Source organism: Lutra lutra, chromosome 5, assembly GCF_902655055.1.
Source record: "Lutra lutra chromosome 5, mLutLut1.2, whole genome shotgun sequence".
Lineage (NCBI taxonomy): Eukaryota > Metazoa > Chordata > Mammalia > Carnivora > Mustelidae > Lutra > Lutra lutra.
In genome coordinates, this window is record NC_062282.1 from 70,802,740 (window position 1) to 71,013,062 (window position 210,323).

Here is a 210,323-nt window from a genome sequence, read left to right on the forward strand (position 1 = left end):
TAACCCACACTCCACTGGATCCTTTACAACTCAATTGTGTGGAAGCTTTAGATCAGTGAATGCATGATAGCCTGCTCTGGGGGCCCAGAAAGGACTCCCAAGCAAGGGTTTTTATTTTGGGTTTTGGTCTGTTCAAGGATCAGCAAGAAAGATTATTATTTAAAATTCCTCAGAGCTTCACCTGATCACCTTTTTCTTCATTTATTAATTTCAGCTGCCTCAACACATGCCTCCTTTATACCATCTGGGCCTTTCAAATATTTGAGCTGATTCTTTACATTAGATCCCGATTCTGTGCAGCAGCATACTCAGGCACTGTCCACAGACATTTTAGTTGAGGTTTCTGGGTGTCTGGAAACATCACTGTTTCACTGTTCAGAACCGTGCAGACAAGAGGTTAAGAATCGTCGTTGCTTTGAGCATAAGCACTCAGAGTCCAAATTCCAATTCTCAAGTTTTCAATAACGTCTATTTTGTCACATTAACATTTTCATTTTCATGAAAATTAACATTTTCATTTCTGGTTTTGCTTATATCTAATTTTTGCTGCTTGGATAGTAGCTTTGTGGGGGCTCTTTGGACAAAATACCCCAGACCAGACAGCTTATAAACAAGAGGAGTTGACTTCTTACAGTTCTGGAGGCTGGAAGTCCATGATCAGGGAGCCAGCGTGGTCCTGTGAGGGGGGCTCCTCCAGGATGCAGACTCCTCAGATCTTCATGTGCTGAAGGGGCTAGGAATCTCATACGGCATCTCTTCACAAGTGACACGCTCATGACACGTCACCTACCTGCAGGGGTTAGGATTTCACCATGAACTATTGGGGGGGCGAGGCATTCAGACCATAGCACGCAGCTATAGGAGGTGAGTGACTACAACTGCCCCTCGTGAGATGTGGCCACCTCCAGCGTGGAGCGTGTGCATCGTGGAGCCAAGGCTGCAGGCCAGGAGCCTCTCAGGGTCAGGTTCAACTGCAACTGAGAAACAGAAACAACTGATCCTCCCCTAGGACACTAACATGACAGGTAGACATTTCAGAAAAAAAACCAGCCTGTAAGGTCATCTGAGGGATGAGAACTTAAAGGAAATGGAAGATTCCAGTGATTCAGCCTCTGCTGAGCAAGGAAAATGCTCTGAAGGAGAGGGACTATCAAAAAGAAATGCTCTTTGCCTGCTTTGTGTGTTGAAATTTTAAAAAAACTTTATCATTTATACTTTCCCACTTCACAGTTTGTTCAATAAACCTTTTGTTTGGAAGATGTGTATCCAGCTCTGGGAAATTATTTCTCTGCTTATTTCTTGTGAGGATTATCAGATTTCTGAGTAGCACCAGTGAGCTCTAGAATATAAAGGAGTACTACTTTACACATACTGGTGAGAGAAAATTATTTTGAACGAGTATATTCTATCTAGACCAAACTCTCAAGGAGGTGAGATGGTAAAACAAAGATGAACAGGCAAGCAGTCAGAAACTATGCCACACCCCTTTCTGAAAATACACCCGGGAAAGTATGCTCCGCAAGGACCAGCGGAACACACTAAGTACTATGATTTAAAGGTATCTCAGGACTTTGACATCTGAGGCTGACCTAAACAGCAATCTATCCAAAGAAGAACAGACATCAGGAAGATTTTAGGAAAACTGGTCCCAAGAAGCATCATTAAATAGATGCCATTTACGAGCTGCAAGATTGGTGCATCCACTGATCTTTTTTTGCACCTTATGTGCCCAACGCGCTGTTTATGCACTGGGGCTACAGCAGTGAGCAAACCAAATTCCTTTACCCTCTAGGAGCTTTCATTCTAGTGTTGGGGTGCAGACATGAAGCCAAACAAATTCTGTCAGGTCAGAAATGGAGACATGGTCTGGACAAAGAGCCGGGCATACTGGAGAAGAGCTGCATTTTAAACATCACTGTGCTGAGACCATGGTACGGAACGGAGATGATCTCAGTAATATGGTGAGAAAAAATGTACTGTCAGGAAGCGAAAACGACAATTCTTGGTATTCTAGTATAAACCAAAAACTTGTATGAAGACAGGATTTTGAGTGAATGACACATGAAAGTCAGGCTCCTAGAACAGCGTCAGCCATGCAAATTAAGTTCTGAGTGAAATTTAAGAAAACTGTCATTTGAGAGATACAAATAATTGCCTTTGAGGGCCCACAGGTACATCACCACAGGATTCAGATCTTTTAAGATCAAACCATAAAAGACAACTACTTTCACAGAACACAAAGTACAGTTTAGAAAACTGGAAACCACATTCAGAAGATGGTGGCGGGGAAAGACAGGGAGAGCGCAGAGTGCTAATCTCTCCTGTACGTGCTGGGAGAGCATCAAGTATTTACCCCTTTATGGCTATAAACAACAGTGTTTTATGTCAGTTGTATCTCACAACTAGGAGAACATTTAATTCTAAAACTAACGAAAGAGAGGGGTGCCTGGCTGGCTCCATCGCTAAAGCATGCAACTCGATCTTGGGGTCATGAGTTTGAGCCCAATGTGGGGTGCAGACCTTACTTAAAAAACAACAGAGAAACTTCCATGTAAAAATAAAACCATAACTGGAATGAGGGAAAAGGAAGTCTATTGCAAGTCTCCTTTTTTGTTGCATAAAGTCCTTTGTAGCATTCAAAGTTGATGAGTGAAGAAATTAAACTATGCCGAATTATTTACAATTAAGGAGGTGACCTGCAGAAGAATTCAAAATGTAAAGACCTGTAAAAGTAGGAATGGAATATTAGAAGTGGACATGGAGACTTACTTGTTAAGTACTTCCAGTCTATCCTATTTGGGTTTCATTTTCTTTATACTACCAATTTCTTAATAATATAAAACAAAATAACGTTACATTTTAAGCAGATATTAGAGAGGTATCTTTAGTGGGATGGCAGAGTAGGAAGCTCCAGGCTGTTGTTTGCCCCCCGACACACCAAATACGAGAGGACCAAAATAGCTGCGTGAGAATGCTAGCGATCAGTTAAGCTGCAGCAAGCAAGTGAACACCTAACGGAAAAGGCCACACTCAAAATGGTCAGGAATTTTGAGGTGTCCCTGTCCCACCCTGTGCTGGTGCAGTACACCTCAGTGGTGAGGAAACAACCCAATCCTGTTTCTCCCTTGGGACTCGAAGAATGAAACTTGCTTGTAACTTTCTGACTTGCCTGGGGACTGGTTTGTCTTGCCTGACTCAGAATGTGCTGGAAATGATGGTATCGGGTGAAGGCAGGCTGGAGGCTGCTGACTACAGGCAGCGGTGCGGTAGTGGGTTAGAACTCCAGGTGGTGTGAAGACCCATGGATGGCTGTGGACAAGAAATCACAGGCAGAGGAATAGAAAAATTCAAGTCTCCTGAGAATGGGCAGGAATGAGAGTTTTAATGGAAATGAGACCATGTAAAAGCAGTTGGTATGTGAGGAACTGAAACAGAGGCCCACATGTGGTCCCAGGCAAGATGTTTCCTCAGCAGAGATCTGAGAGGATCATGAGCCTTTCGGTTGGGCTGATGTGTCAAAGTCTTCCCCTGCATGAACCTGGTCTCTGAAGAGTGGGAGAGGTGGCTACTTTCTCAAATGCCAAAATCTTAACAAAAGATCACAAGCCATAGAAAAAACAAAACATGGCTCATTCAAAGAACAAAATAATCTCTAGAAATCAATCTTTAAAAAATGCAGACCTCTGACTTGATGACGAATTTACCAAGGGTCTTAAGTATGCTCAGTGAGCTAAATGAACATAGACAAATATATATTTTCTCTTCCTGGTGATTTAATAGCATTTTCTTTTCTCTAGCTTACTTTATTGTAAGAATACAGTATAGAATATATATAATACAAAATGTGTTTTAGTTGGCTGTTGTTGGTAAGGCTTCTGGTCAACAAAAGGCTATTAGGAGTTAAGTTTTGAGGGAGTCAGAAGTTGTATGTGACTTATATATGACTACATGGGGTGGGGGTTGTGGTCAGCACCCCTAAGCCCCACATTGTTCAAGGGTAAACTATATAATGAAATTATCAAAAGTCAAAGAAAGAGAACCTTAAAGGCAGCAAGAAGAAAGCAATGCACAAAATTCTCAAAAAATACCAACTAGAATTCAGTAGCACTGTAAAGGATTATGCAGGATGGCCAGGGGAAATGTATTCCTAGAATGCAAGAATGGTTCAATATAAGAAAATCAGTGTAATATACCACATTTACAGAATGATGGAGGAAAAACCAGTAGGATCATCAAAGTACAGAAAAAAGCATCTGACAAAATTCAAGAAACTATTAATAGAAAACATTGAACAAAATGAAGGCTGTAGACGGAAAGTCCACAGCTAACATACTCGGTGGTGAAAGACTGAAAGCTCTTTCTCTAAGATCAGGAACAAGACTTCAATGCCTACTTTCACCCTTCTATTCAAGAAAATACTGGAATTGCTAGCCACAGCAGTTAACGGCAAGCAAAGGAAATGAAGGCATCCATACCAGAAAGGAAGAGGTAATATAAGCTCTGATCACAAACAGCATGGTCTGTTATGTAGAAAGTCCTAAAGATTTCACTAAACAAAAGAAAAAAAATGTGAGGTAAACTTCGCAAAGCTGCAAATTCAAAATCAACACACAAAAATCAGTTATGTTTCTATATGCTAATCCTAACCATCCAAAAAATCAGTTATGTTTCTATATGCTAATACTAACAATCCAAAAGGAAATTAACAAAACAATTCTGTTTATAATAGTATCAAGACAAATAAAATACTTAGGAATAATTTAACCAAGACAAAGACTTGTGCATTGAAAACTATTAGTGAAAGAAATTATAGACACAGAAACTATTAGTGAAAAATTATAGACACAGAAGAGGGAAAGGCATCCTGTATTTATGGATTGTAAGACTTAATATTGTTAAGATGTCAGTACTATACAAGGTGATCTACAGATTCAATGCTATCTATCAAAATCCCAATGGCATTTATTCATAAATAAGAATACCCATCCTAATATTCATATGGAATCTCAAGAGACCCTAAAGAGCCAGTCTTGAAAAGGGACAAACTGGAGGTCTCATACTTGATTTCAAAACTTACTGTGGTACTTTTAAGTCCATGGGGGACTAGCATATACAACCACATAATCCAGTAGAATAGAACAGAGATTCCAAAATTAACTCTTCCATGAGTTATTCAGGGATATTCAACAACGATGCCAAGACTACTCAACAGGTTAGGCCAGTCTTCAAAAAATGCTGCTGGAAAATTGAATATAAACATGCAAAAGAATAAGGCTGGATCTTATAGTCTGTTTGGGCTACTATAACAAAATGCCACAGACTGGATAGCTTACAAACAACAGAAATTTCTTTCTCACAGTTCTGGAGGCTGGGAAGCTCAAGGTTATAGTGCCAGCATGGTTGCTTCTGACAGTGGCCATCTTCCTAGTTTAGAGCCAGCGCCTTCTTGCTGTATCCTCACATGGTGAAAGGACACAAGAGATCTCTCTGGAGTCTCTAAGAGCACTAACTCTATTTATGAGGGATCTGCCCTCCTGACTTGGGCACTTCCCAAAGGCTCTACCTACTAATACCATCAAAAAGGGCATTTTCAAGATATTGTGTGGGGGTGGGGGTGCACACACTCAGACCATAGCAGATCTTTACACAATATACCAAAATCAAAGTGGATTAAAGATGTATATTTAAGACCTCAAACTACAGGGAATTCGTGGGTGGCTTAGTCTAAGGTTAAGCGTCTGCCTTCAGCTCAGGTCGTGATCTCGGGGTCCTGGGATCAAGTCCCAAATTGGGCTCCTTGCTCCACGGGGAGCCTGCCCTCTGCCTTCCACTCTCCCTGCTTGTACTTTCTCTCTAACAAATGAATGGAATCTTTAAAAAACAAAAAAAGACCACAAACTACACAACTTTTGACAAAAACATTGGGGCGCCTGGGTGGCTCGGTCATTAACCAGCTGCCTTCAGCTCGGGTTGTGATCCCGGGATCCTGGGATGGAGCCCCAAGTCGGGCTTTCTGCTCAGAAGGGGGTCTCCTTCTCCCTCTGCCTCTGCCGCTCCCCCTGCTTGTGCTTGCTCACACGTGCGCTCTGACAAATTACATAAAATCTTTTTAAAAAAATGTCAAAACTTGGTGATGACAGAGTAACTACTTTTAAAGCTTCTTTGCTTCTTAGCATGATGAAGCCCTAGAGTTTTAGCAAAATGAAGTGCTTGACAAGCTGCAGTTAAAACCCTAGGTCAAGTTTGCCTGTGAATGTTTACCCTTGCTGCAGTCTCAGTGCTGACTATCGACTTGACCTCTCATGTCCTAGGGGATTTTTATGGATGAGACATGGGAGACGGATCATTTGAGGATGGGTTTATTAAGTATGTGCAACTGCCATAAACATACTTCTGGTCTCACAGGAGCTGAAACCCTCTATCACTGCCTACTAATTCCTTGCCCTGTCCAGCTGCAGCCCACCACAAGTATTTCATCTGTTCATCTTTATTGGTTTGGAAAAATTGTGGTAAAACACACAAACTCAAAGGCAACCATCCTAACCAGTTTTAAGTGTACAATTCCACATTATTGTACAACTGATCTCCAGAACTTCGTCTTGCAAAATGGAAATTCTCTACCCCATTAAACTATAGCTCTCCACTTCTCCCTCCTGCCCAGACGCTGGAAACCCTTCTTCCTTCGCCTATGAACTCTACTAGGTACCTCACATCAGCAAGATCAAACAGTATTTATCTTTTCGTTACTGGCTTCATTAACCCCAATATCTTTTCTCAAAGTTCATTCATGTCATAGCGGCTGTCAGAATTTCCTTCCTTCAAAAGGTTGAATAATCCATCCACTTCATGTACATTCCACACTTGCATCTCTCCCACCTCCTGACTGTGAATAATGCAGGGCTGGACAGATACCTCTGTGAGACCCTGCTCTCAGTTCCCTGGGACGTAACCTACAAGTGAGATTGCTGGATTGTATGGTATTATTTTTTTGAGCAACCTTCAGGGCACAGTGTTCCCATTTCTTCACCTCGTCACCAAAACTTTTTTTTTTTTTTTTTAAATAGTAGCCATCTTAATGGTTGTCAGGTGATAGGGCGTCATGATTTTGATTTGCATTTCCCTCATGATTGATGTTGAGCATTTTGTAATGCACTTATTGGCCATTTATGTATCTTTTTTGGAGAACTTTTAGGTACTTTGTCCATTTTTAAATTGTCTGTGTTGCAGCTGAATTTTATTCAATAAATATAAAGCTTTAAAAATACTATGTATTCCCAATATACACTTCAAGTACATACACTGAGGAGGAGTGTCTTAGCCACCCTGACACTGTGTCTGCTGAGTGACACCCCCATGAATCCCTGAAACACAGCCTGCCCCATTTTCCCGTGCTTGGCAAGCTCTTCTGTACCTTTGTGTTCAGGCCCCTTCCCTCTCATGGGGTCTTCCTCACATTCTTCTTGCTACAAGTGTGTCTCCTTCTGGTTTTCCACTCCTAGTATGTTTTAACTTAGGAAACAAGGAAGTGCTCAGTCTCACCAACAAGTCAAAAATAGAACTTCAGTGCATTTGCTACATAGAATTGATTTTAGTTTTGGGAGCATCTGGATTATATTTTGAATAGTTGCAGTTGTCAGATAAATGACCATAGATAAAGGAGGTATGGGACAGCTAAGACCCTACTGGGTAAAGAAATAAAATTCCGCAAGAGAAGATGAAATGGAACAATTAAGGTACAGAACTACGGAAGTGTGAGGAGGGGAAAAAGGCAGGGAGAGAGAGCAGGGGATCATAATAATCCAGTCTACAGCTTGCCAGGTGGCTGGGCACTGCCAGAGGATTACATGTGGATTAATTCACTTCACCCTCAGAGCAGCAGTAAAAATGAGATAGGTTATTGTTGGTAACCTGTTTAAGAGAACATAGGGAATATATAGCTAATACAGAATATATTAGTTCTCTGTTGCTGTAAATCATCACAAACTCAGTGGCTCAAAACAGCACAAGTTCAGTGGGTCAGAAGTTTGGGCCCAGGTTGGCTGGGTCGTCTACTCGGTCTCACAAGTCGGAAGTTCAAAGTGTCAGCTGGGCTGGGCTCTAAGCTGGAGGCTTCACGAGGGAAGCAGCCACTTCCAAACTCACTGAGATTTTGGTAGAACTCATTCTCTGAGGAACAGCTGGCTCCACCTTGCTGGCTGTTGGCTGAAGACATGTCTGCACCTTCACATTCACAGCACGATTATTTGCAATTGGCAAGATTTGAAGACAACAGTCTGCTGATGTATTTTTGATACAGCAGCCACATACCATACGTAAATGTGGTATGCACACACTATTATTCAGCCTTAAAGAAGAAAATAGAACTATAGCCTTTCTTGACAACGTGGACAAACCTGAAGAACATTATGCTAAGTGAAGTAAGCCGCACACAGATAAGACCGCTATCATGTGATCTCCCTTGTATGTGGAAGGTGGTGGTTGCCAGGGGTTGAAGGGGAAGGGTGGGAAGATGTTCAAAAGGTACAAAGATTTATGCAGGATAAGTAAGTTCTGGAGTGATTCTGTACACTGTGTATTGACTACAGTCAGTATTACTAGATGGCATACATGAAGTGGGCTAAGGTAGGTGATTTGAAGTGTTCTTACCACACGCAAATTTTAAGTCTGTGAGGTAACGGATACATTCACTAGCTTAATTGCCATTGAAATGGTAACCATTTCACAGTGTATACATACATCACATCATCATATTGTACCCCGTAAGCCACCATACACTGAAGGTTTATGCCCCACCCCGTTCATGGGTTGAAATCCGAATCCATAAATGTGAGGGTATTAGCAAGTGAGGGCTGTGGCAGGTAATTAGGTGAAGAGTGTGAAGCCCTGATGTGTGGGATGACTGCCTGTATAAAAGAAGCCCTTCTCAGTGAAGACACAGCAGGAAGGCACCATCCATGAACCAGGACGCAGGCCCTCAAAGAATAGTGAGTCTGCTGGTACCTTGACCTAGAACTTCCCAGCTTTCACACTGTGAGAAATAAATTCTGCTCTTTATAAGCCACTCAGACTACGGTATTTTTGATACAGCAGCCCAAATGGACTAAGACAAACAACTCAAATATATACAATTTTTAATTGTCAAATCTCTCTCTCTCTCTCTCTCAAAGTGGGATGGGGGGAAAACCCCAAACACATCAGACACTTAAAAACATAAATCTTATATGAAATATATTAAAGCTCTTAAAGCAAAACAATGAAACCAAAGCAATAGAAAATCTAAATAAATAAAGAAATACACTGGGCTCATAGACTAGAAGACTAAATTTTACAGAAATGTTAATTTCCTTCAAATTATATAATTTTAAGAAAACCCCATTCAAAATTGCGATTGTGTGTGTGTGTAAGTTGATAAGCTGGTCATTAAATTTATCTGGAAATACAAATGATATGAGGACAACTAATACATTCTTGAAAAATAAGAGGGTCAGCCACCTTTCTCTACCAGGTATCAGTATTTAGTGTAATGCTAGAGCATTTAAAACAATGTGGTATTAAGGAATGGAAGGATAGGCTGATAAAGAATACAGACCCCGGAATAAATTCACACATACTATGACTCACATCAGAGATGGCACCACAGGGCAGGGGAGCAAAGGACTTATCTTTTCAACAAGTGATCCAGGAACAATCAATGGGTGGGAGACTAGACCTTACACTATACACAAAATACTATTCTAGATATATTGTAGAGCTACATTTAGAAGGCACAACATTGAAGTATTTGAAAAATAACACAAATATGTTCGTGAACGTGGAAGAGGAAAACACTTCTTAGATGACAAAGAAAGCACTAACCATAAAGGAAAGGAGTAATTTCTTTAGTTTAAAATTAAGAACTTCCCTTCTTCATTACGACCACACATGCCACCGAGTGGGAAAAGTTATTTGCCAAAGATGTAAGTGACAAAGGAGTCATATCCAGAATGCATAAAAATGTCTACAAATTGATAAAAATGGAAAAGACTCAAAAAGGCACTTCATGAAAGCAAAAATCAAATGACCCACATAACTATGAAAAGGAGTTCAACCCCACTAATAACCAGGGAAATTAGAACTAAAACCATAATAAAATACCATTACTTATCTACCAAAATAAAAACACCAAAAATCCCAGGTGGTGTCAGAGTGAGATGGACAACTGCCAGGAGCCTATGGAGTAGGCAACTGCTCAGTGTAGACCGCAGAAGTCAGACTGGTTCTTGTGTTTATTACCTGCTTTTCATTCCTGTTCGGAGCTGGACTATTTGTGTTTTCTGGAAGATTTCCCTTAGCAGCCCTGGAAAAAACCAGCACTCATTAAATATACCAGATCCTAGGTCCAAATGCACAAACAATGTATACGGAAATAGCTGTATCACACTGTCTACTATTGAGCATCCAAACTTTATTCAACTATAATCTGTCTAAAATTCCTTATTTGCTGGTTGGAAATGTTTTCATTTCATAATCTCTGTGAAGGGGAACTCTTAAAAAATTTCACTGCGGAATGCAGAGATATCTGGAAAGATGGCCAAGAAATTATAAGTGCCTGGGTGGTTCGGTGGGTTAAGCATCTGCCTTCGGCTCAGGTCATGATCTTGGGGTTCTGGGATCAAGCTCCATGGCAGGGTCCTTGCTCAGTGAATATAGGTCCCTCACTATACTTCTCCCTGTGCCCCTTTCCTCCCCACTCCCCTGCTCGAGCACTCTAATAAATAAAATTTTACCCCTCCCCAAATTACCTTGCTCTAATCTTTCTAAAAACAAAGACCACAAGGGACACGTGGTAGTGTGGCGCCATCTGGCGGCTCCAATGTATTTTACCACAGCTCCCCATTGTTCTTGGAAAGGAAAGAGGTTTCTGCCCATGATCACCTGCCACCACAGCACTGCAGAGCTAACACTTCCACGTCATCAATCCTAAACCTATGTAGTTTTTCATAATGGGATCAAGCAACTTTCCATGTTTAATAGACAACTTCCCCTCTTTTATGTAATATTTAAGTCTTGCCTGTTTTCCTACTGGATGCTCTTTTTTTGTGCACATGGAAGTACTTTATGTATTCTGGATACCAGTCCTTTGAAAGGTGTATGAATTACATTGTATTTTCCAATTCTGTGGTCTTCTCTTTTCTTAAATGGTATTTTAGAATAAACCTGCCATTTCCTTTAGAGTTGTCTTAACGAGGATCTTATTCAAAAATATCCTTCCCACTTTGGAGATTTTATTAAGATCAGCAGTATTTCTTCTGTAAGCATTTGGTACAACTTCTCCCCCCACTCCCCCCCCCCCCCGCAAAGATTTTTATTTATTTTGAGAGAGAGAGAGCGCGTGCACGAGAGGGGGAGGGTCAGAGGGAGAAACAGACTCCCCGCTGAGCACGAAGCCTGATGTGGGATTCCATCCCAGGACTCCAAGATCATGTCCTGAGCCGAAGGCAGTAGCCCAACCAAGCTACCCACTTGCCCCTGGTACAACTTTTTGATAAAGCCATCCAGGCCTTCAGTTTTGAGGGAAGGCTTGTAAAGTGAGGTTCCACTCCTTTAATAGCTGTAGGACCACTGAATTTTCCTTCTTGTTCCAGTTTTGCAAAGTTGTATTTTTTTTTCTGTGAACTTATTTCATCTAATTTTAGTTACTAAAAGTGTCTCATGTCTTCAGTGACATTAATCATAATCATTCTTTATCACTCCTAATGATAGTTTTGCTATTTTTTTCTTGGTTATTCCAAGAGATTAGCAATTTTATTAGTCTTGTTAAAGAACTTGGTGTTTTCTTGATTCTTTTTTGGGGCATCTTATTTATTTCATTCCTTGTTACTAATTTTTCATTATTTCCTTCCATTTATTTAAATTTAATTTGCTGTTACTATTCTGGTTTTCTTGAGAAGAATGTTTAATTCGTTTTTAGCCTTTCTACTTTTTCAATATATGTATTTAGGGCTATAAACATCCCCTGTAAGTATGGCTTTAACCTCAAACCAAAAGGTTTTGATACTCAATTCCATTCAGTTAAAAAACCTTTCAAAAACTTTCCATTGGGTTAGTGGGGGATATATTTCTTAACCTCCAATTTTTATAGTTCTTGTTACTAATTTCTTTTTTTTTTTTTAAGATTTTATTTATTTATTTGACAGAGAGAGATCACAAGTAGATATAGAGGCAGGCAGAGAGAGAGAGGGAAGCAGGATCTCCGCCGAGCAGAGAACCCGATGCGGGACTCGATCCCAGGACCCTGAGATCATGACCCGAGCCGAAGGCAGCGGCTTAACCCACTGAGCCACCCAGGCGCCCTTGTTACTAATTTCTTGTTTTATTCTGTACAGAGAAACTTCTTTACACAAGTTCAACTTTTTGCAATTTGTTAGTTTATGGCTTAACAGAGCGAACTTTGATCAATGCTCATGTTCACCTAGAAATAATATATACTTTGCAGTTAATGATTAAGTGTTCTGGAGTCCATTGGATTAATAAATTTGTTAATTCTGTTGTTCTTGTCTTTTATATCCTTACTGATTTTTTTTTGTTTGTTTGTTTTGGTGGGGGAAGGGTATGTGTGTGTCTGCTTGTTACTTACTGAGAGAGCTATCTTCAAGTTTTAGACGTGGACTTCCACTTCTGCTCAAAAGGCACTAACTGGCACTTTAACCTCATGCCTCTAGTGACTAAAAAACTACACAAAACATATAAAACAATGCCATTTAAGACACTGGACATCAAGCACTGAAGGACATTAATCTTTGAAAGCACAAGAAACAAGACCTGAACCTTACCACTGCCCCAGTTTACCGCCTGAAGAAAATTTCCAGGCCATGATGCAAGGATGGGTAAACTGGGTAGGAGCTCCTCAGTGTTCTGGAGCCGAAGAGACAGGTGAGAGTCCAGAGAGGTGCAAGTGGCTAGAGTTCAATCTTCCAGAAACTTTGACAACAAACAGAGAGGATACTTTCTAGTTCTTTCCATGAGTCCAGTTTAACATCAATACCAAAACCTAACAAGGGTATTACAAGAAAGGGATATTACAGACCATCTTTCTCTTGGACATAGATGTAACATCTAAGTGAAATACTGCAAAATAAATCCAGAAATATGTAAAAATTACCTATCATAACCAAGTGGTGTTTATTCTAGCAAAGAGGAAGGTGAAGTGGGGAGGAGTGGGGCAGGAAGCGGCTGACACTAGGAAATCTATCATTAACAACACTTACGGATGCAAGAAAAATAATTCTATCATCTCAACAGATTCAAGAAAAGCATTTGATAATTTGATCAATCACACATCTGCTTATCAAATTCTAAATAAAACACCTTTAAATTCATAAAGAACACTTAAAAAACCCTATAGCAATCATTATGATCGATGGTGAATAGGGAGATTTTCCCCCTTAGATGAGGAACAAAGAAAGGTATTATTTCACCCCGACCACTTCTATTCAACATAGTACTAACTAGCACCATGACCAGGGCAAGGTGGTGAGAAACGAAACGCAAAATGACTGAAGATAAATAAAAGTCATTATGACAACACGATAGGAGTATCTAGAAAAACCCAAAAGAAACCTAGAATAAACGAATTAAGATTGCTAGATACAAGGTCATTATAAAACAACTGTTTCAATACTCTAGCATACATTTTAAAAAAGAACTTAAAAAGATACTTCACCCAAGAGATAGCCAAATGGCCAATAAGTATTCAAAAAGATTCTTACTCACGTTATCAGCCATTGTGAAATTAAAAGGAAAACCACAGTAGGGTACCAGTACATATCCGTCACAATGCCTGAAATAAGAAAAATGGAAAACATTATGTTTGGCAAGACTGTTAGGAGTGTCCCTTCTGTAATCACCAGAAAAACGACAGGCTTACTCGGCTGCCGCAGGGGATACCTCTGGAGTGGCTAATTCGTGTCTCCAAGTTTATCAGATGCTTCTGTGGGTGAGAGGAGGTGGTCCACATGTTGCGGACTAGCACATCCTTCAGTTTACTGGCCCTGGGTCACGAACATCAGACAAGTAGAGTACGTGTAGTGGTTTCCCTGGGCTACCCTAACAGATCAGCAGGATGCAGGTGTCCTATTTAAAACAGACCAGAAGTCCAAATCAGGGTGTCATCCAAAGGTGTGGAGAAGAATCTCCTCTCTTCCACTTCCTGGAGGCCACTGGCATTCTTTCACTTGTGGTTTCACCTTTCTGCTGTCTCCACATCGCCTTCACTAGGTCTGTTTTATCTTCCTTCCTCTCTCCCTCAGAAAGACTCTTGTCTTGGCATATAGGGTTCATCCAGATAATCCAATGTAATCTCATCTCAAAATGCTTCATTACATTGGCAAAGACCCTTCTCTCAAATACAGTGGGTAACATTTACAAATTCCAGGGATTAGGGCTAGTTTTTAGGTAGCCAACACTCAACCTACTATATTTGTGTGTAGTGTTTCTAAGTAAAGGAATGAACCAGGGACACTTGTGCAAAGATGGTAGGGGAAGGAATGACTGGGGACAATCTGGTGTATGTGGTGAGAGGGGGTTAAGCGGGAGGAGGGAGAAGCCTTATTATCATGGGAATAATATTCCCTAGGTACAGAGTGAAGACTGGGAAAGTTTCAGGAAGGAATGCTAGAGCAAAATTTCTTCCTTCTTTGGTGGTTCTCGGATCTGATCCCGATACAAACTGCTGCATTTCCTGCCTCACAAGAGGAGTGCTGTGGCAGACAAAGCCAGGTGCCCATTCAATGTCCATTCTTTCCTTCTTCACTGAAAGGAATCCAACTTTTATTTGGGGCCATCAATGGCTCAGCTAAGGAGTTCACTTCCCAAGTTTCTTGCAGCCGCTGGTCGTGGGACCCACTTCTGACTAGTGAGATAAAAGCAGAAATACCAAGTGCAGCTTCTGGGAAAGCTGCTGTTTCACTATAAAAAGGGACACACTTTTGCACCTTTACCTCTCTGCCCTTTCTGTGATGTACAGGTGATGTCGAGCGGTGTAAATGCCAGGCCCTGAGTCCCAGAGAGCCCCATTTACTTACCCCATTAGCCCTGGGCTTTCCTGTTCTAAGAGAGAAACAAGCCAAATGGGGATTAACCACTGTTATTTGGTTTTTCATCAAACACCCTTTTTAAAACCCAAAAAAGAGATAGGTATTTTCTAGACACCACCAAGTCAACAATAATTGGATCACTCCAATTTCTCTGCAGACCTAAAATATAAGGCCTTCACACCAATGCTAGCCCCACAATGGCCGCCTTGAGTGACTGGGTGTCATTATTTTATCTATGTATGAAATAAAGAGCAGAGAAGTTTAATGTAGATTCTTTATTGATTCCACCAATGTATTAGTAGATATGATAATAAATGGACTTTTACATTCTCTTAACCAAAAATATAACAAATATTTACACTCAGTAAAAATACAAAAAGCATACAGAGGCACTGTCTTTCTAAAAGACATAAGTTTAAGAGGTATCAAAAAATAGGAGACAAACATTGCTCGTTACAGGATACTTTACAATCACTGAATTGTGCAGTATAATTGCATTTAATTATTAGAACTGTGCAGTTTTATCTTTTTCTGATGAGCTCACGTTTCATTTTAAAAGATCAAGTACAACTGCATTCTGTGTATCAAAAATAAAGAAGCCTTAAAAAAGCACAACAAAAGCTAAAGATGAACTGGGGTTCAAGTTTAAATTTGAAAATGTACTGTGACACTTTTGAAGATTCATCCCTCTGTTCTAGCCTTTAAGGTAATGCTAAAGGGACACATCTACTTTAATATCACATTTTTTAGAAACAAAATGTATCAGTATAACAATCATTATCATTGTTTTAAATATACAAGGAAATTCTTTCTCCTCTCTTTTCATAGGGAAGAGAACACTTCATAAAAACTAGGTTTGTTCTCGTAAATCCTCATGATTACTGCCACACTTCCAGCCTGGGAGATGCTCAGGTTATACCAATGACCACAGTATGACTTACACCCTCACGAGAAACCAGTTAATAAGCCTTATTATCCTCTCCAAAGATCAGATTCAAAGTAATCATTTGGAGGAAGAATCTACTACTTAAAATAAATCTTTAGGGAAGTTATATAGCAGATTTACTAATTGACCAAATCTTCATTCTGAACAAATGGTTCTGTTGAAACTTAATTGGCAAAACTTTGCCCCATGGATTTACTGCTTCAGGAAGTCCTGACAGATTTGGAGCTGAGGGGAGGTGAGGGCACTTTTGTCTTCATTAAAGTTAAAAATTTATAAAATAAAAACAAAAACAAAAATGGGGCTTTAGAATTGGAGCAAATACAGGTTAAGGCTTCCCTTGTTCTAGTCATGTAACTAAGAGAAGGCAGAAATGTATCCTAAATTAGAATTAAAATATAAAAATCACAACGCCATGAGTTTTTAGGGGATACACGCAGATCAAAATACAATGCATTTGGCTTTAGTTCCTGATCACTGTGATCGGCTGACCCCAACACTCACAGGTGGAGCTAGATGAAAACAAAGGCAGCCACAAGGTGCAGTCAAAATTACAGCCTCTCTCTGTGCAAGATATTCTCAACACCATTAAGGATGAAGACAGGTAAGGCTCCCGATTGATTTCAAACACCTGCAAACAGATAATGTGCAAACAGCACATTTTGGAGGGGGGGGTAATGGATATAAAATAATAAGAATATATAACCAAACTTGACACAAAGAGAACTATAACAGAAGTATGTTTCGTTTTCTTTTGTTTTACCCTGGACATGAAAACACTATTACGTAAATCAATGAAGGGACATTTTCTGTGATCAGAGGACCAGTGTTCTTAGGTTAAATCACGACAGTATGACTTTCAAACCAGGATTTTTGATCCAGGCCACTTTCCATGTCAATGGAACAAGAAAGCTACAGAGTCAATTAGCCTCTTTCTAACATACTTGGCAGGTGGATTTTTAAGGCTTTAATAAAGTTTCAAATTCATGGGGTTTTCGTGCCCAAAGGAATTTTTCAGATAGGCTATTTTTCCTAAAATGAAGAGACAGTCATTTTGAAGGAAAACATAGACTACTCCCATTGACCACTTGGGAAATGAATTATGATTTCAAAAATGAAGGGGATGGGGGGGGTAGGGTGTGCCCCTAGCTGGCTCAGTCGGTAGAGCACGTGACTCTTTATCCCAGGGTCACAAGTTCAAGCCCCATGCAGGCGTGGAGCCTACTATTTAAAAAAACAAACAAACAAACAAAAACTGAAGGGGACTGCGAGAAAATGAGAGAGGGAAGAGATAGCTAGGGAAAAATGAGAACTCTTAAGGAAATCACAAACGAGCTAAATCCTATAAATTCACATATGGACGACTACTCAGAAGTAAACCCATTTTGGCTCCATGTTAATCTGGGTAGTGCACACAAATGGCTTTGGCTTTTTTTCCTTTTTCTTGTTTTTTCTTTTTTTGGTAGTCATAACAGAAGTTTATTAAGCTCTCACATTTACATTAAAAAACAAATGATAAAATTTAAACTCAAGATATAGAAAACACTGTATTTAATTAGTAAAAATGTGGAAAGTCTAGATCATCCAGTAAATAGTCACTGAAATTTTAATACTTAGGAGCGCCATGCCCAATAGGCTATTAAAAATATGTATCTCTTTCCTCTCAAGGGCTAAACTGAGTACAGTAAGAGAATCATTCCCACAATTCTAGCTCCTTCGTCCCCCCTAAAATTTTCAACCACTTATCACCTCGGTGTGCTCATGAACTTTCTTGCCGGCAGCTGGGGGCTGCAGCATTGGTCAGGGTTGAACACAGCCTCACGCTGAGATGGGGTGCAGGGGCGGCTGCAGAACATATACGCAGCTGAATTCATCTCCATGGTTACAGACCAATGATTACATTTCCTTTGGAAAGAACTCCACATTTGAGCAGTCAAAAATTTTTGTTTTGGATTTTGTAGAACTCTACTGAACCCATTCTCTACTTAATGGATTTATACTTTTAGTTAGATACAGCATAACTTTCACTTCAGAAGGGATTGGTATACATTTTCTTTTGAGAAAAAATTTCATTCTTTGGAGATGAGGGTGGCTACCCCCCCAGTCAGAGCCTCCCTGTCCCAAAGGACTGAGAAGAAACCCTGTGGCAGCTTCAGCTGGCCTTCTAAATCAGCCGAGGGCAGTATCTTCCAAACACCTCAACCACAAAGGGCTTCCTATCCCACTCAAATGGAGACCCTACATTGCACTGGAGTTACAGATCAAGTTCATCTGTCTAGATTAAGCATATCATCCGGTAAAGATGACTTCAGTTTGATCAGACCAGACAGTTTTATGACCTCAAACCTAAACATCTGCTAATGACAGCTCCCCAAAACGAAGAAAACCACAAAACTTCAAATAATAAGTTACTTTTCAAATGCACAAGAATATCCTTGGTAATGGCAGACATTTTAAATTTGTCCGTTAACCCAAGCTATGGCTTGGAAATAATACTAAACTACTATCTTAAAAATAATTTGGTTTAAGAAAAATGTATACTGATATACATAGGGAGGACTCCCAAGTTTGCATCTGTTCTAGTAACTGTGGTCCCAAGGCAGGTCTGGTATGCAAAGTAAAAACTGGTTTCCAGGCACAACATCCGTAGCTGAGGAAACTGCATCTGCAAGGATTCAATAAAAGGAAGCATGATTCAGAGCTAGGTCATCGCTCAGAGTACAGGGAACGAGACCTCTGGGTTAGCAGCAGCAGCAAGCTGTTCGTTGGCAACAATGGCCTGCGGAATCATGAGGTGGTTCTGCCCACTCCTTCCTCGACGGCTTCTGGTACACTTCCAATGGGTCCTCCAAAGGCTACACTGCTGAGACCTGTTCATTTTCTGAAAATAAAAGACACCATTAAGTGGTAGATGAGGCATAGTAATGACGATCAACATACAATCTAGCCACCTGTTTAGAGAACTAGTCACTTTCAACCAAGAAATCCTCTCAAATATCCCATCAAGGCCCAGATTTTATTACAATGACATGAGTGCTGCTCGCACTGTGGGCTGACAGACAGCACTGCCCTAACTGCTTCATCACTTTATTACTCTACTTCTTGAAGGGATAAAATTTCATTTATTTTAATAAAGCAGATCATTTTGCAAGATGCTGCCCCAGCTACAGTCAGTCAAGAGTTCTGCTGTTAAGAGGAACTACACCAACAGCACAACTTCAGGTAATGAGGCACTTTCCAGTTTTCATGCATTAATGTGAGATGCAGCCCTACTAAGGTCAAGTGCCTCCTCTCAAAATGATCGTATCAGACTGAGCCACTTCTGGTCAGATTTAAGAAGACCCTATCTGAGCAGGAAGAAGGGTACTGGGCACACAGAAACATGCAGATTACTCCATTCAAAAAATACACCACCACATTGAGGGATTTCTTTCTTTCTTTCTTTTTTTTAAACAGAGATTGCTACAGCAGTTAGAAGTAAACATTAATGACTATATGAAATAACAGAGTAAAGATCAATTCACGTATTCAGCAATTTATTTGAGACCCATTAAGGTAGTCTGTCAACATACCATCTGCTTCGCTATCTGCATCAGTCACATCTGCTAGCTTAGGATGGGACGGCTGCAAAATCTGCCTCTGAGGCTGAGTTACAATCTTCGACGGAACACAGGCCACGGGGCTGCTACCGAGAGAGGCTGGTGGCAGTCTAGAGAGGCTGTCATGCATCATCTTTGACCTCTGCACTGCCACACTATAATCTGGAGGTTTTAGGTGTAGGCAGGGTCCTTCCTTTAGGTCCGCTAAAGAAATCCCCATGTATCCTGGAGGAGTGGGAGGTGGCTCCCTATACCTATCCTCCTTCTTGGGTGAGGTGACACAGTACACTGGCATGAAAAACAAGCAATGGAAACGTTAATGAAAAATCTAAGAAATAAAAGGAAAAAAAAATACTGAAACTTATTACAGTGACAAAACAGAACTCAAAAATAGACTAAATGAATATATTTGAATATAGAGAGAGCAGATTAAAAACATAATGATTAAAACTTAATATTTAAACCTGTTTTCAAACACATAGATCACATTAGGTCTTATAAACAAAACCAGAGTGACAGAGAGTTGAAAGAAGTGATGTGGTGACAAGCCCTTCTCTTCAGTGGAGCACCCCCACCCCCGCCCCAAATTCAGAGACAGCTGCCTGGCTCTTCAGGGACACCAGCCCTGGGGATGACACAGTCAGAACCATTCAGCAGTTTAACCTGAACACCTATGCTCTGCTGACAGGGAGGATTTTTGCAGAAATGACGTCTGGACCCTCTATTTCAGGGCTGCCCACCCTGTCCTGAGACATGAACCACCGTTTTACAGTACTCCTGTGGAGACAACCTGTCAGTCCTGGTGTATCAACAACTTAAACTTCCCAGGTACAGAGGACCTAATTCCTTCAAGGATCTTACTGCTAACTTCTGATTTGTGACTAAGTGGGGGGGAAAAAAAAAAAAGAAAAAAAAGCCATAATTTTAGGAAATCCATCTTAAGTTTCTGTGATTTTCAGTGCACATTCAAAATAACTGTGACTTTAAAAAAATGTAACTTAAAAACCTTTTCCCTAAGTTTGCAGACCATGGGACAAAGGCAAAGTTTCAAAAAACTTCAGAAATAGGTTAAAGAAAGAGGAAGTTCCATTTTATTAAGACCAATTCACAGGACCTAAGGGACAAACCACTCTGACGGCCTTGCTGATGTAACTTTTAAACACAAACACTACCTACATGTAGGCAGAATAAATTAAGAAAGACCATTGATAATTCTAACATTAACTGCTCTTTTAGAGACAATCAGGTTTGTTCATAATAAAATTTCTACAACTGTAACAGCAAAATCTGCATGTAGTATCAAGTTCTTCAAGGATTTCCATTCCCACCCAAGAGGATGGGGCAGGGAGGGAAGGGGTGAAGTCAGCAAAACCAGTAAGACAAGAATGAAGAATTTAAGCCCAGAGTTATCTAGAAATGCAATAAAAGATTTTTAAAAATCTAGTTTCCTAAATGGACAGGAGATTCATTTTATATCCTTGTACAATCATGTTTAGCTATCCATATAGCAGTTACCCAGAAAAATTTAACAGAAAATGCTTGGAAAAAAATCAACACGCTAAAAACCCCAATCTATAATGCAATCTGACAAGTAAAAATGTACTACACATGTGCTATAAACATCAGCACATCTTTCACATTTTTAGTAATTTAAACTAATTTCATTAATATGTTACACAGCTGATTCAAAGTATAGTTATTCCATATAAATAGAAAAGCAGGGGCTATTATATCTAAATATTTACATAATTCAATGAATAAATGAAAAAATGTATTTGATGGCTAAATACTAAATGAACACATACAACAAAAAAGCGGTGTGGTCAGAATGGAACCCACAACAGGAGCTGGCCTAGCCATGATGTGTGCCAGGAGGGTAATCGAAAAGTATTTTCGACTTCCTTATCACAATTTTCCCCACTTTTATTACTTAAAGAATAATATCAGATTTAAAGTTTCTACCATGTATTACATCAATTGTGGTCCAAACAATGTATAAGGTGACAAAGAGAATAATCCCTTTGTCAGGGTTGCACAGTAATACAATCTTTCCTCAATGAAACCACAAATCTCAAAAACAAAACACAAATGAAACTGCCAGCTTAATTAATTACCTTCATATCAGCCCTCTGATTTTAATAGACTTGAATACCTGCCCCAAAACCCTTGAGAAATTGTCAACTTTTTGAAAATAATTTGTTTATAGAAGGCAGGAAGAGAGCCTGGAGTGAGAAGTAGTATTTCCAGGGGTAAAATTTTGGGCCAAGATATCCCAATGCCACTTTTTGCCACTTAATCTCTAAATGCCACAGATGACAAAGAATACAGAACTTACCAATCAGGCCCTTTTCTGTACTTGAAGTAACAGTTTTATAAACTGGATCAGTGCCATCCTTGGGGTCCAAGCCTTCAGAGGACTCAGGTGCGATGCTCTCCAACACTCTCCGTTTAACTGTTCCATAGTTTGGTTCATATGTATCAGACAGAGAACTGGAGGAGGCCCAACTCTGTCTCATCTGATTAGTCTCTAGGTTTCTTTTACACTGACCACAAGTTCTAGAGCAGCCTTTAGGGCAGGAATAGGGCTCACAGTCAGGTAGTTCAACTTCAGCAATGGGGCCATCCAAATGGGTATGTCGATAAGCGTTTAAAAAATCCCAGCCTTTTGGGTTTGGAAGGCTTTGGAAGTTGTCATGGGAACTGCTTGAACAGGAAGTCCAACTTCCACGACCACTATCTGCTGCTTCTAAAATGACGTGCTCATGGGAAATCTCTTCATTACTCATAGAAGAGGAGACAGCTAAACTCTTGACAAGAGATGGTTTTGACAGCGCCCACCTAAAAAATCGGGGATACACCATTAATTTACTGGCTTACTGGAAAAAACTTCTTCTGTCCAATCCAAGTATTACTGCCTACAAAAGACTACCGAACATGCATCATAAGTGTTCAATGCCAAAATAATCTTGTGAAAAAAAAAAATGACACTGTAATCAATCATCACTTAATCTCTATACCCATTAGTATTCATACTTACCCAGAAACATACTTGGGAGAAACTCAAATACTTATTAGCAAAGTTACCTCAGAAATTTTTCTTGAATTGATTTTAAATGAAAATGAAAAATGAGGTTTGAAATGAGTAACATTAAGTATACATTTTCATTCTTGGTCAACATAATGCTAGACTCTCTACATGGATACAGAATAAAGAATTCTCAACTATATGTTCTCAACCATGTTTGGTTTTTCAATGTTAACTTTGAGGTTAGCCTAATACAGTGCCAAGTACAGAGTAACTTCTCCAACCAAGAACTGTAAAATGTATACTATTATTTACAGCACGTGTCCCCAGATTAGGGCTCAGGAGCCAAATTCAGCCAATGGCATGTTTTGGAGCAAGGGCATGTATTGTCTGGAGCAAAGCATGGTATTTTACATTTTAAAGAGTTTAAACATGGGTGCCTGGGTGGCTCAGTTGGTTGGGTGGCTACCTTCGGCTTAGGTCATGATCCCGGAGTCCCGGGATAGAGTCTGCAAGGGGCTTCTACCTCCACAGGGAATCTGCCTCTCTCTCTGACCTTCTCCTCTCTCATGCTCTCTTCTCACTGTCTCTCTCTCTCAAATAAGTAAAATCTTTTTTTTTTTTTTTTTTTTTAAAAGGAGTTTATACAAAACAAAAACATTCCAAAGAATTTGAGAGAGAGAAAACTGGAGTCTGCAAAGCCTGAAATGTTTACGATCAGGCCCTTTACCCTCCTTGTCTCCTGCTAGCTGCGTCCCTCCCCAACAAAAAAAGCTTGTGAACCCTTCATTCACAGTACAGAGCAGGTGTGGGCAAACTACAGCCCAAGGCCACATCTGATCCTTAGATTTGGCCTATTTTTGTAAATAAAATTTTATCGGGACACAGCATCCCCACTTACTTACAAACGGCATTGTCTAGGCTATTTCAGAGCAAAAATGGCAGGGCTGAGCAGTCACAACACAGAATTCATGACCTACAAAGTCTTGATATTAGTTAGTATTCAACTTCTACAGAGATGTTGGCTGACCCTTGGTCTAGAAAATCATAGTTTAAAACCTTTACAAATATGGTAACACTTCACTCTGATTTTTTTCATAATAAAAAATACCAGATTTAACAATCAGTTTACAATCAACTTTCTCAGAATTTTCTCCAAGATTTCCATACTGCCTGATTCTAAATAGAAATTTACAGCTAAGTTTAAGAAAAACAAAAAACAAAAAAACTTTCTGGACTTCTGCTAGTGGGTAATTCTTACTCCCTAAATGATACTTTCAGATCAAGGACTGACTGTACCCTCCCCACCCAACCTAATCCTATCTATAATGGATACAGCACTGGGACCACCACCCATTACACAGTCAGTCTGAGGATTCTCTAACTTAATAGCCACAATACAAGAACCACATCCCCCTACCCATAGCAGATTCACTGTGAGCTCTTACTAATTGAAACATACATGACAGAGAGTTAAATTCAGTACACACTTAAAAATGAGTACCCATTCATCTTTCAAAATAGTACTTATTTGCATATTCGAGATAGAATATACATGCTTGACCCTCATTTTATGGATCCCCTTGCAACCACCCCACAGGTACAGGGGTATCATCTAAGGGCAAGTTGGGGAGCACTGCTTGCAATTTCCACTTGGTTTAGGTTTTGTGGTATGAACATGGGCAGCTATATTTACCCAGGGCCAAGCTGAGTATGATCTCCTATCCCTGAGGAGTGTTCTGTCTTTTCCAAAGGCCCAGTGGATTCAGGGACTGCCACAGGCTGTGAAGAACATCGTTCATCCTGCAGAGCTGTAGACATGGAGTCAACAGAACAATTGCTCACGATGCTGGATCGTGAAGAAATTTCACTATGGCTGGAGTCAGACAAGTTGTCAGATTTAGCTGACGGTGTAAGTGTATAACCTAAATGAGAGAAAACAAGTGATTAAACTACAAAACAAGGAAACAGGGAGGGGGTATGTGGTCAGGGAGAAGTTGAAGAAAAACAAGAACAACAAAAGACAGAGTAAGCAATCTCAGTTTCCATCTCTGTAGATGTAATGATGCTAATTTCTTACACACATTCCCCTACATATCCACTCATCTACCTACCTACACTGTACCAACCTGACTCCAAATTCAAGAAATACGAAGTCGAAATCCAGTATTACTGAGGAAACTAGTCCAAATGTGTATCTGCCCTGGGCTCTCACATAGCTACAAGCATTTAATAAAATAAGAAGGTATTAGATATATTTCAAAATAGTAAAAAGCAGACATCTTGAGTTTCTCCACTTCTTTTTAGCCCTGTGCCCCCTTCTTTGATTAACATAAGTATTTCATGGCCTGATTTGCGGGTCTAGAATACCACCTTAAGGGTGGGTGAGGGGAATCAAGACTCAAAAAAGAGAGTTACATTTTTGCTTTTCAAACTCCATATACTTACCCCAGATATTCTGCTTATGTCAACTAAGGAGTCTTACCCCAAGTTCAAAGCAATTTTTTTCATATTTTTAAATCAATTGTGTTAGCTATGAATTTCATCTTATACCCGGTTTCCTTTTTCTTCACTAGGTTTACAGAATATTGCATTAAACAGCAGAACTGACACATTTATAAAAATGTGTTACAAAAATAACAGCATCTGCCTATTTTAAATTGTTCTATGGTTTACTGCACAGCAGATTCAGCAAGAGAGATTTTCCCTTCCATTCTCTGGAATAAATGGGTAGAGATGGAATGAGGCAGAAGCATCTCAAAATGAATCTGTTAGCATGACAGTCAAAGGTACATAATGTCTATTTTGGTAACTGTTAGAAAAGTAAACAAACTTATTTAGAAATAAAAGGAAATGTCATAGTAATCCCAACAAGGAGTAGGTCTCAAAGAAGCAAGTAATTATTTTCCTTTTTACTGGAAAAATGAGGTTCAAAAGGTACATGACCTTTAAGGACAATCCTGACAAATCTCATTAAGAAAAACTATATATAGGCTTTATATACACATATAACTCAAGTCATTAAAGAAAAAACTTGTTGAACACTAACCATATTAAGTAGTTTCAGTAACTATTTCAGAGAGAAAAATGAAGACCCAGAATACGGGTGACTTCCCTGTGGCTTAGAGGGCCACCAGGTACAGGACAAGTTGAGATAAACAAGGCTTTTGATCTTCTCAACATTGTCACTTCTCAGTGCTTTTTAGGAAGTGACTGGTCAATTTTCAAGAGAACCAAGAAAATGGATTTGGTAAATTTAAAACAACCCCCCCCCCCAAAACCCCATCCAAATAAAATACAAAAATCCTTTCTCGAAAGAAAAAAACCATTGCTCTTTTATCCTGGAGGAGTCACTTGCTTTACTGTTTTAGAATTACATCCCTCTGTCTGTTAGATGAGTGTTTCTCATATACAATCAATTCTAGGAATTACCTGGAAAGGTTATTAATATACATATTCTTGGGCCCTTTCAGGCAATTCGAATTTATGAGGTTTGTAGTAGGACACAGTAACTGTATTTTCAACAAGTTTCCAAATGATTTTTCACTTGCTATGTCAGATCTCCTTTTCCTGTCTTGATCAGAGATTTATATGAAAAACAAATGAAATAAAAAGTGTATGTGGGGGCGTCTGGGTGGCTCAGTGGGTTAAGCCACTGCCTTTGGCTCAGGTCGTGATCTCAGGGTCCTGGAATTGAGCCCCACATCAGGCTCTCTGCTTGGCGGGAAGCCTTCTCCCCTACCTGCCTCTCTGCCTACTTGTGATCTCTCTCTGTCAAATAAATAAATAAAATCTTAAAAAAAAAAAGTGTATGTGGACAAGATAAAATTTCTTGCCTTTTTCCTTTAGCTTTTAAAGTAGTTGCAGTAATAAGAGCAATAAAATTCTCTGAAGCAAAGGTGGTGATAAGATCATTACTAGGGGTTCTAATGCAAAAATAAATACTGATTTCTAAAAAGTACCTCTACTTATTTCATTCACAGACCCAGTTGCTATCAGCAGGAAATAAAGCCAACTACAGAAAACAAGAGTATAAATTTTACTCACATTAGTAAAATAACATGTACAAATAAGGCACTTTAAATAAATATGACTTTGTGGCTAGAGTACCTTTAACACTATGAAATGCCTATAAATCGTATTTTACACTAAATTGTTCTGCCTAAACTTTGTTTGATAAATAATTTAAGCTACATTTACATTAATAAATGAAAACAAGTTTAACACTAAAATTAAGTGAGGAACTCCGTCAGATTGTCTTTCTCCTTTTAGACTTGAATCGCGTATAGAAGCAGTTTAAAGTGTTACGGTTGCCTCCGCTATTTGAATTGAAGATGTCACTCCCTTTCTCATCTTTGATGTTGCTTCTAACATCCTTCACTTTCTCACAGCTTTCTGTAGCTTGATGGTGATCTGCGTCCTCTTTTTTGTTGTTGGCTAGTCTCTCCCTTGAAAGAGTTCTTTCCCTAAATCTTCTAAACGGGGATGTCATTCTTTTTTTGGCTGCGTTCTCACAACTTGTCCTGTCTCTATTCTCCTCAGTGGCCTTCTCGGTCCTGTCTGTTCTTTTGGCTGTGCTCCTGGTAATCTGAAGGATTTTCTTTTGCAAGTAAACCCCACCTATTCCGGGGCAGTTCTGGCCACTGATCTTGGTGCTGGACTCACGGGGAGGGGATGAGGAAGGCCCTGAGAGGCGCAGCAGGATGCTGAGATCAGATAGGATACTGCCAACTGGAGGGAGAGATGCAAAAACCCTGTCATGGTCAATTAATTCTTTCCAGTTAATCACAATTAGGCTGGTTTCTATTATAGAACATTTCACTATAAAAAATTCAAACATTTTGACAATATTGGAAAAACTGAAATCTAGTAACATATTTTTTAAAACACAGAGAGTCTACTATACAGCATAAACACTGAAGTCATTGCAAGACACAACGCAGGAGAAAAATTACCTTAATCAGAACAAGCTGGTAATAAAATATTGTTCAAAGTAAGCAAAACTTGTCATAAAGAAAAATATGACAAAGAGTATGAACTAACCAGAATTACTTCTCACAAGTAACTATGTCTAGAATTTTCAGGCAGATTCTACTAAGAAAAAGCTTGGTTAAAACCAGACAGGACACAAAAATAGTAAATACAGGGTAAATATTTACAAAGCACAATTTCTGATCCTGTTTATCTCCGAAGTGGAAAGGTTGCCTTCCATTAGCACAGCCTTCCATAAAGCTACCTGATGTCTCATATTTTTAAAAGTTCTTACTTACTAAAAAAAAAGTTCTTGTTTAAATTCCCCTTATGAAAAACATGAAGATAGGCTTGTTTCCTATTTAATGTTAGGAAAAGAACTAATTCCAAAGTTTAGCAAGAACCAAGAACTAGGAATTCCAAAGTTTAGCAAGAACCTAATAATGTACTCCTAGTTTAATAATGTTTTTGTTCAATTACAGATTACTGGCAAAATCATGTCTATGGAAATAAAAGGAAATACAATAACTGGAGAGGTTTTGATAGAACATATGTAAGAACAGTAAAAAACAGTTTTAAAGAAAATAATTTCTTCAGGTTTCTATGGATCTTAAACATGTTTATGACAGTCTCCTAAAGCTATGAATGTCAAGGTCAATTGTTGACCACATGATGAAAGTCAAAATGGCAAAAGACTTCTCGATTCTAGTGGTGAGAGTGGATTTTCTTTTGGGAATGAGGGCAATGGGGAAATTCGTCTTCCCACAAGTCACATGCAGGCAAGAACACTGTATTTAATTCAACTAGTTTTCTGGTTAAAGAATTGTCTGTGATGGGACCTCTGAAAAGCCTCCAAAAAGTGTGGAGGGTGTAGATTGTTCTTGAAAGAGTGCTAAGAGCATGCAGCCATGTTATCAGGACCATGTGTGTGATAGCATCCCCCTCTGTGAGATCTGGTAAGGGGCACTTCAGATAGGACCATGCAGACAGTAAAGAAATGAAACAGTATATGCATGTTTCACAAAATCATATATGAACTACATACCACAAGGTCAGAAACCTGTTATATAATCACACTGTTAATATGCACTGCTTCTATTCCTATTTAATTCTACTACTCTTTTCTTAGTAAAAATCTGAATGAAAATTCTAGCTAGTCTCAGCTATGTCAAAGGGTAGGTAGGGCAGGTTAGCAATGAAGCTATTTTACCCTAGGGTGGCAGCAAGGTTTTAAAAGACAACACATCTCAATTTACTAAACACTTATCATCTATCAGGTTTTCTAAGTATTATTTCTTTTAACTTCGTATGAGGCCTCTAAAAGAGCTGGTCTTTGTTCCATCTTATGGACAGGAAACCCAACCTTATAGTTGGGCTTAATTACATGGCTATAGTGGGGAAGAGAGTCAAAATTCAAACTCAGGTCTAACATCCCTTACCACATAACTGCCAAAATGTGGCAGCTAATAAAAAGGAACCCTCAAAACTGAGATGAAACTTAGAACATGGGAGCTAAGGAAAACTCTGGAAGCTTCTCCTTCCTGCTCGAATTCATAAGGTTGTCTTCCTCAACCCCATGTGCCCTCCTGTACTGTGATTAAACAGATTAATTTTTTTTTTTTACATCTGTGAAGATGAGGCCAGAACTAAGGAGTTTTTCTTGTTTTGTTTTGTTTTTACCAGGCTAACAAAAACTGTGGATGGGCCAATGTAAGAAATATGCACACCCTTTAAATGCTACATGTGCAGTTACCATGAAATGGCATTTGCATGCACACTACCCAGGGCTAGTCAAGACAAAAAAAAAAAAAAAAGGCTTCACACTGAACTATGAAAACATAGGTCAATAAGCAAGACAGATTTCAGGTATTTTACTTCAAGAGGTCCTACATAGGATATAAAATCCATAGGGGTATATAGGTTATTTTAAATCCTGATAAGTAAACATAATAATACTCCATTATTAAAAAAAGGAATGTATCAACCTAAATGTTTCTTTCCCTCAATTTTGTAGTTGGTTAAGACCAGTTTCTTATAGAAATTCTTTTTTAAAAATACTCCACAGAAACATTTAATTGGAAATTTGTATACAATATCAAGAATGCACAGAATGAAACAACTGTGACTTCTGCCTTCATTCTTATCTATGCTTGTCCACTGACAAAGAGCCATACTGAGAATACAAGAGTCCTGGTGATATGATGAACAATTACCTGGAAAGCATCTCAATAGTTCAGTTTAAAACATGAAAGTCCAAAAAGTATTAGAAGTTACATGTTTCTCCACTTTCCATTATCACTACAGACTGAAAAACAAATCATGTACCACCAAGTGTTGTTTGGTGTAATAAGGATGAGCTTACACTGTTATGTCTTACCTTTGCGAGGGGAACCTTGAGGAGATGCAGGAGGACTAGAATGTAAAGAGGATGCTACAGAGATAGTATCTTCTGGATGTTTCTTACCACTTATTTCTTCAGTTCCTAAAACTTTCTGAGGTAAATTTGTATCTAAAAATAAAACCCAAGAAGCAAATAACCATCACTTCACAATTAAAATATCTGTAGTGGCTTAAAGTACTACATAACTGAAGCAATGACACACAATGGCTAGTGCAGGCAACTGAAATGTCTAAATGGTGAACAGGACTAAATGACCAGCTGATGGCATACAGAGATTCTCATCTCTAGGTTGTTTGTTCCAATTCAGCTAGTCAGCACCAACCAGATAATAACAGTTCTTTGTTGTTTGTGCTGTGGTGTCAGGGAAATCGAGTTAATGGTCTGAGTATAGTGTCCCAGCCCCCACAAAAGACACACTTGTTTTGTGGGAAGACTTAACAGAGAAGGAACGGATTCAAACTCTTCTCTCCCCTCTAGAGATGGCCTCTCCAGGGAGGGCGAGGCACGCAACCAGGGCAGTGTGGGGATGTTGGCCCTATCACTACCTGTGGTGCAGCTGTGCTGTGGGGGCATAGGTGTGCAGGGATGCCAGTCCAGCCCTTTTCAAGAGTGCTAAATTCACACTACAGGAGAAAAGTAGACAATAGAAACAATCATGAATTTATGGAAAAATAGTATTATGGAACCCCCTCGGAAACAAGCAGCAAAGTTCTATCTCCACACTTGTCTAACAACTGGTCCGGTTTAGCGTGGGTCAAACTTAGCCATGGTTTCACCATATTGACACTTCTGTATTTATCTTCTTTAGGAAATGTCCAAGAACTACTGACACTCTTTTAATCAGTAAAGTGAGCCCATCTTTGCTGGGCCTTTGTCATAATACCAAGCGGCCTTTTCACACTGAAGTTCTTTAAATCACAGTATACTAACACTACTCTGAATTACATGCTATTTTAATTTTTTTTTTAAGATTTTATTTATTTATTTGACAGATGGAGATCACAAGTAGGCAGAGAGGCAGGCAGAGAGAGACGGAGAAGCGGGCTCCCTGCTGAGCAGAGAGCCCAATGCAGGACTCAATCCCAGGACCCCGGGATCATGACCTGAGCTGAAGGCAGAGGCTTGAACCCACTGAGCCACCCAGACACCCTTACATGCTATTTTAATATAAATGTATTTATCATATAAATAACAGCCACAGTACAACAAGCAGAGAAAAGGGCTACGTGGAACAAGTAATAACTACCTTTTGGGTGACGACATCCAAGTAAGAAGCCAGATCAGGATTTGTCTCATTTGGTACTCCTAGCCTGCAAGTTGACTGACTTCACCAATTTTGGATCTAATTACCTCTTTATTTCCGTAACCATCCAACTAGCTCAGGCTCTGAGCAACATCCTGTTAGTTATTACATTTGCTTTCCGTCTGGACTCTCTGCAGTCTTTTTTTTTTTTTTTTAAGATTTTATTTATTTACCTGACAGAGATCACAAGTAGGCAGAGAGGCAAGCAGAGAGAGAGAGGAGGAAGCAGGCTCCCTGCTGAGCAGAGAGCCTGATGCGGGGCTCGATCCCAAGACCCTGGGATCATGACCTGAGCTGAAGGCAGAGGCTTTAACCCACTGAGCCACCCAGGCGCCTCTCTGACTGCAGTCTTACTGCGCTCCCTACTATAGTCCTTCTCTAGTATAACACAGACCATAAACTTCCCCGGTTCAAATCTCTGCAACAGCTCCCCACTGCCAACTCCCCTTTGGACTCCATATTCTAACTTAAGTATGCTTTGGACTTCACATCTCATCATCCTGGGAGGTTGTTTAGCATGACGTTTTAACCGTTAGCCTGGGCCCAACTCCCAGCTCCATTATTCACTGGTAGCAGGTCTAAGTTACGGAGACCCTCTATGCTTCCTCTATAGAATGAGAGTATTAGGTATCTTACAGGGTTACAGTGAAGATTAAATGAATATAACAAACTTAGGAAAACAGTTGTGCCTGGCCCTCAGGGAGTACTCTGTAGGTAGCAGCTTTAATCATTTCTCTCTCAACAAACACTCTTCCTGTAGCTCTGCCCTCAGAGGCAGCTGCAATGCCCACAGCAACTTCTTGTAGGTCCCAAGGTTTTCTTCTGCCTGAAGCAATTCTCTGCTATCTTTGCCTAATTACCTCCTTCCAACTCAACCCTTGAGACTCTACTTAGGCATTACCTCCAAAAAGTCACCTCTGACTTTATACTTAGCTCTGTGTGTCCTAAAAACTTTCCATCTATTTTTTTTTTAGTACGTTTTTATATGCACATACCCCTGGCAAAAAAGCAAATACATTATACTTAAGTTACTGGTTTGTGTGTCAATAGCACCAGAGTGAAAAATCTGGCAAGGGTGGGGGGTCCTTTCTTACTCAACTTTGGATCTAAAACAAAATCAAATTCACAGATGTCTACTGAATATGTTCTAAATATAATACATGGGCTAGGTAATAATGTCAGGAGCCAAACTGAACCTAGCTTCCCTACCACGTGGCCTAAGAAAGGGGCGGGGGCTAAAAAGCACAGGCTCTTCTTTACATACTTTACAATTTCTTCTTGTCTCCTAACTAGGTTTTTTAAAAGTGATCATTAATGAAAAAAACAATATACATTTTTAGAACAAGCAACCTCATTCTCATAGGGTGCATGTACATTAGATAACTGTTTTATGCCCCTCTGAATGCAATAAACTCTTGGTACCTCAGTGTAGTACTGTAAGTTTTCTGTTGATATGACTACAGAGATTCCAAAGCAGCATTTAAAATAGGTATGCTGTCAATACATACCTACAAACTGAAACTTTTTTAAATTCATGAGTGATGATTAAATTATACAAACCATACTAGATCATCTCCTGAGCATTTACCTTTGTAATTATTTTTCAGTCTAACTCCCCTATAAATTTTAATTAAATCAATGCAATAATAATTGTGAATACTCACTTAATGTGGCAGGGTCTTTGGCTTGTCCCTTCTTCCTGATGGGGTGCAAATTAACAGCTGGCACTTGGAGCACCTGGCTTACTCGGTGGGGCTGATGCAAATGGGCTTTAGCTGTTTGACCTGCCGATCTCATAGGCACTGGAGACATTTCTGATGATTTGGCTGATCTTTTCTCACTTAAATTCTTGGTCACTAATAGAACAGAGTAAGAAATATGTAATTATGTGCTTTTTAAGGCAAGATTATTACCAGTAACAATAATAAATGACTGCACTAAAACCATCTATTTTTTAATAAAAAAATACAACAGATTAATCTTCCTAAAAATAACTTCATGGAAGTATCATGGCCTATCAGGCCCTGCATGATTAGCATTAGGCCAGTATTTGCCTCCCTAATACCATATACTCTGCAGCAACTAGAACCCTTATTTTCTCAAGTCATCCAATATCTTTTCTTAACAGCACTAGTGATTGTAACAATTCAGTTACCTGTGCGATTCATCAATTAATGTGTCCCCCTGACCAGGCTCTTAATGAACATGAGAGTAAGGACTGCCTACCGTGCTCACTACTATATATCCCTCTGTATGCCACAACTGATACAAAAAAGATGCTTAATGGTATTTGCTGAACTGAAATTATTTCAATAGTTACATGCAGGACTACAAGAGAATTGTTTTATAAATTCATGATTAGAATATTTGATAATAGATGTCAGAATTAAAAACTGAGAACTGAGTTAAATAACAAAAAGCTCCTGCCTCTGTATAAAATGAATATAGTAGTCCAGAGGAAAGAACTTTTAATCCTTTAGTTATTCAGGGTGTTTTCAACACAGGTCCAATCTCAGTACTCCATGATGTATTTGTTTTTAACATCAAGATAAAAGCCAAATTAGAATGTTTAACCAGTTCCAGAACAGCTATAATAGTTATCCACCATGCTTTTATTATGAGGGCCTACAGAGTATTTTGAGTGTTAAGAATAAGGATACATCTCAGAAGTCAAAACAAAGGGACTTCTGTAAGATAATGTGCAGCGGCTCCTCAACTGCTTGAACCCAAGCAATTATCTCACCTTTGGGCTAAAGCCATGAAACACACCTTCCCCTTTCTGTCAATACTAACCAATTATCAACTGACATCTTATTTTACCTGCTGTAGTATAAAGAAGGAAAAAATCAAGAAACCACTTTAAATAGAGATGACTGCCCAAACTCAACTAAATACATACTGATTTATGAGGAAGAACCAAATTCTAAAATGCTCAGCAATCAACTACTGTATAGGCCTGGGATTTAAAAATCATTTGAGGGGTGCTGGGTGGCTCAGTGAGTTAAAGTCCCTGCCTTTGGCTCAGGTCATGATCCCAGAGTCCTGGGATCCAGTGCCGCACTGGGCTCTCTGCTCAGCAGGGAACCTGCTTCCCCCTCTTTCTCTCTGCCTGCCTCTCTGCCTACTTGTGATCTCTGTCAAATAAATAAACAAAATCTTAAAAAAATAATAAATAAAAATAAACCATATGAAGAGTGATTAAAAATAAAAAATGTTTAAATGCTTAAAAATCATTTATGTAATAGAAATCAAGTAAAGACTCTCAAACCAAATTAAAGGAATACACAATGAATTAAGCTATCACAAAACTTAAAGAAGGTCTCACAGGTTTATTCATTTTAAGTCAATATTAAATATGTAGTAAAGGATACCATTTAGTGTTATAAGGAAAGACAGATAAGTTTAGTTGGGTGTAAGGAAAGTGTGCAGGTAAGGGTGTGAGGGAGGGAGAACGGGAGAGAGAGAATGGATGCAGACTAGGTATGTAGAATCGTTCTGGGTCCCCATTTTAACAATGAGCCAGGCACAGAAGAGATTTTTATGCTCTTGAATATCCCAAATCAGATTTAGGGAACAAAAAAAGCAGAAAATGAAAACAAAAGTTAACATAAGTGTTGTTTCTGTTTTTGTCTGATGAAAGGTTAAACTGTGTTCTGTCACTGTAAGATGATAAGGGTCTATGCTGAATTACTTGGGGAAAAAATAATTTTGAGGATCATGCAAAGCAGGGTCAGAGTACTTTAATAAATTATGGATATGGGCTTTGAACTGTAAAATGTGAATGAATCTTAAGATTCTGTACACTTTTTTGGTCTCTACTCCTTAATATGTACCATTTTCACATGGCTGACACTATTCTTACTAGGTCACAGGTAGTAAAAATTTTTCTAGATACCTTCAAAGTCTATATATGTTTATTATTTTTAATGGCCATGTACTATCCCCTGTCTTGATAAGGAAACAGTGTGCTTGACTATTCTCTAACATTTCAGTATCTGCAGGATTTCTTTTTCATCGGCATACATTCTGCAACATCTTTATTAAACAGATTTTGGGTGCATTTTCTCAAAGGAATAACAACCCCAATACAAGACACCAAACAGGTAGCTCTAAGGAGTAAATGGCAATGTCTGTGAAGTGCCTAGCATGGTTGCTGCATATAGAAAGTTCTCAGGAATGGTTAGGTTTTATTATTTCTTTCTCCTTTAATTTAATAGGATTGATGTAGAAAGAATCACAGAGATAAAACATACTGTCAATCCTTAAGTCTTATATCCTTGGGCAAACAGAGAACTAGGATGAAGAGAACCTTGCTCAAAAAGTAATAAATGACACTCAAACTTTGTCTTCATCCTTCAGAAGGTTCCACCATACTCTATTCCTATGGGTAGAAGGGTCCAAAAAATCCTTTTTATGACATCATTTACCGAATGGCTTACTTTGTACTTTAAAATCCACCATCATATTTGAAATTTTTAAATCAGTATGTAGTTATACGTCCACTTTATCTTTTCTACTCTGTTGACAAACTGTTTTCTATTATATGCGATTTGTTAATCTCAGGGTCAGCCCATGATAACTACCATTTCCTCCTATCAATCAGGAAGACTAGAAACAGAAAATGTGAACCTCCCCCAGCAATATTCTGTCAATAGTTTATCAAGTTCTAGACATCCTATTGGAATTTTTATTGGTGTAATATTTAATTATATATATATATGTATACACATAAAATAACATCCACTTTTAATTTAATCATCATTTTTGGCTGTCACAACACAATGTCTTTTACTATTTTTGAGGTCTGCTTTTGTGACTCATCATTTCCTTGACCCATACACATATATATTCTGTTGTTGTACAGGTATTCTCAGCTTTTAGAAGTTTGCGTTACGCCATTTTGCTTTTATGTCAGTATCAGTTTTCACTAGCCACAAGAAATCTGAAGAGAATTCTTGCTTACAGATGCAATGTGAACCCAGTCAGAGTAGAATCAACAAGCTGTTTTCTCAGAAACTATATTCGGCATCTGATTATCAAACTGTCATAGCTTTCAGCTGGGTCTATGCGCATCTTTGCTTTATCTAGATTTATTTTGGTGCACCCATTAACAAGGTATGTCTTAAGGTATCAGAAAAGCCTAAAAGAGGTTTTTTTGGGGGGGTTGGGAACACTCAAATTTTCTTTCATATAACTTCATGGTAATTGCTTCTTCCTTTTATGTCATTTTGGCTTACAAAAGGTTTCATAGAAATGCTCTAGTTAGGAATAGTGGGAGAAACCTGAACGTAATTAAAAAAAAATTGAGACTAGGCTCTTCTTTTGTCTATCACATCAATATTAGAATGTGCCTGACTTTTGTTTTATTAATTACTGACACCTATTATCTCTAAGGTTTCTTTCTTTTTTTTTTTTTTTTTTTTTAAGATTTATTTGAGGGAACGAGAGACGGAGAGGGAGGGGAGGAGGGAGAGCATGCATACACACAAGCAGGGGACGCAGGACAGGGAGAAGCAGGCTCCCCACTGAGCCAGGAGCCTGATGCAAGTCTTGATCCCAGGACCCTGGGTTCATGACCTGAGCCAAAGGCAGATGCTTAAATGAATGAACTACCCAGGGGCCCCTCTCTAAGGGTTTCAATTAAACTTCTTAGATTTTGTAGTTGGTAAGTAACATTATCTGTGAGATTTTAAAAAGGTAAAAAATCTCACTTATTTTTATTCTTCATTTAGTGGTGAAGGTAAAAATGTTCTCAAACAGAAGGGCTCCTCTATAATGTTCCAGGTTTTTGTAAGAAGACTTTATAATGAATTTTAAAGAAGAACTCTTTATCTCTCAACTTCCTGCATAGGGTAATAGTTCAGAATGGATGGTATTCAGTATCTGGTTAAGAGGATCACTCAATGCTTGGGGTATATCAGAAACCTTTTTTGAGTGAAACAATTTGCATGGGACTTCAGCTTAACTCTAGAGAAATAAATTTCTATTTTCTTTTATATTAAGTGAAAACTTGTACTTACAGGTACCATAGGCAGGTTCCCACTGCAATGACATCATCTGAAACTTTTCCTCATCTGTGTCTACATCCAGACTGGAAAGATACTGCTTTACTTTTCTTGCCATTTGGGCATCCTCGTATAGTTTCTTGGCATTAAGCAGAGAGCTGCGACGTGCCCTTTTTTTGTGTGCACCTCCCTGAACATCCAGCATGTTCGAGTTTGTGCTGCCTTGACTCAGTGACCTGTAGGGAGATGGACATCACAGTGAGGGGCAGTAAAGATGAGAATTACAAATGGCAGACTGAAGATTAAAAGAATTTTGTTCTGTTAATGCTATTGCATGCTGATGCAAATGAGTTAAAAGATGAAGAGCATTAATGCAGAGTAATATGGTACACATGGCTATGTTCTGAGTTCTAAGATTCGGCAAAGTGTAGAACTCAAAAGAATAAGATAACACCGCCCCCCCCACCACCACAATGAATTCCATCAGGTGTATGTTTGCGCCTATGCAACCCATGGCAAAACTATGACAAGTAAACTGGCCCAAAGGCCATCCACACTCTGAAGATATGGCAAGAGCCTGGGTCACAACAAGCGGATCCTTAATCAGATCTCTGCACCAGGAGTTATTGTAGAGCAGCTCTGCTTGTTTGTGCTGCTTTAGGTATGCCATAGCCATTACCATTCCTGTCTACAGCAGACCCACTCTGAGTATGCTAGCCGATTTTAACAGTAAGTAGATCTTGGCCAAAATTCAAAGAGAACAACCAATAGGAAAAATAAGAATTTATATTCAATTCAATATAGTTAGAGACCAGAAGTAGGAGAGAAAGTTACTCAGTCTTCTACTCACACACCAATTGATTAGGCAATATATGGTTCTAGGACTATCTGTGACTGGGGACCTTTCTTTGCAATGCCTCCATGATAGAACTGCAAGCAGGCAGAAATAACTACAGTTCAAACAAGCTAAAGCCTCTCCCAACTCTCCTCTTTTTGGCACACTTCATTCTAGAATAACCACATCTAAAACCAATGGAAAATAGGAAATGCTATACTATTTATAATAAGGGTAGAAATGCAAGGTTCTTAAATGATTTTTATTTTAGATGAAGTTCCCATTCCAAAATAATAAAGCTATCTATGGGTTTATTAAATTACCCTCATTTTTATCCCCAAATATTCTAAAAGACCACAACCTATAGAACAATTTGTTCTTCAGTGCTTACATACTATTTAAAACAGACACTAGAATCCTAATGTTTTCTTTGTAAACTAAGTGAAACAAAGTTGTTGAAGTGTTATAGTATTTTTTTTCTTTCAGTATTTTAAGAACCTTGGAATAGGATGTGCCTTACATTGGAAACCAACTTTTGATTGCTACTGGTCAGGCCCGTTTCACACACAGAAACGTCAAAACTTAAGAATGGTTGGGAAGAAAATCCAATGACATTAATGAATTACTCTTTCAATCTCCAAATGATTTTAAGAAGGGAGTGAATCCGACAAGTTTCACAACATTCCCAAAGCAGCAGTCAAAAGGAGGCAATTATCTGCAAACCCAAGCCAAGACTCTAGCACCAACAGCTTTTACTTCTCTAATGGCTTGTTTTAAGAAATAATGCATTACCAATACACTGGATGACACAAAAGATACTACTGTGCAGGGAAAAAAAACCTCCCAGAAACTAGTCACTCAGAAGATTCATATTCTAAGTATTCATATTCTAAGAAGTCTAAGATCCAAATAAACCAATTTAATTTGCTCACATTTTTCTTATTAAAGATTTTTATTTATTTATTTGTCAGAGAGAGAGAGAGAGAGAGAGAGAGCGAGCACTGGCAGATGGAGGCAGGCAGAGGGAGAAGCAGACTCCCCGCCGAGCAAGGAGCCTGATGTGGGACTCGATCCCAGGATGCTGGGATCATAACCTGAGCCGAAGGCAGCTGCTTAACCAACTGACCCACCCAGGTGTCCCAACATTTTTCCTTTAATGAATGCAAAAGGGTGTTATGTGATAAAAATACATACCTAAGTTTACATAAGAGCTCTTTTAAATAAGCATAAAGTAAAAAATATTCAGGGGTATGAAGGCAGTGAAATGATTTTTCTTAGTGGTACATCAAATAATGGTGTGTCCAACAACTGAAGATATCTTAGATTCAAATAAATGCAGTAAAATCAAGTGCCAACATTTAGGAGCAAATTTGAATACAAAGATCTTATAAGTTTTCCTTCACTGGTATCCGAAAAAAAAAAAAAAAAAAAGGTTTCTACAAATCGAGGATACACACAAAATTCTAGTAACTAAAAACATTGTAATAAATGACAATAAAATGTCTTCTAAACTACTTCCAGAACAGAAAATACCATGATATAAGAATAAAAGCACTTAGCATCTACAAAATCACAACAGAATGCAATCCTAAAACTGAACAGTGAATATGTTACTTAAGTCATTTAACACCCCAAATTCCCAGTAGGATGTACTGACCAAGTATTTTTCTTCGTAACAGTAATGCCAGGAATCAATTTCTATTTTTGGTGAGAAGAACCAGAAAAGACCAAGACATAAATGTGGAATACAGGAAACACATGAGAAACACAAAGAGAAGGAAGAATGGAGAAGGAAGTTCAAGTTCACCAAACTTCCAACAGAAAACAAGATCACAAATAAGACAAGACTCAAGTTCAAGTTAAGTGGCTCACAAAAAATCCCTCTATCATGTAATAAAAGCATCTAACTTCATGATTCACTCTAGTCTTAAAATAACAAAATCCTTCATTCACAAAACCATTTCTTTGTTCATCTAAAAATGAAAGGGCTACATAGATGATTTATAAGGTCCTAAACATTCTGATTCTAAATAGGTATCTATGTAAAAGCAGAGATCTGAACATACCTGCACAACAAAAGGTGGCAGTTTCTGATTGTATTAGTTTTTTTTTTTTTTTTTTAAATAAGGTCAACTCTATCCCCAGCTTGGGCTTGAACTCACGACTTCAAGATCAAGAGTTGTATGTTCTACAGACTGAGCTGGCTAGGCACCCTGACTGTATTACAGTTTTAAGAAAGATAAGGGAGTCTCTTATTAAAAATGGCAGAAATTTAAAATAAATTTCTATCATGTTATATTACGTCTCACAGTATTAGTGGATCTGATGAACTAAAATCATCCTATTTCAATTATTTACTAACTGAATTTTAAAATTTTTTATTGTGTTATGTTAGTCACCATACAATACATTATTAGTTTTTGATGTAGTGTTCCAAGACTCATTGTTTACTAACTGAATTTTATAGCAGAGTTTGGATAAGGGCTGCCTCTTCTTGGAAAACTAATGGGAACAAAACTTTCACAAATAAAAGTCATTCATTTTTTTATTATTACATATTTCTTAATAAAATATGGCATTTGAAGAAACTTTTTGTTAACAGTAGGCTTCACATCCAACGTGGGGCTTGAACTCATGACTGTGAGATCAAGAGTCACATACTCTACTGACTGAACCAGCCAGGCACCCCAAAATATGGCATCTGAGAATAAGAAAATGGCACAGACTCTGGAATCAGACTACCTGGGTCTCGATCCACTATTAGTGAGCTATAAGAATTTAGACCAGTCTATCTTCCCTGTCTGCAATATGGGAATAACAGTATTTATCTCCCAGGGTGGATGGAGAATTCAGTAATTCATTTAAAGTGCTCAGAATAATATATAGCACATAGCAAGCACACAACAAATATTTACTATCATCATCATCATTTAACTGCCCCTGCTAAATTAAAATCTATAAGGGCCTTATGGGACATCAACAATGGCAAAGTAAAGGGGGAAAAAAAAAGCTAGTTCCATCACTACTTTCACCTTGTTAGCAAAAGGCATTTGTCAGGAATGTAGGTTGACAGGGTTAATAGAACGCATGCTATTTTCTGTGCGTGCATTAATGAATAGGATGCAGTATATGTTAAGAGTTGTACAATCTTCATTTCAGTTGCATTCATCTCTACACTTACCCCAGACTCCGCCACCTCTTCTTCCTGCAAGCAAGAGCCACAAACATTGAAGCATGGGTTGAATAGGAAAGCACAGAAAAAAGACAACAGTTGAGAGTCAGAGAAACTATGGAGACAGACTAGAACAGAAAAATTTTACCAAGAAAAAATGGTAGTTAACAGTAAAATGACTTTAATGGAATGCAGAGGGGTAAAATGAATTATGATATATACTGAAGGCCAACAAACCTGCAATATTCTTTAAAATATTTTTTTAGGTTAATTGAATTTCTAATATCAAATCTATATCTTAGGCTTATGTTAATAAGAAACTTAAGAAAAAACACGTTTTACTCTAAACTGAATTTAAAGTTTTTAGGGAAGGAAAACTTAAATTAAGGAAGAATTTTTGAATATTTTTTGGAAAGGACTTTTGGGCCACTCATTCAAATGACAGGATGGAATTATAAGGAACATAAAAATTTATGTCATTTCTAAGGGAAGAAATTTCTCTGACAATATACTTTACAAGAAATGTTAACCAGCAAAACTGACTTAAAATTTAAGTAAAAATATACCATCAGAATAAGATACTGCATATCCTTATACTCCAATTAGACTGAATAAAGATTGTATTTATTTTTGCTCCCTGCCGGCCTCAGTGTGCCAGGCCTACACCCACTAAGCTCCAGCTGCAGGTACCCCAAGTCTCTGTTTTTCAGTCAGCAAATTGATTACTGTTAGAATAAAAGATGTTACTTTGTCCACACTAGATAATTTACCCCACAAAATGGACGATTATTAAAAAAAAAAAAAAAAATGGACGATTACTTGCTTAAACAAAGAGCACATTTCAGTACTGGCTGACAAAGAAAACAGATTCAGGAAAATTCAATCCATTTCTAAGTGTCCAAACTAATTATAAATGTTTCCTTTTCCCCCAACTATATTCTACTTAACCAAGGCCATTCCACAGAAATCAGCCAAGTTTACGAATTTTCTCCTTAGGTTTTTCCTCTGCTCTTTTTTGTAGCTCAGCTGGTACTCATTATTTACTGGCCTGGTAGGGGCACAAATTCATTATGTCTTCAGGAACAAGGCTCCTAACATATAAATGGAGGTCCACACAAAGACAACGGGGAGTGGTGGGACCACTGGACAGAAACATGCAACAAAAGCAAAAACTTAAAGAAACAAACAAACAACAAACCCCCCTCCAGGTTTGCTTTGGTCCCTGGTTCTTACTGTTTTCTGCTTCCAAACTGTTGAGCACCGACATGTCTCATTACACACAGTGATTCTTAAGGGTGGAGTGGGATGGCTACGGAAGAGGAGAGCTGACACTACCCTTCGTCCATACTCTGAAGATCTCTATACTAGGAGCAACCATCAGATCAACTCCTTACAAAAACAAAGATTCTTCCCCAACAGTAAGTAAGACAAAACAAAAAACCTACCCCCCACACACACTATATTTTGGTTACCAAAACTCTAACTCCACCTCTGATTTTTAAAGAAACAAGTATTTTTTGTTTCCTTCGTAGACTACATGTTTTTTTAAGCCAAAGGAACTGTGCTTGCCTTTGTTGATAGTTCATTTTGAAAGTCTTATGTACTGAAGCTATACACATAGGCCCAGAAAAAAGTAAGTCACCTAGATTAAAACCCCAGTTACCTATTTACCCTGAAAATTATGAAAATTACTGAGAACATCTTGACAACAAACGTTCTATAAGTTTTATATAGTCTGAGAAAGACTTTATATTAAAAATGAATTTTAAAAAAGCATTCTTAGAAGTGAATATGGAATACAAATAACATCTGCCATTTCTAGTAATGATGGAACATGCTTAAATCTGCACTTTCTCAATTCTGTTAAAGTACTTACACACAAATAAACAGTAGTACTATGGCTTGAGGAAAAAATTATGTTTTAAAAGAATAAAGTATGACTTAATCAGAAAAACAGCTTAAAAATATTCAGTAAAAATAGAAGACATGTGCAGACTAATAAATAATACTATACAAATTAGGTTGAAAACCAGATAAAAGCATTTGTCCTCTGTGATAACTTCAGTAAAGGTCAGCAATTTTCTTATATTAGTTACTTAACATAACAATAACAATACAGAATTATCCACCTACTCAAAAAAGTAGTACAGAACACGTGTTCAAATCTCAGCAAACTACGTAATACTGGGCAAATAACCTAACTGCTCTCAACATTGGTTTTTTCCAATGTAAAAGGAAACCCTATACCACCTACCTTTAAGGGGTACCAGGACAAATGATTACTTATGAGTGACCTGTGTAAGCATGTCATGCAGTGTATATAACAAATGGGAGATGGTTAATAAATATTATTGCTATATCACTCGATGTCACTCTAACACTTTTACACACTTCAATGTCTTACCTCTGCCGAAACATCATAGCTGGGTCCATGTTAGCAGAAGTCATTCGAACAACTTGGCGGATTTCTTTGGCAATCATTCTTAGCTTCTCAAAATTCACTAAACCATCTACTTTGGAGTCATTTCCTATGGAATAAAAGCAATTCTTTGGTTCTCAAAATTAAAATACCTATATAAAGGTAGCAGAAGTCAAGTTTCTCTTGGGAGCACAATTCGAACTGCCACTTCTGTTTTCTTATTTTTTGTTTCCTTAGAGGAGGAGATAGAAAAGGAGGTGGGCGAGGGGCAGAGGGAGAGAGAATCTTGAGCAGGTTCCATGCCCAGTACTAAGCCTGATGTGGGCTTAAAAGTTCTATTTTTAACTCTGCTCCTAGGTACTGAGCTATTGGAAGGAATTCTATTCCTATGGCAGCAGTGATTACCAATACTGGAAGGTGATAAGCTACATAGCTTCTGAAACCAATTTCACAGTGTTGTTACAGGAACACCTGTAAAATGTGCACCTCCTTAAGTCTTACTCTCCAGATGCTCAGCTCACTCTCAGGCGGGGACCTGTCTCTGCTCTTTTAGACAGCAGGGTATAGCACCTGAAAACTTGGGCTTTAGCCAGGGGTCACAAAGAGTGACCTATGAGCTTAATTAATCCAGTAAGTTTTCTTTGATTTAAAATACTTTTAGAAATTGTTAAATGAGTTGTCAACATTTAACAAGTGGAAGATATCCCCTGAAAACTTCTGACTATTCTTAAAAAAAGGGAGGGTTCTGGTGGGGGATTAAGGAAGAGTAGGTATGTTTTCTTAAATCACAATTATTAGTTAAAATTAAGAGGTGGCTGGCTCACAGAAGAAACACTTTCTAGTTTGCCATTCACTTTCTTTTACCCAAAGTTTTAATTTACAATTTTTACTTTCATCAACTGATGCAAATATGCTTACTTAAAAGTTCTGTAATTATTATATCTATTCTGATAACTGGGCTCTGAGGAAAAATTCACACAACTTTCAAAATGGTCTGCTTTTCTTTGAAGAGAGTAGGTATGAAACCAAACTTAGCCAATCTGATGGCTTACTAAAAGTTCAGAGTACAAGGCAAAAAGAAAAAAAAAAAGATGTTCAGAAGGCAATGTGACTGTCTATCATAGTGTATCTTTTTCATGCCTGTCTTCAATACTTAGTGTGGCTGCATTATGTGGTAGGCCCCTGAGATGCCTCTGTGGAAATCCTAAGTCCCAAAGACAACTTTAAGAACCTAATGGGTCTGAAACACAGCATGTTCTATCTCCTCTATAGTAAACATAGTATAGTATAGTTCTATAGTAAACAGAACCTATACATTAAAGATATGAGTTGTTCAGTGCCTCAACATGTGAGGTGGTAACAAAATAATAATCAAAAATACTTTTCAAGTCACGTAAACATGTTTTGAGGTAGCAAGTCAGAAAAATATATGTGAAGTCTATCACAGTATTTCCTTATGAAAGAGGAGTAAGGAGAGAAGGGGTAGTAAGATCAGATAATCAGAACCACCTTGTACTGAGAATAACTAGAAAATTTGAGCAAAAACAGAAAAAGCAAATAATTTAAGTCATCAAAAAGCTACTGAAGCAGTGAAGATTCTGAAGAGGAATGAAGATCTGGGGAAGGTTTACTATTTCACAGTGCTTGATCCTAGGGGTATTTACTGATTCAGAAAAGGCAGATGATGAGCTTAAAGAACTAAGTGGTACCATACCAACCTATGAGATTAGAAGGAAACAACTTAAGTTCTGGCAAACTTCCAATGCTTTGGGTTGGGATCCTGAAGGGCTATCTTGGCATTAAGGATGAACTAAATGTGACCAGGATACAAGTTCAGTGTTAAATTATCTCAAGATATGAAAATGGATTAAGGTGATTTTGGATTGTTAGCACACCTAGCTGTCTGGCAAAAGCAAGCTTTAATTTCTCTGGAGGAATGGGGCATTATCCGAAATCTCAGATTATTTCTCTAATTTTTTATTAACAACATACATTTGACCAAAAATAACCAGGGCTATCAGGAAAAGAGACAACATGAATTAAATGCAAGAGAAAAAAATGACAGAAAGGGACCCACAAAGGATGGGAGATATTAGACACAGACTTTAAAATAACCAAGTTGAATATGTGCAAAGATACAGAAAACAACACAGAACTATTATGGAGAACATAAGATAAAAAAAAAATGTAAATTATAAACCTGACCAAAAAGAAAAAAAAAAGCCTCATATAACACAAAAACTGGTAGTAGGAACTCACTGATATATTTAATAGTAAATTACACACGGTTGAAGAAAGAACTGAAAAACTGGAAGAGATTATCCAGAATGAAGCACGGTTAGATAAAAAGATGAGAAACAGAGAAAATAGGGTATGAGGCAACGGAGGAAGTCATAAGGTCTAACAGAGGTGAAATCAAAATTCCTAGAGGTTAGAAGAGGAAAGGTAAAAAATTTGAAGACAAAATGAATGAGAATTTTCAGAACTCAAAAAAAAAAAAAATCAAAATACAGCTTTCAAGACATCTTACAAATAAATCAGGACTATGCCACACCTAGTTACATCACAGCCAAACCAGATGAAAAAAAGAGACAAAGAGAAAATTATAAGGCAGCTATTGGAAAAGAACAAAAGATAGTCACAGGCACAGCGAGTAAGACTGACAAATGATGTCCCAACATCAACAATGAAAGCCAGGACACAATGGAATGGTCTCTTGAAATGTTTAAAGACGACAACTGCCAACCAAAATTATGTCTTAAAAATGAATATGAAGTAAAGATATTTTTAGATAAATAAAATTAAGATATTTCATCAGCAGCAGACTTGCACTTAAATAATAGTGTTCTATAGAAAGAAAAAAACCCCAACCACACAGAGCACTGAAATGCAGAAAGAAATAAAAACAAAAACATATAAATATTGACTCTACTAAATGATAGTATGTGGGAGTTCAAAGCATTAACAACAACTGCATATAAACTGGGAGGTTAGTAAATGGAATTTAAATAATCTAAGTTCCTTGTACTGCCCAATACATAGAAAAGTACTGATGAATATTAACCTAACATCAACTAATTGAGTATAAATATTATAATGTCTATTGTAACATGAGAAAAAGAGTAAAACAGTATATAGTTAGTAAGTTACTGTACTAGAACAAATACCATACACAAAAATTAACTCAGGAAGTTTGTAGATAAAATAAGGTAAAAGATCACTAAGTTAGGCTTTTAAGGCTAAGAACCTGCTGTTCAACAAAAGATAATCTTAAGATACTCAAAAAGTAGGTCATATTACACCTAGGATTTATAAGAAATACTTAAAAATGTAATAAACAAAAGAGAAAACCTGATAAAAAGAATACATAAGAAACCTGAACTCATAATTGACCAAAAAAAAACCCCACATAGGGGCGCCTGGGTGGCTCAGTGGGTTAAAGCCTCTGCCTTCAGCTCAGGTCATAATCTCAGAGTCCTGGGATCGAGCCCCACATCGGGCTCTCTGCTCAGCAGGGAGCCTGCTTCCTCCTCTCTCTCTGCCTACTTGTAATCTCTGTCTGTCAAATAAATAAATAAAATCTTAAAAAAAAACCACATAAATATATAAAAGGGTACTCAATCTCATTAGTAATTAGGAAAATGCAAATTAAACCATACCATTACTGAAATGGGTAAAAATAAGAAGACTGAATTTACCAGGTATTGATGAGGAACAATGACGACTCTTAATAACAATGCCAGTGTTGCACTTCAGTACATAATGCCAACTCTTTTCTAAAGTTGATTATATGAGTATCAGATCCATAAATGCCACCTTGACTGATATGAATATTCAAGGCAGCATTATTCATAATAGGTGAACAGTGGAAAACTGTCAAATGCTTATCAGAAGAATGGAAAAACCCACTGTACTGCATTCAGGTAATGGAACAGTAATTTTGAAAAGTCAAGTACAGCTATAGTCAAAAACATGGAAAAATCTCACAAATCTAAGGTTCAACAATATAAACCAGAAACCAAAACCAAAGCATAACAAATACGTTCTGTAATTCTATTTATATAAAGTTCAACAACAGATAAAACTAAACCCTAGTATTAGGAGTCAGGACAGTCATTACTATTGGGGAAGAGAATGAGGGTGGTAATTAATTAGAAAGGGACATTTTGGTTTTGGCCAGGGTATTGGTTACATGGGTGTTCTCTCTGTCATAATTCATTTAGTTGCTCAATGATTTGGGGAATTTTTATGTATTGCATGTGTTGAGTAATTCAATTTAAAAAAAAGTTGGAAGGAAAAGTATTACTTAGCAAAATAACAAATATGATTCCAACAGTCTGATCTGGGTGTAAGTGAAATTTATGTTTGAATGCATAGGATAAACACCTAAATTTGTTTTTGTCAATAATGTGGATTTTGATTTATAAAAGTTGCTGCATTTATAATTACATAAAGCTTTAGTGACATAAAAGGCTGCAAAATATATGAAATATAATAAAGCACAATTCTGTGAAATTAGTTGAAGTTTAACATGCTAATTTTCAAATAACTTTTAAATACCTTCATGGAGAAATGTCATATCTTTCTTGACAACAGGGAAGAGTGGAATAATTGGAGGCTGCATGCTTTGACTACTAAGAATATTTCTGTATTTTGCCATGTTTCTAGATGGATCAAAAAGGTCTTGTAGATCTTGGAGGTGTTTCTCATACTTGCTTGGTAATTTTTCCCAAGTACCTCTGAGTCGTGCTACAGATGCCAGGTTCAGGCCACTGCCAAAGATGAGAATAAAAACATTAATAAGGGACTTGGAGGAGTGAGAAAGACTCAGGGCAGTAAAGCATATACACCAAGTTTCTCTAACAAAGCTAAAATAAGTAGGGACATATTTTTAGTATGTTGAAATGAACAGAGTATAACCGTGGGAGAAAAAAATACAAGGGACTCTCTAATCTGACAACAAGGAAAACTGCTTTCAGAGGAACTATATATATTACTTGTCTATGGTTGTATTCCTGTAGCCTTTATTTTCCAGCTTGCATGTATGAGACAAACATAGTATTTCCATAAAAGACACACTTAACATAAAAAAAAAACCCCTCTAATATCACAATGTTTCTGTTTGTTTTACCAAGAAATAACTTTATGGAGACATTATCTATTTGAAAGAGGTTTAAGTAATGCTAAACACAAATGCTATAATAATTGAGGCAAGTTCTAGGGCAGAGGCAGCCTTCTTTCCCAGAGATTTTGTTCTCTCACATCCGATTCAAATACTTCCCTATCTCTCGGTTCTAATCCTGTTCCCCCAAGGCCTCCATATATTCAGTGTCTTCTTTTCTACAGGATTTTAAACTCAGATAGCCCCGAGGTTGAAAAGCATGCATGTCCATTAGGCTGCAGCTCTTCCCTATCCATTTTTGTCTCTACTACCACCCCCACCTCCCAGGTAGGCTGCCAAATGAATCGTGCATATATAATGCCTCAATTTTCTTACCAGTTAATCCCTCTTTTATACTTAGCCACCTGACTTTTAGGGACACCACTATACTTAAAATGTTCTGTTGACTTCTCATTTTAAGGTGTGACATCAAGATATTTGTTCCCTTTGCCTCTGAGAAATCATCCCAAATGACCGAATGAGTATCAGAAATACAAATTTCATCTCCACTTCAACTAGGAATTATCTGTAACTCCCAAACACATTAAAAGGTTGACCCCAAACAGTCAAAGTTAAATAGGAGAATGGCAAATGCTTGAAAAGAACTTCTGTAGGTGAAGGTCTCAATGAAAGCTGGTAAAGTTCTCCAAAGCAGGTAACTCACCCTGAAGGCAAGAACACCACCCTCCTTTTTGAAATAACACAAAGGAATCTATAGACTTATAGAATTAGGTGGAGGCTGGACCATGTTCCTTAACAGGGAATGCCGGATAAAGTATATAGCTATAGTACCTTGATAAGAAGCAGTTTAGCGGTGAGAAGGATAGAAGATAAAAACTCTGATTGGTCGGCAGCACTAAAGCCACCAATCTCCATGTGGTGGAAAGAAATAAAGGGTAAACAATTCACATTCAAGCTCAATTCCTGCTAGCCTGGAATAATGCCCTAGATCCTCTCTCATATGAACCTCCTGCAAATACTTGGTACAGGAAAACTCACATCATTCAAAAAGAAAAAAATAAACACAGAATCTATAACAAGCTGCTACAAGGAAAAACAACACAAAGAAAAATGCTGCCACCAATCAAATAAAAACTGGGACTAATCAATGACCTAGCCATGATTTCAAATGAATTAGTAAAATAAATAAAGAGCTTAATGGAGAGATATAAAGAGCTTAAGGAAAATATGGTAGAAGGAATTGATAAAAAGAAGTTAACTAGTAAAGTTCAGAAAAGAAATGGAACACAAAACCAATACAGAAATGAAGGCCACCCTGGAACCTATAGAGGAGGGGGAAAAAAAAAAAGACACTGCTACAACCTGGTGCAAGTAATGTTGAAGGGAGGATTAACAAAAGCAGTTAATGGAAGTGGACAGAACTGGAAGTCCACGTTTCCAGAAGAAAAGTTCTAGCACTCGGCTGGAGTAAAACAAAAACAACAACGACAAAAAAATGGAGTCTGGATGCGCTTAAGTAGGTAAAACGAATAGTTTGATTTTGCTGGCTTCACCCCTCCCCACAGGGACAGAGCTGAAAGCTAAACTAGACAGCTGGTGATTTCTCCCACAGGGGAGAGGGTGAACTCGTTAAGTACATATCTGGTTTCCCTAATTGTGCAGGATGCCATCAAAGACACTAACTTCGTTTCACTAAGCTCCAGAACATCCAATAAAGTGGGAGCTCCACGACAAGGGGTGAGGGAGCAGAACTAGAGAGTAGTATGGAAGATTCCTGGAGGACATTAAAGGAACACAGGTCCTGCTGACTGCTTCTGGACTCCAACAGGAGTCAGACCAGGATCCACAGGGAACATCTCACCTCTCACCTGCAGATGGCCCCAAATGACCTACTGGCACCTGCCCTGCTCCATACACCCAACTCATACCCCTACATCCTTCTTCCCTCTGCTGCTGGCTCCCTGTCCAAGGTCCTGAGAACAAGCTCTGGTAAAGAAGGAGCAGAGAAAATAGGCCAAAGTCTACGGGCAAAGGAGAAACCACAAACTTGAACTGGAGCACCACCTTTAAAAAATAGAATAGAATCTATTAGCAGATGACATGGTATACTGGAGGATACAGAGAAGATAAACTTTAGAATTCTCTCACAAGAGGGAGGGGTGCCTGGGTGACTCAGTCAGTTAGGTGTCCGCCCTCAGCTCAGGTCATGATCCCAGGGTCCTGGGATCGAGTCCCAGCAAGTTCCAGGACCATGTCAGGCAGAGAGGCTTGCTTCTCCCTCTCCCTCTGCTGGCAGCTCCCCTTGCTTGTGTGCACACATTCTGTGTCAAATAAATAAAATCTTTAAAAAAAAGAGAGAGAGAAAGCACGGAGCAGATACATCCATGTAATGTCTGAGAAAGTCTTAGAATCTATAGGAAGACTGCTAACGTTTTTTTCCCTCCCCTCACTCTAAAGACTGCTAGTAAAAACTGGGAGAGGGTTAATGCTACTTCAAAAGAAAAAACAAAAACAAATCAGGGAGCCATGACATCACTGAAGTTCACAATAATCCTCTAGCTGCCAAACCCAAAGACATGGAGAGCTACAAATTTACCTGATAAAGAATTCAAAATAGCTATTTTAATGAAATTCAATGAGCTACAAGAAAATTCAGAAAGGTAATTCAATGAAAACAGGAAAATAATACATAATCAAAATGAGAAAGTCAACAAAGATATAGAAATCATAAAAAAGAATCATAGATTTTTTTAGAATGGAAGAATTCAATGAATAAAATAAAATGTCACGAGAGCATCAGAATCAGAGTAGATGAAAGAGAAGAATCAGTGAGAAAAAGAAGAGCAACTTGGAAGTAACCCAGTTGGGGGTGGGAGTGGGGAGAATGAACAAGAGTGAAACAAGCCTACATGGTCCATGGGCCCAACCATCTGAATTAGTGGAATTCCAGACAGGGGAAGAGACAGAAGGAGGAAGAAAGCCTATTTAAAGAAATATGGCCGAGAACTCCCCAAACATGAGAAGAGATCTGGAAATTCAAGTTTATGAGGCTAACTGATTACCCCATTACTTCAATTCAAAACAACTTTCTCTAAGACTCATTGTAATAAAACTGTCAAAAATTAAAGACAAAGAGGCAGCAAAAGAAAAAAAGATGATAACCCGCAAAGGAACATCCATTAGGCTGTCAGCCGATTTTCTCGACAGAAAACTTACAGGCCAGTAGAGAGTGGGATAATACATTCAAAATGCTGAAAGAAAAGAATTGTCAACCGAGGACACTATCTGGCAACATTATCCTGAGAAATGAAGTACCTTCCCAGGAAAACAAAAGCTGAGGGTATTTATCACCATTACACCAGCTTTATAAGAAACACTGAAAGGAGTTCTTTGAACTGGAATGAAATGATGTTAAACACTAACGTGAAAAGATATACAAATATATGCCACTGTGATAAAGTTAAATAGATAGTTAAATTCAGATAACTTAAAAAAAAAAAAGATGTTATTGATTTCTTTTACAGAGCACAAGCAGTGGGGAGTGGCAGAGAGAGGGAGAAACAGGCTCCCCACAGAGCAAGGAGCCCAATGTGGGGCTCGATCCCAAGACCCTGAGATCATGAGTTGAGCTGAAGACAGAGCTTAATCAGCTGAGCCACCCAGGTGCCCCAAATTCAGATAATGCTTAATAGTGCAGTATGATCATTTCTTAACCACTTAGAGAATAAAGCTTAAGGAACAACAAAATGACAACAGCTACTATAAGGTGTTAAGGAATACACAATATAAAAAGGCAAATTCTGACACTGAAAACATAAGAGCAGGGAGTAAAAGGGTAGAGTTTTGCATGTGACTGAAGTTGATATCAGCATGAAATAGTTATGTTTCATGTAAGTCTCATGGTAACCTCAGAGCAAATACCTATTATAGACTCACAAAAGACAAGGAAAAGGGAATCAGAGCATTTCAGCACAGATGATCATCAATTCACAAAAGCACATAGCAAGAGAGTAAAAAGGAAAAAAGGGGAACTACAAAACAGCTAGAACTGTAACACAGCAGTAATAAAAGTCCTTACCAGCAAACATTCCACATGTAAATGGACTGAATTCTCCCATCAAAAGGCACAGAATGGGTGGATGAATAAGAAAAACAAGACCCAACTATATGCTGCCTATAGAAGACTCACTTTGGCTTAAAGGACACAAATAAGCTCAAAGTAAAAGGATGGAAAAGATAAACCATGCAAATAGAAACCAGAAGAAAGCAGAGGATGCTTTATTTGTATCAGACCAAATGGACTTCAAGCCAAAAATGGTAACAAAAGACAAAGGAGGTCATGATATAATGATAAAGGGCCAACTCATCCAGAAAATATAAAAATCATGAATGTGTGTGCGCCCAACATTTCAGCATGTAACTATATTAAGCAAACAGTAACAGATCTGAAGGGAGAAACAGACAACAATGCATTAGTAAGGGACTATACTATACCACTTTCAGCAATGGATGAATTACCTAGACAGGAAATCAATAAATGGACTTGAACCATACTTTAGACCAAATGGACCTAAATAATATATATACACAGGACAGTCTTTTCACCATTAGCAGAATATACACTCTTCTCAAGTGTAAATGGAACATTCTCCAGGAGAGATTATAAAATAAACCACAAAGGTCTTGGAAAATATAGGAAGACTGAAATAATGTCAAGTATTTTTTTCTGACCATAAGGTGTAAAACTAGGAATTAACAAGATGAAAATGGGAAAAATCTACCAGTAAAGAGAAATTGAACAACACTCCCTTGAACAACCAATGGGTCGGGGGAAAAAAAAAAAAATCAGAAGGGAAATAACTATCTCGCAACAAACTAAAACGGATACATAACAAAACCTATGGGACGCCACAAAAACTATTTCCAAGACAGAATTTTAGCAATAATTTTCTTTATTAAGCAATGGAAATTACCTGGCTTTTCATATCAAAGAACTAGCAAAAGAAGAAACTCAGACCAAAGCTAGGAAAAGGAAAAAAATAAAGATCAGAACAGGAAGATATCAAATAGAGGCCAGAAAAATAAAAAAGATCAATGGAATTAAGAAGTGTTTTTCTGAAATGATAAACAAAATTGACAAACCTTTAGCTAGACTAAGAAAAATAATGGAAATAAATAAAATATTACTACCTAATTCCAGGGAGAACTGGTTGATTCACTTGTGTCATCTATGCTATAAAGTTAGTTTCTTTGATATACTTTAATATAAAATATGGGAAAACAAAGCAATTAATTTTACAGGAACTACTGAATATGAATAATGTGCATAATAAAACAGTCTTTAAAACAAAACAAACCTTTAACCAAATACCCACCTTGGAGCTGTCTTTCCTTCTTTCGAATTGCTTTCCTTGGCTGTAAAGACACTATCATAACTGTGCTGTTTTTGTTTTTTTTTTTTAAAGATTTTATTTGACAGAGGGAGAGAGATCACAAGTAGGCAGAGAGGCAGGCAGAGAGAGAGGAAGGGAAGCAGGCTCCCCGCTGAGCAGAGAGCCCGATGTGGGGCTCGATCCCAGGACCCTGGGATCATGACCTGAGCTGAAGGCAGAGGCTTTAACCCACTGAGCCACCCAGGCGGCCATAACTGTGCTGTTCTATTATTTCTTGAAATTGTCCCCTATCTCTTTGGCTCAACTCTCTTCTTTACCCCTACACTCTGGATGGTCACTAGTTATGGCTCTTAAACCCTCTACTATTTATTTTTTATATTCTCTTTTTACATAGAGATCTCTCTCGGTGTTAATCATTTTTTCCACAGACTACTCCAAAACTGAGCCTCTAACTCTCACATTCTAACTTTATGCCTCCTACACAGTTTCAGTTTCTAGCCTTCCAAGTATCATCATTCCAAGTGCATCAATGGAATCTTGGTTCCTTGTTTTAGATTCAGCTGTTAAAAATTCTGAAGTAAGTGGCATGATTCCTGCATTTTATAGGTGAAAAAAAAAGTCTTCAATTTTCTACTGACACAGTGTTACTACACTGGAGAGGCAGGACTCAGACACAGGTTCAGCTGTTCTAAAGGTTAAGGCTCATATCTGTTCAATACTCCTAAAATCAAATAAACAAAACCACACCAACAAAAATTCCTCCTAAAGCGTCTAATTTAAGTGCACTCACTGGTTACCTTCATAAAGGAGTTTCTCATCACCATGACAGATTTATGATTATAAAGATTCCAATTCTATCTCATGTGAGACTAGAGCAGGTCATAATTAAATTCTGTGGGAGTCACATATAGCTGGGATTAGGAGGTAATTATGCTGCAATATATAAGCACAGGATCTTATAAATGGGCAAAACTATAACTACCCTCCACCTTTAAAACTTGACTTCCTTTAAGAGGAACCCCTTATCACTATACTAGGGGAGGGTCAGAAAATACATCATTACTTCAGTTAGCCAATCTAGCCAGTCATAATGAGTCAGGGGAAGAAAGGCTCCCAGGACATATAACCATCCATACTTCCTGGGCTTAGAGACCATGAATTTTTATTTTTTTTTTTTTTTTAAGATTTTATTTATTTATTTGACAGAGAGAGATCACAAGTAGACGGAGAGAAAGGCAGAGAGAGAGAGAGGGAAGCAGGCTTCTTGCTGAGCAGAGAGCCCAATGTGGGACTCGATCCCAGGACCCTGAGATCATGACCTGAGCCAAAGGCAGCGGCTTAACCCACTGGGCCACCCAGGCGCCCAAGACCGTGAATTTTTAAATTCTAAGGCCTACTGTGCTTCAGCAACAATACAACCAGATACCTCATGCAGTGTTTGATCAACAAATCAGTGCTCACCAAATGGTTGCCATTATCATCATTTATTGTTGTTTTTATTGTTTCAAAATTGCAATTTTAGGTTGGAGCAGTGATGCCACACTGATTTTTCAATGCCAATTCGCAGTGAGGCAGATAGGGAAAGATGCCCAATACAGGAATCTGATGATAAAGATCACCTGTTGGCCATATATCCCAAGAGAGTATAATCCATCAAAGGGGGAGAAGGAAAAAAAATGGGAAGGTACTTAACCCTCTTCAGCAAAAGAAATGTTTAAATGAAAGATGGCAGAAAAAGAAAGTGAAAAAGCCACTATTACCAGAATGGAAAATACATTAAATCTAACAATACTTTGAAAGCCTATTAATTGGACTTTTCTTCTAGTCACTTAACACTTATGCAAAAAATCAGCTTCATGTCTAAACTATACACAAATATTCATACATACTTACCTTATTATGGCAAACATGGAATTGAAGTTCTTACATTCTCGACAATGAAGAGCAATTTTAATAAAATGCTTAATAATCTTCATTCGTTTCAGCTGATTGGATTCAGTTAAAATCTCTGAGGCAACCCAGAATGTCTCCTGGTTAACAATGTCCTCAAACTCTTTCAAGTGAGTATTTCCTGTTTTGGAATCTAATTTAAAAAGGTCATCAATGTATTCAGTAGGCTCAATATTACGAAACAAATCGAAGTCCCTCATTGACAGCTGAGTGGCCACCTCAATGGTACTGAGCTGCAGCATGGAGAGCTGGCTTTCCTTAACTAGTTCTTGAGCATCTTCATCTGAACATAAGGTTTCTGTTTCCATGTTATTCTTTAAATAATACCTAAAAGAAAAAAACTATCTTTATAACTGATTTCACATTTATAAAGAGCACTTTCTTTTGGACTGTTGTCAAAATGTGATTATATGGTTTGTCAAAAACATCAGATGTTTGTCAAAAACATCAGATTATTCAGGAAAATTAACATTGTAAATGAGAAGACAAAGAAGTTACCCTGTTATTCCACCATTTGACATCTATTAGAGAGTAAAAATAATGTTGACAATGCTGCGAACCTAACCATTTTATGAAACTACTCATATGATGCGTCAACAACTGTGTGTGTGTTCTTGAGGATAAAGCTCTACAAGGCATATATGAAGGAAGCTGATGCAGGGTAGGTACTACGTGAGTATTTGTTCATGGACAGCATGAATGAACATCTGAATCAAGACTGTTTACACTTCTACTCAGAAGTCGTTCTTACACTCATTTTCTTCTTTCTCAATTCCCAAGAGAAGCAAAGAATAAAACCAGTAAAGAGGAAAAACCTCTCCACTAATGAGTTCTCCCTTCTTAAATACAAAACTTCGTTCCAGCAAATGGCACTGATCGACAATCATAAAAGAGACCATCATTTTCTTTTTACATTAACAATTCTGTTAACACTTAAAAGTTAAAGACAAGTTTCACAGCTGGAAGTATCTTGTTTAGGGCTGGTGCTGGGGATAAAAAAGGTAACATACTTGTCATGTGTCTTTTAGTTCATTCTTTTCTAATATACAATTTGATCCCAGCCTCAGTTTGTGACTATCTATTTTTGACTATAAAGGAACTGTATCTTGTTTTCTTCTGTGTGTATACTATTCACATACCTAAAAGAACACTTTAAATGTTGAGACCCTAGTTAATAAAATTGTATCTAACCTTTATAGTGGGGGCTAACTCATTCATTCAATTAACATTCCTATGTGGTAGGTTCTACTATTATCATTCCCATTTTTTAGTGAGAAAACTCAAGCAGAGAGAAACCAAATAACTCACTCTGGTCACACAGCCAGAGCTGGGACTTTCCCAGACTGCTGAGCACTCTGGCTCCACTATGTATAGCTAGCAAGGCTGAGTTCATCCATTCTCTCTTACCAGTAACCATGAGGGGTAGTAATCCTAAGGTTTCTAAGGATCTTAACTCTATATACAGAATTTAGGCTCACTAAAAAGAACATTATTCTCAGACAAAATCACCAGAGTTAACAACAAATGTACTACAGAAACAATCTTCTAGTTGATCAAATAATATTCAAAGCAAATTTTTAAAAATTTAAAAAAGTTATTCCATAGTCACAGTTGGAAAACTGCTTAGAAAAAGAACTGTAAAAATTATGCCCTCTTTTGCCCAGAGTACATTTTAGTAATACTAAAAACAAATTTGTAACTTAACACATACATACTCAGATACATACAAAGATAAGTATCATTTGGTTTCCTCTCTAAAAAATGGACTACACCAGTGGTTCTAAGAATCTGTTTTAGCAAGAGGGCTAAAATATTTTAGCAAATTATCCTTCCCTTCCTTCTCCTACTTTCGAGTAGTCCTTATGAGTGCTTACGCTCTGAGATTCCATTTACATAATTATGGAGACAAAGCTGAAAAAAAATCCTAATTTCAGAGAAATTTCAATGATCCTAAGACATGATATTTCTACTTAATATATCTGTTTTTACACACAATCTTCAAAAACACATCTATATAAAAAGGGGATTAAAGGGTATAAAAATTTTCAATAATATAATAACTAATGGAAATAAAAACTACAGCATAGCAAATATAGTCAATAATATTGTAATAACACTGTATGGTGACTACAGTTTTCATGCTGACTGAGTAACAGAACTATCGAACATATTGTACACCTGAAACTAAAACCATTGTAAGTTAATTGTACAATTAAAAAAAATTCTAGAAATAAGTACATTCACTAATAAGCACATTCACCTTCCATTGAGCTGAATTCTATCAGCTAATTTGGAGAACTGGTCTGGAAGTCTTCTCTGTTTTATGACACCCTCAGGAGTAACAGAAACTTCACAGAGAGAATATGTGTCGGACGCACCCGTCAAACCAAATTCATGAACAGCATGACAAACAACTTCTTTAGCTGTAGTGTCTTTACTGATGATAATGTAGCAACTCTGTTGATCTGCTTTGAAAACTCTTATAACTTGATCAGGAATATCTATGTAAATACAAAAGTGTGCCTTGTTAGTTTCAAGACAATTCAACTCTTCATAAAGCAATTTAAAACAAAAAGATACCTCTGGATAGTGATACATACCTACCTATCTATCTATACATACCTATCTATTTCAGGAGGTTAACAGAAATCACTGTTGCATTTATTGGTAAACGAATGTATCTACCTTTTCAGGTGACAAAATACTAATATATGTTCACAGAAAAACATACACAAAATGATAAACATTATGATTTGGAAGCCACAATCTTTTTATTTATTACAAACATTTTTAGGTCATTAAATACTCTTCAACAAAACAATTTTTTTTTTAAAGATTTTTTTTATTTATTTATTTGACAGAGAGAGATCACAAGTAGACGGAGAGGCAGGCAGAGAGAGAGAGAGGGAAGCAGGCTTCCTGCTGAGCAGAGAGCCCGATGTGGGACTCGATCCCAGGACCCTGAGATCATGACCTGAGCCGAAGGCAGTGGCTTAACCCACTGAGCCACCCAGGCACCCCAACAAAACAATTTTTTTAATAGATTTTATTTATTTGGGAGAGCTAGAGAGAAAGCACAAGTAGGCAGAGCAGCAGGCAGAGGGAGAGGGAGAAGTAGGCTCTCCGCTGAGTAAGGAGCCCGAAGAAGAGCTCAATCCCAGGACACTGGGATCATGACCTGAGCCGAAGGCAGCCTCAGCCACTTAACTGACTGAGCCACCCAGGCATCCCAACAAAACAATTTTTAGAAGAGGCATAGGACTCCATAATGTGTATTTTATTATTTTTAAGATTATTTATTTATTTATTTATTTGACAGAGATCACAAGTAGGCAGAGAGGCAGGCAGAGAGAGAAGGGAAGGAGGCTCCCCCACTGAACAGAGAGCCCGATGCAGGGCTTGATCCCGGGACCCCAGGATCATGACCTGACCTGAAGGCAGAGGCTTTAATCCACTGAGCCACCCAGAAGCCCCTTATTAAATTATCCAAACCTTTAATGACAGACATTTAGGTTGCATATCTTTTATAACAACACTGTGATGACTAATACTCCCTTTCGCTGGTAGATTAACCTTTGCAGTCAATCTGATTATTTCCTCAGAGAAAATCCAGTAGGGTACGGGGGAGGCGGGGGGGAGAAAGAGAGAGAGAGGACTTGCTGAGTTAGGAGGAGGGCAGGCATATTTTTAAGGTTTTTGAAATATACTGCCAAAATGCTCCCCAGAGATGTTATAATATTTTATAATGCTAGAATATAAAGAGAGCAATTTTAATCATATCCTTACCCAACTGTTCATTACAATTTTTTTTTCATTTTGAAATCGCTATGCTTTTCTTCCCTCTAAAAATATGTCATTATCTTACATTTCATTTCTTTGATTATGGGTGAGAGTCACTTGTTTAATGAGCAACTAATATTCCTTCTTTTTTTAAATTAATTAGTTAATTAATTTGAGAGAGATCACAAGTAGGCAGAGAGGCAGGCAGAGAGAGAGGGGGAAGCAGGCTCCCCACGGAGCAGAGAGCCCGATATGGGGCTCGATCCAAGGACCCTGGGATCATGACCTGAGCCGAAGGCAGGGGCTTTAACCCACTGAGCCACCCAGGCACCCCATATTCCTTCTCTTTAAATACTTTTTATATTCTTTATGCTTTTTCTTACTGAATTATTTATAGTAGATACCAACACTCAGTCTACTATACAGTGGCACATGTCTTCCTATTTTTATATTTATTTAACACAGGAAAACTGATTTGGTTAAACATCAGTTTTTTTCTTTGGGATTTCTGCTCTTAGCAGACAAATCCTAATTCAAGATATGCACAAGTAAGTAATGATTATCTCCTTCCCTCATTCTACTTTATTTTGTTATACTGCATCGGCTAAAACTTTAAAAACAATGTTCAATACGATGACCCTGGACTAATTTGAACAGAGTATATTTTCCCCCTAATATTTCTTAATATTAATAATTTCTTTTTTTTTTTTTTTAAAGATTTTATTTATTTATTTGACAGAGAGAGATCACAAGTAGACGGAGAGGCAGGCAGAGAGAGAGAGAGAGAGAGGGAAGCAGGCTTCTTGCTGAGCAGAGAGCCCGATGCGGGACTCGATCCCAGGACCCCGAGATCATGACCTGAGCCGAAGGCAGCGGCTTAACCCACTGAGCCACCCAGGCGCCCCATATTAATAATTTCTTGATAATAAATCACTGTTACAAAAATTTTGTTCTTTAAATTAGGAAAAATGTATTATTTGTGAGCTTTTTGGTAAGGACTGTAATTGGACTGGGCGATTTTGGTGGCTCAAGTAATTATATATGGTTTGTCTAGTACTATCTCATTAGCACTACATATATTAACTTTTAGAGATGAAGAAAAATGACAAATTTGTCTCAAAGCCATCTCAAGTACAATTCTGGCTAAAGGAAAGAATAATGAAAGAGATGTGGCAGAAGATAATTTCAGAGAATAAGGTACTACTACTCTGAGGCTCATGGGACAAAAAGAGACCCCCAAGACTGGAAGATTCAACTAAACATATATGAATGCCTGGAAAACACAGTCTTAAGAGTTCTAGGCCCACTGTCAAGCTGGAAGCAGAAGTCTTCATATATTCAGTCAAGTCCCTTTCGTAAGATGTATGCACCAAATGGCCTTTTTTGATGTATGCAAATATTTGAGTCACCAAAAGCTTCTTGTTCATATTTCCTTGCAGTGAGTCAATCCTTAGGGTGCTGATGACATCAGGTCTCTAAACCTACAAGGCTTAAGTTTAGACTGTTTTATGATCCATTCAAATCAGAGATGCTTCTCTACTCTTAGCTAGAAAATGTTTTCAAGCAGAGGGAAATTCCAGTTTGTCAAGAGAAAGATAGTGGACAAAAGGGTTTCATTATTCCCTTGAACTCTGTATAGAGAGGTCAAACAACTAACTACTGTTACCTGTACTGTCCCTATCCTCTTTACAAAAAAAGGCCTCAGTTATCTGGGGCTCTAGTACTGGATCAGTTTACTAGGTTTTTGCCAGCAGGATTGGTAACCTTGAGGGAAAGGGGAGATGCTCTGATCTCTTTTATTAATTTCTCCAGAGAAATTTATTCACAAAGACAGATTGGGAATTTGCACATAATTCATTTTCTCTTCTTTTACTTTCAAATACTAATAACATCTGGGAAGGAACTCAGACTTGTATATCTTGCAAAACAGTATAAAAGAAAGTCATACTGTTAAAGCCATTTGTTTCCCATGAGAAGGCCAAACTGTTACATAATCACATCATGTAAGAGGGATCTGGACATCATGAATGGGTACCCCTAGAATAGGTCCATAAAAGGGATTATTCAAAGAGCACCCTATTACCTAAACCCTGATTAATTTGCCAAGGTAATAATAAATACCAATCTGGAAAATGATTTCGAAAAACACTGGAGGTAAACATTTCTTTGCACTGTTATCGGAGTCATGGTAAAACTTTGTTTTAAAATTGTGACATGTAAAACATACCTATTCTTCGCCACCATGTTTGTTGTTGAAGGGCGTATGTGTCAAATGTAATACTTAACACAGGTAAGATAGCAAATGTTAAATGATCAGATGAATGGTAGACATGACGTTAGAATAAAACTGAATCAAGGGAAAATGATTTCAAATTTTAGGCATGAAACTAAAATGCACCTAAAAATAAAACCCCATAAGGAAAAAAGAGACATTTAAAAAGAATCTTGGAGGACTAAAGTATTTATTAATCTTATTATTCCTATTTCATTAAAAAAATCTTAGGTAATAGGTAAATGATTTAAGAGAATCTCCAATATCTGCACTTTCAACTCAAAAGTGGAATTTCTAGAATACTAACTATAATCCTCCTGATTAAAATAAAGAAATAACATACTTGAAGGATGCATGTATTCACCCCAGTAATAAAGAAAGGACTTTTTAAGTAAGATTATGATAAAAACAAAAACAAAGACTGCCTCTTAATCATACTTTAAGTTGTTAACTGCCAAGTAAGTACTTATGGAGTGCCTGTTACGTGTCAACAGTATTTAAGTGATGAAGATACAGAAATAAAGGAGATGGGACAAAGTCTCCGCTCTGGGGGACTTGCTTATATTAGACAAAGTGGTGGTTCACAGAAAGACAATCCACATGGTGAGAAGTTTCACTAAGAAAACACAAGGTAGTGGTACAATGGTAGAGATCAAGGATTAGCACATTTGTTCTATAAAGGGCCAGACAGTAAATATTTTAAGCTTTGCTGGATAAGAGGCAAAATAGATGATATTTTTTAGGTACATATATAGTAAAGGAGAAAAAAAATTTCCACAAACTCTTTGACAAAAATTCAGTATTCGACAATAGTGCAAACATAAAACGTGGAAAGATAAACAGAGATTTAGGCAACACTGTAAACACTCACCAAAAGGGGACTGGTTAAACAAAATGCTACCAGCTGTTTAGTAAACTGTGGAAGAACAACACATTCTGAGGCAGAAAAGTATTCAAGGTATATTGCAGGTGAGATGGGCTAAGTAGAAGAAAAGCATAGCATATAATTTGGGGTGAATAGAGTGGTAGACACATTTTATGTGCACTGAAATTTCTGGAAAGATATATGAATAAACAACCATTAATTCTAGGGAGTGGAGACTTATATTCTACCCTTTCTCAGATTTTTAAAAAATTTATGTTCCTTTAAAATAAAAAATTAGTTAAAATAACTCAGACTTATAATACTGAATCTGAAAAAGTATTAAGTATTAAAGAAATCAAATAAAAGGTATGTGCTACTAATGAAAAAGAAGCAAGCAAGAAGTTCCATAAGTAGACTTGAAAAAAAAAATTCCAGTTTTATAATCCTTTTGGCCATACTCTGAGATCTTTTTTGCCTAGTCTAGTATTTAGATCAAAAATTCCTCCAAAACATTCGTAAGTTATAGAGCAGCATGTATACTCTGATTCTGTAACTATAAAAAATTATGTATTCAAAGAAAATGTTGAAAAGAATACACACCAGTTTACACTGGTAAGCTTGTAGATTGGACAGAAAAGTTCTGACTCTTACTTAATTCTGTATCATATGACTTTTTAAAAATAATAAAATACTACAAAGAAGTTTAGCAATGGAATACCACAGTCTTCAAGATACTTACAGTAAAAACCAACAGCTGTAGGCAGCAAAAACAAAGCAAAATCACAGAAGAGTCAGCAATCAAAAGCAAACTAATTTTAACAGTTCTGTAGCTTTGACCCTACTTTCTAACAATTTTACTCAAGCAGCATAAAACATAGCTGAGATCACATCAGACTTGACTCATGTCACACATGTGCTGCAATATATACACGTGACATGCACAGCTAACCTAAAATTTGTCGCTGTCATATATAATTTAAGGAACTGATTTTGGAATCAATTGGTAATATGTATTTTATTCAACATCAACAGCACCGTAAAAGTGCTTTCATAAAGGTGTACATTTGGGGGTTTAAAAATATAATTTGTAAGTCAAATACTGATCTTATAGGTGTTTTTTTTAATATTCCTGGTACGGACAAAGGCTGCAGACTGAGTCTGCAGATGGACCTTCTTTGAATAGAAGTCATAAGAGCCTCTAAAGTTTTCAATGAGTGAACTATGCAATCAGTTGAGTTGACTAGCACTTCCTCCTCAGAAATTTGAATTTCAGTGCAATGGAGCCTAAAGTTTCTAAATTTTCATAAATTCCAACTTCTTCCCTTTGTTGCCCCAGCCAAATCCCCAAATGACTACTGTCCTTTCCCTACAACCATCCCTTATTTCCTTACCCCCATTTCTAGATATGCCACTGACAAAAAGGCAGCCAGGAACATCATTTATTTTATAACATACCATCTTATGAAAGTATGCATGCTTAGTTTGTGTTTTGGTAGTGTAAAAATATTTCATTTGTGAACATACTGCTGCAGGACACACACACAGACATGAAAATAAATTCCCATGCTCCTACTGGAAAGCAATATAAGACAGACAATGAAAATGTGCTAAAGATTTCTAGGAAAGGAGGGACTGCCTTCCCACATAAGATAACATTTGAACTCAGTATCACAGAACAAGAAAAAGTTCACAGGATATGCAGGGAGAGAACACCAAAGGTGGCAAAAAGCACAGGAAAAGAAATCACAGTTATGAAGGTCCATGTCCCACTCAGGAAAGACAGGTGGTGAGAGTGGAGAGAATGGCAGAACAGCAGGCTAGAAAGGGGTTTACAATCATGCTGTGAAAACTGGACATTAACAATTATTATGTTATTGTCGTAACGTTACAAATCCGGGGCTGAGACTCTGCAAACCATATTCTTCTTTGCTAACTGGACACCTTTTAGGTTATGCCAAAAACCAGCACCAAAAACAAGTGTTGGGTTAAAGAAAGAAAAGACTTGCTGCTTTATGTTTCTTCTTGTGGGCTTTTTCTTCCTGTACTTCACCCTATGGTGGCCCTTCTTTCACGTACCAGAGGAAAAATCCAGTTTGCGCTTCCTACCTTTGTGATACCTTAGTGCTTGCTTCTTTACCATTGTAGGTAAATAGTTAACTTTATACCTTGACAACAATCCCTTTTACTAAATTCTGAATAAGTATCTGGAGAGGTTTCTATCTTATGACTAAACCTCAACTAATACAAAAATCACTAGAAATTCCTAAAGCAAAGTAATGGCTCATTAAAATCTTTGTTCTAGAAAGAACATTGGTAGTCATATAGAGAGAAAGATGTGTCAAAGACAGATAATTGGGGTTAGTCCTTGCTAACAATTAAGAGGTAATCGAAATTAAAAAAAATGTACAGAATGAATTTCATTGAACTGTATTTTTATGTTATGTCCAATTTTTATTCAAGTTGCTAAAATGAAACATAAACTTTACTATTACACTTACATTCTTTCCTTTCGAATACTGAGATTCATGTAATTGAGTTTCCTCCCTTTTGACAAAAGCTATTAGGAGCTTCAGCATGAAAACTGAAGCCGAATCACAATGTCATCAATCTTTGTAGAGCTACCTTTTTTATCTCCTCTCCTTGGACCAAATTACACATTTCAGTTTTAGTTGTATGTGTCTTTTACATACCATTTTACATTTCATTTGAAATGAAAGTCAAATCCTTTCAAGTGACAGATATGCAAATAATTCTCAAAGTTTTTCTTCTTAGTAATGAAATTTTATATTATACTGTTAAGTGACAATTTCTGCCACTGGGCATGAAGAGACGCAGAAAAATTAACTTAATGTCCCACATGATGTTTAAACCCCAATATGAACACAAATGAAAAGATGCCTTAGTATATTTAATTAACAATACATGACAATAAAACAGCTTTAGCTTCAGATGCTGCGGGAAAAAAAATCAATGTTTACAAAAAATTACTAACACATTTCAGTATGTCACAGAGGAAGTTAAGTGAGACCACCAAAACTACAATAAATTCCCTTATTCTCTTTCACATCCTGGACAACCTGCTTCCTGACTGAGAAGCAGCATCCCTTCTTTCATCCCACTGCTCTAAGGGTTACCAAAAGACACCTAAATGTAATCTCTTTTCTATGTACTTCTATTTCATATTGGAACAAACACCATTCTGGCTTATGCAGAAAGACACAATGTTCTCTTTAGATTTTTGCAGTAAGTCATAACCTTAAGAGAAGACAGATTTAAGCAAATCTACCATTTGATACACAAGGCACAACCACCTAGTTTGTCCCTTTGGCACCAATAAGGCTATATGAAATCACAACTAAAAATTACCTGAAGGATTAGAAAAATCCAACATGCTGGTGGTCGGCTGCAGGAGATCAGGGCTGCTAGATGAGAGTGTTCCAGGAATAGGCATTATAGCCAGACTGTGCCTGCAGTGTCTTGTTCCCACAATGCTGTCGTCTTGTGATTGGCTCAGGCCTCCGTCACTTCAAAATAATGGCACATAAAGTATTTGAGAATTCTTAATGGTAAACGTTTCTTTTCTCTGTACACACTGAGGCATAAGACCAATTCGAAGTGGTGACTTAAAATATTATATATTACAGCAATTAAAAAATGGGATAACTATATTAATGAAGACTCAAAATTTACTTACACTAAAAATTTAACTTACACATCTAAGTAGTTTTACATCATAAAGAAACAGTCATGCTGAGTTTCTACTGGTTTTGGTAGAGAAATTAAACCTGAATGTTTGGGGAGCTTTTAAGATCATCCAGTTTTGGTGGACACTAATATATCCAACAACGTATAACCACACCACAGCAAAGTTTGTACTCCCAAATAATAGGTTGGTGATCTTCTAAGCAAAGCACAAAGCTGGGTCTAAATTTAAACCAAAAAACCCAGCAGGTTGTAGAAAACAAAGGGACCAGGTCCAAGTGACAAAATAAGAGAGTCTTTAAACATATGAACAACCTAAGAACTGCCCAAACCAGCGATAATGTGGAAAAGATAACAGGAAGATGGAACACAGAAGAACAGTGAACACTGGGTACATGTGACAAGTAGAAAGACGAAAAAAGAGGACCAGAAATCAAAACAGAAGAAAAGGAGTTTTATAGTCTTTTAAATTTATTCTAAGGACATATGATTTCTTGTGTGATATCTCCTATCTCAAGTCTAATTTTTTGGCTATTCCTTAGATGAGAGCATCACAACCACAGCAGAAAGCAAGTCATTTAAAGTTAATTCCCTTCAAAGGTTTCAGAAATATCAATTAAATGGCCATATTTAAGCAAATAAAACACCCCTCTTTTAAAATACTTTATAAGGGGGGCGCCTGGGTGGCTCAGTGGGTTAAGCCGCTGCCTTCCGCTCAGGTCATGATCCCAGGTCCTGGGTTCAAGCCCCACATCGGGCTTTCTGCTCAGCAGGGAGCCTGCTTCCTCCTCTCTCTCTGCCTGCCTCTCTGCCTACTTGTGATTTCTCTCTGTCAAATAAATAAATAAAATCTTTAAAAAAAAATAAAATACTTTATAAGGTATTTTATTTTTTTTTATTTTTATTTTTTAAAAGATTTTATTTATTCATTTGACAGACAGAGATCACAAGTAGGCAGAGCAGCAGGCAGAGAGAGAGGAAGGGAAGCAGGCTCCCTGCTGAGCAGAGAGCCCGACTTGGGGCTTGATCCCAGGACTTCAGGATCATGACCTGAGCCCAAGGCAGAGGATTTAACCCACTGAATCACCTAGGTGCCCCCAAATACTTTATAAAGTATTTTAAAGCCACCCAGGTGGCTCAGTTGGTTAAGCAACTGCCTTCACTTCAGGTCATGATCCTGAAGTCCCAGGATCAAGACCCACATCCAGCTCTCAGCTCAGCAGGAAATCTGCTTCTCCTTCTGTCTCTCCCACTTCTTGTACTCTGTCTCATTCTCTCTCTCTCAAATAAATAAATAAAATCTTAAAAATAAGATAGTTTAAAGGTTGAGAAGTTAGCGCCCCCTGGCTTTGGGACCTAGAATCCAATATTCCTGCCGGGCTCCAGAGGATATAGCAACCTCCTAGGCCTGTTTTCTAGGCCTCTGAGGAAGCACAGAATGGGCAAGGCCTGCCACAGTGCACCTGTACCTTCTCAAGCTCCAGAGAACTCTCGGCCTGAAGACCAGCAAAGTGGAGAGAGAGTATCTTCCTCACTTGGGAAGTCAATATAAGGCCTAGCAATGCCACCCTGACTCCACACCCCAGCATTTCATTCATTATAGATAATAACTACATTACTATCAAATGACCTTATAATAACCCTGTGCACCTTTGAAAAGATTTATGGTTTTGAATTGCTGCTTTTAATGACATTTGTTATACTTAAGTTATACTTAACAAGAAAAATACTTTAAAGGTGTTACACAGGCAGCTCTAATCCATCTAAGAGAAAAAAATTAAAAGAAACCTAATTCTGTCATTTAAACTTTACATACATACCCCAGAAAGTCCTACAAAACAAAGGATTAATGAAACAGTCCTATACAAACACAGGACAGCAATGAAAAAGATTTCCATTAGAATAATGAGCAAAATACCATTTTTTTCTAAAGGTTAAATCAATCCTTTAGGTTAACATTAATTCTCATCTATGTTTTATTCAATGTAGTATTCTACCCAGTACCTGCCACACAAACAGAGGTATCAAAGAACACTTACCTGTTACCATGGAATGGATTAAATGAGTGGTAGGGGATACATCCAGAATAGTTAGGAGTAGAAAATAGGACTTAGGCAGATTAGGGAACTATGCCAGATGAAGAGCGGAGGACAGTTAAATAAATCGCTAAAGGACTGCTAACAGCCACAGAAGGAAGAGAGAGCTAGGACAAACAAGACTGCACAGGAGTCAGGGAAAAGCATGAAGACATGGAAAGGAGCAAAAGTAAGTGTTTTAAGAGCCAGCTATGCAAGTAAACTTGGGTTATTAGCTATGTGACCTCAAGGAAATTTCTTTCTGATTCTGGACCTTTGGTTTCCTCATCTAAAAATGTGACTACTTCTCCCCCAGGGCTGCCTTAAGGATTAAATTAGGTTATGTAGGTGAATATTTTGGCACAGAGGAAAATACAATTCCAATTTTTAAGAAGTAGTAAAGTACTTTTACTAAAATTAGAACAGTACAAACCTAGAAAGGATTTTAAGCATTTGTACTAAAAAACAGAGAAGGCAGCATGGATATAACAAACACTAGAGAAACAGGAAGTGTTTACATGGGAGAGAAGGCAGTCTCATCTGACAGAACTAAGGCTAAGGAAATATAATATCTGAAAGGAAATTAGTGCTTATGTTAAATTGGTTCCTTATAATTTGGTGTGTGTTGCTAAAGATCGGAGCTAAATGTTTTAAGTTTAGGTATGAGAACAAAAGCAAGGTGGCTTCCACAGAAGCTGTACTTATAGCTTTGAAGTAATTTGCAACAACTTAAATTATATGGAAAATAAATATTTTTAAATATAATAGGCTTTCTAATTTAACTGACTTTTGAAAACAAATCTGCTTATTTTTTAACACAGAGGTCCAAGTAACTGAATCCAAAGGAGCAAACTTAAAAAGTTAGCTGGTCCTATTAATAATCACAGTAGAAGCAAGTTTAACAATGTTAAAAAGTTTTAATTTTCTATTAAAGGGAACTGGCTCTATTAGTTGCAGTAAGAAGTAATTCACTATGGAGACTAAGTGCATGAAACACCAGAAGTCCTCATCTCTCTTACTGATATTATTTAACCTTACCTCTGCTTTTTTAATAAGCAAAGACAGTACACCATACAGATACAATAATGTAAAGCTGGTTACAAATTCATGGTAATTAAGGTGTGAGCATGTATAAATGAAAATTATTCTAATGTTATGTACAACTCATGCCATGACATGAATGAAACAGTATCTAATTAGCAAAATATTCATGCTTTTTTGGAAGCTGAATTGATAAAGCCCATTTGCAAGTAATTATGTCATTTCTTACCAAAACAGTCTCCTGAGATGATGCAGTAACAGAAACAAGATAGTTTTGAAAAATTCCTCAATAATTCCCCAACACTAAATTTACTTAGAATAAAACTGTATTTTAGTTTCATATTATGAAACTAAAGAGGCTATGTAAATATCAATATGCAAATGAAAAATAATTCCAATATTAAAAGCAAACAAAGTATGCTGACAAAAAGATGGTGAGAAAAAATAATTTCTGATAAGCAAACAAGACAGTCTACTTCTGGGACTACTACAAAGAATAATATGAAGCTCTTACTACGCAATTTGTAATTAAAAGAAAAAAACCTAAAAGCTAAGTGATTAAAAAAAAAAACAGGACATCAGATTTCCTAAATCATAAAATATTCTCAAGTCAATAAATACCCATTGCTATGTCCTTTCACAGAGGTTATTGAAAATGAGTAAATTTTTTCCAGTTGTAATTTTCAGAATAATTCTTTCATTTTAAAATCATGTAATGGTTAGGGATACGGGGAATTATCTATTCTTATCTCAACTATTTGCTCCCTCTTTCCTTCCTTTCATATTCTTTTGCCTATGTGACAGATGTAGATTACTCTTTCTTCCAGTATTTCTCTGATAACTCTTAGAGATGAATGCTGCAATGGGCAGAGACTAAGTGCCCTTCCAAAGAGCCTGACACACAGGAGATGCTCAGGATTGTGGAATTAAATTCATTGAATTTTTTTTTTTCCCACTTAAAAAATATTTAAAGGAGAAAATTTTAAAAATACAGTGAACAAGCAAGGTAGAGAAAATTATATATAACACCACACCCTAGAAAAAAAAATCACAATCAACATTTTTCCTTCTAGTTACTTTTACAGAATATAGCACAATCTATTTAACCAAGCCCTTCTAGCTGGACATCTATCTAGGGTACTTCCTTTTTTGTTTAATTACAGACAATACTACTAAGAGCATCTGTATTAAACTCTTCACCTAATTATTAGAAATGGAATTACTGACTAAAAGGTATGAACATTTTTGAAACCCTCAAGAAAAAATATCCAAAGGCTTTATGGAAAGTTGCATAATTTCATATTTCAACAGCAGTCTGAGCCATTTATCTGTATCAATTCCTGGCCCTGACTATTCTCTTGTCAATTTGTGATGAAACAAATGGTTCCCTGTTCTCAAAATAAATTGAATATCCTTGATTACTAATGATGCAGCACACATGATTCATGTTCTCTGCTTATTTTCCCATTGAAGTTTTAGTGATCTTTTGTTTATCTATTAAAAGTTACCTGAAAGTGCCAAGAAATAGGACACACATTCATTCTCAAAAATGCTAAGCAACCAGTTTGACAAATCAGTTCTTTTTGTAAAACAGGCTCCAGCAAAGAAAACCTTTATTATTTCTACTAAAATAAACTGGCTTTTTCTTTTTTCATTTATATGGCTGAAATTATTAGCATTTTACTACTCTGAAACATGTTTAGAAGTGATAGTTTAATATTAACTTCTGAAGTACAGTATTAATGTTTGCATTCATAGCCAACAACAGTCTCCTACTGGCACAAAAAAACTCCATACATCACTAAATGAAAAAGTATTTCCTTCTAAGTTATCTATTTCTATTAGATCTTTCATTATAGGGGGTACCAATATAAAGAAATCATGCTTGAAAATACTCAAATGACTGTTCCTGGCTACATTAATTTCCACACCTTCCACTGTAACCAAAGAGAATCCAACCATAAAACCAATTCCCATCCCTGAAGGACATACTATGGAGATGAGTTAGCTGTGTGACACATGAATATAGCTGGTTGGAATCTAACACTAAAAAGCTAAAGTCAGTTACAATCATTGTTCTCTCATTCTAGAGAACATACGTCACAATGCCACTGTTCAAAATGAAAACCTGTTAAAGGAGATGTATGTATTCCACACCAAATCCACCCAGGTTTCCAGCAACAGAACTCAGGGCATTACCTCCTGAGAACTTCCTTTGAGAACTCTTCTCTGGTTTCTGGTCCTCCATTCATCCCCTTTTACTCATTGCCTTCCTGCAGACTTCTGCTCATCCAAAACTGCCTGCCATCTTTACACTGTGAGCTAGCCCCACTTATATCTCCATAATTCTCATATATGAGAATAAGATTTTTCTTACAGTGTTCGCTGTCCTGCTGTCACACTACGGTATGCTCAGTATTAAAAGAACTTCAGCTATATTAAAGTTATCATTTTTATAAAGTACTTGCCTCAAGGAGAGCAGTCACTAAGAAACAATGAGTAATAAATAGACTTTGTAGAAATCAGTGACATTAAGAACAGAGCTCAGGATGTGTCAATTCTCTGTGAGCCCCCAATTAAATGAAGAACAAATGTGTTCCCTGACTGGAAATAAGAACTCAAAAAGAAGAGCATTTTCTGATCAGGCAATCTTTGAGATCCTGAACTCTAAAAAAATTGAGAGTTGACATTTACCTATTTCTAAGTTGCCCCCTAATTAGTGTCCTTGCTGTTACTGCTACGCTGTGCTGCACTTTCAACCCCAAACCACCAAATACGACGAACAGAGCTTCTATGGCTCCCTCCTCCTATGACACAATGAAGTCCATATCTTTAGCATAATATTCAAAGTCCTTCATAACACAGCACTTACCTAACTCTCCTGCTTTATCCCTAGATGTACACACACTGATACACTCTAACTAACCTACCAAGCTTGTTCCTGCCTTTTAATGTATTGAAACATTTTTCACTCTGTAATGTCTGCTTCCCTAGTTAGATCATCAACTCTTGGAGAACAAGAAACTTGCTCTATCTTTGTACAGTTCTATTATTTGGACAGTGTGCCTAGTGTATGATAAGTGTGTGGGAAAATCAAGGGTTTGTAGTATGAATTCCTTAGAGGTTGCAACTACCTCTTTTCAGCTCTATAAAATTATCAATGGGCATAGTTCTAGGCACTATCATGAGCCAAATAAGTATTTTCTTTGAGTATATTTTGCTTAAATATTCTTTCTTTTTTTCATTCACTGTCTTATTCAACAGATATTGAGTGACCACTATGTGCTAAGTATTGAGCTTGATTAGAACTTGTGATTGCTTTAAGAAGTAATAAATAGACATAATATATGCTAGACTCTTTCCCAGTCGTGACACTTTAGTGAACTGATTTTCTAAGTATTTTACATACCTCAATTTACATTTAAAGTCTCAAAGTTTCATTCTGTTTTGGTGACATCTCAATTTAGAAATAGAAACAGATTTGATTAAGAAGGTCATTTAGAATTCAGGAAGGAAAAAATAGTGCAATAAGAGAAAGATGACTTAGAAGACAAAAACCAGTATCAGCAAATGTATTCCCAATATGTCCAAATTTATAGATCAAAGGACTGAAATTAGACCAAAAATACACAAGAAAAGATTTCATAAGATAAAACTGGCAGTCCTTCCTAAAATTCAAAACAGCTACTGGAAGAACATATAATCTAGCAGTGATAACATCACAGAAGCAATGGAAAAATACTGAGAATTTCTTATTTATAGGTTACTTACAGATTTTATGATGCATTGGTTGTATAAAAACCAAAACTGACCTCAAATTCCCTAAATCTCCCAATAAAATTTTACAGTCAATAGGAAAAGGCCTACCATGACAGAGATTAGCATTACCTACCTAAACAGTTTTGGAGGTAAGATACTAAACCGTGTTTTATCCAAAATTTTCCTGATTTTGTTTCTTCCACCTGAAACAGTGTTTGCTTTTATTTTCTTATTTCCTTTCTCCTGTGATGTGTGTTCAATATCTCCTGGTACATCCTGGATTGAATGGCGATTACTTTTTTTTTCAGCAATTTTAGGAATATGAGGAATACCAGATTTTTCTTGTTCAGTCCTACTAAGTAACTCTTTGAACACTGTGGAAATAAAAAAAATTGTCATTTCTTTTCTTCTCATTAGCAAGATTTTATAGGAACAACAAATTTGAAAGATAAACAATCACTTTCTATTACTTGGCCTTTAAGTCTCATTCATTAAACATTATGAAATTTCTACCCACCCTTCATCAGCCATATCCACTTATCTCTTCAGTTTTTTAAGATTTTAAGTAATTTCTATACCCAACTTGGTGTTCAAACCCATGACCCTGAGATCAAGAGTCACATGCTCTACCAAATGAGTCACCCAGGTACCCCCAAGAATATATTCCAATTTTTTTTAAAGTAGGCTTCATGTCCAGCTTGGGGTTCAAACTCATGACCCTGAGATCAAGAGTTGTACGCTCTACCAAGTGAGCCAGCGAGGCACCCCTCTCTTCAGTTTTTATAACTAATCATACTTCTGATATTTTCCCAAAGTAGTAAAAGAAAGTTACTGGCAAGAATGGAATGGAAGTGGGCAGGTAGCATGTTTGAAAGTACAGGGCTTCCTATTTAGTAATAATTGCTATATAATAACAATAAGCGATATAACTGCTAATCAACTCAGATTTTATAGAAACAAGTATTTAGACTTTATTATTTACATGTTATTTCTTATCATAATCTATATCACCTGAGATGAGATACAAGTACTGCAGTCAGGCTCAGTTCTGTAAAATTTAGCCAATTAAAAAAAAAAGAAAGTTTGGCTGGACCTGTTTTCACGAGAAATAAATACCAAATGTAAAAATAAATGACAATTTCCTCAAGACGACATTTCTGACAATTCTGTCACTTGTTATTCAGCTAAGAAACATTCACTACAGTGGTGTGAAGTAAACAACCAATCATTCTTAGGTAACTTCCTATTAAAGCGAAGTCTGATGAGTTATTTCATTCTTAAGGAAAGTGAAAGCACACTGGAAGAATTGCCTGTCTCACAATCTCTTAGCCTAGATCAGATTTTTCACCTTGTGAGAAGGGCTATACCTCCTTGGGATCGGGTGAAAAAAAGACTAATCTGTGTAAGACTATGGATTTAGTAACTACATACTAAGTACTTCTTTTTTCTTTTTTTAAAGATTTTATTTATTTATTTGATAGAGATCACAAGTAGGCAGAGCGGCAGTCAGAGAGAGGGGGAGAAGCAGGCTCTCTGCCGAGCAGAGAGACCGAGGCAGGGCTCAATCCCAGGACCCTGAGATCATGACCTGAGCCGAAAGCAGAGGCTCAACTCAATGAGCCACCCAGGTGCCCCCATACTAGGTACTTCTAATAACCAGTATAATTAGTAATTAGTGTCGCCTTTTCCAGTTAGGATAACCTATATTACCTATGTTTCATTAACTAACGTCATAGAAATCTTTTTGTTTTTTTAAATTTTTTTATTTTTTAAAGATTTTATTTATTTATTTGACAGAGATCACAAGCAGGCAGAGAGAGAGGAGGAAGCAGGCTCCCTGATGAGCAGAGAGCGCGATGCAGGGCTAGATCCCAGGACCCTGAGATCATGACCTGAGCTGAAGGCAGAGGCTTTAACCCACTGAGCCACCCAGGTGCCCCTTTTTGTTGTTTTAAATATGCTTTCTGAAATAAGACAGATCAACTACTAGAGGGGGGAAAAAAAACTAAAAAGATAAAAGCTAACATAGAAGGTAACCTTCCTAAAAACTCATGGTGTCTGGGAGGGTCTGAATCAAAGCAAAATGAAGCTACATATTCTAGAATATGCAGGTCTTCAGAAGGTATAGCTTTGAGTAGTACTACTTAGTACCTTTATAAAAGAAAAACTGTAAATAGTATAAATGTGCCCACTGAAAACAGAAAACTGTGAACTTTTTTGTTGTTTTGGGGGTGAGTGAACAGTTTCCTTCAACATCAAAAGAGTTACAAGTAAGATTATGAAAGACAAAGACTTAAAAAATTGATGCATTACAACATAAAATAGCTTGGCATTCAGTTGTAGAAGTGGACCACTCTTGAAAGTTTCAACCAGGATGATGTATTACCAAAGCATATTCGAAGTTTATGAAAAGCATATTTTCTGCCTTCAAAATAATGGGGAATCTTTAGGAGTCACCTTCTCAAGATATTTTGCTTGATTAAAAAGCAATAAATTGGGGCGCCTGGGTGGCTCAGTGGGTTAAAGCCTCTGCCTTCGGCTCTGGTCATGATCCCAGGGTCCTGGGATCGAGCCCCACGTTGGGCTCTCTGCTCCACAGGGAGCCTGCTCTCCACACACCCCCCCCTGGCCTGCCTCTCTGCCTATTTGTTACCTCTGTCAAATAAATAAAAATCTTAAAAAAAAAAAAAAAAAAAAAAGCAATAAATTCCTTTTAGTTTCCTTTGAAAATTATGCTTTAAGCATGCGGTAAAGGCAAAAATGCCTTTTTGAGCTAAAATCAATATGTACTCATGCAAAAAAAAAATTTTTTTTTTACTGACCTAAGAACACTTGTCAGGCACTATACCAAATGCTTGCAGATTCCCCATTGTAGAACAGTAAGTCTAAGATACATGGTACAGAAAAAACATAAGCCAAGGGATTAAGACAACAGGAAAGGAAAAATCCTCCCTAATTAAGTCACTGTGTAAGAAAAGTTCAGTAAGGTGAGAAAGGAAAACAGAATGACACTAGGTAGAGGAAATCCCAAGTTCCAAGTTCCTGTCACAAAAGGAAACTTAAGGAAAATTAAGATGACTGGGGAACAAGGTAGATAAGGGGCCTAAAAATGCTATGGTGAGGTGTCTGAATTTTCTGTGAAAAGCCACAGGAAATCTTTAAATGGACTGTAGATATTCCTGCCTGTGATGTGTACATAAGGCAACTTAAGAGTGTATGAAGAAGTTTATATCCTCACTGGACTTGTGTATACAGTTATAAATAAAACTGTAAAGATTTTAATTTGCAGATGAAGAGAAAAATAGTGAATTTTAAAAATTAAAGATCCGGATAAAAATTAATAGGTGAGTAAATGTAATTACAATGCCAATAAAGAACAATGTTGAACATATGAATCAGAAATGAAGGTGCCTGAGAATCATAAATTTGATTACATAAAGATGAAAAATTCCTCAGTCCCTACCTATATGTATGTATATTCACACACACACACACACACACACACACACACACACACACCCGCAACACATCACAAGCAAAGTCAAAAGGACCACTTGGGGAAATATCTGCAACCTTTAAGACTAAAAAGATACTGTCCTTTTTTTTAGTAACACATTCAAACAAATCAATGAAAAATAAGAAACTCAATATAAACATGGAAAATGAAAAGACTTTGAAAAAGAAATGGTAATATGTAAAAGAAGTGTTCATCTTCCCTCATAATTAAATGATGTGCATTAATAACTATAAAGTTGATCAAACCCACAGCAGAGGCATTCTTAAATAGAAGTGTATGCAGATTGGGATAAACTTTTGGAAAGTCCAAGTGCAGTATTGTCAAAATTAATTCCACTATGAGAAATTTATCTTACAGGTATATCTACATAAGCATAAAAGTACAAAGGATTTTTATTTCAACACTATAAACAGCAAAAACTGGCAATAACTGAAAATACCCATCAATATGACATTAGCTCAACACATTACAGATTACAATAGTACGTCAATAGATTCCTATTCAATAATCTCACAAGAAATAAATCTGTACCAACTCATGTGCAAAGTTCCAGAATACTGTACACAGTGGGGTCCATCTGTATACTTTCTTTAATTTTTTAATTTTTAAAACATACACATGTATGACTTTTTAAAAAAATGAAAATGCTAATAATTAATTATCTGAGTGGTGTGATTTTCAAAGATGTTAGAAAGCTGTGAAAGCTAAGAGGAACAGATGAGCTAAAATTCCACGGCACAAAGATGGTAAATTGAGACTGCCTGCCGTTTTCTCCTCTAAACATGAAATGGCAATGAGGTAGAGGGACTCTACTAGAGGAAAAATAATTTTTAACAGCTTCAAGCACTGGCATAAAAACTGGAATACAAAGAGACCCAAAGCAGTGCTGCCTTCCTCCATGGGACATATCTACTTGTAAGACAAGGCAGAAGGCTGGGGACTGGTTGGAAATTTCATACAGTTTTATGGTACTTAGGAGACAAAGTCATACAACAGGGATGGATGTGCAACAAACACATGATGTGTTTATCTGCTTGGGGAGGGAGGTTCAAGAGCAAATCTCAAAACCTCCGAAGGGTTGAACTTTAAAAAAAAAAAAAAAAAAAAAAGAAAGCCACCACACTCTGAACCAAAAGCCATGCCTCAGCTAGAGATTGGGGGTGAGGGTACAAGGACAAGGCTAACAAAAGCAGAGTACAATTTCCCACAATCTCTCCATGCTCAGAGACAAAATTTTCCATTAAGAGAAGGGACCTGCAACAAGCACAAGACAAATCTCACTCTCAGTTTGAAACCTGGATACATTTTAAGTAATTTTGTAACCCAACCTTACCCAGCCCTCACCTTATATGCTTAACCAGAGGAAATGGCAAACCCTTTCCATGAAAAAAATATTAATTTCCCTACTTGTTATATACTAAGTATAGCATACAAAGAAAACATTTGTAAAACACACAAAATAAGACACAATGATAACCACCGAGGGAGGGGTGGTATGTGGAGAATAAAAACCCAAATTTTGGAATTAAGACACAAGAGTTTTATAATAAGAAATAATAAGAAATATAATAAGAAAATACAGGGAAGAGATAAAATAGATGTAAACATGTGCAATAGAGAACTAGAATTTATAAAAGAGATTCAAATGGGAATTCTAGAACTAAAAAATTATCTAAAATTAAGCTCACTGCATGTGTTCAACAGCAGACTGGATACGTAAGAAAACAGGCAAACTTTGCTTAAACACAGGTCATTAGAAAATATCCAAACTAAAGCACAAGTATGAGAAAAAATGGAAAGAACAGAACAGACTCTAAGTGATGCATGGGACAGAGATCTTTTATCACATATGGAAATGATCTCACATGGAAAGGAGACAAAGTAGCAAAGGCAGTATCTCAAGTCATAATAGCCACAAAATTTCTAAAGTGATGAGACATCAATGCACAAAATCAAAAGTTCCGCAAAGCCCAAACAAAATAAAGAGATTTGTACTAAAAGATCCTTTTTATATTTAAAATTGCTCTGAGTCCTGTTTATAAGTTATGGAAAATGTTGCTGTATCTTTGTTTAGCCTTCTGTGGGCTATGGTTCCCATGTTCAGTTTTAAAAGCTCTGGAGTGCTTTGTGCCACCAGTCAGTCCGGGACCTGGGAAGAGGTCTACTTCCAAGTCTTTGGTATGCTAAGTACGAACACACACACACACACACACACACACACACACACACACACACACACACGCACGCACGCACTGAGCCCAGGATCTCATAAACAACTTTATGGGGTTGTCTCCTCCATCTCAGTTAACCTACTATCCTTAGTTTAACCTTTTCAGTCCTCTAGATATAAACTAATAAACTGCCCACTCTAGCACTTTAGGGGTCAAGTAAGAGAAGGACAGTGAGAGTGTGGGAAAACAATGAAGCTGGCCTTGCCTTCTTGGAGCCACAGCTCCACCCTCAGAATTCTGTTTCGAGTAGCCTTATGTTGAAGGCTGCGGTCAAGGCTACTGGATTATTTGGAGCTGAGGCCTGACAGAAAGGAGAAAAAAAAAAGTGGGAATTCCCTTTCTCACTCCTCAAATTAGCTTTTTCCTGAACCTTTATTAGTTTGCACACATCCAGGTTTCAGCTTGCCAGCTCAGGGGATGCTGGAGAAAAAAAAAAAAAAAAAGATTAATCCACTGCTGGTAGTGAGACTTCAAAGTTTCCAAGTTCTTCAATGGGTGATCACGATTCTGGCCAGGTTTTATTGTTGAGCTTAGTGGGAAATAAAGGGTGGCATGTGTTTATCCCATCTCACCTGCAAATGTAACCTTTAATTTGATTTTTATCTTCACAGATATAAGATAGGTACATCATAGTATGTATTTGATATTCTGGAGCTCTTCTGGTTCTGTTTCTGTTGGTTGTAGATTACACTGACTTCTAAGAGAGCCTCACAGTCTTTGACTGTACTTGAAAAATTGTAAATTTTACAAATAAGAGGTCACTGCTTAAATCCTTAAAAAAGGATTTTTTTTATTCTTTTGCTAGGCACCTGAAGTCTAGGGCTAGAGCCAGAGCCAAATCTTGAGGTCCTTCTGAGTTTGCTTAACAACAGCCCACATCCACCTCAAAGTTAGCTGTTCAAGTTCCCAATGCTCAATATAGACATTTATGTGAGAGTGGTCTGAGCCCTGGTGGACTCTCTAAACTAGAATCCTGTGATTTTTACCAAGCAGTTCGTTTTTCTCAGCTACAATCTATGGACTAAAAATGTCCATGGAAAAAAAGACACCTTTTTGGGATACAGTTTCAGTGGGGAGGGGTAGGGATTTGACACATGCAGACTTTGCGCTCCTAGCAACTGCAGGATTTCAACTCCATAGCCTTTTCCTGGGAGTCTATTGCCCAAAAAGGCTCTCGGGTGCTTTACTATACTGGCAATGTCCCAGAGATATACGGCTTCAGTTCACCTCTTTGTGGTCTGCTTCTCTCTCTGTTCTGTGTCAGATAGTTCCTAGCTCTCTTTTTGAATTTTTATACTTCTTTGTAGCTACTTTTTATATTTAGTCTAACTTTTCTGACTGTTCTTAGTCAGTACTGGAAACAGAATGTTAAAACAAAGTTTAATTCATTTTGCACAGATTTTAGGTGGACTTTTAAATTAGAAGAGTCACATCCTTCTTTCACTCTGGTATAGTCTCTATTACTGTTACATGAATACTTTATTTTCCACATTTTCTTTTACATTTCCTGAAATAATGCTCAATGTTATTTATTGTTGTTCTATAGTCTGGGAGATTTCCTCAACTTTATTACCTACTCCCCTCTACTGTATGTTTTTGTCTTTGCTGCCATGTTTTAAGTCACTCTGAGGTATTTCTTTCTCAGTGACTGTTCCTTTTTCACTAATATCCTGTTCTTGTTTTAAGAGATGAATTTTTAAATCTCTCTGAGCACAGCTCTGGAAATGTTTTTCTTCTCTTTAACTATTTTCTCCAGAATCTGTAAGCTTACTCATTAGGCTCTCCACCATGCTTCCTCAATGACCCTGGTTCTCCTATGCCTGGCCATCAGTTTTAATTAACATAAAAAGACTAAATATAGTTTGCTCTGGTATCATCTAAACATATCTATCTTCTGGTCAGTTTTCCTAACTGTAGGTTGTTTCTTTCTTCTAAAGATTTTATTTGAGAGAGAAAGAGGGCGCGCGCGCGCGCACACACACACACACACACACACACACACACACACACGTAGAGGAAATAGCATAGGAAAGCAACAAGAGCACTCCCCAGTAAGCAGGTAGCCTGATATGGGGCTTGATTCCAAGACCCTGGGATCATAACCTGGGCTGAAGATAGATGCTTAACTGACCGAGCCATCCCTCCTATTTGTGGGTGGTCTCATTGTGTGTTCTATACAGGATGACCTAACTGTGCAAATTTTCTTCACTGTAATGCCAGAGTTACTAGGGCTTTATTCCAGGTACGACATCCAGAATAAAATGCTCCATTTCTACAAATGCTTTATTAATATTCCTTCAAGATACTCTTAGGTGTTTGTTTGGGGTAAAAGTCGCTGACCATATTCTGCCTAGGATAAGGAACGAGGTGTTGAGGACACAGGCCCCCTTTGCACTACCACATACTGCCTACCCTTTGCCACATCCAGTCTAGAGTTCTGATGGGCAATTGTTTCTCATGACTCAAGGAGTTTTAAGGTTGTGGCTTCCCTGCCTCTCATATCCTTCAGATCTCCTTTTTCTGTCTCTCAGGGGTCATTGCTATTAACCACCAAATTTACTATCTCAATATCTTTATATGTAATAGTATGGTATCAGTTAGTAACTATTATGTGCTGGCACAAAAAGTTAAAGGTGTTTGATCTATATAAGAATCTTATGAAATACAGCTGAAGAAAGTCAAGCATGGAGAATCATTTGCTCTCAGTGTCAGAGCAAGCTCTGCTTTATTTTACAAAATCAGAATCTTTTTAATTTAACCCACAAGTTTTGTTTCTAGATTACTAGTTCAAGCTCAGGAAATACAGAAACTGTGAAGGCTTACTTATTTTACACTAAATTATATAGTATTAGGAAATTGTGAATAGATGGTTATGTATCAGATTTAACAGGACATAATTCAGTAGAATGGATGCAAGTGAAAAGAGGAAAAATATCAAATGTTTCATTTTTCACTATGACTAAGTGCAGTATAAGGAAGAGTCAAAGTGAAAAAATAAAACACACTTCCTCTTCCATAGGCACAGCTTTTAAATTCAACTCCTAGTTTTCAAATTGCAACCCAAATGACCTAGATGAATTTTTCCTCCTTACTTCATTAAGACTGTTAAATTTTCTTTGATAATTTTCAAATTATTATACTGTTTTTATTGTTGCACTTCTCGAAATTTCAGAGAATATCCTTTGGTATCTAATGAAACCAAGTTACAGTAAGTCTTCCCTAAAAGGGAAAAAAAAAAATACAACTACAAGCTTACTCTTTGCTTCATTCTAACAGAAGCGTGATCAAAACACCACCAACACAGCATTATTACATAGAAAGGTAAAGTATACCATTATTCAAAATCTGGAATTCATTGATTGTTTTACTCAATTTATTTTCACAGAACAGCTAATCTGGCATTCATATTATTATATCAGAAAGGCAGTTAAAAATTTAGCAGTACTATGATGTGCACATTAGCAGGGGGAATAAATGCCTAACCATGACTTTTATGCTTCATTCAGATCATTCTAAGATTCACTCAGTGCCTTCTCAGCAGATATTTCATAAATGACTAATAGAAAGTACTTGTATACTTATTTTAAATCTTATTTCCAGGATACCAAAATAATACAAATAATAAAAAATGAAATTCTAGAATACATAATACCATATCTTAACACTAAGGATCCTAAAAATGTTCTAAGAGCTCAGAGAGAACATGTTTACATTTTACTAGTCTTTTCATTGTAATACTTTACTTTTTATTAACAAACAAAATCAAAAAACAAACAAAAAGCCTCAGTTTTCACAACAAAACTCACCAAAAATGTTGGTCTTCACAGTAAGTGCAAGATGAGTATTATTCCTTAGAATTTCAAGGGCCTTCACAAATGTAATATTTTCAAAGTTTTGTCCATTTACTTCCATTATCTTGAAAAAAGCATTTGTAAAATATAAATTAAGACAAAAACTGTTACTTCTGCACCCTTAAGTTTAATGGTGGAAAAAAAAAAAAAAACTTGAACAAAATACACCCATATGTGAACAATGGTTATCTCTGTGAGAAGTGGGGTTACTACTTAATTTTTTTTCTCTATATTTTGTTTCCCCAAATATCTACTAAAAACATTTTTTTGAAAGTTCACTCCCTCTAAGATTAAAGACATTTAAAAAAAAAACACAGTATAGTTTATATATGAAGGAAAAATTTTAATCATGTCAGATCAGATGATAAAAATTAGTGCCAGTGTATATATGTGCAAATTTTATTGAAATTTTCTAAGTGCAAATTTACTGCATTTAAGAGAGATAACTCATTCAAAAGTGATACACCAAATACATCTAGTATCATTTCCTGACAATGAATGAACCAACAAGTCAAGCAAAAAGTACCACTGTGATGAGTCCTTCCACATGACATGGCTCAGCCTTCAAAGCAGGGCTTTCCCAAATTTGGCTGTACCTCAAAATCATATAGAAAGCTTTCTTAAAAAATACTAATTCTAACAAAAAAGGATAAAGAGATAACCATAATGAGAAAAAAAGGGGGAGAGCATAGAGCAACGCTCCCATCGAGATTAAAATAAAGACTGAGAAGCAAAATATTATAAGAAGAAAAAAAAATCACAGAAATAAAATTCAGAGTTGAAAGAAGTCTTGAGTCTACATACTGAACTGTCTCAAATAGTAACCTGTAAGGATAATGAAGAGACTTAATACATCCCAATGAAAATTCTAAATTCCAAGGACAGAGAACAAAGAATCTGTAAGCATCACTTGCAGTACTGTGCAGTGGGACAAAGAAAGCTAGAAAAGAAAAATAAAGATTGGTTTGGACTTCTCCCGGGCATACTAAGATGTGAAACTTTTCTGTAACATCAAAGTTCTCAGGGAAAAAGAACTACGACCAACGAATATTATACTCCACTGAACAAGAGCATTATCAGACATGCAAGGACACACAAAACTATAGTACCTACTGGCCCTTTTTGAGAAAAGTACTAGAAAAGGTACTGGTAGTACTAGAAGACAACTGTGAAATGAAACACAACAATGGAGACACAGGGCATATGAAATGGAGGTGATCAATGAAATCAGTAAGACAGGTATAAATGTGTACATGGCTGTTAGTGATAAACTCACAAAAGTTAATGTAAATGTCAAGAGTATTCTTAAAAGAAGATAAACAACATTAAAAATGACTTAATAGCTAGACCTAAAATTTCAGGTTTTTAATAATAATTGGGGATACCGAGAGAAATAAAACCTGATAAATTTTCTCTCAAGAATGAAATAATTTGATTTCATTGTTTTATTTTTTCTGTGAAGAATGAGATGCTTAAATGTGTTTAAAATACTAGAACAATAAATACACCTAGTCTAGAATTCTAGCACTAGATATTCTTAATGACTGGAGTGGAGGAGTTAGGCCCAGAAATCTCTATTTTTAAAAAGTTCCCTCAGGGGAAGAAGGGGATCATTATAACTCTAAATCAGCTTCTTAACCCTTTGATATTTGGGCTGGGTAACTCCTTATTATGGGGGATGCACTGCTGCAGCGTGTTGGAAGTTGCTTAGTAGCATCCTTGGCCTCTACCCACTAGATGATGGTAGCAGCCCCCAGGTCATGAGACTCATCAATACCTCCAGACATGCCAAATGTTTTCTGAGGGAGAAATCACTCCTGGTTGAGAACCCCTGTTCTGCAGTGTAAAACTTTTAATAATGTGAATGTATTCATTATTTTATTTTATTTTATTGTGTTTTTTCTTAAGATTTTATTTATTTATTTGACAGAGAGCAACAGTAGGCAGAGAGGCAGGCAGAGAGAGACGAGGAAGCAGGCTCCCTGCTAAGCAGAGAGCCCGATGCGGGGCTCGATCCCAGGACCCTGGGATCACGACCTGAGCTGAAGGCTGAGCCTTTAACCCACTGAGCCACCCAGGCGCCCCTATTTTAAAAGGAAAGTACATTAGTATGATTTAGTTAAAAGTAAAATAAAGCTATATTCTAAATGAGTTAAATTAACTAGCAGAATTTTAAAATGGGAAAACATAACCTTCCCAAGTGATTCACATTAATTTGAAAAATGACTCTTTGGTGTGCATGAGAACCACCTAGAGACCTGTGTTAAAATACAGATTCCTAGAGCTCATCTCTGTAGAATGTGACTAGTATGATTAACAGAACTGAGGCGAGCTTAGGAATTACATTTCTTAGTAACAAGGTTGTCAGGAATCACATCTGGGAACACACTGCTTGGTCTACAGCTACCTAAAGTCTTAATGGAGAAAATAAAATCCTCACTAACTTCCTCCTAGTGTCTTTTTCCTGGTCCCTCACCTGGCTCCCTCTGCTTATGCATGTAGTTCTGTTACTTATATGAACACTATTTAAGCTGAAACCATCATTTATGGTAATCTTTGGCCACTTACATTTTTTTTAATATTTAAAGATTTCATTTATTTGAGAAAGAGAGTACTCATACAAGCAAGCATGAGTGGAGGGCAGAGGGAGAAGCGGACTCCCCACTGAGCAAGGAACCCCACGTGAGGCTCAATCCTAGGACCCCAGGATCACAACCTGAGCTGATGGCAGATACTTACCCGACTGAGCCAGCCAGGAACCCCTCATTTTAATTTCTAATTGAATTTCCTTAAATGAATCATGCTTACTTGTAGAAATATCACATGTGAAAAAAAACAGCAGACAAATACCTCCCAAAAGGCTTTAATTCACGTGGTTGGTTATTTACTTACCTGATCACCACGTTTCAGTCCAGCATCAGCAGCTTTGCTACTAGGTTCTACTCCTTCAACGAAAATACCAAACCCCTTCTCACTCCCTCCATTAAGGCTGAAATGCAGAGGGGACTCTCGGGAAGCCTTCTGCAATACCACCTGTCTCCACTTGGCCTTTGCAGCACAGGCAATATTTAATAACCGGAGATGACCATTCATTTTCTAAAAACATAAAAAAGGGTATAATGTACATAAATTTATGTCTGTATCCCTTAAAGGCTTTTAAAAATCACCTAAAATTATTAAAATTAGAGTTACCTTGAAATAGAGAGTAAAGAACATGGAAGCCAGGGTAAATAAAGCTGAAGGAGGGCAAACTTTCAACCCAGAGTGCTGTCAAGAAAACGATCTCACAATATGATTTTTAAAAATGGCTCAAAAGGATTCCAAAATGATATCTCTTCATGGAAGACAAAACGTTACTTCTCGTGGCCTAAAATTTCCTAATACATCTCCACTACTATCTTGCTCATCTCCAGGCCGTTACATAAATCCAGAATCTTTATAAGCCTTCATTTAAAACCTTAAAGGACCTGAACCACCTTTCCAAATACAGTCATACTGAAAGACACATTCAAGTCCCTACCTCTTCTGGGTATATTATTCCCATATTATTTTAGATCTTTCCTAACTTTAGTAATATTCTCAATTTCAGATTTTAATATCAATTTAATACTCAACTATTCTCAAATAGCATAGTATGTGTAAACCTCATAACTCATGCTCATAAAAAGCAGCTAAAGTTTCTTCCGGAAAGAGGCCCCGCCTTACACCTGTTCTGATCCTATTCTCCTAACACCTTGGGAGTATCAAGTAGAACTGAATAAATACCTGATGACTGAATGATTACCAAAAAAGAAATCCCATACTGTAAGGCAATTTCTGTTTTCCATTAGCCCATAAATATCTACACAGCTGGCACTAGAAAACCCAAATGATGGTGATAAGCTTCTTATCACCTCTTAATCAAGTTCCCTGTAGCTGTTCATTCTTCCCATTTTGTTTGCATAGAGCTGAAGGGCTGCTGAGAAAGCTACAGGAACTAAGAGGTAAGGCAATGGACAGAAACCTGCCTATTTGTCCCTTTTTCAACTCAATCCACTTACACTCTGAGTAACAGCAATGGTTCTTGGGCCCCCAGATTGTTATTATTAGCTCATTATAATCCTTATAACAATTCCCAGAAACTAGGGGCTACTACTTATAAAGACAACTACAGAAAAGGCTGGGCTACTTGCCCAAGTTTACATGTCTAACAAGTGGTACAGTCTGAATGTTAATTCAGGCAAACTAACTCCTGAACTGCATTATTAATTTACTTCCTAAAATTTCAAGTTGCTTGGAGGATATAAATCCAGTTGCAGTTCAAAGTTTGTATCTGTCAGAGTAAATGGAATTATAAATAGCTACTGTGTAAGTTAAAAGGACCTTGAGGGGGTTATCTTAGGTGTCGTATATTTAGAACAAGTAAAATCACATGCAGAAGGGAGACTCAGAATGTCTAATGTAGAGCTGATACATAAAATAGGCCTTTAAAGTTGCACAGAGTTCAAATAGCAACACTAGAAGAAAAGAATTTAAACCTGAGAACTGGTAAAGAATATAAAATAATCTGGCTGGGTAAAATCAAGGGTGCACAGATAAAAAGACTTAAAATGTAGGTGAGGAGCCTGAACATATGAGGAATTACTTTGATAGGAAATACTTTAGTTCATTGACAAAAAGAGAAATATTCGTCTCATTTATAGTTTAAAAACAATCTTTGGCCACACAAAATGGACTAGAAAAAAATACTAGAACTAAAATTACCTAGCTATTACAACAGATGAGGCATGATTAAATGAGGCCATTTTTAAATGGGGAGTGACAAAGGAATGGCGGAGAGAGAGGGGCTATAGGGAATATGTGTACTGCCACAATTAGTGACCTAGGTGACTGGAGTGACAAAGGAATGGCGGAGAGAGAGGGGCTATAGGGAATATGTGTACTGCCACAATTAGTGACCTAGGTGACTTCAGCAATGAATGGACATCTTGGTCAGGGAATTCAAGGAAAAGAGGGAGCCCACATAAACACCACAGTTCATAAGCTTGGGTGACTGGAGATAGCATTCTCATGAGTCTTAATATGAAGACAGAAGAGTGAGAAGGAAGCCTGATTTTTGCTTGGGTTAGTGCCAGAAAATGAGCAGAATCTAAAATATAAATTTATAAGTTCTCAGAGCAGACATTCAAGACACAGAAACAGATAAAAGTTGTGAATTGCTCTTATTTGGGAATGAGGAAAATCCCTAAACCTTGAAGAAGATAAATTCTTTTAAGTCTTACTGTATCTTCCAGATTTTTTTCAAATTCCTCCAGAAATTGAGTCATAGCAGGATCACCTTCAAAATCATTAAAATGATTATTTACCCATAATAACACAATCCGTGTTACCTGTGGAAACATGAAGGAGGCAGCATACAGTTATGAGAGGCTTTCTTTCTGCTGAGTATATTCCAAAAGCATGTCCAAAAACCAAGGGGGAACAGAGTTTTATGGCTAATCCCTTTACCCACTCCCTATACTGCATGCAAAAGGTTCATCCTAATAGAGAGGCATGGTTTAGTTTGACCTTTTGTTTCCTGGAGGACACAAGAAGGCAGAGAGGGCCAAGAGTATACCCTCAGTGGAAAAAAAAAACAAAACCACAAACCTGCATGCTAAGCTGTAAGAAATACATAGGATGTATACCTCAGAAAGTATCCTAAAATGTGAGCTTCTAAGGGTAGGCAATCATATCAAAAGTGTTTATATAGTCGAGCACATGTTTAACTATAAGTCTTAACATAAGCACACCTGAACTTGCCGTATTATAAATACCGTGACTTTTCAAAGTTGTAAAGTGATTTGCTTACTTCATGTCACAGATTAACAGAAAAGTTAATGGAAGCTGAACTGAATCATACACCTAGCAATGGAAGTAATTTAATTTATATATAAACTGAGGTAGAATACACATAAAAGCCAACATTTAGACCACTTTTAGGTATACAGCTCAGTGGCATTTAGTACCTTCACAATGGTGTGCAACTATCATCACTACCTAGGTTCCAGAACACTTTTATCACCCCAAAAGGAAACCCCTTCTGATTATGGAGTCATCTCACCTTCTGCCCTTTCTCCCAGCAGCCACTAATATGCTTTTCTGTCTCTCTGTATTATGTCTGTGGGATATTTCACATAAAATGTGACCTTTCATGTCTGGCTTCTTTCACTTAGCATTACGTGTTCAAGGTTCATCCATGTTGCGGCATGTACTACTTTCCCTTTTATGGCTCAAAGACATTTCATTACATGGCTATACCACACTTTGTTCCCCATTCATCAGTTTATGGACATAAGGGTTGTCTCTACCTTTTGGCTATTGTCAATAGTGCTAGGAACATCTATATCTAAGTTTCTGTTTGTATACCTGTTTTCAGTTCTTATGGATAAATACCTAGGAGAAGTGCTGGGCTATCTGGTAATTCTATGTTTTACTTTTTGAAGAAATGCCGAACTTTTTTCCAGAGCACCAGTAACATTTTATGTTACTACCAACAATGTATGGGAATGTCATTTTCTCCACATCCACATCTTTGGTGATGGTTGTTACTTCCTTTCCTTTTAAAAAGCCATCCTAGTAGGTGTGAAGTAGAATCTCACTGTGGTCTTGATTTGCATTTTCCTATGAATAATGGTGTTGAACATCTTTTTCATGTGTTTGCTAGCCATTTATGTATCTTCTTTGGAAAAATAGTCTATTCAAGTCTTTTGCCCATTTTTATGTTGTCTTTTTGCCGTTGAACTATAAGGATTCTTTATACATTCTGGATACTAGACCCTTATTAGATATAATATATTTACAAATATATTTCACCTATTCGATATGTGGCCTTTTCTTTCAATGTAAGGCTTTAATTTTGATGAAGTTTATCTGTTTTTAATTTTTTTTCCTTTGTTGTTTGTGCTTTGGATAACGTATCTAAGAAACGACTGCCAAATCCAAGGTCTTTTTTTTTTTTTTTTAAGTTTTAAAAGAAGAGGTTTTATTTTAGTAAAAACAGCACATATCATTGTAAAAGATTTAAACAATACATATGAATACAAAAAAGTTTAATAAGGTCATGATTTTTAACCTCTTCTTTTAAGAGTTTTATAGTCTTAGCTCCTGTATTTAGGGTCTCTGACTCATTTTGAGTTAATTTTGTGTATGGGATAAGGTAAGGGTCCAATTTCATTCTTTTGCATGTGAATATCTACTTGTCTTTCACTCATAGTTTTGCTCATTCTTCAGCATGCCTTTATCTCCTCAGCAACTGAGTTAACTACATATAACTCCAAAGGGGGTGGGGAGGCAAGCCTTTGGTTTAAACACTTTAGTTTCCTTAATAATGGAATTCCCAAGTCCAGGTACATCTAATTAATTTCTCAAGATGTAACTCAGGGGGCTGCCTGGGTGGCTCAGTAGGTTGAGGCCTCTGCCTTCAGCTCAGGTCATGATCCCAGGGTCCTGGGATCGAGCCCCGCATTGGGCTCTCTGTGCAGCAGGGAGCCTGCTTCCTCCTCTCTCTCTGCCTGCTTCTCTGCCTACTTGTGATCTCTGTCAAATAAATAAATAAAATCTTAAAAAATATAACTCAGATGATGGATATTGGGGAGGGTATGTGTCTTGGTGACGGCTATGTACTATATATAAGACTGATGAATCACAGATCTGTACCCCTGAAACAAATAATACATTATATGTTAATAATAAAAAAAAAGGTACAACTCAGAAAGACATACCAAGCAATTATGATCCTACTTTTATTTTTCTTAAAATAAGTAACTTCCTCAAGTTTTTTGCTGAGGTATTGCTAGTCTTTCCACTGATGTACAAATATCCCATGAAATAAGGTAAGATAATTTAAATTAGCAATGTTTAATGTAAAAAAAAAAAACAACATCCAAAAATAAAAAACAAAACTCAAATGTAGATTTAAAATAGGTCACAACAGAAAAATATTAAGGTCAAAAAGACTGTTTCAAAATTATTATAAAGTCTTTAATTCAAAAATCAACATATTTCTATTTTGGGGCTTACAAACAATCTTAAGCTCCCCTAAATATAATTTACTTGGTAAATATTCTTTCTAAACTATTAAGTTTTAAATGTTTTACTGATCTCTTTCAGAAACAAACATTTTGATAAAGTTCAAAAATATTCTTATGCAGCTATCATGTTCTCTGAGTTTATAGCTATACCACAGCTTATTTCAGTTTTTAGCTTTAAAGGCTTATATCAACTTTTTAACATGCTTTTTTCCTCAAAAATAACTAAGTAGATCTATGTTTTTTAGGTGAAGTAAATTTTGTTATCAAAATAAATATTTATCAAGTGTAAGGTTTTATGAATATAATTTATAGGTTAAAATCACTTCCATGCCCTTCATATTTATAAAACCAACCTTATCCCGTAAGTTGTCAATTTTAAACCATTCCAACAGTTTGATCCCAACATCCAAAGGACTTTGAAGAAATGTCCTGTAAGTTAGTAGGAAATCTTCTATATAAGTTGGGTCCACAATAGAATGTTCTTCTATTAAATGCATGATGAGACGCTCAGGTGTTGCCTAAAAATCCAAGGACAGAAAAGATGATAAACAAATAGCTGAAGAAACAAAAAAACTCTACTAATACTTTCCTTTGTAGTCACTCTATTACACAATTCCTCAAAGCAGAGTTTCACTGTTAAAATACTTAGCAGTGGGAGAAGGTAGTCCTTTACAGATTGCAGTCCATCAGCACCCAGAAGTTGAAAAAGAGAAAAGGCAGAGGAATGAAAATACCCAAAAGCATTTACTCAGTTTTATCTGTTTAATTGTCATTTCATCCTGGCAGGGCTTTTGAAATTCAGCGATTTACCCCTATTGGGGCTTTTTCTGTCATTTTTCCACAGTTGGTAGAGGCAGGGAGATGACGTCTTAAGCCACCAGATAGAAGAAGGTAAACTTAAAAAACAAAACAAAACAAAACCTTCCCTCCAAATTTAATCATCTTCAAATCTCTTCTGCCCCAGGCTATAGGAGCAGTGCACCAGTTTAAGACGGTGTGTTTTGCTGTTCTTACTTCCTAGAAAAGAAGTTTCTTTTTCTACGGTTTCTCCATGCTAGTTCACCATTCTGAGAGGAACCAGAAGTTCTATATATAGTTTTTACATTAATTCAGAGTTTTAACTGCTTGCCTGTCTCCAGATTTATAAAAAGAAATGTAAACAACATTTATCTACTGCTCTGCTTTAAGCTTCTGAATCAGTGTTAAAATTACCTTTGCAGCCTTTTCAAAAGTGTGGAGATAAACCATATGCTAAACCAAATATAAAAAGCAACTGCTGTCCATAACATCAAATTTCAATTCACCCAATTTCACTGATGAGAATAACTGTATGGTAAACATACATCAATACTAACAATGTTATCTAAGAATTTAAAGAAAGGTATATAAATCATTTCTCTAGAATGAAGTCAAAGTAAGGTTTTTCATATAACATTTAAGGGATGAGGCAACCACAGGTGCATTCCTATTCTTTTTCCACCCTCTAAAACAATCTAAGTCAAATAGTACGAAGTTGGGCTTAACTTTCACAAGCCAATCTTGAGTTGAGGTCTTTAAATCTGGTTCTTAAATCATGTATAGTTAAGTTGGGGGAAGAACTCATCAACATTTTAAAGAAAGGCCATTATTCTGACTGGTTAAATCACTAGGGCAGTATACCTACAGAGACTAAGCCATATATTCAAAACTATATTTAAAGGTGAGCCCCACAGTCATGCAGAAGCATGTCACCAGAGCATCAGGGTGGCTCAGTTGGTTAAGCAATTGCCTCAGGTTGTGATCCTGGAGTCCTGGGCTCCAGGCCTGCATCAGGCTCCCTGCTGGGCAGGGAGTCTGCTTCTCCCTCTGACCCTTCCCCTTCTCATGCTCTCTCTCTCTCTCTCACTCTTTCAAATAAATAAAATCTTTAAAAAAAAAAAAAAAAGGCAGCAGCATGTCACCAAAGGGCTCACTAGTATCCAACAAGGTGGGATTCTGGGAGACAGGATGAGCAGAGCTGGTAGGCAAAGGAGATGAATGGAATGGTGACACTGGCATGATAGAGACTGGTTACAATGAGCAAGCAAATAAATACAGAGAGCATAACAAGAGCCACTCCTGGAGAAGGCAGTTACAAATATGAAAAGAGAAAAGACAGGAAAAACTGTGGTATAGCACTGGAACTGGAAATGCTGGTATGAACTCCTGAGTATTACAAGTGGATGGAATCACATACAAAGTTATAGGTGCATATGCATTTACTGTAAATATACATTTAATATAAATATACTATATAGTATAGTAAATACATATACATCTTTTCTTGCAGTGTCTGATCAAAGGCTCTAAAAGAAATAACACCCAAGTAGAATGAAAGACTAAGTGCCAAGATCTTGGGTGGTGCTGGTGGTCGCTGTAAGAAGATTTTATTCATTTGAGTGAGCGAGAGAGCCAGAGAGAAAGAGAGCGCGAGAGACACCAGTGGTGGCGGCGGGGGGCAACAGGAGGGAGAGAAACAGACTACCCACTGAGCAGGGAGTCTGACTTAGGGCTCGATCCCAGCATCCTGGGATCAGGATCTGAGCCAAAAGGAGATGCTTAGCCAAATGAACCACCCAGGCACCCCTAAAAGATTTTATTTTTATGTAATCTCTCCACCCAATTGAGGCTCAAACCCACAAAGCTAAGATCAAGAGTAGCATGGTCCACCAACTCAGCCAGCCAGAGCAGCCCCCCACAGATCTTAGTTTTTAAATGCTATTCTCCATTAGGAGGATCTAGGGCTCTCTGGAGAAATGGCTGATTCCAAAGCTGGAACAGGAAAAGCACAAGATGAGCCTGAACATCATGTTTTGCCATAATAAGAAAGCTCTCAAGAAAGGATGGGGACATATCAAAAGAATACAGGAGACAGCCTTATGAAGGTCTCCTTAGCCAGATTTGGGACAACTTGACCACTGGAACGACGATAGAGAGTATAACACAAAAATCCATGCCAGTAAAACTGAACTGATGGGAGAAAAGGGAATTTTCATCCTTAGAGAAAAAGATAATAAATGTAAAAAAAAAAAAAAAAAAAAAAAAGGTGGGAGGGACAAAAAATCACCATTTCAGGCAAGAGTCAATGGAAGACTGGAGGACAGAAGTTAGCAGAACATACAGACACTATGCCAAAACATCTCTCCTCCAAACACTTAACAATTACAAATGGTATAGTGGTGACTTGATAGTGAAGAAATCTGACAGACATCAACATGACCAGATGTTTACAGCAGATTTTACCAATGGTGGGAGGGACAGGTTGACATTACATATTCCCTAATACAATGCAGAGAGAAGAACAGGACATCATTTCTGTGGAATTCCTACCAGAAAAGCATGAGTTGTGTCTGCTCATGAGGAAACATTGGAAAGATCCAATGACACTACAGAATAAAAGGTGTGTTCTTTAAAACTGCTGAGAATATGAACAGAAAAAAACTGTTCCTAGAGCAGACTCAAGTGACATATGACAACTAAATGCTACTGTGTTCCTGGTGAGATGCTGGATGAGAAAGGACAAAAGCCATTGCTGAGATAGTTGGTGAAAATCTAAATAAGGTCTGTGGGCTGAATGGTTGTACTGTATCAATTTTTATTTCCAACTTGAAGGGTTCCATGGTGTTTCTGTAGGACAGTGTTGTTTTTAGGAAATACACAATGGAATATTCAGGAGTGATGCATCACACTTGCAGACTGTTCTCAAATGATTCAGAGAAAGACCGCGACAGTGGAGAAACTGCAGTGGAATGCCAACAAGCAGTTAGGGATTCAGAGTGAGGGAGCTCAGCACTCTTCTTGCAACTATTCTCTAAGGTTGTAATTACTTAAAAACAGAGAGTCAAAAAAACATGAGCTCCCATAAAAAAACAGTCTGTGCAATCCACCCATATGTTTATCTTTTCTACATACAAAGCTTATTCTTATCAGTTTAGGAAAAGAAAAAGTGTTGCAGAATAGTCTGACTCCTGAGGGAAAATGGATCTGACATTAGTGCTTCACACTATTAAGTAAGTTAGTTCATGCATTTGTAATGAATAACAACACATTTACTTACTTTGCAACCAAGACTAGGTTGAAAAGAGAAATGGTTATATGTTTTTATTTCCTCTATTTCAACTATAATTTCTCTATCTTACAATCTAGAGATCTTCCAGGAGATAGGGTACTGGAAGATACTGGAGGGGGAGGAGGGAGACAAGGGGGCAAGTGGAAAAAGGGTAGGGGGAGGGAGCTAGAGAAAACAGTATGGGGATTAGTATTCAGACTCTACAATGTGCTAAGGTTTTTGATTTACCTCATTTAGCCCTAATAAAATCTTGACATATCATTTTCAGATAAGAAAACTGAGGTTCAGAGAAGATAATACCTATTTCAATACCATAAATATCCAGTAACCATTCTGCATCTTCATCTACCATTCTTCATACTTTTGTGATTAGTCCTTTCATTTTCTGTTTTGTTTCTAAATAGTGCTACTATTTTTTAAGTTTCAAACGTTTTAATTTAAATTCCAGTTAGTTAACATACAGTGTAATATTAGTTTCAGGTGTACAATTCAGTGATTCATCACTTATATACAAAACCCAGCGTGCACTGTCAACAAGTGCCCTCCTTAATACCCATCTCCTCATTTAACCCATCTCCCCCACCACCTTCCATGTAGCAACCTCAGTTTGTTCTCTACAGTTAAGAGTCTGTTTCTTGGTTTCCGTCCCACCCAATGTCCATTTGTTTTCTTTCTTAAATTCATATAGGAGTGAAACCATATGGTATTTTTTTCTCTGACTTATTGCTGTGTTTGATGAAATCAACTCCCATTATCAATGGATCATAAAATAAATTTGAAAAGGAACACTTTAACCATTGTATTCTAAAATAATATCCTACCCATACTAATATTAAATGCCAATGTCATGCTTATTAAAATGTGTAAAACCCAATGTAGAAAAAAGGAAAAGAACAGAATTAACACAATTAACACAATTATCTTGCACTGCACAAAAAGTGGTTCAAAGCCTTATAAATAAGAAAGTTTTATTCTATCAGTGTCTAGAATAATAAATAAAAACACCCACCTTGATTACAATGTGTCCTTTCCTGGTTCCACTCCGATCTAGTTCACGGTGCTCATGTACCATAACAATTTCTCCCTCTTCCTCAACTTTATGGGTATTTTTCTCCACATGATTTAAAATTCTCCAATAATCCTGCTGGGCTATGCAGACAAACTGTCCGAGAATAACATGGGGACAGTTAATGAACCTGTAGTACATAAATATATCACTGTGCACCAAGGCCGAACACAAAGGTAAGAAATCGAGTGGCATCAGTTCTTTTTTATACAATCCCTTTAACCCTTAACAAAAATCAAGGTGAAATAAATAATTCACGTACAAAGACACAAAAGAGGTTAAATCCTTTTGAATTCTGCTCTAAAAGGAGAAGTGAGCTTCTACTTCTCTCAAAACGGACACTAAGCAAAGAAAACATGAAGCAGGAGTAAGTTAGAAACAAACAGAACTTTGAAGTTCCTATTTTTTTCCTTTATGTAAAAAAGAAAGAAAAAAAAAAGGACTAAGCTGGCTATTACCCAATAGAGATTTAACAAACCAACATTTCATATAATCTCTTCTAAAAATTTGTACTTTGTTCAATTCCACAAATGTTTGAATCAGACATAAAATTTAGTTTCCTTTTATTAACTGTGAGGTTCTGAAAACTCCCAATTTTCAAATCAAGCTATTTTATTTTGAGGAAGAAAAAAGAGGCTCTGCCATTTTAAATCAACAACCAAGAATACAAGAGCAAAGAGATAAACTTACCTGACAATCATCTACTTTAGTTCTAACAACTCCATGCATGTACTGCTTATCCAGAGTGGGAGTAATTCCAAAACTATTTCCCATAAAGAGATTTTCAACTTTTCCATCTGGATGAGTGATTTCTACAGTGCCGTTTAAAATAACATACCATGAGTCAAGCTACAGAGAAAAAGACAGGTTTTAAGAATATTCTCAAAAAGATAGTTATACATTATCTTTGACATATAATCAACACATGGAACTTGTATTTTAGAAAAGAAAAGGATCTGGTTATATTACTTTATACTCTGTCAGAAAACATCCTATGCCTGTCTATGCAAACTAATAAAGCTTATTTTATTCTTTCTTCTTTTAGTCATGAAATGACATCAGAAGGGCTTTCATAATTGACCAAATGAGAAAATCAGAGTAAAATGATGCAATGGTTAAAATTATAAGCTCCTGAAATCTGCATCCAGTCCCTGCCACTAATTGGGTGAGTGACTCTGGGCAAGTTATTTAACCTCTCAGTGCCCCAATCTCTTGATTTCTAAGTGGGCTTAACAAGAATACCTATCATAGGACCTTTGTCTTAATGAGTTTAAACATACTAAGAAACATACTGAGTGCTTAGAACAGTGCCTAGGACATGGTAAACATTCAAAAGAAAAAACAAAAAGATAGCTAGTAATTAATTCAGAAAGATTACTAAAACCCTGAATTTTAAGGCATAGTTGACAAAATACTGAAAATTTCTCTTAATGTTAAGAAAATATTGCCTTCACTTATATAGCAACATATGATGCTCCTAGAAGTTAATTCGATGTGTATGAGGGAAAGACCACTTACTCTCCTTTAGTATGCTTCTTATCAGCCTACAGTCTCAACAGTTTAAAGGTGATTCAAGAGAAATCTGGATTATCAGTTCTGAAGGAGAATCAGTAGCAAACATTTTTTTTTTCCAAAAGCGTGGGTTGTTTTTTTTTTTTGTTATTTCAAATATGAAATTCACTCACTGTGCAATTTGTGGATAACATAAAATTGCTTGCGAACAGGGACTGTGTCTAGTTTTTCCACCACTACACTCCCTGTGTCTAGAACAGTACCCAGCACAAAGTAGGCAAACAATAAATTTTTGCTGACAGAACTGTGGAAAATTAAGAGAATATAAAAATTTGTGGAAAAGTTCTTCAAAATGCCACTGTTTATACAGTTGTTAGAAGTTTAGTTTCTCCACGTTTATATACTTTAAACTGCTGAAACAGTTAGTAGACTGTCTTGCCTTTTAAGAAAACTTAATAGTAAATTCAATTGTTCATGAAACTTTTTTCTTGAGTATATCCTATGTGCCAGATGTTTAGGATATGGGGAAAAACATGTAAATAAAGCTAAAGATAAGGCCCCTGCCTTCAAAGAGATGCCATCAAATTTTAAAATAACTTGAATGCCTACATATTACTTTTGCAGGCATATAATAATTACTTAACCATTGATTACTGAATTACATTTTAGTCATTTCCAATTTTTATTATAAATATGTTGCAATGAACATCTTTTGGCATAACTGAGTTTTATATTATGTACTGAACCAAGACATTCATGATGAGTGAAACAGGATAGACTGTTAATTCTTCAAGGCCCATGTTAAAAATTTCTAAATGACTTTCCAGAAATGCTACTTATATTCCTTTTAGCAGTATATGACAATTCTCATTGGCTGATATGTCAGCATTAATTTTTATTAATTAATAATAGTTTGATAAGAAAAACTGAAGTAATTCCTAACAGCAGTAATCCCTCTGCATCCTCCCTTCACCCACACAAAGTTACCAGCCAAACATTTCTTAATATAGAACTGCCACCACATAAATGTCTCAAGTGACAGGACTCCACCAAGAGGCATAGATATCAATACATTTTACTTCTTTTATTTTATTTTATTTTTTTTTTTAAGATTTTATTTATTTATTTGACAGAGAGAAATCACAAGTAGGCAGAGAGGCAGGCAGAGAGAGAGGAGGAAGCAGGCTCCCTGCTGAGCAGAAAGCCCGATGCGGGGCTCGAACCCAGGACCTGGGATCATGACCTGAGCCGAAGGCAGCGGCTTAACCCACTGAGCCACCCAGGCGCCCCCATTTTACTTCTTTTAATGTATAACATAAAAAATGGATAAGGAGAGTAAGTAAATAACAAATATTTTAAATAATGACATAAATACACAAAGATTAAGAATTTTTTTTAAAAGTATTAAAACTTGAGAGAAACAACTCTGGTTCAATGGGCATTATTTATTGAACATCTGTTCTATACTAGTTCACTGCTGGGAAATAAAAAGACAAAGCAAAGCAAAAACAAAAATAAAAACCTGCATCTTCAGAAACTGTAACAAACCCAAACTCAGCATTCATGTAAAAAAAAGTAAAGATTTACATAAGTTTATGGAAATTAAATCATTCTAAAAATTAGCTGCCACACTAAATAATATACAACATTAATATGCGAGCCTACCTCTTGCCCATCTTCAAGAATAATAGCTCCAGCCTGATCGACCACTTCAAAAATCATCACTGTGCAGAGTTCTCTCCTTACAGACATGGTCATGTTTGCAAAAGCAGGGAGCTGGTGCATAAACTCCATTAATTGTTCTATCAAAAAAAAAAAAAAAAGGAATTTTGGTATAGACACCATTAAAGGCTACACTTTAAAGATCCAATAAAATCTAGAATTGAATACCCAATTTCCTAATCAACCTATGAATTTATGTTGCTAACACGAGCAAACAAGGTACAAGATGACTGCTGGTTAAAGAAACACACACACACACACACACACACACACAAAATGATTTAATAGATATTTCAGAATCACACACACAAAAATAGGCATATTGGAAGATACCAAGAATTCACAACCTCCAGAGAGTATCAGAAACCCAGAGACTGAAACGAGGCTAATTTTCCTACTCTGAGATATCACTCCACGGTAGTTAAGTTAGTGACATCTTTCCATCTAACAGATTAGCAAAAAAGTCTTTTGTCTAGTTCTTACTGGAATAGAGTTAAAAAAATAAATTTCAACAATTAAGCAATGAAGGGTAACAAATCTGAATTCTAATTCCCAACTGTTGAATCAGCTGCAAGGTAACTCTTTATAACCAACTAATGTTTATGAGTGCCTGCCTTAGGCCAACATTACTGGTACAGATACATGAGTAATAAAGATAAATATTAAGGGAGAAATACATATACAAGCAGTCAGCTAAGAGATGTAAAAGAATTAACTCTAAGGTGCTATCTACCCAGATAACTGGGACATAATTATATTTCAATTTTTTAAAAACTGTGAAAAGAACACAGTATACAATTCTTTATCATTAAAAATGCACTTTCAGGGGTGCCTAGGTAGCTCAGTGGGTTAAGCCTCTGCCTTCGGCTCAGGTCGTGATCCCAGGGTCCTGGGATCGAACCCCGCATCGGGCTCTCTGCTCAGCAGGGAACCTGCTTCCTCCTCTCTCTCTGCCTGCCTCTCTGCCTACTTGTGATCTCTGTCAAATAAATAAATAAAATCTTTAAAAAGAAAATGCACTTTCAGTTTCTGTCCCAATACTATTCATGAGTCTAAAATGTAAGTTAATGAACTGTATTATGTCATTAGAATGGCAAGGAATGTTCAAATATACTCATCTTTACTCACAGAGATTATGATTTTTGGTAGTAGCATCTTCTGATTTGAATGACAGCTATATGGCTATTATGAAAGGGAAATCTAGGATAAAATCTTAATTGAATCATAACAATATATAATGACACTAAGTAATCCTGTTCTTAAAGAAAACATTAGCAACTTTAGTATTATTCAACCTCCCCAAAGTGATGAGTTCTGTAAGAAATACAAAAAGGAAAAATTCATAAACTTTTATCAAAAAATTATACACACACACACACACACACACAAATTTATTTTTTCTTCCCCTCAAGCTAGACAAGTAAAAAGATGACTTTTGATAACATCTGGAAAATTTTTAAAAAGTTAGACATCAGACACTGTTGTATTGGATCTTAAATATCTTATGGACATGAAGAGGGAAACTACTTTACTGTAGTCAAGCTTTTGTTTTATAACTGGGAGCAGCCAGAATATGAGGGCTATCTGCTTGTGACATCTATCACCCCAGTAATCACCAGTGTTGATTCAGATGATCTGCCTGGCTAAGCAGGTGTCCCCTTCCCCTGACTGTTTCATGTGCATCCCTATGCAAGCTGTGCAGTCAGTTTAAGATGAACTTTCCCTACAAAGGACAACTGTTATTTGGTCAAAAGTATACCAATAGCTGTACTCCCCTGCTGTATCTTCCAAACCCTCAAATTGGGGTAGCTAGCCTCCAAAATGGCTCCAAATCTCGTTATTCATGATCCTGTACAATTCCCTCCCACATTATATCACGGTTATTCTGTGTGACACTCCTGAGACCAAATCATAAAAGATAATGTGGCATCTGCCTTACTCTCCCTTGGATTACTTGATTTGGGGGAAACCAACTGCCATGTTGTGAGATTATTAAAGAGCCTATGGAAAGGCCCACAAAGCAGGAACTGAGGTCTTCTACTAAAAGCCATATAAGTAGCCACCTTGGAAACATATCCTCTAGCTCAGCCCAGTGAAGCCTCAGATAACTCTAACTCCTGCTCACATTCTGACTAAAACTTCATGAGAAACTGAGCCAGAACCACTCGGCTAGGGTACTTGTGAATACTTGACCCACAAAAGCTATGAGAAAATAAACATGTTATTTTAAGCCACTAAGCTTCAGGTATTTTGTTATGCAGCAAGAGGTTAACTATATATAAATTAAACTATAAAATTCTTATTGTGAACAGATATATATATTTTTTTACCAATATCATCATCAGTTTTGTCTGCAGGTTCTTTCTCAAGACATTCTCGAACAAGATCTCGTCCCTGCAGTGGATCTGTTCGATCTATCTCTTCATCTTCCTCTTCTTCATCTTCAGAATCAACAGGTCCTTCTGGAAGACGTGTTAAATCTACATCTCCTACTTCACTTTCCGTAGCCTACAAAAAGAAATCTTGATCGATTATGTAATAAAAATTGTATGACACAGCCTGAATTAATCAAAACTACTCCTTCTTAACACTACAAAGACAGCCAACACTATGTTCTATCAGAAACAAAATAGTATTTATAAAAGGCTTCTCTCTGCCCCAAAATACAGGCTCATGGTGAAATCCAGATGATAAATCTGAGCCAGTAAGTTCACAAAATGGTCAAGAGATGTAAACACCTGGATTAATACCAGTTTTCCAAATAACACATTTATTTTTTAGAAGTGTAACAGCTCCTAAAACATGAAGTGCAGGAGACAGTTTAGCAACATTCATTTTATGAATATCTATTAGTCTGTGCTGGGTGTTGCAAATAAGATATTCTTTCACTACAAAGATTTAGAGTTCAGTAAGGTAGGCAACCATGTAAATTAAGAACAAAAGTATAAAAATGAAAAGGACTAAAACAGACCAATTGTGAAGTAATGAAAACATAATCATAACACCCCAATACCTTTTTGTTGAATCTAACTGTGTAAAGAAGAGCTGAGAGTATTATAGCCAATGTCTAAAATAAGCTTATACTTGCAACCTCAACTTTGGAAATACATTGGTCTCATATATCTGTAAAGGAACTAGCAGATTTTTCAGAAACTACAAATTTAAATGTCAATAATAGAAAATAATGAAATAATAAATAATTGGGACATATTGAAGTAAGCTCTAAGGTGCCAGAGGACTACGCAGACAAGTAAGACAGGGGCACACACCTGCAAGCAACTAGGTTCCTTGAGGCCAAAACTGCGTTTGCTTTCTGGCTACAGAACTTTAGGGTTTAAGTGGAGTCGCTTCTGAATAATACATCCTTAGAACCACAAACTTGCTATAGCAGGTTATTATTTCTTTTAAAAGAATAGTTTATATTTAAATGTACACATGCTAAAATGACTTTCAAAAACCTCATTTATTTACATACATGGATTTTAATCCAAGAAACTAGTGTTAAAAACAAAAAAGGAATACTCTCTGCAACTTCCTCTATAGCTTAATTTTTCAGAATAGAGAAGGTCACCCCCAGAGTAGCCTTTATCCACTTTATCAAAAATTTAAGGACAATCTATTTTATATATGTGGGTTCTTAAACCAATGTCTTCAACATGATTTCAGGTTTTCATACCATGACCCAGACTATTTCAACAGTCTCCAAACCTTTTAGATTGTATCTGATAATAAGATGGCTTACAGCAAAAATAAGCAAGATTCAAGTCAGTTACGAGAACAACAGGCAAGGTTTATTGTGATCTGTGTGAGAAGTGAAGACACTTAAGAGGAAAATTCTTCAGAAAGAATGGAAATCATGGGTAGGGATTGTGAGAAGGGTACTAAAGGAACTCTTTTAGAAATCTTTTTCTTTTTTTTAAGGTTTTATTTATTCATTTGACAGAGAGAGAGCACAAGAAGGAGTAGCAGCAGGCAGAGGAAGAGGGAGAAGTTGGATCCCCACTGAGCGGGGAGCCTGACACAGAGCTCGAACTTAGGATGTTGGGATCATGACCTCAGGCAGATGCTTAAGGACTGGGCCACCCAGGCGCCCTAGAGATCTTTTAAGGACATCTGCAAAGGAAAGACTATAGTCTATCCTTATAAATATCTTCTTTAACTGTACTTTTGTCAAAGTACAATAAAAAGAAAACGGATGACTATCATTTAAGGGAACATATTAAACTATTAAAATGTTAAAAGTATACAAGATGTATAAGGTGGCAAAATAAGAATTAAAAATAGTGAAGAAAGAGTAGCCAAAAACATGCTAGGAATTTAAAAAGGATTTTGTAATTAAAAAATAAGTAAATAAAACAAGCTATGTAGAATCCAAGGTCTAATTCCTTGACTGAGCAAAGGCAAGTCAGGTCTTTTAAGGTGAAGTTAGATATAACAACCATCAAGACGAGAAGTCACTACATGATATTTCTGAGGATGCAGTTTGCTGGCAGAGTTTAATTCTCTAACAACCAGATAAGAATTTCTTTTTTTAATGTAGTATTCACAATGTCCAGCATACAATAAAAACTTACTAGATAGATGAAAGAGGGAAATGTGATACATAACCAGGAGAAAAATCAATCAATATAAAGAGACCCAGGAATGAAAGAATGGAATTAGGAGACATGAACTCCCAACGTTATAAATAAGTTCTAAGATTTAAAAGAAAATACAAACATAAGCAGAGTGAAAATGGGAAATCTAAGTAAAGAAATGTAAGCAATAAGAGAAAATGTGAAGAAGGGCAATAAAAAGTACCCCAATTGAAGCAAAGAAAGAATAAGGCCATAAAGAAAATTTAAGGGAGTCTGAGATAAGATAATAAGATAACATCAACTGTTATTACCAAAAAAAAATGTAAATCAAGAGATATGTCACATTTGTTAAGACATGGTACAGAGAAGATCATTCCTGGTCTTTTAATTAATACTTTATCCCAGCACTTGGATTACAGCAGACCCTCAAAAAGATTATAATAAATTAAGTTCGGGGTGGGGGAAAAAAGGTATCTTGGTGAAGCAGTTAATAAGGCAAGTTCATTAAACTTGTCTTTTTCCTTTCCTGCAGGATAATGTATCTCTGCGTTTATGTGTAACTATAATTTGGTGAGGCAGACAGTCTGAGGTGATTTTTCTGATGACTCTGCCTTCCCCAAATAAGCACCAGAGGATATCCTTTTCCTGTTTGCATCAAGATAAAGAATGAGGGGAACTACAGGTTGGAATGAAAAGTTATACAAACTTACAAAAACCACATTCAAGTTTAGAGCAAATATATTAAGCCTAATATTAACCTTTAACTTTCAGTGCTTCTCTTTTTTGCGTTCCTATTTTGAGTACTTCATTCAACCTTTTACATGTACCACTTAGGCCTTATGTTTCCTCTCTATCCCTTTGGCCGGGGCAAGAAGGCTGTAAAATTAATCCTTCACAGTAATACTATCCAGAATAGTCCATTCCATATTCTCTGCAATAGGTCATGCAGTTTAATTAAAGCCTTATAAAGTCTTCTTTGCCCTGGATATAATCAAGCTTTAATTATTAGTGATCCTCTGCACTTTCCTGAGGAACAATATTGGTTTCTACTTTCAAGTGTAACTAAAAAAAAAAAAAAAAAAAAAAAAAAAAAAACTAAATTACCTCCTAAATGCCAAGAGTGTGCTTAACTCAGCATGGAATACATAAATAAGAAACAAACCCTGCCTGTACAAAGTTTTTATTCACAATCCACAGAAAAACTGCTGTGGGGTTCCAAGACATTGAGAAATGATATGAAAATGTCATCAAGGTGAAACTGCAGATAGAAGAGCACAACCAAAACACAAGGCTAGGACAAAGCAAACATGTTCAGGGAATAACACATGTATTTTGTCATGGACCAGAATCTAGAATGTTCAAGTGGGGAACAGTGAAGCACTGAAACTTTTAAAATGTCTGAGTAAGGTCACACCATTCTTGTAATTTATCTCACGTGGGAGTTTAAAAAATGGGAGTAAGGGCACCTGGGTAGCTCAGTCCATTAAGCAACTAACTCTTGATTTCAGCTCAGCTCATCATCTCAGGGTCATGAGATCCAGCCCTATGTTAAAATGGGAGTAGCCAAAATGTAAGTGAAATTCTGACCTGGACACAGATACTTCTGACAGAAATATTAAAGTAGAAGGAAACGTGGTATGACAAAGCTAGCTGAGGTGTGAAATGAACAACCTAGTGGAGATGCGGCCCCAGTTATAGAGAGACTGGCAGTAGAGGTATGAATTAAGGATTCATGCTGCCATAGAGATAGTAACAGAAGCAATGGGATTTTTTAGCATGTTTTACTTCCCACATAGAAACTAAAAAAGATGACAGGGGATGAATATATGCCTCAGGTTTCTAAAATACAAGTTAATGAAAAGATAAATGCTTTACTTCATAATATTCCAGCTCTTGCTGGTATAAACGGACTGAAATATATAGAAGAAGTAGTCAGAAAGAAGCACTCCTTATTTGAGTACTCTTTGAGGATACATAAAATATCTGATCCAAGAACAATCTAACATCTTAATGTATAAATTTAGCTAAATTTTAAGCTAATCTGATTAGAAACATATTCATACCAAAAGATTACTTGCATTTTATCCAGACTGTGATAAGTGGATTTTTTTTTTTTAAGTTTCCTTGAGAGCCAAGGACTTTTATTTTTAAACATGAAAACTCTCAAGGAGGAAATGCATAGCACAGCCACTCATTTGGCCATATAAAATGGTGTCAATAATTTTCTTGTTAAGAACTGCTGTTCAACTCTCTTCTCTCTTCCCCTCAAACCTCCAAATTAAAAATACTTGCATTATTTCACAAGGCTTTGCTTATAGTGTTAGAAGCCATGACCAGATTAGGTGTTCGCTTTTAAAATCTATGAAGTGCCAAAATTTGGATGACCAGACAAACTACCTGAGAGAACAAGCAGGGAGTATAGCAGGGGGTACGGCAGAGGGAGAGGTGGAGGGAGAAGCAGGCTCGGCTCTGAGCAGGAAGCGCAATGCAGGGCTCCATCCCAGGATCCTGAGATCATGACTTGAGCTGAAGGCAGATGCTTAACCTACTAAGCCACACAGATACCCCCTTATCTGTGTTTTAATTGTAAATCTTGATATTCTGCATTTGGGGGGATATATTTTTTCAATCTGTTTTTATTCTGTTCTTATTTCTTTTACAATCTAGTAATTTTAACTTTAATCTTTTCCCACAATTTTATTCAACTTTTATTTTTAACAGTACACTCTATTTACATCCTCTTTAAAATGTGTTAAATACAGGAATACTAATGTTCACTGAGGAAAAAAATAAGAAAAGCTTAGGTAACATAATAAAAACTACCCACAAACTTACTACTAATAGAAAACATTACTATCATTTGGTCCTCTTTAATTCACATTTACATTCCACGTATACAAGTATAAAATACATGTAATTATGTATGTATGTGTATTTATTTAAGATATTGGTTTCTTCTGTTTCCAACTGTTTTTAACATAAATGGTTTCTATCCATTGGCTATTCACCTAAGCTTAACCTAAGCCCAGGTTTGAGGATTTTTACCTTCTTTGGCCACCCTTAAAATTTTTATCTTACCTTTTCACATTTTGACTTTAGTATTATAACTATCTCCTTTAAATTTCTGAATTCCTGTTTTGGTTCTAGATTTCATTATTTTTGCTTCTTTTATCTATTAAGTCCTCCTAAACTAATTAACACCAACTTTTATCTTACTGATTACTTTTTAATTATGTCATGTTTAAACTATATGGCTCCCAAACCACCCTCTCTGCAAGAACCCCAAACTGCATGACTCAATTTATGTGGCCTTCTGGAAAATGCAAAATTGTAAAGGCAGAAAACAGATTAGTGGTTGCCAGGGTCTGAGAATCAGAAGATACTGACTATAAGGGGGCATACAGTACTTTCTGAGGTCATGGAAATGCTCTGTTTTCATGTAGGCTATACTGCTGAGGATGAATTTTATTCTATGTCAATTATACCTCAGTTAACATAAAAAATATAATAAAACAAACACAACTAATGATGTAGGAAACAGAATGAACATAACTTGGAACTGAAGTTATGCTCAAGGGAGAAGAGTCAAAAGTAACTTTCAGGTGTCTGGGATATGACATGTTGCCTTCTTCACTTTGTAATGGAGGCAGTCCTGTAACATGTAGGACAGCTGGCAAGCTTACTTATCCACAGTTTATCCAACGTTAAAAGGTCTCTTTAAAGGTAGAATGAGGGGCGCCTGCATGGCTCAGTGGGTTAAGCCTCTGCCTTCAGCTCAGGTCATGATCTCAGGGTCCTGGGATCAAGTACCACATCAGACTCCTTGCTCAGCAGGGAGTCTGCTTCCCTCTCTCTCTCTGCCTGCCCCTCTGCCTGCTTGTGATTTCTGTCAAACAAATAAATAAATAAAAAGGTAAAATGAGCTGTACAAAGTGTTAGTAAGGCAAGAAAACATGCGGAAGGTTGGAGCAGGGAGCAGGGCTCCCATATACAAGACCGTAATTCTATAGCAGAAGACTTCCAATTACCAGTAAATGTGCTCCAGCCTCAGCCTCAGGTGGACAAACCAGTAGGAAGACATACTATACGTTATACAGACATGCTATAGATATTATATTAAGTACAGTGCTTCAGAAGCTTCTCCAGGATCTTGCAAAGACACCGGACCCTGTTGTGTATAGCCCATCTTCTGGTGCAGAGTAAAGCACTGGCCTTTCCATGTGACCCTGATCTCAACTTGTGCACTAACCTTTTGTCTTTTCTCTTACAACCACCTAAGGCTCTGTTCCTTGTTTCAAAAAGGTGGTAACATCTGGTTTAGAAATGGATATACTAACGAGATGAGATACCTAGAACTTAACATAACCTCATCTCTGCTGCATGTTTTCTCCTAGCAACGTCTAGACATTCCCACTATGAGAAATCTATAGTCTCAACCCTGAACTTCATTAATCCAGGACCAATCTTCTCTAAAAAAAAGAAAGAATCCAGAGGAGCTACAGCTCTACTTTGGCTTTTTGGTGTGTAAGCATCCTTATTTCTTCCACATGACAATTCCTTTGGGGAGGGGCACAATGCTGGAATGCAATACTCTGAGAGGCTCCAGAGTCAACGTACTTTTTAAGTGTACTTTTAAAAAATCACTTGTTCCGTCTCCTGCAAAATGGTGAACAGGAAGAATTCCTTGTTCTGTCTACTATAAAATGCTAAACAGGGAGATGTAGACGGCCACAGCAATGACCTTTGTGTAGAAAAGCTATGCATAATCCAAAAATGGAGGCTTTTTTTCCATTTTGTCTCTGCCTACAAACTTCTCTTGAAAGGAATGCGGATTTTCCTAAACCATCTGAAAACAATTCAGTAGACCCAAAGCCCAAAATGTTTTCCACGAGCAAAAATAACTCCGTTTCAAAAGACAAGTAATATGTGGTAGCCACCTGCCACCTGTCACCTGTCACTTAAACTGTGGCTGGTCTGAACGGAAATGTACAGTAAGGTTATATTAAATTCTGCCTATGGGAGACTCCCACACCCCCATACTGTGCATGCACCCTCACATCCCTCTGTCTGGCACCTTGGGGCCAGGGCCACAGCCTGGACCGGTGGACTCTTGCTGTTCCATCTTGTGCCCTACTTGGCCTGCTACAGAGTCACCAAAGCAGGGAGTAGGAATGCTGCAGTCCAAGTGGCTCTGGAAAGTCAGTTGTAGACTCAGGTCATCGGGCAATTTCACCACATCAAAGATCAGCTCAAAGCCAAGCTCCGCAGAGGATCTCAGCTCCTCCATGGCACTGATCCACGATTAGGTCTGCCCAGTTACCATGGAACCACCGGCCACAACAAACCCAAGAGAATCCCCCAACATTCCACCTGGAACTCTACTAGCAACTGGCAGCCTAGAAAGGCATGTAGGCTTTCTGAATGTTGGGGTAAGCCCTTCTCTGTCTCTCTCTCAAATAAATAAAATCTTTTAAAAAATATCAGCTAATAGGGCGCCTGGGTGGCTCAGTGGGTTGAGCCGCTGCCTTCGGCTCAGGTCATGATCTCAGGGTCCTGGGATCGAGTCCCGCATCGGGCTCTCTGCTCGGCGGGGAGCCTGCTTCCCTCTCTCTCTCTCTCTCTCTCTGCCTGCCTCTCTGTCTACTTGTGATCTCTCTCTGTCAAATAAACAAATAAAATCTTAAAAAAAAAATCAGCTAATAAATTAACTTTGATACTAATTTTTACATGTACATGTTTGCTTCGGATTTTTATTAAAATAATTTTATACTGTCTTTGGAAGCCAGAATTTTAAAAATTAAACTCATAATTTTAAACTGTGTGCTGTAATGATAATATTTGGATATATTATGCTAAATAAAACACATTATTCAAATTAATTTTACCTGTTTCCTTTTTTTTTAAGGGGGTCTACTAGAAAATTCAACAGACCCTTGACAATAAAACAATCATAACTATCTAGAATTTAAATAAAAACTTAAAAAAAGAAAAAGTTACTCTTTTCTTTAAAACTACTTACAAAACACTTAGTCCATTATAAAAAACACCCTTTTTGTAAGTCTAAGTTAACTTGTTTCAAGAACTATTTTTTAACAAAGTATTATATAGAATGAATTCCTTTGGACTAAAGACATTAAAAAGAACATTATATTCATATATTCCTGAACCATATCTAATCACTCTCAAAATATTGCTTCTTTAATTAAGCTTGTAAATTTGAAATAATAAATAAAGTATATTTTCCCAGAGACATTCTGCCTGAATTTCATACCCTTAAGTTAAAAGATACGTGACCACCTAAAGCACAAACACCGATTATCTGGCAGAATAACAAAGCCACAGGCACAGCACACAAACTCCTAAGATATTACCTGATAGATATCAGATAAACTGCTGCTCCCAGAGTCACTGGCGATGCTACAACCAGACTGACTAGAAGACACATGAGTCACCTGTGGATGAGGGTTGTCTGTGATGTGCATCTTGGTAAGATCGGCCGGAAGCTGCAGAAGAAAAATAACTTAAGATATTCTAAACATCAAACACTACCTTTTTATCAGCATTGGTGAGGAATGCATAGAATTACTGAATCACTATATTGTACACCTGAAGCACAGCACTGTATATTAACTACACTGGAATCAAAATACTTAAAATTTTTTTAAGTAAAAAAATGAGTTCTTAACAAGTTGAAACTTCCGTAACAAATATTTGCTTTATGTACATTACTGTGCAACTTCATTTCTAACTTAAATTTTCCACTTTTACAAAAAATCTTAGGAAATCATAAGAACCAAATTAGTACTCTGACACTGTTACTCAAGCTTAGAGTGGAATTCCACTGTGTAGATTTCAGGAGACATTTTCATTGGTAATGGTATTTCATTGGTATTTCAGAGGAAACACTTGGCCCCTCTTTTTCTCCAAATGAAACTCTCAGCTATTGCCACCTTCGACTGTTCAGAATGCACTACACACACACACCCACACAAACACACACCCCAACATAAAATGGTTATTCATATGAAAAAAAAAAAAAGAAAGTACAGCATCTGGTAGCAAGACTTAGGAAAAGTTGATTGCATTCCAAATTTCAAAAACTCTGTAGAGCTCTTTTCACATGATATTGTAGTAGTATGTAGTTGGCTCCTAAAAAATTTGTTAGTAATTATGATGATTTAATTAATGTCTATGCTAGGTACAGGGATACAAGAGACACAAGAAGGATATGATACTATCACACCATCTTTAGTATGGTCACGCTTTTATAGGGGTGCAGGTTTTATAATATCGTTCATACCAAAAATAAACCAGAATAACAAAAAACCTCACAAAATCAATGCTCTAAGAATTACAGTAGAAAACACATGACTGCACTCCAGAGTAGTGAGAGAAAGTTTTAAATAGGAGTCATGGTGATATATTTTCCAAATAATTTCTCTGCAACTTGCCATGCAGGAACATTAAGAGAAATGAATTTACTTTTTAAAACAGAGCTTCTCATTGTTTTAGTGCAGGAGAATGTTGAAGATGAACATAGTAAAAACTAAATAAACCCTAAAGGAAAAACGGAGAAGTCGGAGTTCTTTTATCTTAAGAGTAGTCACTGTATTTATAAAAACCAAACACAGGGGGCGCCTGGGTGGCTCAGTGGGTTGGGCCGCTGCCTTCGGCTCAGGTCATGATCTCAGGGTCCTGGGATCGAGTCCCGCATCGGGCTCTCTGCTCAGCGGGGAGCCTGCTTCCCTCTCTCTCTGCCTGCCTCTCCGTCTACTTGTGATCTCTCTCTGTCAAATAAAATAAAATCTTAAAAAAAAAAAAAAACAAACAAACACAGAGGGATGCCTGGGTGGCTCAGTCGTTTAAGTGTCTGACTCATGATTTCAGCTCAAGTCATGATCTCAGGGTCATGAGAATTAGCCCTGCATCAGGCTCCATGCACAGCAGGGAGTCTGCTTAAGAGTCTCTCTCCTTCTGACCCTTCCCTTCCCTTCCTAAAAAGAAACAAACTATACACAGAAATGACATCACACATTCCTCTGCCAATAAGGGTAGGTTATCTAACTCAGATAAATGTTGTAACTAAGATAAACAGAAAAGCTGGAATACACACACATAATCTGGCCTGTATGGTTTTGATGATTTTTAAGATTTTATTTATTTATTTGACAGATCACAAGTAGGCAGAGAGGCAGGCAGAAAGAGGGAGGGGGAAGCAGGCTCCCTGCTGAGCAGAGATTCCCAGGACCCTGAGATCATGACCTGAACCAAAGGCAGAGGCTTAACCCACTGAGCCATGCAGGTGCCCCGGTTTTGCTGATTCTTAAAGAGGGAGATGAAGAGACTGAGATGCACTTCAACAGTTACTGGTTAAAAGAGACAGAAGTTATATTCCAAGGCCTAGAATGGAAAGACCATCCTTTGGACTGGGAGTCTGGAAAGAACATTATACTCTAGGAACGACTGTGATCCAAAAGTAAATTGATGCCTGTTTTAGAATAATCTAAATCCCTGATGTATTAAGGTTATACAGGTTTACTAGTACTTCCAGTCAACTACTGGAAGCAAATAGGAATTCTTACCACAGGAAAAAAAATCATACTAGGTCTCAAATTATTTAAAATATTTTGCATATACGAAACCATTGCTCAAATAAAAACAGGCACATGAGAAGACAAGACAGCACTGATGAAAACTAAGAGAAATAATAAACTTTAGAAAAGAATGAAGAACCTTCAAATAACAGAATAATCAGATTATAAAATGACTGTTTTTAATATATATATAGCAAGGGTACACAAATATTTTCTTTAAAGGACCAAAGAACATATATTCGATACTTGTGCAGGCAACATACAATCTCTGTAGATACTTCTTCTTCTTCTTTTTTTTTTTTTTTTAAAATAACCCTTTAAAAATGTAAAAATCATTCTTGGCTCACAGTTCATACAGCTCACTGGCCATATGTTTTCCAATATAGCAATACATGATACAGGCAACTGAACCCTGAAAAACATAGGTTTGACCTGTATGGCTCCACTTATGCCTGGCTCCAGTTACATGTGGATTCTTTTTAAATACGCTACACTAAATATATTTTCCTTAGATTTTATTCATAATGTTTTCTTTCCTCTAGCTTACTTTATTATAACAATACAGTATATAATACATATAACATACAAAATATATCTTTTTTTTAATATTTTACAAAATATGTCTTAATTGACTGTTATTGGTAAGGCTTCCACTCAACAGTAGGCTATTAGTACTTAAGTTTTTGTGGACTCAAAAGTTACACATGGATTTTTGACTGTGCAGGGGACCAGTGGTCCTAATCCATGTTGTTCAAGGGTTAACTCTACAAAGAAAAAGACAAGAACTTTAGCAAAGAATAATTAACAAAGAATAAAATGAAAATTCTAGAACTGACAAGTAAAGTTAAGGAATTAAAAAGTCAAACGTGGATTCAATAGATTTGACAGAGCTAAGAAGAAAATTAGTAAAGATTGGCCTGAAAAAATATCCAGAATGAAGCACCAAAGTAAAAAAGAATGAAGCTGGGAGAGAAGGGACAAGAACCATAGGAGATACAGTGAGAAGGTAATATCTGAATAATCAGAGTCATAGAAAAAGAGAGACTAAGGCATAGAAGATAATGGCCGAGCATTTTTCCAAACCGACAAAAAATAAAAAGTCAGGGATCAAGTGGCTTTAAGAATGACCAACGAGGGGCTCCTGGGTGGCTCAGTGGGTTAAGCCACTGCCTTCAGCTTGGGTATCTCTCTGCCTCTTTCTCCCCCCCCACCCCCGTCAAATAAATAAATAAAAAATTTTTTAAAAATGACCAAAAAGATAAATAACAAAACCATATCTATGTTAACTAGGGTGAAACTACAGGCAAGGGAAAAAAAGATAAAGAGAAGTCTTAAAAGCAGTCAGAAAAAAAAATTAAAGGAACACTTGGACAAAAGCAAAATTAAAGTGATGGCTGAACTCTCAACAGAAATTTGAAAGGCAATCGCTTCTCGGCCTTTTGGCTAAGATCAAGTGTAGAAATTTGAAAGGCAGAAGAGAATGGAGTGATATCTCCAAGAGTGAAAATTCTATACCCAGCAAGAAGAGTCTTTGGAAAAAAGGCAAAATAAAGACATTTTCAGAAAAATAAAAATGAAAACAAATACTCTCCAGAAGACCTACAATAAAGGAAATCCACAGGAAGAAAGGAAACAATTCCAGATGGAGGCTTCTAGATGCAGAAAAGGAAAGCCAATGAAAACAGGAAATGTGTCGGTAAATCTATATGGATACATAAAATAGGAACATTAATGTCCCAAAACACATATAGAATTAAAATACAATATACAACAACAGAATTTAAGTCTCGAGAAGAGTAAACGAAGTTATTGAAGTACTTTTTCTTTGCAATGTCCATGAAAATGTAGAAACAGACTTCACAGATGAAGCATACATCACTGTAATCTCTGATTTAAGAATAGTAAAACTGTGTATAACTATGAAGTTTACACAGGGGAAAACATTAAATAAAGGGAAACATAAATCAAAAGAAAGATTATGTAGTTGTATTTCAGATGAAGTAGACTTGAGGGAAAAGCATTAGAGACAAAAAGGGGATATATTTTAATAATAAAAGGTTCAACACTAAATAAATATGTACCTAAGCATAAATATATAAGGCAAAAAATGGCAACAATAAAAGAACTAGATGAATCCACAATTATGCTGTCAATTTATACCAAATTTCCCAGTGACAGAATAAGCAAATAAAAAAATACATAACAACAGAGAAGATAGGAAAAACCATAACACACCTGACCTAAAGTGCATGAACATAGAATAATGCAACCAAAAACTTCAGAAGACTCTACCTCCCTCTCCCTGTGCCTCTTACCCCATGTTCTCTCTCTCTATTTTTTTAATAAATTAATTTTTTAAAAAGGCAGAAAAATCAATGAGGTATCTGTAACTGGTTACAATAATACAGAAATAGTGATGGGAGTACGTCTCAGCTCAAAGATCTACTTAGTTTCTACCGTTTGGACAGAATTCAACCAGAAATTCGTTCATCTAGGAACGAAGTTTATGAAAAGACGAAGACTGAAAATTGTTTTAAAAGGTCATATGTTTGGTGGAGGTGTCAGGAGTGGGAGATGATCTGTACTCCCAAGATTTCCACAGAGGTTAAGACCACAGAGAAAGAGGTTATCCATCAACGTAACACAATGAATCAAAGCCAGAAGAAGATCAAGTCTGCAAATTGGGTGGGTAATGATACTTATGAGAAATCTTCACCCTGACTAGACCCTAAATGATAAGATTATCTCTACTTTACTAATGAGAAACTGAGGCAATAAAATTAAGCTGTTAGCCACAGATCTCTCACTCAAGTAACTAGTGGAGTTAGAGTTAAAACCCAGAACTATCTAATTCTAATACTCTCTGCTACACTCTGCTTTGTACCAGGAACTCTGCTGGTAACAAAGATAAAACCAGATGGGTCCCCACAGTCTAACAGTGAAGAGCAGACAGAGATTCAGAAGTATACAGTATCAGGGCGCTTGGGTGGCTCAGTGGGTTAAAGCCTCTGCCTTCAGCTCAGGTCATGATTCCAGGACCCTGGGATTGAGCCTCGCATCAGGCTCTCTGCTCGGCAGGGAGCCTGCTTCCCCCCTCCCCCGCCTCTCTGCCTGCCTCAACGCTTGTGATCTCTGTCAAATAAATAAATAAAATCTTTAAAAAAAAAAGTATACAGTATCTCCTTTCTCCCTCATGAAGGAAACTTAGATCAACATACAGGAATCCCTTCAACCTCTTCATGTGATTAAAATAATAATGATAGCAACTACAGCTATTGAGTACTCACCACATGTACCAAATATGTAAGCTAGCAAATATATCCTTCTACATACTTTTTTACATAGATTATCTCATTTAATCATCAAACAACCAGCCAAGGTAGATGTTATTATTATACCCAATTTTCACATTAGGAAACCAAAGCCCAGAGGAGTTATACAAGTTTCCTGAGGTCACATAGCTAGGAAGCAGGGAAACTGCATTTAAAAATCCAGGCAGCCTGACTATAAATCAATTGCTCTTTCCTACTTAGTTGTTTCCTGATACTAAGTTTTGAGTTCCTAACACCCAACAGCTCCTTTTCTTTATAACAAAAGAGGCAGAAAGGAGAAAGTTTTCCTCCAATAGGAATCCTGGATTTTTTTTTTTTAAGATTTATTTATTTATTTGACAGACAGAGGTCACAAGTAGGAGAGAGGCAGGCAGAGACAGAGAGAGAGGGAATCAGGTTCCCTGCTGAACAGAGAGCCCCATGTGGGGCTCCATCCCAGGACACTGGGATCATGACCTGAGCTGAAGGCAGAGGTTTTAACCGACTGAGCTACCCAGGTGCCCCGGAATCCTGGATTTCTTAAACCTTCTCTGCGGTCTCTCAGCTTATCTGCCCCTTTTCCTTTTCTTTCTACCCCCAGTAGGGAGTTATTAGCTTATCTTTAATGAGCAATGTCAATTCACTTACCAGATCATCCTTCTGGCCTACCAGGTCTGGCAAACATTCCTATTTTCCACAGTTATTTTATCCATTTCCTATACCCAAACTTCTGAGCTCTGCTGGAGTTCACATGTCCATGAGGACCAGTGTCAAAGTTCAGTTTGCGGGGTGGAAAGGTTCCTTGGCTAACAGCTTGAATACAGACACAGATTACGAAAAAGTACACAGTCTTTTGAAGACTCTGTATACATATAAAGGGAAAGAGATGTATTAAGAGGCTAGAGGTAGAACATAATCTTCAATGTCAAGCAAAGTATTGTGATTTTGAATCCTATAGGTAATAGAGAGCTACTACAAGTTTCTGGGAAGAGCAATGACATAAGACCTGCTGTATGTCTCAGGCAGACTTAAGCCAACAAAGTGTCTATTTTTCTGACTCAAAGATCTCTGCAGGTCCAGGCAATACTTTGGGGCAACTTCTTTAAATGCAAACTCAGATACTACTTTGGTATTTTGGCTCTGCCACCTCCATACAGGGCCACTTAAATCACAGCAGCAGGAGAAGAGAGCTGCTGGAAGAGATTACTAAATCTTGCCAGCAACCAGGGAAATAAAAATGTAAACAAATAACTATTCATGGGATTGGCAAAGAGAAAGCTTGATAACACAAAATATGGGCAAGGCTATGGAGGAAAACAATATTCTCATAAATTACTAAGTTATGAATTGGTATAGCCACTCTGGAGAGTGATTTGGGGAGTAGCCACTATGAAGAGCAAACATTAAGATTTATTACTTAAATTACTTAAATTCATAAACCTATGACTCAACAGTTCCTCTTTGGGTATCTATCCCAAAAAAGCATATAGGTGTGCAAGGAGGGATATGTAAGAACATTCATTATAAACAAAGTGTAATAGTTTGAAATAAAGAAAAATAATCACAAGAATGGCTAAGTTGTTACAGCCCATTATGGAATACTGTGCAATAGTTGAAGGTATGAAGCAAACCTGTATAAATCAAACCTGAATAGGTCTCCTAGCTGTACTGACTAAAAAAGGTAACATTCATGATAAATATAAGACTCATTTTTTTTAAGCATAAAAACATCATTACATGTTTTCTGCGTACATATACTCATCTAAGTTTGGGAGAAGAGATTTGGAGGAATATATATCAGGCAATCAAGAGCAGTACTCTTTAGTGAAAGAGAAATATCAAGGCTGGTAGCCCAAAAGGCGTTTTGGCATGATCTACAATATCCAGCTAAAATGTTTCATTTTTGTATGGGGAAAACATTTATTAGAATGCTTTACGAGAACATGTTAAGTACTAATATACCTAATATATAAAGTGGAGCCAAGACTTTGGGTCTTAGGACTGAGCTCCGTATCGGGTTCCCTGATCAATGGGGAGCCTGCTCCTCTCTCTCTCCTGCTCCCCCTGCTTGTGCTCGCTCACTCTCTCTGTCAAATAAATAAATTAAAAAGAAAAAGAGATTCTGAGGCTCAAAAAACCCTTTGGAGACTGTTTTCTGAAGACAATCTAAATGTCTCAGAAGTCCTAAAGGAAATAGTTGTATATAACCACAGTAGCCTTGGGTATATTACACTAGTACTTTGCGTGAGGCAAATGGAACTACAAGAGAAGCATACATTCTTAGTTCATTAGTTTTACTAAAAGATGAGGGTTGGAGAGACACTGACATCTGTATCTTCCCACTGTAACATTTTTAAAACCAAAGAGCAGCTTTCAATCAATACTTGCACTTAACAGTAGGTTTATTAAAAGTGCAGACAGACTTGTTGAGAAAAGAGGAACTCAGTTTAAGAGTGCAGGAAACCAGTCACTGCACTGAATGAGTGTAGCAGGAGATAATGGGAGAAGAGTCCCACAGTGTCTAGTAAATCACAGCTAAGACACTGACTTTTAGTCTGAATAAAATCTGCCTAGAAGGGAGTTGTCAACTGTGTCAAACACCACAGACAGGTAAAGTAAGGGTCAGAAAATGACCTGCAGATTTAGCTGTGTGTAAAAATGAAAATGGACTCACTGCCTTGACCAGTGACCATAGAAGCACCTAAAAGAAGGCAAAGAGAAGCCAAAGTGGTGGTATCTCTTCCACCCAGTAAATAAGTCACTTTGGGTAAACAACTTGAACAGACCAGGAAGGTGAGTTCTCAATCAGTAGAGGAGTATCAACCTCCTGAAAAAATACGCAAACACACTCAACTAAGAGAAGACTTTAAACATGAAGAAAGAGCTAAGCAGACAATAAGGGAAACGATTGCCATTCATGAAATGAAAACAAGTTATTAAACAAGAGTGGCTGTTAAAAACCATCACTTGAGATTTCAGAAATGATTAATGGTGTGGGAAACAAAGGCATAAGAGAAATTATTATTTTTTTTTTAAAGATTTTATTTATTTATTTGACAGAGAGATCACAAGCAGGCAGAGAGGCAGGCAGAGAGAGAGGAGGAAGCAGGCTCCCCGCCGAGCAGAGAGCCCGATGCGGGGCTCGATCCCAGGACTCCGAGATCATGACCCGAGCCGAAGGCAGCGGCCCAACCCACTGAGCCACCCAGGCGCCCCCATAAGAGAAATTATTAAATTTCCTTACTACCTACAGCCCACTGACAAGTTCTTGAAACAGGCAGAATGACATTCCTCTAGGGACTTAACTGCCTGGATGTTGAGAGTTTGCTAAGGGCAAAAGGCAATCCTAAACACCACCCCCCACCCTAGAAATCTACTTTAACATATAAAATTCCTTTAGAAATTTCCTTTATCTCTAACCCCCCCCCAGACACGTGTGGCAATCACCCCTCTCCCCACAAGTATATGGCCCACCAATATACATCTGAAGGGTCTCATGATTAAGGTTTTATTAGATAGTAATAAGTGACCTCTTCCCAACAACAGCTAGCCCCCTCAAGCTCCTGGAAACCTTGCTTCCAAAAGTCTTTAGTGACTTATGCTTTCCCAAACCCCCTCGCAACTTGGAAGTATACAATGGGTCACTCTTCATGACTCCAGTGCAGCTCTTTCTGCCCACGGGTCCTGTCCCTGTGCCTTAATAAAACCACTTTTTGCAACAAAGATGTCTCAAGAATTCTTTCTTGGCCATCGGCTTTGAACCCTAATGTCTCTCCCAAATCAATTAATACAACGATTACATTTAGAAATTTAAAAGATGAAGAGCAGAACAGCAAATGGTAACAAATGGAGAATCAGTGAGTTAGAAGATCAAATTGGAAATGCTTAGAGTGAAAATAAAATCTGAAACAAGTGTTTAGAGATAATATGGACAGATCCAGAGTTCCAACATCTACAACACTAAGAGCTGCAGTTTTCAAAAAATAAATTTCCCCTAACTGAAGACCAATGGGAATAAAGATTCCCATTGAGAATCTTGAGAAGAGCTTGCAAGTCCCAAGAAAACAAAACAAAAAATTAGATAATCCATAATAAAACCTCATGGCATCAAGGATAAAAAGAAAAATCCAAACAAAACAAAACAACTAACCACTGACAAGAAAAAGAGATTACTTAACAAAGGACTGAGGATTATAAGGAGCCCAGACTTCTCATCACCAACAATGGATGTGAGAGATGGCATAGTAACTTTTTCAAAGTGCTAAAGGGAAAAAAAAACAGATGTGAGAGATGGCACATTAACTTTTTCAAAGTGCTAAAGGGAAAAAAAAACTTTAGATTATTTTATATACAACTAAACAATTATTTTTTTTTTTTGTTAAAGATTTTATTTATTTATTTGACAGAGAGAGAGAGATCACAAGTAGGCAGAGAGGCAGGCAGAGAGAGAGAGAGGAGGAAGCAGGCTCCCCGCTGAGCAGAGAGCCCGATTCCAGGGCTCAATCCCAGGACCCTGAGGTCATGACCTGAGCCGAAGGCAGAGGCTTTAACCCACTGAGCCACCCAGGCGCCCCTAAACAATTATTTTAAAAGTAAATATGAAATAAAGCATTTTGAACATACCAGAACCTAAATAAAGTTCATCTCCTCCCCATACTCCCTTATCTGGCTTCTAGAACTATTTATTCTGTCAAGAAAATAAATTCAGAAGTAACGAAAGCCAAGTCGTAGAGTGCGCAAAACACATGAATAAATAAAATCAGTAGGATGTATAGGGAAACCGAGAGAATCAAGTTTAAAAAAATTAACCACAGGTTTAATGTGTTTGCAATCACAATCCAGAGTTAAAATTCCAACAGTAGTAACATGAGAGATGGGGGAGGGGTGGAAAGAAGTCATACTCTTTCCCTAATACTAATTTACATAGTCAAGTACCAATCACAGAATCCTGCTCAGATAGTATTTGCTAGCGTTTAATCAACCCTTAGAATCTGATTTTTAAAATCCCCTTGGCTCTTCTATACTTGTTAAACTTTAAATCAAAAGCTGGTTACCAATACCACCAAAGACTATATTTTTGTTGGGATTCTAAACAACACCTATATCTCATTCTTGATTTTCTTTAAAGCTTTTTCACTTGGTCTCATCCATTTTCCTTCCACAGGTTTTAAATCTTAGTAGTGTCACTATCAAGCATTAGCAAAGCCCCCACAGGTGGCATTTGTACTATGGAGGCCACCCATGCCTTACCAGATAGTACAAATGAAGCGCATACCTATACCTATGTTTCTCTCCATCTTTTTACATTTCAATCAGTTGTTTGCCAAATAGACTGTGAATTTAAATGTCTTTCCAGAAGCTGCGTTTAAGAAAATAGCAGTGACGCTATCAACAGTATTTCTCCCTTAGTCACCATCAGTAGGACAACCTTTGAACAAAGACATGATTTCATCTTGGGAAATGCCTCTATTGTGCCTGTCTCTATTCAACAGAACCATAAAGAAATCCTGACACAGCCAATGTTACAAGTAAAGTGCTTACTAAAACATATAGTTTCATAAAACAAAACTAAAAATTCACACTTCTCTGGGCTTGTTTTTGAAATTTACATACTAGGAAAGATAACTTGAGTGGCATCAAATTTCAGATCTATATAAACAACCACTATTAACAATACAATTTATTAAATTACATTGCATATTTTCCTAAAACCTAGCATGTCCTGTTGTGTAGCATTATGCTTTTGTGAGTTAATGTTTGCTTTTTAAAAAGTGACAAATATAACAGAAGGTATCTTACATCTCAAGCTACTAATGATTCACTTACGACTATTTTTAAAATGCTTAAGAACATAAAAATTTTTTCATAGACTTTTCATACTAAGTATGTCCTTCATATTACTTCACTGAGAAGTTATTACCCTGTTTTCCTAAAATTTTTGTGTAATATAAAAACATATAAATATAGAGATTAGACTAACACTGCTAAATGCATCGACCATTTAAGGAAGCTATACAATACAATCAGGTTAAAGAGCATACTCACAGAGAAGTACAGAAATAGCTATAACCAAATGGTTCAGTCTGAAGACAGTATACCTCAAATGCATTACATTTTAAGTCTATAGATTATTAAGAAGGTATTTTTTCAAATCCTCTTAGAGAGACATTAGAATACTTTAGAGATTCCTTTAAATTGAAAAACAAAATGGCCATGAGATTGAGCTTTTTTAGATAATGCTTTGTAATACTTATTGTTAAAGTTTAGGAAATGTAAGAGCACAATAAAGCTCGTTTACAATTCAAAGTAACAGAATTTAAATTTAATAACTAGATTATATTCATCTCCAAGAAAATAATAAACATTACTTACTTTGGAGGCCCATGGCTGAAGACAATTGGCATAACAGCGAACAAGAAAAGCCATTTCCTGGGCTGGAAAGGGTAGTTTCCTTTTCAAACCAGAGCCACACGGATGAGTATGTTGACAAAATTCTGTTAAGTTTCTTTTTACAAATCATACGCCATTTGCAGTGTTATATAAAGGCAGCTTCTCCAAATCCCTTTCAAACTGAAATCAGGAGCTTTCAGTAGCTCAGAGTATTGTTCTAAATAACTGCAACAGTTTTCATCACAATGTTCACTTTTAACAAACAAATCACAGTAAATCAAGATGTTTACATTTCTGGCTCAGTACATACAGACATACACATGCTTCTTCAGGCTCCTGGCACAGACATGCACAGTAGTAACACACAGTTAATACAGTATCAATCAAAGTAAATAAGGCAACATGCACCAAATCTGTGTTCCTGGATTCTGAGAAACCCTTCCTTTCTGTAATACAGCTTTGTCTTTTCTTCAACTTATTTCATTCTGTAGAGCAAGCACTGCAGTTAATTCTTTTGCATCGGAAGCAAACCAGAACACTGTATCCTTAAAATGAAAGTTTCTTCTTTATCTTCTTAATCACCAAAGGTTAAAAAAAAAAAAAAAAATCAACCGATGAGCAAGCAAATGGTAGTTAGAAGATATATATATGCTCTAACAGGTCTGTCCTGGAGAACGCCTGAAAATATCCAAAATTGAAATTTTCTCTTTTTCACATGCACTATTTACAGCTCTGCAGTACTGCTTCTTGTTCTAATGCATCAGTAAGACAGTAATGTTGATCTAAGTCTGGCTTTTCTGGTTGAAAATTTATATATGATGACACAAAAGCACTACATCTTCTGCTAAAACAAGACTATATGTTACTGTCTTAATTCCTACTGTCCTTGCCTGTTTCACAGCAGCTCCCTAAGGAGAAGCTCCTATTGATTCCATGCTCTGCAGTAAGATGAAATATCTAATAAGAAGGAAAGAGAGTGGGAGGAGAATAGAGCTAAAAGGATGACATCACCTGTATAGAAAGCCTTCAGAAACTGCATTAGATCAATTGGCTACTGTATCTGCAGATGTAGCCCAAAAAGCAATTTACTGAAAACACACACACACACACACACACCCTTCCATGAGACATGTCAGCAAGCTAAATTCTATAAGAAAAAAATTGGCTTAAAGCACCTCTCTGTTTCACTTTTAAAAATCCATCTTGATTTTTAATTCTGTGCATTGATACAGAGCTTTATTTGGGAAGCTAGATTTCCTATTATTATTCAAATTTAACACAGTATTGTCCTCCCAAGGGAAAATAATTAGCACTGGTAAAATACTTGCATTACAAATATGTAAGGCAGCCTTCCCCTCAGATGTCACGTAAGTGTTTGTTACATTACTAAATCAGGGGTTTCTGCTTGCAAAACTTATTTATCAAGTAACTGTTCTAAAAGATAGAACCTTTAGGATACTCTTAACATTAAAAATATCAAAGTACTAAGTACTAAGATTTTTATGTATATATTTAAAATGGAAACAATAGAATTTCATTTTGCAAAGAAAAGCTGAAAAACATCACTAGGCATAACAGCCAGTTGCAGCCTATACCAACTCCTCTGAGGAAGAATAACCCATGCAATACAGTACTTTCCTGCAGCCCGGCACTCAATTCCTAGAAAGACACAGGATGCCAGTAAAACTCAAAAGGAATCAGAGAAGAAAATTATTATACCTGTTTAAAAACTAGCACTTGGGACTAAAAAGTAAACATTTTCCTATAAAAATTCCAGAAAAAAATTAAATTTTGCCACACCCTATCCAATCTAAAAACAATTCCTCTAGCATCCACCCTTACTCTTCACACTTCTGCCACAAGGAACCTACTGCAGATACTCCTATAGTTTGCACTTAAGTTTGTAATGGTGCCTCCCAATGGCCAAAAAATGACATAGTTTCCAATGATAAAATGCTTAGTACATCCCCAGACAGCAAAATTATGAGAGTTGCAATCAATGAACAAAGCAGAGTAATAAAATTATTTTGTTTTATTCACCTAACACTAATTTTGAGGGCAAGAGATGTGCAACTTAGGAAGAGAAATTATTACCTGAAAGATGGGTGTTATTACAAAGGACTCCACTGTCAAAGAAACATCATGTCATTAGCCCCACCAAAAAAAAAAAAAAAAAGAAAAAAAAAGAAAAGAGTTCTTTAATACCTCTGGGCAAAGTATGACTCACTTTCTGAACAATACTAACCTGCCAATCTGAATTGTGCTGTTACTTATAAAAGTATAATTAACTGTAGTAAAGCTAAATACTGTTCTGAACAAAAGTAAGTCATGCTTTCAAACTATGTGATCACTTATGTACTTAGATTTCCATAAAACTTAAGAATCATATTTCTGGTGAAAGTTTCCAAAGAATACATACAAAAAATTTGCATTTAAATGTAAAATTAAATCTCAAAAATACAAATAAGCATGACTAGCTTTCTAAACATAAAACATGGTAAACATATACAGGTTGATTTTCAAGCACCAATATATTTTCTCAATTATTATTTTTTTAATTATTTATTTGCCAGACGGAGATCACAAGTAGGCAGAGAGGCAGGCAGAGAGAGAGGAGGAAGCAGGCTCCCCGCGGAGCAGAGAGCCCAATGTGGGGCTCAATCCCAGGACCCTGGGATCATGACCTGAGCCGAAGGCAGAGGCTTTAACCCACTGAGCCACCCAGGCGCCCCTCAACTTAATTATTTATAATAAACTATAATGCATTGGAGTTTTAACACTATGTTAAGCATTCAAGAATAAATTAACTTAAAATCTAATTTTGAGCATTCATATTTTGAAACAGAAAAATGATAGCAGGCACTCTATGTAAATGAGGCCCAACAATTACTAAAGATAAATTTCTAAGCCAAGCCTTTTATACATAAACATTAGTAACATGACTCAAGAGTAGTTCAGTCTCATTGACAGATAACAATTACATTCATGTATGTACCAACAGGATTAAATTATAACCAAAAACAAGATCATAATGGTCATTTCCACCACACCCTTTTTACAATAAATCATGCTGATAGCACACAAAGAAGGACCTCAAGCTGAGCAAGAGAGAGCCATCTCTTAGCTTCTTTAAGAAACTGCCGCTCTGTGTATGAAATGCAATCCACTAGATGCCATATGTTAGAAACTACTGTAGTAAACAACAACTCAGCAAAGGAACAACTCTCTTTTCCTGTAGCGTGGCCTGTAAGTGAAGATGACATCATCCTTTTCCTTGTTCTACCAATCACCTCATAGTATCCGCCATCCTAGGGAACTGTATGGTGAACAGAGCATGCAGAATCCCCCTGTGCAACAATACCATCAAAGAAATACACAAGCCAAATCCTATATTCAGCTTATGAATCCACCAGCATTCTGAGGATATGCTATACCACATGATTTCTTCAGGAAAAAAATGACATAACCTCCTAATTAATGAAGAAAGAAATAAACATCTTTTGAAGACAACAGTCAGTAATTTGTCAAGTAACTAAAAATACGATTAGGTGAATAAACACTTTTTCACTTCCATCATTTTTAGAATTTTATTGTGATCTCATCTTACCAATTCAAATGAAGTAATCGCAGCAAGGGAGAGTGCCCTGATCTACACATTATCTAGGAACCATCACCACAGAATAGCCATTTAAGAATACATTTCCCCTGCATATGAAACATCATGATGTTAAGCCACATGAGATGAAATCTTTGGCTTCAGAAGGGTCTGCCGCACCACCATAAAAGAAAGCAATCGACATACCTTGGTTTTGCAAAGCTTCAAACCATTACAAATATATTTATAAAAATGTAAATGCTATGTAGTTAATAATTAAAATATGTTGACTGTATATACTGCCTCTAAACAAAAATACAAATGAAAACATCAGAAATATTGCATGGAAAGCCAAAAATGAGGTTCTGACAGTTACTAAACTATACATATATTTCTTACTTAGTAAACAACACTGAAAAGGGGGGGGTCATCAACGATAAAGTTATCAGAGGATATACATTCTTGACATTATAAAAACAAACAACCGACAATAACAAAAACCAGATTTATAGTAATCTCAGGCAAGGTCATATTGTTTATTCCCCACCTGCACAGTGAAAACTGTAATTACAACTTGGGAGAAACCAAATTCAAAAGCAGGTAAAGAACAAAGAAAAATTATGTACTACCACAAAATAAACAGGCCCCTCGTTTCTCTATTTTAGTTGTAAGCATTTGGTCTTCAAAATATAAATTAAGTGTGCTGATTTATATAGTAAAAACACTTTAATCCTTTTGAAGAATGAATGACCCGTTACCATAATGTCAGAGAGGTAACATCCAAGCCCTTGTAAAGGATCATAGCAAGCTTTTCCACCTCTTCCTCACCCCTTGCTTAACTTTAATATTTGAAATGAATGCTCATTAAGTTATCAGACACGATTAATTCTAATTACTGGTGCCCCTCAGGAATTCCTCCTTTCAAAGTGCATTCTATCTATCGTTCAGCCTTTCTGAAAAAAGGGAAGCCAGAGTATCAACATTCTCCTCCTATTAAGAAAAAGTGCGCTTCAACACACTATCAGCTATGACCACTAAATGGTCAGCACCATGCTGTTGAAAACCCTGCTAAAGCTACCAGCAGGACACATAAGCACTATGAAATATGATCCTTCCTTAGGGAGTGATCAAGGAAGAAAAAGCAAAGGAGAGGGAAGCCTTCATCATCAACTAAGGTGATGTAAGCTTCTATTATTAGAAACAGTGAAACCGAAGGAACAATAAAAAGGCACACCATGCTTCCACTTTCCCCCAAACTGTGCAGCTGTGGGAAGCGTTCATTCACTCACATACAGGCAAATAAAGAATATATTCTACCTGCAGTCAGTCAAGTGTGCTACCAAGCAAAGCTAATGTAAAAGCTAATGTAAAGTGTATTATTTTCTTCCAAAAAATGAGGTCTACCCAGTAATTAAAATAGAGCTACATATAAACATAACTGTAAAAACAAATGTCATTTTAAAGATTAAACTGTTGAGAATACGGTCTCCATCTCTAGAATCCCAGAATATATTTGAGACCAACTTTAAATCACTTCTCTAATTTTTTTTTTCACTTCTCTAATTTTAATACTGCATTTTCTAGTATTATGAAAGCCAAATGCTGAATTCAGCATAGTTTCTGAACAGGTAACAAATCAAACAAAATGGCAAAAACATTCAGCATTTATCTGTTTGCTGTGTCTCAGGAGTTATTACTCTCCAATTGGAATGCTCTTAAAAATCAATACCTTGGACCACTGGTATACATTAATAACAGAGTTGCCTCAGAAAGACTTCAGAAGAGCTTCCAGTAGCAATTATTGTATAAAGTGTTTCAAGTATGTTAAAAAATTTCTCCAATTCTGGTTCCCTGGGCAGATCCAGAGCAGCATGCCCTGCCCTCCTTGAGCTCCCAACATTCATGAAGTTCAAAAAAAGTGAATGATAATTTCTTGAAACGATTAAGCTAGCAATACTTATACAGAGCTATAAAAATAATTTTTTATATCCTTAATCCAGTAGCTTAACTTACACAAATTAATCCTAACAACAAAATCAGAGTCCATTTATTCATACAAGTTGTCCATTAAAGGGACAAAAAGCAGAAGCTTCATGAGTACTTTCTTATACTCATAAACATAATATTACTATTAAAAATAATGTTTTAGGAAAAATTTAATAGCTTAAGAAGAACAGAATTTATAAATATCCAGCATTATCTAAATTAGAAGAGCTAAATTAATCAAGATACTTTTCCAAATCACTAGCAACACTAGCTATCTCTGGGTTGAGGATGACGGCAAGTTCCTTTCTTAACATTCTTCTACGTTTTTACATTTCTACGATGAGCATTTTTTTCACAAATTTAAAAAAAAAAAATCTGCTTGAGGCAGCCATTTGTCCTAACTTAGTTTGATTACACTACCACCCCTTTGCTTTTTCTCTATTTGCGGACTCATGACCCTCTAAGTAGGTATAAGAACTTCCTATCAAGAATTCTGTATTATTTCCCAGAGGGCAAATGGGAAGCAAAATTCTCCTAGGAGATGTTAAACAATCAAGAATAAATTGAGAAAAGTCCTCTTCTGTTATTAAGATGCAAAGCACCATAAAAAATACACTGTGCAGGGCACTCTGATACCCCTATAACAGAGGCCTCATAAAGCTCCCTCGCCATTTTCATCATGTGAGCAGACAGGTCAGCAGTCTGTAAGCTCAGGGAGCATACAGAAGAACCCAAACATGCCTAGACCCTCACCTTAAAATTCCTGCCTCCAGAATTATGAGAAATAAATGTGTTATTTATGAGCCACTCAGTCAGTGGTATTTTGTTACAGCAGCCTCAACAGACTAAGACATCCTCATCAAAGAGGAGATTTCAGCAATCACATGATTAGACCAAAGTCCTCTAATTTCTGATGAGCTTATCAGGGGGCAGGATCCTAATTTCTCACCACAGGAGTGGCTTGATCAATAAGACACACAGACTCCATCAAAGCAACACACACTCTGCTAAAAAAAAAAAAAAAAACCAAAACTTATGGTATCACATGCATGGCCAAGTCGAAGAATATAGCCATTATCTGGTGTACCAACATAAAGGTGGTTAAATAATCTGATCCTAATAATCAACTGTACTGACAGTTATGTCTTAATCTTGCCAAATATGCTCTGAATCCAAACAAAACTGCAGGAGAGCAGGGAATGTAAGGTGCCATCAGAGGGAGCTGACTGCTTCATTGTAATTTGTGCGCCTAAAATCAAACCGTAGATTCTAGAGTACCGTACCATGCCTACGACCTGCCATACTTTCCAGAACAATGGACTGGGTAGAAAAATCATATATAAAGAAAGGTGAGTAAAAGAAAGCCCTCTAAATTCAAGACCATGACCCATGATGTTGCCATGAAATCCTTTTTCTAGGTGTCCTTTTGGAAAGAGTTTGATGGCTCCACTATATGCAGGTGCTATGATGGACAAAGAGAAAAACAAGGCTAGTGGCTTATGCTGTGCCTGAGAATGTAAAAAGCTCCATAAGCGGTATCGGGGACAAGAAAGAAAAAATTATGATGTGTTCTATTGTGGAACTTGGGATCTAGTTAAGAGAAGGTAACATGCACACCAAACACCTTTACTGTTTGTTATTTAAAAACACAGTATAAGAAATGAGAAATCAATAAAGGACTGTAATTTCATAAATGAAGTACCCAGGGGCGCATGGGTGACTCAGTGGGTTACGCCTCTGCTTTCGGCTCAGGTCATGATCTCAGGGTCCTGGGATTAAGCCCCACATCGGGCTCTCTGCTCCATGGGGAGCCTGCTTCCCCCTCTCTCTCTCTGCCTGCCTCTCTGCCTACTGGTGATCTCTCTCTGTCAAATAAATAAATAAAATCTTAAAACAAACAAACAAACAAAAAAAACAAAAAAACACCACTATTTATAAATGAAGCACCCAAACACCAAGAAAATTTTTCAGACCTTTGAAGAATGTCCTTGTTTATATTTGGGTCAACAATGTTTCCACAAAATGAGCATGAGTGGGGACGCCTGGATGGCTCAGTGGATTAAGCCTCTGCCTTCAGCTCAGGTCATGATCTCAGGGTCCTGGGATCGAGTCCTGCATCGGGCTCTCTGCTTGGCAGGGAGCATACTTCCCCCTCTCTGTCTCTGCCTGCCTCTCCGCCTGCTTGTGATCTCTGTCAAATAAAATAAATAAAATCTTAAAAAAAAAAAAGAGCACGAATGTTTTCTGATATTATGGTGATTGATTTCAAGATGAATAAAGGCATACTTGGTGCCTGACCTTGGTGAAACCAAAATACTTCTTCCTTTTTGGTTCTGCCTTAATTTTACCATTTAACTTCACATATATACCAACATTAAAAATTCAAATCATTACATTTGAAAAATGTTCACCATAATAGGCTGTTTTAAACATAGCAATCAAGTTTTGGAACATGGCTGAATTCTATGAGCGCACTGCATATAAGTCCCACATCCTATGGGACCAATGAGAAGTCCACTCTATGAACAGGAAATGTTAAGAAAGATGTCTCCAAAGAGATCAATCAATGAATGAAGCCTTGGGAGCTGAGCAGGACTTATCAAGAGGACACAGTAGGAGGCCATTCTGGATAAAAGGAGCAAATGTTAAAATTCAAACTGATTCCTTAAAGAATTACCTTAGGTAAAAGAGCCTCCAAAAACCTTCCAGGGGGAGAACAAGAACAAAGGAAGGGACCTCCAGCAAAATAATGGAGCCAGAAAGCTAAAAAGACAAATTGGTGCCAAATGAGGAAGAAATTTAAAAACAACCTAATCTTGGGGCGCCTGGGTGGCTCAGTGGGTTAAGCCGCTGCCTTCGGCTCAGGTCATGATCCCGGAGTCCTGGGATCGAGTCCCGCATCGGGCTTGCTGCTCAGCAGCGAGGCCTGCTTCCCTTCCTCTCTCTCTGCCTGCCTCTGCCTACTTGTGATCTCTCTCTGTCAAATAAATAAATAAAATCTTTAAAAAAAAAAAAAAATAAAAAAAAAAAAATAAAAACAACCTAATCTTGAAACTTTTTAAAATAAAAAAATTTTGAGATACATTTCTGACATATATAACTTATTTTTTAAAAAGATTTTATTTATTTATTTGACAGACAGAGATCACAAGTAGGCAGAGAAGCAAGCAGAGAGAGAGAGGAAGGGAAGCAGGCTCCTTGCTGAACAGAGAGCCTGATGCAGGGCTCCATCCCACGACCCTGGAATCATGACCTGAGCTGAAGGGAGAGGCTTTACCCCACTGAGCCACCAAGGCGCCCCTGAATATGTAACTTATTAATAAATGCACGTATCCCCAGCAAAAATAGTTATGAAATATATACAAATCCCCAGAAATTTAAAAGGATAATATAATACTACATATAAATATAAACTCTATTTTCTTCCCATGTCCTAGGGACAGTTTTGTAATCTACATTTTAAGACATATGGACTAACCTAGTGGGCCTTGCTAACTACTGTCAGAAAGAACTTCAAATCAGTCATTCCAAAACCAGTCATCAGTTTTTGGCAGACACCCCTGCCATCATTTCACTAGATTTTAGCCAGTGGTTGTGTACAGTAAAGCAACTTCAGTGACTTTCATATACATTTAGTTATCACCTTGTCTTTTAAGGTTGGACAAAGAAAATACCATGTTTTAAGAGAGCTACTGTGAATAAACACTATAAAAAAATTGGGTGGGAATGGGAGCAGTGGTAGGCTGAATCTTAGTTGCCCTAATTTCAAGCCAGCTTGATTTTCTTTTTCCTGCTTTTACTTTCCCTTTGTTCTAATTCTTTAGCTTACTTGTTTTTTTATTATATTAATATACTTAAATATTTTGGTAAACACATTTTATATTCAGGTATAGAACAGATAAATAAGAAAATTATTTTATAAGCAATAACAAACACTGAGTATTTACAGTAACAACAACAGGAAGAGAAGCTGTTGACATATTAAATGGTTTTTAGAGCCCCAAACACAACGCAGAACTTTCTGTAAAAAAATCTCATTTAATCCTTTCACAAATTTATAGGTTATTAATCAAAAGAGATGTAGGAAGGTTATACAATGTACCCAAAGTTACAGAGGAATCTAAACAGGCTGAAAGCTGATGCAAGAAGAGGCACTCTTATTTTCCTTGAGAGACAACCAGCTTGGAGGGTACAATGACGATGGTTCCCATTAGGCAAGTATATTCTGAAGAAACCATTACAGTGTAGTCTAATAACGGTCACAAGTATAAACATGGAATACTGTGGGAAAGCAGAGATGTATACCTAACCCTTTCCAATGGAAAATCATGGAGGCCTCCCATGAAATGATACAGAATTGAGTCTTGAGGATGACTTTGTGCCAAGAGGACAAAGAATAAAATAGCATTTTAAGTAAAAGGAACAGCAGATGTAAAAGATGTATATACAAGCAGGTTTCTCACCCTCAGTACATACACATATGTATTTCTCACCCACACATACACATATACCTTAGACAGTGTATACATATATACAGTAACCATCTTACAATATAATATGTATATCAAATCACTTTAAACTTACACAGTGTTATATGTAAATTCTATCTCAATACAGCTGAAAATAACTAAAAATATGGTTCCTTCAAGGGTCACCAAATTTGTTCAGCATGACTAAAAAGTAGTGAATGCGTACAAAAAAAAGAAAAGATAAATCTGGAGAGCTGGACAAAGTCCAGACCTTGCTGTCCAATCTGGTCACTACTAGCCACATGTGGTCACTTACATGTCAATTATTTGAAATTAAAATGCTAAATTAAAATCCACAGTCATACCAGCCACTTCGTAACTGCTCAATAGCCACTTGTGGCTAGTTACTACCACCAATCTGGAAACAGATAGAAAATATTTCTATCATTGTTAAAAGTTCTATTAAAGAGAACTAGTCTAGACTATGAAGGTCCTCATACATTAGCTCTCTGAATTTCTTCGGTAGATAGTAGTAGGCTATGAAAAGATTTAAGAGTTTAAAAGAAGCGACAGAGCTTCATTTAGAACTGAAAGAAGTAAAATGGACGGACTAGGTGGGATGGGATAAAGGAAGAGGTAAAGAATAGGGCTAGCATAGGGATATTGGAGAGAAAGGAGAAAATAAATCCTGAAATCAAAGAAAGTGATTAACCAGATGTCTTAATGGAGAGCTTATGAGACACTTTCCAATTTAGAAAAAAAAAATTTCCATATTTCTTAAAATGAAGAAATACTGCTTTTACAGTGAAAATAGGCCGGGGGATTACAGGAGATGCTATTGTGACAGTTTTTTTTCCTTTTAAAATTTTATTTATTGAATTTAGAGATAAAGAGCAAGTGCAAGCAGGGGGAGGGGCAGAGGAAGAGGGAGAAAATCCTAAGCGGACTCCCCAGTGAGCACATGAGCTCAATCTCCGGGGCCCGGCAGAAATCAAGAGTTGGATGTTTAAGTCAACTGAGCCACCCAGGCGCCCCAATACTATTACAACAGTTCTAAAAAGAAAGGCAGTGAACCCTAAGGCAATGACATGGGGAAATTAAGAGCAGAGTATAAATCTTGAAACATTTAAGGAGCATCTACAGATATTACTGACTGATTAGACTATGAGTGTGCAAACATGTTCCATGTTCTTTAGCAACCACCCCTTAAGACAGGTACACCCAATTCTACCATTCTCATTTTTTTTTTTAATTTGACAGATCACAAGTAGGCAGAGAGGCAGGCAGAGAGAGAGAGGAGGAGGAGGCAGGCTCCCTGCTGAGCAGAGAGCCCGATGTGAGGCTCGATTCCAGGACCCTGAGATCATGACCTGAGCCGAAGGCAGAGGCTTTAACCACTGAGCCACCCAGGCGCCCCTACCATTCTCATTTTTTAAGGTATAGCAACCAAAGCACAAAGAGTTTAGATGAAACTCCCTAACCATACAGTGAGTAGGAAGAATTCAAGACAGATGGCTCATGTAAATGCTAGACTATTTTCGGCTGGCATAATTACCCATCTTACTCTCACTGAATATTACTCCAATCACCTTTCTGCTATTTCTAAATATGAAATACACCTTCCTCAAATATCTAGAATATTCTGAGAATATTCAAAAATATGTAAATTTGTTAAAAACTCTGAGAGCAATACCCTAAGGAGTTTCAAAAATGTTAGTTACAGAAGTGCTCTTTTTAACATTAAGAAAAAAACCCTTTCACTTTCACATTAAAAGCATGGTTCTCATCTTTGTATAAAGCAATGTATGACAAAACTGCAACAATAATTCATAAAAATAAACAATCTTTTTCAATCATTCTAAGCATTCAATTAGAGAATAAAACATGCAAAGTCTTTAGTACACATAAACTTCTACATACAGGTTGTATACTAATAATACTTACGGCAAAGATAACAGTAACAAAAAATGCTGTACATCTTTAAGAATTTCTGACCTTCAGCATTTTAGCAAGGAAAAGTTGATGACGGTGAGCAAATGAAAAAAGAAACTGTCAAATCTGCACTACTGTCTACAAGAAAAAATGATTCCTTTTGATCTTTTTCTCTGAATTGCTGAGAGTAGAAAAAAAAAGAACTGAAAGATCCTCTGGTAGTCATAAAGCCAATTTTCTTCTGGATGTTTTCACAAATACTAATTAAATTTTTGCTGCACAACCTCCTTTATCCAGACCAACTATCAGTATGTAGGTATTTGGACAGACACAGGTTTTACATATGGGTGACATTAATGAATAATAAATGAAAACCTCTTAAAACCTTTTCCAAGTTGCCTGAAAGATATCTATTTTAGGGAAAAAAAAAAAAAAAGCAAACAGAAACTATTATTTCAAGAAATAGCAAATTTACCTAACATGACCAAAAATCCTTTTCCAACCCAGTCTCATAGTTAATAACTACCCTGAATAAACTTAGTTCTCCCCTCTGCCAAACTTCTGACAGTACTTAATAGGTTAAGTACTTAAAACTAGCTATATAACCCTTTATTTTTTTTTTTTTTAAGATTTTATTTATTTATTTGACAGAGAGAGATCACAAGCAGGCAGAGAGAGAGGCAGGCAGAGAGAGAGAGGAGGAAGCAGGCTCCCTGCCGAGCAGAGAGCCCGATGCGGGGCTCGATCCCAGGACCCTGAGATCATGACCCGAGCCGAAGGCAGCGGCTCAACCCACTGAGCCACCCAGGCGCCCCAGCTATATAACCCTTTAAATGCAACAATGCCACACTTCACTCAGAGTCATCAAATGGACAGCATCTCAAGCAGCATGCCTGTTGCTATTTCTGGTCTACACAGGAAACCAACTTATCCCCAGGAGAACAACATTTAGCACACATGAGAGTTACAAGTACATGACTCAGGAGCATAAGCCACAGCTACCTAGAGAAAATACAGAATTTGCCTGGGCTTCAAGACATGATGCCAAAAAAATCTAAGAACACACTAGAGCTGAGACTGGAGTAAGTGATCAAAACACACATACAAACTATACAGTGTAGCTCATATAAGGAAAACCAAATAATACAATTAAAGATAGTAATTCTACTTCTCAGAATTTTTCTAAAGAAACCGACATACAGATATACGTAAGCATGAAAGATAATTAAACCTTATTTAAAAAAATAAAAACTAAAAAAATCTAAATGACCAAATATTGGGAAGTAGATAAAGAAATTATGGTAATTATTATAATGGAATGCCATGATACTCTTGAGAATAATGTAAAAAAAAAATTTTCTTAAGCACTGAAAGATATTCACATTATACACGTAAATTTTAAAGAGTTTTCATATATTTAAGTTTTAAAAAGCCAAAAAGCTTACATTTGTAACTCTATGTGGGAAAAAAGCCCCTTTACCCAAGAATACACAAAATGTCATGAATGGTTACATAACTGGGTAGTATGACAAGTCAATGTATAATTTTTCCAAAACAGACACATATTACTTGTATAATAATGCAAACATGTTAGTTGAAATTTATTCATTATAGGGAAATTTATTACATAAAAAGATATTATTACATAGTAAGAGCAGGAAATGAACTTTAAGTGCCTCTGGATGCGGCAAAAAAACCTAGGAGACTATTTCACGTTACTCTTTGTTGTTAGAATGTACGGAACCAAAAACATAAGGCAAATGTCACTAAATCCTTAGAGCTGCCTTAAATTTAACATTTATTCCACTATACACAATTCCTTAAATAATCCTTCCTCCTAATATGGAAGGAGGAAGTTCTGTTTTGACAACCAAATGAATTAAACATAACCTTGGGCATTTTGTTGCAATCCATCTCTAAACTATTTTTATATTCTGGGAGGTATCATGACTTCTTTGAAACTGATAAAATACCCCTGGATTTATTCTTTCTTAGATTATCCTTACTTTTTCCTTTTTTTTAAGAATTTATTTATTTATTTGAGAGAGCGAGCACAAGCAAGGAAGAGGAACAGTGGGAGAGGGAGAAGTAGACTCCCCTCCAGGCAGGGAGCCTGACATGGGGCTCAACCCCAGGACCCTAAGATCATGACCTGAGATGAAGGCAGATGCTTAAATGATTATGCCACCCAGGTGCCCCTATCCTTTCTTCTTAATTCAAATATTTTTTAGTTTAAAATGAAGTTCTCTGCAATTACAAAACTGAAGATTTCTGGAGAAACAGCTTCTGTTTCTTCTAGTGTTACAAAAGCTAATTATTTCATCTGCTGCTGCTTCTTCAATATTTGTATGTAAAAACATATCACTAACACTTGCCCACATTTCTGCACTAACACACAGTATCTGTATTTCTCCCATATGACAAGAGAAAAATGGATATATTTTTCTTTTGTACGCCTTACAGAATATCAGGAAAAAAGCTCCCAATGAGTCTATTATCTGAGTTCTTAGAACTCTCTTTTATATTCCACTAGATAACAAAAAGGCAAGAAAATCCACAAAGGAGGTCTAAAAAGATACAGCAAGAATTTTTTTTTACATGATTTAAACAAAAACCAAAGCAAAAACAAAACTTCCACTTAAAGATTTTTATTTATTTATTTGACAGACAGAGATCACAAGCAGGCAGAGAGGCAGGCAGAGAAAGAGAGAGAGGAAGAAGCAGGCTCCCTGCTGAGCAGAGAGCCTGATGTAGGGCTTGATCCCATGACTCCGAGATCATGACCCGAGCTGAAGACAGAGGCTTAACTCACTGAGCCACCCAGGAGCCCCTGGTAAGAGCATTTCTACCAAAATCAACTGAGCATAAATATTTTTTAAAAATTATATATATATTTACCTGCTCTAAAATTTTATGTTGAACCTTAAGTGTTGATATTACCAAAAATACATGTAAATTAAAGATACCATATATAAAAATTAAGGGAGAGCCATGAACTGTTCCCTGAATATACTCACAGAAAGATAGCTGTTAATGTCCACATCATCAGTAATAGTTTGACGCTCTCCTTTATAATTAATTTTCCGAAACCTTCGTCGAGATTGTCTGGCAGGTATTTCTCTTTGTAGAATACTATCTTCATTATCTTTGGAATTCTCCACCTGAAACACACGTTCAGATTCCTGATTAAATATCCAATTTTTCCATATTACTGACAGTCTGTGGAGTCTTAACAGGCTCAAAGGAGGATTCATTTACTTCTTGCAACGAACTGCTTCAAGAAAATAATCTGTGTAGGACAACACTCATGAGTTCAAGATTAAAGGTGACATTATTATGAAGAGCTCAAGACCACAGTTTCCTTCCAGGAAATAGTCTGTCTTGCTCACATAAACATATGCGTTCTAAAAAAGGCACTTACCAGAAGCAAAGGCTGTTAACTACACCTACACACTGAATAATTAATTACCACTTCTGAGTTAGTCCAATTAGAAGCTGCATGATTATACACGTATTTTATTTTGCCAATAATCATAGCTATGATTTCAGTGAAATGCTCAACAGCAAAACAAAAACGTTTTATGCATTATTCTTTGGTGTCCATCTTCATTTATGACAATAGAGTAAGGATGGCTTTCTTTTTTTTTTTTTTTTTAAGATTCTGTTTTTAAGTAATTTCTACATCCAATGTGGGGTTCAAACTCACAACCCTTAGATCAAGGGTTGTTCACTCCACTGACTAAGCCAGCCAGGTGCCCCAAAGCTGACATCTTTTAATAAAGAAGTGAAAACTAACATTAACTGAGGGCTAAAATGGGCCAGCATGCATAAACATTATACTCTTTAGTTCACACAGCAGTCCTGTAAGCAATATGTAGCTTACGGATGAGCAAAGCAAAATCCTAAGAGATTACTTTCCTCTCTCACATAGTGATCCTTATTATTAAAGTTGAGTTGGACTGTAGGTCTGTCTCCAACACTTATGGTACTGATACAAGATTACGTTACCTGTCCAATCAAAGACGAAGCCATACTTTTAAAAATTATTTATAAAAAGGTATATTGATGTTCTACAGTATAACATATAATTAACATCACATCACATAAACATTATTTTTCCCCAAGTTTTCCTTCAAATGTCCTATCCTTGGCTAATATCAAAAATTCCCAGTTACCCAAGTATGAAATTTCATGAATATCCCATCCCTAATTCTGCTGCTCATTTTTCAAATCTTCAACCACTTCTCAGAACTTGTCAATCCTTTTTTTATAAAGTCCTCTCATATTGCCCTTTCTTCCCATTCCCATCATTCCTTACTCAAATCTTAATCACTTCAGTACTGAACTATACAAAGAGGTGATGCTATTGCTTCAGACACATTCCTCTCCAACTCCATCCTATATCATCAAATAAATCGCCTACGTAAAAATCATCACTTTATCACATTTCCTGTTCAAAATGCTACAATGGACCACTAACAGTTACTGAGTGAATTTTAAACAATTATTTGTGATGTTCAAAGCCACATATGACCCATCCTCCAAATTTATTACTGTATGTTATAAAGGTAAGCCTGGAAAAACTATTCCCTTATCCTCCCCCCTACCTCAACACACACAAAAAAAACCTGTCACATAAAAGCTCTAATGAGATGCACAAAATTTCCTGATGATTTCTCAGAAAGAGTTGATGTCTGTCTGTTTCAGGTATGAGTGGTACAAGAGTTCAAGAATAAGTAGTGGCCAAGTGAATAGGACTATTAGTGGGTTCCTATAATAAAGTGACTTACATTTTACTAAGTAACCTTGTATTATCCTACACATCTATCTTCACTTGCTGAACCACTGTTCATTCAAGACATGTCTCAATTAGCATCTCTTCTATAACTGCAAAAGACATTCCTGTCCTCAGACCGCAACTACTTTGTGTACACAATCTAGACTTCTTATAAATAGGCCATGCTCTCCAGTGCCTTCAGGTCTTTGTATATGCTGCTGTTGCTACTGCCACAAAGCCCAATCCTCCTTTGCCAACAAGGTGGCATCCTTCCCATACTTCATGACCCCTCCCTCCTCTGCCCCAGGAAGTTTCTACCCCTTCTCATCAACTGCAATTAATATATAAGCTCATATCATTAACAATCTAACAAGTTCCTTAAGACAGAAACTGCATTATATATTAATCTTTGTTCATTTAACATTCAAAAAGTTCGCAAAAATGGGCAGACAATACATTAGATTCTCTCTTTCTCCCCATACATGATAGGTCCTTGGAAATACATGTAAGGGACTCCAGAAATACAAGGGTATGCAGAGTAAGTTACTACTACTCTTCTGAAAGGTAAAATCCAGAAGAGACATGGGAACAACTTCCACCTCAACAAATATAAAATTGTGAATAGGCAGCAATATATGCTACCTCCTTGAGATTTAATCTGCTTTCTAAAAAAATGGTGAGAGAATCACAGTATTCATTCCATCAGTACACCAGAGCGTGTGCCAGACAGTGTAAGTTATCACTTAAGGCTCACAATGCTCCTATCACATAGCTACTCTGTTTTGATAATCATACAGAATAACATAAAACTTAAGTAATACATACAAGTGGGTAAGGACTCAAAATCCAAGTGTGACTACTAAAATTCATTTCCTTCATACTATCCTATCCCAATCGATGAATTATATTATCCACATGAGATAAAATTTCAGTATCATATAATCCTTAAAATTTTCTAATATCTACAATTTACTGCTCAAAAGCAGAGATAATAAAGGCTTTCCAAAATATAATAGTAAATTAAGTCGAGGAAAGGAGTTTCTAAGTCTCAAAATTTTAAGGACAGTACCAAATGAAAATGAAGACTAAACAATGTATGAAGGATTAAGTACCCTTAACAAACCTGCCAAGTACAACTGAAATGTGAAATTAAAAACAAAACAGAACTACACGTGCCTATCTCATGTCACTAAAGTAACAAATTCAAAGACCAAGACCAAAGCGAAAAAAAATACCAAGAGATAGGCTGCCAATGAAGCTCCTGATCTACCAGAAGACAGAAAATTTCCCAACCCTAGAGATTAGCCCCTTCATTTTGATGGTTGTAGGGAGTGAGAAAGACAATAGAGAATCCATCAAACATGGCAATCCAAGGAGACTTGCTCGTAAGCTCAACTTAACTAGCTGAATCCGCACTGTGAGGATACAGAGGTATAAGCTTATCCTACAGAAGAAGACAGGAAGAAAACTTGCTTGACACTGGGAGGAGAAGGGGTAAAAAGCAACCAACCAAACAGACCAAAAACATTTTTCCTAAGAATTTAAAACATAAGCTATCCCTCATGCAGGTCATTAGTTTGAATTTGTAATACCTTAAGCACCTAAGTAAATTTAAAGATACTCAGGATTGATAATGTACATATGTAACTGACAAAAACAAATCTGAAACCTCTTTGCAAGACTTTAACCCAAACCTCAAAGAATTCCCGCACCTACTGTTCAAGATATATGGCTTCCCAGATAAACATACCTTCCCCCTCCAAAAAAACAAGGAAAAAGACCCCCAACTACAACAAAAATGAAACGTGAATGATAGACATACTGAGTAATAATGGCCAGAAAAGGGACAATAGACTCACACTTGCAAATATTAAAATAAATAAAAAAAAACTTTCAAACAAAAAGAAACTTGAAAACAAGCCAGAGATTATAAATAACACTAAATAGGTAAGGATTGACCAGGCCCCAAAAACCCACAACAAACCCAAGTGCCCTTCCTCCCCAATACCAGGCTAGCAAACAATCTATAATAAGCAAATGCAGTCTACATTTAGAAGAAGGACAAGAAAATATAGAGATATCCTGTATGAAACACAAGAGCACAAAGAAGGCCTACAATGGGGATGGAACAAGACTCAGAAAAACTTCTCAACAAACCAATCTCAACCCTGAGGACAAAGGACAACAAGAGAAATTTTAAAGAACTGGAGCACTAAAGGTAACCATAGTAACAAAACAATGCAAACCTAGCTAGCTCAACTCTAGCAGAAGAGGTGTGTTCAGCTCCAGGCCTAAACACTATCCTCATTCTCTACTGCCCTACACACAGTAGGTATCATTAAATCCAAAATAATGACTCACATAAAAATAGGGTAAAAAAACAAACAAAAAAACCAATCCACTGCCAAAAACCAAAAAGCAACCAACAGAGCAATCCACCAATATCAGATGTGATCCAGATGCTGAAACTATCAGAGAATTTAAAACATACAGAAAAGGCAGCAGAAAGGTGGAAAAGGTGGACAACATAAACAGAGGAAAAATTTCACCAGACATAAGGAAAATATGAGGGAGTAAAATGAGAATCATAGAACAAAAATCATAGTACCAAAGACAAAAAATACCTCTGATAAACTCATCAGTAGACTTGATGCAAGTGAATTAAGAAGCAATGAACTTAAAACGTAGGTCAAAAGAAAGTACCCAAACCAAGAGAGAAGAAAGAAAAAAAGGAGCAAGAATTAAAAAAAAAAAAAAAAAAAAAAAAAAAAAAGGAATTAAATGCCATATGGAGATATAACCAAAAAGAGAATTAATAGAGAAAATAAAGCCAAAAAAATTATACAGTACTCAGTACAAAGTCAAGAGGAGATAAACAAGGAAGCATAAAAGATATAGATAGGTTGAGAAGATTTAACATATAAAGTTCAAGAACAAGATGACAGAAGAATGAGGTAATATCCAAAGTGAAAATGAAACTTTTTGATTAAACAAAAACTTGAAGCAGTCCAACAAATCCAAAAATACAACTACAAATTCACATAGTGAAGATAAAGAGAAGACTTCTAATGCAGCCACAAGGAAAATGTAGACTGGTTATAAGTGAAAGGTGATTAGATTAATAACAGACTTATATAACATTTATTATTTATTATGTTATTATTAATTATGTTATATATAACATTTATTATTATTATTAACAGACTTAATAACAGACTTAAATAACAGATTTATTATCAAAAACTAATAAATCCCAGGAAACAGTGGACTATATTGACTATAAAATATATATGTTCTAAGAAAAAAAAAAAGGATCCTCCTCCCCAAATTGCATTCATGGCAAAACAATCCTAAAGAATGATACAAAATATAGTTTCAGTCATAATAAAAAAGAAAAAAAATAACCCAGCTGAGCTGTTTACCAATAAATATTTAAAAATATTTTAAATGGTGTACCTCAGATGTAACACAAATGCTTCTACGAAAAAGGTCTCAGATGGAAGAAATTAAAAGTAAACCAACAGTAAATACATGATAAAATATGAGCACATAATGACTGCATAAAACAGTAAGACATTTGTAAAGTACAAGTAAAAATACACATACATAGTATGTCTACATACATAACAGCTTTAACAATAACGTTACCACCAACATTCTGGTATTACATGGTTTTGCTTCCTAATGATTTATGTACATATCATAATAACTATAATTACACACCATCACACACATGTAATATGTTTATGTCTAATCATATACACAAACAAAAAATTAACAAAAACTTTAATGTCGCCATTAGTACTAAAAATAAGACTACTAGTGGTATTTGGTATAATTCCACCGAGATATATTATTTCTATAAGATGGTATTTAGGTAATGCTGAGCTTTCCTTACACATTCCCAAAAGCCAGGAGATTTCAATGTTTATTGTACCGTTAATGTAGATGCCTTTAATAAGGTTATGAAAGTTTCCTTTTTTTCTTAGTTTGCTATGTTTCAAAAAACATGAATGGATCTAGCGTACTATCAAATGCTTTTTCCTCTACCTATACAGTATACATAGTATTAGCAATTTGCATTTCTAATGGAATAAGTCTTAAGGGCACAAAGAGCTAGTAGTGGTTTTATTTATTTATTTATTTATTTAAAGATTTTGTCAGAGAGAGAGAGAGAGACAGAGTGCATGCAAACAAGGGGAGCAGCAGGCAGAGGGAGAAGCAGACTCCCCACTGAGCAGGGAGCCCTACAAAGGGCTTGACCCCAGGACCCTGAGATCATGACCTGAGCTGAAGCCAGATGCTTAACCCACTGAGCCACCCAGGCACCCCTCTCTCAATTTAGAGCAAAGATCTCAAAATTTATTTATGGTTTTCTGTTTTGATGTTTCCTACAACTTTTGTTAGATTTATTCTAACATATATGGATTTTTTGATGTTTACAAGTAGTATGTTCACTGAATTTAATTTTTATTTTATTTTCTTAAAGATTTTATTTGAGAAAGAGACAATGAGAGAGAGCATGAGCGAGGAGAAGGTCAGAGGGAGAAGCAGACTCCCTGTGGAGCTGGGAGCCCGATAAGGGACTCATCCGGGAACTCTGGGATCATGACCTGAGCCGAAGGCAGTCGTCCAACCAACTGAGCCACCCAGGCGTCCCTGAATTTAATTTTTAAATTACTTGTTCGTCCTAACTAGAAATACAACTGATATTCTGTTCATAAATATCCAGAGACCTTGCTAAAATGACTTAATTCTAAAAGATTATATTTTTTTATTTCCTACATGCAAATCATTCATCTGTTTTATACATGTTTCTAAAGCTTTTGTTTGTTTATTTATTTAGAGAGCATGAGAGCAGGGGGAGGGGCAGAAAGAGAGGGAGAAAGAGAATCTCAAGCAGACTCAGCTCATAGGCTGAAGCTGGGCTTGATCCTGCCACCCTGAGATCTCTACCTAAGCCAAGGAAGCTCAACGGACTGAGTTACCCAGGCACTTCTATGTTATCTTCTGGATCTATCCTTGTTCCCTTTCCTAAATGCACTTTATAGGATCTCTTAGCCTATGGCTTTGGTAATGCTGAGTTTCCCTTACACATTTCCAAAGGCCTGGATAATGTTTTTAATGTTTACTGTAGGGCTAATGCAGATGCCTTTAATAAGATTATGAAAGTTTCCTTCTTTTCCTAATTTGCTTAAAGCTTCAACAATCATGAATGGGTTTTGAGTACTATCAAATTGCTTTTTCTATGTCTATACAGACAATCATGTGACTCTAATTATATTACTATAGTGAATCATAGTGATTTTCAAATATAGGGATACCTCAGAGATACTACAGGTTTGGTTCCGGCCATTCTAATAAGGCAGATATTGCACTGAAATGAATCAAATAGAATTCTTGGTTTCCCAATGCATAGCTTATGTTTACAAAACACTGTTGCCTGTCAAGTGTACAACATTAGTATGTACAAAAAAGCAAAGTACATAAATGCCTTCATTAAAAAAATACTTTACTGCTAAAAAATGTTAACCATCATCTGAGCTTTTATCGAGTTGTAATCACTGATCAGAAATCACTGTAACAAATAAAATAATGAAAATCTGAAATACTGCAAAAATTACCAAGCAGTGACAAATGATACAGGTGAGCAAACAGTGTTTAAAAAAAAATGGCACCAACAGACCACCTCACCAAAGGTTGCCACAAAACAGTATCCATGAAGCACAATAAAGCAAACTGCAGTAAAGCGATGTACTGCATGAATTAAATCAACCCTGCAACTCTGGGAATAAATTCAACAATCACGATATTTTATCCTCTTGGCATATCACTTCACTGGAATCTGATTTCCTAGCATTTTATGATTTTTAATTTAAAAAATCCTAACCTGGGAGCACCTGGGTGACTCAGCCAGTGAAGCCTCTGCCTTGGGCTCAGGTCAGGATACCAGGGTCCTGGGCTCAAGCCAAAAGTTGGGCTCCCTCCTTAGTGAAGAGTCTCCATCTCCCTCTCACTCTGACACCACCCCCACTCCACTCCTGCTCTTGCTGGCTCTCTCTCCAACGAATTAAAAAAAAAAAATTTAATCTGTAACATTGCCTTTCTGTAATGTAACTCGTCAGGTTTTGCCATCACAATTAAACTAGGCTCTCAAACATTACGTCACTTATACATCAATAAAAATAAACTGGATGCATAAAAAAGGAATTTAATCTTTCTCTTTCCTGCTAAGACTTTTTGATTCTTATTTAAATGTTGGAAAAAAACTCACCAATGAAACCATGTGAGTGGAAATTTCTAAATGAAAAGGTCTATTACAGATGTACTTTCTTTCTAGAAGAGGGATTCTGAAGATTTTCTCTGTGTGTGACACATGCACGTGCTTATTTTAGTTAAGTTTTTAATAATACCCTTTACTATTTTCAGAATTTTCATAAGCTCCATAGTAGTCCATGCTTTTCTTACTCCTGATATTAAGCTATGTCATGTTTTGTTCTTGACTACTTTGACAAAGAAGTATAAAATTTATTACTCTATTCTGAGTATCAACTTTTACCTTTCTTCACCCTCTTTAAGTATGCTTTACATGCCACCAACTTTTTAATCTTGTTTCTTGGCTTCTAATTTCTGTAAATATAGTTTGCTGTTCTCTGGGACACCTAGGTGGCTCAGTCAGTTAAAAGGCTGACTTCAGCTCTGGTCATGATCCCAGGGTCCTGGGATCGAGTCCCACATTGGGCTCCTTGCTCAGCGGGGAGCCTGCTTCTCTCTCTGCCTACAGCTTCACCTGTTTGTGCTCTCTGACAAATAAATCTTAGAAAAAAAAATTAAATTAGAAAAAATAGTTTGCTGCTCTCTAATTTCTTAATGTGGATACTTACCTTCACCAAATGTCAGCCTTTCTCCTAAAACATTAATGCTTAAACTACTCACCTAAGGCTCAAGACAAATTTCATACATTTTGATATATCCTCTTCATTCTGCTCAAAATATTTTCTCATTTCCATAGTGATTCTTTGCCAAGTGATTTAAAGTATACTCCTGAGTTTTGTTTTTTTAAGATTTTATCCATTTATTTGACAGAGATCACAAGCAGGCAGAGAGAGAGAGAGAGAGAGAGGAGGAAGCAGTCTCCCCGACAGGCAGAGAGCCTGATGTGGGGCTCGATCCCAGGACCTTGGGATCATGACCTGAGCCGAAAGCAGAGGCTCTAACCCACTGAGCCACCCAGGCGCCCCTACTCCTGAGTTTCAAGTTATATTTTATTTTAGTTGTTTTTGTAATTGGTTTCTAAGTTAACTCCATTATAGCCAAAACAAAACCAAAAATTAAATTCTTAAGATTTATGTTCCAGATATAACATCTATTTTTATTATTTTTAAATTTATCTTAGAGAACATGCATGCTCAAGCAGACGGTTGAGCAGAGGGAAAGGACCTCAAGCAGAATCCGCACTGAGCATAGTGCCCGGGGCATGGTGCTTGATTCCAGGACCCTGAGATCACGATCTGAGCCAAAACGAGGAGTCTGGAGCACAATCAAACGAGCCACCCACACGTCTGAAGTACATCCCATGTGTGCTTCAAAGTACACATATTTGTTGTTGATGGGTACAGAGTTCTCTAACTACTAGGCACAGGTTCAAATCCTCAAAATCCTTACTGATTCCTTATGCTTGCTTTCTCACTATTAGAGGGATGTTTAAATCTCTCTCGCTGTCACTGTGGATTTGTTAAGTTCCCGTGTTACTAATGACTATCTCTTAGTTATATAATAAGGCACATAAAACTCCAGGAGTGTTTAAATGTGATACATGTTTATCATGATGAAATGCCATTTTTACATTAAATAATACTTCTCGCCTTAAATTACACTTTTTATTTTCTCTTACACTTTTAAGGTTGGAGACAAACCAGCTCTCCTTTGGTTATCACTTAGAAGACACAACTTCTGTTCTTTCAGTTCTTCCAGACTTGATCTTAGCCAAAAGACCAAGAAGTCAAGTTTCTTCTCAAACCTTATATTTACGCTGCTGTTTTTTCAGTGGCATGTAATTGTGTTTAAAAAAAAATTTAATCTGATATTTCCTTTACTGGAATATTTATATTTAATGTAATTTCTGATATACTAGAAAGGAAATATCATCTTATGTTCTTTCCTCCTCCTAGTAAGTTTCTTCTCTTTTTATTATTTTAAATAAATTCATTTTATTATTCCATTTCCCTTATTAATTCCAAGCTGTATTCTTAGATGACATACATACTTATTAGAAGTCACTATTAGTATATTTAACACTTTCTAGAATGCAAAGATCTTACGAATTTTTCACTCCATCCCTGCTTTTCTTACCTGTCATGTGTTTATCTCTACATATACTTTAAAGCACAAAAGACACTTTTATTACTCTTACTGGTTTCTATAGTCAATATACATATATCTAAATGCTTTACAATGTCTTTATTTCTTTCCACATATCTGTACTTATATCTGCGATTCCCTTTTGCCTTAAAAACTCCCACTTGGTAAACTGAGTGCTTGTCTATTGCTGAAAATTTTCTTCAGTTTTGTGTGGAAACTGTTTACTTAACAAACAAAGCTTCAGTTTTTGCTGTCAGGGGGTGTTTTACAAGTTGTGGTGGTTTAAAAGTAATGTGTTTTTCCCTTTGGTTTTATAACTTTGTTTTTTGTTTTCTGTAGTTTTACTATAATGTGCTTATGCTTAAGTTTCTTTGTATTTATCCTGCTTTGAGATTAGAGAGTTCTCAAATTTGTGAGTTGATTTTAATGTTTTGGAAAATTCTCAACCATTATCTCTTCTAATACTTCTTTCTTCTCCTTACAGGATTCTTATTACACTTACCTAAGATCTTTTCTATTATCTGTGTCATATACTCCATTACGTATTTTTAAAATATTTTTTCCATCAGTTTGCATTCTTTTGGCTAATCTTTCAGTTCCCTAACTTGCTCTTCAGTCGAATTTGAGGATGTTTCTAGTTGTAGAATTTGGAAATCATTATTTCATTTTATAGATTCCAATCCTTTAAAATTCTCCACTAAATCCCTGAAATACTAATCAGATGTTTCAAAATATGCACTTGTTAACTCTGGTATCTATATCGCCTCTGAGTTTGTTCCTTTTGCCCATTTTCCCTCTGGTTTCTGAACACTTTTTTGATATATTCCATGGATTCTGCTATATAGCGTATTTTCACTGTTGTTATTTTGCACAATTCTGTGATTTCAGTATGTATTTATCCTTTGACAAAAAGTTGTTTGGTAGGCTTAAAATATTTCAGGCGAAAGAACCAATTAGTTTTCTGTTATTATAATTTAGAATTTCATTGCATGTAATCAGAAAGTATTACTATATCTAAATTACAAAAATTAATGAAATTTTTTAAAAATATAGGAACATTTTTTGTTAATGCGGCATGGGCACCTGATACAGTTTATCATCATGTTGTAGAATTCAACTTATTTCCCTAAGATCACCTTACTGTTTTTGTCCAGGTCTTCTATCCTATTTTTTCCTTGACTTCACCTGTTATATACTAAGAACAAAGAATTAAATTCTCTAGTAGTAGATTTCTAAGTCTCATTGAATCCTCTGGAGTGTCTGTTTTAAAGATTTTATTTAGTTATTTATTCAAAGATTTTATTTACTTACTTGACAGAGAGAGATCACAAGTAGACAGAGCAGCAGGCAGAGAGAGAGGAGGAAGCAGGCTCCCTGCTGAGCAGAGAGCCCAATGCAGGGCTTGATTCCAGGACCGTGAGATCATGACCTGAGCCAAAGGCAGAGGCTTAACCCACTGAGCCCCCCAGGTGCCCCAAGATTTTATTTACTTATTTGATAGACAGAGATCACAAATAGGCAGAGAGGCAGGCAGAGAGAGAAAAAGGGAAGCAGGCTCCCTACTGAGCAGAGAGCCCAATGCAGGGCTTAATCCCAGGACCCTGGGATCATGACCTGAGCTGAAAGCAGAGGCTTTAACCCACTGAGCCACCCAGGCGCCCCTGGAGTGTCTGTTTTAAATAGAAGGTTTCTGTGTGATAAGCTGTGAAGATATTCATGTATTCTCCTCCACTGTAATTATAGGTTTTAGCACTAAAAAAATCGTCCTTCCATGTCACAGTTCATGAGTTTTTGGTTTGAATTCTACTTTTGGTATTAAGATGACCATACCTGTCCCACTTTCATTTTCATTCGTCTAGTATACCACTGTCTACTGCTTTATTTTTAGCCTTCCTGAAACATTTGATCGAGCAATCACAGGACTGTCTCTTCTAAGCAGCAAAAAGGGGCGCCTGGGTGGTTCAATTGGTTAAAGGTCCAACTCTTGCTTTCAGCTCATATCATTATCTCAGGATTGCAAGGTTGAGCCCCACTTCAGGCTCTGTGCTCAGCATGGAGTCTGCTGGAGATTCTCTCTCTCCCTCTGACCCTGTCCCCAATCTCATGAACACTCTAATATAAATGAATACATAAAGTCTTAAAAAATACATTAAAAAAGTAAACAGTATATAGCTGGGTCTTCTTTTGTAAGCCAAACTGAAAAATCTATTCCTTATAATGGGTAGATGAAGCCATTCACATTTATTGTTATTATTACTGCTATCATTAATATTGCAGGTTTTTAACATTTTATCATTTTATGTATTTACTGCATGTCTGTATGAAATGTATATTCTTTGCTTCAATAAAAAATTGTTTTTGTTAGATTTGTCTCTGTATTCTTTTCTCACACATTTTTCCTGAGATATAATTCATATACCATAAAATCCTCTTTTAAGTATACATTTATCAATTAAGTATACAATTCACTAGTTTTTAATATATTCACAAAGTTGTGCAAACATTATCTAGTTCTAGAACATTTTTATCATTCCAAAAAGAAACCCTATGCCCACTAGCATCTACCTTCTGTCTCTATAAATTTCCCCACTCTGGATATTTTATGTAAATGTGATCATATAATATGTGATTTTTTGAGTCAGGTTTCTTAGAACAATCTTTTCAAGATTCATCTATCTATATTAACAGCATGTACCAATACTTGATCCCTTTTTACTGCAGCATAATATGGCATCATATGAACAAAAAACATCTTGTTTATCTCTTTATCAGATTAAAGGACATCTGGTTTGCTTCCACTTTCCAGCTATTACGAATGTTACGAACATTAGTGCACAAGATTTTATGTGGACACATGTTTTCAATTCTCTTAGGTATAAATGTGGGAATGGAACTGATGGATCATATGGTAATCCATTTTTAACTATTTCATGAACAAATTGTTTTCCAGAGAAGTTGCACGTCTTTATTTTTCTACCAACCACAAATGAGGGCTTTCATTGTCTATGCCCTTACCAATATTTGTTATGGTCCATCTGCTTTCTTACACCTTTTACTATCTGTGGTGAAACATAGTCTTCCTAGGGCCTGCTGTGCTTCTACACATTTTGTTGCATTTGCCAAGAATGCAGAGTCCTAACCACTCATTAACTGAGCCATTTCTCAAGAGTTGTGCTTATAGTAAGCAAACCTGAAGGATGTGGTAATGTTCCCTGCTGAAAAAAGAGCAGGCTTGCTCACTATAAAAGCAGTATATTCCCCAAACTCAGGGGTTCTTAGTTGCAATGCAAACCTACTATGTGTGTGGCATCACTGTGGGCCACCCAGCACTGCCTCCATGGGACCTATGAAGCAAGAGCAATCTACAGAAATATGCTAATGATAACGCTGCTTGCTATACCACAAGTAAAAAAGTTCTTTGTTTCTGACCCATAAGTCTTATGTCTTCTGCTAACATTCATGAAATAAGTAAACAATTAGATTATACAGTAATCAAATCCCAAACCTTATAATTACCTAGTTGGAGTTTTTATTGTTAACACTCTCATCTATTCTCCATGCAACAAACAACCATCAATACGCTTATTCTTTTTCCTATTTCACTCTCCCTTCTCCTTTCCTTCAGTTTTATTACGGCTATTCTGTCTCAAAATATAATATAGTCTGTCCCTCACATCTCTACCTTTTAGTCTTATTAATACATTTGTGTAGTTGAAAGATTCATCGTTGTTTCTTTTGGTGAGGTTTTCCTGGTTATTTCTCAGTTAAACAAAATATCCTCTGGCAGATTCCTTAAAAACAGCTCATGGGTGCATAATTCCCTAAGTTTTTGTTTGTTGGTTTGTTTTTTAAGATTTTATTTATTTATTTTACACACAGAGATCACAAGGAGGCAGAGAGGCAGGGAGAGAGAGAGGAAAGGAAGCAGGCTCCCTGCCAAGCAGAGAGCCCGATGCGGGGCTTGATCCCAGGACCCCGGGATCATGACCTGAGCCGAAGGCAGAGGCTTTAACGCACTGAGCCACCCAGGCGCCCCTCCTTAAGTTTTTTTATGCTGAAAACCATTTCTCCATAACCTTGATAAAGACAATGTGGCTGACATTAAATCCTTAGTTCATATTTTCTTTTTGAAAGGCTGCTCTACTTGATTTTTAATATTTAATTGGTTTTTAATATTTTAAAAATTGGCTCTAATTGGTTTTTAATATTTTTTTTAAAAAAAGGATTTACTGGGACGCCTGGGTGGCTCAGTTGGTTAAGCAGCTGCCTTCGGCTCGGGTCATGATCCCAGCGTCCTGGGATCGAGTCCCACATCGGGCTCCTTGCTCCTCAGGGAACCTGCTTCTCCCTCTGCCTCTGCCTGCCATTCTGTCTGCCTGTGCTCGCTCTCTCTCCTCTCTCTCTCTGACAAATAAATAAAATCTTTAAAAAAAAAAAAAAAAAGGATTTACTTATTTTAAAGAGAGAAAGAAAGAGCATGTCGTGGGGGGAGGGGAAAGGGAGAAAATCTCAAGCAGATTCCCATCTAAGCATAGAGCCCTATATGGAGCTTAGTCTCAAGCCCCATCAGATCATTACCTGAGGTGAAATCACAAGTCACCCGCTTAACTGAGCCATCCAGGCACCCCCCACCCCAGTGGATTTTTAAACGTGAATCATTGCAATTCGTTTGCCTTTGGAAGTTGTGTTTTTGCCTGCAGACATTAAAGATTTTTCATCTTTGAAATCAAATAGTTTTATTAGGAAATGTCTTAGAAATGATCATTCTGAGCTCATTTCCCCAGTACCCAGTATACCCTTTAAGTGGATGTAGATTTGAATCTTCAATTTCTAAACAATTTTCATTAAATATTGCTTTAAACATAATTGCTTTCCATGTATTTTTCTCTCCTGAGAATCTTAAAGTTATGAATGTTATCCTTTCATTGCCTATCTTCAATTTCCACTATTTGCTCTGCCATTTGTTTTATGCCAGCTTTGAGATATAATTCACTTATAAGATTGTATAAATTCAAGGTATACCATGTGCTGGTTTGATACATTTACATTTCACAAAATGATAATCACCACTGCCTTAGCTAACACCTCCATTATATCACTTATTTGCCATTTCATTTCTGTGGTGAGAAACTTGAAGATCTGCTCTCAGTAACTTTCAAGTACAGAGTATCTCTGACACTTTCTACTTCATTCATTTTCTTTTACTTGCTTCTTCTTTACCTTTCTTCAATTCTTTTAAAGTGTAGTTGACACACAAAGTTGTATTAATTTCAGGTATACAACATAGTCATTAGACAAGTTTATATATTATGCTATGCTCAAATGCAACTACCATCTGTTAACATACATAATTGCAGCATCACTGACTATATTCCTTATGCCGTACCTTTCATTTCTGTAATTTATTCATTCCGTAACCAGAAGTCTTTATCTCCCACTTCCCTTCACCCATTTTTGCCCAGACTCCACTCCCTACCCCACTGGTAACCATCCCTTTGTTCCTTGTATTTATAGGTCTGATTCTGCTTTTTGTTGAATGTTTTTTGCAGATTCCACGCAAGTGAAATCAATATGGTATTTGTCTTTTCCAGTCTTATTCTCTAGCATCATACCCTCAAGGTGCATCCATGCTACCACAAATGGCAAGATCTCATCCTTTTTTTTATGGCTGATTAATATCCCACTGCATATATACCGTATCTTCTTCTTTTTTTTTTTTAATTTTATTTTTAATAAACATATATTTTTATCCCCAGGGGTACGGGTCTGCGAATCGCCAGGTTTACACACTTCACAGCACTCACCATAGCACATACCCTCCCCAATATCCATAACCCCACCCCCCCGCTCCCAACCCCCCTCCCCCCATCAACCCTCAGTTTGTTTTGTGAGATTAAGAGTCACTTATGGTTTGTCTCCCTCCCAATCCCATCTTGTTACATTTATTCTTCTCCTACCCCCTCAACCCGCCATGTTGCATCTCCTCTCCCTCATATCAGGGAGATCATATGATAGTTGTCTTTCTCCGATTGACTTATTTCGCTAAGCATGATACCCTCTAGTTCCATCCACGTCGTCGCAAATGGCAAGATTTCATTTCTTTTGATTATACCGTATCTTCTTTATCCATTTGTCTATCGATGAACACTTAGATTGCTGCTAATCTTGGTTATTGTAAATAGTGCTGCAATAAACATAGGAGAACATGTATCTTTTTATATTAGTGTTTTTGTTTTCTTTGGGTATATACCCAATTGTAGAGTTATGGATCATATGACATTTATTTTTTAAAATTTTTGAAGGAACCTCCATGCTGTTCTTTACAATGGTTGTACCAATTTACATTCCCACCAACAGTGTATGAGGATTCCTTTTTCTCCACATCCTCACTCACCCTCCCTTATTTCTTGTCTTTTGATTTTAGCCTTTTTGACAGGTGTAAGGTGCTAACTCATTGTAGTTTTGATTTGTTCAATGCACCTTATTAAACTTTCATTTGAGTGTATTCTTCCTGGGGCATTCTGTAATTTACTCATTTTATACATACATTATCAGTATTTTTTTTTTTCTATGCCTTCTATTTCTTTACCAAGTTTATACTTTTTACTCCACTTTTCTTTCAGTTTTCATTTCTTGGTTTTTGAATTTTTGATTTTACATTTTTAAAAAATGTCCTTAAATTCTTCATTGATATGTTTGTATCCAAGTATGGTCAGTTTTCATCTGAAAAAAATTTTTCCCCCCTGGGATGGAGTTCAATTTTCCTCAGATGGTACATAACAAATCTCTTCTTTTTTGGTAACAACTATATATACTTTTATTAATCTTCCCTTTTCATCTTTTTGTAGTATTGGGATATTTTACAAGATTCCTAGTTTAATAGGAAATTAGCAAATACTCTGAGGGCCAGGTATTTTAGGATACTTTTTCTTTTCGTCTCGCTGGGTGACGGGGAGAGGAAGGTGTGGGCCTTATAAGACGGTGATTTTGTGTTCACCTTGTCTTGCAGGAACCTAAAACTTCCCAGTGTGCTTCTTTTCTTCTTTAACACTTAAATACCAAAGGGAGTTTTTCTTTTTACCTTTTTTGTCTTAACCCTGAAGATACACACACATTTAGATGATGACTTTGTAAATCACTCCATTTTAAAAGACCTCCCTATAGGTTATGCTCTGCTCTATTATACATACACACCCACAATTTTGAACTTAAGGTAGAGTGGCTGTGCCGGTTAATCTTAGGTACACTTGGTAGCTTCCATCTTGTATGTTTTCTTCAAATCTGCTTGGTTGGCTTTTGCTTACTACAAAGCCTTGCTGAGGACTGGAAAAAGACAGAATGTGAGAGGTAATATACTGCGAATTAGTGGGTTTTCTCCCCTTACTTAGAATTATGCTCAAAATTTGGCTTTCTCTGCCTTCAACTTATGCCTTGAACATGGTTTCTGTATAGATTTCTTTTACTCTTCTTATAGCTCTGTACTGCTTTTGGAGGAAATGTTGGGAGACAGGTAGTTAAGTGGTAACCACTGTCTTCGGCTACTCAGTGAAGTGAGATCTAAAAGCTAAAGTAAGGAACTAACAAATTCCATAAAGCAGTGTATGTGGGGGCTCAGTCATTTAACTGTCTGACTCATGATTTCAGCTCAGGTAATGATCTCAGGGTCCTGAGATCAAGACCTGTGTCTGGCTCCACGTTCAATAGGGAGTCTGTGGACATTCTCACTCTCCCTTGGTCCCTCCTCTCAGTAGTGCTTGCTTGCGTGCACTCTCTAAAATTTTTAAAATAATTCTATACACTGGGGCGCCTGGGTGGCTCAGTGTGTTAAGCCTTTGCCTTTGACTCAGGTCATGATCTCAGAGTCCTGGGATCAAACCCAGCATCAGGCTCTCTGCTCAGTAGGGAGCCTGCTTTCCCTTCTCTCTGCCTGCCTCTCTGCCTACTTGTGATCTCTCTGTCAAACAAATAAAATCTTTTTAAAAAAATTCTATAAAGCGGGGCACCTGGGTGGCTCAGTGAGTTAAGCCTCTGCCTTCGGCTCAGGTCATGATCTCAGGGTCCTGGGATGGAGCCCCGCATCGGGCTCTCTGCTCAACAGGGAGCTTGCTTCCCCCTCTCTCTCTTCCTACTTGTGATCTCTCTCTCTGTCAAATAAATAAATAAAATCTTAAAAAAAAATTCTATAAAGCAATACAGGTTAAAAGTTCAGTAATATGGTCATGAGGAAGGTTTTTTCTAATAAGCATAAACACTAACCAGATCTTTTAAGAGGAAAATGCTATAGATAAAAACCAAAAAACCTATTGCAAAATTTATTTTAGCTGATGCGAGAAAATGATTTATTTATGGCATCCTATAAGCAGAAGGGTTAATTTATTAACAAAAATCTCTTAAGGGGAAAAAAAAATAATCTCATGTACTTGGTGACTTAGTCAGTTGAGAGTCTGACTTTTGATTTCGCCTCATGTCATGATCCCAGGATACTGGGATAGAGACCTGTGTTGGGCTCAGCACTCAGCAGGTAGTCTACTTAGGGTTCTCTCTCTCTCCTTCAAGATCTGCCCCTACCACACTGTGCTCTCTCTCTATAATAATCTTTGACAAATAAATAAATACGTAATCCAACTAGAAAAATGGGCAGGACATATGAATATTAAGAAAAACAAATCCCCTGTAAGCCATATGAAAATATGCACAAGTAAATTAAAAATAGGAAATTTCCTTCTAACATGTCAGATTAAGATGACTAATTTATCGGGTGATCATAAAGATGCTCAATAACAGGCATTCCCAATCACTAGTGGAGTTATTAAAATTTGTAAACATACATACATAGTAAAACCATTTGAAAGAACTTCATGCACTGACATTAAGTTCTTCATGAATTCTAAATAATTTCAGCTAAAAAATACTGAGGTACCAAAGATTTACACTCATACAAAATATCAATACATTTTTATTTGTCAAAAGATATAGTATCAGAGTGTTTGGCTGGCTCAGTACAGCATGCAACCACTGATCTCAGGGTTATGAGTTCAAGCCCACATTTGACATGGGGCCTACTTAAAAAAAAAAGTAATAATGGTGAAAAAAATCACATGGCATTTTGACAATAAAATCCTTCAGAAATCTCAAAAATAAAAATCTTAAAGCAATTTTGAATAATTTTCTCCAACTTACAAAGCATTTTTTGAGTGATTAATTTCTACTTAAATAATAACACTGAACACTTAAAAATGGTTAAGATAGTAAATTTTCTGTTGTGTATTTTAGCACAATAAAATTAAACAACAACAACAACAAAAAAAAAACCAATGTATATGAGAACACTGCAGTAAAAAGCACTAATTCTTTCCTGATAAAGCAGAAAAAATACAAAATACATCAACAGACAAATAAATGAGAAAACTAGTACTGCCTGTGGCAGTTTTCTCACCATGTCCCTCAATACATTTACTTAGAAGAGAGAGTTCTGAGGCCTTATTTAGATATAATATGTATACCAACACTTAAAGAAAATAAAAATACACAGTCCACACCTTGAACAAACTTCAGTTTAATTAACATTCACTGAATACTTCATATGCAGGCAGCACTGTGCAATACAATGGAAGACACAAAATGAGTAAGACAATTTCTACCTTGTAGGAGCTAAAAATTATTTTTTTTATATGAAATTTAGGACACTGAAGTGCATAATAATGTCGATGACCCAATTTGGAGAAGAGCAAACTAACTATGTGAAGATGTGAAGTTTTGAGCCCTGACATTAAAATGCATCATTAAGAATGTAACCTCTTTTCTTAATAACTTCAAATCAAATAAGATGACATGATCATCTACATGAGATGCTAGGAGAATGACAAGTCGTCCATTCAATATAAGCTATTTTTGTAGTAAGGTTATCTTAGAACAAGGTAAAACGAAGTTGTGTTCTTGGTTTTTCTAATGCTAAAAAAAAGAATAAACTGAGGTTTTCTAATGTTATATCGCCTCTCTAGATTTCTCAGTAACAAGAATTATTCCTTAATTATACTCCTAAAGAAAAATATTAACATCTAAACCATTTCTTACTTGGATATAACTATATGTCTCTTTCTCTCTTACCCTCATGTTTAGCAGAATGTGGATGTTCAAAGATTATTAACTAAATTGCATAGGAAAAGAAAAAACACTTGAAAAGTCAGGGTTCCTCTAATAAGGCCTTCATTTAAAATTACTGGTAGAAGTAGTAAAAGAAATCACCAAAATTTGGAATATGGTATACAGAATTTTATCACTTTCTAAATCGTCTCAAGGATCAGAAAAAATTTTAAGTAGATAGAAACAACAAATTAGGTGTATAAGTCTGATATTATCCAGTATTTTTAAAGTCACAGTAATGGCACCCCCTTGAGTGTTTAAAATCCTACTACATTTAAAGTTGAAACTGAAGCACATCAAAAAAATTCACAGCATTCTTTAAAGTTCTTACCACAATCATTTCTGAAGGCTCTAATACAAGACAATCACATCCTCTTTTTCCTCCAAACTGCTTACCAAAACTATAAAAACAAAAGAACAATTTCTTTAGCAAAGATATAGATAAAATATATCAATATAGGAAAAATAAAAAAGAACCCCCCCCAAAACCCTTAGCATTAACCAAGAAATTACAATCCTATCACCTATGCAAGATTTTCTTAAAAACAAACCAAAATCTTTCCTCATATTTACCTTTATATAACTAATCTCAACATAGTTTTTTGTGAAAAAATCTTTTAAAATAATTGCCTTTTAACTCATCTCTAAAACTTTTATAGTATAGGATATTTGCCTAGTCTCAAATCTTCAATTTGGTATGTTGAATTAACGTAAAAACACCTAATAAAAAATGAAGCCACGACTATGGAATATTTTCTGAAAATAAATTATTATAATATTTTGGGGGCAGTAATCAACCAAAGATAAAAAGAACTTAAACAATAAATCCACATTTAAATATATAAACAAATGTATTAAGATACACATGTGATTTATTTTTCAGAAATACTGCTGGGGAATCCCTAGCTAGCTCTTCCAAAAAAACTACAACTGAGTTAGTTCTAAAAGAAAATATACTTCTATAATCTTCCAATGGGAGAAAGACTTCTCAGCAATCAAAAAAGGAAGCATTCATATAGGAAAATATAACATTTTCATTTAAAAGAGAAACTGAATGTTTTAAAACAATGGGGGGATAGGATAAAATACTTGCTAATTATTTAAGAGACAAAATGTTAACATACCCAATATGGAGACCACACTTAAATTATAAAAGCAATCTAAAATATTACATTAATGAAAATTAATTACCATGGCCAATTATAAAATTTCTAAAATATTACTATAAACTAACCAAATTGAAAAAAAACTCCACTAATCAAGCAAAACATAAAATACCAAAAAGTAAACATAAGAAATATAGGTCATTTATAAAACACTATAGATAGACTGAAAAGAGTGACTGAATGAAATGAGACCTATTATATACTTTTATGAAAAGGTTCAATATTCTAAAAATGTCAATTATTCACAAAGTATAATGTTATACACAAATATTAGTTCATAACAAAAATCCTAAGGTGCCTCCTTAGTGTAGTAGGCAGCACGTCAGTCATGTAACAAAATCTCAATGTCTAAATGTAATAAATTACTTCTGAACATTAAAAAAAAAAAATCACTTTTGTTATTTCTTAAGCAGTATAACTATTTTTTTCCCCAAATGCTAATGGTATCTAACACATAAAAAATGAGGAGTAAATTTGTGGAAGTTTCTTTCATTGAAGATAAAAGAGTAACAGGACCAGATTTATTCTACCTAAAAAAAAAAAAAACACCAAAAAAAATCAGACAAAATATATAAAACAACACAGTTTCAAGACACTGGACAACAGCAAGGACAGGACTGTGATTCCTGAGAGAGAAAATAAAGAAATTAAGATGATACCTACAGTATCCTATTTTACAAACAACAGGAACTCTCTAGGCCATTTAGGTACATGCCCTAGATCAGAATTAGCAAATTGCTTTCTCTGTGTCTAGTATGTTCAAAGCTTTATCATGAACAGTCTTTAGATTTTTTCAAATTTTTTCTTACTTTACTAAAAGAATATGGTTTTTGTCCATTATTATTATACTAATTATTATTATACTAATTACTATATATTATAATATATAATATATTATACATATTATACATTATTATACTAATACAGTATACTGTATTAGTTGATTTATGAATACTAATAAACCTTCTTGCATACTCGAGATAACCCCAACTTACTAGTTTCTAATACTTTATTAATATATAACTGGATTTGGTTTGCTGTTATCTTGTTAATGACTGCTGCATGTATGTTCATGAAAGATAACAAAGTGTAGTTTGCTTTTCTTGTGTTGTTTTTGTCTGTGTTAGTGTTAGGTTAATAATGGACTCATAAAATGGGTTGTAAGTGCTCCCGCTTTCCCCAGTTTCCAAAAGAGTTTGCACAGGATAAATAGCAATGCTTCCCTAAATAACTGAAAACACTTAGCAGTAAAGCCATCTGGGCCTAGGTTTTCTTTGTGGGAATAAATGTAATTAATCAACTTTACTTTTTTATAAATATATTCAAAGTTTCTTTTTCAGTCTCTATATGGTAATGTATGTCTTTTTAAGATTTGCCCTTTTTGGTATAACGTGGCTTATAAAATTTTTAAATACTTTTAACTTCTGTAGGATATTAATATCTCTTCTTTTCATACCTGATCTTGGTATTATGTATTTTCTCTTTCTTAAATGATCGGTCTATTCCAAAGTTTATCGGTTTTGTTGACCTTTTCAAAGAACAAACTTTTCATCTCATTGATTATTTTCTGTTGTTTTTTGGTTTTTCTTTCATTGATTTCCACTTAAAGTTTATCTCTGTTTCAAATTTACTTTGCTATTCTTATTAAGATGAAAACTTAAAATGATTGAATTGAGACCATTCTTCTTTTCTCATGAAGTTACTATAAATTTAGTTGTAAATCTCCCTCTAAATTCCCCCTTCACAGGAATCTCCATATGTGTTATATACTCATTTTCATTCATTTCAAAAAAATTTTTTTAAAGATTTTATTTATTTATTTGACAGACGGAGGTCACAAGTAGGCAGAGAAGCAGACAGAGAGAGAGAGGAGGAAGGAGGCTCCCTGCTGAACAGAGAGCCCCATGTAGGGCTCAATCCCAGGACCCTGGGATCATGAACTGAGCCGAAGGCAGAGGCTTTAACCCATTGAGCCACCCAGGAACCCCTCAAAATATTTTCTAATTTCTGCTATCAACTCTTCCCTGACCTATGGGTCATTTACAAATGTTTTGTTTAAATTCTCACATTTTTTTCCTGGAATTCATTTATAATTTAATTCCCATATACTCTGAGAATAAACCCTGAGTAATTTCAACCTTCTTAAATTTACTGAGACATTTTATAGTCTAGAGTATGCTCTATCCTGGAGAATGATCTACATGCCTGGAAAAAAAAAAAAAGTATCAAAGTGGTAATAGTACTTCTCAAACTATTTATCTCCACTAATTTTTCAATCTAGTGGTTTCCAAGGTTGATAGTTTTGAAATCTCCAGCTGTAAGAGTTCAATTTCTACTGATCTCTTCAATTGTCAGTTTTTACTTCTAGTATTTTAGGGCTCTATCATAGCTAAAAACTGTTTTATGTTCCTAATATATTCATCCTTTTACAACTATGAAAATTTGCCCTTAGTCTCCAGTAACATTTTGGGTTTTATAGTTGATTTTTTTAAAAAAGATTTTCTTTATTTATTTGACAGAGATCACAAGTAGGCAGAGAGACAGGCAGAGAGAGAGAGGGAAGAAGGCTCCCCACCAAGTGAAGAGCCTGATGTGGGGCTCTATCCCCTACCTCGGATCATGACCTGAGCCAAAGGCAGAGGCTTTAACCCACTGAGCCACCGAGGTGCCCCTTATAGTCGATTTTGACTGATGTTGATATGACCACTCCAGTTGTCTTATGAATACAATATGCCTACTATATCCATTTCCATCCCTTTACTTTAAATGTATTTGTGCTCTGAACCTCAAGTACTGCCTAAAGACAACATATAATTCAATCTGGGATTATCACAGAATCTGATAACATGTCTTTTAATTAGAGTGCCTAGACCATAATATGTAATGAAATTATTGACATGGTTTGATTTTCCTACCTACTTTGTAAATGCCCCATCTTTTTTTGTCCCTCTACTCCAACATTACTACCATTATCTCTCATGAGTAGTTTTAGTCTACCATTTTAATTTCTGTGATGATTTTTAAATGCCCTTTAAATGCTATTAAACTCTTACTAGTTCATCTAAGGATTACAATATACATACAATATGCAACAATACAAGGCAAGGCTGTCCACTGTCATCACTTCCAACCAACAATGTACTAGAGATTACAGCCAATGCAATAACACAAGAAAAAAAATTAAAGGCACAGAGAATGGGTACCAAGAAATAAAATGTCTTTACCAGAGATGACCCATCTTGTATGTGGCAAACTGTAAGGACCTATAAACTTTCCTAGAAAACTTAAGAGTGTACCATGGTCACAGGACATAACATCACTATGTAAAAACCAACTGTGTTTCTATATGCTAACAATGAAAAAAGTAAACATGAAATTAAGCAAGCAATGCTATCCAGAATAGGATCAAAAAGAGAAATATTTGGGACTAGTTGAACAAAAATGGAGAGTTCAACATTCAAAAATTAATGTAATCCATCATATCAAAGGCTAAAAAGAAAAAAACACACCATCATACCAACAGATGCAGAAAACACATTTGACAAAAACCAAAACTCATTCATTATTACAAACTCAGCATACTAGGAGTACAGGGTAACCTCCTTAACTTGATTATGACTATTTGTAAAAAAACAATAGCTAATATCTACTAAGATGAGAAACTAAGCAAGGATGTCTCCTTCTCAACCACCGCTTTCCAAAATTATACTGGAGGACCTAACTAATACAGTTGGAAAAGGAAACAAAAGGTCTAAGATTGGTAAGGAAAAGATAAAACTATACTGTTCACAGATGAAATGATTAAGTACAAAATCTGGGGGGAGAGGGGCAAAAATACTTCTGGTATAATCTATTATAGCAAGGTTGCAGGGTACAAGTTTAATAACAGTCAAATGCTTTCCTATATACTATCGAACAAGCAGAATTTAAAATTAAAAAAACAAACAATGTCATATCCATTAGCATCCAGATAAATCAGAAATTATATGGTAAAAATCTATCAGAATAATGTACAAGATCAGTATGGTGAAAATTACAAAACTCTGATCAACGATAAATTTAAGAGCTAAACAAATGAAGAAAGATTCCATATTCATGAATAGGAAGACTCACTGTTGCCAAGATGTCATTCCTCCCCAAACTGAATTACAGATTCAATGCAATTCCGTTCAAAATCTCTGAAAGTTTTTTTCTTTAAAAAGTTTTAAAGTTTATTTATTTCTTGACAGAGAGATTGAGAGAGAACACAAGTAGGCAGAGTGGCAGGCAGAGGGAGACGGCATAGCAGGCTGCCCACCAAGCCGGAAGCCTGATGCAGGCCTCAATCCCAGAACCCTGGGATCATGACCCAGCCAAAGGCAGAGACAACTGCGCCACCCAGACGCCCCAAGTTATACACAGATATTGAAAAACCAATTCTAGGGGTGCCTGGGTGGCTCAGAGGGTTAGGCTTCTGCCTTCGGCTCAGGTCATGATCTCAGGGTCCTGGGATCGAGCCCCACATCTGGTTCTCTGCTCAACAGGGAGCCTGATTACCCCCCTCTCTCTGACTGCCTCTCTGCCTACTTGTGATCTCTGTCTGTCTCTCTCTCTGCCAAATAAATAAATAAAATCTTAAAAAAAAATTCTAAAGTTAACATGAATAGGCAGAAGAGTCAGAATAGCTAACACAACACAGAAGAAGAACTAAGTCAGAAGACTGACACTAGGGCATCTGGCTCAGGTGTCTGCCTTTGCCTCAGGTCATCATGTCACGGTTCTGGGATGGAGCCCCATATTGGTTCACTACTCAACGGGGAGTCTGCTTTTCCCTCTATCTCTGCCCCTCCCTCCACTTGTGCTCTTTTTTCCTCTCCTGCTCACTCTCTCTCAAATAAATCACTCTTAGGAAGAAGAAGAAGAAGACGATAATGATGACGAAGATGACAAAGACGAAGAAGAAGAAGACACTAGCTGAATTTAAAAATGTATCATACAGGTTCAGAGAACAGGACACTATGGTATTGGTTAATGAATAAACAAAGGTATCAATAAAAGAAAACACAGAGCCCAGAATCAGAGTCCCATTGATATGCTCAACTGATTTTGACAGAGGAGCAAAAGCAACACAATGGAGCAAAGACAGTCTCTTCCACAAATAGTGCTGGAATAACAGACATCTATCTTACACTATCTCATCAAGAAAATTAACTCAAAATGGATCATAGATCTAAATGTAAAACATAAAGCCATACATCTCCTAGAAAACACAGGAAAAATATAAATGATTTTAGGACTGGCAGTGACCTTTTAGCTCCAAAATCAAAGGCATGATACATGAAAGAAATAAGCTGAACTTCATTACCACTGAAAGCTATTATACAAAAGAAAAAGTCAAGAGAATGAGAAGACAAGCCACAGACCAAGAAAAATATTTCCAAAAGATCCATCTGAAAAAGGCTTGTTATCCAAAGTACAAAGACACAAGAACTCTTAAAACTCAACAAGAAGGGGAGCCTGGGTGGCTCAGTGGGCTAAAGCCTCTGCCTTTAGCTCAGGTCATGATCACAGGGTGCTGGGATTGAGCCCCGCATCGGGCTCTCTGCTCAGCGAGGAACCCGCTTCCCTTCCTCTCTCTCTGCCTACTTGTGATCTCTATCTGTCAAATAAATAAATAAAATCTTAAAAAACAAAACAAAACAAAAAAACCTCAATAGGAAAATTATTTAAAAATGGGCCAAAGATGGGGCACCTGGGTGGCTCAGTGGGTTAAAGCCTGTGCCTTTGGCTCAGGTCATAATCCCAGGGTCCTGGGATCAAGCCCCACATGGGGCTCTCTGCTCAGCAGGGAGCCTGCTTCCCCCTCTCTGCCTGCCTCTCTGCCTACTTGTGATCTCTGACAAATCAATAAATAAAATCTTAAAAAAAAAAAAAGGGGGCCAACGACCGTAACAGCCCACCAACAAAGATATACAGATGGCACACAACCACATGAAAAGCTCCACATCAGACATCATCAAGGAAATGCAAATTAAAATAACAATGAGATACATTACACCCTATAGGAATGGCTAACTTCTAGTACACAGACAACACCGAATATTTGGTATGGTCATGGTGCAACAGGAACTCTCATTCATTGGTCTAGGAACATAAAATGGCACAAACACTTTCGTAGGGTTTGGCAATTTCCTACAAAACTAGAAATACTCTTACCATACAACCTAGTAATCATATTCCTCCTCCCAAAGGAGTTAAAAACTTATGTACACACTAAAACATGCACATGGATGTCTCAATCAGCTGTTCAAGAGTCAACTGTAAATTCTTATAATTTGAGAGTATGACAACACAAATGAAAAGAGAAAAGCTCTAACAAACAATTTAACAGAGAAGGTATAGCAATGCCTAATAAGCACATGGAAGGATCTGCAAAGGCACCACTCACTAATGAAACGCAAAATAAAATAGCACTAAAATGCTCTTAAGTACACACTGAAACAGTAGTAATCGAAGACTGTCAACAGCAAGTGATAGAGAAGATACAGAGAAACTTGATTCATTAAATGTTGCTGGCCAGAACGTAGAACACTACAGTCACCTTTTAAACAATTTCGTCCTTTTCAAAAGTTAAATATATGCTTCTCATACAACAGAACAATTCCACTATTTTTGGATACATACAAAACAAATGTAAACACACAGCCCATATAAAGACTTGCAAGTAAATCTTGGTAACACTGTTATTTGTAAAAACTCCCAAGCTAGAATAAAAAATTTCTTATTTCTCAAAATTTTCAACTTCTGTTAAATGGCTGGACAAAATGTGGAATCTTTCTAGAATGAAGTACAATTTAATAATTTTTTTTACAATGAGTGTGCTACAACTGGTACATGCTCAGACAGGGATGAATCTCAAAACCATTATTCTAACTGACTGAAGCCAAAAACCAAAGACTACTTTTAAATAACTGCAAGTAGATAGTGACAGAAAGCAAACCACGTTAACTGCAAAAGAGCATGAGGCAACTTTTTCAGGCAATGGAAGTCATCTGTAACTGTGATTCACCAATGCATACATTTACTATAAATTATTCAACTGTGAACTTAAAATGGATGAATTTTATGGTATGCAAATTATACTTCAATAAATCTATTTTAAGAAAACTGTCTAAGAAACGAACAAAATCTTTAAAAACTTGGAATAGAGGAAGATTTGTTGGCACACGTAAGTACTACAAATAAAAGGAAAAAAAAATCAACCTTGGGACTTTGTAACAATTAAAGAAGTCACCAGTGAAAAATGAAAAGGCAAGAATCAGTCCAGGAAAAGTATTTGCAACAGATTTATCTTGTAATGAATTTTTATACATGATATACAAATAATTCCTATAACTCAAAAAAGACACAAGCTCTTAAGAATTGAACCAATTTTTCACAAAAGAAGATTCGTGAATGATTAATAACTACAGGCAAAAAAGCTGATAGCATTAGTTATCACAGAAATGCAAATTAACACCACATCCACTTCATACACACCAGAATAGCTAAAATTAAAGACTAACCATCTCAAGCACTAAGGAGGATACAGAGCAATGTGAATTCTATAAACTGGTTGTGGCAATATAAATGGTACAAAACTCGACATAACATCTGGCGTTCTTTTTATAAGTTAAATATGACTACCACAGAGTTCAGTCACTGAACTGAAGCTCTTCACTGAAGAAAAACACCAGTCTATACAGAGACTTGTTACAGAAATGATCAGGAGCCTGAGTGGCTCAGCTGTTAAGCATCTGCCTTCAGCTCAGGTCATGATCCCAGGGTCCTGAGCTTGAGTCCTGCATTGGGCTCCCTACTCAGCAGAAAGCCTACTTCTCCTTCTTCCACTCATCCTGCTTGTGTTCCCTCTCTTGCTGTGTCTCTGCCAAATAAATATATAAAATCTTAAAAAAAAAAAAGATAATTGGGTCTTTATTTGTTATCACAAAAAATTGGAAACAACCTTAATTTCTTTCAATAGTAAATTATATAAACAGACTGTGACATATGCATACAATGGGATACTAATGACCAATTTTACAAAATAAATTATTATATACATGGCAACATGAAGGTATCTCCACAGTATTATGTTAAGTGAAATATTTTAAATACAAGGAACTGTACAACATTTATTTATATAAATGTTCCATTTATATAAAAGAGTGGTAAATGTTATCTATATACCAGAAAGCAAAACAGTGGTTGCCTGATGATGAAGGTGTAACAAAGTATAGATTACAAACTGACAACTAGATAAATAGCATCTGCAAAAGATTTACACCTATTAGTATGTTTGGTGAAAAAGTGAATGTTCTACCTTCTCATCCCCAATTCCCCTTCTAGACAGAACAATAAAGCCTGTCCACTCTCTGTACATCTCTTCAATATTGTACTGTGGTTTCTTCCAGGGCAGTAAGGCAGGAAAGACAGGGTGAGGGTGGGGGGCATTTAAATTAGGAAAAAAAAAAAACCCAACAGTCAGTTCACAAATCAGTAGACAACAGACAGAAAATCCTACAGATTCTCTAAGATGGCTATTAGAACAAACAAGTGAATTTAGTAATGTTCCAAGATATAAAATCAACACATGCAACACCTCAACACTGAAAACTACAGAAGAGCACTGAGAGAAAACTACACAACATTGTTGACCTAAACTGATGCACCTTGTTCATGGTCTAAAAGAGACAACTGTTAAGATGTCAATACCACCGAAAATGGTCTACAGATTCAATTCATTTCCGATCAAAATCCCAGGCTTTGCTTTTTTTTTAAATTAATAAATTGATTCTAAAATTCACCTGAAACTGTAAAGAATCTATAATAATCCAAACAATTTGACAAAGCTGTGAGGACTATGACATTTTGTAATATATTATAAAGCTAGAGTCATCAGGATAATGTAGCAATGGAACAACACAGAAAAAATAAATCAATGAAAAAAATAAATCAATGAAGCAAGTTAAACAGTTGGGAAATAGACCACATAGTCAATAAAATTTCAACAATGATACAAAGGTAATTCAGAGAAAGGATAGTTTTGTCAACAAATGGTGGTAGAACAATTGAATATGTACAGGTAAAATGTTGAAATTAGATCCACATACCATGCTATGAAAAAAAAGTAACTACAACAGATCACAAACCTAAATATATCATAATAAAATCTGCAACTATACAGGTTCCAGAGGAAATTACAGAAAACTAATTGTGACAATGGGTTAATCAAAGATTTCCTACATACAACAAAGGCACAGTCCATTAAAGAAAAACTTGATAAACTGGACTTCATTAAGTTCTGCTCTCTGAAAAGCAATTAATAGATGGAAAACAATCCACAGACCAGAAGAAAATGTTTGTCAGGCACCCATCTGTTGAAGGAACTATGTAAAGCATAAAGCATCTGGAACTATAAAATAAATCATACAACTCTACCTACCCCGCCCAAATGGGCAAATGTTTCAAAGAGACCCTTTGTAGAAGATACGTAATTGACAAATAACTACATAAAAAGACACTCACCATCACTAGTCTTTAGGGAAATGCAAATTTTTTTTTATGTTTTTTGTTAACATATAATGTATTATTTGCCCAAGGGGTACAGGTCTGTGAATCATCAGGCATACATACTTCACAGCACTCACCACAGCACATACCCTCCCCAATGTCCATAACCCAACCACCCTCTCCATTCCACCTTCTACCATTCCCCACGACTCGTGGTTTGTTTTGTGAGATTAAGAGTCTCTTATGGTTTGTCTCCCTCCTAATCCCATCTTGTTTCATTTTTGGAAATGCAAATTTAAACTACTATCAGCTATGATCACATACCCATGCAGATATGTAAATTAAAAAGATTAACTTTGGGGTTCCTCGGTGGCTAGGTCAGTTTGGTTAAGCATCAGACTCTTGATTTCAGCTTAGGTCATGATCCCATAGTCAACAGGATGAACCCCTGAAGCCCGCTCCTCATTCAGCAGGGTGTCTGCCTGAGATTCTCTCTCTCTGTGTGCCTCAGCTCCTCCCCACCCCCATCCCATCCTTGTGCGCTCTCTCTCTTTATAAAAAATAAGATTGACCTTACCAAGTGTTTGTGAGGAGGTATTATGGAACAACTAGTATTCTCTTACACTGTTGGTGGGAATGTAAAATGACAACTGTGGAAAAGAGTGTAACACTTTCTTAAAAGGTTAAATATCCCTCTATCACACAACCTAACTCTTCCAAAATAAATATACATACATACTTATATACCCAAAATAAATGAAAGTATGTGTCTACATGAAGAATTATAATCCATTCTCTTCCCATGTGTTTACTAAAAAGGTAAACCATATGTCCATATAAAGACTTATAAACAAATGCTGATAGCATCACAAGTCAAAATAATCAAAAACAGGAAATTACCCAAATGTCCATGAATAGTTGAACTGCCAAGAGTGGTATATCCATACAAAAGAATATTGCAATAAAAAGCAATGAAATATATGAAAGATGAATGGATCAAGAAAATGTGGTACAGAAGGAAATCCTGTCATTTTCATGGATGAACTCTGAGGTCATTATATTGAATGAAGTACACCATAAACAGAAAGACAAAAACTATTCAGTATCACATGTAGAAACAATTTTTTATTTTAAATCTGATTTCATAGAAACAGACTAAAATGGTGGTTGCCAGGTACTCAAGGGAGAGGGAATTACAGTGATGAAGTTCAAAGGAAAACAATTTTCAGAAGCACAAGAATAAGCTCTGGTGATCTAATGTACTGCATAGTGACTTAAAAAAGAAAAAAGGAATGAAATATTGATACATACTAAAACACAGATAAACCCCAAAGTAATTTTAATGTGAGAAGCCAGCCAAGAAAAAAAAAATGTTTCACCTTATGTAAAATTCTAGAAAATGTAATCTACAGTGACACACACACATACACAAACAAGCACACACATCAAATCCCTGTGGATCATGGGAAGGAATAGGAAGGTGGAAATACTAAGTTTACAATGGGGCACAAGTAATCTGGGGGGTGATGGATATGCTCATTACCTTCACTAGAGTGGCAGTTTTACATGTGTATACATACACCAAAATTTATCGAACTGTATATTTTAAATAAACGCAGGGGCACCTAGGTGGCTCAGTGGGTTAAACCTCTGCCTTCGGTTCAGGTCATGATCTCAGGGTCCTGGGATGGAGCCCCACATCGGGCTCTCTGCTCAGCGGGGAGCCTGCTTACCACCCCCCCTCTGTCTACTTATGATCTCTGTCTGTCAAATAAATAAATAAAATCTTATAAATTAATTAATTAATTAATTAAGTGCAATTTAGTCTACATCAATTACATCTTAATAAAGTTGTTTAAAAGACAATTAGTGTGGCTGGTTCATCCAGTTGGTTAGAGCATGGTGCTAATAAGAAACAACTAAGAAAATGAAAATGCAAGCCAAAAATGACAAAAATGTATGCAAAACCTATCTCCTTGTATCATGAATGTATTAAAGATTCCTATTTTAAAAAATTTAAGACAGAACAACTCCACTTTAAAGCTCTCAAAAAAACTTTATACAGTCACTTCACAAAAGAATATAGAGGAAGCAGCAACCAATAAACACAAGAAAAAGTGCTAAATATCATTAAGCAAGAAAATTAAAATGCAAACTACTTCACAGTGACTAGAACAGCTAAACTAAAATACTGACAATCATGTGTTGGTGACTGCATAGGAAGAAAAACAACTCTTAAAACACTGCTGGTGGGAGTTTAAAATGGTACAATGCTGTGGAAAGCAATTTAGCAGTTTCTCATTAACAGTTTCTCTATTAAATTTCAAGACACATTATAAAGCTACTGTAATTACAACAGTGTGATATTCAAGCAGTGACAAACAAAATCTACTGTAACAATCAGGAGCCCCGAAACAGGATATCCACATATGTGGATATTTGTTTATAAAAAAAAAAGATATGGCACTGAATAAGAATGGATAAAGGATACACAGAAATCCATATGGCAAACCGCACAAGATTATCGTACTCAAAAATCCAATCTAAGTAGAATATAGACCTAAATGTGAAAGGAAAACAAGGAAAGTTCTAGAAAGTAACAAAGGAAAATATCTTCATGACTACAGGTACAGAAAATTTTTAAGCAAACAAGACAAAAAGAAAAAGACTAGGATGAATACCCAAGTTTTGTAGCAACATGGACGGGACTGGAAGAGATTATGCTGAGTGAAATAAGTCAAGCAGAGAGAGTCAATTATCATATGGTTTCACTTATTTGTGGAGCATAACAAATAGCATGGAGGACAAGGGGAGATGGAGAGGAGAAGGGAGTTGAGGGAAATTGGAAGGGGAGGTGAACCATGAGAGACTATGGACTCTGAAAAATGATCTGAGAATTTTGAAGGGGTGGGGGGTGGGAGGTTGGGGGCACCAGGTGGTGGGTATTGTAGAGGGCACAGATTGCATGGAGCACTGGGTGTGGTGCAAAAATAATGAATACTGTTATGCTGAAAAAATAAAAAAATTAAAAAAAAAAAAAAAAAAGAAAGAAAGAAAAAGACTGATCCCCATTAGAACTAACAACTTTCATTAATCCAAAGGCATTACTAAGAGAATGAACAACACAAGACACAGGGAAAAGGTATTTGCAACAAAAATAACCAAAGATTCTTATTCAGAATTTATAGAGAATTTCTATCTCATTAACAAAAGGACAATGCATTAGAAAAATGGGCAACAGATCTAAAAATGAACTTGAAAAAAAAAGTTATTCAAATAAAAATGCACTCACTCATCAGCAATCTGTAATATACAAATTAAAATTATATGAGGTATAGACACTCAACAGTAACTGAAATTCAGCAGTCAAAATAAGTAAAAATCACAACAATACTAAATGTTGGTGAGGATATGGAACTACAGAAATTCTCATGCAATGCTGGTGAATGCGTAAAATAGTACATCCACTTTCGAGTATAACTGGCAATCAACAATATATGAATACTGTTCATACGAATACAGACATCCTGTAAGCCAACAATTCTCTGCTACATAAATGCATGCCAATGTGCATCTGATGTACAAGAATGTTCACAGCTGCTTTACTTCTAATAGCCCTCAACTATACAAAGAATGTAAAACTAATAAAGAAAGAAGTAACTGTAATTACATGGATGAATCGCATTAACAGTGGGCCAAAGAAGCTACACACAAAAGAATTTTGTATGACTACACTCATATCAAATTCAAAAGTGAGCAAAACTACAGTGTTTAGGTGTGCATACTGTCAGGTGAAAACTCTACAAATATTAAAGACTAATTACATTTTTAAAAATGTTATCTTTGGTGGGAAAGGGGGAAGTAGGAAAGCCAATTTGAGAAGACTGCAGGCTGCCTCCAGGGTGTTGATAACGTTCAACTTTTTGATCTGAGGAATAAGTAGGCAAATGTTTAATCTATAGTAACTCACTGATACGCACATTTGGGTTATCTGCACTTTACCCATACCTTGCAGAATAAAAGAGTTAAAACCAAGGAACAGTGTTCCTTTTTGGGTTAGAAATGTGGGGGGAAAAAAGAATTTCTTTTTCACATATGTATTTAAAAAACCTGAAGAAGACATTAATAAAAGTGTAGTAAGATGGGTTAAATGGTATGGATGACAATATTTCTGAATGGTACAAATTTAAAAAATTTAACACCTGGATGGCTCACTGAGTTAAGCCTCTGCCCTCAGCTCAGGTCATGCTCTCAGGGTCCTGGGATCGAGCCCCGCATCAGACTCTCTGCTCAGCAGGGAGCCTCCCCCCACACCCGCCACCGCCACCCTCTGCCTGCCTTCCCTGCCTACTTGTGATCTCTGTCAAATAAATAAAATCTTTAAAAAATAATAATAATTAGATTCTTAAAAAAAAAAAAGTACATCCTTAGAAAAAGAACAAAGCTACTTACAGTGTTATTTAAAGAAAACCTTAACAACCCCAAGACTAGCAGAGTGCATGACACATGTAGGCACTCCACGTTTACTAAATCAATTAATGCCCCAGTACTGGAGATATTCTCTGATTGCAAATTCTGTTACCTACTTCTTTGCCTAGCTAATACAGCTTATCTGTAGAATCCATTTCCACAAGTGCCTAAACAAGTTTTTTTTTTCCATGTGAAACAACAGTGTGGCCCGTTTCAAACAAAGCAGTCATTCCTATCCAAAGTAAATCAGTCTTTTTTGTCTCAATGCTACAGTCTTATAAAAAGATGATAATCAATATTTACTTGCTCCATAAATTGTTTGAATGAATAAATGAATACATGCAGCATTATATTTGAAAACCACTACTCAATAAAGTCCTTGCTTTCTTGAGCTACAATTTGATTTTACTGCGACATTTAAAAAGTGAATTCAATTCCAGAAAAAGACTAAATTCATTTCAGAAGACATATAAATTTCAGAGTTGATTTATTATGTATCTACTTAGTTTTTAGTAAATTTAAAAATTTATTTTACTGATTTAAATTACATATAAAAATACAAACGGCCTGCCCTCCATGAAGTTTCTGGGAGTTCCATAATTTGGGACATGACAATATATCCCCCTCTAAGTTGCTGTACCTCATTCCATCTACCACAAAAAAAGAGAAGAACAATGCTTGGTAAGTTTATTTTGCATTCTTGAGGTAACATACTCTAAATGTGCTACTTTGACCAATCTTCAGAATTGCCCTCAAGGCTACTAGCAAATTCAAGATAGAGTATAAGCCACTGTACCATCTAGGCCTTATGAACCAGCATATCCAATGGTACCTTTAGTGTCCATGGCAAATATGGATGCTCTCTACAACCTCTCCCAAACACTAATCTGAGAATGACAGTGTAGATGTCCACAATTTCTCAAACATAACATCTTCTGCAAATATCTACTATACTTTTGAGAAACAAAAGTATCTATCTTGTTACTGGGCCTTCAGAGACTCTGAATGCCTAACTACAGGACATCAGGTGACAATGCCACCTGAACTTCCGATTATGAACTGCACAGTTAGCCACGCCTGTTGGGCAGGGGCAGTAGCAATCTGTGTAAAAGGCTGAGTTTACCCAGGAGCAGACAGGTAGATCAGACTCCAAAATCAACTCCTACTGCTGTGCCTCCTCTACCTCAACCCATGCCTACGTCCACCTGGGCAGTTCCTTATGACCAGCTGACTGAGAAAGAAAAACCTTCAGCCTGTTTCATCAGTGAGTCTGCATAGCATGTTGGTACCACCCAAAAGTGGATGGCCCACAGGTCACTCAAGGATGACCATGAAAGAAGGCAGTAAAGGAAAATCCTCCCAGAGAATACAAATTCTAGCAATACATTTAGATATCCATTTTGTCTGGATTGAGAGATGGCCAGAATTATTGACTGAAACAGATTTATGGGCAGTTCCAAATGGCATGGTTGAATGCTCGAGGATCTGGAAGGAACAGGATTGGAAGACTGCTAATGAGAAGTCTAGGAAAAGTTACGTGGAAGCACTTCTTTCAGAATGCGCACAGACTTTGAAGATAACTCTGTTTCATGTGAGTGCCTCAAGGGCATGCTTTGTGAAGCAGGCTTTTCATCATCAGGTGAACAAAATGACATGCCCTGTGAAAGTCAAACTTCCTCCAGGGACACCAGTGCTTGTTCAATGAGTCCATGAATGAAGCAGCCATGGTGTCAAGAGACAGAGAATATGCAGTGGCTCAATTGCTAATGCTACTGCTGGAAACCTAATCTGCAAACATCAGAGATCAAAACTAAGACTCTGATATGACACCATTGCTCCACGTGACCAGTCTCCTGGAGGCAGATTTATGATTATTTACAATGGATTCTGGAAATCATTTGCCTTCCATGTCCATGCTTCTACCAGCACCACTATCCACAGGCTCACTATATGCCTGATCTACCATCCTGGCATTCTAGATAGCACTTTTATCAAGGCACTCATTTCACAGCAGCCTAAGTACAGCAATGGTTTCTGTCTTCCCCAACAGCCAGAATACTTAGGCCTGATATTCAAGGCATGAAAGTAAGAGTGGCTCTTCTCACTGATATTACCTAGTAAATAGCTCACAGAATTTTTGCTTGCCATCCAAAAAACTTTGAGCTCTGCTGGTTTTGAGACTTAATATCCAAAGGAAGACTGTTTCTACCAGGAAATACAACTGTTTCAGAGAATTATATACTTCCACCTGGCCACTGAGCCAACGGGGAGGGAGAGAGGTTACTCTAATGGCCTGAGTGATTAATCCCAATCACAAGGGGAAATTGAGTTACTGCACAAAATGGGCGCCACCAGGACTACATCTGAAGCCTAGGTGATTCACTTAGGCTCCTCACTGTACTTCCATGTCTACTATTCAAAGTTAATGGAAAACTGCCACCATTGGGCACCTGGGTGGGTCAGTGGGTTAAAACCTCTGCCCTCGGCTCAGGTCATGATCTCAGAGTCCTGGGATCGAGCCCTGCATTGGGCTCTCTGCTCAGCAGGAAGCCTGCTTCTCCTCCTCTCTCTCTGCCTACTTGTGATCTCTGTCAAATAAATAAATAAAATCTTTAAACAAACAAAAAACAAAAAACGGCCATCATCACCACCACAAGGCAGGACATTTAAGGACCCTTTAGAAATCAAAGTTTTGTTCACATCATCAGGTAGAGAACGCAGGACAAATGAAAAGCTAGCTTAGGGCAAAAGTACTTGAATGGGTAGTGAAAGACATAAGCCAGAGGTACCAACTACAGCCTTGTTAACAAGGAATACAGGAGTTTTTCATATTTTCCCTTTGTTTATTGTATATATTATGTCTATATTTGTGTAAGTATTAACCATTTTTTTCTTTCCTCTCTTCCCCATATATTTTGTATATATAATTTATTGGAAGTGAACCTTACAAGGTACTCTTCAGTTAGCAGAATATTCAGAAGCAATGTGATAAAGTATGTAATTCATATAGCCAGCAATGCCTGTTAGGATTGTACATCTCAGTACCTTGGAGGGTAAGAAATTCTTCACTTGTATGAAGGACAGCTTTGTCTTGTAAGGTGTAAACAGAATTCTTTTGTTGGATGGGAGCTCAAAAGTGTTTAGAAGCACTGATATAGAAGCTAAGTAGCCAGGGTAGTGGACTGTGACAATTACTGCCTTTCAGTTGCAAATAGATTGTCTTTTTTTTTTTTTTAAGATTTATTTGTTTTAGACAGTGTGCAACCAGGCACATTCAAGTGGGAGGAGGGAAGGGGAGAGACAGAGTGGGTCCCAAGCAGACTCCCCTCTGAGCTCAGAGCCCAATTCCAGGCTCCATTTTACAGATCCTGAGATCATGACCTGAGCTGAAATCAAGAGTCAGACACTCTAACCAAGTGAGCCACCCAGGTACCCCTATACACTCTCCGTTTCAAATCTACTTTTTTTTTTTTTTTTTAAGATTTTATTTATTTATTTGACAGACAGAGATCACAGGTAGGCAGAGAGGCAGGCAGAGAGAGGAAGGGAAGCAGGCTCCCTGCTGAGCAGAGAGCCCGACGCAGGGCTCGATCCCAGGACCCTGGGATCACGACCTGAGCCGAAGGCAGAGGCTTTAACCCGCTGAGCCACCCAGGAGCCCCTCAAATCTACTTTGTAATAAAGGGTCTAGACTCAAGTCAATGTTCTCCTTCTGCCTACTGAAAATGTTAAAGTTCTGCCAGTAGAGGGTGCTAGTAGAAGAACGATGCAATAGAAAAATTGTCTTTAGGAGAGCGAGAGCGAGAGCGAGAGAGAGAGAGTGTGTGTGTGTGTGTATGTGTGTGTGTGTCAAAGGGAGGTCCTATCCCCAGCCTCAGGGCCTAATGATACCTGAAAAGGGGGAGGAGAGGTTCTCTTGTCAGTCCAGGTCAGCAGTTCTCTTCCTGTCAGCCTTGACCCTATGACTGTGTACCAGCTCCGGTGCAAGACAACCCAGTGAATTTCTCCATCTACTGGGCAACAGCTAACACATTTCCAACAAGACCTAAAATCCAGTTGTGGGGAAAGAGTCCCCCTTTCAGGTTTGTTCTTTCCATGGGTATTCTCCCTTGGCTCCTTTATCCTTCTCAACGCCTAATTTCTTTTTTTTTTTTTTTTTTAAAGATTTTATTTATTTATTTGACAGAGAGATCACAAGCAGGCAGAGAGGCAGGCAGAGAGAGAGAGGAGGAAGCAGGCTCCCCGCCGAGCAGAGAGCCCGATGCGGGGCTCGATCCCAGGACTCCGAGATCATGACCTGAGCCGAAGGCAGCGGCTTAACCCACTGAGCCACCCAGGCGCCCCTCAACGCCTAATTTCTTGAAATAATAATTCTTTAAACTGTCCTTGTTCTAATTATTGTGTGGTTTCTGTCTCTTGACTGATAAGAGGAATAAATATTTTTTTAAAGATTTTTTTTTCTTTTTAATTTATTTGGGGAAGAGAAAGAGCAAGCAAGCACAAGAGCAGAGAGGGGTAGAGGGAGAGGCAGACTCCCAGATGGTCAGGGAGTCCCAAGGGGAGCTGAATCCCAGGATCCTGAGATCATGACCTGAGCTGAAGGCAAATGCTTAACCAACTGAGCCACCCAGGCACCCCAATAAGGGGAATAAATATTTTTACATCTAGAGAAATAGGCTATATTTTAATGAACTAGAATACTACTTTCACTCCTTCTCCTGTAATAAATAGTGTTTGTTTTCTGTTGGTATTATAATTATCATATCCAAATGCCATTATGCTCTAATAATTAATTTTAACAGAAGACAAAAGTTATTTAATACTTAGTATATGCTTAGCATTATTTTAAGTTTATTTACAGATAATTTAATTCTAACAGTCAGCCTATGGCCTAGTACAAATATGTGTCAAATGAAAAATGCAAATCCCCTACCCAGAACTGTTTATTTTTTAATTTTTAAATTTTTAGTTTAAGTAATCTCTACACCCAGCAGGGAGCTCTAATTGAAGACCCCGAGATCAAGAGTTGCATGCTCCACTGACTGATCAGCCAGACACCACCAAAACTGTTCTTCAAATAACGATTAAACTTCTATAATCATGTTCACTGTGAAGTTCATGATGGCTGCATTAACGTGTACCATCACTTTGTTGTTTAAAATCTCATCATGTCCATGAATTATTAAAATATTAAGCTTGGGGCGCCTGGGTGGCTCAGTGGGTTAAGCCGCTGCCTTCGGCTCAGGTCATGATCTCAGAGTCCTGGGATCGAGCCCCGCATCCGGCTCTCTGCTCAGCAGGGAGCCTGCTTCCTCCTCTCTCTCTGCCTGCCTCTCTGCCTGCTTGTGATCTCTCTGTCAAAGAAATAAAATCTTTAAAAAAAAAAAAATATTAAGCTTCATTGTCTTGATCGCTAAATAATGGTGAATTATTATGGCTGATTAATGGCTACAGAAAGTCTTAACAACACATTCCTGACCATCAGAGCAGGCAAGAGTGAGGAAATATTTAAAAGAACAATACTAACTTCTAAAACTTAACTGCAGTCTCTATCATTCCAGCTTATTCTCTCTCAGTAGCTAAAACTTATTACAAATTCATTAATGTGAGCTTCAGAAACACAGGGAGAAACAAACAATGGCCCAAAGGCTTAAATAACCAAGAACTACTATGTATTTTATTTGTAAAAACAGGAGACACTATGTGTTATTCTATTAGTCAAGAAGCATAGACTTCCTAACCAAGCGTCAATCACAGAACATTTCAGGACTCAAGATAGGACTTTAAAAATGGCATCAAAAATGAGATGACCCATACAATCTATCAAGTAGACTATACTCTGATATTTAAATTTAACAGTTTTGCAACTAATAGTTGCAATTAAAAGCCTTACTTTAGAAAAATAGTAATAAAATATATATTTTAATTTTTAATCATATTAATTACAATTATTTTATAATTATTATAATTATAATAAATAATAAAATAATAAATAAGTAAATCTAAAAATATCTTCTCAACAATATTGGAAATAAGTCGATTAAAAAATTATGTTTTTATGTCACCAAATTTCAATATTAAGCCCCCAAAATTTTAATAATTGCTTAGAAAACAAATTCTTGAAGAATACTATATGTGACCATTTTTCTAAGCACCCTTCTCTGTTTTACCTAATAATTGTGCTAGTGATAATTAACAATTACCTGTAACAGTCAGGCACTCTTCTAAGATATGGATATGGATATAGATAAACTAATTTATTCCTCAAAACTACTCATAATTAGGTAATTTGCCCAAGAAATATTAGAACATTTGTCATGAACTCATGCAGATTGGCTCTTGACTGCCAATGTTTACAGACGTCTGTTCAGAGATTTGAGTGGTAGAGTTTGCTAAAACTTCATAGAGACACTTCAAGTAGGTACTATTATACTCATTTTATAAAGAAAATTAAAATTTGTATAAGGTCCTAACAGTGTTAAATTAGGACTTTAATCTAGTTGCTGTTCTCTAAAATCTGTTATTCTAAAAACCATTTTCTTAACTATTAAAATAGATCACCCTCTCTATAACCACTATTAGTAGCAACAAATTTAAAAAACATTAGATAAATCAGATCTAATCTCATATAAAACTAAAGACAAAATAAAAGATACTATGTCATGATGTAAATTTAAAGATCACATCCTCAGAAGCATGAACTGTCAATTGTTTCTTACTATTTTCAATAGTACCAGTAAGCAAGCACATTTATAAAATATATCACCTACTGAGAGAATATATACATCCTACATAAAACAGTTTAACATTAGAGATAGAATAAATAGTTGTAATATTAACTCTGCCTGCACATACTCTAAAGCAGCAAATGTAAATGTACCTGCAAGGAGGCAAGACCATGGAGTCTTTCATAAGCACAGATCCAGAAAGCAGGATATACCAACATCTGGCAACAGTTTCTGAACTGTTAAAATAAGTAAAATTAACAAGTAAATAAATACACATACGCACATGTATAGGCCTCGAAATATACATAATTCAATACAAAATACATAACATGAAATACATTCTAATAATATCATAAATCATTGACATTTAATGGAATTTGGGGAAATACTGACTGTTGCCAAAGGTTTTATACAGACCATGTGCATACGGGAAAAGTGTAATCACTACCCTAAAATACAGACTTTACAAGTATATGGTTATTAAGTCAATTTTATTATACCATTAGCTTCACATTCTTCATTTCTGTGTAGTGGATCATAAGATCTGATGAAGATTAAAGCTTAAATATTGTACTACATCTACATATCATAAAATCCTGTTTTAATAACATTAAAGACTTCCTTGGAATTCACAAGTTTATCAATATCATATCTTCACTGACAACTATAATCTGAATCATGATCTATTTATTTCTTTTAAATTGTATTGACATGAACAAAATGCCTATCAAATCTTTCATTTTATGTGTGTTTGAAGGATAAAGAATACCAGATGACTTAAATGTATCAGCCTTTTAGTTGAGTTAAATCTCCAATGGAAACCCAGAATCTTGTTAGTTGTTAGTGTATAAACTAATCATTCGGTCTTTTAAATATCTTTATCTACCATAACTAAGGTTTTAACTACTTCCAATATGTATCTGTAAAATAAATCATTTCTCTGACCTGGAGAACTTTTTATCTATATAACTGTCTACCTTGACTATACCTAACAGAGAGAACTCAGACTCAACAAACTAAAAAATCTACCTACCATTTCCTTCAAGATCACATCTTTTCTGGTATTCTCTGTATTCACTGAATACTGCCATCCTCCATCCAGAAACCTAGGCTTCTAAAACATTCCACATAGCACTCAGGGTAAGCTTTCTAGGTCAATCCCATTACTGACCATAAGAAGGAAAAACTGTCAACTTTCCAGTTAGGTACTTTATTTTTTTTTTTTCTTTAAGATTTATTTGAAAGAACATGAGCATGTGTGAGCAAACAGAGAGGATGGGGGGATGGTGGGCAGGAGTGAGAAAGAATCCTCAAGCAGACTCTGGGCTGAGCACAGAGCCCAATCCCAGGACCCTGAGATCACCCTCCGAGCCAAAATCAAGAGTCCACCAGTTAACCAACTGAGCCACCCAGATGCCCCTCCAATAGGTACTTTAAAGTTTCTTTTTTAGTATCTTCTAATCTTCACTGAGGGAAGACGTAAATGGTGGCACATCTCCTACTTAAGGTTCTTTGTTCAGAAATTCTACTTCCTTACTCTTGTGAAATAGGACTTAAAAAGTCAAGGGGGAATAAAATCAAACAATTTGCCAGAAATTAAGACAGGACAAAGTTGTTAAGTAGATGCCACCACAAGCCTCCAATTTTTATTTCACTTAGCTAAAGTGGTCACAAAGTTGTCAGTAAATTCTACTATAAATGTAGGAAAATCCCAAAGTTCACTCCCACCACAAGGAGAACCATGCCCGCCCGTGACTAAGAAACTGCTCAGACCTTGAAAAAAAATTCATTCTCAGAGCATGGTTTGGCAATGCACCTAAGTAAACCCAAGGAAAGTAAAATGCTTTCATGTGGGCCATTGTATCTCCTATTCTCTGGGCAAGCAAACTCCAGCCCAGAGAAGGAAGGCATACTTAATCTTGTCAGATCTTATTCATACAAAGGCTTCAGATGCTCCTAAGATAAAGATCAAAAAATCTTAAGATGGCCTCCATCTGCTTCTCCAGTCTCCTCTCTTACTAGTTCCTCTTCTTTCCTCATGGTGCTTGAACACATGGTTTACTTTCCCTTTTTCTACCATGTTGCTTCCCAATCCAGATCAACCATATACACTTTTTTCTCTGCTTCCACCAAACTCTAAATTAAAATTCTTGTTAACTTCCACCTTCTTTTGAAATTCTATTATGAACCAGATACAAATTTGTATTACTCTTAATATTTCTAAAAGTTTACTGAGGTATAATTTAAATACCATAAAATTGCCATTTCAAGTGCACAATCCAATTTTCATGAAACTTAAAAGAACTGTGCAAAGATCAGCACAATCCAGTTTTAGAACACTTCTTTGTGTTCCTAACCTGTAACATGCTCTGTTTCTACAAATGTGGCTTTCCTGGACAGTTCATATAAATGGGATCATGTAATATATGGTGTTTCTCCCTTGCTTCTTCCACTTGGCATGTTTTTGAGGTTTATCCATGTTGTGGTATATATAAATGCTTTATTCCTTTTTTATTGCCAAACTGTACTCCGCTATACAGCTACATGACATTTAACCATTCATCAAAAATTTTTATCATTTCTGGTTTTAGGCTGGGAATACAAATAGCACTACTAAGAACATCTTTGTACAGTCTCTGTAGGCATCTATTTTCACTTATCTAGTATAAATATGTGAAAGTGGAATTACTGGGTTATGTGGTAAAACTGTTTAACTTTTTGAGAGACTGCCACTGCTTCTATCATTTAACATCCACATCACTAACACATGAGGATTCCAGCTGTTACCGTATTGGTGCCAGTATTTGCTACTGTCTACATTTTTGGCTGTGACTACTCTAATGGCTATAAAGTGACAGCTCATTAATTTTGGTATAAATTTTGTATGGTGTAAGGTAAGGGTCTAAATTAACTTTTTGCAAAAAAAAAAAAAAAGTAAATAAATAAACTTTTTGCAAGTAAATACTTAATTAACCCAGCATCATTTGCTGAAAAAACTATGCTGGCCTCCCTAAATGCCTTAGCATCTTCATCATAAATGAACTGTACATTGGTGATTCCTTTTTAATCCTCCATTGTGTTATACCCACACTATGGACAGATCTTAGCTGGAGATCATTTAAAAAAAAAAAAAAAGGGGGGCGCCTGGGTGGCTCAGTGGGTTAAAGCCTCTGCTTTCGACTCAGATCATGATCCCAGGGTCCTGGGATCAAGCCCCACATCGGGCTCTCTGCTCGGCAGGGAGCCTGCTTCCCCCTCTCTCGCTGCCTGTCTCTCTGCCTACTTGTGATCTCTGTCAAATAAATAAATAAAATCTTTAAAAAAAATAAAAATAAAAATAAAAATGAAAAAACAACTGCTCATAAATACAAGGGTTTACTTCTAGGCTCTTAATTCTGTTCCAATGATCTATTTATACATTCTTTTCCTTGATAGCACTTAAATATGTTTACCTTTTAATTAATTTTCTCTACTCAACAATAAGCTCAATAAAGACAAACACTATGTCTCCCCACCACTCTGCACGAAGGTAAGCATAGTGTATAGCAGACAAGCTTTTAATAATAAATGAATGGACTAAAAAATGAATCAAGATAGGTATTAAAATCCTTGTGAGTTCAGTTTAATGCTTTCAAAGACTGATAAATATCACGGGCTGATAATGAAACATGGAAGTTAACAGCATCTCAATATACCAGGTGAAGCTATATAATAAAAGAGGTCATTGCTGCCAATATTTTAAGAAGGAAAATAACTCATCACCTGGAGAAAGGCAAAGACTTTACTTTTTATTTTATTTTTATTTTTGGGTTTTGTTTTTTTTTTAAGATTTTATTTATTTGAGACAGAGAGAGAATGAGAGAGCAAGCGAGCATGAAAGGAGAGATGTTGGCGGGAGAAGCAGACTCCCTGGCGAGCAGAGAGCCCAATGTGGGACTTGATCTCGGGACTCCAGGATCATAAAGGCAGTCACTTAACCAACTGAGCCACCCAGGCACGAAAGACTTTGTTTTTTAAGTAGGACATGAAAAGCACACATCACAAGAGAAAAACTGAGAAAGTTAGAAATTTCTCCTCTCCAAAGTATGCCTTTAATAGGGTGAAAAGGAAAACCACAAAGTGGGAGAAGATACATACAATGTAAGTATCTCAACAAAGGACATGGATACAGAATTCATAAATCAATTTCTACTTATCAACAGAAATACTACAGAAAACCCAATTAAAAAATGGTTAAAAACTCAAATCAGAGTTCATTAAAACACAGCTACCCAAATAGCCTACAAAAACATGAAAATCATTCATCATCAATAAGCAGGGAAACATAAAATAAAATCAGTGAGATAGGATAAAATATGTAAATCAGATTCTAATGTCAGATTCTCCTAATTTGATCACATGCATTTCCAATAATTCTATTCCTAAGAATATGCCCAATAGTAATGACTATATAGGGGCACAAAAAGACATGAACAAGATGTTTGTCGAAACTTTATTATTCACAATAGGAAAAAAACTGGAAACAACCCTAGTATCTATCAAGAGTGGGAAGGAAAAATGAATTGTGTCATTTGCACACATACAGTAAAGCAATGAAAAAGAATTAATGCAAAATCACAGAAGAATCTTAGACATTTATCAATTAAAAAAAAAAAAAAGCCTGACCAAACAATTTTTATCTGTGTGGAGTTCCATGGTGATGGAAGTCAGAACAGGATTACCTTTCCAAGAGAGGTGATTAGAGCCTTAGGAGAGCTGAAGTGTTCTATATATAACTGAATATATAACTGTTACTAATACATACTATTTTATTTATTAAACTTTTCGTGCACTCTTTCAGTTTATGAATATATTTCAATCCACTCTAAAGAAATTCCTTCCAGGGCGCCTGGGTGGCTCAGTGGGTTAGGACGCTGCCTTTGGCTCAGGTCATGATCTCAGGGTCCTGGGATCAAGTCCCGCATCGGGCTCTCTACTCAGCAGGGAGCCTGCTTCCCTCTATCTCTCTCTCTCTGCCTGCCTCTCCATCTACTTGTGATCTCTCTGTCAAATAAATAAAACCTTTAAAAAAAAAAAATTCCTTCCAAATAAATTTCAATGCTAAAAGTCAAAATTTAAACATTAAAGCTATTAGTTTAAGCTAATTAAGGAAATACTTACCAAAAAAGAATTTGATTGCCACTGTATCTCTCATAGCGTGCTCTTGCAGACATTAATCTAACATATTAAAAAAAAAGCCAAATATTTAATGATTTTATCTTCACTTTGTTTTAAAAACACTTATGATTACTTCAACAGAAAATTATCTTACCTACCACTAACTTCATTAAACTCCAAGAGTTTAGAAATATATACATCAAATGCAGTATTTTCAAAAATGTCAGTTGGGTAATATTAAGAGACAACAAATACAATACTATCATGTACACTCTATAACCTGCCAACTCACACTGAACAATGTTCCTTTTCTGCTGTGAAAAAATACACATTTGTCTGATTCACTACTGAATCCTCCTGTTAAGCTATTAGTAGCAAGGGGAAAAGAAAAGTTACTGGCAGAGGTATATACACATACATATCAAAGTCTGTTGAGAGAGAGAGAGAGAGAGAGTGTGTCTATGTGTGTGTGTGTATGCTGCTTCTTCCAAACACATGTTGACATTTGAATTATGTTATACAGAAATGAGAAAATAATAGGCCCTAACATTTATATTCTAGCAATCTGGTTTGGTCTCTAACCAGAAAAAGTAATGGATGAGCTGGTTATGGAAGGAAAATACACTTTAATTAAAACACTAAAACATTATGCAAAGTTACTACAGTAAATGCTTTACAACACTCAAAGGTGTTTTTATAAATGTAATCACAATGACAGAAGGTAGCAGGAAAGAAATTTCATTTTACAGAATAGGAAAATGGGGTTTGGAAAGTTTACGGGTCTTATTCACAGAACCCATATGAGCATACCAAATCAGGAGTTGTAATTCTTGCACTTTAATACAACACTACATCATACCCAGTCCATCTTAAGCATGGACATAATATCAAAAAGAATTACATAAAGTAAACAGTTTTGTTTTCATTGACTAGCAAAGACTCAACACTGTGTTTTGCTTCAGATATTCTCATGTAACCTTCAAAACACTGTAACAAAGATCATCTCTCATTGTCTTTATTTCATCAAAGATAAAACTGCAGCTAAGATGTTAAGATTTGCTCAAGGCCCCATGACTAAGGAAAACTGTGATGAGAAAATCCAAAGTCCTATGTATATCCTACAAAAAGCCCCTGAATGGTTTGGGCTCCTAACTATCTATATCTAAACCCATTTCAATAACTCCATCACAAAAGCTCTTAAACAGAGCATCACACTTACCTGAGCTGATGCTCCCTGAGATTTGATAGTATTTCCATTCCATGAAGATAAGAATAAATAGTATTTAAATCCTGGAGAACAGGAAAAAAAAAATTGATTATTTTTCAAATGTATCTTTCAAAATATCTTAACACCCCACAACTCTGATTTTAAGCCAACAAGTGTTCATGACAAAACTATTGACTATGGTAGACAAAATCTCTGAAATAAAAGAAATCTGAGAAGGTAAAGAGCTACCTCCACTCATACAGGAACCCTCTTCAGGACGGCTGATAAGCTTCTACTCAAGCAATGCCAGAAATCAAAAACTTAGCATTTCATATGAAAGTCTGTTTCATTTCTAAACAGATATAACCCTTCTTCCTCAGTGACATCCAGCTATTCAAAAAAGAATTATCATATCGCCATAAATTTTTAATTTATTATTTCCTTCAGATTATTCAGTCTCAGTATTTGCAGTTTCTATATCTTGAAAAGCATCCTGGCTAATCTCCTTTGGATAGGACCCAATTTGTAAATATTCCTCTAAAAATATGACCTTCTAAAGAATCTCTTTCTAAAGACAGGGAGCTTGGGTGGCTCAGTCATTAAGCATTTGCCTTGGGCTCAGGTCATGATCCCAATACCCTGGGATAGAGCCCCCCAGTCAAGCCCCACATCGGGCTCCCTGCTCGGCAGGAACTCTGCTTCTCCCTCTCACTCCCCTTGCTGTGCTCCCTCTCTCACCGTGTCTTTCTCTGTCAAATAAATAAATAAAATCTTTAAAAAAAAAAATCAAAATATTTTTGATATTTTTTTAATGGTTTTTTTTTTTTTAGATTTTATTTATTTATTTAACAGGGAGAGATCACAAGCAGGCAGAGGGGCAGGCAGAGAGAGAGGAGGAAGCAGGCTCCCCGCCAAGCAGAGAGCCCAATGCGGGGCTCGATCCCAGGACCCTGAGATCATGACCTGAGCCGAAGGCAGCGGCTTAACCCACTGAGCCACCCAGGCGCCCCTATTTTTGATATTTTTATATCTCTTTCTAAAGAGACCCAAAGCAATATTAATCAACCATTAACAACAACAACAAAAAAGTCCAGTGGGACAATCCTGTTACTCACTTTGTGAGAGAGATAGGGAACTTGTCTCTAGCCCTCATTCAAAAAACTAGGTATTAAAACTCCCAGTATGATAGAGTATAACCTCAGCCTAGAGAAGTGGCAGAGAATATAGGAGCGGCCCAAATTCTTGACAGAATGGTCTTCTTTACCACTTATGTAGAATGCTGGTGCTCAGAGATTATAAACAAGCTTAAATTCTCTATATAAAATGTACCTCCTTATTCTCTTATAAGGAACGATGACTTTATAAGACAGGGAGCTCCCCAACACTGCCTTCCTGCTTTGAGATGCAATTGGCTAAGAGAATTATCAGACGACATAAGAAAAAAGCTAAGACAACCTGTTTTTTAACAGATTAATAAGAAAACATAGAGCCACTAAGAAAAAGAGCCATGATCTGTCATTCCAAAAATTACAACCACTAATTAACCATGACGGATTCAATGACCACACCATCTCACTAAATCCTTAGGAAGATGGAGTGAAAAAGATTTTTTTTCCTATATACATATATAAAGAATAAATTAAAAGAGAAAACCACAACAAATGATAAAAGGTCTATAAAATTCTTGATGATAGCAGATAGAGAAGTGATATGATAAACTAATATTTCCATAGATGGCTACAATGGTATTTCTTATCCTATATGCTTTCAATAGGATACCTTATCACTCCCCCATCAAAAACTGGAATCTTATGTGCCTTCCCCAAGAACCTGGTTGGTCCTTTGATTTGTTCTGATCAAAAAGAATGTGGCAGAAGTAAAGATGTGTCACTTGTAAGATTCAAGTACCCTGACACCACCAATGCTGTGAGGAAGCCCACTAGTCTCATGGAGAAAGGCCACATGGAACAGCACCAAGGCATCAGATATGTAAGTCATGTCTTCTTACACCAGAAGACAAATGAAACTGAGATAATGATCCCAGCTGAGGTTTGGTGGAACAAAAGAACCAACCACCCAGCCAAAACCTTCTGGATTAAAGTAATAAAGTCCTGGCCAAAGTCTAGCTCACAGTGAACTCACTGAGCCTGCAGACCCATCTAATAGTACCTCTCAAAATCCTGGGTTTAAAATTAGAATATATATACTTGTTAGTTAGAATAACCCCATATGGGTCCATGACCTATGTGATAATAGCTGTAAATAGTGGGAAAAGCCAAGTGGAAGCCTCTGAAATAGCCACTTCCTATGCCCCAGAACAAGATAGTAAATAAAAGGTCATATTGCTTCCATACAGGCAAAAGACAGCAAAGACTAGGGTGTCCAATGAAAACTTACAGTATTTAATGGTGAGGTCTCTACCATAGACTGTCCTTAAGGATAAGTAAACATATCCTTAAAAAAAAAAAAATGCCTGCAGATTGCCACAAACTTAACCAAATTCTAACCAATAGTCTCAACATAACATTGTTGCTAGAACTGATTAAGCCTCAGGTATTGATTTGGTGAATACATTTTTTTACCATTTCCATTACAAAAGATCATCAGAAACAGTCTGCATTCAGATAGGACAATATTAACTTACAGTTTTTCCTTAGGGCTATTTTAACATTCTCACTCTCACTTGATCTTAGCCAAAAGGCCGAGAAGCGGATTAACTCTCTCACTCTCTACCATAACACAACGTGAAAACATCTAGACCTTCTTACCCATACATAGTCGGTATCTTGCTGAATGGACAGAATGAACAAGAGAATGACCAAAAGGAGGCCGGTACCCTGGAGTCCTTGGTAACACACTCGTACTTCAGAAAGTGGGCAATAAACTCTATGAGGAATCAAAGAACTATCACTTTGATGTTTTGGGAGGTGCAGTGATCAGGAGCATTTCAGAACATCTCCTATTGACAAAATGTTGGAGCTTCAAGTTTAGGTCAAGACAGATTAAGATAGATTGGACTTACCTTCCACCATAATCAACTAAAACTAAAAATAAATATATGAAATCACGTTTTTCATGAGATAAGACACAAGGCAACAGAAGACAATTTAACACCTGAGAGAAGAGAAACAGATGAGATGATTCAAAGAATGGTAACTTACTGCCTGCCAGTATCTTTAGTTGAGGAAAAGGAGGAGGCAATCTAGAAAGCAGAAACTGGCTAGAGTTTGCAGAATACAAGAGAGCATGTTACACCGATAATGTATATTCTGGAAACCTACAGAAGGTGCTGTGCTCATTAAGTCTTCAGTTGCATACTGATCATCCCATCACGTGGGGGAAGAAAAACAAAAACCAGGCGCCTGGGTGGCTCAGTTGGTTGGGCATCTGCCTTTGGCTCAGGTCCTGATCCCAGAGTCCTGGAACCAAGTCCCACATCAGGATCCTTGCTCAGCAGGGAGCCTGCTTCTCCCTCTGCCTGCTCTGCCTGTTCTGCCTACAGCTCTCTGTGCTTTTGCTCTCTCTCTGACAAATAAATAAATTAAAAACAACAAAAAGAGGCAAAGAAGTCAGGGAAAGAACTATATTACAGAATGAAGTAAGTCCTCAAGCAGGAATGATTTTTTTCCCCTGGATGACAAGAGTAGTATCTGGAGACGTTTGGGATTGTCACAACTTAGCAGAGAGGCAGGGTGCTGGTGCCACCAGCATCAAGTGACTAGAATCCAAAGATGCTGGTAAACATCCTCTGATACACAGGACAAGGACCCAGACTACAGGATTACCTGGGCCAAATGTCCACAGAGCTGAGGTTTAAACACCCTGGATCAGAGGGAACATATACCTAAAACTCACACAGGGACACGAAGAGTTACTATTTCTATCAGGCAGACTAGAAAATCTCATAATCCATAGTGTGTTTAGCGGAGTACTCAGAAGGCTTTGGACTGACTAATACTGGGGCAAAATTAAATAGAAATTTGGCACTATTTAACACAACTCAAAAAAAGGCCCAAAAGGATCAAATAATTTCCAAGTCACTTACCTATGTCCCAGAACAACGCTGAGTAATATTTACAAGAAAAATTAAAACCCCAGTACATAAAATGGTAAAGATCACGATCTCTGCTATTCAATCAAAAATTACCAGGCATGCAAAGGAGGAGGAAAAAATGACTCATAGTGAGGAGAAAAATCAATTATAACCAATTTATCAATTACATAGATAACAGAATGAGTAAGAAAAAACATTTAAAGCTTATTAAAATTATATTCCATATATTCAGGAAGATACAGAAAGGATTAAGCATGTAAGAAGGAACATTAAAAAAATTTCAGAGATGAAAACAGTATCTGAGATGTACAATACACTAGATGGGATGAACAGCACAATCAGACTTTGCAGAGAAGAGGTTAATAAACTTGAATACACAAGAACAGAAAGCAAAAAGAAAACAAAGATATGGGAAAAAAACTTAAACAGAGCACTAATGAATTGTGGAAAAACTTCAAGCAGCCTAACCAAAGTGTAACTGGAGTCATTTCAAGGCAGAGGGAAAACAAAGGGGAAAAAACTGAATTATGGAAAATATTCCCTTTTTGATAAGAACTATAAACTTACACATCCAGGAAGTTCAACAAACCCTAAGCACAAGAAATACTAAGAAAACAGCACCGAAGCACCTAAAGATCAAACTGTTTTCAAAAAATGAAGACAAAACTGTAAAAGCAGCTCAAGAAACAAGATAAATTACATAAACAAAGATTAGAATTATAGCAGGCTTCTCGTCAGAAACAATGCAGTCCAGACAACTATTGTAGTAAATCTTCAAAGTCAAAAAAGAAAAACAATTATCAACCTAGAATTCTACTACCAATCAAAACAGCCTTCAAAAACAAAGGGAAAGTAATTTTCACATATACAAAGTCTGAATGAATGAATCACTTGCAGACCTGCCTTATAAAAGAAATGTTAAGTCTTTCATAAAGGAGGAAAAACAATACCAGATGGAAATTTGAAACTACACAAAAAAATAAAGAGAACTGAAAATGGAAACTACATGGGAAAATATAAACCTTTTTTCTAATTATTTAAACAATAATCAACAGATTAAAAAGCACTAGCAAAAGGGGAACTTGGATGGCTCAGTCGGTAGGGCATGCCAGACTCTTGGTCTGCTCTGGTCATGATCTTGGGGTGATGGAATGGATCCCTGATATCCATGTTGGGCTCTGAGCTCAGCATAGATTCTGCCAGGGATTCTTTGCCTCCCACCTCCCACTCCTAGTGAGTGCACACGTGCTCTAATAAGTAAAATCTTAAATAAATAAAAAGCATTAACAAAAATGATGACAACAAAAATGTGTGAGGGTTTCCACTATGCATACACCTGAAGGGTATCTCAGTAAAAGCACAAAGGATGGAGGTAAAAATGGCAATACACTGTTGTAAGGTTCTTAGACTCCATGTGAAGTACTATAATCTCACTTGAAGACAGACTGGGATAAACAGAAAATGTATACTATAAACCTTAATAAATCTCATATTTTGTAGATTTTCTTGTATTCTCTCTATATAAAACATCCTTATGAATGAGAACAATTATTAGTTCTTCTTTCCCAGTCTGGGTCCTTTTTTCCTCTCTCTCCTCTTCCTTAAAGCTGTGGCCATACACACATAGTTGCTTGGGCCCCACCCTTTACATTAAGTCATCAGAACCTGGCAAGACACCTACAAAATGCCTATCCTATGGATATGTGCAATTTATTTCTGACATAAAGCTAACTTTTAGTGGCAAGCAAGTTAGAACTCCCATAATGTGACCTACCAAATGAGGATAGGCTAGTGTCAAAAAGCCTCACCAGTATTTTCTGAGATTCTCAACTAAATTTATGTCATACAATTTCTACTGTTTTCAATTCAGAGGACATTTTAGGAACAACATCGATAACGCCATTAATGTCTGACAAAGAATCTGGAATTCACTTCTCAATTTTAAACTCTAAGCAAGAATATAATTCACAAGTTTTGAAATATGTGTTTCTTCAGTTCTCTGCTTGAAGACAGCCTGACAAAGTTTATCAATTTTAGATTCTAAAAGCCCTTCTTCGAATATCTGTAAGTTTTTACTGCTAATTGCCTTCAATCTTATTTTAGAGGGGCAATTTGGCCAAATGAACATGTAATTCTCCAACAACATCTATAAATGCTGACTCTTTTGGACCCAAATAGAAATATTAGCATTATTTCTATTGGGGTGGCAAACCTTTTCTATAAAATGTGAGAAAGTAAATATTCTAGGCTTTTTAGGTCATACGATTTTTGTCACAACTATTTAACTTTTCCTTTGTGGCATGAAAACCATAAAAATGTAGGCAAATGAATGGGTGTGGCTGCATTCCAATAGAGTCTTATTTACAGAATAGTTGGTAGGCTAATTTGGACTCCAGGCCATATTCTGCCAACTACTAAAATACAGCAGTCAAAAATATCCACAAAGGAAGTCAAGCCATGAATGAACTCCTCTTTGGAGACTACTTCAGCGTATGAATTTTGGTGGAAGCTGAAAACACCAGATTTTCATTCTTCCAACCTCACATAAAACTAGGGCATGGGCAAATGATCCAAGTGCTACTAATGAGACACACATGTCCCAAAATTTGAACATAGGGAAACCGACAAGCAAGAACTGCACAGAATCTATGCTGACAGTTAGCAGTAACATCAGGGTGAGTCAACATATGCAGTATAGAGTGTAGGTGGTCAACAGTCCAAGTAGTGGACTGCTTGTGCTAGGCATATGACCACGGTTGTCTAGCCCCAAGTCTACTTCTCCAGTAATCCCAGCAATTCTGTAGCTACCAAGTATCTTTTTATTCCTTTTCTTTAAAGTGGACAGAACTGGGCTCTGTTTCATTTAAGTTTACAACCCCTACAGACCCTCAGACCAGCACCATCAGCTTCATGTGGGAAATTGGTAAAAATGCAAATTCTCAGGCCCCATTCCAGACTTAATCAGAATCTCTGGTGTAGTCCCAGCAATTTGTGGTTTAATTAAGGGCTCTAGGTAGTTCTGATGCATACTAAAGTTTGACAACCACTGGCCAGGAAGGATTATGCCACTCTGTTATTTGGCTGATAACCTATTAATGAAAAAGAGAATTAATCACTGAGATGCCTAGTAAATCCTAGTCCCTACAATGCACCTGGTTTGAGGGTCATAAGATGATAAGCACTCATGAAAGAACAGAAAAGACCTCCCAGAACAAAGGCCCGATTGTAGTAGCAAACTGGCTAATTCTCCCACATGATGTGGGTGGTTATGGTATTTTGTTTAAATGGGACATCAAGTAGTTGCTGACTGTGTAAAGCTGGCCTTAGGGGTTTCTTGTAGGTTTTTGTGTTTTGTCTTAAGCAGGCTCCACGCCCAACGTAGGGCTCAAACTCATAGCCCTGATGTCAAAAGTTGCATGCTCTACCAACTGAGCCAGGCATGCACCCTGGTTTCTCGCAGTTTTTGTACCAACTATTTCTGAGACAGGCTTGTGATAGTATTATTAGGCTTGGTGTGCCCAAGATCAATAAAAGCTATTATAGAAAGCCAAAAGAAACAAACAAACAAAACTTGACAGAAACAGGCCTTAAATCTTATAGATACTTGTTGGTAGTTAAAAATGTAAAAGGTACATTCAAGGAGGTATTAATCATTTACACTGTGTGCACTTGAAAGCTGCCCTACAGAGCCTGAAGGAGGGAAGTCATAAGGAAGATGGAAAAACTAGGAAGTCAGGACATTTCAGATCAGCAACATTCTGTTCAGATTCAGAACAGAATGAGCCACCTGTTCTGAAACTACAACAATATGCTACAGAAATTAACCAGATGTATTAGAATAACAAATACCAGCTCCGCATTAAAGAATAAAATAATGGGTCCACTTGGGCAAAAAATGGTGAGGAAGCAGTGATGACTCAGAGCTTCCTAAAACAGATCAACCATACCCTCTCAGCCAGTTATGTGAGTAAAGGTGGGCAAGCTGAGGCGGGTGGTAACGTGGCCATCCTACAACAAAGCAGCTACCTTTTTACATCCTTCAAACATTCCAAACCTAATGAATTCACTGTAAGGTGCATCCCACTGGTTCAATTTTAAGTGAAATATTCTTATTTGCAGCGCTGTATGAGGAATTAACGATCCCTTTAAGTATACCTTCTATTTAAGGAGATTGTGCCAAAGCAGTGTGCTGCTCCTGGAGAAATGCCATCTTTCAATTCCACACATACTTAGAAACCCAACCAAAACTTGGAAAACTTAGAATGCAATGCTTAAGAAACTGTATTTTTGTTTCTTCAACTCTAAAACTAATGAATTTCTTATCCTATGATTAACTCACCACATGCAACTTTCAATACAACATCAATTATTTAAAATACTCATTAATGAAGAGATTTTACTCAATTATCTTCTTCACCTGGAAAGCAAGTATATCCCTAGAATTTTAACAATGAAAAATCCCTCAGGGTGGATTCTAAGAGCAGTATAGATTCAATTCCAAGATATATATATTCTGCAGCTAGAGGTCTAAACATAAAAACTTAGAGTGAAGAATCCTCTACAAATCAATGTTTGACTAAAGACAGAATAACCACATAGTTAAAAACCTGGGCATCTGGAGTTAACCTGGGTTCAAATTATGCCTTTATCAGTTACTAACCAATAATCCTGGATTATTTGCTTAATGTTTATTGTCTGTATAAAAGGAATGATAAAATCCATCCTTTTGAACATTTTATGTTCAAAGGTAAATGTTAAGTGTGTAACACAGGGACTATCACATGATGAACAGTTAACAAATGTTAGCATTATGTTTTAAATATAGGTACACATTATAAATTACAAAATAATAATTAAATTACATTCAGCACACTATGAAAGCTATTTTGAATGTTTTTGACAACAGCTCCAAGCTAACAACATTATACATTAAACACAGAATTCTATTCCACTGGTTTTCTCATCCATGTGGTCTAAATACAGTCTGCAAAATAGCAATAAAGAGCTATACAACACTTACCACACCTGGAGCTCAGCCCCTTGTTTCCAAAATACCATTTCCTAGTAAAAGAACCAGGGTTCCTTGGGTAAGTGACTGACTGCACAGAAAGTACAAGCCTGGAACATCTTTTTGTGCCAGAAAGAGATGACTTAAAGACTTATTGGGTCATGTCAAAAGGACATAGGAGAGGACTTTGAAAGGGCTCTACTGGCTAAATTTGGGATAATCTAGTAATAAAAAAAAAGAATGAAAATATTAAAAATACAAAAATAATCCTTGAAAAAGTCATTTAAAAGAGGAGGAGGAGGACAGGAAAAGGTGGGAAAGTTCTTCTATAGAGAAACCAGCTATTATAATAATTGTAGGAGAAATATACAATTAGAAAATTATCACTTTGTAACAGCAAAGTAATAGTTAATTAAGCAAAGATTATCAACTTGCTAATAAACCCAATGGGTCCGACACTGTTGAAAGACAAGATATCTACCCTTTGGCAAAGTATCATCTCAAGGATCACTTCTAACTTGCAGCACTGTACCTTTAAAACAAAGAGATACAGGTAAGCAAATTTAGCATCCCCCATAATGGAAAGAACTGGTAATGTGTCCTCTGATGTGACAATATTCACAGTACAGAACATCATGGAGAGCCTGGCTGGCTGAGTCAGAAGATCATATGACTCAATCCCAGGTTGTGAGTTCAACCCCCAGGTTGGGTGTAGAGATTACTTAAGAATAAATAAATAAACTTTAAAAAATATAGTTCAAGAAAATAATTTCACCTAAATCTCATCATGAAAAATAATTTCACCTAACTCTCACCATGAAACCAAATTATGAAACATTCTACAAGACAACTGGCCAGATTCTTCTATAAGTCATGTTTATGAAAGAAAGAAAAAGGCAGGAGATTAAAGACGACTAGGGGCACCTGGCTGCCTTAGTCAGAATAGCATGTAACTCTTGATCTTGGGGTTGTGAGTTCCAAAGCCCCACATCGGATGTACAGATTACTTGAATAAAATTTAAAAAATAAAATAAAAAAATAAGGAAGACTAAAGAAACCCAACAATCAAATGTAATGTTCCCTGACTGGATCGTAGACTGTAAAATATGAGACATTTTTTTTTTTTTTAAGATTTTATTTATTTGACAGAAATCACAAGTAGGCAGAGAGGCAGGCACAGAGAGAGGGTGAGGCAGGCTCCCTGCCAAGCAGAGAACCCGATTCGGGGCTCGATCCCAGGACCCTGGGATCATGACCTGAGCCGAAGGCAGAGGCTTTAACCCACTGAGCCACCCAGGCGCCCCTATAAGAGACATCTTAAAGATACTGTGAGGGGTGAACTGTTACCAGGTCTGCAGTTTACTTTCAAATGGTTTAGCAAAATAAAGTATATGCAAGAGAGGAGGACCTAAGATAAATATGGCAAAATATTGCTCAGGGTGAAGAGTATATAATACAGGACCAAAAAAGGGAGATACTATTCTTCCCATGTTTCTGCACTTTTGAATTTCTTAAAATAGAAAGATGGGTGTGGGGAGAAAACATGACTCTTTCCTGTTTATTCCACACAGTGACAGACATTTCTAGTTTTCCCTAAACTTCAAGTCTCATTTAATGATCTGCGTTCTTTTTTTCATTACCTTTTCCTATGCATCCCCAATCATCACCATACGCAAACCTGTGTCTGTGACACACTGCATCCAGGAATGTTTTCTGGAAAAGCTGACCTCATTCCATGAGTATATTAGAATTCAGTCTTTTAGAATTAGAAATTTAGTCTAAATTAGAATTTAGTCTACACATTTGGATATACATTTTTTTAAAGATTTTATTTATTTATTTGACAGAGATCACAAATAGGCAGAGAGGCAAGCAGAGAGAGGGGAAGGGAAGCAGGCTCCCTGCCGAGCAGAAAGCCCGATGCAGGGCTCGATCCCAGGACCCTGGAATCATGACCTGAGCCGAAGGCAGAGGCCCCAAACCAATGAGCCACCCAGGCGCCCCTGGGTATACATTTCTTAAAGCAAATTAGAACTTTTTATTTGTAGATTAAAATATGTTGCCTAACCCAAATTACCTGAACGTTAAATTTTATTAATAACTCTAACATTAAAAAGTTATAGCCTGAAATTTTTAAAAATGAAAATCCCAAACATTATGCTTAAAATTAGAACACCAACAATTAACCTCTGAAATAATGTATCAAAAGATCAAGCATCTAATTACTTCTAAGTTCAAAGTTTAGGCTGAAGTTCACCTTTCTGATCCCACTATGTATCATGCAGTCACCCAAGATAAGCTAATTCCAAGTTTCACATGCACTTTTCAATCCTTACCTCTCTCCATAATTTTCTTTAATAGCATTGCTGACACATTCATCACTCATTCACTCCTCCCTAAAACTCTTTTCCTCCCATCCCTTCTGTAATATGGTTCCCTCTGGGTTCCTGTCCGGATGGAAAACATTTAATAACTACAAGCACATACTGTGAAATTAGAACACCTAAGTTTGAATCCTGAGTCCGCAGTTTCCTAGTTGCGTGAACTTCAACAAGTTAGTCTATGATTCGATTTCCCTGTACGTAAAACGTGGATAACACCTTCTTTCAGGGTGTTTTTGGAAGATTAAATGTGTATAAAGGTTTTTCTTTTTTTTTCTTCTCTCTCTCTTTTTTTTTTTTTTTTTTTTTAACAGTGACAGGCATCCCAATAAGAACCACAGCATATGAATCTTGGCCATTCTTACTGCTATTACTACCTTTCTGCCCCAGGTGCTCCTGAGTCTCCTTCGCAGGCTTTGCCTTATTAGGCCTTTGAATGTTTATATATGTTCCCATAACTGTAACATCCATTGTTTCTTCACTAGAGACACTCTACCACCAGTAAAATCCTCCACATTCATAGTTTGAACTACCATATACATGTTAATGACACCCATAGTTCTATTTCTAGCCCAGAGCTCTCTAGCAAAACTTACAATGTACACTTTCTACAGCATAATGAACACTTACACCCGAGCAATCCATCAGCATCTCAAGTGCAATAAATGCAAAGCTAAACTCAATATTTATATTACTGGCTGTGTCTTCCTCCGAGGTTCCCTGATTTACGTGATACACTCTTGTTCAAGGATTCTGGTCAGAAATTTGTCAATTCTATTTCATAAATATCTCTGTTCATCATCCCATCTGGAACTGGGGGATTTATTATTTCTCACTGGGTAAACCAGCCTTCTTGCATTTAAGTCTGACACCCTGTAATTCATTCTTCATAGTCCTGTCAGAGTTCTCTTTCCAAAAAGCAAATACAAACTTCTTAACAAAGAGAAACCAGTCCTTCATGACCTGGATCCTGGCCATGCCTCCAGTGTCCTATCTTGTACTACTTACCTACCCAGAGAACTTGCATGTTTGTGCCAAGCACATCTTGTGTCCTTGACAAATACTTTTCCTTTTTCGGTAAATACATACTATCCCTTCTTAACCTAACACTTATATATTCTGATCTATGCTTAAGTCACAATTCCCTTTTCTAAAACAGCATGAATGACACCTGCCTACTCTTTACTCCTCTCTCCAAAGTCCTCCTATGAACTCCTAAGGCCTCATTTTACAGCTATCACAGTACTTAACCAGGCGATATTTTAAACTGTGTATTTGCCTATCTCCTTCCATATAGAAAGAACTTTAATCTTTTACCCTTGGCACTTAAAAAAAAGTACTTAAAAATACTTACCACACAAATATACATTAGGCACTCTTCCTCAAAAAAAGTACATATTGAACTCTGCCTCATTTAAGCAGCTCATAAATACTTCAAACTCCAGTTGGCACTTTTTTTTTTTTAAAGATTTTATTTATTTATTTGATGGGGAGAGAGAAAGAGAGAGATCACAAGTAGGCAGAGACACAGGCAGAGAGAGAGGAGAAAGCAGGCTCCCCGCTGAGCAGAGAGCCCGATGTGGGGCTCGATCCCAGGACACTGAGATCATGACCTAGGCCAAAGGCAGAGGCTTAACCCACTGAGCCACCCAGGCGCCCCCCAGTTGGCACTTTTGACACAAACTCTTTTGTTAAAAAAAAAAAAAAAAAGCCTTTTCCTATTAGTTGAATGCTTTTAAAAACCCAAAATGGAATATACTACCACCCTTTGAAAACAAAAGTTTAAGTTATAAAACAGAATGGTGTAAGAAATCACTGACACAGATATCAAGCACACCTGTTTCCATCTTACATAAAACTTGAGAATTCTGTACCTCCATTACATTGACCCCTTCCATTAAATTTACATAGCACCTTTAAGTTCTGCATATAGCACAGGCAAGATAAAACAAGGCAAATTTATTCAGGAAAGCATTAGGCATCTATAAAGATGACAAAAGTTCAAAGCTTAAAACATAACCTAAAGTTCACTGTTCTGCTATAGAGAAGGCAGTGGGGTGCTACTAGACTGAGGAAGTTACTGATGAATCATGTGACCCTGAGCAAGATATTTTACCTCTCATGAGTTCAGTTCCTTTATCTGTATGCAACTCTTATCACCAGCTCTTGACCTCGCCAGCTACAATATTTCTAGAAGTACTATATATACGTTCACAAATACATGCTGGCAGTGTTACTACTTTAGCTACGTACTAAGTGTTCTGTCCAGTAAGCCCCACTATCTCTGCCACATGACAAAGCCTAAAGCCCTCCAGCTGCCAAAGGCTTAGTTTATAGGAAAGTAGTGGAGAGTGTCTAATAGTGGAGAAAAAACAAACAGGCCGGTTAGGCCTCCATAATCTAATATTCTCAGTAAAGCAGCTTGTTCACTTTTTATTTACAGCAAGACCTCAGTTTAACAAGTCCAGAGTCAAGTCAAATAATAATCATAATGTCACAGAGCTCATAATCACTCCACCTCTTCCAAAGAAGAGGACTTTGTCACATAGTCAAGCTCATCATGCCTGGCTGCTCCTCACTTTTGTCCAATGCTCTCGGGGAAGTTCCTCACTCTCTTTAAAACAAAAGTTTATGGTGCCCAAACTCCTGAATGGCTACAGTTTTCTTCTCAAGGTGGAAATCTCTAATACATGTAAAATGAGGTGCCTAGAAGAGATTCTGTCTAATGAAGGCCCCATCCAGATCTATATTCTCTATCCAGTTGAGTTTACAAATGAAGGCCACAGGGCCCCACAAGCATAAATAAGTTCTTTTACTTTCCAAAAACCCTCTGAATGTGCATCTGCTGTAGAAAAGCACAAGAGAATCTTTGTTCTGCCACCCTTAGGGATGTGCACAGTGACTCACTAAAAAATTATTCCAAGTACAATGGTGTGCTTTCGCCAATTAAGAAAAAACCTCTACAAGTCTACATTTAAGGATAATTCTAAATTCTGAAATAGATTAAGGGCTATAAGAAAACATCTTACATTCTTACAGTCCTAGCTCCCTCTTCAACTTTTCACAACAAAAATAAGCTATTTTTTAATACCTTTTTCTGACTGTAAAAAGGTAATTATATTAGCACCTAGCTAAGGATGTAATTCTTGCCCAGGAAAAGTTTTAAGTCATCTGGTTAAAATCACATGAGAAATTAACACCGATATTTATCTGCATTTCTCTCAGATGTCTCTCCTACACATGTGTTTTCTGTAAATGTATTTTAAAAATCGTACAAAAAAGGAGTCGGTTTCACGGTATGACTACGTTTCTTCTATCTGTATTATTTATAAAGAACTACCAGGTAAAATAGTCTCTATGGCAACTGTACTTTTTTTTTTTTTTAAGGATTTTATTTATTTTACAGACAGAGATCACAAGTAGGCAGAGAGGCAGCAGAGAGAGAGAGGGGAAAGCAAGTTCCCTGCTGAGCAGAGAGCCCGATGTGGGGCTCGATCCCAGAACCCTGGGATCATGACCTGAGTTGAAGGCAGAGGCTTTACACACTGAGCCACCCAGGCGCCCCGGCAACTGTACTTTATTCATATTTTATTTAGAGAGTATTATTAATAGCAAATTTGGCCCTTTTTGTCAAACTTCATCAGTCTTTTCATCCTAGCACTTCAAATATTAGACCAATAGAAACCACCACTAGAAGAGGAGGGAAACAGTATTTTTCACCTTCCTTTTCTTCTTAAAGTCATTTACAAATATGTGTATACCTATGGGTTCCAAGTACTGCATACTATGCACTGAACATTAGAATACCTTGTCTTCAAGGAGTTCATATTCCAGCCACATACACAAACATGCAAGTAATCATAACAAGCAATTACTGTGGTGAAGGAAGGTGTGAAGTCTCCTAGGAACACTGAGAAGAAGTGGAAAAGTAAGGAAATCTGCAATTTTGCAGGTGAGCACTGGAGATGACACGTCAGTGAGGAGACTGAACTTGCCAAGTCAGAGGATGGCTTTCCAGTCAAAGGAAATGGCAAGCTAACAAATATGCTACCACTTACTGAGTGTTTATTATGACAGGCACTTGCTAAATATTTATTCCACACAATAATCCCAAAATGGTATTTGGTCTTAGAGATATTAGGCAGCTTGCCCAGGATCATTCAAAGTCTCAGTGCTGGAGCCTACATTAGTTTGAAGTAGTCTTGCCCAAGCACAAAACCCAAGGCTATAAATACTGCTATAACCATATTTTCCCAACCTGTATAAAGCATAGAGAGAGGAGAATTTGACACAATGGACAATGCTTCTCACCTCTGTGTATCAGAACTACTTAAGAAGCCCTCTATAAGTACTAATGCTTAACACTCCATTCCAAAAGGTTCTAACCCAAGAAACAAAGGGTGGGCATAGACATTTAAAAAAAAAAGTTCCCAACATTAAGAGAGATAGCCTAGAATGAGAAGTAAGGTGTTTCAATATTTTAAATAGTTAAAATGCACATCTTTGGGGGTGGGGGATGATGAGGCTAGAGTGCCAGGCAGAAGATCATGGAGGACTTTACCTCTCCATACAGATTCACAAAAAGTACTTGTTGCCTTTGCTTTCTTAAGTCTTATTCTCTCTTCAACCCACCGCAATCAGGATCTTTATTCATTAGTCTAGTGAAATCCAAACAGACTAATCCAAACAATTTATCAGTCTTCCCTCTTCTTTTTTTTTTTTTTTAAAGATTTATTTATTTGACAGACAGAAATCACAAGTAGGCAGAGAGGCAGGCAGAGAGAGAGGAGGAAGCGGGCTCCCCGCTGAGCAGAGAGCCCGATGTGGGGCTCGATCCCAGGACCCTGGGATCATGACCTGAGCCGAAGGCAGAGGCTTTAACCCACTGAGCCACCCAGGCGCCCCAATCTTCCCTCTTCTTGAACTCTCAAAAGTATCTGACATTAGTGATTAGGGATTTCTCTCTGAAATGCCCTCCTGTAGCAGCACTCTTCTATTCTCATCCTACCTCTTTAACAATTTCTTTTCACTCTCTTTTGCAGGTTTCTTATCTTTGTCCCATCCCTTTAATAGTGGAACACCCAAAAGGACTTTCCTACCCTCATATCGCTTTTTCCCTTTGTCATTCCTATCAATCTCATGACTTCGCGTATAACCCATATGCTATACAGACTCTCAGACCCACAGCCTGGTTTAACCTGAAGCTGTAATTTCTTAGAGAACATCATTACCCGCATCCCCTGCATGGAGTCTAAAACCATTTCCAAAATTTAATCTCTTCCCACCCTAATTCTGCTTAATAATGCACTCTTAACCAGGCAGCTACCCAAATCAACCATCTAGAAATCATCTAAACTGCTCTGCGCTTGCACCCAGTCCAAACCTGTTTCCAACAAGCAAAAGACAGAAAGCCAGACTTAACCTGAAACTTGTGAGGAACATAAGGGCAGGGTGTATGTTGGCCTTAAATGCAGCTTCTGGAGTTGAGAAGCAATTATCTCAAAAGTAGGTTTGGACAGAGTGGGGCAGACAATTCAAAAGGGTAGCCAAAAGGGTGAATTAGGATAAAAAGGATAGGCAGATGGAGATCAAGGAAATCACCAAGAGGGGTGATTCGAAGTCCAGTCCAGAGGTAAAACACAAAAAAACAAGTCCTCTTGGTTGCTACAAAGAATATACAGCGTATGATTACACTCAAATGAAGTTCAAAAGCAGGCAGAAAACATTTACGGTTTAAAAAAAATTTTTCAGGGCACCTGGGTGGCTCAGTGGGTTAAAGCCTCTGCCTTCAGCTCAGGTCATGATCTCACGGTCCTGGGATCAAGCCCCACGTCAGGCTCTCTACTCAGTGGGCAACCTGCTTCCTCCTCTCTCTCTCTGCCTGCCTTTCTACTTGTGGTCTCTGTCAAATAAATAAATAAAAATCTTCAAAAAAATTTTTTTTTCCTCTTGGAAAGGGTACTGATTGGGAAGGGCAAAGGGGGAATTTCTGGAGAGGTGATAGTATTTCATACCCCGATTTGAGTGATAACTAAATGTAACTGTAAAAACTAAGCTGACCATCTAGTTAGGATGTATGGACTTCACTGTTGTGTGTGTGTTATAGTCCATTTCAAACTTTAATGAAAAAGCCTGGTGGGAGGCAGATACTCCCAATTTTAATCAGTGACCACTTGGGCCAATTCTAGCTCCTCACTATCTTATTATCCCACAGGCAACTGCCTTATCTCACACCTGAACTACTTTGTTTCCTATAACCAGGACCCTATCTCCTGGTTTTCCTGTGATACTCATATAATCATTAATAATCTTCTCTTTCATTCATAAATGTATCCTGGTTTAGAGAAAATATATGTTTACCCTACGTATAAGCCTTCCTGCTTTTGTTATACCGCCCCATCTCCTCCCCAATATATCTTCAACAACACCCACAGAGTAAATCTGTAAATCTAACCTTATTTTCAGGCTTTAAACCTTCCAGTGTTTCTCCTTTATTCATAAAATCAGGTTCAAATCCTTGAAATGATTCAACCCTGTTAGTATATCCAGTATATCCAGCTAGTATATCCATTTAACCCCCAGACACCATACACAGTATTTTGCAAAGTTTATTATCATATCCCTCCCAAAGAGCATTTTTAGACATTTTTTCTGAAACCCTGCCCCACCCTCAATTAAATACTAAGAAATAAGATTCTACCAGGCAGAACTGAGTTTTTTAAGGCTACAAACCATTAATAATGTCTAAGATTTTTTTCACTACTCCCCTAAAAAATAATTTTTGTAGAGCACGTGGGTGGCTCAGTTGGTCAGTTAAGCTTCCAACTCTTGATTTTTGGCTTAGGTCATGATATCGGGGTCATGTGGGGCTCCCCAATCAGAGCAGAGTCTGCTCCTTCCCTTTCATGAGCACACATGCTTTCTCTCAAATAAGTAAATAAATATATCTCTAAAAAAATAGTAATAATGTGTGTTCCTTTGGGGATGGTATCACCCCAGCTGGGAATGCATGCTCACCAAGTGGCTTCTTGTTCCACACATATACTTTTCCTTCACTCTTCTTGCTCTCTGCCCAGAATGACTTCCCTTCTAGATGTCGTCCACACAACTATTCACCATGTTTAAGATTCCATTAACTGCTCATCAAAATTTCTCCTTTTCCCCCTTGCAGTCCAAAGTATCCCATCCATACTTTTGCCACTAATAACCTTAACATTTACTAATGTTCCTTGACTATCTCCTAACTCACTGAATAGGGACCATATCCCAATTTCTTTCCACAAAAACACTGTATTTTATTGTGTCTGACATATTTATTAAATGAAAGGGCATATTAATGTTATTACATAGGTGAGATAACAATACAACTCATTTACCTCCGACAGCCCCTCTTTAACGTGTTATTTTGACATAAATACTAATGGCATCTCTTTTAACTCACAAAAATGATTTAGATAACTTATATCGGTAACTTATCTAGGCAGTGGGCAATTCTCATCAAGAGTAAAAAATGGTGAGATGTATAAAATAAATAAAATGACTCAAGTACAAAAGTCAAAACGATATAAGGGCATGAACTAGGGTAGCAGAGCACAGGAAAAAAAGGTAGACAGAGATTCAGGACATAAAAATTTAGTGGTCAGTTGGACAGAGAGAAGATTATCAGGGAGAATCCAGAGTCGGAACATGAATTAGCCTGAGCAACAAAATATGCTGTTTTTTGAGGCTTCAATTTAGGACTAGTGATTAAAGAACCTGGAGGACAATTTAATTGATATATGGATCAAAAGCACATGAAAGGTGGGTAAGAAGGACCAAGTGTCAGTCTATAAATATTAAGTGAAGCCAAGTTGCTGAATAAGGCCTCCCAGGAGGTACAAAATCAACAGTTCCATCAATAGAAACTATTATATTTTAACAGGAGGAACCATACAAAATGAATTCTAAATTTTGTTTTTACACATTTATTCATTATTTAGTACATGCAAAGCATGACATTAAATACCTATGGAAATGAACCCTAAGAGAGGTAAGTAGCTCACTCTGAGGTAAAAAGAGAGGTTATCGACAAAGAATGGTGCTGCATGTGGACTGAGCTGAGGAAGGGCCAAATTCAAGACCTTAATTTTGACTGTAATATCTTTAATTTGGCTAGAAGAACTCAAAACGAGTACCTTAACAGCTTTCACTGATAAAGAGCTTCACAGAGTACTTAAGTCTAAAATATTCCACTTAAAAAAAATCTTTGCGAAGTGGAAAAGGTAATCAGAGAACTAGCTCAGAAAAGACAATGGGCTGTGAAGCTGGAAATATGAAGTCGGAGAAATAGCCAGAACGTAAAAACCGTGTTAGAACATAGTTCTAAGTTGTATACTGTACAACACATTTCCATGTCTGGCTCAATCAGATTAAGTTTGAGATGACAGTTTCACGTAAGAGCAACAGATGGTTCAAAATAAAGGGACTCTTAGTTTTGTCCCAGAAACACAGAGAAAACTTCTATACTCATTATACAATGCAAATATCTCATTACAAGATTATAAGACAGTGATTCTTAACCTATTTGCCTATTTTTTGATAATGCTTCACATCCACTAAGCATTCAATAAAAAATAAGTTGAATGTATTTTATCCTCTTCTATTACACGCTTAATTCATTTGGCTTTTCTTTTCCTTGCACGGTTTGCTCCCACTAGTTCTCTTTTGCTGGTCTCTGCTCTTCTCTCCCGATGCTGTAGTAATCAAGTGTGCCATGAGGCTGTCTGTGGTCCTCTTCTCTTCTTTGTATACACTCACACCACCTTGGTAATTTCATCTAGTCTCATGACTTGAAATACTGCCTACCAGAGAATGAATATAAAATTTCTATCTCCAGCCCAGCCCTCTCTACAGAAATACAAATTTGTATACGCAACTCCTTACTCGCCATTTCTAATAGACATTTCAAAACTTGACATGTTCAAAACTGAATTCCTGATTTTCCCTCCCCAAACCTACTTCTCCATAGCAGCTTTCCCCCATCTCTTTGACGCCAGCTGAAACTAAGATGCCAACTGAAATTCTTTGATAACTCCAACACTGATTTTCAGGCCAAAAACCTTCAAACCCTGCTCGACACTTTTCTTTCCCCCAAAGCACATGGTTAATTCATTGCCAAATTCTGTTGGCTAAACCTTCAAAATATTTCCCTAAATGATAACTTCTTACCACCTGCATTATTATCACTTCAGTCTAAGTTACAATCAGCTCTTCCCGACTTCAAAGTGACAGCCTTCAACCCACATGCCTGCTTTTTACCCTTGCTCCCATAAAGTCTATTCTCAACCCAGCAAGCAACCAGGGGGCGCTTTTAAAGGTTGGCGCTTTTAAAAAGTAAAGTAGGATAGTATCACTCCTCTGCTTCAAAATCTTCTGATGACCCCCTTTCACACAAAGTAAGAGTTAAGGAATTTCCAATAACTTACAAAGACCTTAATGATATACTCCCTCCTACACTATTACTGCCTCTCTGACTTCATCTCTTAAAAATCTCACCCTTGTTTACTCTCCTCCAGTCACTTAACAGCTCCTTGCTACTCCTTGAATGCACCAGACATACCCTCATCTTGGAAGTGCATGACTATTCCCTCTATTTCAAATGCTTTCCCCATATATCTCCAGAGCTAATTATATCACATGCATCAAGCCTTCAATCAAAAGTCATCTCAGGGGACGCCTGGGTGGCTCAGTTGGTTGGACGACTGCCTTCGGCTCAGGTCATGATCCCCGGGTCCCGGGATCGAGTCCCACATCGGGCTCCCAACTCCATGGGGAGTCTGCTTCTCCCTCTGACCTTCTCCTCGCTCATGCTCTCTCTCACTGTCTCTCTCTCAAATAAATAAATAAAATCTTTAAAAAAAAAAAAAGTCATCTCAGAAATCACAACACTGTTCAACCACTGTTGCAACCCAGCCCTTGCCCCTGTTTCCAATCCCCTTATTCTTTCTTAAATTAGCCATTATCACATTATTTAACTTACTTGATCCTTCCATTAGAATGCCAAGCACCAATAGGGCCCGCCTGTTTTTGTTCAATGATACATCCCAGTGCACAGAACAGTCCCTTGAATTTGTAAGACTTCAGTAAGTGTTAAATGAAAATATAATAAAATTGTAAGAGTCCACTAAAAGAATAAAGGTCTGAAAAGAGAAATGTAATTTGATGAAATTCTCACAAATAAATCAGCACTTTGATTCAGGTTACCACTTCTTTACTCATACTTGGGTACTGCAAACAAATTCTATACTCACTGGAAACCACTGCCAATAAATCAGTTACCATGTTATGCTGCTAGATCTCAGCACTCTAAACTGTATTGTGGGCAGCTGGTCAGCATTCCCTTAAACAATGCTGCTGTTCCAGTAAAACAAGATGAGTACTTAACGCGGCACACATCTGCCGACATAATTTTCTTAATAGTTTAGAAAGTCTTCTAAAACCAAAAAGAAAGAAACAAGAAACAAAGGAGGTATATCTACTAAGTCTCAAAAATGGGCCATTCCGAAGTGGCTAATTATGCTATTAAAGGGAAATAAGATTTTCCTATTAAACTGTGAATCTATCATAAATATTTAAAAGTAAAACCTACATTACAGATTGCAAGACTTGGGTAATAGTTTCTAATTCTATAAAAACTACAGCAGATTCACCTGTGAAGGTGAAGACTTTCAATTAGCTCACAATGACATTAAGAATCATCACAGGGAAATTAAAACACATGGGATAAAAAATGTAGGTCTCAAAATGAGGACTCTGGAAAGTGGCAGAATTTGCCTTGTTTCCATTTAAAGTTCAGGATCCCCAAAACAAAGTTGACTTTGTTTAACCACAGTTACGCCTTGACTAATGTCATATCACAAAAGGTCAGCCCCAAGTTAATGAGATCCACTATGCAAAGCACTATAAATCTGAAAAAAACCTCAAAAGTGGCTTAAGCATTAACCAAAACATTTAATTTCATGTGTTGCAACCATATACACGACAATCTAACAATCCCTTCACCGTCTTGTCAGTTATTGCTTTTTGGTTTAAGAAATATACCACTTATTACAGAAACTACCCCAAATCAAGGAAAACCTCCCCCCAAATCTAAGCACTCTATAGGGCTATGCAAAGTTAACAAGGTGTCTGTTCCGTGACTGAAAATTAGCCTTGAGATTAAATGAAAATCATTTAAGCTGATGCCACTGATGCTAACCCAATAGAGCAAATTTTGGATTCACGCACAAAATACTGAAGAATTTCCCGCTGACAGAAAGTACCACCAGAACCGATCTTTAAATATGCATCACCCACCACCAGAATTCATCTGACTGGATGCAAAGTCTTAAGCTGATTTTGAAAACTTTCTTTCCAGGCAACTTCAAAGACATTTAAAGAAAAGCTACTTTTTCATAATATGATTACTAACAATTTCTACTCTGTTTTTCTATCAACCTAGGGACACTCTCACTCCGAGACCCACATTTTGCCCTGAGAAAATAGGATTTTGTTTTGTTATCTTCTTATCAAAAACACTAGGAAGTTACCGGCAAAGACGGGTATGCGGGAAGACTGCACCTCGAGCAGGAAAGGCGGTCATCACCCCGGCGAGAAGGGCCTGGGTGAGAGGGGGGGTGAGAGAAAGGGACACAGAGAACACATAAACCGGCAGCAGGTGCGAGTCACTAGCAAGGGGACAGTCGCCACAGGTTTCGGACCGACAGGAAGATGCTGTCCGTTGGACAGCCGGACTCGCGCTAGCGTCCGACAGTCTTACCTCAGGGGTCCGCTCGGGAGGCTTCTTCCTCAGCGCCTGCCTAGCGCCGGGGTCCACGGGTGAGTTCATGGCCGCGGCCCCCGCCCCCGTGCTCCCCAACCTGCCCTTAGCAGTCCACGAGACAGTACATTCACCTTAGGTAGGGGGTCTGCACCCTCCACCCCCGAGGTAGAGAACTCCGGACCGCCCCGGGGTCAGCGTTCAAACAAACAAGCCTTCGCAACGCCCGCCCAGGGCCTCAGCCCACGCGCGACTGGCCAGAGGGAAGCCCGCACGGGGGCGGAAGGAGGGCGAGTGCGCATGCGCAGAAGGGCGAGCACGCAAACGAGCGCCCAAGGGCGTGTCTCCGCGGTGACGTAAAAACTCGGGCGGTGCAGTTAGACCTCTTCCGACCCTTCTTCGTGAGATTTGAAGACACTTCGCGAGATCTTACCTGAACCAGTCACGGGACCCGCCTCGGATTTGCGGTTTCAGCTGTTCCAACTTCCGGTGCAGGGACCGGAAGCGCACTGTAGGGGACTGAGCAAAAATAGCTTGTTGGGGCTGGACGGTAAGGGTTAGCGTTGTGGGGGGAGGGTTCTGTTTGTGCCCTAATCCGGAAACTCAGGGTGTGGCCAAGCCTGGGGCCAAACTCTTATTCTGCAACGCCGGCACCCCTCCCTTGGAGAAAGTGCAGAAATCGTCGCTACCGTTCCGCGAACGGGGAAGTTCACTCTCTTCGGTGCGTTTCTTTTAATAAATCTCCTGTGGAAGGAGACCGTCAGAAAGTACTTGCCCTGTCCATTACGGACGTACTGAGATTGGGGCACAGCAATTAAAGTCTCGTGGCCTTGAACAGGGATTGGGCGCCGGTCCTGTGGCCAGCTCCCTGTTAGTGCTGATTCGCGAAGGATTTAGGGCCGCCTGGACTCGAGTGACCAATTTCGCACTGCATTTTACATACTAG

General features: G+C 37.0%; 1 protein-coding gene across 7 annotated transcripts; it reads right to left on the reverse strand.

Moving 5' to 3' along the window:
* Nucleotides 1-16,688: 16,688 nt before the first annotated feature.
* On the reverse strand, nt 16,689-209,663 carry RAPGEF6 (Rap guanine nucleotide exchange factor 6). Of its 7 annotated transcripts, none has more exons than XM_047729923.1 (29): nt 209,378-209,663; nt 186,150-186,220; nt 184,934-184,990; nt 179,926-180,009; nt 158,210-158,279; nt 137,615-137,758; nt 110,692-110,823; nt 102,074-102,251; nt 99,687-99,823; nt 97,200-97,358; nt 96,453-96,605; nt 91,710-91,874; nt 88,567-88,674; nt 86,198-86,401; nt 83,261-83,369; nt 73,840-74,080; nt 66,496-66,653; nt 58,473-58,713; nt 56,156-56,539; nt 48,308-48,519; nt 43,733-43,856; nt 41,338-41,361; nt 37,337-37,557; nt 32,981-33,172; nt 29,990-30,121; nt 24,338-24,566; nt 21,952-22,454; nt 19,590-19,904; nt 16,689-18,898 (listed from the first exon to the last, which is right to left on the reverse strand). In XM_047729923.1, the coding sequence occupies exons 1-29, from the start codon at nt 209,444-209,446 to the stop codon at nt 18,873-18,875; spliced, it is 4,842 nt and encodes a 1,613-aa protein (XP_047585879.1). In that variant the 5' UTR covers nt 209,447-209,663; the 3' UTR covers nt 16,689-18,872. The 7 variants fall into 7 exon arrangements, with proteins under 7 accessions (XP_047585879.1, XP_047585882.1, XP_047585884.1 ...); XM_047729926.1 differs by having other exon boundaries at nt 209,512-209,657; XM_047729928.1 differs by lacking the exon at nt 19,590-19,904.
* Nucleotides 209,664-210,323: the final 660 nt, after the last annotated feature.

Excerpts from the sequence above, each read along its gene's own strand:
- RAPGEF6 (XM_047729923.1), bottom strand. The coding sequence starts at position 209,446 with ATGAACTCACCCGTGGACCCCGGCGCTAGGCAGGCGCTGAGGAAGAAG. Across the intron at positions 158,280-179,925 it reads ATGGTCTTGCCTCCTTGCAG|TTTTGGTAAGCAGTTTGGAG; the intron begins GTACATTTACAT and ends TTGTTTTTATAG. Across the intron at positions 37,558-41,337 it reads AAGAGGTGGCGGAGTCTGGG|GTCACTGAGTCAAGGCAGCA; the intron begins GTAAGTGTAGAG and ends ATCTCCCTACAG.